The sequence below is a fragment of the Strix aluco genome, chromosome 1, assembly GCF_031877795.1.
Source record: "Strix aluco isolate bStrAlu1 chromosome 1, bStrAlu1.hap1, whole genome shotgun sequence".
Taxonomy (NCBI): Eukaryota; Metazoa; Chordata; class Aves; order Strigiformes; family Strigidae; genus Strix; species Strix aluco.
The window spans coordinates 128377357-128621149 of NC_133931.1; the positions used below are offsets into that span (position 1 = coordinate 128377357).

At 39.1% G+C, this 243793-nt stretch overlaps 6 protein-coding genes across 10 annotated transcripts; 5 read left to right on the forward strand and 1 right to left on the reverse strand.

Annotated features, from left to right (window-relative positions):
• Positions 1-123010: 123010 nt before the first annotated feature.
• Positions 123011-136431, forward strand: STEAP1 (STEAP family member 1). The gene is made up of 4 exons (XM_074849002.1): positions 123011-123075; positions 128738-129250; positions 130748-130912; positions 132662-136431. The coding sequence occupies exons 2-4, from the start codon at positions 128747-128749 to the stop codon at positions 132917-132919; spliced, it is 927 nt and encodes a 308-aa protein (XP_074705103.1). The 5' UTR covers positions 123011-123075; positions 128738-128746; the 3' UTR covers positions 132920-136431.
• Positions 136432-146714: 10283 nt separating this feature from the next.
• Positions 146715-165706, forward strand: STEAP2 (STEAP2 metalloreductase). The gene is made up of 5 exons (XM_074835144.1): positions 146715-146852; positions 149985-150509; positions 152175-152702; positions 154308-154472; positions 160470-165706. Exons 2-5 carry the CDS (start codon positions 150018-150020, stop codon positions 160752-160754), a joined length of 1470 nt encoding a protein of 489 aa, XP_074691245.1. The 5' UTR covers positions 146715-146852; positions 149985-150017; the 3' UTR covers positions 160755-165706.
• A 3952-nt stretch (positions 165707-169658) lies between these two features.
• CFAP69 (cilia and flagella associated protein 69) lies at positions 169659-199841 on the forward strand. The gene is made up of 23 exons (XM_074814884.1): positions 169659-169865; positions 170161-170223; positions 171575-171640; positions 172672-172781; positions 174769-174845; positions 176200-176298; positions 178597-178746; positions 178871-179048; positions 180086-180209; positions 182770-182818; positions 182903-183024; positions 183512-183728; positions 184459-184623; positions 185876-185994; positions 186430-186548; positions 187621-187702; positions 188664-188856; positions 189467-189604; positions 191887-191963; positions 192971-193165; positions 194272-194358; positions 196014-196118; positions 198153-199841. Exons 1-23 carry the CDS (start codon positions 169659-169661, stop codon positions 198312-198314), a joined length of 2904 nt encoding a protein of 967 aa, XP_074670985.1. The 3' UTR covers positions 198315-199841.
• Positions 199842-201968: 2127 nt separating this feature from the next.
• FAM237B (family with sequence similarity 237 member B) lies at positions 201969-208957 on the reverse strand. Of its 2 annotated transcripts, XM_074849013.1 has the most exons (3): positions 205641-208957; positions 203250-203646; positions 201969-202549 (listed from the first exon to the last, which is right to left on the reverse strand). In XM_074849013.1, exons 2-3 carry the CDS (start codon positions 203629-203631, stop codon positions 202524-202526), a joined length of 408 nt encoding a protein of 135 aa, XP_074705114.1. In that variant the 5' UTR covers positions 203632-203646; positions 205641-208957; the 3' UTR covers positions 201969-202523. The 2 variants fall into 2 exon arrangements, with proteins under 2 accessions (XP_074705114.1, XP_074705122.1); XM_074849021.1 differs by lacking the exon at positions 205641-208957 and having other exon boundaries at positions 203250-203899.
• Positions 208958-215497: 6540 nt separating this feature from the next.
• Positions 215498-228425, forward strand: GTPBP10 (GTP binding protein 10). The gene is made up of 10 exons (XM_074835259.1): positions 215498-215754; positions 216316-216509; positions 216603-216694; positions 217792-217936; positions 220545-220618; positions 221289-221341; positions 224589-224696; positions 225206-225283; positions 226251-226374; positions 227122-228425. The coding sequence occupies exons 1-10, from the start codon at positions 215722-215724 to the stop codon at positions 227340-227342; spliced, it is 1122 nt and encodes a 373-aa protein (XP_074691360.1). The 5' UTR covers positions 215498-215721; the 3' UTR covers positions 227343-228425.
• Positions 228426-229143: 718 nt separating this feature from the next.
• Positions 229144-238742, forward strand: CLDN12 (claudin 12). Of its 4 annotated transcripts, none has more exons than XM_074835166.1 (4): positions 229144-229299; positions 230548-230617; positions 232006-232073; positions 234719-238742. In XM_074835166.1, exon 4 carries the CDS (start codon positions 234738-234740, stop codon positions 235473-235475), a length of 738 nt encoding a protein of 245 aa, XP_074691267.1. In that variant the 5' UTR covers positions 229144-229299; positions 230548-230617; positions 232006-232073; positions 234719-234737; the 3' UTR covers positions 235476-238742. The 4 variants fall into 4 exon arrangements, with proteins under 4 accessions (XP_074691267.1, XP_074691258.1, XP_074691275.1 ...); XM_074835174.1 differs by lacking the exon at positions 229144-229299 and adding an exon at positions 229424-229674; XM_074835157.1 differs by lacking the exon at positions 230548-230617.
• Positions 238743-243793: the final 5051 nt, after the last annotated feature.

Here is a 243793-nt window from a genome sequence, read left to right on the forward strand (position 1 = left end):
TCAACATTTTCCACAGAGCTGAAATCCCTGACTTTCAGTATTCCTATGTATAATAACAAAGCCTTCATCTTTAAACTCCAGAAGCAGACCGTTTTGCTTCAGCTGATCTTTAACAAATTGTTTTCTTTCTGGTCTTCACTCTGCATTACACTGGCCTCAGTGAAATATGCAAAGTGACTATCTTCTGATGAGCCATGATTCTATTTTCAGTGCTGCAGTTATCATTCAAGTCTGTCAAAACCAAATTGCAACACTTTGCAAAACAAGTACAGGAATATAAGCACAATCCTCAGCTGCATATGTTATGTTGGCACCACTTTTAATCCAGAAGGTATAGACTGGCTGTAAATTGCAAAACGGTGCAGTAACTCCTGAATCACATTTGCTGCAGTGTGCTCTTTACCAAAACCTTTAATGTATAGTTCTACACATTTTCTCATATCTCTCTTGGTTGATTTGCAGATTTGACTGGTTGAAACACTGCCTGATGACCTGGCTGATGCACTATGTAGCTGAATATTGGTTGACTTGCCTTTGGACGTATGAAAAATCTCTTCAAGCATCCTGCTTTGGTTATGCATTATTCTCTTGCCAACATATTCACAAGACTGTGAAATAGCTTTTTACCAAAGACAAACCTGGAAGGAGGAGTAGAGTAATGGAGGTCAGCTTCCGGCCAGCATTTGATGAATGCTTCCCTGGTAACTATGATTCTATGGCAAAAATCAATCCAGAAATTCTCTCTATTGCAGTTTTATTCCAGTTCTCTGCAGCTGAGGGATTTATTACAGATTGGCTTTTTATCACCAGTCATTTTAGGCGACTTTGCTTTCCTTGGAAAACCAAAATATGCATAATGAAGACTGATTATGTTCAGTTTAGGCACCCCGTGAACTTTTGCATTCTTAGAAATGTGTTTCTAATAACCATAGAGAGTGTGATAGAAAAGATGAGCTGCTGCACCTGAAACATATTTGCTCTAGTGTTTTCACCACTGAGGTTCTTTGTTTTCTATGCCTTTTGACACAGGTTCTGGTATTTCTCCCTTAATATAGTATTGCAGACTGATAGTACCAGCTGTCCACCTTTTGTCCCCCCTGCTGACTCTGGTGTGACAGATGGTGCAAACAGCCTGGCATATAGTTGTTGGATCAATATAAGGGACAAAATACCTGCCAGATTGCTGATGACTGAGATGTTACATACTCTGGCACCAATGGACAGTTTAGCAACAATGGCACTAGCCTAAAGGGAAAATAACCAAGATTCATTTTATTTTTCCAGGGTTGTTTCAGGATAACTATTATTTCATTTACAATTTTGGGGAAAAAAAACTACTTTTAAAATCTCCTAGAATTTTCATCCCACTATCACAGAATTCTAGTAAGATTAAGCCTCAATTCCTTCTGGTTTATTGCAGCTTCTCATTGCCTCTTGTCACCTCTACTTCTAGACCTCAGCTACACTTTAGACCTCTCAACAGTCCAATGACTATTTTGTGGAGTAACTGTCCACTCTAACTGCGGCACAGAATATTTTTTTTTCTCTGAGAATTTAAACAGAAGTCTTGATTCCTTCCTCATCTAAGCTCTGGAGGACTCAAAAGAGGAAGTGAATGCTCAGGGGTTGTTGGATTGGCTCAGGATGGGCCTCGTGTATGTTCAGTAATACAGCTGGCAATGCCCAGGCTGGCAGACATGACCTGGTCTGTTCTTGACAGCTATCCAGGTGCTTGGCCACAGATTTGTAACTGTATCTTCAAAGTTTGTATATGACTGACATAAAGAAATAACAGGTGAAAAACAAGAGTCCTGAACTGAGGCTTCTGTGTATGACTGAAATACATATGAAATTCATGGAAAAAAAGAACCATGTTTAGTGAGGTATTTTCAGTTAAAAAGAACAAATGAAATGGCACAGACTTGTTAGAGACATAGGAATGGAGGAGGGGAAGGAACAAGAGCCATCAGCAGCTGAAAGCAAGCTGTGAAAGAACATGTGACATGTTCCCATCTAGCCTGTCTGCACCTACCTTTCAAAGGTAGCTGAAAGTGCCTGGCAAGCCATGGCACCAGAATTCCAGAAAACCTCAGTATTTCATAAGGCAAATAAATATCTTGCCTCTGTGGAGGGAAGGAAAAGGATTCCTTCTGAATCCTGAAATCCTGGAATTAACACTGTTCACTTGTTTTAACCAACAGATGTGAATAAGAATCGTAGTTAATTAATTTATACTAGAAGGCTACTTTCCTTGTTCACCTCCCATACACCCTCAATGAAGTGTTTGAGAATGTCACAGCATTGTAAGAAAATCCTGGAGAAACTCAGAAGCACTGCTGGTGCCCCTTCCAGTCCCAGGGCTGCATTCCCTCCATCCCTCTGGTGTTTGAAGTGGACCTAGTTACCACCTCTGATGTCCAAGATCAGCTAATGCTTCAGAAAACACACTCTCCCAATCTTTGTCTCCCTATACAGTCAATAAAAATGATAACGTGATACTTAGGCTGGAATTATATTGCAGGTCTGAGCCACCTCTCCTGTCCTGCCCTGTCCAGGGAGGAAGCCAAGGTCTGGCTAGTAGAAGGCATGAACTGCTTGTATCACTCTCCAACTCTGATTTTATAGCAAACAATCCAAACACAACCCCTGGGATCACACTGTTTACTACTATGGGGTTTTCAAAGCCTTGTTTTCTGCTTGCCTTGGCTGTGGAGACATGAAGTGCAGCAAACTGCAGAACTAGTGCCAGTGGCTGCAAGGGGAAGCAACCAAATAGCAGCAGCAGAGGTTGATTTGGGGATTTTAGTGGTCAGTCAGAGGAAATAGAGAAAAGAAAGGAGGTACAGTAAGAGTGAGGTGTGTGGAAAGAAAAATAAAAGAGAAAGAAAGGGAAAGGCAGAAAGGCAGAGAGTTAAATGAGCAGATGGAAACAAAACCAGCAGGGGAGGAAAGAAAAAAAAAAAAAAACCAAACAAAAAAACAGAAAGCAAAGAAGATTAGGAAAGAGAAGAGTTGTGGACATGAATAAAAGTACCAAGTGAGATGCAGTAACCAAGATGATGTTGCATTTAAGATGATGAATTAATTTGGTAAGAGATGAATCCCCTTGCGTTCTAGCCAGTCCTCAGAGATTAGAGGGACTAGGGGTGGCTGGACTTATCTCTTAATAGGTATGTGTCCTGGTTTAGCCAGGATAGGGTTAAGTTTCCCCAGCAGTGGGGGGGAAGCTCTAGCCGGGTTATTCATATATCATGCTGACCTCACATTCTGGCACGAGCGCGGGAAGAATTGGTGATCGCGTGGGTTTGTGCAGCCGGTTCTCTCACTGCTGTATCGGTATATACTTTGCTCTGTTCATTGTTATCACTGTTATTCTTATTGTTATTGTTTGTTCTGTTGCTGTTGCACTGTTGTATTAAACCTCTCCTTATCTCAGCCCTGGGGCTTTGTATTTCACTCCCTTTGTGGGGGAGGGGCAGCGGCCGTGTGGTCTCAGACCCCAGCAGGGATTAAACCACCACAGTATGCCAGTTAGGGCTGTAACTATAGGCCTGACACCAGATGCACGAACACCCCATATGCTGTAGGTTCGGTTGCGTTCAAAAGAAGCAGTCAGGTTCACAAATAGTAGTTTATTTTTATGCAACATCTGCAGATTCTTTAAGATTGCCTACGATAAATGCACAAACTGCAGGTTGGCTACATAGCACTACACAAAAGGAAAATGATTGCAATCACACACACTTAGTTCCCAGGTAATCACTTGGTATAGCTGAGGGCTGAAATCTTACCAAAAGGCATCCCTTCTGAGGGGGGGCGAGGAGTACAAACCCGTCGATCTGTCCCTCTGATTTGGTGTCGGATTATTGTGCCTCCAAGTTGGGCACAACTCGGGGTACTATTTATCTTAGTATGCATGTGTGAGTGGGTGGGACTGTAGTCAAGCCATTAACTTTTGAGTAACGACACAGTACATTCCTTGGTGCGAGGGGAACAGCTGTTTTTTTGTGGGAAAAAGAGGGAGGATGAGAAACAAGACCGGTTGGCTACTACAAAAATCATCCCTTGAAAGAAAGGGGTAGAGCAGGAGATAAATCTGTCCTTGAGAAAAGCGAAATAATGGGACCATGCGGCCTACACCTCGCTTCGCATTCCTCCTTGGCACCACAACAAACACAAATCACTGGACCTCCATCCCGTCCTGTGCTTGCTCTGGGCACCCTGTGTCAAGGAAATGTGTGTTTTACAGATTTCTCACTGTTTTGCTTTTCTCACGCTTCCAACACTTAACAGATGGGTATATATATTGGTGGCAATGGTAAGAAACTGTCCTATTTTCCCTTGAGAAGACCCAAACAAGAAACATATGAGGGTGATCTAGTCATTCTGATTTTGGTCTCTGATCCAAATCCAATCCCATTTAAAACTGGTTCTGAGATACCAGTGGGTTTTTTTCAAACAGAAAAACAATTTTCTTCTAGCCTTTCTCTTTTCATTTATCACATGACTATGTTAAAAATGTCACAGGGTAGCTCACCATTCTCATCATCATTCTGTGTTACTCAGAAAAAAATTGCGTTAATAGTGAAAGTAACATGTACAAAGCACAAAGAGATCTGAAAGGGGAAGACTAAGCTTTTCTTGCTCTACTCTCAAGGTTGTCTTGATTACATTTGTGTTCTGAGTTATTCTTTAGCTTAAACTAGTCAGTAAAAAAAAAATGATGATCCCAAATAAAAAAGTCCAAAATTTTCTTAGTTTCCTGAATCATCACCACACAAGCTGTTCAATGAGTTCCTTTCTCAAGGAGGTACTGTGCATTGCAGGACCTCAGCTGTCTTATTTACATCTCACCTGTAAAAGTGTTCTTCTGGAGATGCATCATCTGAGGAGTGGAAAAGTGCACCTCCACATCAACGGGGTTTGCAAAGTTCACACCCTACTGCAATCCCACCCTTTGGGGATGCAATTTGTACCAGACCTATGGGGCATGCAGGCTGGGAAGGCAGAGCCGCAGCTTTTCAACTGTCTCATTGCCCAGGATCTTGACAGGTTGAAGAGAAAAGCTGCAGAGCCGAGGTGGTGCATGTGCCAGGCTTTTCAAGATCTGTTTCATGACTAAGTTTATCCTCCATCTAGGGCATGTGCTAGAGAGCAAAGATGAACCTGACTCCCGTTTTGTTACAGGGAGGAAGGAAGATATACACACAAAGCTTTCTTGTAATTTATTGGCTGAAAAAAAAAAAAAAGCTCATCTTTTCACTTCTTTCTTGCACTTTGCTTTTAAAATATTGATATTTTTAGATGTAATTATTTTTCTGTCAAAATGCTGCAGCAGCAATATCACTTGATTTCTGTGACTACATGCCCACTTTTATAGTTAAAAAGAAATTTAAGAACACACTGAAAGAGGGTATATGCTTTACATTTTTATACTCATTTTCACTTTTAAATCATTGGTTTCAAACAATGTATGCATTATAGTGAGAAAAAAAAAAAAAATATCTACATAAACCATTAAGAAAAAAATGGCCTAAACCTGAGTTTCTAACATTTCATTGTGAAGGAAACTTCCCAAGTGTCCTTTTTTCTGTTTTCTTATTTGAAATTACAAAACTTCCCATGAAGATAGATTCCACTTTCTCAAAGATTTTCCTGTTGAAGAGTCACATTGAAAAAAGTATTGCCTCCATAAGAATGACTGATTTTTAAAATCAATTGCTATGATTTTTGCTGGCAGTGTTTATCACGACATTAATTGTTTTCCTTATAGTCCAAATTGCTAGAATGTGTGATTTGAAGGGAATCTCAGCATTAAGTCAGAAGGAAAATACTAAACTGTCTAATCTCATAGTTAAATTAAAAAATTGAAAGTCTTTCAGTCTGAACATTATTTACAAGAGTAGCTAATTTTGTTTCTTCCTTTAAATACCATATTTTTAATTTATTGTTTTGAGTGAGATATTAACTTGGTTTTTTCGAAGATTTTATATTCACTATGTCAGTAACTAGAATCTATAAACAGACCTGGCATAACAATTTCAGGTTTTCAAGAAATTGTAACTCTTTAAAAAGTGATATATAATGACTGATTAAAAATTAAATTTAACTTCAGTGACATTAAATTTTAATTAAAAAATACCACAGATAGGAAAACCTATAAAAGTTTTTTCATGAAGAAGAGCCATCCCTTCATTTCAAAATGAAATGGATCATTTCTTCACATCTGAGGATGCACACGCAGAAACAAGGAGAGTGAAAAAGTGGATTTCTTCTGGACCTGGACCTCCCTGATTTGGGATTTGTAAGCCCTGGCATCCCTGATGACACAGATGGCACGTTGCTCTGTGGTTGTGGATGCTCTAGCCTCAGAAATTACAGATCAGAAAGGTTTTTTTCCTTGTTTACAGGGAAGTATTTCAAAACCAAGCCATTTCCAAGGAACATGCTGACTGACTAACAAATGGGATATTCCCAGTAAAAAAAAATGCTTTTATATGAAAGATATGCCTGACAGCTTTAAATGTAGCTCTGCCTATGCCATTTTTGAGGAAATTGTTTCCCACAGAAATAAGCTAGAAGTTTCGGGGCAGAAAAAGAAGGTACAAACCTCATCCATCCTCTGCTCGTTCCCATTGTGAAAGACCATGCAACTCCTAGCTCAGTAGCACAGGTAGAGCCCTGTTGTTGAACACAAGCATGGCTTCAGCTTTGCCGTGCAGTGCACATAGATTTCCACCAGCCCAATTCTGACACTTCTCAGAACTGTCATTTTCACATGCAAGGAAATAATTTTGATACATAATTATGGTTTCTTGTGGTCACACACAAGCTTATTGAGTTCCAGAGTAAGATAACGTTGTGTATCCACACTAGTGCAGTCCCCACTATAGACAAACAAATCCTACTTTCCAGCGTGGTATATATCCAGATTCAGTGTCATCTAACATAGTTACACAGATTTTCCATCTTGTAGCAGGTTAAAGCGAATTCACATCCACCTGGAGGACAGCAAGGGCAGAATTGCATCTGCTTACAATATCCAGCATAAATACACCCCATTCATCACGAATACATAAGAGGTGTTTTAAGTATGAGAACAGTCTTCTTAAAACCAAACACGTTATTTAAAGAGGCTAATTGATAACTTTCTTTTGTACAAAGATATGCTCAAGACATCTAGCTGTTTCCTCATTACAAATAAATTAAAATGCACTCAAATCTCCCTATAAGAGATGTACAGTGCAGTGGCAGAACTGCACCTTTTAACTGCTTTAACAAATACTAGCTCCAAGTTCATTGGTCCTCTTTTAGATTTGAAATCTTGTCTGTTTTTTCCAGGTGGATCAGCTGGCTTAATTAAAGATACTGCTTTGTTCATATCCTTGACAATCACAATTAACATAACACTGTTATTATAAATAATATGCTGCGTGATGGTTTTCAGACACCTTTCAGACACCAACAAAATTGCAATGAAGTCATGCATATAGATACGAGAAGACAGCTCTTTAAAGCCAAACAATTCTATAGTAAAAGATACTTACACTCCTTCACTCTCCTCTCAAGGTAATGCACTGTGTACATGCTTAATCTTCCTGCTTCTCTTGCTAGTTAAGAATGACCTGCTGTCTCTGTGCATAAAGATTAAAACTTGAATTAAAACATTACTCAGGGACTTCAATTACCCACTATGGATTTGCTGCCCCTGGACTTGACCCACTCCCCCAGCAAAAAATACTTACAGTGAAAAAAAAATATCAAGCTGGGACACGGCTGCCCATTTGGTCCCTAATACCATCTGGGAACATAATGACTCAATTCATTTTGCCCTCAGATTAATGGAGCAAGCTCAAGTATTATAAGAAGCACTTTAATTCCCTCTGATGTTTTCATTATGAATTCCTTTGTGGCAGAACTCATTTGCAATAATGCATATGTAATTTTGGAAACCAAAAGGAAATCCTGTAGCCTTCAAGACATTATTAACCTGCAGAAATGCTGAGGCACACATAAAACTCAAATATGCTAGCACCAGCAACCTCCTGAAACATTTTAAGAATAAAACTGGTAAGTAAAACTGCATCTCACTACTTGGAAGTTAAAATGACTGAATTAATAACTATGAAAACCCTAATGGTATTAGTGACTCTTAAGCTGTCGGTTCAGATTGTTTCTAAGGATTTAAAGATATACACTGGAATAGTCCAAAAAGTTCTGGGAGTCTATTATTTACAGATATTTGGAAGTGAATCACCTGCATCGGTTATAGACTTCCTCTTTCTCTCTTTTTTTTGCATGGTCCATTATATGTTTCTTTATTTAACAGTGTTCATCAGCCATAGATAGGAGACCTGATATTTTGTTGTATTTTGTAGCCAATGTTGTCTCATTTGGTGCAATGGGTCCAAGACTATTGTGTCCAGTAGTTTATGGAGTTATATAAAGTAGTCAATGTCAGATTTCACTTTGAGGTCACGGCGTAACTCTTGGATTGACTTCTTTAATTCTCTGTAACACAATAGATTTCTCTGTATAAGATTCACAGTAAATGTAACCAGGGTCATCTGCTAACCAGTGGCTGCAACCCCCACCTGCTGTGTGACAGGCTGGGAAATAGTAGGGGCTACAAGAAATCAGAAGTATCACTAAGGAGTTTATTTTAGTCTGCTTATGTCAACTTTGTAATCAAAATCAATGCATATACCATTTGTTGTTTTGAACCCAAAGGTTCATATAGAGAAAGATATCAATTGTCCTTTGGGATCAGACTCAGAACGAAAACATAAGAATTTCTGGTTCAGAGCAAGAATCCATCTAGCTGAAGGACATCACTAGGAAGGTGTAAAAACAAGGAAAATATATAACATTCTTTCCTTATATTCACACAGGCTCAAACTATTTTCATTCAGGGTATTTCCTAAGCTTGACATAGCATGTCTGTTTGGTAAATTGCAATCAATTTCCTATCTAAGTACTTTTCCAGTCATTCTTTACATCCACTCAAGCTTCTTATGTTGACAATGTTTTTCAAGTATTCACACAAGGCACTGTTGACTAGAGAATCACCTGCTTTTGCTTGGTTTGAACCCAGCTCCTACTAGTGTTTTTTCCTGTGTTTTGTATTGGACAAATTAATCTTTCTCTACCCACTCCATGCCATTCACAATTTTGCAGTCATCTATTTTACATTCCTAAGTCAGTGCTTCCAGATTGAGGAGCCCTAGCATGCTCAGTCATTCTTCACATGAGAGACAGGCCACACATTTGATTGTGCTTGTTGCCCTTCTCTGAACCTGCACCAGTTCTAACGCATCCTTTCTGAGATGAGGGGACTAGGGTGCACACAATATTCAATATGAAGGCAAATGTGAATGTATACAGGGGCATAATTCATCTTTAGCACCCTGTCTCCAACTGTACTAGAAGTTTGAACTGAAAATGCAATACCCTAGGAGACAAATGTGAAACAATTTGTCCTTCACCTGTTATCCTTTATTCCTGACAAAGTTTAGCTCTCAGGCACGAAATAGTTTTACAGTTCCTTTTGTAGCAGTAGCTATATAACTGCAAATACTACTCTTACTGATAGTAAATATCTAATTTCGTTGGGAACGTTTTTAAATTCTTAACCATAAGATTTTCCTGTAACAATGAGTTCCACAGCTGGTTTTGTTCATGTTACACAAGAAAGTATTTCCAAATACTGGCTTTAACTTTTACAGGTCACTGTCACTGAGGGATTGCTTATTGTATGCAATGTGAAAGGATTTTAGTTTTTTGTGGGTAGTAGATAAAAAATAAAAATAACAATACTCTCACAATAAGGAAATAAAAATTAGACTTGGAGCTTTCCTAGAAATTAGCCCAATTTTGGCATCAATAACTATTTTTAAGAAAGCTTTTATTTCAGAGTAAAATATTTTAGTTTCTTCCAAGTGTTGTAATTTACATTATTGTAATTTTGAACTTCTGTAATATACAGTAGAAGTAAATACTTTGATTCTGTGTGTGAGTGTGTGTTAAAGACTACCTTTCATTAAAATATGGGTTGCAGAAACTCCTAACCTAAACCACTGCAATATAAAATCTGTTACTGAACTTCTCATAACATCAAAATCTTTAAAAATATTCAAAGCATAATTTTAACTGATCAGAAGATAACCTCAAATGTTCTTTCTGTGATTCTTGTTTGACTGTTTCACCCTGTACAAGCCTCATTTGCCCTCCTACTTTATAACAAAGCATTTTTCAAATTGTACTTGCTGGGACTCGCTCCATGAGCCCAAGAAAAGTCCAGAATCCTTTTCTCTGACTTCTTCAATACTCAAAAAAACGGATGAGCAGCAGCCACCAGTGAGGGTCCTTGAGAAATAGCAATGAAACTTGGAAGAATCTGGTGTCAATTTGCTACTGTAAATTATTGGTACAGGAGGCTCAGATTGACTTCTGAACTCTGCAGTTATGATTCAAAACAGCGAATATAGTGGTATTCCTGGCTTCTGAATGCCTGGTACAGCCTCTTAGGTGCTTTGAATGAACAAGAGCAACATGCCTTAATCCACCTATAATGTAAATCACTGCTAAATGCATGTGTTTGATGCTGTACTGTTTAAAAAAACAGTCCAAAATCCTTTATAGGAGGTCAACATCGGGCACAAATGTAAATAAAATGTAAACATTAGAACAGTAGGGCAAGAAATACAAAGACAAAGGAGCAGAACCTCATTAAAATCACTACATTTTTATTTCTGGATTACTGGCTGTTCCAAAGACTGATGAAAAATACTTAACCTCCAGAATCTTGTGCTATGATTAGTCATTATCTCTATGAAGAAGATGTAATATAGTTCTGTCCAAAAAGCTGGTGTTCTAGTTCACATAAAGCTTCGTTTTTCTCAAAAGCCAGTTTAAGTCTGACATCCTTATGAAATGGAAACCTTCCCAACCTTCCTGTGAACTGAAGGCCCTCCTGGATCTCAGCTCCTAAGGCATGCTCAGAAAGCATAGGACCTGGAATGACAATCATAGTATCCCACTTCAAGTGCTGGTAGGTCACCCACTCTCTCTTTATAGCCAGTAGTGAGAAGTAGGTCCTGTAAGGCACAGTTCATGTATTTTGAGTTTGGGTGACTCATGGCCTAAGACCTCCACCAGCTGTAAAGGGAGCCCAGGTCAAGTGACAGAGAAGTAAACATCTACTCTGCAAACACGGTCATCTGGGAACCTGGCCAGATCCGGGCTGCATGGCAGCATGCCTCAAGCCTCCAGCCTGTCTGAACCCATCACAGCAGATAACTTGAAGCTGCTTTGCCCAAAAGTCCACCTGTGGGCTGGAGCAGCAACATGATGCTTCTTGTAGGCACAGACAGACTTTGTCCATACCAGTAAATGAAGCAGGGCCAGAGAGCACTGTGAGAACCCAAGTGTCTGTACTGATAAACAGTTAGAGTCACTCATAACATGCTTTTAACTCCAGGTGTCACTTCCCCAAACATTTTTTCCCAGGAAAATGTGACAGCTAGGAGAAGGCAAGTACTGTTTCCGAAAGGCTGTGCTAGCAGTTAACGGAACAATTACACTCTCTTCAGGATGGGGTAGTAAATAATCTGAGAAATTTGCCTTAATGCCATGAAAGGATCCTGGGTTGGTTTAATTTACAGGATAGTCATAGCAAGCTGGATCCCCAGAGACTGTCCTGGATTTATTGAGGGCTCACTGAATCCATGATGCTTCCAGAGAAATATTTCAGGGTATTGACACTTATGCTTTCTGATGAAAGTTGGGTTTGTCAGACATCCTGGCCATACCTAGTATCAGATCAGTCACTCTTATTTCGAAAAATTTCTTCTCACCTTTAAATGGGAAAACTGAAATTTATCTTACTTCTGATCCTGAATTTATCTTAATTCTGACTAAAGAGTTAACTAATAATGATGTCATTCAGCCTCTAGAGTTCATTCAATCCTTGGTCTTATCTGGAACAGCCAGTAAAAGTGTCAGTCAGCAAACAGCTGACCACCAGGAATGGAAATAAATTAGCAAATAATTTAGGATTACTTATTAAAACTGTAATTTTCAATAAAAACTGACCCTAGCTAAACTGAAGCTGGTACCTAAGACTAGTCTTCATTGGTTTGCTTTATTCCTTTCGTTTCAAGCATCAGCTTTAAAACACTTTAGCTTATCTCTCTTTTCCACACACTGAAATTTTAGCTTACCTTTAAACCATAACAGAACCTCCCATCAATGTCTACTTATTATGATGTTTATTCAGCTTTAGTTCTCTTATCAATTAGTTCAGTCTTCAGGGATGCTGGGACTGAGACTAAAGTCAGTTTTTTAAAGGTCAATGCACAGCCACTCTACAAGCTATTTATACAGAATATTCATAGCAAATTAATTGCATAACTGCATGTACTTTTACTAAATAATCATAGGATCATAGAATCATAGAATGAGTTGAGTTGGAAATGACCTTAAAGATCATCTAATTCCAACTTCCCTGCCATAGGCAGGCACACCTTCCACTAGACCAGGTTGCTCAAAGCCCCGTCCAACCTGGCCTTGAACACTTCCAGGGAGGGGACAGCCACAGCTTCTCTGGGCAACCTGCTCCAGCATCTCACCATCTCACAGGAAAGAATTTCTTTCTTATAGCTAATCTAAATCTACCCTCTTTCAGTTTAAAACCATTACCCCTTGTCCTACACTCCCTGATAAAGAGTCCATCTCCATCTTCCCTATAGACCCCCTTTAAGTACTAGAAGACTGCTAGAAGTTCTCCCAAGAGCCTTCTCTTCTCCAGGCTGAAAAACCCCAACTCTCTCAGCTTGTCCTCATAGGGGAGGTGCTCCAGTCCCCTGATCATCTTCATGGCCCTCCTCTGGACTTGCTCCAAAAGGTCCATGTCTTTCTCATGGTGGGGGCCTCAGAGCTGAACACAGTACTCCAGGTGGGGTTTCATGAGAGAGGAGTGTAAGGGGAGAATCACCTCCCTCGACCTGCTGACCACACTTGTCTTGATGCAGCCCAGGATATGGTTGGATTTCTGAGCTGAGAGTGCACATTGCTGGTTCATAGCCAGTTTTCCATCCATCAATACCCACAAGTCCTTCTCCGCAGGGCTGCTCTCAATCCACTCATCACCCAGCCTGTATTTGTGCTTGGGATTGCCCTGACACATGTGCAGGACCTTGCACTTGCTCTTGTTGAACTTCATGAGGTTTGCACAGACCCACCTCTCAAGGCTGTCCAGGTCCCTCTGGACGGCATCCCTTCCCTCCAGCATGTCGACTGCACCACACAGATTGGTGTTGTCATCAAACTTGCTGAGGGTGCACTCGATCCCACTGTCCATGTCACCAACAAAGGTGTTAAACAGCGCCGGTCCCAATACTGACCCTTGAGGAACACCACTTGTCACTGTTCTCCACTTCGACATTGAGCTGTTGACCGCAATTCTTTGAGTGCGACCATCCATCCAATTCCTTATCCACTGAGTGGTCCATCCTTCAAATCTATGTCTCTCCAATTTAGAGACAAGGATGTTGTGTGGGACAGTGTCAAATGCTTTGCACAAATCCAGGTAGATGACATCGGTTGCTCTTCCCTTATCCACCAATGCTGTAACCCCACTGTAGAAGGCCACCAGATTTGTTAGGCATGATTTGCCCTTAGTGAAGCCGTGTTGGCTGTCACCAATGACCTCCTTATTTTTCCATGTGCCCTAGCATAGTTTCCAGGAGGATCTGCTCCATGATCTTGCCAGGCACAGAGGTGAGACTGCCTGGCCTGTAGTTCCCCAGGTCTTTTTTTTTCCCCTTTTTAAAAATGGAGGTTATGTTTCCCCTTTTCCAGTCAGCGGGAACTTCACTGGACTGCTGTGACTTCTTGAATATGATGGATAGTGGCTTAGCTACTTCATCCAACATCCAATGGATGCATCTCATCAGATCCCATGGACTTGTGCACCTTCCATTTTATACTGCTTTGAAAAATGCATGATTGACATGAATATATCTCTTGACATACTAATCTATTGTATAAATACAGAATGTACTTACTGGCAGTGAAATGGCCATAATATGGATGGGGAAAATATACTAAACAGAAAGCTACTGTCTGTAAGTGAAATTTAATTATTCTCCAAAAGTCTCAATCCCAGCATTTTAGAAACCATGCAGTGCCTTCTGGATACAGCTAAAAATTTTAAAATGGTAAAATGACTTTTATCCAATACTTCAGTTTGGCTCCATCTTTGTGTATCAATTTTCTTAATCTCAGCAGAGAAATGGTTTGGGGTATTTAAGTGCATTGCTTTTACACTTCAGTCCCAGGAAGATATTTTAAGGAAAAACTTGAAGTGAGGGGAAAACTTCTAGACTTTTCTTCACTTTATGGCAGAAAATCTACTCAAGAATGTTCTTCTGTAAATGTGTCCAATAATAAAGTTTGTAATTGGTTGCTAAACTTCAAATAACTGTGTTATCAATATTAAAGCTGCATATCAAATAAAAATCAGGAGACAGAAGAAAGTAGGAGATGGTAGATGCATTGACATATTTTAGGTTGACCAGGCATTGGAGGCCTTCAAAGAAGAGGGACAGAACTTGGAGTCATTAGAATGGAAGTAGGAGATGACACTGATATGCTCTTTGCTGGGAGGTGATAAGAAGTCTTTTAAAGCCCTTGATGGCATGCAGAAGGAAGGGTGAGAAAGCAGATGTTATGCATCAACTGCAAGAGCAGTAGGGGAAGAGAAGATGCTGGATGAAGAGAGAAAGGAGAGTGTCAGGCCAGAGGAAAAAGAGGAATAAAAACACCTTGTCTGGGTAGCACCACCTTCATCTGGGCTTTTTACCTGTTCTTTCTTCAAGCACTAGGAAAATACTTTAGCTGCAAATTTTCAATACTACAGAAAATGTTTACCCTGTGCTGATCATACTACACCAGATTTAGACACAAACTATGCTCAGAGAAAGCATTCCCCAGTCACTCTCCTCCCCTGTTACATACATGCACCTTTCCCTACAGTCTTCTCTCTGCTCACACTGGGAGAGAAGATTGGTCTCACCTGCTCACCAGAGAGACCAGGTTTCTGGAACATGGAGGTAAAGTGCTCTCCTACATGCAAGTCATGCATCTGCAACCCAGGTACACAGTGTATGACAGAAGAAATAACCCCTGTCTGCTGACAAGACCTACAGCAAAGCTCTGCACCATGCCCTATATGGAGCTTAAACCATGCTCTCGCTCTTTCAGAATCGAAACCAGGTAACCTAATGTGAATTAGACCTGCTGTAAGTGGCCACCTCGAGGCGGCTTTCAGATGATGACTGATGCCTTCATAACCAACAGCTTGTCTAGCAAGGAACAACAAACAAATGGTTGGTATTTGTGACTTTGAAGCATAAACTGTAAACATCACACCACTTTCTTGCAATACATGCTAGAACTCACTGTGTAGTTGCAGTTTTCTTTTACACTGTTCATAGGTGGAAATAAAGGCATAACTGATTCTAATAAGTGGTATTTGTTCCTAAGGTAGGAGGTTTTCACAGGATCATATGCAAAAATAAAATATTAAATTGAAGTCTTAGCTACTTGACAGAATCCTTTTCTGAAGGGGTTGAGATTTCTTTTTTGTTATTGCATAAGCTCAGCAGATTCAGCCTAAGCACAGCTCATCGGCTTTCTATTTCTCCTGTCACTGGGTAAGCATATGTGACGATCCACTGAGCACCTCAGAGTCATTTACCAACCCCTTCTTAAATCAGTTCTGTAACAGGATTTCCACTGGTGATGCAAACTACGTGCTTGCAACTTCATGTTATTAGGCTGCCTAAGAGTCCTGCCCTGGGCTAGGACAGAGGGTATCCACGTTTTGCTCCATGTGTAAGTATTCACACATGATAATCCCAGAGCCATAAGGCTGAAAGAAAAAGGAGCTATCTGTTACTTCCGCAAGAGGAAAGCAGTTCACTCCAGATGGCATCATTTATACAGGTTGCAGAAATGCCCCAGGGATGACTCTGTGAAGCGTTACAGAGGGCACTCAAGGACTGATACCCGTGTGCCACCCCAGGCTATCAGTCACTCTGCCCTCCCTCTGACCACAGTCCCTATGGATGTTAGCAAGGCATTGGGCCTGAACCAAAATGTATGGCCCTCAGCAGCCTGTATCTAGTCAGGAGCATCACCAAATGAGCCACAGCTCTGGGCTGCCTCACTTCTTTACCAGGCAGGAAATACCAAGCTGCGTTTGCAACTGAAAAAGGTGAAACCTAGCAAAAGGGGTCAAATCAGCATGGAAAGAATCTTCCTCTGGCTGAATGACGAGTGCATGCCCAGTGCCAGGTGAGGGGCTCAGCCCTATAGCTACTGAAAGACTGAGGTCAGGGGCAGTATTTACGCAGCAGTTCTCCAAAAGGAGTGAGGAGTTTGTGGTCTTGCAAGGTGAGCCCTTCCTTTGGTTGAAATCACAGAAACAGGAGCTCCTCTTACAAGCAGGTGCACCTTTCTCCTAAAGGCAAGAAAGATGATAATCATCCATGTCCATCTCACTTTGAGCATTAAACAGTTAAGGAGTTTTAGCGGAATATATAAATCCCAACTCCTAAAACATTATATAAACCCTAGATGAGGAAACTTTCTGAGGGAAGAGATGGGTCAATCTTCTTCATACAGTGACAGGGCTTCACAACCCGTGCAAGGGAACATTTTGGGCAAGATGGCAACAGTGCCTGGCACAAAGTGTGGTCTGGTCATAGCCTGAGAATATGGGCAAGCTACACAGGAGTAAACGCAATTTTGATATGCTAAAGAAGGAGAAGTATGGATCAGGAAAGAGAGAAGTTGCTTAAACTGTTGGCATTGTCAAGAAACCTTCACCTGACTAGTCCTTTGGCTACTAAAACTAATTCACAGATTTAGGAACAGTTGTAACTTTATTCTCACAGACACACATGCAAACTCTAGGACAGGCCATTTAAAATAACTGAGAGCAAGGCATGCCTTTCCACACATCATTTCCAATCAGGTTTGTTTAACTATGTAAAAAAAAAAAACAAAAAAAAACAAAAAACCAAACCCAAACCAGACAGTTTCTCTGTTTAATATTCCAGAGGGCTTTCATGGGGGTCTGTGGTAACTAAGAAAGGCCTGGGCATTAAGCAGGTTACCTAACTCTGTTTCTTTCCTAAAACATGGGCCTAAAATACTAGCTGAATTCTCTGATAAAATACCATCTTTATTTTCTAAAAGACCTGTAATTGAACATAGCCCCATTACTGCTGCTGAAGCTGTAACACACGGGTGTACAAACTATTGGAACATTTTATGCTCATTAACTTTTCTTTAATTTGGAAGATGCCTAAGGCATCTTTCCACACAAATAGTATAAATACATTGGGAAATACGGTAAATACACGCAAGAAACTACTCAATTCAATTTCTTTTAAGGGAATAATGCATGTAATATTACTACACAGATTTGATTTTATTGTGGGGATAGATAAAGTGTAAAGCCATAGATATTCTCTGTTCTTATAATACAAATTTTCTTTGATGCTGCTAAGAAGTCCGAATGTTGCTGACTTCAATATTATAGCAATTATTCATATCATCATACCAATAAACATTGAGCAACCTTGGTCCTTAAATGAACTCCTCAAAGACATGAAACACGTAATACAATCAGTTGCACATGATCAAGCAGGTGTTTAGTATGGACTTCAATGGCAGCTTGCATCTCTAGATGCAAGAAGTCTTTGATCTATATATCAAAGCACAATGGTAATGAGTACACTCACTGCACTGTACCTTGGTACTTCAGGTACATTTCGCTGCCCTGAATGCTGAAGCAATTAAACAGAACTTCAGCAATACTACTAATTAGCAAATTGCTGTCTCAGAGTCTCAGCATTTAACTCTTTATTTTGTATTAGTTCCAGAGCATCACAAACTCTGCTTCTATACACTGTGAGGTCTATTCATGGACCATCCTGGCACACTAATGGTTAGATATACTGCTCAGACATGGGGTCAGAAAATGAGACAATCTCTTGTTACTCCATAGCTAGTACAAGCAGGGACCGCTGACAAGTCTGTGGATGCTTAATGGTTACAAAGCTGGTCAGCAGGGCTACTAAGAACCATCTTGTCTTTCTATGGCTCTCAGTTCCATGGCTTAATCACATCTGTCTGGTTTATCAGTGTACCATGACTGCTGGAGAGGTTGAAGAAGACTCTAGAAAGCAAATGAAATAGGGACAAAACATGAGATATCACTTGCAGTGTTTTTGAAAATAAAATCTTCATGTTTGTTTCACTGTAATTCTGTCTCTTATTCCAGTGGAAGGTTAATTTTACACATTGTGAACAAGCTTACTTACACAAAAGATTATTTGGCAAAGGTAAGTAGTCCTAAATTCCTCAGAGGCCTTGAGAATTTGCTGAAAAAACAACACTAGTTTCTGAAGGACACTTGTTGAGGAGGATATATAGAAAAGAATTATTGATAAGATTTTCCTGTGGCAGCACTAAGAACTAGTTTGACTTGCAACACCAATCAAACTGGTGTAGCATTCTTGACTTTAAGCTAGGACTCATCTTGTGTGTTTCATGAGTCTGTCTTTCACTTACCCTGTACCACCCAACTTGATGCTAGACTAAATTACCATTCTACAACTCCATTCACACCTAAAATAAAGAGGATTTCTTCAGTATTAATATTCTTCATTTCTTCAGTATTCTTCTTCATTTCTTCAATATTAATATACACTCATTGGTTTTTAAGTTCAGAATGATTGTCCTGACACAACTTTTTCTTTCTGATTCTTTTTCCTGCTTAACAGCATAAACATTTGGAAGTTGCACATTCATCAGGAAGTGTTAGTATGTCTCTACCAATGGGTTTTTTGTATCTGAAGTTTTACTCAGTTCCGTTGCCGAGTTCCTTAGCCTTGCTACCTGAAACTTGAGTAACACAATTCCCTATCACTGAGAAGTCACAGGGTGTTAACAATTCTAAAGGCAGCAGTATCTGAAATGTGAGCCTCAGGATCTTTAACATGAAAAGAGTGTATAAGACACTTCCCATGTATTGTTCTATGAACCTAGCTTGCTCTTTTCAGTTCTGTGCTGATGAAGGCTATTTCTGTAAGAAGGATATGCTGTAACAGGTGAAGATTTGTAGTTACAGCGCTGTTCTCTAGATTTCAAAAGATTTTGAAAGAAGAGGTTTTCTGCCTCCCGCATTTGAAACCTATACTCAGTGAAACTCACTGAGATATAAAAATCAGCAAAAACCAATTTGCTAGTGAATAGATAACAAGTGTCAGCAATTTCCACAGGGGAGAAAATGAATTGCAGAGGGCCTCAACTATAAATCCTTAGCCTTGAAACAAAGAATGAAACCTTTTGGACTATTTCCTGCCACTTCCAAACGCAGAACCCTGCACGCTGCATGCATTCTGCATGGAGATCCTCTCCTGGAAATCAGCAAGAGGCAATAACTTCACTTGAATCTCCATCCAAAGAATAATGGGTGCATTGCTTCTAGAAGTATATGCATCCTGAATGTCCCAGAATGGCTTCTTAACATGATTCTTATATGTTTATACTTCCAATACCGAAAATAAAACAGTGTATTTGTAATATAATACTACTAAGTATGAACGTTTAAAGTTGACTCTTAAAGTGTAAATCTGTAGAACATAATATTGTAAACTTGATTTCAGAAAAGCATTTGGGGTAATTAATTTTCAGGACAGAAATGTAGTCAGGCAAGACTAATAATGACAGCCAAAAAAACCCACAAAGATGCACTTATGCTATAGAAGTCTTCTTTCACAGTTTTAAAGTGAGGAATCAAAGGTTCTTGGATTATTTGGGGTGGGGGGTGGGTGTTGCATAATTAGGAGGTTAACAGAGGAATTTAACAACCATGGTCAAAGAAGATAAAGTACTTTTAAAAAAATTTGTCAGAAAAAAAGACATAGCTTCTTACAAGACACTGTCCAGAAAAATGATTTCTTTCTAGAAGGAAATCATCAAAAAGTTAGAAGTAGACAACATTTTTCTGAGGAACAATTCAGATACCTGCACCATAAATACAGAAAAATATCCAAATATTGAGTTCCTCAAAGACAAATTTTTCCATGAAGTTTCATCATTCTGACTGACTACAGGATTACGGCAGAAGTAGCACATTTAAAACACATTTCTCAGGTAAAATCTTGCATCAGTTCAAAATCTCTGTCTTCTTCATTGTGACTACAATTTCACATTGGTATGGCAGTATTTTATAGAGAACTACCCAAAACCTTATTCACAGTCAGCTCAAGGGCCTTCTAAAATTTCTACTTATTTATTTCTATTGCAATAAGGAATACATTGTACTGGGTGCTCTACAACTCACGTGGGATAATATAATCCCTGTTGTAAGATAAAGAAAATTAGAAGAGTAACTATATGCCTTTTATTCTTTAAGGGTATGTTAGCAACTTAAAAAAAAAAAAAAAGAATAGGGTGCATTTTAGTCAATGGCTAGTTAAACCATGACTATGAAGAGATAACATTTCAATAAGGTGTATTTCTGTGTAGTCAGTTCTCATTCCTTTGCTTTCTAGTCAGACTTCTAATGAACTGGTACACCCATAAATTATATATAGGATTAAATGTGCTACATATTATAAAAGAGATGTTTTATTGTTTGAGGTGACGGCTGCAACCAAATCTCAGCTTTGAAAAACTCACTTTGAAATTGATTTACTGATCTCATTTTAAAAGTTGCATGAAAAATATCTGCTTATCACCTGGATAGTGTATCTCTAATAATAGCATATTCAAGTGTGGCACATCCAATATTCTAGTCCAATAAAATGAAGAGACTGTGGAAAAAAATACAGAGGAAAGCACTACAGGAAATGAGCTTAACACTTTAACTTCCCAGTTTGCACTGAAAATCTTGCAACAAAACCACCAACCCATTAAATTATTTGAAGCAAAGGGCTGCAAAAGCTTCACGCAACTTGCCCACAGAAGGGCTCTGAACAAACTAACAGCACAGGCACTCCTAATTAGGTCTGAAATGCCAGTTTTAGAAAGTAAGAACATCATCTCCCACAGCTAGCAGATTGACAGAAGAACAGAAAAGCAATATGAACAATATCTCAAACTGTCATTCCTGATTTAGCTCTAAATGTAACTATGATGGTACGTTAAAAGAATGTATCCATGCCCAAACTCCTTGAGCAATCATATATTGAATAAAACTGGTTGGTGAATTTTTAAGTCTGCCTCTTTGCACCACGTATAAGTACTCTATGAATCCATCCTTTTATATTACAAGAATACATAAGTTTTAGCAATTTATTACACAGAATTGATATATTGAATGTAGAATAGTAGAATGTAGAACAGACTTACTCAGCATACCACAGAAAAATTACTTCAATAATGATTTTCAGTGAATTTAAAAATTATTTCCTTTATATCAGCGCTGCTGTCAGACTTAGTCAGAGGACCAGATTTCTCTGACTGACACATTAAGAACAAGAAGAGATTCTTAAACCACTGAAATTCTGACCGGCAAAATAATCTGCACAGGTCCTCTGATTTGTCCAGTAGTTACCAAGAAGCTAAGAATTTTCACCAAACCAGATTATCAAGAGTTCATACAAGTTTATTTATAAGAAAAAGTCTGATACAACTGAATAATGTTTAAACAGACTGAAGGAATTAATGATTCTGTCTTTAAGGGTGCATATTAGAAGTTGCAAGGTAACTTAGTCAGCTTTTTGTTTGTTTTTTTTTAATCCAAGAATGCAGGTGCTACCAGAAGTATATTGACAGACTGTTCTTTTTGTTCTAATTCCATAAGGAACTACCAACTGTTTTGTTTACTGGAAAGGTCAGAGAGGAGATTAGAAGGGATAACTGTGCATAGTTGAACACTTAGTCATTAAGATGAAAGATGATGTTAGCATTTGCATCACAGTTAAACAGAAAAAAATGCATATAATATTTTTTGGTAAGACTAAAAATTATATGTTCTGGTGATACTGCAACACAATCCCTTTCTAATGTGTTCATCTTAACTAGACAGCTGCGTTGTCGACTGAGGGCACTCTGTTCCACCACGTGTTGAGCTCCTGTTCTGTCGGCATGCATGAGCAGGCGGTTTCTACTGGAGGTAGAACTACATCTAAGCACTGGGAGAAGTGATTTTTTTCAAGCCTCCCTCACAGAAAAACAAGACTAGTACTGGCCAAAATTGTTGGCAAATAGTAGGTCATAAAATAAATGTAGCATGATGTCAGTCTGGATGGAAGGAGCTGGAAATTGCCTTCATTCCACATTTGGAAAATAGCTTCAGTTGAAGACTGTTGAGAAAAGGAGATATTTTAGAAATGTTGACTCATTCTGTTTTGACATTTCATTTAATGTCAACTTTTATTTTTATTTTGAAATGGCATTTTTCATTCCAAAATTGCCTTTTTCTAAAGGGAAGGTTAACAAACATTTCAATTGACATCTCCAAAGATGCATTGGTTTGGGGTTCTTTCCCTAAACAGACTGAAAATTTACTTAATTTTTTTTCAAGCAAAGTAAAAAGCCTATTACTTGATCAGCTTTAAAGTCTTAGAAAGCCAAAGCCTGTATAGATCTTTGAATTGTCACATCAGAAGATTACTGCAATGACACTTTGTTATTAAAAATAAAATATTCTTAAAAGGACTCCTGTCCTGTCCCTCATCTTTTCCTTCACTCCAACCCTAGTAACTTTCCTCCTTTATCTCAGATCCATTTCTCAGTTCTTTTGTCAGTGGTAAGATCTGTCCCCAGGCAGCAGTTTGGTTGATACCTTCCTCCTCTCACAGTAAATCTAGTAACTCTCTTCATTTATGTTTGCTCTGTTCCAAGCTCTTCTCTACCCTTACTGTCATTTCAGCCTGGTGGATGTCTGGACACTATCTCTTCTGGACCCAGGTCAATTCCACAGCCTCTTTCTGAGTGACAGTATGTCCCAGTTCAGGAAGATGTTAATGGTGAACAATGAAAATAATTAAGCATCCATACACGTAACTAATTAGTCTAGGAGAAGCAGGAAGCAGACAGTATGTTCTGAACAAGATCTATTAATGAAGAATGGTCTGACAGAGGCGATTCTAATTGCACCATGGTATGTCTAATCTAATTATGCTAATAGTTTATTTGTACTCTAAATCATCTCTGTCAGCTCAGATACTGAAATCTGGTGATATCACACAGAGCTAGTGAAATCTTATGAAAACATCTCTCTTTCCTATATGTTTGTTCTATCTGAGCATAGGCGTTGCATTGCTCTGAGTATTAAGCCAGTTGGTAATTCCTTGATGAAAATTCTCTTTGGAGTATTTTCCTTGGGAAAAAACAGTTCATCACAGCAAAGTGTTTGCAGAAACATATTTGAGAGACCTCTCAGGCAGAGAATGTCTCTAAGTTGTTCCTTCTCTGGAAAGTACTATTGACTTAACTTTGAGTACTTCTAAGGCCATGACCAAAGGATTGCCATCTGCATAAGGAATATTCATCTTTACTCTGACCATTACTCTTATATTCTTAACACCAACTCCTAGAATAAGCCCTTGCCAAGCAGGTTTGTTCTTCATTGTAGTAGATATAGCAACCTCAGTAAGAGGACCAACACAACACCTACTCTACATCACTTAAGACTGAGGGAGGGAAAGTGGATATAGTACTTGAAAGATTCCTGAAGGCAAGTGATGCTGATGGACAATTAGGGAAGGTAACACAAGAGCCTGAAAAGCTGTAATCCTTATCAGTGGTTGACTGCAGGACATTGTAAACTGCTAGGCAAAAATTACTCAGAAAATTTGAAAGTATTCTGATCCATACAAAATTATCAAGGAAGAAGGGAGGACAGTTTCTTGACAATAAACCAGGCAGTCAGACCAGACAGTGGGAGATGACTAGCTGCCATGTAACAAATGGTCATGCCAATCTCAGCCATTACAGCTGGACTGTTACCAATTATATAAAAAGTGTATCATAAAAATGGGTTTAACTTCAAATTGAATTTTAAAAAGCTAATTTTGAAATCAGTGTAGGCAAGAAGTAAAAAAATAATAACAAAAGCAAAGTCTTTCAGTACATCATAAGGGGCAGGAAGATAAAATGCAGCTCAAAGGCAAAATAAATGACAGCAATCTGTACTGCTGCATTCTGTACAAGTCACACGTATTCAGAGCTGCGTAGCTAAAAGGTGTCATGTCACACTGCAACAGCCAACACTGAAACATCCCAGAAACTGCTAAGAAATGTAAACAGTCAGCTAAGAAACTCCAAATAAGAGATATCCCAAAGACATGTCCAGTCCTGGCAGGTTTATGAGGATTACAGAGCTTCAGTTGCCCCCACATACACACTTGAGAGACCATTTGAGTGCTTTTAGTGTCTTCCAACCGGTCTCCACAGCTGTGGATATTCCACACACCTGTATCACAGCTATCAATCCCCTGTGGAGGTGACCCTAGCATGCTATACTAGGCATCTATGGGAACAATGAATATCAAACCTCATAACAAGCTGCAGGTCCCCGAAAGGCTAAAATGGTTGGGATCACCAGGAAAGGGTCCCTTTAGGACCTGCCTTTTCATCACTCTTTAAGGGAAGAAGCATGTACAGAAAGTATTTCCATTTCTGAAGTGAGTGAAAGAACACTGAGACTGGAGGAATCAGTTGAGTTACAATCCTGAGGTGCCTGCAGAGAAGCTGCATGTTCACAGAAAATCAGACTGATGAATACGTCACTGTAGACGGAAGCTCTGCATTCACAGAAAATCAAACTGATGAATATTTAACCATAGGCAGAAACCCTGCTTTTGAAGTAGGAATGGAGAATGTTACCAGTGTCTTGAAAACTGTAAGAAGCATCTTTATGTCATCATTGAAAAGAGCTCTGAATGACATTCTTGTTGAAAAACAATTTAATTTGTCATTCCTCTTGCACCATTAACCCAGACTTCTACCACTGACTGCCCTGAATGTAGCAGAAATATATGCCTACCAAGCAGCTGCCCAGTCTCACCTGTCTTTTTGCCTCATACCCTCTGTGGTTGGTAGTGCCAGCTACCAGTAGTCTGGTTGATTCTTCTAGAAAATTTCTGCCCACGGTAGAATATCTAAGAAATGTTGTACAACCACTCCAAAAGTTCTTGGGCCCCAGAAGCCTCACACACACCCAGCTAAATAGGAAAGGCTCCTGTACTTGGGCAGTGGGAGAAAATTACAGTGGTAAAGTACCTGCAGCCTAAATGCTTAAAAGATTCAAACTTCTATTATAATCACGAGTTAACTGATCAGCATTTTGAAAATTCCTAGTAATTGATTTTTTTTTTATCCATTTCTATGAGAAGACCCAGACGATCACTACTTATTGTGTCAAAGACCAGGTTGTTTGAGAGGTACAGTGGAACATGTACACGTTTTGAATTTCAACTTCTAAATCAAATTACATGGAGACAGAGCAAGTCACCCTTGAAGATGAAATTCTTAATGAGCAGATTAACTGCCACCATACAGACAAGAAAATTCAAAAGCCAAGCTTTGCTGAAAGACAGGAATTCACCGACAGGATGGAAAACATTCAGAAGCACAATCCCCCAGGTAGGCCCTGGCAGACATATTCCATTGAAAAAATAAAATTTAAAAACAAAAATGCAAGACTGGAAACAAACAGATGAAGAGTCCTTTGTATCCTCTGAGGAGGACATATCAGGAAGAGAATTATTCTCTTCTCACTGCAGACTTTGTTTGCAATACAATGTTTTTTCCTGGTCCTCTAAAAAATTTGACATAGCCTTCCAAATAACTCTGCTGTAATTTAAAAAAATAAGACAACATTTCCTAGCTTTGTATATGTACTAATGCATGCAGATATGCACACATATGTTCTACCCCTTAGTTTTGTTATATCTGCTTTTCACTGGGCTATCTAAGTTTTCGAGGTGAGGTTAATGGCTATCTGGAGCTGTATGTGGGGAGTCAGTAAGCATTTTGCTTAGGAGAATGGACCATTCAAACGTTTGACTGTAACACTGTGCACCAAGACTGTATATATATAGGTCTCCAAAATCTTTGCTGCTCAGATCGCATCTTCTTCCATAAGATATTTTCGACTTGGGAAAAAATGGCAACGTCAGGAGCATAAGAAAACTCTTCCGAGTTTAGAGCCTCTATTTGTTTATCTGTGTACCTTATTTCTTTATCTCTGCACAGACACTTAAAACTAATAAGCTGAGTAGATCTGATTTTATAAAATGGGAATTTTCATGACAGGAAAACTCTCTGGCCTCTCCCAACTCTCGCATAACATAACCAACACTCATGAGTTCCTATGGAACTTAGTCACACAGAAACAAAATGTATTTTGTAGATTTAGGCCTTGATTCTGCAAACAAGTACGATTTTGCTCAGAAAAATAAATGGAACTGCATGTGAGTTTAAAGGTAAATGTGCCCACATATTTGCAGGACTGAAGTTTCACTTTCATCCTTATCAGTGCTAGACCAAACTTTTCTTTCACTGTTATTTGATTTTGATTTTCCCCTCTACCACAGATAGGAAAAATATCAGAAGTCCTGTAGGAGAAGTTTTCATTCTAAATATCTAGGACTGCTATAGCTGTTGTGAAAAAAAATCTATCAAGTTTTCATAAGCATGAGGTCTTATTTGGAAATTATTTACATCAACTGCTTTAACACTCTTCCCATTCATATAACAGTTTTCAGTGATAATGCTGCCTCTGTTTAAAGTTGACAGTTGACAGTGGATGAGAACTCATGTTTTGGTTACTTATAATTTCACTAATGGTAACCATTCATTTCAGAGTCCCTCAGTCCTTCTATTATTTTTGTTTCAAATCGCTCAGCTTTTCCACAGAACAAAACACTTCATGTTGGTAACATTTTCTAGCCATTGTACTAAGAACTGTTAGAGCCTTCCTGCTGTGGAGAAGGCACTTGAAAGATAGTGAAGGGAAAACTGTCCTTTGCATCAAGGACATGCATTTTTCTTCTCATGCAAAAAATCATCCACATTTTCATATTCTAGGCCTCCCCACATACACACACACAAAAAAAAAAAAAAGGTTGCATAGTCTTACTAAGACTTCAACAACTCCTCCTTCTGCAGGTTATACCTTATTAACACATCTTTTTCTCTGCCTTGCATTTCGCCAGAGAATACAGGAGTTTTACTTCACAAAGACTCCAAGATGTGCAGTCAAGGAAATCTAATAAAAACTGACCATTAAGAAGTTCCAGAGTCACAGCAAGACACTCTCATTTGCCCCCAGTAACCACAATATATACACCTATATTATTTTTTCAAAGGATTCTCTGTGGGCAGCAAGACTAATTCATGCTGTATAATAGTCTTTTGTTTCTAGGATACTTGTCGTGTATTGCAGGAGATGCAAGATGTACTGAATGAAAAGGAAAAACAGGTTAAGGGAATAAAACGGTGTCCTAGATAACTCCATTCTACCTGGATGCCTACTACAGATGCCATGTAAATAATTTATCATAAAAATGTTTTTTGACCACTATCTTCCTTAGATTTTAAGGCTCATTTTTTAGACACTTGAGATCTGGCTTATGGAAGTTCTGAATGCTCACAATTGCAACTGAAATTAATCATAACTAAATTTTTGCAATATAAAATATTTTTTTTTTAATGATAAACGCTCTGGAGAAGAAAAAAAAAAAAAAACCAAAAAAAAACCCAACCCACCAGTGTGGGGATTCGGAAGGAGACCCTGCGAGAAAATGGACGTGTGAGCAATCCTGCATATGAGCAAGACTGGTAAAGCCTCAGCGTCGGCAAGGAAATAACCCAGAAAGAATGGAGAAGAACACAGGAAGTTAAACAACTCCAGGGTGTGGGTATGGGTGGAGAAGGAAGTTTGTACAATGTCAATGTGGCAGTTTTCATCCAATCAGAAGAGAGAGCTTAAGGAGCATGTGCAAAGCTAACTGTCCAATCAGAAAGAATTATACCATGTGATTATATCATGTGATTCTCACCTGCATTATAAAAGGCTTGCTTCACCACAATAAAATTGGCATTGCTTAATCACACTGATAGTCTGCACTGTCCATATCTCCCGCACACCAGGCCACAGAAAGCTCTGTCATTTCTGAAGAAGTCCACAAGGTATTAATTTTACTGTTTCAATAACAACAAGAAAACATAGGCATAGATTTTGGAAATTTCAGGGGAAGTAACTCAAGTCAGGAAGATAACAGAGAAGCTCAGAATTTTAAAATTCTACTTCAAATCATTACTCTGCAGATGTCAGAAAATTAATTCAAGGACATTGGTCTCATTTTAACTATTTGTTGTAGGGACTGGTAAAAATTAGTTCAGGGAAATGAATGACTTTCTGAAAATATGAGTCAATAGTCCGAGGCCTGTTGAAACCCATATGTTGCAAACAGAATTGATAGTGAAAAAACTTGCCCACCCAATATTCATTGAGGACTTGGAGCCCAGTGCTTTTGTGGCAAAAACACTGACCTCTATGACTTACTTCAAGAGAACTCAGTTATCTGGACCAATAATAACTTATTTTCTCCCTCTGTGAAACAGTCATCAGAAAGCAATATATCGCACTGCTTCATAAAAAAAGGAGCCAATACACCACACCATCCTAAAAATATCACTGTAAAAGACAGTCAAGAAGTCAAGAATATGAAAAATGTACTTTTGTTTAAAAAAAGAAATCAAGTTTTTCCACAGGAATTTTTTCTTTTTCCCTCCTCTGTTTCATCCAGGACAAGCAAAGCAAATATATTTTTTCTAGGTTTATCTAAATTGAAATATTTCAGTTGTCAAACTGAACTGAGCTACTCTTTGTCTGCTTTAGTATAGTATTTTAATACCCTATTTACCTATGGAATAGGTATATACCCATTTACCTACGGAATAAAGTCCACAAGTGTTGATCTGGCAGAGCTGTTTTCCTCCTGATGCACTGGGAGGAAAAAAAAAAATTAGAATCCTTATAGGTAATTGAATACTTAAATACAGGTATTTTTGAGAAAACATGCACTTATATGTGAGAAAAATTTATTTGTCATAGAGTTGTATCATTTAGTTTACTGGAATTTTATAATTCATTTTCATATTTGAAAGACAAATATTTCTTTGTTGGTGATTTAACCAAGTATTAACAATATCACTTAACATAAAAGCTAATTAGGTTATTAGTTTTTATTTAATGTGACAAAGAGCATGCTATGATTTATCTCTTCCTGTAGTTATAGGAAATATCACTTTCTACTGTAGGCATACAGTCAACACAAAAAATACTCACCATACAACGAAAATTGAGTATTTGACAAGCACAAGACAGATCTGGTTTTGTTGGTATTTTAATCACATATTTTACCAAAAGTCCAAGCTGGCGAAGGTGGATTTTTCAAGTCAATCTTATAAATCACCCCCTTGATGGAAATTACTCAGAGACCTACCTGACACAGCATGAACAGCCTACTTCTCAGCAATTATAAACCAGAACAGTTCAGAGCTGAGGATCATGCCTAGCAAGGAATCTGGAGTGTGACAGTATGTTTCTCTAACACTTTCCCTCCTCATCCCCTCTTGATACACCTCTATTTTATTACAGCAACAAAATAGCAGCATAAATGTGATCCTTTATCCTCTTTAACAGGAATATTTTTATTTTATTCACTGAAGTAGTATATGTGAAATATAAAACCTTGTAGCATAAGAGAATTTTACTTTTATTTCAATTAGTGGCACAACAGAGCTCTGCAGATGGCTGTGTCCACCTAGAAGATGAATTTTCCATTCCAGATCAGTGTTATTGTCTTTTCTAAATGCTATGAAAGAAAAAGGAAGAGAAAAGAAAAGCATGTGTTTCCACAAGTACTGCCTCTGAAAGAGCCCAGTTTCCTAGGGATTTAGAACTTGCATAATTTTGTATCTCAGAGGTTATCCACGCTGGAGGACAAGGAAGCTCCAAGTTTTGCACTGAAAACTTGGCCCTTTAGTGCATACATTGGCCACATCTTCATTTCATGTTAGGGTATGGAGTCAGCTCATAGCATCACTTGGATACACCAGGGATTGCAGATACAGTTATGCTTCACTGCTCTTGGTATCTAAAGCAGCATGCACTCCTGCTGTATGCCCCTCATCAGATCTTTCACCCATGATTTCCTGAAATCCTGTAACCTGAGTGCTCATACTATAACCCATCCCTCAGCTGAGCCACTTCTAGAGACCCTCCCCTCTGCTGGCTACCTCTTTTCACAAAGCTTTGAGAGTTTAATTACCTCTCAGGCTTCTACCTGCTTGCAAAATTTGTCTGAATTATTTGAAGAGGACAGCTGTTTGTGGGTGGGAGAAAGGGGAAGGTATGGGCTACACTCACACACATGCAAAGTGCACTTTAAAACAAAAAGAGCAAAACAAAAAATTCCACACATATATTACATTACATAAAAGCTGCAATGTGTATGCCGAAAAGGTAAAACATGCTTTACCATATATTATCAGATAACATGCAGAAACAAACAAATGCATTATTCATGACAAACTGCAATGATTAATGTATATCCAATTCATATTGCTTTTTCTTATAGGTGTAAAGAGATTAGTTTGTTTAAATGCATGAAGTGTAGCTTCACAAAGTTTCTAAGTAATTTTAACTACATCTTCAACATTGGAAGAATCAAAATTTCCCCTCAGAATGGCTCCTTGCTGAACCCATAAAAGTTTGCTGACCTAAACCAACAGAGAACACTATTTACATGCTCCTGAAAGACAAAGTGGGTGATAAAATTCCTACACTTGTTTTCAGGCACAGGCATTGAAAACGTTATTTAAACTACTGGTCATTATGTTTTTGTTTCACCTATAATACATAATTATATGTTCTTATTATAGGGGACTGCAGACCAAAGAAACAATGTAAAAATGGACCAGGGCATTTAAATACTATCAGGGCATTATGATTCTAAGCACCTTAGTGTAAAAACATAGATCATCTACTGTCATTTTGACCTTATTAAATGTCTTTCCCCAAGGTCAGAGTCATGTAATGCTCAATACGCAGCTCTGATGAAGCCCTTGGTGGTACACATTTTCAAGCCAGCTGTTCTATAGTGTGTCTGCACATCTGTACATGCCAAAACCTTTGAAACAGTCTATCAGATCCTGCATCTTAACTTTTGATCCCTATAGACTTTTTCAGAGATAATTCAAAGTCACTAGTCAGTCAACATATTCCTGTGGCTGCAGGTAGTTGTTCAGAAACATCACTGTTGCAGCCCTTCACACAAATGCTACCAAACCCTGAACAGAAGATTTTTGTGTTACGTAACCTTCTTTGAAATACATTATTTTGTTACATCAGACTGGGATCAGCTGATGTTTCTCCATATTGTGAACATCTAGCATCTTCAATATGTTCTACCTCTGCTAACCAAAGCAAACACATGGAGATATACCTTAAAACTTCCAAATATGTATCCACAACCTTAATTCAAAAACAAAGTCTATTTTCTTTATCCATAGCAATCTTTTTTTTCATTGTACATTTATATTAAATCATATAAAATGCAAGGGCACCTGTTTGCAATACTGTTAAGCTAACTTCCAACTCAGGATTTCATTGCTTCTAAATATTATTCCAGGCACTGACAGAGTTTTGTCTTTTTGATTCCTGAACTCAAGGAAAATGTACAGTCTAACGCCACCTAAACTGAATACTAGCAGTCATGAAGATGTACCACATCTCAAATTATAGCAGGATGCTTACTGGCCTTGCAGTTCTGGGGATTAACTGGTGTTTTAGTTCTGTTTTCACGTACACTGAAAGTCCAGAGAGCGCTGACATTAATTCAATTTTGGATTTGAGCAGAGAGAGACAAATCTCCCAAGGAACTACAAAACCAAGTGAGGGCAACGTGACTCCTTGTGAGCAGCTGCAACATCTGTATTTTGCTTTCATTAGGTGGTTTTTTGTCTCTTCAGTATACTTTCTACAAGTTAGAAGTCTTCAGGACATTATCATGCCACAAAAATAATTATTATTCTGGCTGAAACATCTATATGCAACACCAAAAGTCACATCAGGACTTTTGCAGCTGGTCATTATTAACTGATGGTTTACAGGTTATTAGAGGTTCCTCTGTCTACCACAGCAAGTACTTTTTTCTTAGATATCCCCAATTTAAATTGTTCAATGTAAGTGATATTTACCTCTTTTTCCTCGATACTGGATACCAAAAATGCAACCTCTGCCTCAGAATAGTTTCTGCCATTTTTTGTGAAGGCATCGTTGTGTGTACTATGACAGACATACCTCCTGAAACTTGCATTTCAATTCCCCGTTGCCTTCTCCTACAAGCCCTTAACTCCTCAGCTTCCCCCCTCACTAAAATAACTGAAGAAAAAAATCTTCCTTCCTATCTCTAGCCCCCTCAGCAGCAATGCAACTAATAGATGCCAAATAAAAGGTTTTTCCTCTTTTCAAAGATGAATAAAAACAGACTCAACTGATAATTACCTGCTTTTTGAGCCTTCACTGATTAAAGATAAACTTTTGTTCAAAAGAAAGTTTCCTTCAGAAAAAGATACTAAGTCCAAGCTACTTCTAAATGATACCGTTAGAGAAACAAGACGGATTAAAACCAGACTGTTATTTAAATTGCACTAAATACAGTTTCCTGCATGAAGAACCCCAGTAAGTGTGAAGTTGGGCCAGATATACTCTGATCTCAGAAAGTTTTCTCAGTGACTTGGTAACTGAAACTGCTCCATGTTTAACAATCTGTTACTATTTTAGTGAACTTTGCTAAAATAAGACTGAGTGCCATCTTCTGGAATTTTCCCAAGAAACATATATAAGATTATTGCCATGAACTATTTATCAGTCTGCATCTTAAATCCATACAGAAACTAAAGCCACAAGAGCTCTTGGGATAAATTTATCGTCAAAACATACCTTCATCAGAATTTGCAGGTTAGCTGAAATCCAAATACTTCCTGGCACCATGCTCAGTTTTATAGAAATCTGCCAAAAGCTTAGAAAATTGGGTGGGTTTCCACTGACAAATTGCTTAGTGTCATATCAGGTGATAAAAGTCTGCAATGGCTTATGGGTAGCCAAGATTCCCACCTGCATTTTCTTCTGACAAGGACTCTTCACACTTCTACTTTTCTTTTCAAACTGAAGCAGCATCAGTGTTTGAAATCTCAGTCTCCATGAAGTGGACTTAAGCAGTGACCTTCACATGACATACCGGTGCTCAAAGCAGAATGTCAACCATGTATTTACACACACAGCCTCCCTGCAATTCCTACAGCAGTCTCACCTTTGAAAGGTACTGTTTTCCAAGAGCTCCTTCAGGCAAGGCCCCTTGGCCTTTATATCTATTGCACTTCTGGCAATAGATACAAAACACACAATTACTAGTCTGGCATATTTTCTCCCATCTTAACTATGCCTCTCTCCCCTCCCTCTGCCCTGTGTTCTTCAGCTAGTGGTGACACTTGGCACTCCACCTTCCAGCATCTTCTATAGCCCCAAAATTACATTTTTTTCATCTTCAGAATGATGAGTTTAACAGGCAACAGCTGAAAAACACCCTGGCTCTCACCATTTGAGATCCCTATAGTGCACCTGTTGGGTTTGTGGTTTAATTTTGTCACAGCTCCTCACTCTGAGCTGAATTAATCTTATTCAAAAGTTTTGCAAATCTCTGGAAGTTGTAGGACTAGAAACGTAAGTTCTTTTCCAAGCATCTGGCCACCTGCAAAACAGTCCCTTCATTTGTGCCACTAAGGAACACTAGGCTGCATCCCCTGACTTTAAGATTCATTATAAAATCATAGAATCCTAGAATCATTTAGGTTGGAAAAGACCTTTAAGATCATTGAGTCCAGCCATAAACCTAACACTGCCAAGTCCACCACTAAACCACGTCCCTAAGCACCATATCTACACTTCTTTTAAATACCTCCAGGGATGGTGACTCAACCACTTCCATGGGCAGCCTGTTCCAATGCTTGACAACCCTTTTGCTAAATAAATTTTTCCTAATATCCAATCTAAAACTCCCCTGGTGCACCTTGAGGCTGTTTCCTCTCATCCTATCACTTCTTACTTTGGAAGATAGACAAACATCCACCTCACTACAGCCTCTTCTCAGGTAGCTGTAGAGAGCAATAAGGTCTCCCCTGAGTCTCCTTTTCTCCAGACTAAACAACCCCAGTTCCCTCAGCTGCTCCTCACAGGACTTGTGCTCTAGATCATTCACCAGCTTTATTGCCCTTCCTTGGACATGCTGCAGCACCCCAGTGTCTTTCTTGTAGTGAGGGGCCCAAAACTGAACACAGTAGTCAAAGTGTGGCCTCACCAGAGCTGAGTACAGGGGAATGATCACTTCCCTAGTCCTGCTTGCCACACTATTTCTGATACCAGCCCGGATGCTGGGCACACTGCCAGCTCATTTTCAGCCAGCTGTTGACCAACAACCCCAGGTCCTTTTCTGCTTGGCAGCTTTCCAGCTGCTCCTACCCAAGCCTGTAGCATTGCATGGGATCATGGACTACTTTGATAGAGTCATGGATCATAAAATGGTTTGGGTTGGAAGGGACCTTAAAGATCAGCTAGTTCCAACCCCCTGCCATGGGCAGGGACACCTTACACTAGACCAGGTTGCTCCAAGCCCCGTCCAACCTGGCCTTGAACACTTCCAGGGAAGGGGCAGCCACAGCTTCTCTGGGCAACCTGTTTCAGTGCCTCACCGCTCTCACAGGAAATAACTTCTTCCTTATAGCTAATCTAAATCTTCCCTCTTTCAGTTTAAAACCATTACCCCTCATCCTATCACTACACTCCCTGATAAAGTGTCCCTCCTCATCTTTCCTGTAGGTCCCCTTTTGGTACTGGAAAGCTGCTAGAAATTTTCCCGAGAGCCTTCTCTTCTCCAGGCTGAATAACCCCAACTCTCTCAGCCTGGCCTCATAGGATAGGTGTTCCAGCCCTCTGATCATTTTTGTGGCCCTCCTCTCAACCCCCATGAGCAGGTCCATGTCCTTCTTATGCTGGGGGCCTTTCCTGCAAAAATAACTTCCACACTCTTGAATAGCAAACCTTAGATATCTTGCCCCACCTGGTTCACCATGCTTCTTTCAGCTGAACTAGTAACTTCCACTAGGCATTACTTACTTGCTGATAAACGCTCTGGTTAATCTCCTCAGCTTTGCCCATTTTAGTTTTTAGTAAAACTGCATGTAACATTAAAGACTGCCCCAGTATCTTCACTTACCTGCAACCCATTAACAAATTGTTCTCTTTCTTAGCTGACAATAAGCCCTTAAGCTTTTCGTACTTCAACAGCTTAATTAAACATACTCATGCAAACCCTCCAAATAGTTTCTCATTTTTCAAAGCGCTCTTATTGTTTTGCAGATGTACAGGTTAGGACAATCACTCTTCTCATCAGGAACAGTTTCAGGACTGTGTACAGATCCATTTTATTTGTTACTTCTCTCTGGCAGATAAAACATTTCTTATTTTGCTAACCCCTTTCTTCCCTGGAATACTTAAGAGCTGGGTTTGCTTTAACTTAAAGCCTTTGTCATCAATCTTTCACACCAAATATGTATACAAACAAACATAAAAGTATACAGCAAGTTATCTGAATATGACTTTGAAGAGCATTTTAGTCTGGTGCAATTTCCCCACCTGAGGAAATAATTACTCAGTGGCTGGTAGGTCAGCAAGTCCTCTAATCTACATATCATTTCAAAAGATGTACCAGCTGGTGCAATTTTTGCAACACATGAAATATAAAAGTGCATAAATGAGATCACGGCAAAAAGGCAGACATTAAGCTTTTGGAAAAATACTGTGCCACAAAAAAACCCCAAAACTCCACAACAAAAGAAATACCCAACAACCACAATAAAAGCAACTGAAGGGCCATAGGCCTTGTTTCCAGGTACTCTGCACTGAAAAAAGGATGAAAAAAAGACTACCAGAGTAGAGTTTTGGTATTAGTGAATTGTGTCTGTGGTAGGGTCAGCTCTAAATGTAATACAGGGGAATGATAATCTGAAGGGGAAGGAATTATTTTTAAGTGAAACATCTGTGATGAGTAAGTTATGGGTATATTGAAGGTTCTGCTCTTAACAAAGACCAGAGCCTGCCTGACTGCCACACCTACAGCAAATAATAAACTAAATTCATTCCACAAGAAAAAAAAAAAAAAGTCTAATCTCACAAAAATTACATCAAAACTTTCAGAGTCACAGCAAGACAGGGAGACAGGAAAATAGAGGTTGTGCATACCCTGTTGTCATGTATCTAACCCCTAAGGGAAAATGAAGGGATAAGCCTTCAACAGGTCAAGGAGCACTGCATAAGCCTCTTGCTGCATGGGGTTAGCACACCATAGACAGTAAAGTGTAAGATCTGTCTTTCCTGCACACACCCCTGCAAGGAGGACACAAGCACAGCACTGCTTGCCTTCCGCTTGCAGCAGTCAGTCACTTCTCTGGATTAAAAAAAGGAAAAAATAGCACAGCTCTTCCTCTCTTCCCGGCACAGGCAAAGCTGCATCTAAACTCTGCACTGTCCTCTGACCTGCTCATGGCATGCTGCAGCTGCAACCTGCCCTGGGGCAGCTGACTGCACGCTTTGCTGACTTTCCTGCTAGCAGCAGGAGGTTACACCCATGTGCAGACCAAGACATAGCTCCAGGCTCATGCACCCACCCATGGGCAGCCCAGCCCCACCACCCACCCCATGACCAGCTCCAAAGGGATGCCAGGAGCTTTGGCAGCACATGCTGTCCAGCCAGGCCTTCTTCCCTTCCTCTGGGGCAAGGTGGCAGCTGTCAGACAAAATGTGCTGATTGGGAAATTAATGATTCACCTGCCAAAGCCAATAACTCAGCTGTGCTGTCCTACAGCTACTGCTTCTGTTCTCTGCCAGTGTTCTCAAAAGAAACACAAAACATTCGAAGAGCCAGTGGCCTTGTTAGCGTCACAGTGAGGGAAGTTTCTTTCGTGACTAAAGAAAGTCTTCCACCATCTTTGAAAATACCACCATCTTTGTAAATACGGGTAATCTATTTAATAATTAGGGTGTTGTGTCAGGGGTTACTATAGGAAGTAAAGTTATTGTATAGGAGAGTCACAATCTTACACTTCCTCTGTTGTTTCCTCAGACCTCACTACAGCAGAAAGCCATTTTAAAAAAAAAAAAAAAAAAAACACTGTTAGATTAATAGCCAGCCTCTGCTAGCAGCATCTCTTTACTACATACTGTGCTGAATAGACCCTGAGCGACAGGTACTAGAGCTTTCACATGAAAGCAACTTAAGTAACAAGAATGTTCAAATTAGATTATTCCTCCATTTAATCATTAACCTTTGGTTTGGTCTGGGGAATAGCAGAATAATTTTTTTAAAAGGAGCTCAGCAAATTAGAGGGGATTTATTCTCAAGTTAAAATGTTCAGCTCAAACATACAGAAGGAATGCATGGAGGCAGCGAAATGTGTGATGTACAGATAAGTCAACAGTTATTGAATAAAACCTAAGAAAGGAAAGAAGGAACTCCCATGGAAGAGATGCTGCAACAGCAGACAGAGTGTCTGGAGACACAGAACTAGCACAAAATAGGTTCATGGGACTTCAGGCTTCAGCCCGCCATCACTAGACAGAGGGAGAGAAAGACCTTTTGCACTAAGCACAATATATTTCAATCACAAGGAATATTATTGCTTGCAAGCACAGGATATGAGCTTCTTCCCTTTAAAAAATAAGACAAAAAATCTAGTGTCAAAACTGAGTTGCTAAATGAAGAAGCAAAATCGCCTTTGGGCTATTAGTTGCTGCCCATATGAGATACAAACTTAAAAGATAGCATCTTACCCACTGTCAGGTTACAAAATAACCTGAAATAGCAAGGCCAGATGTGAAAGTGCCATAGTTATTGAAAAAAAATTTACAGGGTGAAGTACATAAAGACTCTGGGCAAAATTTCATGTTCTAAGTGACCACAGTAACTCATCTTTCTGGAAAGGCTTGTTTTTCAGAGATGTGACTACCCATATGTCTGTCAACTTAAAGGAGACTCAGCCCTCAAAGTCAAGCCACCAGTGCCAGACCTCACACTCCAGTTCTTAATAATTCAGACCTTAAGTATTAGTCAGTGAAGAGAACACACAAACAAATGAACCGGCAAATGAAAATAATCTGTGCTATGACATGTTTTTGAAGTACATTACATGTATGATGCATGAATACAATATCACCCAAAACTCACACTTTCTTTTATTTATAGATTAAAATAGATGTCCTACAAACAGATTTGCTAGTTATTTCATAATGAAGAATCCCATTCTACCCAGCTCCCTGCAAAAGTATGATAGATTTCCACACAAGCTAATTACTTACTTGTTCTCTGTTACCTTTGTTTCTTCTGTACAGATTGGACTGCTTCAATGAAAATACCTAAAGTAGCCAAACAATTTTAAAATGCTTCAGAAATAACCTTTGTGTTCCAGGTAAAGGTAAACTAGTGCTATCTTAAGGCAAGTAGATTTTTTTTATTGATTTTTAAAGCCTTAAATTCTGTAGATAGATTGAAAAAGGCTCACAAGGATTGTTGCTGAATGTAACTTGCATTCAGTAGAAGGAAATATACTGAAGCTTTCTATAAACAGTAGCATTTCAACTGGCTGATTAACTTCTGATACTGAAAAAAAAAAATCCTATGGAGCCTAATCCTAAAGAATCTGAGTATGGTAGACAGAACCAGTCATCTTAAGGAGCTGAGATGACAAACTTTTGGCTCTCAGTTCAGATCCAGCCTTGACTTGCAAGAAGCTTTTGTACAAGATCTGCACACTTCCCAGAACTATCAGAACTGTACTTTCATGGACTGAGCAGGAATGAGGGGTGAGAGGCAGTTCAGTGATTAACAGCCCACATTTTGGTGTCCAGAAGAAGCTATTTGCAATGTGCGCCAGGTATTTAAACTCCTATCAGTGCTGATGAAGATCTAGTCAATACAGTCAGTGGAAGTGCCTGCCCACATAGCTCATGAAATTAAGAGCATTGGCAGTACTGATTTCATCTCCAGCGACTACAGCAGGAGCAGAGACACCTGACTCACCTGTAGATACCTCCATGGAACACCTCAGTGTAGGCCTTCCATTTGTGAGCTGAACCCCACCTTAAGTGTCCTTCCGTCAGCTATGATATTTTGCTCCAAAGTTGTGACATTTTGCAGATAGACAAAGATGAAGCACTGATAAATAGAGTACTTGCCATCTACTTCCAATATCTAATCTTTATGTGTTCCCTAACTAATTAACTTTTCTTCTCCAGAGCTATCAGTCTGGTACTCTCCATGAGCTACACACTGACTTTCTAAATAAGTCATGATCCTTCCCCACATTGCCTGGAAATGTGAAGTGCTGTTGCATATGACAGAATAGGCACTTCTGTATGCCTAGTAGCAAGGTGTCTTTGAAATCATGTAGGCCTTAAAGTAGGATTTCTCCACTTTTAAATGAGAAAACCTAGCAGGAGAGCTTAAAAACCATTTAGTACCCAGCCTCAACACCATCTGGTCAGATCTGATTATTATACAATCGAGCAATCTCCTGCTAGCTGCACCACAGGGGAATTTCTTAAAAGGCCTGCCGTTTACCATTTATAACTGTAGCAGGGAATAAGTGGAATATATGACTAGGGTTTTGTGCCAAAATCAGAGGTGCTTGCTTTGGTTTAGAAACACTGATTACTCCACATCTAAACCAGCAAATTTGTGTAGATTAAATAATTTACATAAACAGCAGATTTGCGAAGTGTCATTAAGGCACCCGAATCAAACAGAACATCTACACCTGCACTATAAATTGATCACAAGAGCTCCCAATGCCAATGTGTGTGAAAAATGGTTTTCTTTAAGAGAACAGATGCTTCATTGTTAATAGGAGTTTCACGCATAAAAAATTTAAAGTTGTGGAAGACTGCCTGTTCAGCCCCATATATTCACAATGAATATCAGAAGCTCTTAATTAAGCTCCATCCCATCGACATCAAAACTGAGTTCTTGTAGGAACCAGAAGTTGAAAGAACACAGAAACAGGACAATATTTAATCATTAAGGTAAGAATACTGTCAATAATTTTCAGGGGGAGAAAACAGCTATAGACTGGTATTTTCACACATGGATAAATAAGAAAAAGAATGGCTGTGAATATCATGAATCTAGAAAGAAACAGTCATTGGTTAAAGAACAGACCAAAAACAAGAAGCAAATCACCATGTGCTTGTCACAAACACAGAAAATCTTAGAGAACTGTGATGCCAATGTCACAGTATGATAATAAAGAGATATTATCTGCCCTAGAGAAGAATTTATACCTTTATATTAAATGAAGTGTGGTTCAGATGAGATTGGTTGTCTTGATATGATAATTTTCTTGATAGATTCTGAGCTCTATGTTTTTAAGTTTAAAATTCCTGAAACTACGTTTTGTTGTCACTTGAAATTACAGCATCTCCCATGTATCAGTAGTGGTTGTTTCCTTCCTGCACAGAGAGGATCACCTGGGCTAAAGACATCAACCAAGCAACCTTCTTGTCCCCTCTCACTTCTACAAACTTCTTAGCTAGAAATTGTGATTTTTGGTTATGGTTATGCAAAGACCTTGCTTTTACCTGTCAAGTTCATCATTTAACTGTTTCTCAAAGAGCCAAAACAATGTCAATCAGATAAAATCCTAATAATTTATAGAAAATCAAAGCCATCTATATCACAAGTTCATATACAATAATATGTTGAATTATTCTGTTCACAATTTTTGCAGAACTATGATAAGCCCCAGGACCAGAGGTAACTGCAAACAGTATAAGAGAAACTGATATATATTACTTCTTAATGGCTTACAGCTCACTTGCTAAAATGTCAAAAGCACCTAAACACAGAAACCTAAGTCAGAAACCTAAAAAAAATGCCAAGTATTTTTTTAAAATTTTGTTTCCATTTCTACTAGTTATATATTTAATTGTAATGAAATAACCCAAATCTTCACATGGTCAGCCACATGTCCAGGTCAACAGTCATGTATGAATGGCATTAGTTAATTTTGGGGCATAGGCTTATACCACAGGAGCTGAATTCTGGGAGACTAAAAGTTGCAGAACAGCTGAACTCTATAGTCCTTGCTAGACTCCATCTGCAAAGGTAGGAGAAATGATGTGATTAGGAATGGTCATGACAACATTCACATTTTTGCAGTTTAATATCAATTCATGGGTAGTTTGGTATTTATTTCTTTTTTTTCTCCTCTCATACCAGAGGTCTACATGCCAGTCTTGAAAACACCAAGTACTGTAATTCCTGTTAATATCATTCTCTGATTCTGATACACTTTCAGGGCTACGGCCATCTGAAAAAATAAGCAATACTAAGCACTGTCTCATTTCTTCCTGTGTTTTGTAATTTCAGAGAAAAAAATCTCAAATGCCAAAATACGTGGAATGCCTAACATTTCATCATTAATTCCTCAATTCATCCAAGTCTTACTTTTTTTCTCTTTTTTCTCTGGAAACAGCAGGAATTACCTTTCCTGTAAGAACAAGAACGAGATCGTTCCGTAGCATAAGAGCCTAGGATTACCTGTTTCAGTATCCTATCTCCCACAATGTCCAATATTGGAGGCCAAGAATATGAGACACATAGTGACACCACCATGGTGCCCCCCCAGCTTCCAGTGTTCTGTGACTGAGGGAATCACAACAGGTACCTTTGTGTCTAATCACATCTGATAAATTATGTTTTGCATGAGTTGGTCTTTATGCCTCTTAACCTGCCTGAGCTTTCCTCATCCATATATAGGAAAAAAGGAATTAATGAAAAATATTGAAGAATAATTGAAGAATAATGAAGAATAATTGAAAAAACCCTTCATTTTCTTCTTCCATAACTACTTGCAAATTTCATTTGATGCCTCTTTGTCAACTGTGTTATAAAGAAAGAGTGAATAGCTTTTCCTTAGTTTTTTGTGCAATTCAGTTATAGCACAAAGGCAGCAGGTTGTAATGCTGTAATGTTAAGGGTAGACCTGACGTCCTCTCAGAGTGGAAAGGCCAAATGAACTGGGAAGCCACATTTGCAGCCCCAGCCAAAAATAAAGGAGGTAAAACCTGGATAGGAAAGGACAAGAAAGATTATGCATATCAGCAAATTTGGACTCTGAGTGGGCACTAGAAACTGTTCAGCTCTCATGGATATATTCCTACAACTTTTTGAAAAGATATACCAGAAAAGGGATCTAAAACTGTTATCCCTGTTTGGAAAAAAAATTGCAAATACTGAAGGTTAATATCAAAATTATCGGATTACCAGTAAAAAAAATCACATCAATAAATACATCTTATCCCACAGCAACTGAGAAAGACAAGCAAACAGCAAAACTTATCTTGCATCTTAGCATATGAATGTTCTCAGATAACATTCTCATCTAAAAACAATTTGAAATAGTTTTCATACCAGCCTCTCAGCCTGCACAGGATTTAGGGTCTGACAAATGATATAGTAGTAGCATATTCTGACTAAAGCATTTCTGCACAGGTTAAATGATTTTCAGAGCATACATTCAAAAGTGATGGAATACCTGAACTATAGACTAATCTTTCACTATTTTCTCTTCATTTAAAACAGATCTTCATACTAAAGATCCTGTAAAAATCTCATCCAATGAGGCATTTTCTGAATAATTTGAAACCATGCTAAAAATACCTTCATAGCTTTATATGGTTTATATACCCATTGTTAGTGATAAGCATGTAATTATTATTTTAATTTTTTTTATTTTATTTACCTTGAGCTGCTGTCCAGTTGCATAAACTAGAAAAATAATATAAAAATCATTATAAGAATTTCTTGTCATTGTGGTTTGTAATTTTTAGTATATGAATTCTCAAGACAGGGATTTTGCCTCCTTGCATGCACCTAAACACATACTAATTTTCAAAAAAAGTCAGGTCCGGTGGCATACATGTTAAATATTAACAAGTTCATCTACTTTTTAACCTTTATTCTCTTCACTGTGGAGCTGACACATCTGTCCTCTTCATAGTCTCTGAGAAGGACATCTGGACATCCTTCTGAGAAGACATCAAAATCCAGCAATGGTTTGAGGTGCGGGAAGATCAGTTCTCAGCATGGTCAGGACAGAAATTTGGGTTCTTGTGAAGTTTGGGGTGGAGTAGACTACTTCAGGGGAAAGAAGGCACAAAGTTGCCTTGGCATGGCAGGGCTAGAAATTATCGTATCTTGTCTGTATATTTTGGGTTGCGGAGATATCCACTATACAGCAGTTCCAGACACTGAAATTTTCTGTAACTGCAGTGTGGTGCAGGGATCTCAGAGTATACCATACCTCCATTCCCTTTCATCCCTTTTAAGTCAGGCCTTTTCTGCTATTCCTTTTGACCTCACATGAGAAAGCTGCATGCTGAGCATGAACTGTAAAAATCTTGAACTATTATATTAAAAAATGTACACATTGGCAAGGCAAGTGAGAGGAGGATGGTGAAACCAAAAGCAGGAAGAAAGAGGATGCAAACTCCCAGCAGGATGGAAGTTTGTCACTCCAGCTCCACCTGCAGCCATCGCCTAGAGAAGAGTTTCAGGGCTCTGCTAAAGGAGGGGGAAGAGAGGAGAGACATCAGGCAGCATGTCCAGGGTCTTCAGACTGAGATCAGCACTACAAAGAGGTCAGTCACAGTCAGTAGTCATCAACTACAGCATTTGTGGGGAAGATGCACCTATTTTCCAGCCAAGGAGGTTTGCTGCACCCACCCCTCTGCCAACTCCCCAAGTGGGCATCATGAATGGGAGAGACAACCTAATGACAGATGGACAGGAAAGACCAAAGTACTCTGTGCTTTTTCAGTCTCAGTCAAACTCTGCTCCCAGACCTCTGCATGTGCCAGCATGGTTTCTGCACAGACAGCCAGCAGTGGGAGAGCAACAGGTTGGAGAATACTTATATAAGATGGATGTGTTCAAAGCCAGAGTTCCATATGAGACACACTTAAGAGTAGTAATAGATGTATGATGTGATTGTAAACAGACTGTTTATTGTTTGTGAAAAATCATGACAGTTACAGTAAGTTAACTGAAGTTAACTGAGCATTATCCCAGTTCTAATTTTTTTCCCTAAAAACAATATAGGTATTTGCTGAAAAGACAGTATTGAATTGATCACGCTTTACATATATATTTTTTATTTATATAAAATAGAAACTCCTGGCACCTTTTAAAATTTCTGTAATTCGCACATTATCCTTAATCAATGAATCAGTACTCAAAAACAGGAAAAGCTTCTAACAGCTGCAAGATGATGAAAAGACTTTATTTTCCTAAGTGAATAGTCAACATCTCTAAAATAAATACTTACATATGCTAGAAATATTTGGTTTTAAGTTTTTGATCAATTTACTAGACAACAGATACTGTGCTGTTAATGGACTTACTTTGCTTTATTTTTGAGCTACTTTACAGAAATGTCTTTCATGGATTTTCAGCTCATAGCAGCTCTTTAATCACATACAACTGAAAGAGGAGCAAGATTTTTTGCAATTGTCTCAGCTTACTGAATTTTTATGATTTGCAGTTTTTACTGTTGGTCTAAGTCAGTCTCGGTGTTCTGATTTTTATGAAATAGTGGTGCCAAAATGTGAATTCTAAAGATACCCACATAACTTTTTTCTGCATGAATAGTCCTCTTTCTAATATCTTCTATTATTCTCACAAGTTAAAACATTCATATCCAGATTCAGCTCCAGACTTTCTCAATTTACAGAGTGATCTGGGTCTTTGCCTTTGTGCTTGTCACGCCTACTTGTAAGTGTAGATACTGGCAGACAGTCTAGAAAACCTTTTCCCAGCCCATTAAAAAGTTCAAGAGTTTTCCATCACTGAACACCAAAGAAAATCCAACACTCTTCAAGACTTTGCATGAGAGATAAGCAGTACTTTTTCCCTTAAGGGAAAAGCACTTAAGGTGCTTACTGAAGTGGGAGATCTATCTTAGGATCTGCCTAATTCTCACCAAGAATTTTTACACTAAATTGATCCTACCTAGAGAATATGGTTTGGTGAGTGTCTGGAGAAGCACACCTGTAAAAAGCACATGTGAGCCTGCCATTTTTGCCCTGCCTGACTTTAACTAGAAATGATGTGGAAGGATTGACATATGCTGTAGAAATAGCTGTTTTCCTACTGCTCAAACAACTAATACCAGAACTAGATTTACATGAATTTAAAAGAATTTAGGGTTTCCATCCTAGTACACATACTATTATCTAAATCAGTTTAATATCTCTATAAACACAAGAACAGTTTGCAGAATAGCTCCTTAGACAAACATCTTTTTAGGTTGAATATAAAATCCATACTGATGTTCCACGGTTACTTTGCAGTATTTTCAAGAATTGAACACAGATTATATAAACTTTAGTGTATCTAATAAACACAAACTAACTCCAAAACTTCCCATTTTTACAAAATTGAAAACTGATCTCTTTAAGAACTTCTACATCCCAAGCCCCACTGAGACACTTAATTTGAAAGTCTAAGACAATGAAGTTGCCTCCCTGTGTTTTTTCAGAAATCTATTTCAACAATAACCACGTAGAAAAAGACTTTTACTGTTACTCTTTGTTCCTCTATCACTTCTTTAGCAAGTGCTCATATCTAAAATCCTTTTCCTAAAGTAAAAGTTGATCCTGATTAATTGAAAAGCATGGGGACTCTGCAGATTTTCCTTTGACTAAGCACACACGAGAAGTGATTACGTTCACTTCCCAGTTTGTAAGTGATTTGGAAAACTGAATTTAGGATCACAGACATTCAATTGCCTTCAACAGACTGCAGAACATCCAGGATGAAATCTGTGTCAGATTCCACTCTTTAGCCCAAGGAAACTACAAAAACTGGTAACTGAAAACAGCTTGGTGACTTAGAAGAAGCTAAGTGCACAGGTATAGACTTAATACTGATATTGAGTAGTAACAGTTAATCAAATGACATGTATATCTAATCTCTGAGCTTTGTAGTGCTGAGTTTTCCTTGGCCCAATTTGCCGCTCCCAGGTAAAGAGTGGATTAGAGAGAATGCTTGATGAACGTTACCACTGGGATTGTCTTACAATATGATGGAATAATCACCATAATATTGAAAAACACACTATACTGAAAGAAGTACTCTGATCCATTCTGGATTTTTAACTGAGCGTGAGTAGTATACAATATGCCAACTAAGATGGCTAGGGCTGTATATTTTCAGTAGTATTCATCCTGTGCAGAGAATGAATATTAAGAGAGGGTTTCATCCCACCAGAGGTTGTTTCAAACCAAATTAATACAAAGCTGAAGATTTCATTTCTTCTCAGGTATTTTGATCAATGGCAGGGAAGGAGGGAAAGAGAGAAATGTATTAAATGGACATGGACATTGTCAGGCTCTTCCTAGACAGACCTCCCCGATCATATTTTTGCTGAAATTTACCACTGATGAATTTGCTAGAAAGAAATGTTTTCTGATTATAGACTGAGGACAGTATCGGAGACTGGACTACGTGGTGTCCCTGTACTACTGTATGACCCTCTAAGAGGCATCCAAACTTCTTTACAGACAGTCATTGCTTAAGATAGCAATGATTTAAAAATATCATTTGTAAGGCCAAACAGATAGTGTGTTATTTTCCAAATGTTGAAGCAGAGATCAAAATGATGAAAGACCACTGGAAAAAAATCATTATTGTAGACACAGGCAGATATGGTTATGAAATTACTCAGGGTGTGCTATTGGTTACCTCATATATTGGAACAGAACTGAGAATAAAAGGACAGTCCCAGCATTATGTCCTAGTAAAGTGAAAGAGAAAAGGTAGCTGCATTTTTTGTTTCCAAGCCAGCTTTAGGAATTACAAAGCATTTCTTCCAAGAAATCTCTAAGAATGACCACCAGGATAGCTAGGTTCAGTTCAACACTCGTTATTTTGCAGATTTCATCTTTGCACTGCCTGTCTGAAATTATCACAGAAGTCACAGATGTATTTCAGCACAGATCAAAGACAAGATATAATTCTACCACTACTAAAAGAAAAGTACTTGTCTACAATCAAAGAATAAAACAGCAGCATAGCAAGATCATTTTTAGCCTATGGCTTATGTTTATGTTTCAAACTTAATAATCTTTTTCACTTTGGCCTTGCAAAGGGCAGTAGCTCAACACTGACAAACATCACCCACAGAAAAGCTTCCTGCAACCATGCCTGGCTCCCAGTGTCCTTTCACAAGTCAGCAACCGTACCCTGGAAAGGGTATAGAAATGATATAAATAGACAATGGTAACTCCTCTGTACTTTTTGCAAATTCACAATGACCTATACATTAAGGATTTCCTGAGCCAGAAGTGATATTTTGTATGAAATAATATTCCTGGACTGACATTTCCCATGAGTTTGTATATTTGCTTTTTAGAGTTCTAAAAGCTTCTGACACCTACTTTGTAGTGTGGCCAACCACCCCCTGGCTGACCTACACATGGTGTGAGAAGTCACCATCTTCTGCCTGTTCTGAAACTGAGACCTGATCATTCCCTCTAATAACTTCTCATTCTTTTATGAGAAGAAAGGACCATGAATCCTCCTATCTTATTTATCTTCTCTGCTCTACCTGTCATGTCTGGATCAGTCCTAGGTGGGGCAGGTTTGTTCAGTCATTTTCTCATTTGAAAGCTATTTCATACTACTGGTCAGCTTTCTTGCCTCCTCAGTACCTTTTCTGGTTCTCCTATACTCTTCTTGTATTACATGAACTACTGCTACACACAGGATTTGCAGTTTGGAATACAGATTTGGCCACTAAAGTCATCATATTTCCTTTTTCTTTCCTTCAGTTCCTTTTGTAACAATTCCTGACACTTTGTTTGCTTCACCTGCTACCAAACATTAAGCTGAAGTTTTTGCAGATACATTAGATCTCCAAGATCTCTCTCCAAAGTGGTGATGGCTAGTTCAGAGATCATCACTGTGCCTTTAAAATAAGGATTGGTTGTCTCTCATATACACCACCTTGTGTCTATCAGCATTGACTTTCTAGTGTCACTTCATCATGTACTCATCCAGCACTGTGAATTCCTTCCCAGCTCTTTGCTGTCAGCTTTTTGTTTCTCATCAGCAAACCTTATTTTATCCATACTTCATACCTAATTTATATTTTAGGGCACTTAGTTTTTACAGGCCACCCAGATATGCATTTATATTAACATCAACTGTAAATCAACACACTGACACATTGTCATTATCAGTAGGCATTTGCAGCTAGATTACCCAGGTCTATACTCTGAAACAATTACTGTTAGCTTATTTGGGGGAAAACAATAACAACCACCAGAAAAATGCCTATCAATATAATCAATAATGTTTTTGCTAAAGCATTTGAAATTCCCAACTTAGGACAATTTAAATGAACTCAAAATAGAAATTCAAAATATTATTTAATTATTTAATTCAGTTGTTACTTTTCTTCTCATTTTAGGGGAGTTTATTTTAAAAGCTGATAGAAAATTGAAATGTATTCTTGAATATAAATATTCATGTGGAAATATATATTTGGAATTAATATTTGCTGTAAGACATTTTTTATGTTTTCAGTGAAGCATTTCCACAGTTTTCAGTTAGTTCAAGTGTTTTTGTACACATCTAGTGAGCTTTGTTTTACTTTTAAGACCTCTTTTTCTCTGATATAAGAGTAAAACCAAATGTTAATTAACTTTATAGCTGCATTCATGCATTCAGATGTTTTAATCGCCCGCCTTAGACATATGCAACTTGGCCATTTGATCACACAGGCGACATATCTCTATGAACTTGGAAGATCAGAGTAAATGACAGGGAAAAGACAAATGTAATGTTTATTTTTCAAAGGGAATATGGAGGAGCTCAAAAACACAAGACCCATGGGACTCAGAAACCTACCTGAACCAATTAATTTCTAAAGGGACTTAGAAGAAAACAGGGGTTGTAGAGCCAGAGCTTGTTTTTCTAAAACAAAATCACATCAAACCTTCTCCAGTAGAGTAATGGGGACTGAGTCCACAGGTTCTGGGGACACAGGCAAGGGGGACAGAGGACACATTCGATATCCCAGCCTAAATAAGGATGTTGTCATTATTTAATGTGCCACTGTAAAACAAACTAAGGTCTAGATGAAAACACAATGGAGTTTGTGAAAACTGGTTGGAAAAAATGCTCTTGAAGGCTAATTTTCAGTAGTTCCTTACAGAAATCGTAGGAGAGAGCCAATTAAAAAAGGAGAAGGATGAAAATTTGTCGATACCTCCAAGCTGGTTAGAACAGCCCACATACTGGAGGACAGGCTTAGAATAAAAAATGGTCTTCACAAATAGGAGATATGATCTGCAGAAGATGATGCTGCTTAATAGGGACAGGAGTTCAATATTGCTCCTCAATAGGTATAGGTACCTAAATAAAAAAGGATGGTAGCAATTCTACAGAGGAAGATCTGTAGTCATTGTGGATTGCAAAATGGACATTAATCATCCATGTCATGATGTTGCAAAGGGCACATGGAACAAGTCTTGTCACTACCCAGGCCTCAACTGTACTATGTCTAGTTTTGACAACCTTGATCTTCAACAAAAGGAGGGCAAACTGTAGTAGAGTTCAGAAGAGACCACTGAGAGCAGTCACAGGTTTAGAAAACATGAGGAAAGATGCAGTGGCTATGGAAAAGAAGGCTGAGGCAGACATAGTAACCTTCCAGTACATAACAGGCAGCTCTTAGAAGGAGCAGAACACTCTCTTCTCTGTATGCACACTGAACAGAAGTAGTAATGGGTGTGAAGCGTGACAGAAGATTTAGATTACAAGTAAGAAAATACTTTCCATAGAGCACTGAAAGAGTTCACTAGGGAAGGTTACAGTTTATCCTCTGACCAAGGTTTCTCAGAATAGGAGAAACAAACCCCTGGCAGGAATGCCTCAGGGCAAGCAGATGCACTAAACGAGCCTCTTGGTGCCCTTTCCAAGGGCATGGTTATGTGATATATCACTTGCAGAATCAGAATATCACTTGGCTAGAATTCGTATGTGGTCATTTACAGTATGCAACATTGCTTAGTCAAGCCACAACCTTGAGCCACTTAGGAACAATTCCACGATTGAAATACAGATGGGATTCAGTGAAGAGTTTAAAAATGCTGTATTTTTGAGTGTGATATCCAACACAAGCACACCTGCCTGCTCATCAAGTTGAGCTAGATGTTTTTAAACAGTGGAAGGACACTATGTTAAAAGGTTACCCTTTACGGTATGCGTGTACCTACTCACTCATTAAAAACAAGCACACAAACAAACAAACAAACAAACTCAGAACTGGTTTGAAAACTACAGTTCTCTCACCAGAATTCACTGGCCATCTGGTGTCTTTAATGAACTGCCAGTAAAAACAAATTTAATCATTAATTGTACTCTTATATGTATATTTCTTAGCCACAAATAAGCCTGAGATCTCAATGCCACATGATTACCAATTTTGAATATTTTCATTAATCCAGTTCACATACCATTTACTAAGCTTCTCAGTCTTTCTTAATGATTTTTTTGGGGGGGGGGGGGTGGGGGGGTGTGATCTTCTCCCCCCCTTTGTTCTCACATTTTTTCTCTAATTGCTGCCAAATCAGTGACTTTATTTTTAGATTGGAAGGAAGAACTACTTTCAAGATAACTTTGGATCATTAAAATAAATATGGCCAAATGTGCATAGCCATCCCTGAAGCTCTTTGTAACAGAGAATAAGGAAATATAAATGGCTTTTTAGGCATGTTTTGAATTCTTGGACTTCCTAGAAAGGAGGTTAATATACTAACAATAAATCTCTATGCTAATCTGGGGGACTGACAGTGTTGTCATGTATCTGCTCCATGCTGAAACGTTCTTGCACTTTGGGAAAAGGATTATTATTAAAACATTTATGAGATGTTCCACCCTTCACTTTTCCAGAAGTTGTTTTTAATCTTCATTTTTAAAATACATTGGAATTGTGAGTAATCTGTGATTTAAGGTGACCTATGAAGTGAAGAACTGTGCCCAACTTTTTACTGTTTTTGCCAAATAAGCTTGAGAAGCTTACTTTAAAAGAAAAAAATCCCCCAAACAAACCTTGTTTTAACTTCAAAATAACCGGAATATCATCATCTGGGAATCATCATTGTTCACTGGCATTGTGTCTGGGAATCAGCTTTGTTCAGACTCAGCTGAATAATATTTTCTGAGAACTGAAAACAACCTGTTCCTTTTGCAGCAAGATCAGGCAGCAGTGCACTCACTGATCAGCTAGGAGTGCAGAGGCAAGCTTCTAACAAAGACAGCTTTCCTCCTAAGTGTTTTAGACACTTGAATTAGATAACTGAGACATAAATTTATAGCCTATAAGATTATATTGCATAAAACTCTGACCTGCTTCAGTTCTGCAGTTGCTGCTTCTTTTATCTCACCAGAATCATAGAAGTTACAGGGAGGCATGCCATTCATTTCAAATGGTGTAACTGGCCAGCAGCTTAGTCAGTATATCAACAGATAACAGGAGATAGAAATGTCTGAGAAAACAAGCATGGTTAAAGAAAAGAATCCAGCCTTTTCTGTGCCTCAAAAGGCTAACAATAGTGTTGATTTTTTAACTCATGTACCAAGAACTACAGAAAACTACCGTAAATACAAATTCAGATTTTTCAGAAAGAGATGTAGGAGGACTGACAGTAAAATTGGCTGCAAGTAGCTAGCCCAGATAAAATTACAAGACTATTCTGCTATACTGCTAAGGAACATATTGTACTCTCTTAAGTCAAAGAAATTTCCATTGACTGAAATGATAGTTTCAGGCTTTATCTTCATGCATAACTCTAATGGCAAAAGAAGCAGTATGCATACAGAAAAGAATAAACCTATTAGTTTGCTTGGCAGGATGTTAAATAAATATCCACTTTTTTATAAGATATCATGGCATGCAGAGCTGTATTCAATTTCAGTCTGTTCTATATTTTTAGTGAATTCTGCACTGCATACCTATGTCATTCAAAGCACTGCCGTTAGCCTAGGAGAAGACGCTGTTAGTGTGAAGGTTGCTGTTAAACTAAATACATGATCAACTAAACTTTAGCTGAGAAAGAAGACTGCCAACAGGTATTTTAAAAATTGTTTACCTATACAGTAAAAATATTTCTACCCCTACTGGCTAGCTATTGTTCATGCATTGCTACTGATAGCAAAGATAAATGCGCTGTAAGACTCATCTCCACTAAGTTGCCTTCTACACTTCAGTAATGCTTATTCTTGTACCTGCCTTCATTCATGTTACATTTGTTTTATAATCTGATAAAGGAAAAATGAAAAAATCCTAACTATGAATCAGTGAAATAGCACATTTACTTCTTGTATTTTATAATAACTTACACTTCTTTGTTTACTAGTCAGTAGATCTAAGCACATTATGTGCAAGAGAAAGAAACATTGCCAAAACTTTATGTAGGAAGATCATTAGGAGAAAACCTGTGTTCTGATGTTTTGCTATTGCTATTTATTAATTGGGCTTAATATATGTAAAGCCTCTACTCACAACACGAATAATAAAATCTGAAAATATTTAGGCTGCCTGTGTGCTGAGATAACTGTCTATCAAAGTGACCAGAGTTGTGTCATCACTTCCTTGTATTCTCTTGGCTGTCTTCTACCCATCTCTTTTCTTATACTTGGGGCATGTCAGGTTTAAGCAATCCTGAGTCTGCTTCTCTGATGCTTTAGGCCAGAAATCTGTATCACAACTGTATCTGGGGCTGAACCTGAGCCAATATGTCCTGCTGCACCAGGCTGCTTTATCACACAACAAGCTCCCTGGGAGCAAGGCCATCATTCTTCTGGGCTTGTACAGCACCTAGCACATCAGGGTCCCAGGGTCTAGCAGAAGGACTCCCTGGTGCTATAAATGTGAAAAGAACAGTTAAAACAGGGGCACTTCATGAAGTGCTATCATCATTTAAATCCCTAGAGGCTTAGCTGATTCAAAAAACTCCATCTCACAGTGCACTTTGCATAATTGCCTTTCTCATGAGCTACTTCCTCCACCACTGGTCCCATCCCTGGCTAACTTCTTAATTAACTTTTTTTTTCTGCTGACAGCCAGGACAGGCTTAGCAAATTCCTTGGTGTCCATAGACAGTAATTTGAAAACTACTGATCATTATACTCACTGCTAGCAGAGAAAAAAACTGTATGGTCCCTTTGAATTCCAGCCTGCTCTAGGCACCGAGATATATTTTAAAAGACACAGGTATAAATAGTTGGCTTTGTCCAAAAATATTTTTTACTATATTTTATTTTCTTTAAAGTATCAACATTACTTTTTAATTGAAAATCAAAATTCTTAAAAGAGAATTCAAATTCCTAAAACAAACAAAACAAAAAAAAAAGCACTCAGGGAAGATGCTTTTTTTTTTCATCAGAAGTCCTTTTTTCAACATTTACCTCAAATCTTTCCTAGCAATCCCACTTAGAGATTATTGATATGTTTACCATGCTATGTTTTTCTTCATTTTAAGCAATCTTCAGCAAATACTGAATTCTCAGTAGACTATAATGGAAATTAACTACTAAGATAGATCAAACTTTATATGGTTAGTATTTTGACATGCAGAGTATTCTTATTCCTATGCGAGAAGTAGGAAGACAAGTAGTAAAAGTTTGTAAAAGCTGCAGTAAGGGATATCTGAGTCAGCTGGATTTCATTTACAATGCCATTGATCTTTATAATTCAAATGATTATTCTTTAAACCTTTTGAATTTAATTTCGTTAGTTCTCTGCCTTTCATGAATCACTTAATTGCTTTTTGGAGAAAAATAATCAATGTAAAAAAATACATTTCATGACTAATAAAAATGTAATTCCATAAAGATTGATTAAACTTTGGGAAATATTCCAACCTGAAAGTAATAGCTTTGGAGAATGAGTCTTTACCTGAATGGAAAATGCCACTGCAGCCAGGGCCTTGCTATTACTACCAGAAGCCTTGAATACCCACAACTCCAGCTGAAGTCAGCATGATACACGACTGTTTAATACCTCCAAAAATCAGGTCCATAACCAGCTTCTCCCATCTGCAGCTCTGCAGTATCACTCAGAAAAGTTTTGCTAATCTTACTGAGAGACATGATGAAGGGGAACTCAGTCACACCTTGTTGGGAACAGATGTTGCAGCTGAAATGAAATATAGGTAAACTGAGTTTAGGCCCTCCTGATTTGAATAATATATTTCATAGCCATTCTTCAGAGGAATTTAACCCACTCTTGGTTTTCAATTAGTGCTGCGATACTGTTAAGAATGTTTATACCAGCGCAGACCTCTCATTGCCTTATCTGCAGATGGTGACTGGCACTAGAGAAGAGGAGACCAATTCCTCAGTATCAAAGGAGAGGTTTTCCAACTCCAGATTGTTAAAGGGCATCTCAAAACTTATCTCACAAGGTTCTTTTTTCCTTCTAGCATTTCCTCTTAGCATTTACTTTCATAAACCTGACTATTCATCATATATGTATCTGTTAAATTACTTTTTTTAATCCAAAAGGAAGAATCAGGGTACTGCAGATAGGGAGGAGATTATAGCAGTTTGGGAGAGAAGAGGCTGTGCACTATCTCTGCTGGCAAACAGGACTAAAAAACAGAAATGTGGGGGTAGGAGCTACCCACAACAGCTCCCAGTGCTTCCTTCCTCAGGACTCCCAAACCCTAAAACCAGAGCTCCACGCTCCACTCCCCTCTCCAGGCAACCCTCCCAACTAATGCAAGGACTTTTCAGTATTCCCAGTGGCCTTGATTTCCCCCCACCCATAATCCAAATCCTCCCCTGCTCACCCCAATACACTAAAGGACTTGCTGATTTGGCTTCCCATTTCGGAGCTCAGGAGATGGTCAGGGCTCTGTCCAGCTGCCAGGACTGCCACTGGAGTTTCAGAGCAAAACCCTCACTGTGTTTCTCCCTGTGACTGAAACCTCAGAAATCTTATTGACCACAACGTACAGTCTGGCCCAGATCATTCCCTCCCTTCACCCTCCTTTGCAAGCATGTGTTGTTTTACATAACAAAAATCTACCCAAGGGGCACTCTGAAGGCAGAAAAATGGCATATACAGGGGAAAAGCCAGAGGTAAGCTCCTTATTCTTGTAAAACTTATGGGAATACCTTTGTCAGTCCCATAGTTTAATTCCACAAGTCTGAAAAAGTATTTTCTTTGCACGTTTTAAATTTGCCATATTTCAGAAAAATCTCTTTATTCTTTTTTTATGAGGTAGTGAGAGCAGAATTTCTTTATCTGTCATCTCTAAACTTATTTTTTTCATTTTCTTTCCTTGCCCCTTGCACAGGTCTTCCTAAAATAGACACTCCCCATGCTTTCAGCATTGTCATTAGAGAGATTTTCTAACACCTAATCATGCTATGACCTTTTTCTGATTGCCCTTTAATTTAACAATATCCTTCCTAAAATAGGATAACAGTCCCCTGTGCAGTAGTTCATGTGGGAATAATATTATATATTATTTTCTATTTTCTTCTTTATCCACCTTAATCTCTTGTTTGTTTTTATCACCAGAGGCACTGTGAGCACCAATCCTCATTAGGCTGTCCACAGACTTATGCAGATACTTCTCTGAGTTCACAAGAACAGTGGTCAGGTACAGTGAGAGGGAGTTTAAGGCATCTGACTATGATTTCAGAAGTGCTCCTCTGCAGCTCTGCCAAAGACAGTACAGACCTGTCCACTAAAAGGAAGGTGTCAGTGTGACTGGGCTGATCAGATCCAGATGGTATCTGACCCATTACTGCAGGCCACTACACTGTTGTTCTTTTTGCCTTCAGTGTTTCAGGCTTAAACACTATTTTATCCCAAAACAACACCCATCCAAACCCCTGGTATCACAAGCCATACCCAGTCCTGACAACTAGATGTCCTTGATTAAAAACACATATTCAAAGGTAGGATAAGGTTATCAGAATGAGATTTTTAGTATATGGTTTCCAGGATTGTCCTGCAAACAATTGTAACGATTGCAAAGAATTGTAAGATTGATAATACTCCTTTTGGAGTGAGGAGAGAAAACACCAGACTGCCCTCACCAGAGAAAGAGATGGCATTGAGATAGATGCAGGAGGAAAGTTCCACATAAAAGATTTAACAGGACCACAACTAAAAGGAGTCCAAAAAAAGGTTCTGTAAGGATGGGGGGAAAAGCAGCCACCACCAAGGGAGAGAGAGTATGACATCTTCTTATCAGGAAAGGAAAAAAAAAAAAAACACATGCAAATAGGTAGCAGTGTTTAAATACATCAGCTGGTGCTAGAAAGCACAAAAAAAGACCAGCTGTTTAGGCTATAGAAGCTTATTGCTGCCAAGGGAAAGGTGAATAACCTCTGCCCTCTTCTTTCTCCCAGAGAGAGGCATGCAAGGAAAAATTCCTGTGAAAAGGTTAGTCAGAGCCATGGTGATGTCTTTCTGCTGTTATATTTAGCTTATTTGAAGTACCTCAGATATAGACACTATTTGGTACAATAAAATGAATCATGATGGACCACAATTAAGAGATTGAAACCCTAGCTGAGCACAGAAGAGGAAAATCATCTTCCTGATTGTGTGATCTATTAGTCTATGGGATAAGCTCCCCAGAGCAATCATATTTGTCCAGAGGTACATGGATAACCAGTCCAATTTATGGAAGAGCATTCAGTCAGTCAATACTGACTCCATATTGACCCAGAGAAGTGCAGAGTGGTCTGAAACCCCTCCTCCTGCTCCAAACTCCAAGCTCAGACTCCAACCACTCCTCTGTGAAACAAGGTGTGAACAAATATCTCGTCCGTTTCAAACCTCTGACAATAGGCACAAATGACTAAAAATAGATGCTCTCTGCACCTTTTTTACATGTTCTTCACATGTTCTACAGTTCGGAAGCCATTTCTTTCAGATGTTTAATGCCACTGTATTCTGGCTAATTCTCAGGAGTACTTAAGTTCTAGTTCTCCCTCAACTCTGGGCTTCTTGAAGGTAGAGGAATCTTTGACCATAGATGAGTTAAGAAATTGAAGATGGAAAACTACGTCCATTAAAGAAGTGTTGGATATTGATCTGTCATGTCTTAGGCTCCAACTGTATTAGTCCAGCTAAAGGTGTACTATATGAGGGCATTATTTAAGGATTGGCAGAGAAAAGGAGGTATTAAAACAAATGTAAACAAGAAACAAACTTCTAAATCCTTCCCTTTCCAAAACCCTTACTAATTTTGCAAAGAATCCAATTTGATGAGAATAAAATAGCTCACTGAAATTAATATACAGCATTTTGGTTTGCCTCGCATGTATGAATTGCTTTCATTTACAGTTTAATTTGTTAGGAAAAGAGTCCTGATAGAGCCTTACTAAAGGAAAATCCACTTTTGCACTCACTCATTGCATTATTATAGACCAATGTGAACACAAAATATCTCAAGAATGCTTTAGGGGGATACAAGCTTCATTAGAAAGATAATCCACTGCAATATGATAAAACATAAGGTAGCTATTCACTCTACCATGACACAGATGAGGACTTTATTTTAAACCCATAGCAGATTGAATTTTTGCATGATGTTTTCTTTAAACTGCCTTGCTTAATCTAGAAATACATTAAAATACTCATCTGCCAGCTGTGCTGGTTTCAGCTGTAGCAAACTGATGATTAGTATCCTCCTGACATTATTTTCTTCACATGGAATAAAAAATGACTGTCACAGGATTATAGAAGAGGAAAAAATCTAAAGTTCATTATGCCTTGTCTTTTTTTTTATCTTACCCTTGAATTATTTTCATAATTAACAGGTTTTTCAAATATCTCTGGTGCAGAAATGTAAAAAGCTATGTTTGCCAAGTTAAAAAAAAAAAAGCTACTAACATTCCGATCTCACTAATTTGTAGAAATGCTTTCCACAGCCACCTAAAACGACTGTATTCAGTGTGAAGGCCTGTGATGTTCTGTGATACATTGATGGTCGAATACAGCCCACTGACTTCAGAAGGCGAAAAGCATTTTTGACTATGTCTGTTCTTCATTTTCAGCCTCCAAGGTCATTTCAAGAACTCCTTATATCAGCTCAAGAACTAGACTGGCTATACTTTATGTTTAAAGAAACATTTTATCCTGACATATTGTTGACAAGTGCAAAGCATTTAATCCACTAGGATTTTTTCTTTTCCTTTGATATAGATGACAGAGGCAACAAAACCACTGAACTAAATGCAAGCAAAAATGTTATATTTCCATATCATTTTCAAGCATATACTGCATTTAATTTTTGAGCCTAGATGCAAAATGTAAATCCCATGTTTATAGGATACCAAAATCCCTTAGTCCAATTAAGCTACATCTATGTTAGCAAGCAATGCAGACCAGCAGAAGTGGCTCTGTAAAGTGAAATAGCTGCTGAGGACCTGACATCCTCCCTGCTCATATTATGTGGGTTTTTTCTGCATCAGACTAGCTGTGTTCTGCTCTCACAGACTGACTGCCAGCTTGCCACTCGTGAACTGTTGGAGTGCATCTTCCAGTTAAGTTCCATACAAAAGGGATCCAGTTCATATGCTCTGGGACTGCTCCACAGTGCAAACCAAAGCACAGTAGGGGAGTTCAATTTGAGAGGTTCACTGAATTCAGTGGATGATCCATAGATACCCTGCAAGTCTTGATCCCTTCCTCAAAGCTAAAACCTCCTGGAGTGCTGCTGTATATGTATTTCTGAGGCCTGGTCCTCAGCCATAATAGACTACACTGGATCCCACTTCTCTTATCACATCAGGTGGCACTGCAAGAAAACAAGTTATTATGGCTCAGTCCATAAGGATTAGGTTTCTACCAAAACAGATTACAGAACTGCTTTTAGCCTGACAGACACTTTTGCCTTTCACTTCAGAATGGGTGGGTGGGATTCAGATATCTTATGATAAAAATTGCTAATCCTGGGTGAGACCTTGAGCACACATGGCCTCCTGATATGGCTTATTTTGTCTTAGAGAAGTTGGAGTTTGAAGTCCTTCACTCCCCACCACCACTGAGGCATCAGTGATCCTGACAGTAGTTTTGCAATGTGGGCACTTCTCTATTTGATTGTAGTCCACTGGCTCTCTTCACATATATCATCAAAAAGCCATTGGGTAGGGGTAATTTTTTTTTGCTTTTTCACCTAGGGGCAGATCTGAGTCAGTGACCTTGGGATGAAGGGCTCTATATTTCAGTATCATGCTCCCCAAGAAATGCTGTAACTCAGGCTGCTGAAATACCTAAAGATACAATATCTGTAGTCACTGAAGGAACTTCATTTTAACTGCAAAGTGACACTACTCTGACTTACGCACACAGACTATCTCTACTTTTAAAGACAGAAATGTGATCTTCTCCCAGGTCACTGCAAATACTTCTCTTGATGTTATCCTTTTCCTTCATATCAGAAAAAGGTCCACGCCAAAGCTTTCTCAAAAGCAGGCATGCGGAGAAAACTGATTTTTCTCCTGTGGATTTTAAATAAGAAAAAAAGCATGGCTTAAAGTAGGCTGTCATTTTTTCTTTTAGATGTGATCACTTCAGCTCTGGGACTAGGGCTAGTTGGTAACTGCTTGCTTTACTCCAAAGGAGGAATATCAAACGTAACAGATAGATAGATGATTTTGTGTTTCATCAGACTGCAAGGTGGCAAATAGATTTAATCCATTGGCACAGTCCCTACTTTTCTACCACTAATCCAGGGGCAATGTCACTGTCGTCTGAGCAATCACAGATAATCTGCAAAAGGCAATCTGTTTGTGGCACTAAGGACAGGAGTGGGAATGGAGATGCAGTCTACAGTGCAAATAAGACAGCATTTCAGTGAATATACATGCTTAGCTTCTAAAATCCTAGGAGTGAAAGAGAAGAGCTGTCTTTAGCCATTTTTCCTTCCTAGAGAAGCAATAGGAAACCAGCCTTGGTCTGGAAAGTGAGATTAAAAAATGAGAAACTATGAGGCAAGTGAAAGAATAACATCGCAAGCAACTGAATATCTGAAATACCTTCTAGATACATGTCTGGGATATAAGGAATAATCAGGAATAACTCAAAGGCTTAACTAATTGGTATCACAAATTCCTCGTGGAATATAGTAAGTATACAAGGAAGCACCTTGGGAGGGGTGAGAAGTACCTGAGATGCATTAGTAGAGCGCTTTCTGAACTTCAGAAAAAATATATCTGATTAAAAACAGTTTTAATGGTTCTGGTTGAGATAAAAAGAAAGAAAAGACAGTGTTGAGGCAACTTCTCTGCCGCTAAATCACTGAAAGGCTGTTGGATATGGTTGTTTAGAGAAATATCAAAGGATAGCCCAAGAGAGGTAGCCTGTTGGTGTCTGGGGTCATGGCTTTTCTTTCTGTATTTTGGAACAATTACATTGTGGGGCCCAAAATGTTTGCTGCATGTGCTGGAAAAAATCTTTTCTTTGGAAGGGGGATTATTACAACAATAGCTATGTTAAATTTGATTCTGACTGAAGTGGGAAATAATTTGAATTAAAGAGACGTTGTTGGAAAGAGGGAAAAAAAGACTAACAAAAACAGCACTTTGAGAAAACAGACATCAACGGAAAGAATTTATTGACAGGGTCTTTTGCATGGATAATTTTGTTTTTAGAAAAAAAGTTTAGAGACCTGGTGGTTACTGGAAACTTTATGTCAACTACACAATTGAAACTATCACCTCAAAGATAAGAAGCTTAGTAGAAGGCATTTTGACTGTATTAGTATCAGTTTAATGGTCTGAAAATGGAAAAAAGGAACTGCACACAGAATGAAAACAATGGCACATTCTTAAGGATATAAAAGAACTGATCAGATATGTAGGTTAAACTCAGCAAGGCTAAGGCTAAAATGAGTTATAATTAACAAGGGACATAACAAGCAACATGAAAAAATTCTACAAATACACTACACATTAAAGAAGTAAAAGGAAGTATTAAGAAGGGGATGAAATAATGGCTCAAGGAAGGCTGAAGTATCTATGCCTTCTTTCAATCTTCAAATAAATGTTAACTATGATCCAATACTTAATTAAATTACATTTTTAAAAGAGATAGGCATGTCTTCGTGAATATGGGAAGGGACAGTGAAATAAGATAGAGATTTTCAATTTAGCTTAGTCCAATGAATTTCAATTAAGTATACAAAGCGACCACAGTAATCTGTGAATCATAGCACTCTACCTTGGAGAGTTGATGAAGGATAGTAGAATTCCCTGAAGATAAAAAGAGGGCAATCACAATGTCACACTTAAAAAAGGGGAAAATATCTCTACTTGGGAGGGTACATACCCTTTTCTTCCTTGAAAAACTCTGGGCAATTTACTTAAAATCCATTTATAGGCACAAGAAAATAAGATGGTGATAAAAAACAGAAAACATGGATATATCAGGAATGAATCATGTCAAATCAATCTAGTTTCTTTCTTTGATTACTAACCTAGCTGGATAAGGGAAAGGTCACAACTGTGATATATTTGGACTTTAGTAATCTATTCTATATCTCAGATAAACTCTAATGTTCTGGTATACAAACCAGAGAATTAACATCTAGATTAAATCTGTGAGAGATGACTTGTAGAAACAGGTCTGCAAGAAACATGGACAGAAAAACAGCCTGAGAAAGAGATAAAAGTTAGCAGGGGGAGTGGAGTCCCTCCGAGCTAAGGAATATCTCAAACACTCGCAAGTAACGAAACTATAGTCACAGGGTGGATAGTGTGGAGGTCGAAGCTGATAAGGCTGCCCGAATAACACAGGATGCAGCTGGAGGGGGGAGCCCTGTGGAGACAGGACGGCTCTGCTCTGGTGCACCTGGACAAATTTCAAGGGCCATCTGTCCGGTGAATGACCTTTGCTTCATTATCCACAAAATGCATATTAAGGTTAACACCCCGAATATGCTAACGAAGGCTAACATGATCATGCTAATTACATCATCCTATGAAACACCTTACCCCTCCCCGTACATGGGATATGTAGGTATGTGGGTCGACCTAGGGGACAGACCCAAGTGTGTATAAATTGAGGGGGGGCAAAAGGGGTGGGGAGGCCCAGAGAGTGAAGTGAAGCGAAGAAGGCGGATACCTCCTGGAACCCTCACTGGTGGGATTGATGCAGGAACCCAGACCGGTGATCTCTATTCCTCTACTCCCTCCATCTCCCTCCTTTCCTTTTTCCCCTTTTCCTTCACTACTATTAAGAAATGCAAGGCGTACTGTATTGCTTGCCACAACTCGTTATATACTTAGCCAATTATCGTGTATCCAATTAGTACATTATGGGAAGTTAATAAATGTTCGGACTGTCTCACCGTTGTCCGCTCCGTTGGCGATTTACAAATCTGAGTCACTTGTCTCCCTTGTCTGAGCAGGACGTGACAAAATCACATTCAGGTGGGCTGAATAAAAACTGTAGAGAATACGACCTATGAAGGAAGATTCAGGAAAAGGAAAGCCAGATCAGTTTTTTCTAAGAGCTTGGAGAATATACCATAACAGTTTCTAGTACATCAAAATTTGCTCTTTTTTCTATATGGGCATATATATGAATATATATATGAGGGCATATATATGAAAGGTGAGACAAAAAAGCTTGAACTGCAGCATAGGAGATGGGGCTTGGATATTGGAACAAACGTTTTTCGTTTTAAGAATAGATGAAACACCATAATGACTGCCTGCTTCCTTTGGGCATGTAATGCTTCTGTTCAGAGAAAAAGTTTTCCTTCATTTATTTTGAATAAGTGACGATAGCAATATTTCAAAGATGTCCTGTTGCCTTCAAGCAATATTTGCTTCTTGGGTCAACCAAAAGCCTGCCAAAACTTGAGAATTATGCACCTAACACAGGACTTACAGAGACAACTAATCTTTAAGCCCAAAATTTATGAGAAAGAAGTTCCTTGTTCAGCAGCTACCTACCCTTGAGCTCATTTGGAGCTCCCTGTTTGGTCTGAAAATTACATATATACAGACAGGTCTGCTCTTATGATTGCTCAGAACTGCCCAGCCAGAGCTGCAAGGCATATAAGTCACTTTTAAGCCCCTGTGGGACACAGAACAATGCCTATCCAGAAGGTGAAGACTTCACCACACACCAAAGCACAATGAAGAAATTTCATGAAAAAAAAAAAGGCAACCAGACATCCTATACTTTGTACCATAGTCCAGTGCTTTTGATACTTACCAAGTATGTCCTTGAGGAAGCTCCTGTTACCCTCTGTCAGAAGCTGCTCTAACCATCAGGTTTGAGACTGACTCAAGCCAGGTTTGGTGCTCATGAAAAGTGAATATCCATTCACTTCTATAGATGTTACTTCCAGAATAAAGCTGGGGCCTGACTTATTTTGCAGAAAGTCTGTATTGTCCTAGGAGGCAGAGGTTTACAGTAAGGCTACAGTATCTTTCACTGTGATCATTTCATTTAGGTGACAGAGTAAAAGTTGGCATGGAGAACCACTCCCAAGTGCCCAGCAGACTGAATTTTCCCTGTATGCCATCATGCAGCACAACCAGTCCCCAGCATGTAGGGCATCCTAAGTGTTTGTTAGACCTTACAAGCATTTCTGAAACTGATGACATTCTTAATGACCAAAAGCAAGGTCTAGTGAGTGGAACTAACAGCATGTCAATACAGCAATTTAGCATATTCACTGAACTACTCTGCATGCATAATATCTCTGGTTTTCTGTTGCAGAGGGAGAACTATCAAATGAGGGAGAATCCAGAAATTATTCAGCCAAACAGAAGAGCATGTGACCTAAAAATATGACCTATTGCAACATCAGCAGCTGTTTGCAGTATACACTATAGACAAAGGTAAATATTCTCAGTTATTTAATATTTCTGAGACTTACTTTAAAAGGTTAGGAGTTAAATTATTAGAAAGCTAAAATTGAATGCATTGATTATCTAACTCCTGAAATAATAGTGATAACCTACCATTCAAGCAACCTTGTTCTCTTTATAAACCTCTGCGTTCACGTGGGTCAATCTCCATTGCTCATTCATTTCAAATAGCAGCCACTTGAACCTTTCTTTCCAGTTTTTGGGGTTTGGGCTAGGGGGTTGTTGGTGCTTTTTTGTTATGTTTTCCTTAAAATAGAGCTGGGAAGCAGCTTTTCCAATTAATATTTTGACGTATTTGTTTCTTCTATTTATAAACACTCACCACATTTTCCCAAATGCTTTCATTATTCAGAATTTTTTGATGAATTATTTCCTCAGATAACTCTTTCTTGTAGTTTTGCACTAGAATCCTGATGTTACTGTAAAAAATTGGAGTTGCTGCAACTAGAGACATGAAATATGTATCTATTTGTCTACATACCATATATACTGTTATATAAGGTATCATTTTTGTAGAAACCTTACAAAACTTGCAGATTAAACAATTGAAAATTTACATCTGATCACAACATTCTGTATACCTTTTTTTCTGATGACAGGTATTTGCCAGTCACTTGAGTGGTTTGCAAGAGCTTTCTGATTTGTGCATCATTTCCATAAAGATATCTGAGTTTTTTACTACACTGTCTAGTCATTTAAAAAGAAGGCAGAAAGAAAGAAATGAAAATTAAGATAGAAAACATAACCTTTTAACCAGAATCTTAGTGCTTTTGCAAAATTTTATTATCCAAAAGTGTGTGAAAGGACAAATATATATGTGAAAGCTATCACAAACAGGAATTATATTCCTGCAAGCAACTGTATTAAAGAGTTCATGATGTTCTTCACTACTCTGCTCCCTTCCTGGTAAGGAACCAAGACTTATTCTCCTTATTTGTTTTTCTCATTGTTTCTCCCTCTTTTCAACTTGTCATCTCCTTCCTTCATGCTCTTTCTCTGACATAAGGCTCCACTGTCTGCAGCAGCAGTGGAAGATGGCAGAGCGTTGGCCGTGACAGCTCACCTATGGGCTGACCTTTGTCAGCAAGAACTTGTGCTCCAGCTTTGAGGCAATGTGCATCAGTCTTCCAAAGGTTAAATAAACTGAAGACACCTGTGATACAACTAAATGATTCTTCTCCTAGTATTGGTTCATTTTCCTTTATATCCTCCTTTAAAACACAGAGCAAAAGATTAGCTTAGGAGTTTCAATTCGGTAAACTTAGAAGACTCTGAAGGACTTTCTTTTGCCACACAATTCCTTTTCTTAAGAACTAACCCAGCTTAGTTTAGTGAATATATGTGTTACATCAACAGTGGAAAAAAGAAAATCATCTAACTTACTGCTATTGAAATGCTCAAGTATGTCCCTGCTAGTTATATTTACCAGTTTATCCACTCATTACTACCTCAGGGCAGCATATATTACATTCATAGGTGCAAAAGCTCCACTAATATTTTCCCCACTCCACGAAGTTTCTACCGTATGTGTCTCACATTGTCTCTATATAATAATAGTATTGTCAACACTAGTGACTTCACTAGCTTGTGACAGGTTATTCCTTTGAAGAGCTTCTATTCAGACTAGCACACAGAATCTTTACCATTTGTCAATGACATAAAACACATGGAATAGCAGATGCCATAGCCTGGATACCAGAACAATGCTTGTCTTTCTATTTTTCTGTATTTGTGGTGAATCAGTGAGAACATAATGAGGAAGAATGAAAAGCATTTTTTCACTTATTTAAAAGATAATTGAGGTGATTCTATCAAGGTAAAGAACTTATTTAACAAAATATATCTCACTGTAAAAAATAAACTGAAAGGAATATTTTTAGTGATACAAGCAATAAAATCTTAAAAAATAACTTAGCTTGAATATGCATTTACATTCTCATTGCTGACATTCTTTCTTTTTATTACTGTGTTATTCAAAAGTCCAGATGTACTCTCATATTCAAGAAAATGTGCTCTTACACAGCCAGGCTCAGACTTGAGCCTGAGATGTCTTTATTGAAGTTAATTTTACATTCTTTATAACCTCACTTCTTTCTTTGTGCTCTAAAACTTGCAATGAAAGTGGTAGAGCTGAAGCACTTATGACTTAATCAATCAGTTAACAAACAAGTACTCAGAACATGTTTAACATGCAATGAATGTTCATGGATCACTGAAAACCAAACACCATATCAGGTTTGCGGTTTCAGCTTAACATGGGATCTTGTCCATTAAATAAGTTAATAATGACCTATCTTTTTCACTTATCTGATAGTGCTCCTTTTTTATGACACAACCTGCAGCTAAAATGGCATGCAGTCAGACAAGGTATTCCTAAATTTATAGAACACTGTCCTGTATTGAACACTGCAATGTAACCATCATCACCTATCCACTTTAAACATTAAAAGTCTGGAAAAGGAAAACAAACATGAGTTTTGAGGCAGCTCAAGTTGTTAATAACCTCCACTTTATTGTATGTCACATAATGTTTCTATTAATTGGACATGGACCCCTTTCACATTTTTAACATTTTAGGGTGTCTACCTCACCATAGTAATCTGTATCACTAGACACTATTTCAGAAAAAAAAAAATTTGGCTTAATGATTTTTACCTTCAACTGGTTGGAATGTAATTTTTATGGCCCATGGCATCTTCCTTTTACCTGTTTCAGGATGCCTGACACTGCTGATGTCCAACATTATAAAATGTGCTGATATTACCTAGATCTACGGTCCTTTAAGACCTCCAGTCATAGTACTTGCAAAGTTCATGCTTAACCATACATACCTATTGATACTGACTTACTAAATTAGGCCCTTAAAAATTAACTCCCTTCTGGATTTTTTGTTATCTGCACTAAGAGCTTAGGTTTACATTTGAGCTCTACATTTAAGCTGCTGACTGTGGATGCCACACCAAAATCAGGAATGCAAGTCCAGGTTGGACACTCAATGAAAACTTTCAGTGGGGCAAATTTTGATATTTTTAATCACATTGAGTAGAATCTTAGTCCTCAGATACTGCCAGGAATAGGAAATCAGTGAGACTGGGCATGAATAGCACAATACAGATTTCAGAGGTTAGGAATAACCATGGCTGTTGGTGCAATTCCAGTAGCCCATATGCTTGAAAAATGCTGAATGATGGGATTCTTTCTCAGTTTGGAATATAAAATGCATTTGGCAGGTATTAAATATACTCTGTGTTTTGATGAGCATATGAATACTAGCATTCCCAAGTTTTTCACAGCACATATGTTTATAAGCTTTATTTATTAGCACAAGTCTTGAGAATGAACTTAATACAAAATGTCATTTAAAAGAGTGAAATTATATCTGAGGTGATTGTGCCCCAACTGTGGCTACTTCAGTGGTACAAGAGGCATTTGTTTCTTTTAGATTGATTTCCAATATCTTGCAAAATAGGGCTTCTAAGTACAAATATGAATAAAGGTGGCAGATGTTGAATGTTATGGAAGGTAAGTTTTATTAGACAAAATAGTAGAAATTATTTCTGACACAGTGAAAATCAAGGAGTCAATGAAAGTTTCATTTTGTGGACAATCAAGTTTTTTGGTCCAGAGAACTACTTAAAATATCTGAAATCTAATTCTGCGTCTCTTTAAAGAATTGAGAATGTAATAACTCTCCAACAGCACCCATGTTGAAACACCACAAGTCTGAAGTAGGATACCAGGACCTATTAAACAGAAGGTGCAATTTAGAGAGGTGAAACAGCTCAATGGTGAAAAACAAATCATTTTCTTGTGATTTTGTACACGTACAAGGGATGTAATTTACTCCTACACTGTATCTAAGGACCAGCCACCAGGCTATAATGAACATGGTTACATTTTCAAACAAAACAAGTGGAAAGCTGGGAAAGAAAAGATTGCCACTCTTAGCCAGTTGATTCGAATTTTCTGAACCTAAAGCCATAGAAGTGTGTAGGAATATTTCTATTCACTTCAATGGAATTTGGTTCTGTCCTGCCTGAAGCAAACACTGGAAAAAAACTAAAAAAATAAGTAAAAAAAAAATCCAAATGTGACTGCTCACATAGTTTAGCAGGACACAAATGTGCTTTACAGGTAGTATGTAACAAGCAAACAGAACATATGGCCACCACTGCCAGTCTAGAATTCAATCATATCTTATCAAAACCATGACACAGGTTCTTCTGCTTTTCTGAGAAGCTAAATGTCATTATCTCACCATGATTTGAAGGGGAAAGTCCCTGTTCTGCTGATACAACCAGGTTATAAATGGCCATGTTATGAAGCAGAGTGACAACCACTAAGCCAGTGTATACGTTCAGCTATTTATTGTTATCTTTCTTCCCTTTTTTTGCAGACTTTCTGATCTTGCAAAACTCTTTAATCTTTGTTAATAATTGAATTCTAGTTTGAAATTCTTCTTAGGATCTGTTGGAACAAGGCACATTGATGGTTAAATTTAGACCAGATTCAGCCAGATATTTTAGCATGTCTTCCTTTCTAAGCAGACAAAGTTTCATACTAAAAGAACTTTTCAAACTGAGCATTTTGTAAATGGCTCTGCTAAGATTAACAGTCACCAGTATAGTCATATTTTGAATCATGATACTCACACACTAACTTTACATCCAAGAAAAGCCATAATGGATCTATGCTATAGTTAAGTACTGAAGTTACATAGCAGTCTGTGACTTTCTTTCAAGCCTACACATATTTATATATACACATATATATATGTGGTCTTAAAGAAATAAGACTGTATGTCTTACAGTGTCCCTCAGATATTGTTGAACAGTCAGGAGACCTATGGCTCTGTTGGGAAAGTCTTTAATATTAACATTTTCTCAGAAAAGAGGAATATTGAACACGTTAAAAGTAATATGACACAACGGCACTAGGTCCTGTGCTAACCAATATACAAAATGAAAAAAAGCTATTGCTCCAAAGAGCTAACAAAAAAGTCAAGAAGTCTACTTTTAGCAGACTCTAAGATGGGGAAAATGTCAGACAGTATGATCATATTCTATAAAAGTGAGATATTATATATATGTATGGTAGGATCTATTAAGAAACAGTCTTTTAATGGCTAAAAAGAAAGATTAAAACAAAGCTGTCTGCACTAATATGGAAAGAGAGGCAGTTTTACAATGTTAATTTCACAGTGCAACAACACACTTGCAGACTCTTCTTCAAGCTGAATATGTTTTAATGTTGGCAATATTTACCGACCAAATCCTGCAGGGAACACTGACAAAAAACCCAACTGATAATAGTGTGGAACCTTCCAAGAATGGCCTGGACTTAGCCAGCTGTCTCCCATTACTTTGCTAACACTTTTCAAATTTCATGCAGTAAACTTAATTTTGAAACAGTGTTATACAAATGTATTTGATTTCCTGCACTTGACTTCTGGCAAAGAAAAAGAAAGGTGAACCAGTATTGACAAAGATGGCATGTATACATAGGTGATTACAAAGCAGCACATCAATCTCATTCCATCATGATGAAATAATATGCATCGTGGGCACAACTGCAACCAGTGAATAAAAATTTGACCACCATGAAAAATGAGACAAAAGTGAAGAAGGCAGCAATTTTGCATAAATAAATGAGTATACTTCTATAAATGCTCTTAAGGGATTTTATTATATAGTAGAAAAAACCTGCTATAGGATTTATTATTAAAAGAATTAATTTTTTTTTTATATGCAGAAGGAGAAGAGAAAGCAAATAGAATGCAGAAGCTATTCACGCCCTGTTCCCAGTAGAAAACAAGAAATTCAATCAATAGCCAGGGTGAGATGTTCAGTAGCTGTAAATCAACAGAGTTTCCATTGGCATAACAGAAAGACATTGATTTACTCTACCTGAGGATTTGGCCCCTAGCATTTTGCTGTAAGTAGGAAGTTCTTAAAAGAAATGTTTAAGAGAAAGGTTCATCTTGTAACATAGTACACATCTACAAACCAGAGATGTCAAGTAGATACTAGGTAATTATCCACTCGTGAGAAGATTCTTCACCATGATAGCAATTTACTCTAGGCAAGGTAGTTCAAAAACAAAAGATGAGGATTATCTGATTGGAGAGCTCAAGCAGTCACATAAAAGCATGTGTCCGAAATTAGACAAAAGACCTTTAATGTAGCCAGAACAAAGGTGCAAACCCACGTTACATTTCTCCAAGGTGATCAATGCCCTCCTTTAATAGAAGCCAAGAAAGCTCAGACACTAGCAGGAGAACAGAAGTTTTACATTTGCATCTCCACTGAACTTTTAACCTATTTAAGACCTTTAATGCAGCCAGAACAAAGGTGCAAATCCAAGTTTCATTTCTCCAAGGTGATTAATGCCCTCCCTTAATAGAAGTCGAGAAAGCTCAGACAGTAGTAGGAGAAAAGCAGATTTACATTTGCATCTCCACTGGTCTCTTAACCTAAACTCCCTGCCCTTCCCATTGGCCTTATATTTTGACTTCAGTGCTTCTTCTCACTGCCTTCAACATACATAAGACTGACTTTGCAAGCCAGAAAGAAGATGCATCAAGCACACATCTTCCACAGAAAAAGCACAGGTTCTTGGGTTGTGCTGGAAGACACAAAAAGAAACCTCTCAAAAGCAGACACAGGATCTGCCCGTGCTGATATTTAGGGTCAAGCCTGAGGGAAGTTCTCAGCTGTTATGAGCCACATAAGCCATCCTGCTACAACACAGCCCACTTAAAGCCTTCAACACTGGCATCTTTGATACCCAGAGTAGAGCTTCTGTCCAATTTAATGTGCAGACTACTTTTTTAGGCTAGTCCCTGACAAGGATAGAGAGAGGTATAGAAGGACTGTGAAGCAGCAGCAGAGCACTGAGGGATCGCTGCTGACAGAACTGCTACACTTAAGACAACCAAAACAAAGTAAATTTGAAACATTGCAGAAAGTGTTGTAGAAAAGTAGCAGTAATAATCTAAAATGGATAGGTAGTGAGATTAACTATAAGATGGACAGCAGCTGGAGCTGGACTTCAGAATAATCTTCAAGTCTACCTTGACTATCAGAGTTGAGACATTTTCACTGTCACATAAGAAACCGGAATTGTATGTTCTAATCTACATAACCTTGTCACATTTCTATAATCCAGCCTGTTCAAAGTTTACCTGTAGAAAGTGTTTAGAAAATACTACAGTTCTGTTTTGTCTGTTTTCCCATTGCCTCACGGATCACTGAGCAGCTGGTGGCCATGCAACACGCCTTATATATAGTTCACACTGCCTTCTCCATGAGAGCACCAGAGGTAGAGGAGGAATAGGAGCTCTAGTGATAAACAGGCAACAGTTAATCCTGATGACTAAGAATAAAGAATGAAAAACTAAGATCATCTTTTTTTCACCTTCATTTCACCTTCAAAGATAAATTTTATCTTCAGTTTTCTCACAAGAGCATCCTCCATGCAAGATGAACTATAACAATGCAGTTATTTCTGATCACTCTTGTGTGAACTCAAGAATATGTTTCTTCCTTTGCTTTAAAGCATGTTAGTGATGTTGCATTGTCAAAATGAGGTCTTAAATCAGTCAAGATATAAATATAAAAAGATTATTTTTCCTCTGACTTCCAGATAAACCATTAATTATACCATATAGCAAATCAAATTGGGTTTAGGTGCTTAGAAGAAGAAATGTGTTAACTGTCTAAAATATGTATGCCGAGTTTCAACAAAGAGCACATTTTGCTAACAAGTCGTGAGCTCCTCAGAGATGCAGGTCAGCATTATTTCTGTCTGATTTAAGGGAAGCATTTGTTTGGGCAGCTGCTGGTCATAATCTGAAGTTCTTTTTTAATTGAAGCATTTGTGTCTAGCTTCATACTAGCTTTATATGTTGCTTTTTTTTCACATTCTCTTAGCTGCCTGGCATTCAGTGTTCATCTGAGGTGCCAGTTAGCTTGTCATCTGCACTAGTCACTGCACCATTGAAATGTGCCTTCGCTTCACTTCAGGAATCACAGAAATAATTATAAATAGTTAGTAACTCAATGGTCAGGCTGATTTCAGATCAGAATGTGGGTTAGAAAAAGCTAAATAGGGCTTTTAGACCCATTTGCAGTTCCATAATCATGTGCTCTGTCTTACATCTCATCAGTCAGCTCCTTGGAGTTCTCTACAGAAGTTTCAGGACTGTTCTAAACAATATTCATAACCTACAGATACTCAAGATGTTGTAAGCATGCACATTTTTCAGTAACTACACATTCCTGTCCTAAAAGATCTAATATGAGACATACATTGCCATACCATTAAGAAATACATATGGGTACCCTTAGCTAGCCTGTTCATCTGGGGTTTATTGTTATTTAATGCTCTAAGACTGATGCAAAGTTAACATATTAAGAAGCCAGGAGCTATAATATAGGTAGAAAAAACAGACATCGTAAAAGTACACAGTTGCATTCAACTTCCTTCTATGAAATGCAGACCATTTTATTTATTCTGTGTGATTATCATCTAGTTGCTATTTATCATATGGTTGTAAAAGAAGTGAGAAATTTTTTTGCAGTTGGGTTAATGATGCTACATTTCAAACAAAGCTGAATTTCAGTATTCAACAGGCTTTCCAAACCTATGACCTGGTTTCATATGAGTAGTTTGTACAGAGGAAAAAGGAAAGCTAAGTTTGAAACAGTATGCTTGTGGAAGTAGTGGTATTGCTTGTCAACAATGCTAAGCGTAACAAGTACTTCAGATGAAAGAATCTGATTCATTAATGCTTTTAAGGGTGCTGTTGCATCTTTAGACATTGCGGTTCCACATGAACTGTTTCTGTACCTTAACAGTGAAACACACATTAGAAAAGAGCCTTTTCCCACCTACTTGCAGCTGCAAAAGTCAACTTTATCCTCAGTGACTTTTCTCCACATATAGGTAAGCATATTTTGACTGACTTCTGGTTTGATCACCATTCTCTGGTAGGGAGAGCAAGCCTGAAGTTCTGTTGACTCAGAGAGAGCAGCTTCTCCCAGGGTCATGGAATGATATGAGAATCCTGAGATTCATTTAAAAATCACTCCTATCCAGCTCACCCAACAGCAAAGAAAAACTTGAAATCTCCAAAGACTCAAAACCAGGAGGCATATCAAGAATGGCTTTAAACCTCATGATTAATTTTAATTTTTAAAAATCTAACACCCTTTTCTTTTGTTATTCACTCAATATAATAAGCAGTACAGTCCAGGTGGCACCCCTTGCTGTATGTCCCCACAGAGAAATGAGAAAGCATAGTCACGTGGAGAAAATTCTCCAAGAGTTACCCCTTCACATGATGGGGTAAAGGGTGTACCAGCCAAGACCATAAGCAAGCAGAGCAGAGAGAGCTTCAGCTCCCTCTTTAGCAGGCTCTCCAGGTCAAAGGAGCCAGTTCACAGAAGGCAAGGACCCGTGCCAGAGGTCCGAAGGAAGCTTATTAATTTCCTCCTAGCAGGAAATGTCATAACCAAGAGCTACGTGGTCACTCACTGAGACACTATCTGATTCCTGATCAGCTTTTGTGCTACACAGCATCAGGTGCATTACACTACTTATCTAAGTGTGAGCACTTGGCTGAGGTGCTGTATTTTGGAAGCTGGTTCCCCTTGGCAATCATTAGAAAGGGGCAGGTTCTTGCCAAGTATTCATCAAACCACCTAATGCCCCCTTGGCTGCAATTCTTTTTTCCACTGACTACACAGGGAGCTTGAGAAGTTCTGGCTCCCTGTTTAGCTACCTGTTTTTCATGCTTACCTCTAAGCAGTGTGAATACCCTTACAGTCACAGTTTGTAGAAAAAAATGCTGTTCAGACCTCCATGATTCACAGCAGAAGAAGGAAATTTCTTCCCAAGACCATGTATTTGGCATCCTGTCATTTATATCACACACTTCTGACAGAGATAGCCTATCTTCTGCCTGCTGATAGGGAGACACAAAGTTGAAGTCAATGAATCTTTTGTACAGGAAACTGCAGTTCATCACTCACTAACATAATGTGGAACAGCCCCTACCCACTGAAAGTGCGGTTTTCTCTCAGGTGAAAGGATGCCTATTTCATCATTGTGTCATGATATTTATTTTTTTAGAGACAGCAATGGTATTTTAAAATAAGAAAAGAATTGATTTCTGTCGCTAATAAAAAATTAATAAGGAAGAACACACTCAAGATAATAACAATTATTAACAACCTTTTCCTGTTATTTATTTCTTTATATATAATGCAGCAGGATTCCTTCCAGACAAAGGTCACAACAGTCACTCAGTCTGCATACAGATGCATTCCCCCATCCATCCCACCTCACTAAGACACCTCAAAACGCTTCACCCAAGATCTGATGCCCCCCATGAAGGAACCTGTTTTTCCCCATAGGCTATACAGGAGATCAATGACAAATGTAAATGTGGTTAGTTTTTTGATTGGTTAATGGCACAAGGGCCAGATACCTTTATAGACCTAGATCTATTTTACAATTTGAAAGTATTTTTACATTTTAAAGAAGTTCCACAGTAATTTCAGAAGCTTTCATATGGAATAACATCTTTGCTTGGCCAGTTGGATATGCTGATACATGGTACATAATCCCAAATAGCCATGTGAAATGTGTTGTCTGCTGTAGCCGTTTAAGTCCAGAGGGCAACTGAGCACCATGCAGCCACTCTTTCACTCCTTCCCCTCAGGGATGGGGAGGAAAAAATAAAACAAAAGGCTCAGAGATTGAGACAAGGACAGGGAGAGATGACTCACCAATTACAGTCACAGGCAAAAGACAGACTCGATTAGGGAAGAAAGAACATCAATTTAACCTGAACACTACCACCAACAACAATAATTTTCCAATCAAACACAGTAGGACAGTGACAAATACAACCACATCTTAAAAACACCTTCCACCTACCCCTCCCTTCTTCTCAGGCTCAGCTTTGCTCCTGATTTCTCTACCTCATTCCTTCCAGAGGCACAGGGGAACAGGGGATGGAGGTTGTAGTCAGTTCATCTCCCGTTGCTTCTGTCACGCCTTCCTCCTGAGGGGGAGGACTCCTTGCACTCTTCCCCTGCTCCAGCAAGGTGTCCCTCCCACAGGAGACAGTTCTCCATGAACTTCTCTGACATGACTCCTTCCTTTAGGCTGCAGCTCTCCATGAACTGCTCCAGTGTGGGTCCCTGCCGTGGGCTGCAGTCCTCCCTCTACATCTGTAGAGACTGCAAAAGGATAGTAAACCAACCAGATAATTGAGATCAAATATGGAAATACGTATAGGGAAGACATACAGGGAAATGTCAAATTATGTTAAGAATGGAGTTTAAAGCGATAATGCCAAACAGCTACCTGTTCCCACTAAAGTTAACAGAAATATTTACAACAGTAAGACACTCAAAAATCTGACCATTTAGTAAGATGTCAAGAATGTATTTAGAAGACAAGCAGGGCTGGTTTTCAAAAGCACCACTTACTCAGGCTTTGTTTCCAAACTCCAAAGCAACTGCTGGAGTATAGCTGTTGAAAACAGGGCATTTAACTAGAAAACTCAATATATATCTAAGGCACCAAGTCTCAGACAATCAAATTAGAAAATCTTTGTCCATTTATTTGCTTGTATAAAGCAAATAAAATTAAGCTGTTTCAGCTGCCAAATACACTGAGGGAAAGTGAGACCCTCTTGGAAGTAAAAGTTAACATCAGTAAAATATGGTCACACACGTTATGTGCTCTTAAAATAAACCTAATCAGTTTTATATAAAACTTAGAGAAAGCAAGCAAAGCAGAGTGTGGAATGCTACAGAGCACAGACAAACACAATTTTTAAACAAGACTTGAAGCTCGGACCCAGAGCTACAGCTTTGGGCCTCACTGAATTTTTATTTGAGTACAGTAGTGACTTTTATTACTGTTCTAATACACAGGAATGTGTCCTAGAGATTGCACTGATAGCTGTTATTCCCCTGGGTGCATCAGAGTAAGACAACCAAATGGCTTTGCAGGGGCACTTGTTCGAATGCAGCCAATGTGTCACAACAGACAACGTGTATGCAGTAAACACCTTGACCTGTATATACTATTCTGATTCTCTCACATACATAAGGCTAGAAAAATGTAGCTCTTATTTTTGTTTTCATCTTACATGGTTTTTTATCTGAAAAGACCCTCAGTACAGACTAGTCATAGCACCGAGTCTGGGGATGTTCATTCCCTCTGAAGTAATAAATGGCCAATTCATAACAGGACTGCTTTGAGAACCAGCAATCAATACAGGCACTAAAGTATGGTTTAGACAGACATTCCGGTTCTTATCAGTGTGCACAGACAACGATAACACAAAAACACTGATATCAGAGTATTATGTGGTTACCCCATCTCTCTTTACTAGGGGACACTGCCCTTCATCAGTGTCACCAACAAATCAATTGGTCACTTAAGAAGATGTCTGTAAGTGCTCATCTTGTCTCTTGCTTGAAATGTATTGCAACCATTTTTCCGTTAAGTTTCACATAAAAAGGATTTGCTGAAGCTGTGCAACTGGGATAAACCAAAGAACCGATTTACTGAAATAGCTTAGAAATGGTTTAATGTTGCAGTGGTGTCAACAAAGCAGATTTTTTAAAATTTCCTCCTGACAACAAAGGAAAAATATCCACTCCAAAGCCACGCATAAAGGGAATCTTTTTTTTAAAGTTTTCCCACCTGTCTGAAGGGAAAACAACATTCATCTGAAGGGCTTTGAGATCTACAAATGAAGTCAGCACCACCAACTGTATTTTTAAAAGTGAAGTGACAACCAATGCTGTAAAATAAAAATATGTTCACCTTAGCAAACCTGACAGAAGAGAAAGATGAAAATAAATAGAAAAATAATGAAGCAATGTTTAGTGCTTCCACAGAGTCTCAGTTTTCCTGGATCCATAGTCCTTTTGACTCCTGAAGCAAAATTTCCATTCCTACCATTGCCAATTTATGATCCACCAAAGGTATCTGAAAGGCCTGAATTGCTGGCTTCAAAACTGTGATTCCAGAGTGTCATGGGTAAGACTCACTGCATATGTGATGGAGAACCAATATTCATGAGAGTGGCTTTCTGCATATCCACCAGCCATACCTCAAAGGACTAGAGCAATGGATCACAAAGTCTGAAAGTCCTCAGCAGGGACCACTGAAGCATCCAGCCAAAGTGTCAGGCTATCACACTGCTACTCAACTGATAGCTCCCAACTCACCTGGACAGCGAGGCTCCAACATACTGTCTTTCTTGCACTTCCAGCACTGGTTTATAGGCTTGAAGAAGTAAGCTAACATCTTCTGCCTTCCATATGCACAAGGCTGCACCATATCCTAGATGCACACTTCCCAGTCTACAGTTAATAACTAGATAATTTCATAGCAGACTGTCTTTAAATCTGTCTCACACACTGATTGACAAAGGCACTTTTCCCTTTAAGGGCAGCTTTTCTCCTCCATACCATTTTACTTGCTGTAGGTGAAAGCTTGAGCTTGTATCACAACTGTAAGTGTTGTTGTTGAGTAAGACGTTAGAAAATAAGTTCAAAAACACAACACTAAAAGAAGCATAGTCAAATAGTAAAACACCTATTGTCATATATTTATGCAGGATTGCTCACAGAAACCTTATCACCACTGCATAACAATTTTGGTCCAGTACTGAAGACCATGAAGCACAAGCCATAACACAGTAGGTCTACTTGAAGACAACAAAACCAGGCATTGTCAGAGGATAAAATGTCTCATCTTGCAAAAGCACAACTGGAGTGCTCATATTAAACTCAAGCATAGACAAAAGGATGAACTATGATATCAAAACTATAAATACAATGGTTAGCAAGGAAGTTTTCAGAATTCACCAGGTGTTTAGCGCTTTATGTAAGGAAAATGTGCTCTTTTAGTGGCACTGTTATTACATAAGATTTCCCACATGCACATAATGTGAGAGCCCAAACAACATTTAGCTCTGCAATGTAATACAACCGCAGTAATGATAATCCACTCATCTCAATCATTTTTCACAGATATCTTCTGCATCATAGAAAATGTGGTCTGGGGATCTGTCCATCCCGTAAGCATGTCTCTACCTAGTTCTTCAGTCCTGATTTCAAGACCTCACCAGCTACCCAGACACAGAACAACTCTTACTACAGTTCCATATCTTTGGCTGTCAGTCTGTAACCACAATGTCTGCAAAAGTTGTAAAATATTTCAGCACAAGACATGGATTCTATTTTCATGAATGACAAAATTATCTATATTGGGGCAGCTGAAAAGGTGTGGGTTATGCTATGTGACCTCAGTTGGGTTCAATATAAACTATGAAACTGTTATGGTAGCAGCTGGAAAAATATCTTTAACATCTCAGGAGGGGGCTGATGGGCAGTCTCACACCTGCCCATATCAACCACTCATTTCTAGAAATATGGTGCCATTTAAGACACTACAATAGGCAGTGAGTATTAAGCAATAATCTCTACGGGAAAAGCTGTATAAACTGCAGCTAAAGAGCTAGCACTGTTTTTGTTTCAACTTGGACAGATTCTTTGCTTCCAACAACTTTTATTTTTTTTATTCCACAGATGCTAGCTGAAATTATCTGTGCTTTTAGAGCACTATTTTCCGTGTCAGACCACGATTACTATGCCTTAGCAATGGCCATTAGATTTCATTGGTCAAGGTATCATTCAGAGCCCACACATACAATGCAAGGACTGTAAAACAACCCAGTCTAAATCTAACCTGCAAATAGGAAAGGAGAGTTTGTACTTATATTTCTCTGGACTTCAGAAGTAGTTTCTCCACTTAGTGGTTATTAAATCAACTTGAATAGCAGTGGAAGTAGAATTAAATACTTAAGATTCTTACACTCACTATAGTTTATATCATTTTCATAGTTGCTCCTAACATGGTTTCTCTACAGTTTCCTCACTGCCTGATAGGCAACAACAAAACAAATGAACTAATTAAATAATTCAATAAAAACTGAATTTATTTTAGAAAAAAGAGAAGGGTTTTAATCTTGTTAAATTGTTCCTTTGACATGGATAATTTTCAAGACTGGACCTATTATAAATTGAAAGATCATGCGAAGTTTTGTCCTTAGACTAATCAAGCTCCAGTGAATCTTCTGAAGAAAATGAAGTGCTAATAATAGGAGAGAGTGCAAAGCTATTATATATCAAGGGCCAAAGCCTCTAGTGTAATGAAATAAGCAGAACATGTCTGCAAACTTAGGCAAGGTAAAGGCAAACATTTCTACTGCGCATTTCTTTAAAAGAATATAAAGAGCACTGAATCAATAAATCACTGAAAAGATTCTTATTTTGTACAAGCTGAAGGTCAGTACAGGTCATTCCCACTAAAGCAGACAGAGCTTGTTAATTTAATCCAGCAGATTTGGCAGGGAAACCAAATAGGGATTTAATCAGCCACAGAAGGTGGTGAACATCTCCGAAAATTGAATAATCATTGTGCCAGACAGTAAACATCATTATGGAAAGTAAAAAAGGAAAGAACAAAAGTGTCCCCTTTTCATGCTGTTCATTAACTTCTTCAAACAGGTAATAAATGATTTAAAACAACTGTCTCTGGAAAACAGAAACACCACATATAAGAGCAGCCAGTCAATAGTTTAGCACATTTATGATGACATTAAACTTCTCTTAACTATAGCTCCTCCTTCTCCTGCATTGTAGTTCTTTCATTAAAAGCTGCCTCATGAAGTAATACTGCTATTGCTCTAATAAAAAAGAGATTAATTCACTCTTTCTGCTTTTTTCAGTTCACAGAAAGACAAAAAAATCAAACATTTCCAAATACATTTTCCTATATTTTGCAAGAATTGCCCAAGATGGGATACTGACATCTCAACCTCTTCAGAACAGTATATGCTAGTATTTTGTCTATTTGGGGTTTGGATTATTTTTTCATTTTCACAATACATTATTTGCAATAATGCCATCAGCATTTTATTTCAGAGATGAAGTTATTTCTACCACAAAACACTTCTCTAAATCAGTCTTTCTGTTTCACCTACATCTAATTAAATGGTTTTCTTCCCCATATATTTATTATATACTCATATTGTAAGAGGATAAATTCTGTCCTTAATCAGTAGAAATTCACATAAGCTGATGTGCTAAAATAGTTCATGTCTTCCACTGACATAAGATTTAATCCTTGTGGTTTAAAAGGAAATTCATAAAAAGGACATTTATATTCAAAATTAAAATAAATCCTTTGCTGAAGTCACACAGATGATCCTGTACCCAGTAAAGTTACATTAATCTGTAGAGACCTCATATTCACAGTACTTAAATTTCAGACTTCTGCAAAAAGAGAAAAAAATGTGTATCTGAAAGTTTTTTGAGACAATCTTCTGTTCATACTGGAAAGCTCAGTAGTTCAGAATTCCAAGCTTATATATCTATGGAGGAGAGTTAATTATTTCTCAATTTCTCCATGAAATGACATTTCAGAATTTGAATAATATTCATTATAACCAAATTTCCAGCAATCTTTGATCAAAACCTCAATCTTCCATTTTTAGGAAAGAGAACATTTTTTTGGTGCTAAAAACATGCCCACCAAACAACCTTTTCTGAATCAAGGGGACACCCAGCCACAAACTAAAATATGCATGTTCTTCAACCTCATTTAAAATGAATGTGAGACTAGTAAAATAAATAAGACATTTGTATCCATCATTTTACATTTATATTGATAGGGTAAGAAAACATAAATTGTGAATGGATTCTCCTGGCTTGATCTCACACTTCAGTTGGTTAAAAGGAAGCCAGCCAAAGTCAATTTGGAGTTAAAATTTCAAGCACTTTGTTAATTTAGTGCTTATTTTCATTTGAATAACAGAAATAGTTATGCTGCTAGTGACAAGAAATAAAACATGCTGAAATCATCTTTGATGATGCTCAAGGTGTAAATTGCCTCTTTCATCTGAAACAATTTAAAGTACTGCATCTTGCTGCTTCAACACAGAAATAAGATTTCTGCTCAACCCATTGACAGTATCCAACCAGCACGTAGCATACATGAAATACTACTGACATAGCCAAGGATGTGGAGACAAATTTCAAGGCATTATTAATTCCTGCAAACAGGACCTCCATTTCTTTAATCAACTCACTTGTGGGAACCACACTCAGCATAGTGCTGTCATGCAATGTGACTTTATCTACGGGTGCTGAGACAAACTGGGGGAATTGTAGCATTTCACAGAGATTGGGAATGTTTCTGATGTATTACACTGATAATGCACTGTTTGCTTACATTTTTTTGTGCTATATTCCACAAAGAACCTGAAGCAGATCCACTGCTGGTGATGTGTGGAGAGGGCCATATCAGAGGCAGAAAGCATTTCAAAGATGCCATATGTCAGAGTGGATATCCCACAAATGATTTGTAGGATACATCTACATTACTGTTTCAGTTCAGATCAGGAAAGTACTTTTGAACTGAATCTCCTGACCATTCCCACTTACTGCTCTCTCTGTCACATCTGAGGGTGGTTTTGGACCACATCAACTCAGGCATTAGGGCTGTTAATGAGGTCCAGTGCACAGGACCGAGCAAGGCAGCAGCAAAGCCCTTAAACTCTGTATATTCCAGCTGTCGGGTCCTCTGCACCAACTGTTTTGCCCTGCAGATCCACTCCTACTTTGCTACAAGATTTGCACACAGGGATACAGCCAGACTGCTTTATCTATCTGGGGTGGACTGGGACAGTAATCAGTGCTTTCCTTCACAAATCCTGAAACTAACTTGCAATGGTTATTTTGGGCAAAGGGTGTTTCATTCATTTGGATGGATGTATTTTATTTACCATAGTAATTCCTCCAGTGTAAACACAGTGTTAGAAAACTGTGATTTTCTAAAGAAATGAGACATCCAAAACCTATCAGATTTCATTGGATACTGGGCACCTAACTCCTGTGGAGAAAATCTTAAGTTTATCATGTGGCAAGTTCACTAAAATGCCTTTTATTACCATTTTTACTGTAAAAGAAAAATGTATGCAGGCAAAAAATGCTTTACTAGCAAACCCACTACTTTCTAGAAATTCCTGGTAATTTGATACATCATGCTATTCACAGCTTCCCCTTAACAGTGGTAATTGAGTTAGGCCTTTCTATTACAAAATGCAAAAGCAACTACAGACTTGGCTCCAAGAGTATCTCCTGTTAGTATGAACAGTTTAAGATGTATGGCATTGCAAAAACAGTATCTGTCAGGGTAGACAGCACCCACTAAGCATTTTCAGTTCTATCTCTATGTAAACATTTGTCAATTCAGTGTTGTACTTCACTCTATTTGCTGAGAAAACCTTCCAGGTAAAAATGGATACTTCAAATTTTCAATACAGATTTATAGAAAGTCTTAAAAGATCGTGTATAAGATTATTACCTAATCACTCAGAGGTGAAACAGAAGAACAAGACTCAAATTTTGCAGAATTTATAAATGTTTGGTGCTTCAATTAAATTTTTTTTTAGATCTGATAGTGTCCTCTTACCTTTGTCATAAGAAATTATTTTAGAAATTTCAGTTCGTTGGCTCAGTTTCACAAAATTCCAAAGCTACATTTTGTTCCTGAAGTAAAATATTGCAAAAATAAAGCTAAATTTTTAAACTATTTTAGAGATAAATGATTCATATCTGATGAGCTGTGAAAAACTGGAAAGTTACAAAGGAAAAAAGGGGGATGTAATGAATTTAACAGAAATGCCACATGGTTCTTTTTTAATGATGTTGATATTTTAATCCTAGAACAAGTGTTTGCAAGGTTCCAAATGTTGGCTGAGAAATAAAAACCTGCTAATTATTTTGCTTTTAAAAGAATACCTTTCATCCTTCAATAGATCTTTTTAAAAGAAATCATCTGAATATCAATAAATCATAGATTTTTAAAAATACTGTGATCATAAACATTTCTGAGATGTAGATCACAGCCAATAAAATGATCTCTTCATTTTATTTTGTGGGATACATTTCTTTTATAGCATTCTGAACATTTATATATTTTCTCCCAGTAAGTTTTGCTGAAGAGTTCTAAGGTTTTGCTCATGAAAATGAGTTTGAGTACTGGGTAACCTCTGCATCTAACAACACACACCATAGCAAAAGGCTAACACAGTCTATGGGGATTAAAAGCTCAATGGAAATAGATCACCTTAGTGAGTTTTAAAATCATATCCCTTAGAAAACAGGTACATATAAGCAGTGACTGTGCAAACTCTTACTTGCTTCACCTCTTGGAAAGAATGCCTTCAGAGATACTCTGATTCTATTAGCTCTGAGCCTTTCCTGTTTGTTTTCTGGAGAGAGAATGATTTACTGATTTTGGTACATACTACTTAGAGCTGAGTGAAAAGAAAAATCTGTGGAATTGGTTATATTTCTGTTCTGCAAAACCCAGAAAAACTATAGTGTAAAAATTATTTGATTGCCCTTTCTCCTTCTTTGAATAAATAATAAGAGGCTGCTATCCTGCTTCAACTTCCAAAAATAGAACAAGAGCAATCTCAGAATCAGGATCTTAGACAGGGAAAAATCCAGACCAATTATCTTTATCTTCATTATTTTAGAGCACTGAAAAGTTTGCCAGGATATCATACAGTGCAAAGAAATATAGAGATGATGCCCCAGATTTCAGACAAAGGGGAAGAAGGATGTTAAGTTGCATTTTCAGCTATCTTGATGAAGATTATGCATGTTCTGTGGAAGAACCTGTTTTAAATACATTTTAAAAATTATTTTAAATAGGTGACATGGCAGATACAGATTTTGAGAAAAGGTTAGTCCTAGGAGAAGACCATGTAGAACAGGTCCTCCTGCCAGTTTAAATCATCTCAGCATAAACAGGGGATGAGTCAAGGAATACCTTTTCTATAGACTTTCTTTAACTTTTCTCCTGGACTCTTAACTCTGTTCGTGGGGGTGGAGTTTTCCTAGAGGTCTGTGTATGAAAAAGCAATAAAAAGGTGATCTATATAGCATCTTGCTCCATCGGTAGGAATTTAAAGGAGTTTTCCGTGTGGCCAGTAGCTTGTGTCTTTGGAATGATGCTGTGTGCCTCTTGCTGTCTTCAAGATTCTTCGGTCTTACCTTCTTGAATATTGTGTAACAAAATTTACTAATAAAAAGAAAGCAAGAACTTTGAAAAAGCAAAGTTAAGCTTACATGTGAAAATAAACAAGAAAAACTCTGCTTGAAATACACCTGAGAGAACTGAGCACAACAAATACCTTGTTAATCTTGGTTATACAGCTAAACCTACTGAAAACAGGTGAACACTTGCAAGGTACTTTTTTCAAGTTGTTACAATGAGCAGTACCACTTCCCACTATTTAGTTGTTTCCAAAGATTTAGAGATGATCTTCCTAGTAAGGTAAGGTAACACAGCCTATGTGTCATATATGAACTACTGAGTGAGCTAGGGTAATGTCTACCTGCCCTGATCTCATAGAGTTCCCTAATGACTAATAAAATCAAATCTTTCCTCTGTTTCCATCTAAAGGAAACTATGAAGTACTGAGATCAGTTAGCCTGTCATGGTAGATTGTTCACTATATAATTTAGTCTACAGGCTTAATCACATGAATAAAAATGCAACCTTAAAAGGTTTTGAAAAATATTTTAGCTTCTCACATAATATGATGTTAAAGTACAGATAAGTACTGTGTGGAAGCCCCATTAAGACAATACATAATTTTGATTTTGCATATATCCTTAGCTGTTTTACAGAACACTGAATTCAATTTAATCCCAAACATGAAAAGCATGAATTAATTAAACAATATATTATATTAACACAGATATTTCTGATTCTGTTTCTTAGCCTTTTATGGTAGAGTGAGCATTTCCTTGAATTAATGTACAGTGTTAATAACAGTATTTAGAAGAAATGTATTTAAAGATGTAACAGTTTATTTGAAGCAGCCAGGTAAAATGAACAGCTATTCTAATTATATCTTCTAAAGGCTGTACTAATCATGTGGATTGTGTCCCCCTTTCCACTGTGGAAGTTTAAGAAAAATACAGAATTAGTTCAGGAGCTGGGCAAAATTATTTTCAAGTTGTGAAACACCCTTCTTGATCCTGCTTATTTTATCACTTTGAATGAAACGTTGACTGAGAACCTGCTCAACGTCTGTGAAATTGAGACCTCCCCACAATTACCTTCCAATACTACCAGCAGGATTCACAAATGGTATACAGGATTTCTCAAGATTATCAGTGTATGACACTAAATGAGTTTCTGCTTTCAGTACACAAGAAGTCTGAATTCAGAAGGTATTACCTTACTCCTAAATATGTCAAATCCAGTGAAGTTGCAGTTTCAATCTTTAATACAATTTAGCTGTGCAGAAACAACTGCTAAAATGGCAGTACTCAGTGATACAAATTTTACACTGCAGAGTTTCTCAAATTTTGGCCCTTTTTACTGGAAGCAAAGTGTCTATACACTGGATAAAAGGGAAGTGAGATGATAATATATGTTGCAAAAAATATTCACTGGTCATGTTAAATCCAGCTGGGACATACAGAGCTCCTTGGGAGAAGTATGATATACAGCTTTTACACTTAAACATCTCTGTTTTATTAGAAACATTTGCACTATAACAGAAGGAAAATGAAAGGAAAGAATAACCATGAATACATGAACAAGAAGAAATGGAGCCACCAAAGAAATAGAGGTTATGAAGGAAGTATGGAAACAAAATGAAGGAGGCCACAAAAACTCTGGTTATTGCACTCTGTAAGTGACTACAGTTATGAACATAGTCTTTGTTATGAAAGGCATTTATGTCCCAGTCATTATTCTGAGCTGTGCCTACATGAACAACAAATCTCTATTGAATATAGTCTTTGGAGTTCAATGTGCACCCACTTCTGCCTGCTTTGCCATTGGGTCCTAGAGCCTACAGGGTCCTTTACTCCAATGTCCTTTATAACACTGTGCCACTGAAAAACTTGCCTTTTTCTCATAACCTGTCTTTGATTTCTGATTGCTTTCCTATGTTATTGCTTTGATTAATCATTTTAAATGACCAGTCACCATTTGCTAGTGCAGAAAACCAGCTCATTTAACCAACTGTTAACATGCTGTTTCCTCTTTTCATTTTCTACCCAGTTTACTGCCATGTACAATATTTAATGAAGCTCAGCATTCCTTGATAGATATCTTTTCAATTTCCTTTCAACTTAACAAGCTGCACTTCAAAGCCTTCCTTTGAACCTGGGGAGGAGGCTACACCCAAACCTTTTTGTATACCTTAGGAGAGAGCTAAAAAACACATTTTCACTGCAGAAGGCTTTCTTCTTTGCTTGTGCTGTGAAAAACTCTTCTCTGCATCTATCATCTGTTATATTAATTGTGCTCCCTACCTTCCTCTGAAGCATTGTTTATTTCAGGCTTAATTTATCTACTTATTTAATTTACACCTGTTGTATATGCAATTATAACTATATTCTTGATTCTAGATCCTTTGGTGGCTATTATTATACTTTGTTCAGTTACACTGTGGTCAGCTGGAAATGCTTGCACATGGCATAACTCTCTCTGAAGATGTATTTGCTTCATCCTTCTCATCTAAAATAAAAGTTATTCCAATAGCAGGAAAATGGGATACAATATAAATATGGTTATGTCTTATAGAGATACTTCGAAATGTTCTGAACAAATCCAGAACATTTCATGGAAGAGGTCAATACAGAAGCACATCCAGTATCTGTTTTAAATAAAAGAGTGATCCAGTTTTCTGTACCCACCTGCACAGCTCAGGTGTGTGAGCAGTGGAAACAATTTCTGTTTCTGAACAGCAGTTTCACAGAGAGACCTAACAGGAGAAAATCTCAGCTGTAGTTCTTTCTCTAGTGTTTCCTACCAGCTGTCTTCAATAACTCCCACACGTGCTGTATTATAAACCCAAGGCATGTGACAGCTGTCATTTCCTATGGAAGCAACTTAAGAATCTTGAGAGGCTCTTGAATTCCATTCCAGTATCTGACTGACTTTGCAGTTTGGGAGCAGTGGGTGTCAACCCACATGTCCTTTCCTGTGAATTCTTATTGAATACTAACGGGAGCAGGCTTGAAACTGAAAACTGAAGAGAGGTAGGCATCCTGCAGAACTGACATTAGAATTATCTCCACTTACCTGTACGGTTTTAGCAACAGGTTAGCACAAGATGTATCTATCTCAATCCACTTGAATTATAAGAGGATTTCATTTTAAAAGATAAGATAAAAAACAACACTAGTTTTGGTCTTGCAAGAGCATGCTTCAATCCAATGCCATTTCTTTTAAACTATTTAATGAGTGAACAGAACCTAGTGATTTTCTGAACCTAGCACAAAATTTACGTGTTCAGCTTAGCTTTCCCCTTGAAGCTTTTCACCATGCACCACACAGAAAACAGCATAAGTAAAGACAACAGCATCCCTGTACAGGAGTCAAGCTATTTGTCATACAGACCAAAAAGGATTATTTGAAATAAGGCAGAATCTGAAAAGAATGTTGGGGGGTGTGTGTTATTCATGTGCTTATACAGGTATCACCTTGCTCAGTATTCTAAGGGTTCTCAGTCTTGTCCATTTCTAAAAGTCTCACAGACTGAAAAAGCTTGATTTCCTATGAAAGCAGTGTTGTTATGATGCACTCATGATAAGATCACAGTGCACTGTAAATTATCACTCACCAGGTTTCATAATGACTTGTGTTTCTGCCATAACTGACTGTATTTGTGAATATTCTTTTTCAGTTCAATTTAAATTTTCTCATCCAATTCCAATATAATCATTCTTTCTCTTTCAAAAACCCTATTACTTGTTTTCTAGCATAAACTTCATGAATGACAATGGAAGGATATAAAATGCTATAACAATTTTATGCTATTATTTGCTGTGATTTCATTGGGCCTACAGCTTCTTTACAACTTTCTTCTTACTTACAGTCCATACTTCCTTCAGACTGCTTAGTACAAGATAATGGAAGATTTTCCTGGATAATGCCAAATTTTCCGGATGTAAAGAAACTGTTTTACACCCTTCTCTGACCAAGATTCAAATCTTCATATATCTCCAGGACCTGGTCACAGTCTTCATTGTGGGCTGACATATTCCCTCTATGACCTCAGTTTTCTTTAATGTAACCCTTAGGAAGAGCCTAGTTTTATGCAACCGCCATTAAACTCTCATCGTCTTTTCAGACACCCTTTGGCAACCTAGTTATAATTGACTACCTTCTCTTCATTATTTTTTCTCTTTTCTAACTCTTTTTCCTTAGTACTTCCCCCATTCCATTCTCCCTGTTCACCATTTGTTGATATTCATCTAATCACTTATTCTCATTAGAAGTATATTCATCATTTAATTTTGGAACCTGGTCCAAGATTCAATCTCATCTATCAGTCCCTATCTCATATGAAAATTGAAAGCCTTGTTAAAGGCATGAAGTTTATTATTTGATGTCACATATCTTTTATTTATCCATGTATTAGATTAAAAGTTTGATTCATGTTTAACTAGAAGCTTTTAAAAGTCTTGCTACCAAAGAGTTACAAGGTATATGATGATACTGTGAAGTTGAGGTGAGATTTCTAACGGTGTTGAGGCTGAGATCTTGAATGGTTTTGCTCTTGATTTCTGAAGGCTACAGACCTTAGATAGCCACAACACAATCCTGCTCAATAACCCCTTTTCTTGCCATGACAGACAGAATTCTTTATTTTTCCAGCACAATGGGGACCTTCAAACATACAGTGGAACACAGAAACTAGCTAAGGACTTGGAAGTCAAATGTAGCAAAGGACAGCCCAGATTTAGTGTACAGAGATGACTAACATGGTACAATTGAGCTCAGTGAGTTTTGAAACAGTACATGAGCAACTCATGTCTTCAGTCAGAAGAGAAAATACCTTTGATCTATGAACATGTCAAAGACAGGCTGACAGGTGGAGCTATATTGCAGGAGGAAAAATAAAACAAAAAGTAGATTTTTAACTGTGGGAGGAAAGAAGTCCACTGCATCAGAGTTTCCACACTGTTATCAGTTGTTCCACTGCACTAATTGTTAGTGTCCTACTATTATTAAATTAATTCCTCAGAGATAAACATGGCACACAGGAGAGCTGAATGCTGTGGCCCTAATTCTGCTATGTTAAGGGTCTATAGTATTACTGTGCACACAGGGCTCCACATATCTGAATAAGAGAAGGCCTCATTGGCCTTAAAAGTAAAGTTTTATTCCAGTTCTGTTCCCAGTACTGTACAAAGATAGCAAAAAGCTACACAGTAGATGGTTGTGGATATGCATAGCTGAAGCATATCCACATGAGCCATGTTATCTGATTTCCAGGCTTTAAATGCAGTGTCTGTTGTAATACCTGTCTACAAGAACAGATTTTATATAATGGGACAAACTCCACATGTTTCTATACAGGATGAATTTCTGTTTGTCTAGTAGTCCAGTGAGACAAAAAATGGTGAGTAATGGTATGCATAGAAGCTTGAGAGCATGTGAAAGAGCCTGTAACAGTTACTATAACACAGTGAACTAGGGATGCTGGCTCAGTACTTGGTCTTGAAGTGGGGAAGGAAGCTGAAAAGACAATATATTGAGAAGAGCGACCTGAAATGGCCTGGGAACTAAAGATCTCAGAAGACAGCAGATGGCATGAGAGAGACTGAAAGTTACTAACTGACAAATGAGGAGGAAATGTTTTCATAACAGTATTTAATTGAAAGTCTGTTCAAGCAGAATCCAGAAAGCTTTCAGAGTAATTATGGTTTCTCTGGCATTTCTACATCCATTAAATAAATCTGAACACCTAAATGTTTGAATAGTAGCACTCAAAACACTAGTAGCCAGTAGTAGAGAGCCTCAGAATCCTTTCTTATCTTGTTCCATTTAACTCCTTGGGAGAAAAGAACTCTTAACATCTACAACAATAAAACACCAGTCACAAATTTAATGTGATAAAGACATTAGTTTTGTAGTGAAATCTCAGGCAGGCTAGCATGACCTTGATTTTGAATTAAATTGTGAGAGCAAATTGCACCGGCACAGGATCCAAACTCTCCATGGACCACACTGGGATGAAGATAAAATAATCCTCTAGATGAGCAGTAATGCCAACCCTATAGAAGTCAAGGTGTTTTCTGGGTCCAAATCAGAGAAATCCCATCCATATTTACTATACTGCTTCTCCAAAATAAAAAATGGAAGAACCCACAAAAATGTCTCCATTTGAAATGGTGGAGCTATGGTGGAGATAACCAGTGGATAGACTCAAAGGGGGAAAAGGAATAGGAATATAGGAATGCAGCAGACAGGACAATCTGTAGCCAGAAGATAGTATCTGAAAGGAGTAATTGACTTTAACTACAGAAAGAAAAGGCATTCCTGGATTCCAGGTAGGGTGGGACAATGACAATTGCACAATGTGTATATTTAAAAGGATATTGTGAAATCCAAGGCAAACATTGAAGAGGTTGTTTAATAAGTCAAAAGGGAGCTGTTCCATACAGCTGCACAATAGCAAATATAAAACTTCTAGCTACAGACAAGAAAAACAGTTGTTCAATAACTCAATAATATTAATAGCCTGATAACTTTTAAAAATTAAAACTTGAAGCTAAATGAAAAGTCATATAAAAATCCTGCATGAATTTACTAAAGATAAATCATGCCAGATCCCTTCTTCAGTAAGATAACTGATTTTTAAGACAAATTATATATGAACAAAGTGAACTCCAACAAATTTTCATGTGTTCACTCTATGAGAAATCACCAGTTAAAATGAAGACAGAGAATTAAGTACAAGAATTGAAGGTAGGTAAGAGACAGACTGAAAATAAAATAACGGGTTGTTCTGAAAAGAACAGTTGTCAGTGTAGGGGAGTTCTTCAATAAACAGCCACCATTAATCACCAGAACATGGTGACATTTTCTGATGGTACAGTAATTGATAACATGATAATGTTGGATGACTGGAAACTTACACAGGAAGAAATTGTGTGCTAGGAAACAAATATAATTTATATAGAACAAGGGCAAGGACCCACAGTGAGGACATAACAAGTATTTCTGCTATAACCTGAGAGCTCATCAGAAATACTAACAAGGAAGGAAAAGAACAAGAGTGTCTTAAACTGTTGGTCAATTTTAGACTGAGGATTTGCCTTCCAGTGCAATGTCTCCATGGAAAGCACAGATAAGATCCTAGGTTATATCAGACGGAGTCAGCATTCCTGTGGGAATATGGAAAATTACTGCTATTTTACAAGGTGTCACTGAGAACTTATCTAGGTAGTCATCTTTCTTTTCAGAAAATATAAATTCAAACTGAAATGATACTGAGATGATTAAGAGACTAGAGAAACCAGTACTACTAGAGAACACTACAAGAATTTGGCCTGTTTACCTTAGTAAAATGAAAGTGAAGAGTGAATCAGATGGGTCTCTACATCAGAAGTATAAACACCAGAGAAAAGAATCATTAATGAGGACAAAAGACAACACATGCACTGGAATAAATGGGTAAAAAGTGGTTATAAATGAATTTAGTTAGGAAATTAGGACATATGGGGTCATATTGTACCCATGTTATCTAATGGTCATTATGTCCACAAATAGGAATTTTGTCTTCATAAAGACAACAGGTTAAACCCTTAAGATACAGAAAGAAAGTATTTACATTTGAAACAAAGACTTAAACACATGGGGTTTCAAGAAACTTTTGTTTTAAAAATTCTGACACTTACTTCAGGCTCCTCTAATTCTTAGACCCAGTTAGAACTCACCAGCAAGTCCTTTGCTTTCTTATTATTTCCACCTAAAAGATATTACTGTGCTGTGCCAGGAAAATTACTTGCAAATTTTGTGGGATTAAGATTCAATTTCTATTCCATTTACAGAGAACTTTGTGGACCTGCTGGCCAAAAAATACCTTTAGCATCCCTTGAGTGTTAAACAAAGCAATTTCTTTAACCTAATGGATAAAGTGTCTGTCATATATTTTAAAAATGTTGTGTTCACATCCTGCTGGAGTTGTATTTTCATTAAAAATTCTTTATGTATTTCTTTCGGTGTCAAAGGGTTGCCAACATACCCATTTATTATTTATTAAACATTTTCAGCCTTCCTCTTTTTTATCTTTGTTTTTTTAATCAAAACAAACAAATTGTGTCAACACAAGAAAAAAGTACTAAACATGAGAACAAATGAAAATATTCTCTCAGTGATTGGATGCCATATATTACATACAGTAGTCCCTCTGCACTGATTAATAAGACACACACTAAAACAAACAAAAACAGACAGCAGTTAAAGTCAGAGAGAAAAATATGCAGAGTGAAGAAGAGGGGAAGAAAATAAAGAAAAGGGAAGGAGACATGTGGATTTAACTCCAGCTGTTTGCTTACATCTCCAACTATGAAATCCATTGAACTGATTCAAAGGGTATAAGACTCCTTAGCAATTGCTGTTCATTCAATATTCTTCCTTGTAACATCCCACAACCACCAAAATCTTAGCAACCGTCTGTTCTACACTGTATAGAGACACCGTTCATTAAGGTCAACAAGGTGTATTATAATTACACCAGTATCACACCAGAACTTTGGAAGACAGAGCATGAAGAAAAATCTACATAAAATTTCTTTCCCTACACCTTCAACATCAGTCAGTTGGTTCAGCTTTTATTTCATAGGGCCCCTGAAGTGACCAAGGCATTAAAAGATTATTTCTATTAAAACTGACGGATATATATGATGGTCAAAGATTGCTCCTTTAATATCACATGTTGCTCTTCTTCATACTAAGTGAACAAGATGGTTCTTCCCAATTCTCATTACATTTTTTTAACGTTATGTGTGTCTCAGTATACATATGCATGTGTACCTGTGTGTGTATAAATAATCCATATATATAATTTTACAATACATAAAATTATTTTTATATAAATATATTTGTATAATTTCATAATTCTTGTCTGTGTGAACTTTGGTGTGTCGGTGGAAACTAACACCATGTAGTTGGCAGTCTCTGTATATATAGTATCACTTTCAGTAAGGAGAGGATTTGGGTATTTCAATGGCATAAATATTTTGGGGCTTCATTCTGATGTAAGTGATATATCTAAATATATTGCCTTATTTCAGTACATGCTAGTCTTCTTGGCAGCTCAAGATAGGTGAAATCCAGGCCTCAGTTACTAACTGAGAGATATTTCTGGAGGTGTATATATACATGTGTGGCAGCCAGTCTTTTCTCAACCTTTCCCTTCAATTTTTAACTTGAGACTCCTTCCACATGGGATGAAGCCTAAACTGATGTTGATACAGTAACCTGCCCTTTATCTGACAAGTCCAATGAATGAATACTGCAGTTTAACTGACTTTTGAAGTCCAGAACCACAGTATAAATAATGGGACACAAGCATATAGGCATTGCATTTGTGATTGGTAAAAAGTAGACATTTTATGGCCTGGTTCATTATAAATATGACACCACTACAGCTTTAGAAGCAAATACTTTCAGACAAGCAGATAAGGGTAAGAAGGCAGTTCCCATTTTTAAGGGTATTCCTGATTTTCTGAAATTAGTGTTGAGGTAGGAATCTCTCTGAGCCCTTACTTAAACTTGGTAGAAATAATAATTTCCATCTTACTTTTCTCAGAGAGTCTGAGAGGAAAGACTTTCATTTAACCAATTCTCAGTTAGTGCTTGGTGTAATATGGCATTGATTTAGCTATTTACATTTCTTAGCATTACTACCCTAGATATTTCAATGTCATTTGCTAAACCGCAAATTTGTATTTATCCCATAACAAAGAATTTTCTGAAACATTTGCACAAATGTTATGTACACAGTTCTCAATGCATTCTCATCACTTGGAAACAAGTCTTCATGCGTTTTAAAACCAGCACATCCTCTGCGTTAAACTTTCTGTTCATTTGTTGCATGCGTGATAGAGAACACAACAGCTGTATTGCCCTGGGTTGTCCTTAGTAGCACTGCCAGCAGGATCTGGAATAGTATCAAGGATTGTCCCTCTTTAATAAGAAAGATTCTGAAATCTAATTATCTATTATTTGCCTTAATGAGGGGTTAGTATATAACAATTTAATCTGATTCTTAAAGGGGGCATTGAATCCCTTTCCTTCAAGGGTTAGGAAAAAAAATCCCAAGCAACCATATCTTTTTCAGTGTCCAACAGCAACGCTACCAAGCATTCCTTCAAGCACAATTACAATTATATTTTTGAGTTGTCTGCCCCTTGCCAAGACTGAATAAATCTGACCTGATTTACGTGTCTAATTAGAGTAATAATAGGTTTGGGGTTTTTTTTCAGCTTACAAGCCGAGGGCTCTAGCAAGAACCTTTGTCACAATAGATCAAGTAAATTGAGCAGTAATTTGTGCCATTCACAGGTACCTTCCAAACTTCTGTAATGAAGGTTCTTCAACTTTCTTAATTGTTCCAACTCTGTAGTAAATGTCTTTGTCTGTGGAGGACTGGCATGTGCAATGGATAATTCTAGCCAATGGGTTGATTGTTTGTATTAGCATTCACTCAACATTGGTGTTTTCACCAATATCATTCTTCCTTAATTTAATTTTAACATTTTTCTTTTTAAAAGAAGAAAAGAGGAGATTCACAAGAGGAGATTCACAAAATCTGTGCCTATCTACAAAGTAATGCTAAATGTTTTGAATACATGGGAACCTCCACAAATAATTCAAAGACTGCACAAAGTTCATGTTTTATGGTTGCAAAGAGGCTGAATTAAAGGCTTTTGGGGTTGGGGGCAGGGGGGGATGTTGCAAAATAAAAGTTGAAAGCTACTGTCAAACTCAACTCTCTGACTTAGGCATGATGACAGGCCAAATCCCCAAACAGTCTTATTTGAGGATAAGAGACAACAACTGTTGCTTGACTCTACTCCACTCCAATTGATACTAAAGTCAAGTAGACCAGATTAAAAAGTCCTGAAGGAACTTGCTCTATTCCACACATTTAGTGGTAAGATATCTCAATGGCCTGCTGCCTTTAGGATGGTTGTTCACTGGTCTGACTTCTGTATTTAATAGCCTGCATACTAGCTCTTGCAGCTTACCAGGAAAGCACTCATGTTTCTTAAAAACATGACTTTGTGTATAGATTGTCCCAAGGAAGTTGCTTCACATAGATTCTTTTTACTTTCAGAGATTATAGATCCCCAAATTCACCCAGGCTTCACCTGGGACTCTCCCTATAATACTATGTGAGTATTAAAGGTTAAAGCACAAAAGAAGCTAGTTTGTGAAGATAAAGTTCACACAGTTAATTACAAACTTGTGAACTGTATTGCAAATAGTAAATACATTAAAAAATGCATATCTAAATTTTAACAACAAAGTGGCTTCTTCTTAGGTGCTCACGAAGTAATAATCACCCAAAAACTCTTGTTGCACAAGCTAAGGGTACAGAATTCATCAAATTACTCCATCTGCTGGGTGATTCCCTCCAATCCTGGATGATTTCTCTTAGACTGTGTATTCCTGTCCCTTTTTAATGCAAATGAAACATTCAAAGCTTGATCAGTGTCCTTTCAAAGCAAATGAAATATTCAGGGTTTGCCTTTGATATTCAAAGCACTTCCCAGAATCACGACTCACTCTTTTCTCTTTCCATTTCCAGTTTAAGAAGAACTTTTTATTGCAATTTTAACATATTCTTTCTTCCACAGAAGGCACAAGACAAATGTTTTAACGCTTTCTTGACTTTACTAGCCTTCCTATGTTGCACCTCATAAAAAGTATAAATATACAACAGTTTGGCTAAGCTTATGATTTCTGGTGTATTGCTGTTGTTCTATGGAGACCATTCATGACACGTTAGAAATATAGATGTCTTACTCTGTAACAGATTAGTCAGACTTTGGGGCTGCCTCCCACCCTTCATACATCCTAACCCTCCTACTGAATAGTCTTCCCTGGACCGTAAACTCAACTGTTCTAAACAAGATATTGTAGCAACTCTACTTCTTCATAAGTCATTGTCTTCCTGTATCTTGTATTCAGTCATGCTCATCCAGTGTTTATATAGGGCTGCCCCATACACCCTCTTTTCAGGATTTGTCCACAGGCACAAAATTTTCTGTACAGCCTTCTCTCTGTCATGCTTTTTGTATCTTTTTCTGAATATCAGCATTACTGCCCATCTGCATCTGTGTTCCTCAGGTTTTGATGGTAGCTCTCAGAGATGACATTTCGTACCCAAATGTCTCCTTCAAGGCTCCCAGTTAGGATAAATATTCATCCAGTGGAATCTGCATTCACTGATCTTCATTGTGTCTTCCCTTCAGTAAGTTGCCTTGAGTTCTTGCCTCTGAAGTATCATCATCATTCTTTCTAGCCCATGTATTCAAAGAATGGAGCAATCCTTCCTCCAAAGTCTCCTCCAGCTGGGCATGTTCTGATTCCTGGGTTTGTCTATTAATCCTTTTGCACAGGCTAATTCTGATCCTCCTTTATCCTTCATAATCATCCATGTACTGACAGAAACTGACAGTAGGAAGTCTGCCTCACATCCTCAGCTACCAAACCACTTTCTCAGTCATGACAGACAGTCCCAAAACACAGACAGCAAACCAATCATACACACACAGATACGCTCTCTTCTCAGGAACAAAACTCACTCTGCTTGCATTCCAAGTACATTCCAGGCAAGCAAGCTCTTGGTCTTTTTTTTACTCTCTTTTATGTCTTCTGTGCACAATAAACCATGAGTAGACTGCCAGAAATGTGAACACTGGCCTACTAATAAACACGATTGAAGATACAGTTACCTTCTTTAACAGAAGGTACCCTCAGCACAGACTCAGCAAACATATTGTGAACTTTTTTTGCATTAGGACCATCAATTATGGCACATCAATATGTCTGTATTTAACCTGATTGCACTTCTGTTTTATTCATGATGTTGAGCTAGTGCATGAGTAAATAAAAATATACCTCTAAAGAATCAATTGTGAAAACTGGAAAGTACAATTTCCTATATTAAATAATAACAATGTAGTTTTATGTAGAAGACGTTTATGTGAAGACTTTGAAGGGATGTAGCTCTAAGATCAAGGCTTTTGTGGTCTCCAATATGTTGCCCTGGCATTTGAGTTCTTGCAGGTCAGTGCATATTCTACTGGAAAAGTAAAATGCAATGACCAAAAATATTTGCAGTCTTGAATCAGGATTAGTCAAGCTAATAATCAAAATTTCCATTCTGGAAGTTCTAATTGATCAAGAAAGACAAGTACTAAGTGCAGACATATAAGAAAGGTGCTGAAAGTTATCTGCTTCACTAATAAAATGACAGCATTAAATGAAATGCAATTGGGCTTGAAACTGTCTCAGTGAATGCCTAGGTTTTTTCAGCATTAAATGAACTACACAAACTACTTTAGTGTTTACTCCTAGTCCGCCCCTCCAGACTTACCATCCAGCAATGGTGGAATGAGGCATCCTATCATGCTTGGTCTCAGTTCAACTAAGCAAGGTATCAGGCATCTCCTGATCTTTCACTGTTGCTTTTGCATGCAAGTGTTGAAAAGACTCCCATTTCAGGCCATGCTTGCTATGGCTGTAGTAAAGATGGCCCTAGATAAGAGTCACCATATCTTTCTATGGGTTTCATCAGAGGGACCAGGTTCAAAACACCACAAAGGCAAGTGATCCAGTACACAGATAAGGCCTAGCCCTGAACTTCACAAACATTTTTATCAGTTTATGTCATTATGAGATTAAGACCAACACTCACATATGGAAGATCTCGATCAACGTTTCTCTACAAAGAGACCTGTGCAACCCAAGCTGTGGATCACATTACTTCAGGGAGGAAAGAAAAGGAGAGCACAGATAAGACACTGAATCAATATCCCTCCCTACCAACCCACCCAGAGCAAACTAAAACTGCCCTCCCACTTTGCAAGCCACAGAGAAGAGTAAGACAGAATCATATATGGGGCCTGCATCAAGGACCTCACAGCTAAACTCCCCACTCCAGTGAGACCCAAGGACTACTACCCTCTCCTGGTTTTTCAGGTAGGTAGTGACGACATTGCCAGGAGAAGTCCTAAAGCAATGAAGAGAGATTTCAGGGCCTTGGTGAAACTGGTTAAGGGGTCAGGGGCACAAATTGTGTTCTCCTCCATCCCTTCAGTTGTGGGGATGGATGAAGAAGAATACCGGAGAACTCAACAGATGAACTTGTGGCTCCAAGACTGGTGTTACCATCAGGGTTTTGGATTTTTCAATCATTGGTTGGTATATAGGGCACAAGACCTTTTGGCATTAGATGGGAGTCACCTGTCCCAGAGGGGAAAAAGGATCTTGGGGCAGGAGTTAGCTGGTCTTACTGAGAAAGCTTTAAACTAGATTTGAAGGGGGAAGGGGGCAAAACATCAGCCCATCTGAAGTGCATGTATACCAATGCACACAGCATGGGTAACAAACAGGAGGAGCTTGAAGCCATGAGCAACAGGAAAATTATGATGTCGTGGCTATTACAGAAACATGGTGGGATGTCTGCCATGACTGGAGTGTGCCAATTGATGGCTACAAGCTCTTTAGGAGGGATAGACAAGGAAGGAGAGGCGGTGGGGTGGCGCTGTATGTTAGGGACTGTTATGATTACTTTGAGTACAAGTGTAGTGAAGACAGGGTGGAGTGTATTTGCGTTAGAATCAGGGGGAAGGCCAACAGGGCAGATGTTGTAGTAGGAATCTACCATAGGCCACCCAACCAGGACAGAGAGGTGGATGAAATATTCTATAGGCATTTAAGAGAAATTTCACCATCACTTGCCCTTGTTCTTGTGGAAGACTTTAACTTCCCAGACATCTGCTGGAAATAAAACACAGCAGAGCAGGATCAGTCCCAAAGATTCCTGGAATGTGTGGGAGATAACTTCCTGACACAGCTGGTGAGTGAACCGACCAGAGAAGGTGCCCTGCTGGATCTCCTCTTTGTGAACAGAGAAGGACTGGTGGATGATGTGGCAGTTGGAGGCCGACTAGGGCACAGCGATCATGAAATAATAGAGTTCTCTATTCTTAGAGAGGCCAGGAGAGGGGGCAGCAGAACTGACATCCTGGACTTCCAAAAGGCTGACTTTGTCTTGTTTGGGCACCTGCTTGACAGGATCCCTTGGGAGACGGTCCTGAAGAGTATAGGGGTTCAGGAAGGCTGGGCACTCTTTAAGAAGGAAGTCTTAATGGCACAGGAGCAGGCTGTCCCCAGGTGCTGTAAGAGAAGCTGGTGGCAGAGACCACCCTGGCTAAACAGGGAGCTTTGGCTGCAACTCAGGGAGGAAAGGAGACTTTACAGCCTTTGGAAGAAGGGGCTAGCATCTCACAGTGATTACAAAGAGGCTGTGAGGCTATGCAGGGCGGAAATCAGGAGGTCTAAAGCCCAGCTGGAAATTAATCTGGCTTCAGCAATCAAGGACAACAAGAAATGTTTCTATAAGTATGTCAACAGCAAAAGAAAGACCAGGGAGAGCCTCCATCCCCTGGTAGACGCAGGAGGAAACATGGTAACAAGTGATGAGGAAAAGGTTGAGGTGCTTAATGCCTTCTTTGCCTCAGTCTTTAATAACAAGACTAGCTGTACTGAGGGAATCCAGCCTCCTCAGACAGAAGACAGAGACTGGGAGAACGACCCCCCCGCATTCCAGGAGATACTCAGTGAACTACTGCATCACATAGACATACACAAGTCTATGGGACCAGATGGGATACACCCGAGGGTGCTGAAGGAGCTGGCTGGGGTGCTCGCCAAGCCGCTTTCCATCATTTACCAGCAGTCCTGGCTGACCAGGGAGGTCCCGACAGGTTGTAAATTGGCCAATGTGACGCCCATGTATAAGAAGGGTCGGAAGGATGATCCAGGAAATTACAGGCCTGTCAGCTTGACTTCGGTGCCCGGGAAGCTGATGGAGCAGCTCATCCTGAGTACCATCACACAACACCTGCGGGACAACCAGATGATCAGGCCCAGTCAGCATGGGTTTATGAAAGGCAGGTCCTGCTTGACAAACCTGATCTCCTTCTATGACAGGGCGACCCGGTTATTGGATGAGGGAAAGGCTGTGGATGTTGTCTACCTTGACTTTAGTAAGGCCTTTGACACCATTTCCTACAGCATTCTCCTGGTGGAACTGGCTGCTCGAGGCTTGGATGAGCACACGCTTTGCTGGGTAAAAAACTGGCTGGATGGCCGGGCCCAGAGAGTTGTGGTGAATGGAGTTAAATCCAGTTGGCGGCCAGTCACGAGTGGTGTCCCCAGGGGCTCGGTTTTGGGGCCACTCCTGTTTAACATCTTTATTGATGATCTAGACGAGGGGATCGAGTGCACCCTCAGTAAGTTTGCAGATGACACCAAGTTGGGTGGGAGTGTTGATCTGCTCGAGGGTGGGGAGGCTCTGCAGAGAGACCTGGACAGGCTGGAGCGATGGGCTAAGGCCAACTGTAGGAGTTTCAATAAGGCCAAATGCCAGGTGCTGCACTTGGGCCACAACAACACCCAGCAGCGCTACAGGCTTGGGGAGGAATGGCTGGAGAGCTGCCAGTCAGAGAGGGACCTGGGGGTGTTGATTGACAACTGCTAGAACATGAGCCAGCAGTGTGCCCAGGTGGCCAAGAAGGCCAATGGCATCCTGGCTTGTATCAGAAATAGCGTGGCCAGCAGGGACAGGGAAGTGATCTTACCCCTGTACTCGGCACTGGTGAGGCCGCACCTCGATTACTGTGTTCAGTTTTGGGCCCCTCACTACAAAAAGGACATTGAATTACTCAAGCGTGTCCAGAGAAGGGCAACGAAGCTGGTGAAGGGTCTGGAGCACATGTCATACGAGGAGCGGCTGAGGGAACTGGGGTTGTTTAGTCTGGAGAAGAGGAGGCTGACGGGAGACCTCATCGCCCTCTACAACTACCTGAAAGGAGGTTGCAGAGAGCTGGGGATGAGTCTCTTTAACCAAGTAACAAGCGATAGGACAAGAGGTAATGGCCTCAAGTTGCGCCAGGGAAGGTTTAGACTAGATATTAGGAAGCATTTCTTTACAGAACGGGTTGTTAGGCGTTGGAATGGGCTGCCCAGGGAGGTGGTGGAGTCCCCATCTTAACCCTGGAGGTGTTTAAGAGTAGGGTCAACATAGCACTTAGGGATATGGTGTAGTTGGGAACTGTCAGTGCTAGGTTAACGGTTGGACAAGATGATGTTCAAGGTCCTTTCCAACCTAGATGATTCTGTGATTCTGTGATATATATTGCCTTGAAATGAATTCCCTTAGCACAGAGCTAGAGTAGCACAACAAAATGTAATTTATGTCTGTTAGCACAAGCTTGAGTTAGCACAGCTCAAGGACTCAAGCAGATAAAAGTTCCTGAAAGGATCAGTGGGCAAGAGAGCGCCTTTGTTCAGATAAAGACATTCCTACATTTCCATGCACCAAAGAAGGGATAGAAGAAACTTATTGTGGGAAAAGGAATGTGCAGAAATTAAGACAGAAGAGACACAGGGCAGAACCAATGATGGCATTTATATAGGAATTTGGTACCTTGCCTTCTACACTCTAATAAGGACAGTACCTATTCAGTAGTGGCATTTCTTTTATTTACTATAACCAGTCTATTACATTTCAGGCACATATCAACAACTTGCTGAATTCTTACTGTAAGACTCAACATTCTGTGCAGTTCCCCAAGCAAAACTGTGCAGAAATAATTGGTCTGCAAGAAAAGCATCTACCAGACTGAAGAGAGCATACCAAGTTCACACGATAACACCTTTAGTACCCCTTTGCAACTCTTATGAGACGCAGTGTATGAAATTACATTTAAAACAGGCTTAGATATAAAAGGCATGTTAAATATATACCATTTGAATAAATACCATATGAAGTCTGCATTGAAATCAGTATTATAATAATTTCTAATAGAAGGTCCTTGGCAGACCAATTAAAAAAAAACACTGAACAGAGATACTGAAGTATCTTTACACTGTCCCTATTTTGTCTCAGGAAAATTGCATAATTGATTGAAAACACCATCAATGAGACAAATTAAGACTTTGCCTAGGAGATTAGTGTTTTCTCTGTTTAGTTTACGTGGAGCAAAAAGCTTTCATTAATGCTTACTGATTGCCATGCTTGGCTCATGCTTGCATGTGCACAGATATGTCTGTTATTTATGTAATACCCAAGTTTCTTATACATACATAACTATTTCTGACCCAAACCCACGAACACTTTGAAAAACATGTCCTGAAAGGATGCATTCCAACCTTTTCACATCATCAATATATTTTCTTTACTCAGAAGAAGAGCAAGTAGATTACATGTGAGTGGGACATTTTCTACTTCTGGAAAGGTCAGTATCTCTGACCTTGTGAGGGGATCATTGGATACTGATATGTCTGTGCATCACTAGTCCATCTGTCAATGACTACAGGGCAAGATTCAAGCAGTTCAGCCTAAATATAAGAGTCTTATTGTATCAGTGCGAACTCATCAGTTAACATAGTCAAATAAAGCCAGATTAAGTAATATTAGAAACTGAAAAGAAGATCACTGACGATCTTCAGACAGAAGGTAGCTATGGAAGATTGACTAATGAGCTTACAAACTAAATACTTAGCCCAGTTTCACACCTTCACCTGACACAGAAGCAGAGGCATCTCATGTCCACCTGGAATCAGGGTAACACTGAATCTGGGTGAAAAGGAGACTCAGCATTGGGTAGAAGAGGTGTAGAAGAATGTAAGTTCAGGTTGTTCTAGTTTCTACAAAGTGGAGTAGCCCAGTGGTGGCTCTATCTTGTCTGAGTTGGTTTGCCTGCTTAGGCAGCATAAGAATAGAGGGAAATAAAAGAAGCAAAGAGTCACCATGGCTTCAGATGTCATAAAGGGTGCTCTTTATACCAATTGCATTTACTCTCCTGGCAAAAAATACACTTGTTCTTCACTAGAAAAAAAAATATTTCTGCAATTAAATAATATGTGAGTGTGTCAAATAAGATTCCTCAAGTAGCACTGCTCAGATGTCCTGTGTCTACTTCTTGCTGTCATTCATGCATACTGTATGGTCTCCAAATGCTGTTTTATCACCAGCACATCCATTTTGTCAATCTCAAATTAATGTAAGTAAACTTCTGAAAGTGAATTACCATGCTCTGCAAAAAAGGTCTTCTTCAGGTACCGAAGTTCACTGCAGAAATAAAAGCTCTTCAGAATGCTACATGATAAAGCACCACAATACTCATATAGTTTTCCAATTTCCTTTTAGGTAGAACCCTTTAACTACACCTTTCCCTAGTGCAGTCCTTTAATTTAAAATTGATTTCCTCATCAAGAAAGGTGGCCTAATTGCATAAAAGGCTCCTTAGTGCAATGAACAATTAGTCGTATTCAGCGTGTTTTAGTCTCAAAACAGCAGATGTCAACAGTCTTGCAGATTTCAGATATACAAATCAATGGCACCATCTGAAAACTAAAAAGAGCTTGGTTTATATTAGTCTAACAACTAACAAGAGCTTGGTTTATATTTTGAGTAATATGCATTTGAAAAGAACACATCACTTCCCACTTAGAAGTTGTATGTTCTTTTTATTTTGTTCTTTACCATCAACTCCCGTGGTGTAAGAAGCAAAAAGTTTTCAATATGAGGAAAGGTGAAGCCTGCTTTAGGCTCCCCACATGAAGTCTTATACCAAGGGTATATGAAGGAACAGAAGAAATTGGACAAAAGTGCTTAGTAATTGTTTAAAGCAGCATTAAATGTTAATAAAATTGGAACATTTTGAAAAAATGTAGATGCCTCTGTTGGCAAGGAGTGATCCAGCTAAGATAAGCTCTGCATAAAAGTACCTTCTTATCATTAAATGTTTGTAATTGGCAGCTCTAAATTGTTCTTTCTTTATCCCCCCTATATGCTGGTTTTTTGGTTACAACATTATTGGCTGCTAATTTTATTTTTGTCCTGTGATAATGTATAAAAGTTACTGTGAAACTAATGTGAACATACTGTGAGTTTAATGTGCACCTCTTGCTGTTATTAGATAGGGCTGCAGGGCAGGCCTGCTTGGGTTTACTGCATGGATATGTTTTATTATGTAACAAACACAGCTAAAGCTGATAACAGCTTTAGATAAATATATAATTGAAGATATTTTCCTGTCTGCAGGGAAAAATAGAAAACATTCACTGTATACCTTGAGAGGGAAATAAACAGCATGAACTAAGGAGGATGACCTGAAGAGAGATGTGTTTTGTACACAACAGGACAAGCTAAGTCATCAGTCCTTTGCATAACAGGAGTTATAGACATAGACAAAATATATTATCCAAAGATTTATTCAAATCAACCATTATCCAGAGATTCTGTATGTCCCAGTTTGAAGTTTTAACAGACATTGATAGCATTACCACACCCTGACTGGGCTTCAGCTATTTCATATAAGCTACGTTTAGTTTGTAGATTATCCTTTCAAGTTTCCAGTCCTAGGCACAGTTTACAGTGCAGTCAAGCTCCTTATCACCCCTAGATCCAGGCATGCATCTAGTCAACCCTCAGGACTGCAGCTTTCACAGAGGAGAAATCCAGGCATGCTGGCCAAATGGACTTTATCAGCTAAGCATAGCAGCGGCCAGTGCTGATTCTTGGCATTACTGATGCTGATACTGTGGATGTGGCAGTACACACAATTTTGTCCTCAGGACAACTTTTATGTATTCTAAGGAAAGCCATATCTGAAATGATAACTAAACTCTTAGTATAAAGTGCAGTATTACTCTAATGTTAATGGGACCTTCTATGTTCCATAACATTTTGAAAATCAGGACACCCACATAGGATTTAAAGAACCATGCTTTAGATTAGTAATTTTGACATGTTTGGAACTAAAAGGGGTGTGCCTCATGAGTAAGATTAAGGGCAATATGTAGTTGAATACCTGGTTCCCAAAGAAATTCACTAAAATTTGAGCACTAGTGTATTTTTGGCATTTCAACTTATATATATAGATATATACATAGTCTTTGAAGTAGCTCTAAAAATATCACAGATTGCTCTCCTTTTCCTGAAACAGTCTATATGAATTGTCCTGGTTTAATTTATTTTTTTCACTACAGGAAAGTCCTCCCCTCTCAATTCAAATGTGAAAAATGTATCTGTTTTCACCCACATCAATTTCTTTCCAATTGACTGGACTTCTTTATCTATATACACCTAGAGAAGAATTTCAGACCACCAGTGACCTCATCCAAAAAAAGGAATTACTTCAAGTTTATGTGGCATAATAGCAATGCAACCAAATATGCTTCTTCATATTTTTTAATTGAAGGACTGAATAAGATTTCTGGAAAAGAATCCCCAGATACTACATCCCACTATTCTTTGGCAGCTGGGAAAGAAGATGGTTGTTTTATTGCTTGCAAATAATCATTTTACTGTTATAACTATAAAGGATATTTTTTAAAAATACTGCTTATCATTTGCAGCCTACCTTCCAGCAGGCAGCAGGTCCCTGCACCACTTATTGTAACACACAAAAGGAAAGACTTTTTAAAAACACTTTTTGAATTTAGGATAAATTTCAGAATATGATATTTTATGTATTATCCAAAACATGTATTTTGTCTTTCTCTTTTTATTAGTTCCCAGCACCCAGCTATATTTTCCAATGCTTACCAAAGCCTTTTATATATGCTTTAAGTAGGTTACATTTTTAGAAGGCAGAAAAGGAACCAGAAGTCAAAATAGGTCCCACTGTCTTGATCAGATAACACAGGAAGATTGTACCCAATCAGCAAACAAACAAAAAGGGATTTATTCTCCTCTAGGCGTGAGTCCCATTTGCAGCAAGGATGCTGTCAGGAACAGGGTGGCATTTCCTTAATTCCACAGAGGAATCTGAGCTCATTTAAGAACTGAGTTTCCTCATGATGGGGAGAACCAACCAGTTTGTCTCTTTCCAGCCTCAACTCAACATGCTCCCAGCACATCCTTCCTACACCTCAAGAGCTTTATACATCCAGCAGTGATGATAGCAGTACCAAGGAAAGAGTGAAATTTATGCTGTTGAGAGGGGCATAGATTTCCTTAGAGCCACATCTGTCTAGAGAACTCTGCAGTTGCAGGAGATCCACCATAAAAGGTCCCATCTCAGGGAGCCAAATCAACAGTGCTGCAATTTTTGCCTTGCCACACAGCGCAGAGGGAGCATCACATTGACACAGGCAGAGCTAATGAAAGAAGCTACAGCCATCTCACGGGTAAATCCACCTCCAGGCATATCCAGCACTCATTCCAATGGGGAAGCAGCTCTACTGACTACGAATCATCTGGGGGGTTCTCCCATATTCCCAGGTAACTAGTTAAATCTTTTATCTGGCACCTGTACTCTGACTAACACCAAAAAAAAGAGTTAAAAGTATATAGCTCTAAATGTACCTCACTCAACATGAACTTAACAAAAATAGCAATTTCTACGTGTCAGTCTCTGCAAGTATTTAACTATATGTTAATATTATATGTTGATTTCCTTTCATCTGCTCATGGTTCATCAATAGTTTGCAAAGAATTTAATTAGGACAAGTTAACTAAGTATTTGCAATTGCTATCAAAACTGTACAGACATTCCAAACTGAGCTAATCTAAGAAATCTGTAGCTGAGTCCATGGAAGAACAAGAAACCCAAACCACAGAAGCTCTACAGCATCTTCATTTAAAAAAATCAGAAATTTTATACATTCAGAAAGAGATGTGGTTCAAGTAAACACATTTAGTGTATCTCCTGTCAGTGGCTTTCCCTTGTTGACTCAAATCATAGTGAGAAAAAAAAATTCTTAAATAAATGTACTGAAAACTGGGAAAACAGGAAAAGCATTCTCCAATTCCCAGTGTGAAACTAAAGGCTTGCTCTCAGTAGAGTAAGGATTGATTTTCCCATCCTCAATGTCAAGCTAATTTGTTTCTAATTTTAATGGGATTAACCTACACAAATTATCCATTGGCCAGTAAAGGCTTCTGAGAATACAGCATTTTACAACACTGCAGCATTTGTAGGTTTAACTTCCAGTTTATTAAAGGCTTCCAAAATAGCGGTTAGTATAAACTATATTAAATATCTTTTGAGGATTTTGCATTTTTTTTTTAATTGGGACCTGATGAACACCATGTGATGCCAAGGAAATCTGAGCTTCATGGCATGAAAGTTTCCTTGCAAAGAAATATATCACACAGTGGAGCAACTTCCCAGAGGACAGGCTGTCAGTTTTTTTAACTGTCTGGATCACACTTTCGGTAGAATACTGACTAACAGTGTTATTTAACCTCTTTTCATATGGAGGACCATTTATAGCTTTTAAAAAAAATACTTAAAGACTGTCTTGTACAGGGTTCTCACAGTACCTTGTCATTTCCAACCAAATAAGAATCAGACTAAATCTTGAATATTCAGTTTTTTACTCTTAATGCCCAATATTTTATTTGCTTAATTCCTTATTTATATTCCAAGGACAATGTAGCTGGTTTTTTACTAATTTTTTCCAAGCCAAGATTTTGATGTCTTAAAGATCAACAGTGATCCATGGATTTCAAATTGTGAAAAGCAGCCATACAGATAAATGAAGCTAACTTTCACGATATATATTGCCCCTAGTTTCCATAATATATTTTACTAACATTCAGGAGAAAATGCGTTGAAAAATACACACAGCCATCAGAAGACATTTACAGGAATTTGACCTTACCAATGGACTAGACCCAGAAACTAAATCTGAGTGCTTCAGTAATGATGTTTAAAAGTATGTGTGTGTGTACTTCAAATGTTATGCTTCTGTGCAAATGAGGAACAATTTAAGAACAGAAAAGGAAACTAAGCCCTAGGGTATAACTACTTGAGGAAGAAGCTATCTTTTTAATTAGTATTTTCTACAGAGCACAACTAGAGTATTTAGCTACAGTCATAACTAATAAGGATAATAAAGGAAAGTACATTTTTAGGACTAAATCAGTTGCTGGGGAAAAAGAGTGCAATGTCGTATGTGTTACTTAACTGGACAAATAATTGTCAGGCACAGCTGAGGAAAGGCCATAGGTGATGTACCCACACACACAATAGTGAACCAAACATCCTTACAGAGTACAGCCGACAGCACAGCAGAGATTTCACCAAGTCCAAAGTGCTCAAATGTTGGCTTACCCCCTTGCTTCACCAGTGACTCTCAAACCGAGCTAGAATCAGAAGAGCAAGAGAAAGGCTGTTTAGACATGCAGCGTGTGCACTGGGAATGATGGATGAGCAGTGCCTTGGGTGTTCCCATCTCCATAGGAAGAGCTATCCGAACCCTCTGTGATCTATTCTCTGAGCAGCAGGAGACTAGATCAAGGCAAAGACATTCTTTTCCTGTCTTACACACAGCTCCCACAAGAGTCAATACCAGGCTTTTATCGAGCAATGAGTTACTTCAGCAAGTCAAACTCCTTTTGGAGTTTTTACATTAACATGCAGCCTAACTGGTAGCTTTTTTAAAAATAATGCTCTTAAAGCTTAGGTGAATTAGATTTTCCTTTTAAAATGTTTACTATTCAAATATAGGATGGTGTGTTTTATGTGTCTTCACTGCCACCTTTTGGTCAAACCTTTTTCTTATTGCTTTTCTTTTTTTAATTTATCATTTCTTTTTAAAGCAATACACAAACAGCAACGTAACAAAACAAACAAACAAACCCCAAAAACCTGAAAGTATATCCAGAGCAAGAGAATGTGCAAGATGATACAAATACAACTTTTCAGTGTCAACATTTCCAAAGCCTAAAACAAGAAGAAAAAAAAAAAAAAAGTAACAAGAAAAAGGTCAGATGACAAAAACACCAAACCTATTTTATTCTAAATTCACTTACAGAAAGGTTCACTGCCGTTGATTCACAGCCCTCCTGAGGCACTGTGATTGAATACAAATTTATAAAGCTGTCTCTGGATATGAATTCAGAGCTAGAGTTTACTTGTTTTCTCTCCATAGATCAATGACTTCCACTAAATTCTTTTTTCTTCTGATAGTTAGCTGCTCTTTCAGCAGTATTAGAATTCACATTTGTTCTATGTTAATGCACAGCAGAATCCTATCTGATGATGAAGGCTGCTTGGTGCCACTAAAAGGCACACATAACATTTGAATAAATTATTATTACCACTACCTTAATGTAAAGTTTATACAGCAACAGCACTTAAAATGTAACTGGAGAAGACTTCACTGTATACAGACATATAGTAAAGTGTTTATTCATGACCAAAGTATTTACTGTTCCAAAGAAAATTAGCAATATTATTACATTTGTTGATTCCTCAAGTAACCTGTAATGGTTTTCAGCATTGAGGAGCCTCAAAAAGGCATGGAGCTGGCAGTCAGCTCTTTCCCCTTGCTTCCTGTAGTCTCAGCAAAGGGTAACAGGGAAAGGCTGAGAGGGGGAATGGCTATCACCATCCACCCTGTTATTTCCACCCAGTGAATGGTTCTTAAGAGAGCAGCTCTGACTGATATTAGCCAAAATACTTTTCAGGCTGTTCTAACACATGCTACGTAGCGGCAGAGCATCAGAAACTGCTAATCCCTAACAGTCTTTTCTTACAGCCACCACCCAAGTCATCCACTATCCTCGGGAGATGTAATACAAAATCTGCTTCTAAGTGAAGCTATTTTGCATTCTAATAAATCAGAAAAAAAGTATATGCAAGAGAGCTGAACATTATTTTAACTTGTACCTCTACAAAAGAGTCATTTACAAGTATATATCACATGCTAAGACCAACTGGGATCGGGACCCAGAATGTGCCTGCTTGTTTATTAAGGGCTTAACTCTTCATCTGTTAAACAAAATGTTACACAGACAGGAAACTGCGTCACCACTTTCTAGCTGTCACAGTGTTTGAATGAATATTTCTTCTCTGTCAGGCTGTGTAACATGAAGGAACATGTAGAAAAGTGTGTCAATCTGTAGAAAGACCATATACAAGTGACAGAGGCATTTGTACTTTGGTGCCACACACTTAATAAAGTCTCAGGATTGGAATTTAGCACATCCCAAGCCTAGTGAGTATAGCAATTGCTACTACCCTTGCTCTGCTCTAGTATTTGTCCTTAATGATCTCAAAATATTTTCACAGACATCAGGATGAACATCCTTATGTCAAAGAGGGGGAAACAGAGACACAGAGCACAGATGAAACTTTTCCAAAGTCATCCAACAAGCTGTCAGAAGCGGCCAGGAAGGAAGTCGTGAGAGTCCTACTCCAGGATGATTTCCTCTAGTCCACCTTGCCTCTCCCACCAGCCATGTAGTGGATGCTCTGAGAATGCTCCCTCGGGACACTACCCACGGTTGGTCGGCAGTGTGCTGGCTTAGGGGACAGACATTCGGTTGAGAAAACTCATATGCTGAAGTAGTTGGAAAGTGCTGTTGTGTTAGGGCTTATACTGCTGTACATCTTGTCTGGATAAACAAAGTGAGCATCATGGGAGATATCATTCTGAAATCTCTCTCCAGCATTAATAATCATTTTAATATTCTGGGATTTGTCAGAAGTTCTGATGAGCAGAATATGCTGACTCATACACTGGCACCTTTATTTTCAGGCCCCTGATAACTCAGTGGACTTCTGTTTATAGTAGATTTATGAAGTAAACAGCTATTGTAGAAACAGTGAATGAATAAAAAATAAAATTAAATAAAGTCAGTGAAAATATTAGTTTGCTTTACTGCTTCTTTCACCTTGCTGCCTCCTTTACGGTAAATTTAGGCCTCCATTATAAAGTATTTAATTACAGAGATTTCATTGCTTAATTCTAAGTGTTTATTACTTCAGGAAGGCATTTCAAATAAGTGTCTAATACTGTTTCATGTCACCCTGTTAGTTTATAAGGAAATAATTGTTTTCACTGTGTTTTTATGCTTGTTGGACATGACTTAACCCATTTCTGTAATTAAAACAGATTTACTTCTGCTATAAAAACCATAATTGATACAACATTTTAATTGCCATTTGTTGCTAGGACTGGTGGTTGTATTAATGCTCAGATTTAGAGCTGTAACAATTTGACAGCAGCTTAACAAGTTATTGAACATCAACTGAGTTATGGTAACTTTACATGTGCCTGTTCTTAGTGCACAGCAGATGTGTGATATTGCAGCTTAACATAAACCACAAACTACACAGGGAGCCAAAAAAACCCAGCCTTATATCTCAGGAACCTCTGTGGAGTGTCAGCTGGGCCCTGTGCGTGTTCACCATGGAAATCACAGAGACATTCTCTAGTGTTCAACTTCAGAGGAAAGCAAGCATCAGGTCTGACACTGACCTTCACTTTGGAGCTTGTGGTGTAAGAGCTTCTTACTAAGGATACAAAGTCTGTTAAAGTCAGCGGAAAAATACCTGCCCTTGACCTCAATGATCTTTTGATCAGACTTTCACCCCTACAAAAACTATGTGCTATTTCAGCGTGAAATGGATTGGGGAAACAGTGATATAGGCCCTCAGTTCCATCAGAAGAAGGCGCTCGCAAGAAAAGAAGCATGTTCCATCACAGCCAGACACTGGGAAGTGGGGACCCCTGACTTTTTAGATCACTTTAACTGAAAGTTTGGCTGCTGCAAGCTGAAGGGTCTTAGAGCTGTATCGGCATTGTAGCTAATTTAGTAATAGAATTAGGGGTGAAAGAAAAACAACTTTCCAGAAAACCCAAACTAGATAGACACAACACTGGGTATTTGTTTGTTTTTTCTCACCCAGTGCTTTCCTTTATCTTATTAGAGTTGGACTTTGTGCAGTTTTTTTCAAAATGAAGTTACCCACATCCAAGTTTCCATTTCTCCCAGATAAAACAAACCAGATTAATCGGGACAATGGAAACAGCTTCTTCAGCTTATTTTTAGTCTTAACAAAAACCAAACAAACAAACAACATCTTCTACTGAAGTTTTACTCTTTAGTCTACTGAAGGTGGCCAAAAAGGGGTTGGGGGAGTGGGGAGGGTTGGTGAGGGGAGGGCAGGGAGAGCAGAAGCTGTTTACCAGAAATGGAGTAATTCAGTTTCCAAAGTATGTTCTTCTGAAGAGAGAAGGTTGTCACAGGGAAACAGCTGGCCACATGTAGAAGAGGCAACAGATGGGATGAGGAGAGAAAATATACAGGAAGCAGTTGTTGTTTGTTTCACTGAGTCAAAATATAACTTCATGTCTTTCAGAAAGATAGCTAGATACACTGGGGAGAGGAGGAGGAGTGCATGTGTGTGGCTGCATATGTAAACACACATACACTGTTTCAACACTGTTGTGGCAGCAACAGCCACTAAAATGTCCAGGATTTGTGAATGAAAATAGAAGTGGCCAGCATGACATTAAGGAGAGATGCTGTTTCATGGGAGAGTTTTGCCATTTGCCCATACCATCAAATCTCAAAAGTCTTTCTTGCAGAAGAAAGGGCTTGGTTGCATATGGGATTAACATTTCTCCTGTAGATTACACTATAGAGTGCTGCTAATAAAGGGTAAAACTAAGTATTTTTGTACAAAATTTTAAGGACCACAGCAGCAAGCTCTTTCAGTATGGAACATTCCGGTATCTTACACATGAATGAAATTGTCCCATAATTTACTGAAGAATTTCCACAGAGGACATTCTATAGGGCTAAGACAAGTTCTGTTGTGATGCCAGATAAGGAACAATTCCACCAAAGTAACATCACAAAACACTAGTGTCAGGCAGATGTGATGCTGAGTCAAGCTCACACAGTAGAAATAGGCATCCCTACCAATCATTTTCAAATTACTGATTTAACTTTAAATACAAGGCAACTTCTCTCTCTGCTCCAATGCAGTCCCATTTATTCTAACTCACATGCACTACTCTATACCAAACAGATTCAGAGTTTCATTTAATATTTCTGACTTTACAATATAACTACATTTTAGAGCAGGAAGACTTGTATGAGGAAACATACAAGTTTTCTCTTATATAATTTCTATCCTTTTTCTTCATTATAATTGTATGTATATATATTTAGTACTGCTACAGTGTTTGACTTGTTTATGAAAATCCTTGCAACATGTAAATGTTCTGTCTAAACTCGTATTTGAAATTAATGTATTACCAAGACAATTTATTTCATCACATTTTATTTTGCTCCACTGATCTGTTAAATGTGTTGCACCTCTCTTCCTTTGAAAGGCATTATAAAAAAGACCAACCTCTCACTTCTTCTAGAATTACAAATAGCTATGTACATTTTATACAACTTTGTGTGTGCGTGCAAAAACATACAAAGGCAACAGTTGTGTTTTTTCTTCAGCACCAAAGCAGTAATAGTTGGGCAGTATGAATAAAACCAAAACTGGACAAAGTTCTATAATTTATTTTTATGACTTTGCCAGTATCTTTATTGAAATGTAATCAATCCCTTCAACTATTTTTGTACCAGTGACTTTTAGATAACATAGGTACATATATTTTGAGTTCTTTTTAAACAGGATAGTCAGGATAAGTGAAGAAAATTATGTTCTGTCAACATAAAATAGTCCTTGTGAGTCCAAAAGGTTAACACTCTATACTATAAAACACAAACAATACTAAATTAAAGGTTTTGAAAGTACTTTGTTCTAACTTTTCCTTCTAAGTTGTGTTTTGGGAGTGTATATTAGGACGGGTTGTTGGGATTTCTGTTTTTCTGAAAGCTCTAAATTTACAAGAGGTGGCAGTCAGTAGAACTGGGAATCATTTAGTCATGAGTCAATCAAAAGGAATATCCTTTGACTGACAAAAATAAGAGGTTTATGGCTTACCAAACGAATTCATTAAAGAATATTCATTAAATACTTCTATAGCAGTCATTTAGGCAAGTTCCTCAAAGATGCTAAAGCATCCTTAGGAGTATCAGCCTACTTAGGTTTCTTAGGTGTGCAAAGCACCACAACATCTAAAAGTTAGATAGATATCCTGCAGAATGGAATTCACAAAGCTCCAGACAGTTGTTTTAGGCAATAAGAAAGTGCTTGTAAACTTAAATGATCTCTTAAGTGAGAGTAAAGGATGAATAAAAACACTCAATCCCTTGTAGGTCACCTAATAACATTCAGGAGCATAGATCCTGTCTTCGAAGTCTCTATTTTTTTCATGAAATGTTGAGTAAGGAAGTAAGGGCAATGTTGTCAGCTGATGCAGATTAGGAAGGAAAATAAAAATCACGTTGTAGTTTATGACAAAGCCAAGACTGTTACAGATCCATATTGACAATCAGGAAACTATGATAATAATTCGTTTTAAGAAAACCCTGTTTCCTGAGCTTTGCTCAGAATGAGTTTCTCTACATTGTTTCATCTTCTGATATTGTTTCTGAAAATAGATAGATGAGACATATGCAATTTTTCTACTAAGTAGTTTAAAGATCTTCTGGCTTGACTCTCACTTCTTTGTGAAGGTATTGCCAAGCTTTCATTTGGTAGCCTGCAGTGATTAAATCCATGTCAATGTCTGTCTTTACTTTCACTGCACTCTCCCTGCCTCCATTTTCAGTGAGATCTCAAGCAGAATTGGCAGAGGCAGAGTTCTCAGAGTGCTGTTAATGGTAAGTTACCTTAGGTCAACAACTCTAGTAAAGCAAGTGTGCCAAAGAGACTAGCAACATAGCAGAAAACCAGACTTCTACTCTAGACTTCAAGTGTGAGCAATAACCAAATAAAAAATGACCTGAAAGAAGATTTCTGAGTACACTTCCTGTGATATGGATTTAATCAAACTCTTATGCCCATCATTCAACCTCCATATTCAAGCTAGTAAAATCTCAAGTCCAGCTCCTGAATGTTTAAATGGAATTTCCTGTATTTCAATTTGTGCCCATTGTCTCTTGTCCTGTCACTGAGAAAAGTCTGGCTCTTCTTTACTCCCTCCCATCAGGTCTACGCATAGACAAGATGTGACCATGCCTTCACTTCTCCAAGCTAAGCAGTCCACCTTCTCTTATGTCAGATGCTCCAATCCTTTATTCATCATGCTTCATTGGACTCATTCAAGTATGTCCATGTCTCATTCATACTGGGGAGCCCAGAACTGTACACAGCACCCTAGATGTGGAGTGCTGAGTAGAGGAGAATGGTAACCTCCGTCAACCCACTGGCATTGCTCTGCTTACTGCAGCCCAGGAGATTGTTGGTCTTCTTTGTTGCAAGGGTGCTCATGTCCATTTGGTGTCTACCAGGACCTCCAAGGGCTCTTCTGCCAAGCTTCTTTCCAGCTGGTTGGCCACCAGCCTGTTTTCGTGTATGGGTTTATTTCTTCCTGGGTGCAGGACTTTGTTGAACTTCATGAGGTTTCTGCTGGCCTGTTTCTCCAGCCTGCTGAAGTGACTCTGAATGGTAGCACAACCATCTGCTGTGTCAACCACTCACCCCACTTTTTGTGTCTCCTGCAAAGCTTATTTCTGACCAGATGGCTGTTAGATGGAAGCTTACAGTTTTACTCTGGAGTCTGCAGCATGCTAGAGCCTGCTGTTCTTGCTCTGCCTGAGCTCCCTGCCTCTGTTCCAGCCCTGCCTCATTTCCTGCTCCAGTTCTTCTTTGAGTCCCTGCTCTGCTTCTAGAGTAGACCAGTGTCCCAGGCAGCAGCAAAAAGTCTGAACGAAGATCTCAGCTCTTGGATTATTTCTGACAATTAACTTCAGCTATCTGCTGTTGTTTGTAATGTGTAGTCACACAGTATAACTAGCACTTCTGCATGACAGGAACATTTTAATTTTGACCATGGATAGTATTTTTGAACAGTCAGAATCTTAAGCTAGAAATCCAGTATGTAGTTTTGGACAAAAGATTTTTTTCTTTGTAAGTAATAAAACTGTCCAGATTTAAAAATACTCTTGCTCTAATAACTTATAATTGGTATAAAATATCAATATTAGCACCTAAATTGTTGAAAAAATAATTCCAAATCTGGCAAAATATCCAACTTAAAAGCTCTAATTAGCACAACTATTTCCATATTGAAGACACACATGTAATTGTGTTGTCAGTCTTTGCATGTGAGTAACAATTCCCTTACAAGTCAACCATTAAAAAAGTATTAATGTAGTAGTTCCACATAAAAATTTTGCCCAAAATCTGATGGCAGACAACTTGGAAGCATTATTGCTTTATTTAAATTAATTATGGTATTATTGAATTGTTAATAATGATTAAATTATTAACATAATTAAAATATTTAAAATATTAGCAGGTTCTGTTCCACATTTATTTATATCTTATCAAATTAATAACAACTGTCTGATCAACTTAGGGTATTTTTAAGTAACTCAGTACCCTAAACATAGTGTTTTAAGAATCTCTCACATCTGCTCACTTCTCAAAGATGTCTCAGTAGCCAAGAAATGACTTATAAGTTCTGACAAAGCTAATTCATTGCCTTCCTTCAAATCCTTCTTTAAAATTATGAAGCAGTTGTTATTACAATGGCATCCAGCAGTTGGAACTGCTATCATCACACCAGAGAGTTATCACCGCAGCCTGACATCCTAACCATCATCATCTCATTATGTTCCTAAAACTGTGTTGTTCAGCTCTCCTTCTTCCCTATGTGCTTGCATCACCCCTCTCCTGTTGTTTCAAATGTGAAACCTACCTTCCAGCCCACAGAGAAAGCATCAGTATTTGTGGTTTGTGTTTGCATAGCATCCAACACTACGGACTATAGTCTGTAGGCATTATGGTAATAGGCAAAAAAATGATGACAAAAATGCAAGGTATAGTGTGAAAAAAATTCCTTACAAATTGTAAGGATTTTAAAATATGGTATCAGAAGCAGAAAGGTTTTCTGAGAAATTGCTGAGGTAGAAAGCCTGGGAAAGGACATGGTTGTGGGAAGGATCCTGAAACATTTTGACAATTTTGTGGTCTCACCACATGCCTTCATAAGTCCTCAGTGGAAAATATAATGACATTAGAATGCCATTCTTAAACCACAAAATCTATCAAAGAACCATAGCTACGGGCAATAAACCACACTAAATGTTTTTCACAAGGTATGTTCCAAAGCATCTTAATTTCAAATTACTCTTGTAGAACTATTGTAAAAAATTATCTTTTTTAGCAATTAGAGGTAATGAATACCAATATACACCACAGCAGAAAATATACCACCGCTATTCGCTATTACATAATCAGACTTAAGCAAATGGTTTCCTGCAGAAAAAAAAGCAGAGGCAAAAATGTAAAAGAACCCTTGAACTGGGGTGGGACAAATGCCTACCTGCATACCCAATATTCTATCTTTGCTCAGTAACCCTTCCCCTGTGAGTTCATTCCTCCCACTGTATCCTTTACAATTTACAGTCTTGAAGTGCTGCAGCTTTTTTGTTAATATGTATATAAGTTACCGTTATTTTTATTATCAGTGGTTTGATTATTGTAAGTATTTTATTCAGTCAGCTCTACACTCCAGTGATGTGTGTGCAGTAAACTCATGAAATCATCACAACACCACAATCAGAGAAGTATCATAACTGCTTCAAGGGATAACAGTACAGTTTTAGATGTTATAAAAGTGACAAACACAATGAGAAAGGCAAGCATTACTTTAAGAGTATTTGATCACACACAAAGAATATCACTATGCCTGATTCAATGAAATTTTGTTCTTAAATATCAAGCAAATACTTCTGTGTTGCTTCCAAGAAAAAACATTCATTATCAGAAAGGAATTCTATGAAAGGTGTTAGTTCAACAAACAAGGAGTGGAAGTGCTCTCTCTACTTGTCTATAAATTATATACTTGAAATCCAGAATGTAATTTCTTTTACAAGGAATGAGAAAATAAAATACTGCTGTTCTTGTCTACTTTGAGTTGTTTTTCAACTCATTTAATTGAACTTTAACTGAAGCAGTCATGTGGTCTTTACTTGTACTTTCAACAGTGTCTAAAAGTATCACTGTTAAAAAATTATTTGGGTGTCATGTGGCTCTATTGATTTCTCATAATTCAAGTGAAGTAGTACATAATTTTGTTTCTTACAGGTGTTGGACTGGATTGAACAGCCTTCTCAAACAATCTTGAACCTCTGGGATTTTTCACTGTATTTCTTTTCCTCAGCTTCCTGTAACTTGGCACTGATGACTTAAACCCTCCAGAGGAATTCAAGTATTTCAAGTAGTTTGAGAGGCACTTCTTTGGATCAGAATTTGTGTGATAAATCCAGGCCAAGTAAGAAATTTGTTTGACTTTAACAATGTTACTCACTAAGAACAGCTGGTCCTTTACTTCACATTCATTCAGCAGGGGATACAGCAGTTGTCTGCTTATCTGATCTCTTTCTATTGTATTCCCTTGGATAAAAGAGCTTATTAAATGACAGTAAACCAAATATGTTGTCTGATGTCCCCATTCTCAGATGGCCTTAGACCACAAGGAACAAGTATTCCCTGCCAGGTGCATCTGCAAATCCCACTCACAATATGAACAGAGGGCACTATCACTTCCATTCCCAACTCAGCTCCATCCTATTTTGGAGCCAACAATGTAGTTTCTTATGCTGCAATTTTCAAAATCAGGTTAGATTTGATTGCATTTCAAAAATAATTTTCAAATTATTTCATAATTTTCCAAGTTCATATACAGTTCTTTGTAGTGTGTATTTCTAAATATTCCTTTTTATAGATTGCTGGGTTTTGGAATTTTGAGCAAGAGCCTTCTTGTTGGCAACTCACACATCTTCGTGGCCAAAAATGTTAAAAGTTAAATTTTGTGTCCACTGTCCCGCCCAAAACAAGACCCCTGCCAATAACATATCAGGTCCTAGGCTGCATTAGGAAGAACATTGCTGGGGCAGGTGTTCTCCTTTCCTCAGCCCCTTTGAGACCCATCTGCAGTGCTGTTCAGTTCTGGGCTCCCCAGTACAAGCAAGACGCGGACATACTGAAGTTACTTCAGTGCAAGTCACCACGAAGATGATGAAGGGACCAGAGCATTTCTCCTACAAGAAGAGGCTGAGAGAGCTGGGTCTGTTCAGCCTGGAGATTAGAAGGCTCAGGGAGGCTCTTAACAATACATATAAATACCTGAGGGAGGAGGGGAGTAAAGAAGACAGAGCCAGACTCTTCTCAGTGGAGCCCAAAGACAGGGCAAGAAGCAATGGGCACAAACTGAAATACAGGAAATTCCATTTAAACATAAGAAATTCCATTTAAACATAAGAAAAATATAAACGAGTATGTTTACTGTGACAGTGATCAAATACTGAAGTTGCCCAGAGAGGCTGTAGAGTCTCAGTCCTTGGAGATACTCAAAACCCAACAGGACAATGCCCTGAGCAACCTGCTCTGTGAACACTGCTTTTGGCCAGGGGAGTGAAGGGAGTGGACTAGGTGATCTCCAGAGTTCCCCTCCAACCTCAACAGTTCATTGATTCTCTGAAGTCAGCCATCACTCTATAACAAAATCTTGAAAATTTCCATGATTCCACAATCCCTCTGGATTTTCACTATCCTCACAGTGAAGAATTTTTGCCTAATATCCAATACGAACCTTTGAGCTGCAATTTCTGATCCCTGACAGTTCTTACATTCCCTGGCACTACCAATAAGAGTTGGGCTTCCTCACCTTTGCACCTCCCCTTCAATGTTTGAGGGTTGCTAATGCATCACCCCTTAGTCTGGTCTTCACCAGACTAAACAAGCCCAGTTCCTCCACATCTTTCCTCAGGAATCATGTGCTGTAAGCCCTCCCCAACCCCTGCTGAACCCCCTCCAGTGCCATCCTGGAAACCCAGCCACTGTTTCAACCCGGCTGAACAAGCCCATCTGCACTTGTTTAAATTACAGGGAATGGCTTCCACCCTTCCACACCACTTCCTCCTATGCAGCATCATTTCTGAGTCACCCAAGGGCATGCTAGAGTCATCTTGCTGACAGTAATAGTTACACTTAGCTTACTCAACTAGTTCAGGGAGAGACTAAGTGTTAGTATGATTATATGTAGGCCTCTGTGTTACTGGAAGACTGCACCACTTTCCAACCACTTGGCAAGTTGTTCTTGGAGCTCCTAGTCTAAAGAGCAGTTGCAGAAGCAGATGAATTGTCCTGACCACAGACTTCTCCCTGTACAAACTGTGGTGAAAATGTTCTCAAGATTAAAGCACTGTCAGGCAATCTTGTCAATGATGCAATGATTTTTTTCCTCCAGAAAATGCAATCTACCATTCCCTCACATCCTTTGTCAACATCACACCCAGAGTCTGTCCAGAATGAAGAAATAAAACACAGACACGCTAAGACAGTCACCAGAGTGTTTTTCATCTCTGGAAAATACCCTGTCACGCTTTAGCAACCACAGAAGTATTCCTCTTTCTCACCCAACTCCTGAAATTGTTAAAGAATACTGACACTCTTCTAAATGTTTGGAGCTAGCCGAATTTGCACAGCTTTAAATTTTTGTCAGTGAGATCATCCCCATTCTGCATGTGCCAAGAGAATTTATCTCATTTTGAATCAACTCCCGATTCCTGTGGTGTTTCCTACCTTAAGTCTCACACTTCTTGCACGACACTTTACATAATTATCAGTTCCAAGCTATCAGCATGCAGTGGTATCATCTAGATGTAATAGTGAGCAGGAGGACTGCCATGCAGTTTGCTTTCCAGGAAATACTCTAATACAAGTGGTACTTTGAATGACCTGGAAGTCATGCCTTAGGGTAGCCATGAAAGGGAAAGCTTTCCCTAGCATTTGAATCTACTGCCACTTTGTCAGCACCCGCATAAAATGAGCTTTCCATTTTTATTCACAGGCAGGCAGCTAATAGTACTCGGGGTGCAGAGACTAGAGAAGGGATTGCTTGTCCAGAGATACTGAGGAGCATCTGTGCAGAGCAGCATACTGGGTACTTACTTAATAGCCAGGTTCACTTTGGCTGGCCTTTTGTGTCATCTTCTGAGAATGCTTATGCAGGAGCTTAGCACTTGTGTGTTTTATGAAAAGGCTAAGGATATCTTAAGGACATTCTATCCTTGAGATAGGGTATGCAGATGGTGAAATCTCTCAGCATCCTGAGCTACCTTTTGGACTATTGATGTAGTCCCCGTAACACTAATTTACACCAGGACTTCTGAGAAGTGCTTTACCATAGAGTTCACTCTGAATGAGACAATGGTTTTAGCCCTTTGGACTCCGATTTACCCAGTGTGTAAGAGCGGCCCAGCACACCTTGCTGCAGTCAGCCTCCTCCCTCCCCTGCGCTCCCACCACCAGGCGTCACCCTGCTGGTGCTATGGGCTGGGAACTGGGGGAGGGGGGGGGGGGGAACATAGACAAAAAAAACCCCAAACTGACGATGCAAAAAAGGAGCAGGGAAAATCAAATGGCACTTTCACAAAGTGAGAGCATACAAAAGTTAGCATTCCTTGCAAAAGAGTAACTAATGGAAAGCACGTGGAAAATAGCCTTCATGCAAAGCACAAATACGCTAATGAAGGCAACTATGTAGAAAAACAGAAAGTTAAGGTTTTAACACAGGAGAGAGAATTATTCATCTTTTATTCCTTCTAAGACAATCTCCTCTTTTCTGCCAGACGTAGCATTCAGCTGGAGTCTCTGTCCACTTAATATCTACTGAGGAGAAAAAAATGTATTCCCAGGATATAAAGAGATGGAACTTGGCATCATTTCTGTGAAGATATCCTGAGGAAGATGCAACGAGCTCTGGGTGAAGAAATTAAAACATTTCTGAGACCAACTGGCCACATTTTCTGCAATGTCAGTAAGCCACTAAATGTTGAAATATCCACTGAAACAGAGGTCTCACAAGAGAATGATAGTTCACAGGATTGTGTGACTAAACTTTCAGGAGACAACTGCCTTTTCAGAATCACCAGCACAGAAAGAAGGTAGAACACTGTATTTGGAAACAAATAATTTTGAAAGTGAGGAGTGCTCGCATTAGAAGTAGGATTTAATACAGCGTTTTGCCAGGCTGGGAGAGTGACAGGTTTGGAAGAAGTGGTAGGGAAGGGAGGAAGGACTGAAAGGCGATTAAGTTTCCCGGGTAGGGACCTGCGGAGCTGTTTTGCGGGCAGCTGGTGAGACAGGGGCAGCCCCCGGCCCCCGACGTGCTGCAGCACCCTCCGGCGAAGCCACGGGTGCGCCCCGGCAGAGGGAGCGGAGCTGCTGGCGGGAGGCGGATTCCCAGAGGCGAGGGGCAGCCGGGCAGGCAGCGCACCTCGGCACCTCTCCTTCTCCTTCTTCGTCCTTCTTATTCTTCATCCTCTTCCTCCTTCCTCTTCTTCTTCGTCGTCCTCCTCCTCCCTCCTGCGGGGCGGGGAGGGCGCAGGTGAATGCGCCCTTTCTCCAGCCGAGGCCTCAGCATACCCACGGCCCCGGGCTGGGCCGGAGGGGAGACCCCGAGGCCACGCCGCTCCGCCGCCACCGCAGCAGCAGCAGCAGCAGCAGCAGCTCGGGACGGCAGCCGGGACACCGGCTCGCACCCCGCCGGCGCGGAGCGGAGCAGAGCGGAGCGGGATGGGCGCAGAAGGCGGAGCCGGGAGGGGAGGTGGAGGCTGCGGCCAGGCCCCCCTCCCGCGCCGTTCCGCTCCTCAGAGTCCGGCAGGCGCTCCGCAGCGGACCCCAGTCCGCCTTCCCCGACAGACCCGCGCCGCGGCCGGGCACCGCCGCCCGCACCGCCGCCCGCACCGCCGCCGGCGGGGGCTGCCCCCTGCTGAGGGAGCCGAGCCGAGCCCAGCCGAGCCGAGCCCAGCCGAGCCGAGCCGAGGCCCGCGGCGGGAGGACGAGGCCGCACTGACGACGGGACGAGGCGGGTGAGCCCCGGCGCGCGGGGGGCGGCGGCCGTTGCCGGAGCCGCCGGGGAGGTGTCCGCGCGCGCCCGCGTGGCCGGGCTGCGGCCGGGTTCCGGCGCGGAGCGCCCGGCCCCGCCCGCCCCGAGGCCGCCGCCGGGACGGGACGGGACGGGACGGGTCCCCCCGGGTGCCCCCGCTGAGCCCGGCCTCCCCCGGGCAGCGGCGCGAACCGGCCGGGCGTCGGGCTGGCAGCTCACCCGGCCCGGCCCGGCCCAGCCCCGGCCGCACGCTGGCCGCGGAGGAGCGCCGAGCGACGCTCCCCTGCTCCAACCCCCCGCGTGTTTATTGGGTTTTCCACAGAGTTCAGCAGAATTTTGAAGAGCAGGGAAAGTTTAGTCGCTCGTGTCCCGGGGGCTTGCACCGTCCGGCACCGTGCAGCGGGCACTCTAAAAGCGAGACGGTTACCCCCGACACTTTCACGCTGTCGTTTTCCGATGGTGCCAGAAGGAAAGAGACTAGTCCCTGTCCCCTGCCTCTTCCACCACCTCATCATTATTATCATAGCCTGTTTATTTTACCCATTTTTCTTTTTTCGTGGAGCCAGCCCGGAAACCCCTTACTCAGGAAAACCTCTCATTGACTTCGGCTGATGTTTTCTCGGGGTAATGTCTGCACAGTCTGGATCCCCGTTGTTATAATGAGCCTGTTTTCTCGGTACAGAATGCAGTAGCGTACTCACAGCCTTGGAAACTTGGCTTTCCACAGCTGGACATCCTCCATCCTCATTCACAGCTGCCTCCCAGAGCAGATGGGGTGTGCACTGAGGATGGACATTACTACAACTGTTTCCTTTCATAACAGTTGTGACTTAGATAGGGCTATAACTGATTAGTTTCTGGCTCTCACAGGACTCCCAAATTTTTTTCTTCAGACGCATTCCAAAAGACACATGCTGTAGATGACTCAGGCAATTCACAAGGAATTCATAGTGGAATGATAAGGGTCTTGGATTTATGCTTTTCCAAGACTAATACTGTGCTTTGTTATTGGGTGCACCCAAAAAATAATTTTGTGTTAACGCTGGTATCAGAAGCCACATGGACTAGTACAGTTCGGCACCAATGTTGCCTTGCATGCAGTCGCATGGCTGTAACCCATATTTCCATGGATGAGCACATGCATTCATTCACACACACTTTCTTTTTTCTTCCCATGTTGTCTTCTGCTGCATAAACCATTAACACTGTATTTAACATTGTATTAAACATTGTTTCCTAAAAAAAACAATAAATCAGGTTTTAGGATCAGCAGCTGGCATTCTAGCTCATAGATTTTTTTTTTCACATCATGATATCATTTATTAGATCCTCATCAATACAAACCTTTAGTCAGAAGCTGTTACAAGACTCTTCATTCCTAAATTTTCTAAAAGAAGAGTGATACCAGCATGAGAATTCGGTGAGTCAAGCTCTTCCACACAGAGCTTCCCAATCTAAAATATGCTTTTGGATCCCCAAGATAGTGTAGTAGTCAGAAGAGGAGAGTTATGAAGTGGCTGGGATCACTGTGTAAGCTCACGTACACTGGTGATGTAACAGTTGAAAGCTCAGTGGGGGTCACTGAAGAAAAAAAGCAGCAAAGATCTGAGCCCCAAGCTGCTTTAACAATTTTAAGAAGTCAGTCTCATTACCTGAAAGAATAAAAAGTTGGTCTATAAGTTTATGTCCTTTTTTTTCACATCAAACTTTAAAAATCAGAGGGTAGGCCTCAAAAACAGTGTGACTGCCCTTCATATTCTGAGTTCTTTTAAAGATAGATCTGGAGTTCACTGTTAGAATTTTTTTCCAGGTAAGTGCATTATACTGAGTTATGTTTGTAAACTCTTCTTTGCCATTGTAACAGCTAGAAATACAGTATATTAAAACACATAGAAGTAGAAATTCTTAACTAATCATGGGACTGCAGGAGCTGAGGTTTTATGAAGATACCCAATACCACAAAACTTGTGATAAAATCACTGGGACTAGCCCTAGGAATAGGGGGGGGGGGAAACAGAAATGTGCCTTCATCAGCCCACACTTTCTTGTGTACAGCATATACAAACCATCCATTAACTGGTGTAGGAAAGGGTTAACAGCCTGACCTTCAGACAGAAGCTCTTGTTGACCCTACTCTGCAACACTTGGCTGAAAGGTTATGCCCAAAGGGAAAGCTTGCTAGCAGGAGGGAAAAATCCAAAGAGAAATACTTAGGAAAAGAATACTTTGGCTTCAGGAGTCCGGTGGCCTGGCAGAAGGCAAACCCTCATAGCAGACAGAGCAAGACTGTAGGACTCATCCACTGAAGGAACCAGACACAGTAAAAAAAGGACAACTGTCAAAGTCTGATTTGTCCATACAATTTCCCAAAAGGTTTATGGGTATAAAAGAATCAGTAGGTATCAAAACAGTTTCATATCTAGTAACTCAGCTGTTGGAGGAGCTACCTAGTCACTGTCTTAAAGGTAGCCACAGAAAGTCCCACCGTGGTATGGCACCCTGAGCTTCCAGTGGTGTGGTGTTAGTGCCTCTCCTTCTGCAGAGTGCGACTCTGAGATGCACACATGGGAAATCCTTGCAGTTATTTTACAGCCTTAACGATACTGTCTTTCCTGCTATCCTAGGATTTTCAGAAACATCTCTTCCAGTTTATCCATTCTCTTCCTTCGTGGGTTGGTTGTTTTTTTTTTTCTGGTTTCTGATTTCTTCTGCTGGTACCTGTGGGTGATGAGTATTGCCAGTGTACCTTGAAACAGCATGAGTGAAGCTCCAGCTGGAGTTTCCTGGCAATCTTGAAGGGAGACTATACCTCTAAAGCCACAGAGTGGCTGCCAGGTAGACCAATACTAAAACCTGAAAAATATTAGGAAACACACATTTGCGTGAGTTTCTTGCCTCAGCAAGTCTCATGAACTTGCCAAAATCCATCTTCATAACATTTTACATGTTATTTCTGTAAGCTGTTTCAAACTTTATTGTTGCAATTTAAAAACTTTCAGCCTGAATTCCTTCCTTCCTTCCTTCCTTCCTTCCTTCCTTCCTTCCTTCCTTCCTTCCTTCCTTCCTTCCTTCCTTCCTTCCTTCCTTCCTTCCTTCCTTCCTTCCTTCCTTCCTTCCTTCCGCTGGCGACATGAGCATTAGTTTAATTATCATTTTTCATCAGTGATTTTGTTCTGTTGATTTATATCCTCTCAGTCCCTGCTTTACTTAAAAAACAAGCTGAGCTTTTCTGTTCCTTCTCAGAGGACAGACTTTCCCCATTCTCCAGCAAATGGGCAGAGAGGAAAGAAAACATTTTGAGGGAAAATAGGCTTCAAAGTTCCAGCAGGACATTTCAAAACCTGTTTTACATCCTGTGTTTGTTTTGCAGGGAGTTTCCACAATGGAGAAAAGGGAAGGTGATAATCACAGCATTGATCAGAATGCAGGTCAGAGCATCAGGCCGAGAAGAAATACAGGAAACCTTAGCAACTTGCTAATGTCTGTAAAAAAGCAGCTCATATGTCACACAGAATATTGCAATCTTTCATTCAATTTTGTCCAGAAACACTGTGTTCCAATCACACTGGCTTATCATCAATACTTCTAAGTCTTGTCGCAATATTGACATGAAGAGATAAAAAGATAGAGAGCATCTCATTCAATTTAATCACAGTCCATGCTAAAAACTACATAGGTTGGGCCAGCAAAAATTACACGAGGTTAGTTGCTAGTTGCATTTTACCAGATGAGCAAAGCTCTGTAGAAAGAATTTGGGATTTTTAAACAGAAATATAAAATTTATCTTTGGAGGAGTCTTCATAATTGCCACATTGCATTCAGTAAGTTTTCCACATCACACAAAAAAGTCCAGAAAAAAAATCCACTCCAACAGCATTTGCCTCTGCAACAGCTGATACACAGAAGTAGTTCAAGATACAACTTTCTATTGTAATGTGAACTATCTCACAGCTGTGAAATACTGAATTAGGCTTTACAGACTATCTCTTCAAGAAACAGGTATCTGTAGGTGAAATGGGTTCAGGCGTGAATCTCAGTTTGTATAATATATACCAACTTCCAAATCTGCAAAGCATAGGCTACACTCTACTTTTCTTCACAGACTAGAGAATAAAAGTTACTTAGGCTACACCTTCACTGTTACAAAAATATGCTTTTATCATCAGATAAACACGTAGTAGCTATTCAGCTAAAAAATCCTAATGAAGCCTATGCCCTTTAATTGTACTGTGAGGTACTGTAGGCTAGTCAGTTGGATGTGGGAAACAGGCTACCTTGTCTCCAATTAGGATTTTACAGCAAGATAGCAGTGTACATTTTTTATGTCTTTGTTAAAAAAAAAACACTACATACTGAAGATGAACACAAGACTTGCACCCACTTATCCTTGCATTATTTACAAGTAGTACGCTGTTTGAATTGACTGCTTAATCAGCTTCAATGTAATATTTGATTCTTAAGAATCAAACGAGGTAATATTGCTGAGATAGGAAGATATCCTGTATCACAGCAGAACACTAACTTACAACTTTCGAACTACTAATATTTGCCTTCCTCAAAACAGACAGTGCCATTTTGCTTTCTGGAGGTCTGGACATCTGTTACATCAGTCATTCTAAAGCTGAGCCATTGCAGCATTCCTCAGTTTTGCTTTATATTTCACTGGAATATTAAAGGACTTAGGTGTTTATTACCTAATGTTACCAGTTCTCAGTTCTCCACCTCTGGACGGCTGTCTGTGGCATTAAGGGCCATGTCCTGCTGTTGGTACACATATTTTAATTTTGTATGTATACTGATCATGTACCTCTTCCATGAACTATAACTGTGGGACAATCTTTAAATATATTATCTCAGTGTAAAGCAGTTTATAATATTACACTAAAATTTTGTACTACCTTAGCTCCTTCTAAAGTCTGTGATAATTCTGCCAAGGTCTTCTGTGAGACTAGAATCAAGCCATGCCTACTTGACAACAGAAAATTCAGCTTTTTAAACTGAAGTGGCTCGGTTTCACAAGTTTTCATGAAAGTTGAGAGGACAATGTTACATTTGTGAAGGAGAGGAAGAAGACCACGGGACTTGATGCTGGAGTTGACAGATGCACAGCTAGTCTAATATGCTGGATCCCAAAGATCCCATGTTTAGACTAGACTAAACATTTCTACTTGCATCCTTATTCCCCCAATTAAATGTCATTAAAATAGCAGTGACTGAATGAAATCTTTTATTGTCTCAACCCTGGATTCTGTTATTGTGCATATTATCGGGCTGCATCATTAAGTCTGTAGCTGAAATCTGACATTGGAAAATTGTAGCTCATATCATAAGAAGCTGTAATGATCCATCACATAATGTAATCCATCTTCCCTTGTGGTGTACTTCCTGGAATTAAAATCTATTTTGAAATCACCACAGATAATGAATGATGAATGAGAAACCTATGCTAAAAGTGCCTTGCTCAACTACTGACTATGATGTTTGAAACTTTATGTCTTCAAGCTACCTTGTCTTTAATAGTGTGTATGTTTTGTATATGGTTTCAGTGCAATACGGTGTAAAAGCCATGATGGCAAATACTGTCATTACTGAAGTTTTTAATCTTCCCTTGAACTCACTTGGTATTTCCTTTCTGTCCTTTCCAGAATGTGGATATGCAAATCACCAATCCACCAGAAGCAGCTGCACTTTTTAATTTACATCAAGCACACCATTTTGGTGAGTTTGAACACTCTTCAGAACAACACTGCAAGCAGGATCTGTTCCCCAAGTGGCACTTGCCAATGAAGATAGCATCTGTGATCTCATTATTAACATTTATTTACACTTCTGTGAGAGATGTCATATATCCTTTTATAACCAGAAAGGAAAATGTTTTCTATAAAATTCCAATCCTTGTCATAAACAAAGTTTTACCAGTGGTTTCAATTACCCTTTTAGCACTAGTATATTTACCAGGAATATTAGCTGCTGGTTTCCAGCTGTATTTTGGCACCAAGTATAAAAGGTTTCCTCAGTGGCTGGATAGATGGATGTTATCAAGAAAGCAGTTCGGACTTCTCAGTTTCTTCTTCGCTGCAATGCACGCCTGCTATAGCTTATGCTATCCAATGAGAAGATCATACAGATACAAGCTGCTGAACTGGACATTCCAGCAGGTACGATGGGCATGCAAATGCCAACCCTTCTGTATTCAGAAAATCCTTGTTTTGGTCACTGAAGCTAATCTGGATGGGGGGGAATGCCATTTTCATTGCCTTCACTTGATTTTGAAGCAGATCTCCACAGAGCACTGTTAAGGGATGAAGCAGGACCTAGTTGTTAAAGCATGTAGGAGAGTCAGGAGTCATCACAGCTGTGCCAGTGTGTATTAAATAAGTAATTTTCTTCATTTGGGATTTTTTATCTCTCTGTAAAATGCATGTAATTATATCTGCCTCACAGGAACATTTAAGTCTTTGGCACACTGTTAGTTTAGTGTGGATTAATCTTCCCTGCACCAGTGGAATCTAACTATCTATAAAAAAACAAGCACACACCATTTTTAGACATATTCTTTGTAAAGTGAATTAGCCAGCAATGAAGGAGGGATGAGGTAAATCACTGTAATCTGTATTTGCCAGAAACTAAATTCACGAATGCTGATGGTTCCACAATTGGGCTCATGCACACTAACTTGTTAAAAGAATTTCAGTCATGCTTCTGAGTCATGGGCAATAATTGGCTGGTAAAGCTCTGTAAGATCCTCTGTGACTACAGAGTTCCTAATACTTACATATCGCCTTGAGTGCCATGAGTATTGCAATATCAGGAATATTCCAATATAAGGTATAGACTGCAAATGTACATTTTTATTACCCTCAAAGTCTAATCTGGAGTTTTATTAAAACCACAGTATGAAGTTAGCAGCTTCTTAAGAATTCTGTAAACAGTCAAACTACCTGCTGAAAGCTCTGATATCAGCCTTACCCGTAATCCAACTTGAACGGATTATCAGAAATTTCCTTGAGATTCCAGTCCTCACGATAAAGAAGTGATTGTATTTGGGGTATATTACACCATGGTGATCACTGGCAGCATCAAAGGGCTGTTGCAAGTACTTATAAATAGGAGAAGCTTTGACATCAGTGTATTAAAATCACAACCTTTTCATCCATCCCAACCATCGTATTCAGTTCAGCTGAATGTACCAAGTTGTTGTTTTTAAAAAAATTGAGACAAACAACTATCCTGGCAGGATACCATCGTTAAGAATGCCTGCTGAATTAGCTCCCTAAAATAGTGTCGTTAATATATTTCCTGTTGTTATAAGCTCCCAGATACGGTATTTAGCCATAGATGGAATTTTTTTTGTCAAAGAACAAGATTTTTCCTGCTGTGAAGGCAGGCTAACAGGCCTCAGAACCAGTCTCTCCCGGGCCAAGATGCTGATGAAGCCTAGATTCTTCTCACTTAAAGCCCACCTTTGCTCTGCAGATACTAGTGGAGACTTCGTCATCAGGAGTAAATAGCAGTTACATTCAGAGACATTCAAACAAACAAAAATACTGTGGTTTTTGGCTTATTTCCTGAATATTATGGTGAAAATAGCTGTATTTCACACAAACGGCTAAGTGTGCCAGTCTGTCATTTTAAATATGGTGTTCTTTTGGCAGGTCAAACAAAAAAAAGAAAATGCCTGGATTGAACATGATGTTTGGAGAATGGAGATTTACGTGTCTCTAGGAATTCTGGGACTTGCTTTGCTGGCCTTGTTGGCAATAACATCCATCCCATCTGTCAGTCACTCTTTGACCTGGAGAGAGTTCCACTACATTCAGGTATGCTTAAATGTCACTATTACATGTCATTAGTTCTCATTTGTAGGACTGTATGTTATCAACTAAGACCATTAGGAGTTAGAAATATCAAACACAGAGAAGTTAGTGAAAATAATCTAAAAGTTTGTTCTGTACTCTTTGTTAACTGCTTTGCAAGACACGTTCATTTAATTTGTTATTTTGTCAGGAGAAAAGACTGTCAGGTGCAGGGTATGAAGTGGGAAGAAAGACAACTCCAAACCACTTTTTGGCTCCACTGACCTGGTGACCAGCAGCAGCTGTCCTTTCAGAACCTATTCTTAGGTCAAAGACCTCTGGTGCTGAAGGCATTTCAGTCATCTTCTGGGCATCTTATGTTTCAGGAATGTCCCGTGTCCTGCTGAATTAGGAGTAGGTAGTATGGAACCACCCAATGTTGTTCCCATACAACATGGGATTCCATTACACAAGGAGAATTGCTTGTTGCTCCCTTGGAGCTGTTTTGGCAATTCTTTACTGCCTGAGCAGTATGAGGTGGCAGAAAAGTTCAGGAGAAGGCTTCTGCCCAATAATACACGCAAAGGTTCTCCATCTACAGCATTATTAGCTTCATAACCCCCTCCAAAAAGGTGTATTCTGAAAAGGAGACATCTTAGAACAGATGTATAATCAAATCCAGCCAGATGTGCTTGTTTCATTCACCTAAGTATTTGTTTTGCTCTTTTACTCAGGGGTGGTTCTGTTGACATCAGTATGACCACACTAGAGTTAGGCAAGTGTTGAATTAGGTCCCTGAACACCAAAATCTGAAAATTCAATGACCTACTAAGTACCTGGCATTTGAAAATTTGCTCTGAATTTGAAAAGTAGATCTGAAATGTAACTCTTCCTACAATTACTGATTTGAGAGTCTGCACGCTCTATGAAGAGCATCATTTGTAAGAAAAGAGTTTTCAGCTCCACAGAGAATCTATATGAACAAGTCTAGCACATGATTGCTTTCAGTATTAAATTAGCATGGTGAAGAAACCCAGAAGAGTAATACTAATATATTGGATTAGTTTTATAAACAAATAACCTTTATACTTGAAAATCAGATTCTGTAGATTTAGCACTTGGAAAGGCAGTGTTTGACTTCACTGATGACTAATTCCATTTTTCTAACAATATCAAGATTGTTATGCAACAAGAAACTCAAAATTACTAGTAACTCTAGCATAAAATTTCCTTTACTCCTGAATTTCGTAGACATCCTAAGCCAAATTTATTACTGTAAGTGTAATGAAAGACTTCAGTTTCCTGTAGTTATGCAATTGCTTTCGTCATAGTACTAGACTTACTAGAGTTTCTGATTTTGAGTGACCTTAAAATTTTCTTTGCAAACAATCGATTAAGCCATTTATAAATCTGCTTTTGAACTCATAATAATTTATCACAGAAATTAAGTAATTTAGGATACAGATGACATCTATAAATAGAGATATTGAGAATTGACCCTTTTTCAAGAATAGCCTGTAATCCATGATCTCTTCTGTATACTAGCTAAGTATCATAGCAATAGCTGAAAAATGTGCCTCATCTGTTTTCTCGTATGGTGGCATAAAAGTTAGATTCTCGAATTATAGTTCTTAAATTTTAGTTCAATGGTCTTTTTTCTTTGACTTAAGTGCGTTGGTTGAGGCCTCTTCTGATTTCCATATTTGCTTAACAGTGTACTTTTTTGCCAAGTTGGAAAAAATAAATAGCTTACTATTTTCTTTCTCTTTTCAGAGCAAGATGGGATATTTGGCTCTGCTGTTGTGCACTGTTCATGCACTGGTGTTTGCTTGGAATAAGTGGGTTGATGTTAACCAATTTATCTGGTATACACCACCTTCATTTATGCTAGCAGTTTTTCTTCCTATTGTAGTTCTGCTTTGTAAATGCATACTGCTCCTCCCGTGTTTTAGGAAGAGGATAAAAAAGATCAGATGTGGTTGGGAAACTAACACACAAACCAATCAAACCAGCATGACTTCCAGACTGTAGATCAAATATGGACATTTCCTGTCTACGTATGTAAATATGCCCAAGGCTACGAAATGTTCACTTGCAAGCTTTGTTTTCATATTTTCCATAGATGTTTCTTTTTTACTTTTCATTTTGACTTCAGGAGTATGGGATACGTGATGCAATTTGGACCTTTTCTAAGACAGAAGGTGGAAACATTCATTTTACACTTTTAATTTATTCAGTGTTCTGGTATTTGGTCATTTCTTTCTCCTGACTCACTGCTTTTAAAATCCAAGGGCTTCATTGCCTCAACTGTAATTATTTCGTAGGCAAAAGCAATCATAAATCATTGTTCCAGTTGACCTCAGAAAGTAAATAAATGATTACACTGCAGAACCCAGGAATGCTTTCTGCTTCCCACAGCCATGTTTGTTCCTTCATTACATCTCAGTATTATAATGGGACAACAACTACAGTATTTATCATCCCATTCCCCCTTATTGCCTGCATTCAGTGTTTCACTCTGCAGAACAGGGACCTTGGCACATGAGCAAGACAGAAGCCTTGTATTCCCCCCAGGTCTTGGTGGGACAATTGGGCAAACAGAATTGCAGGGAACTTTACAAGGTAAATCTCTCCTGAGGCTTGGGCACAGTCTAAAAAAAGAGGTTTTAGACTCAGATCTCCATCTGATGGAGAACTAGGTGTGTCTTTGTTTACTTAAAACTATAAAACATTTCCCATTTTTTATTCCATGAACACGTTCTTTTGTTTCTGATGCTGGAAATTTTCCATGCTTTTGACCTAAGCCTGCAGCCCTTGACGTGTGCTAAACTTTATTCATACAAATTATTCCAGTGGGATAACTCGCGTCAGGTAAATGTGTTTTACTGTTTACTCTAGGGCCAGCACAATTGTGTGACTGAAAGAAAAACATTAAAAATAGACATTTGAATCTTAACATTGATTTGGTGAGATTTTCACATAGAATGGCTTCCGAATGCATTTGCTTTTACAAAAATTTTCATATAAGCTAATTAAACCTCACTTTCCTTATGTTGCATAGGTCTGGCTGGGTGTTTTAAATGAATAATGCATTTGTTAGTATCTATTTTTAAATATGTTATGCAGTAGTTAATATTTTCACCCAGCATCAGGAACATTTCTGCCAGTCTCCCTGTGAGAGTTGACTAGGACATGGACTGATGATGCCACCTATTGCTGGGGTCATCTGAATGAGAATTGTAATTGGTAATGGCTCTGGTATTAAAACAAACAGGAAAACAATGTATGCGTAAAAGAATATGTAATATATGGTGCTAATGATTCTGTTGTACATTTGTGGACTTGGTACACTGAGCATAAACACCTGACAAATTAAATAGCTACAGGGACACTACATTTTGGATTTTCCTTGTTATAACTCCATTTAATTATTGCAACTTAAAAGCTGGCCTTGTTATTTGCACTTAATGTAGTACTGTGAAAATAACTGGGGACATGGTGGCCTGTATAATATAGACTGAAGAGAAATGAGTGGCATTGTGTATCACATCAGTAATTCATGACAGAGGCAAACACTCTCTCGAACACAGGAAGATAGTTTGCAATGTGAATCTAAGAAATTTCTAACAACAGAACAGGAAAAGTGTGGTTGTCAAAGCATTAGCATTTACATTTCTATAAATGAAATATATAGAATCTTTTAGTAGGGATGAATAATAATATTTGCCAAAGACTAAAGCAGAATATTACCAGCACTTTGTTGTCAGGAGTCATAAAAAAAATAATAAAATCATTTTCCTAATGCAACAGGTTGAAGCAAGTGCAATAATAAAGAAATCCCTTTGTCTTCTGTATTGTCCACTAGCTACTCATAAAGTGTGCTCAAACTTAGTACTTAGAACAAAGCTGAGACTGTAAGTACTCCAAGCAACCCCTACATGCATCCATTAAAAAGAATGACATTTCGTTTTATCAAAATATGTGCTAAATTGTCTTAAACTGTGCTCTCCAGAATCAGCCCTGCTGCTCCCTTACTTAGAAAGTCTGGAGAATTTAATTCAGTATCTCCAGCTTTGTTAAATTCTGGTCAAATAGTTGGCCTAATTGTTTACAGCTGGTCAGAGAAGTCAACCCTTTGACACAGAGAAATATAAACAGCTTCAGGGGTAACAAAACATGTGGCACAGAGCGCAGAACCTGACCCTTAATAACTGAAAACTGAAAAGAGGGGTATGAAGACACTCCTTGGAAGAAGCCACTCAAAGTTATTCATATGGCATGTATAAACCAAAATCAAGGCAAATGAATATGTGTATGCATTTTGAGAGCAAAATAGTTCAGGGGAATGATAATGGGCTTCGAGGCTTTTCACCTTATTACCAACTGAAATCTTTTGCACAAGGGTTCTGTTACAGATCAGTTAGATCGGTGAGCACTGAGTAGAGGAGTATGGTTAATATGAAGTTAATAGAAGCTGGAAGTTAAGGTTCCGTGCCTTTGGAGTCTGCATCTTATTGCACAGCAGTAGAATTAGGACACTAAGTCACTTTTGAAAATGGAACTTTAATTCCAAAGCTGGTTTGGCCCTTCTGAAATTTTTGTCCAAGTTCTTAGAACATTCTCTCTCTGAATCTATAAGATACTGTCTAATCTGGAGACTAACAAGCAGATCCTTATTGCAGAAATCACTATAGGTACCACTGCTAGAAAACTGACGAAGAACTCCATGAACATGTAAATATATTCTCTGTATTCAACACTTCGTAAAAAGTTTTTGAGCTGTCTGTTCTAACACAACTTTATCCAAGCAGTGGGAAGGAACTGTTTGTCTGTACCATTGTTTTTAGTGCATAAAATCAGAACAAGGCACATCACAAGCACAGAACTCCTTTCAGGAAGTACTAAAGAAAATGTATATACATGTACATCTTTATCTTCTATTCATGGTGCAGCAGGGATAAATTTAGATTCATCCCACTCCAAGTGGCTGAGAAATCGTGTCCTAAAGAAGCATTCTATTGTAATATGCAGCTCTATGCACTTGTTACATAAGACAGTGCAAACTAGCATAACTTCATTAATTTCAATCTGTTAATATGGGTTGAAATCCTAACATAAATTACAAGTGAAAACCAATTTCAAGATCATCACATACTATCCAAACTGACCTTTTTTGCTCATTGTTCAGCTGGGGACATTAACCACACTTCAGATTTTTCTCTCTAGCATTGCCCAGGGGCAAACACAGAAGTGTCTGTTACCAGCTGAAATTTGCATACTGTCTATGAAAGGGCTACAGAAGCAAATGCTATTGTCATTACTTTATTTCTCCTTTTGTAATAGACGTGATTTAGTTCACTAATTAAAATAACTGCATATGTATCTTTTAATTTACGTTTACGTACCTATTTCAAAATTCAGTGTATTAATATGCCTATATACTACTGTAATACATAAAGTCAATGTGTGTGCAACTGTTAGGCACTTACTTGTATAACACTGATTACTTTTATAAAACTGCATCATTAAATGCTTCAATGTGTGCTGTGTCTGCCATTGTGTCATATACATCCAGGGTATAAAGGTAAAAAGGCACAGCAGAGTCTAGAAGAGCTGCTGCCATGAACTATTCTTCCCATACTGGTGCAGGACCTGAAGTCTCCAAAGGAGAGAAGACAAAAATGTGAAAAGCAAAATGGACACTTTCATAGGGGGATGTAATGAAAACACATTTTTTTCTGACAGATCTTTTAACTGACAGACTGGATATTCTAGCATTCAGAGGAGACTTTTGTGAGAAGGAAGAGAAAGCTGAGCTGGTCGTGGAGTGCTTTGGAGGGAGACCTATGATCCCTGAAAACACTGATCAAAGACCAGGAAAAGCTCAAGAATGGTGAGGACATTGAGGAGAGGAAAGGAATACAGGCATATTTTTGGGTAAGAATACATCACTCTGGTGTAAGTGGTTTTGCAATGCCTCTGCAAAGGCTGCAAAGTACTTCCTTCACTCTTACGTGTCCCTGATGTATTTAAGTCAGAGACACAGAATTCAGACACTGGAGAGATACTTATAAATTGTTGAAGAGACTTCAGGAATTTTATGCCAAGTTTACCTGGGGTAGCTAGTTCCCAGAATACTATTCCCACAAAGCGGTACCAACAATGAATGCCCAGGAAGCTGGAGCTGGGGCTGTGCTGGCTATGGTTTAATGTAAATTCCCGTTGACAGCAGCATTTACTGTAAGCAGTCCCTCCCTTTGGCCACTCTTCTCCGTTCTCTCAGTTCTGCAAGTGTTTAAAGCTGTGAAGTTAATCAGACCAGGGAATTGGATCACGTTGAAAAGTAATGCAGGGAAAAGAATGATTCAGCCAGATCCATACACTGGTCTGATTCACCTGGCAGCCATGCACATATGCCAGCAGGAAGGTGAATGGCGTAAAGGGGCAGCTTAACTTAAACCAGCTTAAACTGCACAGTTGCAAGTGCTCCTAAAATTCAAAACTTATTTCATCCTATTTCAGTAGCAAGAATGTTTCATTGCTTCACTTATTTGTCATGTTCTTAGTTTTCCATGAATCAGTGGGCAAAAATGTATTCCAGAAAGTCACCGAAAAACATACAAAACTGACTGACCTCTACATGACTGTGGACTGTGTGGCTTCATTTGTCTCACGTCTTCCCTTCTTTTCTACATCCATAGTTTCTAGTACTGTCCCTTAATAACATGAAATGTTATCTTAACCATTTTTTAAATTCAGACTAATTTATTTTAAGATGATTTTCTTAAAATGGCATCAAAAGAATCATTTAAAAGAACAAAACAACAGATTTTCAAAAAAGTGCTGAATCCACCCCCAGAGAATGTAGTCTGCTGTAGTTACTGCAAGTATTGGCAATGGCTGATCATCGCCACTGATTTTTTTCAGTAGTGCTAGGATTTCTTGATCCCATCAGCATGCTCTGTTGCTGATGGCAAAATAATTTCTTTTGGCGAGACCTTGGACTCCTGAAAAAAATCTCATTGAATTCAGTTGCATCAGGGTACAACTTTTGCATCGTTGTTTTAACTTTTCTATAGGTTGAATGTAACATTTGAATGGGTGTGGTGAGGCTAATTTATTAAGGATGCATAATAAGTTTTCAGAGATTTTCAAATAAAAATATATAAAACCAGTCAGTGAACCAAACTCTATAAACTTATAAAAAAGAAGACCACAGCTACTTCCAATAAAGATGATGCAACAGAAGATACAGTTGTTTTGTGTTTTATTTGTTTCTTTTTATGTATATTTCATCTTTGTAGCATGAAACTGAGATAAATATGCTATGTCCTTGACTTGGTTAAAGATGTGTAGTCCCTGTGGAACTGGTGGAATACTACCACTGCTACTGTTGAAAGTATTTGGTCCTTAAATTTCATCTTATGGGCTCACTATTAAAAAAGAAGTGAGTCAGCTGTGGGGTTTTTTGAACTGGACAGTCAATCTTGTAGTTTGCAGTCACGTGCAGTCTTTATATACATGTTTACACTGTTTTGCTGGATGTACTCTATTGAAAAAGAATTTTCCATGTGAATGTCTCAATCACTTGAAATGCTGAGAAGCATCTTATTGCTGGATTTGAGGAATGGCCACATAACCCATCTCTAATTTTTTCTCTGCCTTTTTGTCCAGTCCTGTGACTCATACATACAACTGAATGACATTTCTCTCTTGCCTGTCCACCTGTACCTGTGATCTCATCTGCATCTCATTCATTCAAAAGTTCTCTATGTGACCTGCATAATACTAATACTCTAATGTGACCTGCATCTCATTCATTCAAAAATACTCTTAAGCGTTCTAACAGGAAAACCTTAAAAAGAAAAAAAGCCAAGAAACCAGAATGGGAAAAAAACAAGCCACTTACAGGGCACCTCAAGCATCTCTGCAACAGTTCAGCAGCCTAACAATTGTTTGATGGCACCCATGATTAAAATAATGATGCCTTTCTCTTGTGCTTTCTAATTTGCAATAGACTTAGTACATTCACAAGGATATGAACATCCTAAATTATTTATTCCCAGATAATTAATGACAGACAAAAGGGTATTCTGGGGCAGAGGAAAGCTGGGACTATGAAGCTATGCAAAGAGGCATTAACATGGAATGGGAAGGAACAGGGCAATAGCAGATCTGGAACAAAGAGCAAAGGACACATTGCAAGCACTCAGATTTTCTTGAGAGGAAAGAGCAAAGGAGCCCAATGGATGTTAAAGGGGAAAAATAAATAGATGGAGGATACTGAATGAGATTAATGCAACATCATCAAGACAGTGGGGAACAGAAATCCTTAGTCAGGGAGATGGGTAAAATGGAGGACAAGTGAATAACAGATGGGAGAGAGTCTGAAAAAAACACAGTGAATCCTTGAAACGGAGCGGATGGGTAGGTTGGTTATCCACATGAAGCTGGGGAATGGAATGAACAAATACAAAGAGCCCAGGTGTGTGCAGAGTTTGGCCTGCAGAACCTACTAACTTGCAACCACTTCTCCACTTCTTCATCCCTGAAATACCATTTGAGGCATTTCTAGGGAAATTTGTTCAAATTCCACTGCTATGTATGAACACCAGCAAGGTTAGAAGTGGTTCTGTGACTTGGAGGAATTATTCCCTGGGATGTAGCCCTACAATTTTATTATAGATGAAGAATATACTGTTTCTGAAGCTGGGGAAACATGAGTCATAGATATTGCTCCACTTTTCATAACAATCTAAATATAAACTGAGTTATCTTCAAATAGATTGTCCTTATAGTGGAGCAGACATGGCTGCTTTACCTCCTGGTAGAGTGTACAGTATGTTGTGCTAAATGAAGGAAAACGTTTATGTAAGACACAATGAAGCTAAGCCACTCTTAAATATTACATATGCAGAATAAGGAACCAAGTGAAACCAGAATTAGACGGTGCATTAAACTATATTCCTAATAAATTCAGTTTTATCCTTGTTCTGATATCACTATTCTATTGCAAATATTTAATCCTCACCTTTTAGTTCTTGTAGAGACAAAATTCCCAGTGAAATCAATGGGACTTTTATTTAGCTATTCAGAGTCAGGTTTGTCCCCTGCAGTCACATAAATACTTCAGGTCTACATTCTCCTTGACACAATTACCAATAAATTGTTCACCTTTTCCAGTGTTTGGGATGGACTCTATTCTGCCGTGTACGCCCCATCAAGACAGCTTTATCAAGGGAAGAGCACTAAAATTTGTCACCATTTCTCCATTACCAGAGCCTGGCCTGGAGCACTCCATATCACAACACAGCAGCTGAGCCACAAAATCTCCTCCTCACCAACTGCCCAGCTTCATTCAGCCCTGTTTTAACACCCTATGCTTGCTTAGTTATTTCTAAGTTCCTCCCTGAAAACTCTTCCATATAATTGGATTCTTACACCTTTCTGATACAAAGGTGCTAAAAGAATAAGGAAAAATTGGTGGTGGGGAATGCCAGTGGTGAGGAAGAGCAAAATTAAGCACATAGGGCAAGTGGGAATGGGATACACTTAGCTACTAGAATGAGGTGAGGGTGGGTGAGTGAAGCAGGGGGAAACTGAGAGCCTACAAAAAGTCTGGGAGATGAAAGGGGGGGGGGGTTATCATGTACTGACAGGTGCTTTTAATGCCCTTTTCCCTCTGTTTTTCTCATTCTCATTCCTTCCTGATCCACCTTGATCCCTCCCCACCTTTGGTCCTTTCCCTAAACATCCCACAGTAAGTCTTGCACACTCTCATAATCCCCTTAAAATAGCCCATAATAATTTTCATACAATTCTCTTCCCCTTGCATACCATAACAAGTCTCACAGCCCTTTAGGAAAACACCTCTTTAGTTCACATTACATTTCAGGGGAAAGAGTTTCTTCCCTTGGTCACCCTGGTGGGTTTCACCCCAGGGACAGCAATCTGGTCATTCCCCTTGGATGGTCTTGGCAGTAGGCAGTTTTGCTTCCTTTTCATTGCTTAGCTTGCCAGGGTTCCTTTGCCTCTCATTGCTCCTCTGACCCTCGTTGGGTCTTTGTGTTCACCATGATTAGCCTTTGATCATTTAACTTAACAGTACAGAGAAGAGCATCTCAGATGTGGAGCAGCTGCTTTACAGGCAGAGAATAAAAAGGTGGAAGCTCTTCAAATGAGGGGGGAGAAGGTGGAAGGGGATCAAATCAAAGTCTGCAAAACATTGAAGACAGTGAATAAGATAAACACAGAACTGGTTTTCACCAAATCCACATTACCAAAACTAGAGAGCATTCAATGAAACTAGGAGATCAGTTTACAACTGATTAAGAAAGCTCATCTTTATGCAGTGGGCAGAGAGCCTCTGGAGCTTGCTGCCACAGAGGGCTGTGGGGGCAAACTGTGTCTGCAGTCTCCAAAGGGGGTTAGACAAATTCAGAAACAACAGCCCCTAAAGCTACACTAAAAGGACTTTGCAGGCATATACCCTATGACATCACTAAGACAAATATGGATTTGGGAGGAGAGTACAAAACACTTGCACGGTCTCCTTATAAAGCATCTTGTTTTGCTGCTCTTGAACATGTACTAGCGGGTTAGATAGGCTATTGGTCTAACCAAGTAGGGTGTTCCTTATGTTCCTACACTTTGAGAGGAAATCTCTCAGACTGATACACTCCTCTAAGTTTTATGGCTGGAAAACAAATGTGTTGGGAATGACAACTTAAATCCTGAAGAAAAAGCTATTGCCTTGATCTTGAAAAGAACTGCTTAACTCTCAGGCTCTGTAGCAACTCACTGGCCTTAGTTCATTTCTGTGGAATTAACTACATAAATCTTCACAGGATTAGTTCTATAAAGATTGTTCTATAAAGACACAGATTTTCCTCTCACAGTGCTAAGTTGCTGTTGAATTATCATGGTTTCATTTTTGTTTGTCGGGGAATATTTTACACAGCTGGCATGGTCCCGTTCAGTGAAACAAAATGTGCAGAATAAATTAACTGAAGACCTAACCTATGACAACGTACATGTAATAAGAAGGTTACAAATATTTTACATGTTAAATGGTAGATTTCTACATTTTCACAACCATGATGCTACATACTACACAGTGTGATCTTGATTAATTTTCATTTCACTCCTGCTCTCAAGAAAAACCTGTGGTCTGCAGCTTTGTGAAGGAAATTTCAACTCAAAGAGTTAAATCCTATTAGTAAAACAAACATACCAGTCTTAGGCTCTCAGCTGGTGTTTAAGTCACAATCTAGCCTATGCTTCCCTCAGCTACTTTAGTAATGGGGCAAGTATTATTGTCTTTTAAATGAGTTTTTCAGTTTTGCAATATCCATGCTTCACTAAGAAAGACATATGTCTGTTCTTGGTTAACAAGTCAACTGACTGAAAGTTTTGATCTGGATTTAATTGTTTGCATTATAAAAATAATCTGTATTTCCTCTGGCCTCGGGTCCAACAATTATTGCAGGCACAAGATCACACTTTTAAAACCTACTGTTTCACTTTGTAGATGCCTTCTAAGATGAGCAGCCACAAACCAAGACAAATTCTGACCTTCTATAACTTACACTACAAAGCAAATGTGGTTTCAGAATTATAGGGAAAAGTGGAAAGCTCATACATGACCTTGTGCTCCATACAAAGCCAAGAACAAATGTCCTGAAGCCCCTTAACTGCGCTTCAACAATAGCTATGGAAAACCATAGTCAGAGAAAGCAAGGAGAGGTTTCCTTCCGTCAGCTTCTTTCTGGTGAATAAAATTAATCTGCTAGATCATAAAAGCAGAAACAATCCTAATTATTTTCTATTTGGATTGCCTTAGAAATAGAATTGTAAGCCTGGATCTCCTGTACTTTTGGTTGCTTTGGGTTTTGGGTTATTTTGTAGGGTTCTTTGTTTTGGATTAATTGCCCTTAATCTGTAATTCCTCTTGAGAAGAAGGAGATACCTGGTCTTGTTTCTCATAACTTGCTAGGATTTCTCAACTATGGCTTATTAAATGTGCTCTATAAAGGCTTTCCTTCTCTTTCCTTCATTTTTTTCTTTTTTCCTTTCGTTTTTCTTTTTTCCCTTCCTTCTTTTTTCTTTCTACCTCTCCTCTCCTCTCCTCTCCTCTCCTCTCCTCTCCTCTCCTCTCCTCTCCTCTCCTCTCCTCTCCTCTCCTCTCCTCTCCTCTCCTCTCCTCTCCTCTCCTCTCCTCTCCTCTCCTCTCCTCTCCTCTCCTCTCCTCTCCTCCTCAAAAGAATATCTGAATGTTTTTATTTATCTATTTCAGTTTGTCCTTCTTTCCTTGCTTTTGACTACTGAAATTCTGATCCTACAGGGTCTGAAAGAAGGAGTGATACCTGGACAGTTAGTGAAACAGGAACATCACAAATTGATGAAATTCAAAAGCGTGAAGGAAGGGAAGAGATTTCAGTGTAGGTATTTACCTATTTAGTGATTAGTTAGTGATTAGGGGTTTCTTAAAAAGAGTATCTTTATTTAAAAACAGCATCTTTCCAAGTAAACAATGACATCAGATTAATTAAAAAATCAGAAAGCAAAGAACAAAACTACAATTTATTTCTACAAAAAAAAAAGTAAAAAGAGGTTTCAATTTTCTAAATCTCTCAGATACATGTTGTCCTTACAAAGAATGGGTAAGAGGTGTAAGTTTTATTTTTAGAGTCATTGCAGGCTGTCATAAGAAAAAATTAGTTGGCCTGAACGTTCCTGGCTGGGAAATACTGTATTTTTCTGCTAAGTTATGAAATTAGCTGTGTTGAGGGTAGTATGCCAGAAACCATTGTATTTGGGTTTGTTGCCCTGATAGGAAGCAAATTTTTGTGTGTTTGTTTTCACTCTCTTTCCACAGGGAAATCTCTGGGGCTTTGCTTTCCCCTTGCCAAGAGGAAGAACCAGAATATCTGTTTCCATTTGCCAATTGGAAACTCCTTTGTTATGTTCCATCCCTTAAAGGAAGAAATAATTCTGCCCTGGACTTTGCTAAAGAAAGAAAAACACCTGCTAAAATAAAATAATCTCCTTTTTTTAACAGATTGTTTAAGATAGCCCTTTAACAGGATATCTGAGAATTTTGTTGCTCATAGATCTTTGTATATAATTTGAGAGAACTGTAACTACACAATTTCATCCTCTCACAAAAGAGACATGGTCCAATTCTGGGGAGTTTAAGTATATAAAAGGTATGTATATACGCTTGCTCTCATGCTAAACCCCATACAAAATGGAGACCTCTTTATGCTTATCCTGCTTGAATGGATCAGTGCTGTGGTTAAACCCCAGCCAGAGACTAAGCACCAGACAGCTGCTTGCTCACTCCCCCTCCATGGGATGGGGGAGGGAATCAGAAGGGTAAAAGTGAGAAAACTTGCGGGTTGAGATAAAGACAGTTTAACAGGCAAAGCAAAAGCCACGCACACAAGCAAAGCAAAACAAGGAATCCATTCACCACTTCCCACTGGCAGGCAGATGCTCAGCCATCTCCAGGAAAGCGGGGCTCCATCACACGTAACGGTTACTTGGGAAGACAAAAATGCCATAACTCCAAATGTCCCCCCTTCCTTCTTCCCCCAGCTCTATATGCTGAACATGACGTCATATGGTGTGGGATACCCCTTTGGTCAGTTGGGGTCAGCTGTCCCAGCTGTGTCCTCTCCAAACTCCTTGTTTGTCCCCTCCTGTTCGCTGGTGGGGTGGGGTGAGGAGTAGAAAAGGCCTCGATGCTGTGTAAGCACTGCTCAGCAACAGCTAAAACATCCCTGTGTTATCAATGCTGTTTCCAGCACAAATCCAAAACACAGCCCCATACCAGCTACTATGGAAAAAATTAACTCTATCCCAGCCAAAACCAGCACAATCAGTTACACAGCGATGGAAGGGAGGCTGTAGCTGTTTTAGTCCTGATTTCAAATGAGGATATTCAAACTGCAAAACCTCAAAAAGGTGCAAGGAAAACACAGGATCAAGTTATATCCCCCAAACTGCCTTGATTTCAATTTTTAAATATATTAGATATCAAGTTAGTGGTGTCCAACAGGCTGGTAAATGACCTTGACTCAAAAGTTTCCTCATTTATCCCTGTGCACAAAGGCTAAAGCTAGGTAGGTTCGCACACAGTGAGAGGAGAAACAACTGGAGAAGAAATGAACCATGTAGGTGAGAAATGACACTGAATTACACCCATGGGAACCCAGGTGGGTTAGGCATGAAGGACCATGGCTGGAGCTGGCACACCCAACACAGCACAGGCTGCAAGGCAGAACCTGTGATGTTTTCACATGGGAAATGCAGCTAGTGAGCAATCACAGGCCAAACAGCTGCACAAGAAACAGGTAACAGAATTCAAGGATCATTAATGATCCTTGTTAAAATCAGAAGCTACACTTAGTCGGGAAAAAGATCCATTTGTCTTCAACTAGAAATTTCCTTGGTCAATGTAGAATTCAGATACTGGGGTTTAGCTTTGCTTTTATGCAGTTGATCCCTGTATGTCCTCTCATTTTGTGTAACACTGAAATCAGAGCACAACTCCCACCTGCACAGAGTACACCGGGTACACGGCAAGCATGGGGAGCAACCTCCGCACTCCCTACACCCAGGGAAGCCAGCCTGGGCCACAGGGACATCCAACAACCCCTCAGAATTATTTTTTTACAATGAGGGTGGTGAAACACTGGAACAGGTTGCCCAGAGAGGTGGTAGATGCCCCCTCCCTGGAAACATTCAAGGCCAGGTTGGATGGGCCTCTGAGCAACCTGATCTAGTGGAAGGTGTCCCTGCTCATTGCGGGGGAGGTTGGATGAGATGACCTTTAAAGGTCCCTTCCAACCCAAAGCGTTCTACCATGATTCCATGATCCCTCACCCGCGGCCCTGCGGCTGGCACCAGCTGAGGGCCATCAGCACCCTTCTGCCAGCAGAAATAAGGAAAAGAAGCCGCAGGAGGACTGCCGCTGAAGGACAAATCCGGCCGGAGCAGCCGAGACAGGGCAGGGCGCGGCGGACCGGTGCGTTTTGCCCTCAGGGCCGTGAGCTCGCCGGGGAACGGGCGAGGTCCCCGCGCTCACCCGTTGGGACTCCGGCTCTGGCTCTGGGGGTGCTGCGCAGGCCTGAGGGGGTTGTGGCCGGAGCGCAGTGACCGGGGGCTGGGGCCGAGGGCACCGCGGGGCCGGCCGCGCCCCTCTCCTTCCCCACACGCGGCGACCCCCGGGGCTGTCCCCCACCTCCGCCGTCTCAGCCCCGCCGGGAGGGCGCCGCTCCCTCCCGCCTGGCCACGGCGGTGGCGGCCGAGGAGCGGCCGCAGGGGGCGGGTCGCAGCGGCAGGAGAGGCGCCGCCTTCCTGCCCGCCCGCTCGCCACTGCGGGGCCGGAATCGGAGGAGAAGCGGCGGCGCTGGTCCCCCTGGCGGGCGGGCGGGCGGAGGTGAGCGGCGCCGGGGCCGGGGGGCGGGAGGGGGCCACATCCCCGCCGGACGTCTCCTCAGGCCCGCCGGGCCCGCCGCCGCCCCTCGGGGGTTTCCCCGCTGCCCACCGCCGTGGCGGCGGGCTCCCGCCGCGGCTGCCCCCGTGTCCGGGCCGGCTCTGGCGGGCCTGGCGGTGTCGGGAGCCCCCCGCAGCGGGCTGGGCGGCGGGGCTGGGTGCGGCCCGGCCCCCGGCAGCCGCGAGGACGCCCCGGTGCCCGGCGGTAGCGCGGAGCCGGGGTGCCTGGGCCTGGCGGCGCTGCCCCGGCTCTGCCCGGCGGGGCGGAGGCGGCCGGGTGGTGCGGTCGCCGCTCTTGACACGGGCGATGTTGTCGTTGCAGCTGGAGATGCCGGCCAGGACGCGGGCCCCGCCGAGCTCCGCTGGGGTGGCTGCCCGCATCGCGCTGCTGCCCGCTAGCCTGCCGAGGGGGCACTGGCCTGCACCCGCCGCCCGGCCAGCCACTAGCCTCAGCCCTCGCCCTGTAAGTTCTCGCCCGAGCGGCTGGTCACAAATTCAGTGACTACCCGGCTGTTTGTTCGGTTTTCAACTCCAGTAGTTATTTTTCCAAGAGCAGTTTTTCACGCCAGTGTTACCCTCTGGCAGACATAGCTCTGTAGTGTTTTCTTAGCTTACCTAAGGGCAAATGTCAGATTTATGTCGCTTCTACTATTCTTTATGTCTGTGAAAGCAGATATCTTGTAAGAGGTTTTGTTGCAGTCTGTTTCTGAACAACCCATTTCAGCTGCTTATTATCTGCTTCCCATCTTAACTATTTACAAATTGGTTGCTCAATAATGATGTCAAATCTGTCCAGAGGCTGAAGTTAGGCTAACAAGTCTTTGCTTTCCTCAGTCCTCCTCCTCCTCCCCTCTTTTACAGCTATGTGCTAGTCTGCCTCTCTTGTCCTCTGAGTTCTCAAGATGTCACTTCGATCAGTTTTTTAAGCATCAAGGGTGGATTTCATAAGTGTCTGCTGACTTGAAAATCTTTATCTTATCTTTATCCTTTACTCTTAACTTACCTTCTTCCACATTGACCTCACCTTCTGCCTCCCTGTAAAAGGAACTTCATTAGATATCTATTCACAGATATTTCAGCACACACAGCTGAGTGCTGAAATAAAGAAGAAATTTAACACCTTGTCCTGCTTTGTGTCACCTGTAATTTGTTCCTTTTCCTCTTAAGCCTTGCGTTCTGTCTTTTATTGTATTTATGGAACCTTTACTTGTTACCCTTTATGTCCTTCACCAGTTATAACTCATTCCTGTACCATTGCTGTTCAGATTTTATCCCTACATGATAGCACTGTCTCTTTATGCTGTTCCTTAGCCATGCACGCACACACACCCTTTTTTTTTTTTTTTTTTTTTACTTTTTGTGTGATTTTTCAGGTCATTAAAGCTCTCCTGATGCAGTTAAAACAGTCTTATACACTCTCTTGCCTCTGAATTGCTATTGTGAATTTAATATAGTTCCTTTCAGTAACTGCTAGCTCTCTGATCTCTTCCATCTCTTAGATTATTTGCCCAAGAGTCATGTCTACCTATTTCCTGAGGTTTTTTTATGAAGTCTGTTAGTTTTATTCTGTTCCTCACACTCTACTTTCCTTAGAATAGGCAGTGAGAAACTTGGGCCAGTGGGCCAAATTTAGCTCACCAAAGCAATTCATCATATCCAAATCCTTGATGCCCACCCTCCGAAGGATCCTTGGGACAAAAACTGAAAGTAGGCTGCAGTATGGTTAAATGCTACTGGTAGCCCATTCCCTCATCGTGGTTCCCTTTCTATGCCAAAGTTTTGCAGCACCTTCACATCACATGGCAGGAACTGAAATGGGCCTCTGTAATCACATGGTGAAAGCACGCGTGTTTTGTCACATCCAGTTGATGTATATCTCTTATCTGATCAAAATACGGGTATTCTCATTATGTTCCTGGATGTGAATCCATCGTGGTACAGGAAATACTGGTATTTTGGTCATGTGCTAGGTACGTTTCAGGTCGCGTGGTAAGAGAGAAGTCTGTGTTTTTTCAGTGCGTGCATAAAAATCTTATGTGGCCTGCCTCTGCTGGAAAGATTCAGTGTTAGAACCTTTTCTTAGAATACTGATTTTGTGGTCACTTTCACATATTGCTTTCTGTCTTTAGAGTCTCAGTCCAGTTTCAGTGAGTTCTTTCCTTCTAGTCAAAGCTGAAAATGAAAAGTGCCCATTCTTCTAGTAGCTTCCTCCACTTTCTGAAGCACAAAGCTATTTTTAATTGTGGGAGGTTGTTCACCACACGTACTGTATTCCTAGCCAATGGCTGGGTGAAGTCCCCCACTGCTGATTAGTTACGATCATATCAGCTCTTGGATGGTGGCTCAGAAGGAGGTTCATTCACCTCCTCCTTTCTGTGTGGTCTGTTGTTGATTGCTCCCAAGACAGCAACCTCATGGTTTCTCATTGCTCCTTCTTAGCCTGCCTTTGCTTGTTGCTTCCTTCATTTTCAGAACTCGTTTCTCTTCTACAGTGCAGAACCACTTATGTCGTAACTGTGGTTTCATGTGAAGACTTCCCTCCTGGGGGTTGTTTTGTTGGGTTTTTATGTCTTTTTGTCTTTGTTACAGCTTTACTGCAGTTCTGTGACCTCTTCTCTCCAAAGATATAACAGTATTCCTTTTAATTTTCTGTGAGCTTTAGCCTCTGTTCTTCTTCAAAGCCTCTCTTACTGCACTGAATTTGAGTCCTGAAACTCTCTTACCTTTTATTGCATGAAATCTATCTCTTCCTGCCATAAGCTTTTTGTAGAATGCTGTCCCATGTGTTTGTCTCCAGGATTTATCTTCTTTGCCAGGTCAGAAAATTCTGTTAAGCATATTTGCGACCCACAGCCTTGAATCCTTTACCCTTGCACCCACAGTTAATCCTTATACATCCATGGCCAGGCCTAGCGGTCTGACCTAGCAGTGTCGTTAATGATCTCATGAATAGGCCTTGACAAATCTCCCTTGTTGTCTTTGCCATGGGATCCATGCGGGCAGCCCATTTCCCAGGCTGACAGGTATGCGTTATGGTGGTAGACATGACATTTGCAGCTTTGAGACTTTTTCATCCTTTCCTTCCTGGCCAATATAGGATACCACGATAATAATCTGCATAAGCTTTTAGTGGAATTCAACTTCCATGAACTCACTGTCCTTATGGCAGCCACAGGCCAGCTATCTCTACCTTCTAATATTTTCCATAATTACCCAGTTTTCCTTACATGTTGCTTCTTATTCCATTGGCCATTAGTTTCAGGAGCGCAAGGTTTATCTTGTGGTCCAATATTCTGGAGCAGTGGAAGATAGGGAATAGGAGAAGATGGAAAAAATACCATTTATTTCTGTAACTGTATTATTGAAGTGCTTGAAGTATTTTATGTTTCTCCTTGTATTAGTGAAACATTGCAAGACAAAATTGATTAGCACATACTTTTTTATGGAGAAAATATAACATGAAACATAGAACCACAGATTTTGCTCCTAGAGGTGTTTATGGATTCTGATGTCTCGTAAAATTGTATGATGCTGCATTTTTCCTTCTGTTGCTTTCTCTTTTTTTTTCTTTTTTTTTTTTTTTTTAACCTCCCAGAAGACATTATTGTAGGTTTGGTGTCTTGGAAGTATGGAATCAATCTCTATGATGGGAAGTCCTAAGAACCTCAATGAAACTTTTCTACCAAATGTTGCCAATGGCATCAAGGATGCCAGTAAGATCACAATAGGCATCATTGGAAGCGGAGACTTTGCTAAGTCATTGACGATTAGACTTATCAGATGTGGGTACCACGTGGTCGTAGGAAGCAGAAACCCTAAACTTGCTGCTGAGTTCTTTCCCCATGTGGTTGATGTCACTCACCATGAAGATGCAGTAGCAAAAACAAACATCATTTTTGTAGCCATACATAGAGAACATTATGCCTCTTTGTGGGACCTCAAACATTTGCTTGCTGGTAAAATTCTGATTGATGTCAGCAATAACACAAGAGTAGACCAATATCCGGACTCCAATGCAGAGTATTTGGCATCACTTTTCCCAGATTCCCTGATTGTCAAAGGATTCAATGTCGTTTCAGCTTGGTCACTGCAGTTAGGACCAAAGGATGCCAGCAGACAGGTAAATGTTATATTTGTATTAATTTAACTTGTTTGTAAGATCAGAATGACAGGAACAGAATGTAAGCAGCCAGAACTCGTGGGATTCATCCTGCCTGACCTAACGTACCTAAAATGTTGGGCCTTTAGATTAAGTTTTAGCAGCCAATAAAATTTCCAGAGTTCATCTCACTGTAAGACATATAGGGTAAGTGCTTCAAATCGTCCCCTGAGATGCCTGTTCATCTTTAAAGATTGCAGAGGAAATGTGGATACTAGCTTAGACTAGACAGCTGACCTTTAGATGACTACAGAGGAGAGGAGTTGGTCTTAAAGTCTTATGTAGGAAATATGTTAATTGTTATCCTTATGCTCTATACAAGGATAGAGACAGTCCTTCCCAGGATATTTTAGTTTCAGTATTGATTTAACAGGGGCAGAACTACTGAAAGAAATGCACAGAAATCTCAGGTCCTGATCCCAGGGCTCAGGAGTCAGCTGTTCTAAAAATGCTCGCATTCAGTGTAACGACAAAGTGAATGAAAGAAATTATCTAGCTTTTAGAATGCCCCAAGATCATAAATATGAGGAAACAGAAGGAGACACATATGTTTCTAAGTGATCATTTATTTGATCCAGCACTGCTTGGGAACATCACGTTCAAATTCCTTCCCAGTATGTTCCCCAAATTCACCCTGCATATAGAAAAGACAGCCTTTGTTTTTGATGCTTTGCTGAAGTGATACAAAGGATTTCAGCCTATGCAAGAACCCAGTCCTTCACAGCTTGATGAACTCCAAGAAATGCGTGAGAAATGACTGGTGTAACATGACTACTGGAGACTAAATTGAGTTTTCTGGCACTTCAGGTAGATTTAAAATGGAATGCAATTGATATAGAATTAGCATAATTTTAAAAATAACCTCACCATACTATTTTTATCCCCTTTCAGAATAGCACTGTGTATAAGTAATTAACTCCTGTCAAAAAAGATCATGTTTGCTCTAATGCAGATGATCAGCAAACAGTGTTGGGCAAACTATAGCCTACTGTAAATTTTAAAGGAACTTTAAAGTACTTCGTAGCAGTGCATTTCTTTCACTGTGTAATAAACTGGTCTTTAGAAGGAGTTCTTATTTGACTGCTAGTTTTTGTCCTTTCTGTTAAACATTTAATTTTTGTGGAAATATGGATTGTGAAATTAAGATAGAATTGTTACACATGGAGAGATTAGTTTTTTGCTTTGTATTCTGTTTATGCTAAAGTTGGTTTAGGGTCATCATTCAAGATTCCTGCATTTTTGAGAGCCTCGTGATTTTCTGAAATGCTTTTAGCCATTTTTTCAAATTCAATGCAGTCCTATAGACATTTCAGGGCGGGGCAGGGTGTCAGTGTGCAGATTACCAGGGCATCCCTCTGTCAGCTCATTATGAACTCCAAGAAAAAGACAATTTTGTTTTGGTTACTCTGTTTCTAAATCAGTGTGCGTGTTTTCACTTTGTTTGGAGTTGTATATGGTTTCATTCTCATCTTGGTGACACAAGCTGGGATAACGGTGTACAGTTTTAGCAGTAGTTCTGTGGTTTTGACCTGGAGGCCCTTAAGGGGTTTTTGTGTTGTTTGGGGTTTTTTTTACCTTTGAGTCTCTTTCTCTAACTACAGACAATTCACTTGACTTTCCCAACAGGTCTATATATGCAGTAACCATGTTCAGGCTCGCCATCAAGTTATTGAGCTTGCCCGTCAACTCGGTTTTATTCCTATTGATTTGGGGGCACTGTCATCTTCAAGGGAGATTGAAAATTTACCTCTGCGACTGTTCACACTGTGGAAGGGGCCTGTAGTGATTGCCATTAGCCTGGCAACGTTTTTCTTCATCTATTCCTTCGTCAGAGATGTAATCCATCCATACGTGAGAAATCAGCAGAGTGATTTTTACAAGATCCCCATAGAGATCGTGAACAAGACGCTACCGATTGTTGCTATCACTTTACTTTCTCTAGTGTATTTATCAGGACTTATTGCAGCTGCTTATCAGCTTTACTATGGTACTAAGTATAGGCGATTTCCACCTTGGCTGGACAACTGGCTCCAGTGTCGAAAGCAGCTTGGACTGCTCAGTTTTTTCTTTGCAACAGTGCATGTGGCATACAGCCTCTGCTTACCTATGAGGAGATCGGAGCGATACTTGTTCCTCAATATGGCGTATCAGCAGGTAAGCCAATCTTTAGTTCAGTAAGCCAAAAATGCCTTGGCTGTACACATATGGCTCCTGAATACAATATATATGTTTTCTTAATCTGTTCCACTGTTTTCAGCAGAGAATGTTATGGGTTATCTTATGCATAGCTAACGCTGAATAAGAAGGGAGACTAAAAGAAACATCCGTGCATTGTGCTCACCTCATGGGTCAAGCTGCAGTCAAGTTTGTGTGGCAGGGGAAATCAAGGATGTGTCCTACTTAAATCCCTGATAGTAATATACACAAGGAGAATGTAGGATAGACAGGTTAAAAGTAACAGCAGGAAACTTCTGAGGTATGTTCCTCTCTATGTATACTTAACATATGGGGGAGGTATGTATATCATAAGTGTGTTTACACCTGTGAAAAGTATAAGTGTAGGTATTGTGATAACACTTACAGATACACCTATGTTTATAAAATGAAAATGCTGCTACTTTGTAACATTTTGGACCAGTGGTAAAAATATTTTATTCATTAAAAATTCTGTGAACATCATCTATTCCGGGCAATAGAGACTGACTCACATTTCCCAGGAGCAATTGGTCTTGCATAACCCTGAAACAATCTCTGACAAATCTGTCATCCTTTAGAAGAGGGTCTGATGCTCCTGTCTGTCAGTGAGGTAGCTTATTGTCACCTTTTAAAGTGGTAGAAACGCAGCATTGCCATTCAGCACCTAAAACCTGCAGGAAAGAGAAATGTGACAGAACAGAAAGAACAGCAGACTAAGGAAATCAAATCAAATGAAACAAATTCACGGGGATTGGGTCCACAAATTCTAAAAGGACTAGCATGAAAAATTGAACTTAAGAGAAAGGCAAGAAGAACAAAACTATAAAAGACAGCAAGAAACTGTCATTGTTCACACTTAGTAAAGGATCCACTGATACTTTTACTAAGAAATTACCATGGTTTTAATAATATTGTAAAAATCTCACTTGCTAATATTCTTAGTGAACCTCTTTCAAGACATGCAATATCACAGTAGTTTACCTGAAAGTGGAAAAATAATTGAATATCCACACCTCTTGATTGTTAAGGACCTGAGTTGTTTCTTTTTTCTGGTAAAGCTCCCCGACAAGAACAATCTTGGATGTATCTGATGTCAGCAGTGTAAGAGGCAAAATAACTTGGGCTCAGCATAGAGAGCTGAAGGAAAACCAGGGAATGATGCTGAACTATTTCTGAATGTAACAAACTAAAATTGCAGGTTTACCCAATTTATGTTATAAAATTTAAGTTTCCAGAGTCTGAAGAACACAGCTACTTTTCTACAGTATATAGGAATGAACAGTGTTACGTAATTGTTATAAATAGTATATAATGTTACATTTGCTTTTAACAATTCATCTAAGTTTCTATGTTTAACATATTTTTAATCTAACAAGAGCCAATACCAGTAGTAAAGAAATAGTTATTTTTCTCCAAGACATGAAGAAACCTCTGAAATACTTGACCCCATTTTATAGTTGTCCTGTGACTGCAGACTTTAGTCAGCAAAATCACTTCTGTTGATATTTTTAATATTCTGTACAATAAAGTGCTTCTTTATGCTCTAATACGTTCTTTCATCAGGTTCATGCAAATGTGGAAAATTCTTGGAATGAGGAAGAAGTGTGGCGAATTGAAATGTATGTTTCCTTTGGAATAATGAGTCTTGGATTGCTTTCTTTGCTGGCAGTAACTTCCATCCCTTCAGTAAACAGTGCCTTAAACTGGAGGGAGTTCAGTTTTATTCAGGTGTGTTACTTTTTAAATAAGGGGGTTTTGTAGAAATAAGAATTCCTTAATGATGATCATGATCACAAACAAAAGTGCTTTGCAACATGATGAGAGCTTTTTTTCCCTTTCTCTGGTAAGTTAGTAAAAACAACATATCCTTACTCGGTAGATCTATTACCATGAAGGCACATTAAGCATTTCATGAGTGTTAGAACAGGAATTTGCATTTTACACTTCTTGGTCTTAAATAACCAACACAGCTAAGACCAAATGAGCACTAATCTATTCCTTTTCCATTGTTAGAATTTCTTGCTAAATTCAAATTAGATAAATTTGGACAAACTCACTAAAGTCAGTGATACTGATGAGAGACACTACTGTTTGTAGATGCACACAATTGTTAAAATTGAAGACTTAATTTGTCCTGCAGGATTTTTATTGCACAGCCCTCTGGCAGCCATGGTCGTTGATTCAGTTTTGCTTCCCCTCCACTGTGTGGGAATTAATACAGCTCTCAACTGTGTTATTCCCATTAGCTGAAAATACCCATTAGTAAAATATGCAGCTTTGTTTATTAAAAGCAGAGGCTTTTCCAAGTCCTGGCATGTCTTCTGCTGCCCTCCTGCCTCAGATAAATATCTACCACAGGCAGACCTCACTGACATAAAATACTGAGAAATACAGGCTTTAATAAACAGCTTAATGTTTCCTTCCAAACAAAATTGCCATTAGTTGTAGGTAGCAGTCAGCAATGACAATTTTTATTAGGAGTTCATCTTGTGATAAATTTCCTAAGTGTGTACATGCAGTTCTGGGTTTTGTTATGTCTTGTTTTGTTCTCTGACTTTGAATTCAGTACTCTCGTCTTTACTCAGTCTTTTCTGATTAACGGTTTTTCAACATAGCTATTGTAATGATACTGCCTAATTCTTAGTCCTGTTACTGTTTACAAATTCTTACCTTCAGAACTCAGGCACTGACTGTACCGTTCAGGGCTTGAGTTGCACTTTATAATTTTCAGATGTTTTAAAGGGAGTGATGGGGAAAACTTCTTTGGCTGTAGTTGTCAGAGGTCTTCTGTCTGTAAAATAGTATCTTCCCTTCCCCTAGGGTTTCCATTGGTGGAACACTCCAGGTTGACCTACAAAAAGTTTGCTGAAAAATTTTTCAAATTCAGTTTACCCTGACAGAACTGTTTATTCTCGCTCATGGTTTTGAGCCTTCAGAGGGAGTAAAGACCCATTTTGTATTGCTACAACATCTCTGCCATCCAGAGTTCTCTGTGTGGGGACAATAGTACTGCTGTTGGGTGATGTAAAATATTAGTGCAAAAGGGAAAAATATGTATTCACCCATGAGTGAGGTGATGCCTTTATCCAGTCATGACTTCCAGCCACAAACCCAGCATTTGTGTCTTATTTTTCCTTACTCAAATTTACAAATTTTCAGGCTTGTGTGACTGAGTCAAAACCCACATAATAATCACATAATGATGTGTCTACAAGGGCATTTTCCATTGTGTCATCATATTTATTGCACTTATTTCCACTGTAAATAAAGTCAAAATAGTTCTGAATTTAAATAATTATGAACTATAATGAATCATCTGTCAGTATTTTGAGGAATTTGATTGGGGACAAGTTGCTCTGGAGGTATGTTACAGTTGATACTGCATTACATGCTAAAGAGAACTGGTATTGGTAATTAATTATGATAATTTGCAATTTTTAGTCACAAAAAGTACTGAACTACTAAAAGTTTCCTTGAAGTTAATGATCATTAAAGGTACTTTGTCATTAATTACTTCTTCGGATGTAAATTGTTCTTCATTTAGTTACTTGTCCTTCAAAAAAGTCCTCTTGCTGTCTTCAATCAGAAAACAGATTTTCAGTGATACCTCACTAAAGTAAGAGGAGTCTGCATTTCTGCACAAGCTTCGTTGTGCCCCATATGCAAGTAGTACAGATAAAACATCAAAATACTTACTGTCTTTTTTATTTTTTTCCTACTGAAGTGCAATATGAAGTGAATTTGAACTTAATTTTCTCAATCTTCTCTTAAGTCAGGGGGACAAACAGTGGAACTATTAGCCCATCATCTCAGTGCTGCTTCTTTTTAACTGGGAAAAGCAGGATGTTTCTAGCTTTCACCCTGAATCTTGGATGATTGGCCACAATAATTGCTGAACTTGTTTTGCATCTGACAGATGAAGAATCAGTCAGTCAGCGCACTCAGACAGTTTCTCACCTCAGCACTTCCCACTGAGAACAATACACCATTGTGTGCTCATCTTAGTTAATACAGTTACATCAAAATAAGGGTCTCGTCTCCTCTGAAGAGTTTTATCACTAAAACACACTCAGTCTTGAGTCCTACTGGGAATATCTGAGTTTAGGATTAAAAAATTATTAACATATACAGTATAAACTATTTTCTAGGCTTGTTCCAGTAGTACAAATCCTGAGCAGCATCTCCCTTACCTACAGTGGTTCAAACAGACCTCTACCACAGTCTTCCTAATACTGTAAATAAATCTCAGTTTTGGTAATCACTGTGCAGAAATCACTGCTGACTTTGATATCCCCAGTTATTTTGGAGATGCCTCCATCTTACCTAGCCTGGTTTCACAACACTGGTGTCAGCAGCCCCAGAAATTCCAGCCTGCTTGATCAAGGGAAAAGGACTTTGAGAAGAGAAGCAGTGCAGGCTCCACTCATTCCCTTATGTCTTCCTGGTAACATTTTAGGGATTTTTCCCCTGCATCTTTCCACTTCTCTAACACTTTTTTTTCACCCCAAACAATGCCAGTTTGTCCAGTTTATCAGTGACCTTGGCTGGGAATCTCCCACATTGGCTAAAAAACTGACTTTGATCAGGAAGGAAAAGAAACAAAACAGGGAAGACTTAGAGAAAAACTAAAAGACTGGGAAGTCTGTAGGAAATGTGCTAATCTATTACTCAGTTTCCAGGAAACGGTATTATGGAAGATAAGGAAGCAAAGCAACCAAAGATGTTCTTCCCCTTTTCCCAGCAGCCGTCCTAGAGCCTAGGCAGAGGGTTCCCAGGACTTACTTAAGACTGTTAGTGCTACTCACTCACCAATGTGAATTTACCAGTGAAGGAAAAGTATCCCTTCTTGCTGCTTTCAAAAGTCCTCTGCAATTAAAGAAGTTAGCATCCTGTGCCTCTCCTGGCCTCCCTGTGCTAACATCAGTGTAAGTGATCTTCCAGCTCCCACAGACACATTCATCCTTTCTTTTTGTGTCTTAAAAAGCCAGGAAAGGAAGACAGAAATGCAATATGTATATTCCATCTGACACACAACTACATTTCAGGAAATCTGTTGTCTTTAATCCCTGTATTCCCTCTTCCACATTGTCCAGTTATAAACTTGTGCAGAAGAGAATAACCTTGCATACCTGAATGACAGCACCTCTCTCACCTTTCCAGTATTGAAACAGATTGCTTTCCAGCAATAACTCCCACAGCACAATCATCATTTATTTCTCAATAATTGAAAATCTTTCACGTTAGCATCCATAGAGGTTGTCAATGTTGGAATATGGCTTTCTGACACTGCCGCTGGCCAAGATTTGTAGTATGATCCAGTGCTACCAACTGATTTTTATTTTTCTTTAATTTATTTTATATTTATTCAGCTGCCCAGCAGTGCCTTTTCCTGCAGTAGCTGATGTCTCTTTGTCCAAGTCTGCTTCACCAGTTCTGAGTTTCCTCATTTTACTACTGTACAGTCATTGCTGTAGTCTTTGAACATTTGCAGATACATAAAAATCAAGTCTTTATAACAAACACAGGAGTTTTTTACTGACACAGCCTCCTGCAGTGGGGTTTTACTTATGTAGCAAAGGCAGCAAGTCTTGCTTGTACTTCTTGGAAAAGTCATTGCCAGTAGCTGCAAGCTGGGACAAATGCTTTTAATGGAACTTCCTAGTGCAGATCTGCCCTGACTAAACAAACCAAAGACTGTAGAATGCTAAGTTGTGTGGAGGACATCCTCTTTCTAGCTAAGCAATGTTATTAGTGTCAAAAGTACAGCACAGAAATAGAGCAGTTAAGGGCCTGGTAGAAGAAAATACCATCAGTAGCTGACGGAAGCTCCTATAGGAGTGTCTTTGTTGTCAGATTTCTAGATGAGTGGTTGAAATGGTCCAGTACATACTAGCACATGCCTTACCAACACTTTAAAGAAGCATGTGGCAACTTTCCACAGGGCAAAAAAAAGAACTTAATAGAGGTGCATCATATGTTTTTCTTGTCCTTGTGCTGTTAGTTCAAAATATACTGATAAATGTACTGATGTACTTATTAGCTTCCATTGACCATTAGATACAAAGACCTATATAGATGTCTCAAAACTGTAGTTTTCAGATGGAATTTAAACAAGCATTACAAATTTTTTTGAAAGATTTCGGAAGAGTCTTTATAACATTCCCTCCTGTTTCTTTTCCAAGAATTGTTATAGTTCTTACCAGTAAGCCTGGTGAAGAAATGAGGGATATGATTCACTTGTGCCCTTATCCCTGCTGGCAGTGATAGAACGGCAATGAATTCAGGACAGTCATACCAGCAAAAATCTGCAATAACAAAAAACATCAAGTTTGATAGTATTGTTTGCTGTCCAGATTTCTTACCAGAACTTCCGTTCAGATATTGCATATGCCGTTTTCATATCCACAAGTGGTTGTCTGATTGTTCTGTTTCTTATGAAGTATTTTGGGAGTAAATTGTTCTTTTTAAAAAAAGGGTGCAGCATATCTAAAACATGCCAACATGGCTCTGAAATCATTGGCAAAAAACTGCATAAACATTGGCAAGTTAAAAAAACATGGTACCAATCTCTAGAAATTAACAAAAGTATTTTCCTTTTTATATCATTATATCTGTGAATCCTTGCAAATGCTGTTAGCTCAGACATTCTTCCTTCCCTGGAAACTGGTTAATCCTGAAGTAGATAGAATTAATTCTTTCACTATTATAGACCCTTAGGCTGCATTTTTGTTTGCCTCTCTGATTACTGGAATTAAACCAAACCTTGCTAGCCAGTTACCTTTCTTAATATCCATTCTCTGTTTTGATGATTTTCTACAAATGTTTCGCAACCACATTAGTCATTACATCAGTTTTAGCCAAAAAGAGTTTTTCTTCATTTGATCACCATCAGAATTCAAAGCATAGTAGTCTTTTTTTTGCCATGATTAATACATTTAACTCAAGTCTGCAGAGCAATACAACTACAGGGCTCTTAAAAGGGCAGAAATGGTGAGTGACCTCTATTAGCACTACTTTCTGTGGCATACGTGGTAAGAGGTCCTCTGCAGGGTGCTGTGGGAACCTTCTACTTCACGTTTCATCTGGCACTACTCGTTTATGATAAACTGCATCGTTGCCTTGTGCCATTATGCCCAAGTCTTGCAGTCCAGATATTCCCATTAACCAGTAGGCAACAGCTGATGGAGAACGGTAAGGGATGGTCAGAGAAGTGGATGTAGGTCATTATGAGGAAGAAGCAAACTGCACCTCTCAGGCTGATAAAAATCTGCAGTGTTAGGCTCAGATCTCTTCCAGCAGAATTGCATTGTTCCACAGTCATTAATCTTGGAATTGATCTACTCTCATAGTTAAGACACAGGGAACTTAATTTCCAATCACAACTTACATTGTTCTAGTAACTTCACTGGGATTGTTCCTTACTCACATACATATCCTGAAGTTGACTTCCATTACTCAGAATTTGGGCAAATATCATCTTCATTTCAGCTTTGACTAAGGCCTATAGATGATAGCAGAGATATGTTGTAAATCAGTGTTGAGTTCAGGCCATAGTTTTCAGAACATGTGAACTTAAAACCCTGTATCACTAATTTAAAACGGTGTATAGGTAAGAGATCTTAACATGGTGTCTAATAGAAATGTTAAAATAATGGGTTAGAGTTGTCGGATGAAGGACCAAGTACTATTATCTCTTCTTTTTTCCCTGTTTCCTCTTTTTTTCAGTCTACACTTGGATACGTTGCTCTGCTCATAAGTACTTTCCATGTACTGATTTATGGATGGAAAAGAGCTTTTGAAGAAGAGTATTACAGATTTTATACACCACCCAATTTTGTTCTTGCCCTTGTTCTGCCTTCCATTGTAATTCTAGGTAAGATCGTTTTACTTTTGCCATGTGTAAGTAGGAAACTGAGGAGAATTCGAAGAGGATGGGAGAAAAGCCATGTTATAGAAGAAGCAAGTGGGTCTGTTCCACATCTCTCCCCAGAAAGGATAACTGTGATGTGATGATAGACTAATATTTGTCAGCACTGTTGTAGATGTTTGGGTGGGTTGTTTTTTTTGTCATAGACTTGTATTTTTAGGAGTTTAGTTAGAGTATGAGTAAAGTCACTGTGGACTTGCTTGGCATGTACAAGCTCTCAACCAAACTATGATAAATTTATAACTAGAAGACTACTACTTCAGAAAACTATGAAAATGTTTTTGTTTTGAATTACAGAGGGCAGATGATTATGAAATCAGAATTTTTTAATGCTCCTTTGCACAGTTATATCACATCAATATTTTATTATAACCATGCTTTCCAGATATTTCTTTGACTTAGAGCATATGTGTCAGAGTGCTATTTATTAATACCACATTTTCTGAGCAGTGTTTCTTTTATTAAAACCACACTTCTGGGCTAGTGAGTTCAGAATATGGACTAATAGAGTTAATAATTTAGGAAATAATCAGGTTTTGAAACAAATTAATTTGTAATGATGTATTGCACATGTACAGTATATTTATTTGTGTGGGGTTTTACACCATTCCATGATTTCAATATGCAAAACCAGTTTCAGTTATGGTGTAATTGTACCTCTTGTAAGCAAATGGTATTGTACTAATGGGATCTTTTTTTTTCAAAGTATCACATCGGATTTTAGACCTTTGGCATCTCTTTATTTCCATACATCATATAATGAAAATTCAAAACAGTGTTACACAAGTATAGAAAGACTTGCAGATATGTGTGCAAGCAACTAGTTTTTGATTTTAGAATGATTTCAAAATATCAGGAAATACTTAAAAAAAAAAAGGTGAGAAATCTGCAACAATAAAAACCCATTTTTACTGTGAAACTTCCAATACATTGGTACAACAGGGAAACATCACAATACTCATGTTCTACATGTTTCTACACTGGAATTTCAGTTATTATATATGAATTTCCCAGAGTCTGACTTAAATTCTTAGTATCTTTTGTGCAAATCCAATCTTCTATTTTTATATAAAAGTATTACTTTTACAAGTGTCTCTGGGATATGCCTGAATTTTTGAGAAACAAAATTATTATTCTTATACTTAAAAGTGAATTTATCTCTAAAACTCGACATTTGCATTTCCTGTGGGATTCAAAAGAACATTCACAATTATTTATTACTACTGCTTTGTCAGGTTCTACTCTAACAAAATAGCCAAACTCAACTCATACCTTCAGGCTACGCCTGCTTAATTAGCAAAACCTTTATTTCAATGAATCAAAATGTGTAATTTTCTTTACTTGTATGAAATTATATTTTTCTTATCTATATATATATATGGACTGTTAGGATCTCTGACTTTCTTAGCTGAACCTTCACTTATTATTTACTACTTTGCAAGAATTTGTCATCGATACATCAGAAATATACAGTACTTAAGCCTGAATTTATCCTTAAACATCACTGGTCCTGTAAATCTCATTATCTCTGTTTGTAATGAAACCAAGAGCTCCACAGAACAAGAATCTTGAATCAAACTCTGCCCCCAGTTACACCAACCCAGATCTAAAGAGTTCATGTTAGTTGTTCTTAATTTCATCTCAAATTTTAAAAAATCTACAACAATTCTATTTTTATTGTAGTATCCCTGTTCCCCAAACTTATTCATCAAGCCTGTGTATATTCTGGGTTTGTTGCAAATCAAGAGACAATTGAACTTGCTTTCATTTTAAGCATGTTCAAATCTAGACATGAAAAACATTTGCATGATTTTTTTCAGAATTAAAGCATTTTTAATATGTCTTTAAAAATGTTTTGTATCATGAGAGATGAGAGGTCAATGAATTCTTTTTGAAAATGGGAGGTTTGTGAAAACATTTTTTAAAAATACCCTATATTTCATGCATGTCAACAGAAATTTCGGAAGTTTTTTTCAGTTCACAAATTTTCAACTTCAAATAGTTGGAAAATTCAATTTTATTCTCCTTTTTAATCTGAGGGGAAGCAATTGGAAAGAGAAAACTCTTTTTATTTCAGCTATTTTTAAAAACTAAACAGTAATAACAGCTATAATTGGTCAGACTAAGGTCTTTGAGACTTGTTTCCGAGAGCTGACAAGTGACAGACGCTTCCAAAAAGAGGGCATGTGTCCAGTGATTATTCTTCTGACAGAACCTCTCAGCCTCTTGGAAATCAATCATTTAGGACTTAAATAAGACAGGTGCTGCCTCTGGACTATTGTATCTAACAGCTACTTCCTCCAAAAATGTATCCAACTTTTCTAGAAATTTGAAACTTTCTCAGTTTTCTACAGGAAAAGAAAGGAAAAGACAGAAGAGAAAAAAAAGTTTAATACATCCATCAAATTCATTTAAAAAGTTTGCATTCTTTTTTCCAAAACCAAATCAGTTTCAAGGTACTAATATTGTCCCTCCTCCACTATGCAGCTATTTCATTGATACTTGTGTTGATACACAAGCACAATGCTATTTTATTAAACATTCTAAACATTAAGTGAAAAACCTGCCATTGTTGAAGACAGACAGGAACCTAAACTAGTATGAATGAGGTTTTCACATAAAAATGAGGAACGAGTGACAATTACAACCGCTAACTTACTTTGCCTGACTGTTAATACATTCCAATACAGAAAGCTGTATATTTCTTGAAAGGCTGGCAGAATTATATGAAATGGAATTTCCTGGCCTGTTTCCTATTCCATTATTGCAGAGAGAAACCACACAAAGCTTAGGCATTTGTGCTTCAATTCTTTAAATAAAATTAATTTTAAAACTCTCACAATACACAAAGTCTTGGAGTATTTTAATGGGATAAATACCATGCTACATTCTACCCCAGTCCTGTGTACAAAACCTGATTAAAATCACTAGAATGGCATGGTATAACTGAGAGCAGAATTTCATACCTCTGAACAAATTTAGGGCAGAAACCATTACTGCTGACAATCTGCTGACATTTCAAAATTGACTATGCCTCTGTTATTTTATAGTAATTCTACACGTTCCCTACAATTATCTAATTCGTTTGATGCAATAGCAATAATGTTGCAGAACTAAGATACTGTGCTAATTGAAAATTGCTGTCAAAGTCCATATATATTGTATTGTAATGCAACCACTGACAGTGTATACAGAAATGTATTGGCCCTCTTTCCTATGCAAAAAGTTACTTCATCATTAAATTTCTTCAAGAATGTTTAAACTGTTAAATTTTGAACTGCCAAAGGTGTCTGAAGAAAATAATGATGTGTTGTTCCTTTTTTCGAACTGTGTGTAGAAAATTAAAAATGTGTTTTGATTTTATAAGTTACTGGAAAGATTGAAATATTGAAGTATGAATAAATAAGATGATATTTTTAGATCAAATATATGAAGACATTTTTTGAAATATTTGTGCTACAAAATGACATGGTTTCCCGTTAGGTCAGCTATTTTACTCCTAACTGGAATAACAAATTGACTTGTGATTTAATATTTTTTATTAGTGTTCTTCAAGGACCAATTCACTCTAACAAGACACTTAAGTCTGAAAGAAAAATTACACTCATGCATTTACTACACATTATGTATCATATCATGCATATGTTTAGTCACATAAGGAATCTTTATTCCTGTGATCAAACACATTGATTTCTATAGAAGAACTCACATTAGGACTTCTCATCAGAAAAAGACCAGAGGCTAAAAGTTTAGTTTCAGTTGCCTAGATATAAACAAGTAAATTCATTTAGATGTCTTAGTTACTTAGGAGAATAAATACATATTTTGAGGAATAGCCTGCTATAAAAATATTTTTCTGTAACTTTGTATAAATTGCTTACTGCCTAATGAAAAATGAATAATGAAATAAACCTCATTTCTCTTCATTACTGTTCAGTAAAAAAACCAGTGCTTAACATGTAATACAGAACTGTACACATCATATTAGAAAATGGAGACCTCTATGTATTTAGCAACAGGTTATTTGTTTTCTATGGATATTAAGGTATTCTTTCTTGACATTGTCTAAAATACAGTTCTGTTACAGGTTCCATGTGTCTCAATTTTATCTTAAAATTCTATTAACTGTGGCAACTATGTGCAAGCTAATTGAGTATCCATGTTCTTGAATTACTTAGAGATTAATTATTTTGTAATTGTTTTGCAAGTTCTTTGCATATCTAGCTTGTGGTGATGGTTTCTGTGAATTGGTCCCACGTTTAACTTTCTGTTCCAACATTGTGCATTATATGATGTGCCAACATGAGAAAGTACATTTATATTTTTATTTGGCATTAATTGCCTATAAAATACTGTGTCTCTGTGTGTGTGTTTATATGTTATTAGCTATACATGCTGCCCAACTAGGGCTAAGGGAAATTTTTAATTAATACAAGGCAATGAGTTCCCAAGTGGCTATAAATTTCACAGGTATGAATATCATTAAGAAACAGCTTTCTGAACGCTTTCTGAATGTCAGGAAACAGCTTTTCCTTTGAATTGGAAGATTTCCTCTGAAAGATTTATCAGGGGCATAAAAATTAGATAGATTGAGTTTTTCAGTATAGTATTTCCATATATGCAGTGGTAATAGATGCATATGCATAGTTTCTTTCAGACAACGCATCTCCTAATACACAAGTTTTTGATTTCTTGGCTGTTCATCCAGTAGTATTTTCTATCAATGTAATGAGTAATGTTGCAGTACAGATATTGTATCAGTATATGATACTGCTTGAATTAATTAGATTACAGCCTTTAAAATAAGTGTCACGTTGAACTGACTTGAACAATGATCTCTATCATTATATATCGTTTCTCATGCCTTGCTGAGAGAGTAGTATGTCTCCCATGTGCAATATTCTCTTTGTAGTTGTGTTTGTCAGTTTGTGCTGTTTCTCTGAACAGGGCTATTATAAATTATTAGTAATGCTTTTATCTATTTTTCCATAGACTGTGTTTTACACAAAAATCAATAAAAAGTCAGTGTCAGGTATTTGGCTTTTTCTTCTGTGCTTATGCGTAATAAATTTTAGCTTGCTTTTCTTTGTAATACATGTGTGCTCTGATCAACATTTTCTCTGAGAAGAAGAACTTGAATGTGAGTTCATAAAAAAAATTTCTAAAGGGCAATTTGTTTCTTTTGCAATGTCTGGGTAACAGGTATTTCACACAGACACACTGGAAAGCTACATCCCATATCCTACTGTAAGGTATTCTCTGTGTTTTCAGAACACAGAGTGAACACTACAGTACTATGAGCATATATTCAGTCCACTTTTCATTCAACAAACAAAAAAGTCTGGCAAAAGTGAGACTGCTAGGCTCAAGTAAGTTTGCCAGGTAGAGACACTCATCTTGTTGGGGGGGGGGGGGGGGGGGAGCATTACTTGTGTAAATGAGAAAAACAGGTGAACCACTTTGCAATCCTTCATTTGGAAATAAATAACTTTTTTCCAAAGAGGCCAACATAAGAGGAAAGAGGAAAAGAATACATGAGAGGTGAAATCCTGCTTAACTAGAGGTCAGCAGCATAAACTCTTCGCAGTTCAGAGAAGTCAAGATGCATGAGTCAGTGAAGCTGGCAGGATTCGCATTGCTTTCACATTAAGTCACATAGCCTTCCCAGATTCCCAAATGGAATTTAGGTATTTTTAAAATTCAGAATATTTCACATCTATTTGTGCTATGCCTGATGTAACAGTAATGTTTTGGTCCTTGAAGTCTGTCTGTCTTAGATTTTTAAAAATCTCACCCTGTTTCTGTATATCACAGTACTCGTTTTACTGTGTTGATACTATGCTGGCAGCTGGGGCCCCAAACTTACACCTGTGTCCAGCTGTACCTTGTATTATACAAAAGTCTTAAGTTCTGTCTACTGTGACCTACTGCATTTCCTTACAATAATAGAGATCAGCATGAAAGTCCCCCTCAAATCCATACCACCCAATGGCCCGAACACTCTTATTTTAATAGTATGGGCAGGTAAATACAGATGATGGAAGCTCTGTGACTTTACAGGTTTAAGGTTGAATTTACTGCCAGCTGCTTCACAGGTCTTTTTTCTGTGGATATCAAACACAGAAGGTCTGGCAGGACAGTTCTGCACTTCCCTGTTCCTGTGCCCCCCCTTCTTTTTCCCCTTCCTACTAACCAAAAAAAGAAAGGACAATGAAAATGAAGACACGGAGTCAACAGACTGATTCTTAGAAGGCTCTGATTTCTGTACTCTAAAGAGCTCGGTGTCATTTGGTAAACAGTGCAGGTGGCTTTGGAAAAAGTCTCCAGGTTCAATACAGCCAAGGAAAGGACATCACTTGTCTGGGGCTGAAGACCCCCACTGCAGCACATGAAAGGTGTATCCTGTACTGAATAATAGTTATTCAGAGGCTTGCACCTAATTTGTAAGACAGCAAATACAGAGCGGTAGACAAAATTATTCACTCAGCAAAGTCAACAGGAGATTAATGGCAGACATAGATACGGAACCTTGATCTTCCAACGCACAGCTATCCCCTACGCGTTTGACCACAGTCCTGTTGTTTCATGAAATGTAACATTACCTCAAGAATAGAGTTTGCTGAAATGTCTTCACACCAAAAGAGTTTGCCCTCAGTCAAAACAGAAATCCTCTCTACATCAAGTCTGCTTTTTAAACATATTTCTTAGGATTTTTTAAGATTTAACATTTAATACGTGTGAATTAATACTCTCGGAAGGTATGATAGCCTTGATATCTCGAATGTTATTTGTTACCAATGGAAGAGGTAAATGTGATAAAAATACAGTATAAGCCTGTTTGGGGCAGAAAACTGTTAAGTAAATATTTTCACAGCTGATTGCAGGTTTTTGAGGATGGACATTTGCCATTTGCCAAGGGCAGCAGATTCCCTGTAGTCAAACTTGCACAGTGTAGCTTTCATCCCAGTTTTTAAAAGCTTCATTTATGAAGAACCTACACAGTGAACAAATGGAGCTTTGCAATACGATCTTTGGAACAGTCAGCCAACAAATGGCATGTGACCTAAGCTTATAATTTACAGACTAAGTTGCCCAATTTAGGTATGTTCTCTATACATTTGCAATTCAAAACACGAGCAACAGAACTTTAAACCACTTAAGCCACAATTAAATTAAATTTTAGTGAGTTTTTTTTTCCACAAGCTTAAAAACTTTGAATATCTACAACTTCAGTAAGTATCTGGGCACCAGGCAAAAAGATCTGTGATCCAGTTTGTTTAGTGCTGCTCGCAGACCTGTAAGCACTGTGATTACAATTCATTCCAAATACTTAACAAAAAGGCTTGTTCCATCCAGTGTAGGCCCAGATACAAGACAGCCACTGAGAATCTTCACAGAAACAAATGTTTAAGGAGAACATGGAAGGGCTAGTTAAAATGGTTAGAGGAACGGAGAGATGTGTGTACGTGAGTGGATGAAAAGCATCAAACACTGGGCTGGCAGCTGCATCGTCGCATTAGGTGGATGCACTATAATGTCCTACAGGTCCTGCCACTGTATGACCTGTGTGCCTCTGAACGCCACTCGGGATGGTATGGAGGTCAAAGTGGTCATTGTGTTTTTCAAATTAGAGTCCCATTCCACGCTAGGCTCTATTTTTGCTATCATTTTGGAGTTGTATACAGGATGAACTTCTACAAAATGCAGAGTGTGGATGAGTACGTGCGGTACTGTGTATTTTCCCTTTGATGGAAGAACCTGTATAGCGTGTGTGAGTACTAAACATGATACACATCTTGCTTATTTCTGAAGAAGGCAGGTGTGAAATGGGAGGGGTGTAGCATGCAAGCTGGGGAGAATTAAAGTATGAACTGTGCTGGTTATAGCTGGAGCCATAAAGGTTTCTTTCTTGTTTCAGTTATCAATCACTTCTTTTCCTATAAAAGCTGTCTGGAAACTCAAACAGCTATCTCAGCATTTAATAAATTTATTCATGTATTCAAATATGTATTTGGAACCACAGGAGTTAAAAATTACATTAATGAAAGCTGAGGTTGGTATCAACAGTGCCTGCAGTCAAAAACCTGGGATACGTGCATATCCAAAGTTGCATCTGCACAACTTGTCCAAAGCGTATCCCAACCCTGCGGCGGGCAGCCGAGGCGAGCGGCCTGCGACCACGCCATGAGGTGTCTGTCACCTTCTGCTGCAGCCACCTCTGGGTACCCCACTCTCCTCCTCCAGGCTAAGCCCAGAAAGGGCCGGGTGCTCCCGGGCAGTGTGGCGTTGGCGGGTTCAGCCACGCTCCCGTCCCGTCCCGCAGAGCGCATTTCAGAATGGGACCCCACGCCCCTCGGGTGTGCAGGTATCCCCACAGCAGCGGCTGTGCTGGCAGATGCCATAACAAACCTCGGGATGAAAACTGAGCAAGGAGAAGAGAAAATACCCAAATCCCCTCGTGCTTTGTCCCTGCCTTTATTGCTTTCCAGGCATTAGGCACCCGTTTGGTGTCAGCCGATGCAGAGCCGAGACTCCTGCCGCCTCTCCCCAGGCCAGGCTGCCCCAGGCAGGGCTGTCCCGCCGACGCCGGGGTTTGCCATTGGGGTCTCTCACCCTGGAATTGTTCATCCTCAGAAGTTACGGACCGACCAGCCCCTCTCCCGGCTGCCCACCAGGCGGGAGAAGCCCGGGCCCCGCACTGCACCCCCGCGGGCGGGGAGACCATTTTCTGGCTGCGGGAGTGTGTCACAACGGGCCATGCAACGGCAGGGCGGAGGAGGCCGTCACCCGCCGGCGCCGCGGCGGGGCTGCGGCCATGTAGCCCCTGCGGGAGGGGCAGGGCCGGGGCCCGCAGGCCGCGGGGGGGACGCGGGGCGCAGCCCCGCACCGCGCCGGTCCCGGCAGGCCGCGCGCTGCCCGCCGCCCCGCGCGCTGCCGGCGGGCGCTGCCCGGGCCCCGGCGCCGGGAGGTGGCGCCGCCCCGCTCCCATGGCAACGGCGCGAGGCCGCGCGGGTGCCGGCGGCGGCGGGGCCGGCCCCATGTCCTCCCTGGCGGCGCCCCCGGCGCCCCCCCGCCCCGCGACCCGATCCCCGACTCGCTCCCCGGCGCTGTCGCCGGCCCCCGGCCCCTCCCGCTGCGGCGGGGAGCGGCACAGGAACACCTCGGACGCCGGCGCGGGCCTCGGCGCCGCCCAGGTGAGCTTCCCCCGCGGCCGGGAGGCCCCCACCCCCCCCCCGCCGCGTGCAGCTGCCGCCGCCGCCGGCCCGGAGGCGCTGCCTGGGCCCGGCCGGGCCTGGCTGGGCTGGACTGGGCTTGGCTTGGCCGCTACCTCGGGCTGAGAACAAGCCCCGGTTTGTGCTCCACACAGCGTGGATTTACCCGACCGCGGGTAGATTCATGCTGGTTCAACGTGGCACTTTTACATTTGAAGGTTTAAGCACTTTTAAAACACAGTCAACAACAAAAAGTTAAAAAGTGTGACTTTTCCAGGATGCACAGTTAAGATCAGTGGATCTGAATCACGTCATCAAACTACTCGAAGTTTCAGACTCAGTAAGTAAGCCTGATACCTCGTGATTTCAGTTACACAGGTGGTAATGGGGCTTAGAAAAATGTTTTATACGATTAATTTAGTACCTGCCCTAAATAAACCAGGTGGCACTGGTGGCTGGGGCTGCAGAGCACAAGGCTGAAGTATTTGTTCTGGTATTCGAACGCTTCTTCTAAAGATGGTAGTTGTAATAGGGAATTATATCAATGATGGTTTTGTATTAAAAAAAATATATATAACCCGGTACATCCTCACACAGGCACTTTTCCAGAAAAAAAGACAAAAGCATGTGCACTTAAAAGCTAGACATGCAAAATGGCTAGTTTATCTGGGAGTTTTAGAGTGCTGAAACCTACAGCTGAGAAACAGAAATACATACGGTTACTGAAAATATGTCGGGAATTTATGTAATTCCCAAGTTAACTGCTAACATTTTTCCGTGGAGCTGATTTTAAAGGAAGGAGAAATACACAAAGTTCAGTGTTGAGAAACAAGTATGACTACCTATCTACGCACGGAGGAGAGCGTGATCTCGTGGACTGGTTTTGGTCTCCACAAGAAGATCTGGCAGACTAAATTCACTAAGCCATCAGTTATTTTTGATCTAAAAACCTAATAATTTATATTCTTAAAACAAGATCTTGATTAAACCACATTTTAAGTTAGTGCCCCACAGACAAGTAGTTCATGTCCTTTTTTTTTTCCCCATCTGACAGAGCTGATAGAATAAACCTAATGACTTGAGGAAAAATGTACTGGATGATATTGCTTACTGCTTGTCTAGAGAGTATAAGGTATATGATAAAATGCCCTTAGGATTCTGGGCTTGTAGATTCCTGAAACAACTTTCTGGCCTGCCTCAAATTGCAGTGCTCTTTCCCAGCGTGGAGGTGCTCAGAAGAGCTGGAATTAATGCTGCATATCACTGACTCACCCTGACATATCCTCACTTCAGTTGTTTTCAACTTTGAATTTGCAGACTGTTTCCTAGTGGTGGCAAAGCTCTACTCTAAGCCACTTAGATCTACATTTTTATACATTTATGGCTTGTGTGACATAGGTTTGGTTTTCTTATTTGTCTTTCACAGAATAAGAGAAAGAGCCCACACATTTGAACAATAGATGTAAGTTTTAAAAAGCCTGTTCAGTTATAAGAGCGCAGACTCCGTACTTAGAAAGGAGGCTTAATCAAGGAGCTAATCCTGCTGCAAAGCACTTTCAGAACTTCATTGTGTCTTGTGATTTTTTAATCTGGTTTCCACTTTCATTTAAACTTAAAAGGGGATAAACGTAATCATTTAATGTTCTAAGGCAAACTGCAATTAAAACCTGCTTTTCATTCTTTTACTTAAGAAAGATTTGGAAAAAGAGCAGCTGAAAACTCTCAAGAAGGTAGTCAAGTGTTTTGAAAATGGGCTGGTATCCTTTTTGCCACTGTAAAGTTCTGGAGTCATGGTGTTTTATGTATGATAATGCTCTGACTTTCCAGCAAAGCATTTTATGATGTGCTGTGCTTCTACATGGAGAGCAGTGATGGTCCACATACATTCTCATCATTGGCCTTCTGGTGCACACACAGCCAAGGTTGGTATGTTAGCAAGATTCTTGGATGCTAGATTAATTTACTACAAAATTCAGTAGAGGGATCTCACCTGTGCAGGGGTTGGGAGTGTTCAAGATGTGATTAGTGTACTTTCAACTCAGAATAGACAAGCATAATAATTGCCACTACTTAAGAAGCAGTAGATAAAATAGCAACGACTTCCAGTGAGGAGGCATTTTAAAAACAAATAATGTCAGACTAATTTATGGGAAACTTTTTTCCTATTTACATTACAAATTGAAAGACTTCCAATAATCAGAAGTACTAGGGAGGGTGTGCATATGGAAAAATGTCATTGATTTTGTACAGTTGCCACAGTGATTTAAGCTATCGCATTACTTCACAATTGAGTTGTGGCTAAGTACTTAACAGGCACTTGACATGAGTCAGTGGATTGGTAGTAACTTCTCAGTCACAGTGATCTGTTCAGTTTTGATCTTGTGCCTCTATCCTAAATTAGATATGTCCAGATTTTCAAAGTTTAGTCACTTGGGACTAGAGTAGGAAAGAATTTAAATACCTCAAGGCTGTCTCAGAATTTAGATAGGTAAATCTGACACTGTGATGTAAAAACTTTTCATCCTATGTTTTTAGATACTCAGTGCTGAACTTCCAGTGAGTTCAACTGATAAAGCTAAATCAGATTTGCAAGAGTTGTACTTCTGTAAGATTGCTTCGAAAAACCTAAGTATTGACTCATATGCTTCATTTAGACATCTAACTTTGAAAGCACTTGCCTTGTTTTTTCTTGATTGTATCTTTAAAGTATGATAAATACAGTTTTCAACTTTTTCTGCTGATTCAGAGCAGCACAAACAGTCTGATTTCCTTAACTTTAAATTAAAAGCCCCTTAAGGATTTAGCACAAATAATCAAAATTCTTAACCTGTGTGCAGAAAAAATGAATGAGCAAGAAGCTTTCACTGAGCCTTTATGTGAACTTATTAAATTATGTGGGTAAGTACTTCAGCCATTCTTTTAGAGATTTAAACACTGCTTATTAACATGTTCATACATTTTCTAAGGCAACTGACATATCCATACAGCACCTACCTACAAGGCATCTATATCTGCAAGGCATCTATTATATCATCCTTCCTTTTCATGAACTGTGTTTTCCTTGAGTCCAATTTCTGCTGGCGTGAAGGAGGGACCCATTTTAGCAGTTCAGTATCTGTGGAGCTACCGATTATGTAATTCAAAACTGTATTGTTATTGGCCCCAGCTTGCTTGGAAGCAAGATTCCCCAAGGTACCTGAGTAAGTTGTTCTGGGACTGCTGGCTTCAAACAATTCAGCAGCTAAGTCCTGCTGAGGTACGTTTTGCTGTTTCAAAACGTACCTCAGAAGTATAAGTTTAAAGGCCTGAGGTGACACAAAGACCCTTTAATACCTTGAAGGCAAGCTTTACAAAATGGCAAGCCATATTGCAGAAGAGCAAGAACCACAAGAATTGGAGGATTTGGGATTTATAATTATTTTAAAAACATATTGCATGAGCTTTTGGGCATCTTCATTGTCATACAGTACTTTAAATTATTTGTAGAATAGAATTTAGGTGGTATCCACACTTGTCAGTAGTTATCTCCTCCTCAATAATTTAATAAAGGTACTTGTGGAATGCTTGTAACTACAGTTATTCCTGCATTCAATTATAATTGGAGAGAATAAGGAAGAGAAAAATTACGCCAGACAGAATATGAGTCGCACAGTAAACCACATCTTCAAACAGGTTTTTACACAGCTTCCTCTTAGCTGTTAGGTTTAATAAGCGTAGAACTTCTCAGCTGCATCTTTCAGTTCTCTGGGCACCATCAGTTGTACTGCTTTCCTTTGCTGCCACACAGTGGAGAATGAGAAAGTACATTACGAAGTTTCATTTTCTTCAGTGTTTGGCAGAAGCGTGACAAAACTGAGAATGAGTGTATAAAGTCGATGAAATGTAGTTGTGAGTAAGATTTTTCAAGATTTTTCATCTCTTCCAGCAGTTCAGCAATAATTGTGGTTTCTGCAGTGAATATATTTTGGAAGATTGCACCCTTGAGTTTTGCTTTAATTTCTGTACTATGGAAATTCTACCACAATTCACTGCTACTTCATGTGACAGAGAAGCCTGTAACTAAAGGGAGAGGCTGTTATTTAAAATTTCCTTTCAGATGCTAGAAGTCATGTAGTAAAATTTTCCACTCTCTCATAACTGCTGCTGTTTACCTGTCTTCTTCCCAGTTGTTTTTCAACGTCTGATTCTTCTTTCTTCCCCCCATTTATTCCACTATTTGCTCTCTCCTTTCTTTTTCTCTGGCTATGTTTACAGAGGTAAGCCTACCGGAAAGCTGCTTCTACACTATGAGCTGCAGAGACAGTAGCATAATATTGTAATGTTTACTGTTAGAGAATTTTTAGCACTTACATGTTTATGTCATATCTGAGTACTTTGCAAATGTTATTGAATATTTCTTAATACCTTGTGTTTAAAAATAAACTTGTCATTGGGCTATTTGGGGTCAGTTTATTGGGTTTATTTTTATCCATACCAAGAGGCCTTGCCCAGGGATATGATTCTTTTTTTCCACTTCTGCATATGTCTGTGCATAGTGTAGCTCTGCAATAGCCTGATAGCACCTAGGTTCCAGTATTTAATCTTCCACATTTAAGTGACATTTGTTTATTCACTATTTCTTGTTGCATTAAATATGAATTATGAAGATATTATCTATGAACATGTTCCACTACTTGCCAAAATGTAATTGCCAGATTATGGAACTGGAACTTCAGTGTAGAATCAACATTGCCAAGAATGTGCTTGTCCTGGGAAAAGTGTCCTTATTTGCAAAAAATGTCAAGGAATAAGAGAAAAGCTATTGAGCTTTTCTGGTGACTTGATTAAACTGTTCTTCTGCAGTGTTTTAAGAATAGTTGTAATATTTTTAAATTTCATTTTGCAGGTTACCATTCCAAAAAAAGAAATTATCTGATGAAATAAGCTATTCTGTGGCAGTTTCAAAATCCATTGCACAACTGGGTGAGCGTAAACTGATATACCACAATAAAATTATTATTATGCCATAATAAAATTAACTGTACTATTAGCGCAATTTTAATTTCTTACCTCCTTTGTAAATGTATGTAATTTTTTTCAACTATTCATTCAGTCCTCTGTCTGCAGATTAGCTAGCAGAATTGCCTATTTGCCAATGTCAGAAGGTACATGAGATAACTTTATCAGTACAGCTGAAGAACTAAACCTGTCTATAGCCTGTTTCATTTCATTTTGCTCTGAGAAATGGGTGTATTACTATAAACACAGGCCTGGGATAAGAGGAACATGTATCCTTCCTGATTCTTTGAAACCAAATGGAAGAAACAAGTGAGAAACGGTAACTCCTGACTCCCAACTCAAACCTTCAAAACCCAAAAGCCTGAGACCTATCACCTACAAAGGCAAAATACTAGTCAGTTTAGCGCCATGCCTTGCTAGGAGCAGCACTTTCTGACTTCAGCCTCTTGCTGCATCTGAGCCATGAGTTTCTATCTTTCTGAAATCTGTTTTAAGAGACCTGTTGAGGAAAAAGTGTCAGTCATGACTTAATGTCACTGGACCTCTTAGTACCAAAATATCTTTTTACAAGCTTGCATGTCACATTTGTGATTTTCAAAGAAAATACTGCAAGCACTGTAGGTCAAAAAGGATTCAGAATAGAGCAGGAGTGGTATATCAGCTCACTTAATGGTAAAGAGGTAGCACAATCAGCCTGTCACAAATGAAAAAAAGATTACCTTTGAAATGCGTGAGAAAAAAATACTTGTAGAAGTCTGTTTTCACAGGTCCAAGTAGATAGCAGAATGGCCTCCTAGTTTCAGATAGTTTCAGATTCTCTTTAGAGTAGCATGTACAAAAAGACACTAAAACCTAAAAGATTGTTTATATTATCCATGTTAGGCACTGGTAGCTCTCAATGGAATTCTCTTTATCTTGTGGGAAAAGGTCTGTTTCTGTGCTCCCTTTATGTCATATCATGTTTGCTAGAAGAAGAGTTTCTGACATTGTAATGATGACAACAACCTAGTGTAGTAGCTTGCTCCCGAATTCCACAACTTCTAGAATAACATCCGTTCTCTTACAAGGGTCTGTAGCCATAAAGCAGAGGAGATCACTTTTTGATTAAAATTACGCTACTCTTCCAAGGCCCCTTTTTCCTCTTCAGTGTGGGAGTCCCTGTCCCTTGAGTGTTTTATAATCAAACTTCGCATGAAATGACAGATTTGTAGGGGGTATTACCAAAGGAAACGTTAAGTACTGTAAATAGAACTGTTAAGATTACTTTCTAAAAAAATTAAGAACTTTGTAAATTACATTTTTTTTCTGTTTCTGACAGGTTATTTGATGAGGGTTCCAAGCTCTCAAGTTAGAATACAAATCTGTAAGTGTGTTGTTAGCTTTTATAATACAGAGCTACCGAGAAAACTGCTTTCAGGTAAAGCACAGTATTTTGAAGCGTCACAAGAAATCAAGTGTTTATCATCCCAGCTACTTTGAAATGATGCTTTTAGTTAGCCGTGGATTAATTTTTCTTTATAACTATAGTTACCATATCTCATATATTAAATATATAGCATCGGCAAATGTGCAATTAACATGTTTTTATAGAAATGCATACTCAAAATCTGAAATTAGTTCATCAATTAGCAAGGAATTAATTATTACATTTATGGGATTAGGATTAAATAGTATCCAGAAAATGTGAAGTAGTCACAAGTTCTCTGAACAGAGGAAGAAAGAGTAGTTAGGATCAAAATTATAAGAAGGGAAATGTTATTTTCAACTTTGTATATGTGGCTTGGAGAGAAGCAGCTCTGGTTTCATTTATGTTGCTTGTGAGAGATAGATCTGAGCCCATGTAAATTTGATGGAGTTCGTATTATATGGACACAGTTGAGCATAGGCTTTGAATAAATTTTGTGAGTTGTCTCTGCAGAAAGAGGCTGATGATGGCTGTGTACAAACTCAAGCATGATCCTCTGGTATTATAAATAGGCATGCAAACTGTCATCAGAATCCAGTACTATTTATTCCTTTGACCCTTATGATGGTGCCAGAGGCTGTTATCAGGCAAAGTCAGTCAGGATCCCTTCCTAGAGGGGCACAGGATCACGTGAGACAGCACTAGATTTATAGGCAGCCAAGCTACAGATGAACTTTGTCACAGTGTGGATCCAGAGTGCACGTGCGGGAGCATGCTGGATGTCAGTGTGCTCCCTTGCTGTGTTCCTAGAGCGTGGCACTAGTTCCTGTGCCCTCTTGCTAGTTCTCATTTATTTTAGGAGGCCTAGAGAAGCTGCAGCTGCAACAGCCCTCACAAGATTCTAGAAATATGAAAGTGTATAAATCTGGTTTTGCCTTACAAACGACTCAAATCCTGCAAGCAGCTATGCGTGCATTTAATGGTATATCTGTAAATAGTTCCATCAAGATAAGTGAATGATCAGGGGGCTGGAGCACCTCCCCTGTGAGGACAGGCTGAGAGAGTTGGGGTTGTTCAGTCTGGAGAAGAGAAGGCTCCGGGGAGACCTTATAGCGCCTTCCAGTACTTAAAGGGGGCTACAGGAAAGATGGGGAGAGACTCTTTATCAGGGAGTGTAGGGATAGGATGAGGTGTAATGGTTTTAAACTGAAAGGGGGAAGATTTAGATTAGATATAAGGAAGAAATTCTTTCCTGTGAGGGTGGTGAGACACTGGAACAGGTTGCCCAGAGAAGTTGTGGCTGCCCCCTCCCTGAAAGTGTTCAAGGCCAGGTTGGACGGGGCTTTGAGCAACCTGGTCTAGTGGAAGGTGTCCCTGCCCATGGCAGGGGGGTTGGAACGAGATGATCTTTAAGGTCCCTAGTAAAAATAAGGGGAAAAATAGAAAAAAGTCAATGTTAAATATTGAGGGATTTTATTCTTCTCCTCCAGATTTAGTAAATAAGATATGTTATCTCAAAAATGAAGCATGTATTTCAGTCTGATTTTTTAAAGTCAAATTCTTCATCTCTAAGCATATATGTAAACCTTGCCAAAGTTTGATCCTGCAGAGTTCTATTACCTATAAAGTAATACTTAGAGCCTATCAGAGTTTATGCTTAGTTAAGACTCGTTTCACCATGTGCGTTATCTGCATTCATCAGTCCTGCATTTCATGTCATTTAATATATATATTTGATAAGCTATTTAAGATAAATTTTACTTTCATGAGTTAGCATATATAAATTTCTTTTCTTAATGCTTCCCCTTCCCATGTAGTTCAGTGATGAAATACGGATTTGCGTATGCATGGACAAAAGTAAAAACAGGGACACATTAGAAAGGCAATCTTATAAATCAGGGGTTAGATTCACATATTTTAAGTAATGCGATAATAAAAGGTATCAATTCTCTAGTGAATAGGCTACAGAAGAGAACTAGGTCCTGCACCAACAACTTACTGCATGACCTGAAGAAGGTTTTTCACCCCTCTATAACCATGCTCGTTATTTCATTCTGTAAATTCTAGGAAGCAATTAATTTGTTTATATAGCATGTGTAAGTCTGTTGGATACGCTCTAAGCACTATTAATACTCAGATACAAGAAAAGCAGCTCTTGTTGGTTATTAAATTTTTTTTTCAATTGAATTTCGGGCCAAGGAAATATGATACTCGGTTCTCAATCCTTTCTTGAGAAGGGATGAATATTTTATAAAGTAACCAAAATTCTGAATATTTACTGCATTATAACTTCAGCTATTGTATGTGCAGGTTACCAGCCAACAAGTGCAAACTATAAAATTCAGATGGCTGAGTTAGGAGGATTAGCAGAAACTCTGGTTTTGTCACTAGCATTAGTTGAAAATCAACTTACTGAGAAGTTGTGGGTACTTAAAGCTCTCCAGCATCTCTCCAGCTCCGGTTAGTACAAACTGTTCTTTCAGCAATCTCATTACTTCTGGTCTTAGATCATTTGTTTTCTGAACATGCCTAAACCAATTACTGACCTACAGGGAATTAATTATTCAGATTTTAATAATTTCAGGAGTAAATTGCAGACTTATGATGAAGGCCCAAGCAGCCAGCAGACTCTGTTTGTATCTAAATGATGTTGATCCCTCCGGACAGCTGGTGTTCCGCTCCTCAGAAATCCTATGGAACCTGTTAGAAAACACCTCAAAAGAAGAAGTTGTTAATCAGCTCAGTAGCTTGGAATGTGTATAGTAAGTATAGGGAAGCATTTTGTGGATTAATATTGTAATTTTGGAGACGTCTAAAGCATTGCTATTGTGTAGCATTTTGTTTGAAATTAATCGAGAGAAAATACAAAAGGGGAATGGAGGTCTCTCATTAAGTCCTCATTAAGTTTTCAGTATTAACATATCTGATTCTCCAAAATGGAAGTACTACTGGATCAGACCTCATAGCCAAGTAGCCCATGATTTAGACCCCTCAGGCATCTATTTCTGTTTCAGCAAGTTATAGGTAGCACTGTGGCCTGTGAGATGCCAGAAAATGGTGTATGATGCAAGAGGTGCCTGGCAGATAGCTTACAAGCTCGGTGGCCAGGGTCCAGTTAAAAGCACATCCAGTCATCTTCAGAACTATTTCATTGTCAAGCCTCTCTTTATTTCATGAACACAGCAATCCACCAGCAGTTGTTTCTGTTACAGGGCAAGAGGGAGATCAGGGTGCTCTGCTGCACAGTGCAGGAGGTATAGCCCTATCTGTTGCTCTGTATGATGAAAAAGTTAATTGCACCATTTTCAGGCTCACGTATTAGGCTCGGTAGGCCAATATTACTGCACTGTTGAAGTGCTTATGTTATAAAATTGGTAGGAAATTCTATCCTATGATATACAAGGCTTAGTTGTAGATCCTGTGCTGGAGTAAATAACAAGTTCTCCCTTAGTGAGTTACACTGTTTTAACTATTTAGGATTAGACCATTTCTTCTCAGTAATCATTCAACAGCATCCATTTCCATGCTTGAGTAAATATTGTGTCTTTCTATTAATCATTTATAACACATACAGTGGAAGGTGCAATTGGTAATACATGCACCTTGCATGTATGCTTAAATTGGATGTCTAGTGGTATACATAAGAATCCATTTAAAAATAAAGTTTTAAGTTACTTCTCTTGCAGTTAAACCCTAAGGCTTTGAAAAGTGTGATGCTGAATGAGGATTCATATACCTAGAGCTGTCTAAAACTAGAATATGAAAAGAAAAGGTAAAATGTATTTCACTTTCTTTTAAGCGCTCTGAAAGAAGTATTTGTAGACCTTCTCATGCATGGTTTCCGGCATTATGATCGTCAGCTACGGAATGACCTCTTGGTGATTGCCATGTTACTGGCTCAAAACCCTGCAGCACCTATGATTGTAAGTATTTATAGTTATATTCCAAAGACTAATAACTTCTCCTTTGCTATTATATACTCGGTATTTTTCTCCATTGGGGTTCTAGTATTTGTTCTGCTCTGTCTCCAGTGCTTTTCTCTTTCTTAGATTTGCTGAGCAAGAAACCGTTTTTCTTTCTGCAATTCCCTTTACCTCAAAGAGACTTCAGATCTGTAGGTCATTAGCCTGGAGTACTAGCATCAACCTAATTTAATACTTAGAAATTTACACTAACTATTCATGTGCAAAAGTTAATGTTAACTCCTGTATTCTTGTACAGATTCTCAGATGTGCCATTCTGTTACAATGAGTTTTGCATGAAACCTCATTTGTTCTTTGAAGATGTAGTAGTACAGGCTGTATTCAGAGGGCCCAAATTCAACCGAAGTATCTGTGCCTCATAACTGGGAACAAGAAGGTCCTCCAAAAATCAGCTCAGAAGCTCTAAATAAGATGCTGAGAAAATAATTACTTAGATCCAGTTAATAAGAGGCACATAAATTCTTTCTAAGACTAGGTGACATAAATGTAGTCCAAAATGCAATCATGACTTGCCTAAAAAGTAGATGACTCATTCCTCTATAATACTCCAGAATTTTTATGAGGAAACTGCAGAGAAGTTAATGTTTCATAAATATTCTTTTACTCTCCTGTTTTACAGTTGAGATTTAGAACTTTACATGAAGTTGTGACATACATACTGAATAATTAAGCAATTCCTGTAGATCTATTGGCTGTTCAGGAATGGATTACGTTCAGGGAATTCATTGCTCAACTTGAGTAGAAGTTTCCCAATTGGCTGTATTACTTAAATAGATTTTATAGTCTGTAATAAAGATTATAATCAAGCTTTCCATTTTATCACTAACCATTATGAAATGTCTGTTATACTATTGCAGCAACATATTTGATGTGTAAAACATTCAAATTGTTTATCTGGCTGTAGAAACAGAGCAGTTTTTTCCAACAAGATAAATAACCAGGACACATTATTCTAATTCCTTATACTACAAGAAAGAAAAATTGTTTCAATGCAAGGAAAAAATGAAAATGTTTTCATTTAGATTCTGTATTCTCAGCCTCCCTAGAGATTTTAACTTACTTTGCTTGTGGAGGTAAGTTACAAGGTATAAATATCAGGTAGACAGAAACATTAACATTACTATTGAATTCTGCCTTGTAGGTAATACCAGAGAAATTATCATCAGAGTGTTTGGGGTTTTGTTCTTAATATGCTATCCAAGCAACTTCAGAAAACTCTTGTATTTCACAAGACTGTAATTTAGAAATCAGCACAGGAATCTGAGCCTTTGAAAAGGAAAATCATTCTCTCACCACAAGTAAAGTGGAAATTATATGGAAAGTAAAGCTTATAATGATATTCATTATGATTATCTCTGAGAACAAAACTGTCTGTTTGGTAATTGCTTACTAGTTTCCATCAGAATTTAGTACTACGTTAATCAGCAAGGAGAAACCATTAGTAAGTTTTAATGTTGTTTTTTATTTAACCACTTTGCAATGGCTTTGTAAAGAGAGTATAGCTACCATAGAGACAAAAGCTAATAGGCAATATAGTTGTGTACTAAAATATTTTCTTTAAAATTACTTTTGCAATATTTTCCTGATTGTTAAAATCATTTGGGTGTATGCTAATTTACAGAGATGGGCTGAAGAAATCTGAGCCCAGTTTTATGGGGATGCATCTAAGAAGCTGCTGCAAAACTCAATAGAACCACTTAATTCTGTGGGGATGTGTGTGTAGTGTTCTGTGAGCTCTGCTCCTGGTGGGAGCTGGTGGAAAGCTCTGTGGTGGCTTTGCCAGAGTACTGAGGCCAAGCTGATGTATTTTGTTGCTCAAATAGACCAATGTCCTGGTAACCATGGCTTCTAATTCACCTCAGAAGCAAAGCTCTTTTGCCTCTAGTGTGCTGCATAGACACCTCCTGGCCTTGGTTCTATCTGTAGTTATATTAGACATAATTGTTCTTCTGTTAGCTCTCTAGGAGCTGTGAATGACAAGATTTTATTTTCTGAATTTTTAGTATGTAATATTTGTAAATGCCTGTTGCTCATACATGCAGTTTTCATGTGCTTACTTGTAAATGCGCTGAAATGGAATATTAGTGTATTAGTACGCACAACTGAAGGCACAAAATTGTATGTACTGATGACCCTGATGTATAAACTTACATGTGCACAAATGCATTTTAAAAAACGCAACTTTAACTGTACTGAGAATATGGTTTTCTTGTGTGGTAGATTATAGTAGTGAATACATGTGTTTGGGACTTCCCCATACAAGTTCAGACTTGTACTGAATTGAGACATGGGTTTAACTAATTGTACCCTTAGGACTGTAGTTAGTTAGTATTGTACAATGTCCAAATGGTTAATCTCTTTGATAAAATTCTGTTTATTCTGCTATAGGATACATTAAGCTCTGTGTTCTGAAGAAAAAAGCAAAACTAAAATTAAATCATAAGTCTTAATTTCACTGCAATTTAATTTAATTAACGTATGTTTTTTGAATGCCTGTTAGGAAAGTGGATTTACAAAGCTGTTAATAGTACTTGCAACATTTACTGAAGGTAAGAGATTTCATACTGCATAATTACACTATTTTTACTTTTAATGATGATTTTTCTGTAACTTATCTACAATTTCCTTCATAGTTAAAATTCCCAATCCCTTGGTAAAAGGTCTTAAACTTACCTACTCTTACGAGGACTTTGAGCTGAAGAAGTTACTATTTAATGTAATAGGATTCTTATCTAAAGACCCACGTGCTGTACAGGTAAGTTTTAACAGAACAGAAGATACAATAAGGAAAAAAAAAAAAAAAAAAAGGCCAAAAGAATCACAGGAATGTTATTTAGCTGTCCATCTGGCATAGTCTAGTAGACTGAAATCAGCTGTTCTCCAAATCAAGAATTCATACATAGATAGCTTCTGACCAAGTCCTGCTGTTTGAAAGCAGCATACAGTTTGTATGTTAGAAAAGTTACAAACCTAGCCCATGCTAGGAAAATTAGCTGTCAAATGGCTACAAAGCATTAGTGAAATACATGTGAAGAACATAATAAAGTTTAACAAACCACAGTCTGTGGGAATGCTACAGAATATAAACAGAGTTTGTCTGTACTTGTAGCGTTCATGACATATTTTCTCAATAAAAAATAATTTTCTTAGTGTAGGACAGATAAAGTTGACTCATTGCTTTCAATTTTTCTTATTTACATGTGAAATCTGTAAGCTGTCTCTCTTTTGTCTTGATTCTGCAGCTTCTCAGTGAAAATGATGTGATGCCAGCTTTGCTTTATTATGTAAAACCAAATCAAAAGCCTGGATTTCATGACTGGTCTGCTGCCCAATATGAAGAATTACAGCTTCATGCAATTGCTATTTTAGCTTCAGTGGCTCCCTTGTTAGTAGATAAATATTTGTCCTGCCAAGCGAATACTCTTCTCCTTGTGTTTCTAGAATGGTGTATAGGCCAAGGTGAGTAGATGCTCATGGCTTTCATGCACAGTAACCTCAAAACACAACTCAGCTGGACTTAACTTTCTTTGACAAGAAGGAAAGATGTAAAACTTGTGAAGTTAGAATGATTCTTTTTCAGTAGGTCACTTAGAAAACGAATCTTTCTAAAAAAATGACCGTAATATTTTTTTTTTCTACAGAAGGATAAGCTGGTACCCCATCTCTTGTGTACCGCTATACTGATATTCCTTCAGTTATGTGGGTGGCCACACATCTCTACTGCCCATGTTTTAAGCTCGTCAGATACACTTATTGTGGCAACAAGTCCAACCAGTCATTCCTGCCAAGAGGCAGGGTGCAATAAGTCAAACTTAGAACTGTACACAGTAAGACAGCTTCCAGAATAAAGCTGGCTTGTGGCCATCAGCCAAGAGTATGAGCTAAGCAAAAAGATAACTAACTGCACCCACTTTCATTGACTGGTTTTCTGGGGATAGTTAGTTTTCATCATAAAATTGGTAAGTTTTTCCAGGAATAATTTCTCATCTGGGTCTAATGGAGATCAGAAGGTTGACCTATAGAGAAGGGCTCATTACTAGATGGCTTTAAACAAGAAGCCTGTCTAACATTAAGGGATTTTTTTTATTTGTTCTTAGCTTACACTAATAAGCCATTTTTTTCTTCGCACATTATTATTCTGAACGTACGCTGTCTGTCAAAAAAAATATTCATTGTGGTTGCTCCACAGATCCTTTCTTTGGTCAAGGTAACAGTTTCCATGGAAGAGGTGGTCGTGGCAACAAACTTGCACAAATGCGCTACAGCCTGAGAGTGCTGAGATCTGTTGTGTCCCTTCATGATGATGCTGTGAACCTTAATTTGTGTGACCAGGGAGCAATTAGCCAGCTGCTGGGTAAAGCACAGTTTGTACTGCTGTACTTAAATTAGTACATTTCTGTTGACAGTAAGAGTGTTTGTGCTTTTTTGTGCCCTGTGATTTTAGTGTGTTACTCCTTTGACTGCCAAAAAACTAAAAAACTTCACAATTAATCCAAGATGTAATTGATCTTATTCTGAATTTTGTTACACTTTAACACACAGAATTGAACTAATTAAGCAAAACAGACACCTGTAGAAGCATAGGTGTTGAATTTCAAAGTGAAAGATGGCCCTTCTCCCTTTATTATACTGTATTTTTTACATCTTATTTTCATTGTGGTAGCCCCTAGGAACTCCACCCATGAGTCTTGTTCTATCTAAGTCTATTATGGTCCCACTTTCCACAACTCCTCTTTAGAAGAAAATTAATAACAATGGTACTTTTATATGAATAACATCATGAAGAATAAAAGCAGAATAAAACTGCTTAACCACTGCTCCTGCAATTTTAGAGCATTTTATTGTTCAGAAACACATGCCCACTGTTACATTTGGTTTTAAGTTCCAATACCCACTGGTTTAAGTTATTTCCTTACAATAATAAAAAGTATCCAGTACTCTGAAAGACTCACATTGGAAGAAACAAAATAGGTAAGATCCTTTAGAATTCAAAGAGTATGTTCTAATAGAAAGCCTAGAAATAAAAGGTTTTAGATCCTCAGTTGAAAGTTGAACTCCAGTGAAAACTCTGTGGGAATTTACAGTGAAAGCCAAATTAACACTATGCCTTACATATCAGATTCAAGTAACTTTTCTTTGGGGGAGTTCTGTGTTTGAATGTCCTCTTTCACAGGCTGATTTTCTCAACAGTAGTGGTATTTTATGTCTCTCTCACGTTTCCACTGTCAGTTTGTGAAGCTGTACAGTAGAGAAATCAGTAAGTTCATTGCCTTTTTCTAAGAGTTTCTTAATTCAGATCAGTAGATAGTTCCCTGAATTTATTGCACTGGCACAATACAAGGGGCAGCACAGAGACTAAACAAGGAAGAAGTCAATGCAAACTGCTATCATTAACTCTGTCAGCAAGAGTAAAGTCCATGAAACTACAGCATCAGAGTGCTGCATTTCCATAAACTTATAAAACACAGGAGCTAAAACTGAACAGCATAAGTAGATTCCTTTAAAAATCGCTTGATGTAAATTTGATTTTTTTAAAATGAGCACCTCTTACAGAATTCTGACTTGTGTATAGGATATTTACATATATAAAATATATTTATTTATAGACATCCTAAAGTATGCAGCAAACAAATCTAAAGAGAAAGAAGATGCCATTCTACTGGAAATCCAAGCTAATATATTATTTCTTTTGTCTGTTCTCTGTGAAAACGATCTCCACAGAAAGGTATGTATCCTTCTACCTCATGCTGTGCAGAAAATGTCAAGCCATGGTATGTTTTCATTTAAAGAATACTCCTTTTTCTTTGCATTCAAAAGCAGATGTCAGCTGTAGTTCATCACTAAAAAGTCAGGTCTGATAAGTGGTTTCTGTGACAGTGACAGTTAAAATTCAAAATCACTCATTTCCACTAGGAAGTGTTTCACCTATTTAATTGCTAATTTACAAAAGTGTGTTAACAAGTGAGATTAGCAGTTTGGAAAAACTGAAAATCTCTTTTGTATGTATGTATATCATAAGGAATATATCCTGCTCTTAAGAAGTGGGCCAAATTTATTGCAATCTAAATAATAAATTTTTTCAATTTCCTTTGTGTTTTCTTATATGTAGCTATTTCGTAAGTATTTAAGAAACATACTGCTTTAATTAACATTTCAACAGGAACTCTTCAGCTATGAAGGAGTGGATATACTTATCCCATTCATTCAGATGGATCCAAAGAAGTTATATAGTGGATTAGGCCACAATTGTCTCCTCTTCTGTGCACTCGATTGCTTGTGGTTAGTAAAGTATTATCACAGCAGTAACTTTTAAAACTTTCAAGTCTTGTATTTTTAAGGTCTACAATACTATGGCCTTTCCCTGCACATACAGGCCTTTCTTCTATTTAAAATGTATAAAAATCTTTCATACAATTTGACTAATTAAAAATTATACAAAATAAACAGAATATTGTGCATGTATTCTCATGTAAATAAGGGTTCAGTATGAAAACCTAACTCCCTACATGTCAGTCTAACTCCCCACACAGAGTGACCTTCTGACATGCAGAGTTACCTAAGACTTTCTAAGAGAGGGGTATGGTTAGAGTCTGTAAATAACTTCAGAGAAGTAAACAGAAGGCAAAAATAGACCAATATTAGCTAAAAACTGTGTAAGCATAAGAATTGTTTGTAAACTGGCTATATTGGGCTAGAAATACTTTAAAGATTGCTATCAGAGAATGCCAATACATAGGAGGATAACCGAAAGTGAATTTGTTTTAAGGCAGGGGTTGATAAATACATTGAAAGCCAAATGATATGTTTGTCTGGGATAAAAGACTGATGCAGGTGATCCTGTCAGTTTCTGTGTTAATGGCTGTAAGTGAGGAAATAAGGAAGCAATAGCAACATGAATGCTGGTTTTATGATCATTTTAAGCTGGGAGAAGCAAACACTGTTGCCAATAAATCAGTCTTTCTTGTGTCACCCTCTTGATTCTGCTGGCAGAAATATTCATGCAGCCCTGCAATAAGGGACATCATGTAGCTGAATTTTAGCCTTTTTTACTGAGTTAGTTTTAGTTCAAATCCATATTCTAACCCAATCCGTTGTGAAGCCATCAGATTTCTTGGGCTGCTACAAAGAAGGTGTGCCACCTGCAAGAGAAGAAGGAGCAGTCAAGTAAGGTATATTTAGTTATACACTGTAAATGAAAAGGCATGTGAAACATGATTTTTCTACTCCCTGAAGGTAAGAAGCGTATTGCATACCAAATATATTTATGCAATTCAGTGAAATAAATTGGATGCTTGTAGAATGTTCTAAAGCATAAAAATGTTTCTACACAGTGAAATTATTTCTGTTTAAGGTCCTGTGTTGTTGGATGTTACATTGCAGAGGATTATTTTCTTGAAAAGCAGGGCATTTTTCTCCTCCTGGATTTGTTGGCAGTAGGTATTTTTATTATTGTTGTTATAGAATGAAAGAGTAGTAAAACAACATGGAAAATTGCATTACTTTTATTACAGTATCTCCTAAGACTATTATACAACTAACAAAGAGACCAGTGTACATAATTCCCCAAGATAGGAGGGTAATCACAAACCAGGATATCTGCTGAGAAATGACTGGATGAATTTTCCATGTATCTTTTTTAAAAATAAGTATTTGACAGAGTTTTAAGTTTACTAAAAATTTTTAAAAAGAAAACTCAAACTATGCTCTTGTTCTGGATGATATCTCTGTTCTTACTTCGTATTGAAGCTAGTAATAGCAGAGTTAGTATACCCTTTGAGGCTTTGAAAGTTTGGATGTTTAAAGTTACTTTGTACATGTATTTTGTATGTATAGCTACTTCTGTGGGTCTTGGACATAGAGCTGGCACAGGCATTTCACCCCTCACAAAATAAGCATGCACCTTCCGTGTTTCATTCCCTCCTCATTCTCACCAGTTGTACTGCCAGCCTCTGATGCCCTTGCAGTTGCTGCTAAAAGATCTGGCCACAAAATAGAACAGGTGCTGTGTGGTACCGCTCAGCCACTGCCTTCAGAGTCTGTTTCTTACAAAATTAAATCTTGGTAGTAGTATATTCTCCAGCGTATGAGCCCAGAGGCATGTGTACAAAACCTGTTATGTAATCCTACGCAGAGGTATGTGCATCTTGCATGATCCTACACTCATTCCTGTCATATTCCTTGATTTATGGAACTTTACGTGGCAGGATTCCAGCAACTTGAAAGATTTACAAGTTTATACACCAGTTTTGTGCAAATAGTTGTGAGGAAAAGCTTGCAGTTACTTGATTACTCTTGACTGCAGTTACACGATTTCTCTCTTTTTTTTTTTTTTGAAGGTAGACATTACTGTCTTTTGAACAGTTTAAAACATTTTTTCCTTTTCCTTTCACCAAGTTAAAGCAAAAGAACCTGTACAGTATAATTCTTGGAATCTTGGTTGAATTTTGTGACAACCCTAAAACCACCTCCCACATCAGTACCTGGCGAGGGGAGAAAGATCAAACAGCAGCTAACCTTCTAATACAGTTATGGAGACAGGAGGAGTTGGAGCTGGGAGTCAAACGTGATCGATATGGAAGGATTGTTGGTAAGTTTTATGGTGCATGTGAAACTGTGAGCAGTTCCACTGAATAAAGTAAAACAAAAACAGTATTTTATTTTGCAGTCTGAATCCTGATGAAAGTAAATTAAAATATTTATAGATTTATGCAGTAATTCTTACCAAACCCAAAATACCTTCTATTTCGTTAGAGTCTGGCCACTAGATGGCATTTTCTACATCAGCTGGGAATGAACCAGGTAATGAACAGAACCATGACTAGTATCCTGAACAGTTTTTCTAATACTGGACAGTTAAACTACTTAATTTCTTCCACAAAAGGCATTGTGTTTTGTTATATGTTGTGAAAAGAAGTAAGAAGAGTGCTATGGTCTCACAAATCTTTAGTCATTCTGATTAATATTTCCTGACCCAAATTATGTTCAAATTCCTGGCCAAACTATCAAAATTATTTACATAGTGTCCACAAAGAAGATGAAACTGTCTTCCTTTGGAGGAGGCATCATAGAATATGTCCATAGCTGCCTGCTAAAGATCCTCATACTTCAGTACATAGAATTTCCTCTAAGTTTAATAGCTTTGGGAACATACTACCTCCTCATTCTTCTACTCTGGTTCTGTGTTTTGAAATTATTAGACATGAAGAGACCTATTGCTAGCAGCCTCCAGAAACAACAAGAGGTCGTCCCCATGCCTGCCAGCTGTCCCAGCTTTGCCATCATGGAAATTTCAGAAAACATACGGGCAAAAATTTATTCATTGTTGTGCAAGCTAGGTAAGACGAGTGAATTGCCTTGTCAGTGTCATATTTGTCATTAAACTGAACTTGTTCACTGGCAATCAATAAACTCACTATTAAAAAAAAAAGGTCAAAAGAAACTTTCAGATGCATCGTGAACACTCTGTTATTAATAGATGCTTGCTCATCCTGTTCTTAAAAGTCCTTATTGATGGGGATTTCAGAACTTCCCCAGTACGTTGCTGTTCCTACCACTACGAAGAGTTTTCCTAGAATTAAACCTAAGATTTGCTTGAAATTTTCTGTAATTTGTTTTCCCACAAGCTCTTTCACATATTTTAACACTTTTATTTCCCTAGATTAAGAAATACTGCTTTCTGCAGATGTTACTCACTGATCTCATTTTCTAGCATAACCTGTAATTGTTCTTACTGTTTTCTATTGAGTCTTTCCAATTGGTTCACATTCTTCTTGATCTGTTGTGTCCCAAAACTGAACACAGTACTCCAGCAGAAGCCTCACAGCCAAATAGAGTTACATTATTCTACTCATCTTGTAAATAAACATTCTGACATTAATATAACAATTGCTGTATTCATAGTGGCATGATATTTGTTGCTCATTTGACTTAGGATCTTGTACAGTCATCTGGATTTGTACAGATGACTATTTCTACATTTAGAATTTTTTATTTATGCTTACTGAATTAAATTCTGTGGGTTTAGATAATTTTTCAGATTGGCAAGATTAATTTGCATTCTAATCTTTTCCTTCAAAATGCTTCAGTCCTTCCTAATTCTATATTGTTTGCACACTGAATATGAATACTCATTACACCCTTGTCTAAAAACTTAAACCGAAGTCAAAATAAACTCTTAAATGATAAACTCTTCCACATCCATAAGATTTCTTATCTGGCTGTAGACAAAAGCTAGGTGTTAGTTTTTACTAATTCATGCTGGATATAAATGTTTTCACTGTTGCCATTTAGCTGCATAAACATTATTTGTTTAATTATTTGTTTCGGTCTTTTTTCAGGAACCGAACTGAACCCATATTCTCTGGCTTGTCCTTTTCCCCTTTTAAAAATAGGCATTATGTTTGTTTTTTAACATCCATCTTCCACAGGTTCAAAGATGATCAGTAATTGTTCTGAGATTGCTTCAACCAGTTCCCTGGGTAACCTAGAGAACCAACCAGTTTGAAAACATCTTTAAGTTTCTCTAATAAACTATAGCTAGTTCTTCCTCTGTTGTAACCCAGGTTCTCACAAGTTTTTATTAGTGTTAATTATGTTAAATGTTGGATCACAGCTAAATTTTTTATTAAAACAAAAAGGCATGAGATTTTGATCCAGCTTTCTCCTGTATTCACACATACCTCATGTTAGTTATATACATTGTAGTCTCTCCTGGGAAGTACTGAAATGACATGAAAGTGGATAATAAAAAAAGGAAAGATTTTTATAACCTTTTCTCAGCGTCTTCCTCTTACTGTAGTTATGCTCCATAACAGCCTGTAACATGGTGATCTAGAAAACCAGTGTTAATTGGTCTTTATTTATGGTATTTCTTAACTTCAAAACATGATGTAATTATACTCTTAATAGACAGATGCTACATTCCCAGTTACCACAGAGATGGTATGGTGAAGTCTAGAATGAGATTTTATAAACTATATAGAGATTTAAAAAAAAAAAAAATCAAGTATAATTAACATTCAGCATGCAAAAAATGAGGCATAGTCTCAGCAACCATACTTCTCTACCTTCTTCTTTTAGACATATTGTAAACATATTTTTTAAAAGATGGAGTCATGATGCTCAAGGCATTATGCTCAAGGCTCGAGTCTATGAGATGGAGGACACCCTCATTACACAGCTTTGAAACAAAGTACCGGACACCTTGTAATATGATTCTCCTGTTGGCTACTTCACATCTAAAACAAACTCCATTTGTGCTGAATTTCTTCTTTAGAGACTGTGACCTGTGGACTCAACTGTTTGTCTGCTTTAACAGAAGATCAAACCCTTACCACAAAAGCACAGCAAATGCAGTACTATCCTGGCTCTCCAAGTGATTGGAAGGTCACTGGAGCCACTCATAAGTAAAGAGTTATTATAGAGTGAATTTATTATGGAGAAAACATTTTTTTATCACCAAAAGCCTGCTCAGGATTAGAAGAGTGACTGACTAGTGTATGTGTGATGAAGATTTTGCATGTGATTATATGACAAATAAGATGGTGTCTTTTTTTTAAATGTTATGTTTTAAGATAAATTCATGCTGCTAATACTGACATGGTTAATATTCTTCTAGGTTTTGAAAATTTACCTGGCTTGTCTGCTAAGGATTTTGTCACACTTGCTATCATAGAGCATTACATTGACTTTAAAGTGAGTATTGTGGAAGAAGATATTATTGCTGTACCTGCATTTGCAAAATAGCAAGTATATCTCAGGATACAATAAACGAATAAGCCTTCAAAAGTCACCTGTAGTTTCAGAGAGGGTGTAAGCCAGTATTTACCATCAAAAGAAACAATACCACCTCCATCGTTGCAGCACTCCCCAGACTCTTCCTTTGTACTGCTACAAATGTTTGTGACTGCATAGAAAATAAGGCTAGAAACCAATGCTAGTTAAAAATAACTCAGAAAAAAAATAGTTTTAACTGTTTGCCAGCTCAAGAAACAGGAATGTGCCAGGATAGGAGTGAGAAATTGGGAAAGGGCTGGAGAGTAGGACTGTCTCTTTGTGCAGTAAGATCAGTTACGGGGGCAGTTTCCTATTAAAAATGACATTAAATACACATTCTGATAAAGGTTTTTCTGTGCTTTCCCATCTTTGTCCCCAAATGCAGTATCCATCCATACTGTCAAAAGTTAAGAATGATGTGCCTATAGGAAAGAAGAACAGGATAACAAGATTTGTGGGAGCGATCCTGCTCAAAAGATGCTTCGTTTATGTCAATTTTCTGCTTAGGAACAAAATCTGTGAGAGTTTGAAATGTTCAGGAACTAGCAAGACTCAATCTTTAGTTGATAATTCCAGCTTTCATTTATGTCTCATGTTGCAGTTTGCTCTGATACCGTGTGCAATTTGAGATTTTAAGAAGCAGCCAGTAGAACACAACACTTCACTCTTGTAATTTGGTATCTTGTAGCTGTCTGTATTTCTTCTGAATTTCTGTAGTTATCAGCATTCCTTTTACTCCTCTGTGGAGTCAAGCTTGGGCTTGGGAAGGCTTAGGGAGGATTACCATGAATGACTTTGGCATAGCATTACTGAAGTCTAACCTTGCATAAAAATTCTGGGAACTGAAACAATAAGGAGAGAGATGGTTGCTCTATTGTATTTTGAATAATTGGAACTGAAAAAAGAGATAAATTTTTCACACACAGGTTGGAGAAGTTTGGCGTGAACTGTGTGCAGAACTAAAAGAAGAATTCAGGCCTGTTACACCAGATGAAGAGGCCTTGAAATTTATTTCAAAGGTATCAGAAGATACTGGAAGAATGGTTGCTACTCTGCAAACTGAAGTGCTTGAAAGTCAACACCACAAAGAAATCCAAGAAGAGGAAAAAACATATACAAAAGTAAGACAAGGAGTATTTAAACAAGTAAAGCCCATGTAAGCTTTTTTGTCAATTTATACGAAGATTTGCTTACTATATAATGTTGAGAATCCTATATGTGTCCACTGCTTGAGGATATTTTAATCTGTCTCAGCAGTAAAATTTTAACTTTAAGTTATTAGGTTAGCCTCAGTTCTCCCAATTTGTATAATTTTGCCAGTATTTAGAGAGTAGCGTGAAAAATGAAGCAATATCATCAGTGATGCACCAGCAATGGTGTAGTAGGAAGTGATCATTATGTTTCCATAGAGTTGCAGCTCTTAATCTGTAGCAGATAACAATTTAAAGTACTTATTACAACTACTTCTACTTCTTAAAATGAAACATATGCCTCTGTTATAAGCTCCCTTGGCTGAATATTCACAGAGCATCATTACTTCAGAAAGTAGGGCTTTGTGCTTCCCAGCATGTTGAAAGTGAGCAGGTATAGACGTTTTCCAGCTTTGGTTACAGAATCACAGAATCATCTAGGTTGGAAAAGACCTTGAAGATCATCTAGTCCAACCATTAACCTAACACTGACCGTTCTCATCTACACCATATCCCTAAGCACTACGTCAACCCGTTACAAGGTTGTAAGGCAAGCATTTGGCATTTTTGCTCATCTGCTGTCTTATCCTCTTGTGCTTTCTGAGGAGTAAGATAAGTTGGTCTAGTTGTCTAAAATCTCATGCTACTGTTTTTGAGGGATTGTCGTGCATTATGATGCCTGCGCTTTTGCCACCAGAACTGATTCCACCTCTGTTACTCAGCATTTGAGGGTGAGAATATAGAGAAAGTATTCCTGAAAGAGCTCTTCCAACATCTGTGTTGGAAGAGGGGAAAATTAGTTTGCACAGAGAAGGTAAGCCTTTTCTTTTTTTTTTTAAAGATGATGAATAAGTAAAGTTTTTAAAGGACAAGTACATTACTACAACATTATCATCCAATCTCAGGGGAGAGGGATGAGCTAAGGTAGCCAAAGGGACACAGGTGAACATACTATTCAAACAGCACAAGCAAAGAATTCAGAAGAGCTTGTGAGAAGAGAATTGTGTTGCATCTTGAAAATCTCATTTGTATTACAGATCCAAGCTATCCATAAGCAGAGAGAAATAGTAAATAAATCTTGGGAAAATTTCTTGGCTCGGACATCAAACTATGAGGCATTGAAGGTAAGAAGTCTGAGTGATAGAGCAAAATTTACATCCACAGTGTAGTTATAATAATTGCGAAGTTCCAAACACATTTCTTAATGAATTATGAGAGTATTCAAGTAGAAATTGTAGTAAATTTTATATTCACACAGACATAGAAGAATGAACCATAAAATGTACTGGCACAGCTAGGCAATCTTTGATTCTTCTGCTCTTCTGATTACAATCACGAATTGGGGATCAACATTGGTTATGCACTTGCAGTTGAGGGGGGGGCAGTGTGTGTGTATATATATATATATATAAAAATATATGTATATGTATATTTGTCCTGAAACTGTTGAAAGCAAAGGTCTGGTCATTCTTACTTTATTTTTTGTAATATCTCATTCCCTATTTTCAGTACAGCAAACATCTTTCAAGATGGGAAATATTTTATGATGAAAGGAGTTTATTTTAGTAATATTTGTGCTTTTCCAAAAGAACATAAAAAATATTAGAGTTCTGGTTAGGTGATCAGGCTAAGCTGGAGAATGAACAAAATCAGGCTTAAAAGAAATGCTTTGGCAGCTGAATTTGATTTTTTTCATTTCCTAAAGGAGATGCAAAAGATAACAATTTTCTTCATGGGCAAGCACCTCCTTGTCCTATGGTAAAGATCTTGTGCTAGAAGTAGAAGTCAAAAAGGGCCAGAAAAGGGATTTGGAGAACTACAGGCTGGTTAGTTTTAACTGAGTCTTTGGGAAGCTGTTTTAGGCACGTGAGAGACAAGAAGGTGTTTGGTAATGGCTGTCATGAATTTACCGAGGACAAATTATACCTTGCTGACATGGCTGTCTTTTGTGATAAAATTATTTGCTCTGGAAAAGGAGAAAGATGGATGTTATTTCCCTTGGCTTTAGCAAGGTTTTCAGCACAGTCTTGTGTAGTCTCCTTGTAGCCAAAATGGGGAGATATGGACTGGACTACATACGGCAGACTACAAGTCGGATGAAAAACTGGCTGAAGTGATGGGCTCAAAGGACAGTGGTCAGTGATTAAAGTTTAACTAGCAGTCAGTTTTGAGTGATATTGTTCAGAGTAAGTTATAGGGTTGATCCTATTTAACGTTTTCACTAATGTCTTGGATACTGGATCAGTATGCATCTTCATCAGGTTCATGCATGACACTGAGCTGGAGGAAGCAATCCATACGCTGGGAGGCAGGGTTGCTGTTCAGAAGGACCTTGACAAGCTGGAGGAGGGCTGGGCCGACCAAAAGTTCAGGAAAAGAAAATGTGAAGTCATGCATCTGGGATGTACTGAGGTTGTCATGCATCAGTACAGCCTGGGGACTGACTGGCGAAGTAGATGTGTACAATGTATGGGGTGACAAGCTGAACATGAGGCAACAGTGTGCTCTTGTGGTGATGAAGGCTAACAGCATATACGGCCACATTAGAATAAGCCCGCAGGTCATAGCAAGTGATTATTCCCTTCTCGTCCTTGCGAAGCCATGTCCATTTATTCTGTTTTCAGGTCCCGAAGAGAGAGTCACAAACCAGAGAGATTAAAGGACAATAGAATTATCATCTCATTTATTTTGTCATTTTGTTTGTAGATTTTCTAACAAGTGCAAATGACACAATTCATTCTGATTAAAACAACTTTGCCTTTTTTCTAACTATCTTTAGAAAGCCAAAAGGCTTCAGGAAAAATCAGTAGAGGCTTCCAGATCTAAACTGAAGACTCAAAGTGGAGCAGTGCATTCTACTGATATTAAAGGCCTCAGTACAACAGTAAGTAAACCCCAGTGACACTTTTATTTTCATTAACATGTAAGTGGTTTGGGGTTTATTCTGGCTGTATATGTGCTGCTGCTCACTCTTTCTTTAATAATGTTTATGTTGACAAGCTCCAAGTATGTAAGAAAGAATCTGTATCTCCTGCAAAGCACACTTCTCCTTCTGACATATCCTCAAACAACAGATGAGATTCAGATCTGCAGATTACTCATAAAAAGTTTGGGCAAGATGGTCCCTATGCTACTTGACATGTACCTCTTGTGGGACAGCCTTTTATGAAAACCTTGCTGAGGTCAAAACCTTCATTTATCATTGAGTAAATCTAATACATCAGTAGAGGTATCCCTTGTCAGTAAAAGTGTTCCTGACTGTTTGCAGATAAGCCACTCGTTGCATCTGCAGAAAAGGTTTTTTTTTTTTTCTCATTTCTATCAGTTAATTTGAATGAGAAAATAAAAGCTCTTGTTAAGATCTTACTCGGGTGTAACAGCATATTTAGATGTTGAATTTTGACAAGCTGGGGTAGGATGTGGAAGAATCTCCATTCCAGTCAGTATCTATTTTTGAGCTAGCTGAACGATTTCTGTGTAAGCATCACAGCTGAGGAGGATTTCAGGGGGAGGGATAGCATCTTGGTTGCTTGTAAGTTACTTTTACATGTAAGGAGAAACAAGGAAGAAAAAACAAGAGGTGCTGTTTTCAAAGCAAGAGTTTCTATTATCATGGGCTCTCTGCCATGAATGAGTGATGACAACTAAGGTGGCTGCGTCCTGAAAAAGAAAAGAGGCAGTTCATGTTTGATGTGATGAAGCAAGGAGGAGCTTACTAGGAAGCATGGTCTCAGAGTGCTGGATTTTTATCAAATTATCTTTGCCCTAAACTTCCAAAAGTTATGGAGGGACACATCTGTGAATGCAAGATGAAGTGGGCTGGAAAAATGATTTAGTTACATGCACATATCAGTGAGACTGTTAATCAGCAATATTTTGCAGAAAGTATCTGAAAAATTTAGATATAAACGTGAATATTCTGAAAATTCTTGGTAGAGAAAAATACATTGTTAGATTTTATTTTAAAGACGTGGACCTCAAGCCAAGATTATTCATTTCTTTGGAGGGAGAGGATTTGATGAGAAAATATCTTCATGGTTCTATAATCAATATTTCAATAACTGTAGACAAAAACAAGGAAGAGGTTATTCCGTTTTGCAGAACAAGTGTACTAAGAAAACGAACACATCAGCAACATCAGACAAAATTCCTTGGGTACATTGCTTAGAATTACAGATGACAAATATGGCTGGCAAATTTTTTCATGGAACAATTTCTTCCCTCCTCTCTGCTGAACACCCTTAGTAGGGAGATACGAAAATTAAGCTAAGATGGTTGTTGCAAACCAGGCAAGGTCAAGTAATCAAACATGTGAGCCACATGCACTCAAAGAATTGCATTGTTTATTTTAGTAGGTCATGGTTAGAAGATAGAGGTGTCACTCAGGGATTTTTATTCAAAGACCCAAACCTGTTCAGTATAAAGAGTAGTAATGAGACTGGAAAGTGTATGTCCCTTTCAGTCTTGGAGTTTTCCTGGAGCAGTAGTTACAGACAATTGCATTCTGAGAGAAACAGGGTCTGTTCCATATTTTTTCTTTGAAGTATTAGTGTATATCGAAATTCTGAGGACAAAAACTGTGGCTGATATTATATACAAATGCAAATGACATTGCACAACAAACTTGTAATGTAATAAAGGCTTGATTTTCTTTTGCTCTATTTGTAAGATCAGACATGAAGGCAGAAAAGCAGAGTACATAAAGGTACCTGCTGAAAAACCACTCTGTCTTTTCCTTTGTATTGATGGGAACAATTTGTGAATTCAATATAAAGGATAGCTTGAGTGGACCTCTGAAACCTCAGCATGCATCTCCACCAGCTGAATAATATTTTTGAAAGACGGTTCATGATTTAACTCTCATCTCATTTTAAATGCTAACATGAATGTCAAGCAATGTATTTATTTTGTTTTTCAGATCGGATCTGGTCGCTTAGTAACTGTCCAAAGTACACCTCCTCAATTAGTTGGAGGGCCACTGGCTGTTACAGACCCCTCTGTTTGTGAAGGAGCCTTAAAAAAGATCAAAAGAGTTAAAATGTTGGACTCAGTCAAGAAAGATTCAGTACCTGTAGAATAGTGTTCTGAACAGTGCTTTTAATATTTTAGTTAACTGTATGTATATTTTAGATACGAGATAAAATCTGTTTGTAATGCTTTGATGAATTGCATAGTTTCTTTTGAGAGTGAAATTATATTTTGTCTTAACAAATACAAGCATGGGGATGATTTATTAATAAAGTACCCCGTACAGTATGGTACAAAGGTATGTTGAGTCTAATAATTTTGTGTGCTAGTGTCAGATTACTCTGATCCACTATCAGTAGGTCCACTATTTAGATTTCCATCTCTTGTTGACACATTTCACACATTGCAGTTTAATGATCTCTTTCGTTGAGCTGGGTGATGAGCCTTCACACAAACACATTTGGTTCTTCATTTTCCTGGATAGTGTACCCACATGGTTTTTGTCCAAGTCCATTTTGTTTCTTGAATTGCCACCTTTAGCATCAGGACTTCTGACTTCTATTCTCTCAGCTTTCATCTAAAGACCCACTAAGAAGCTCGTCTGTGCCAACAGTTTCTCCAGGCCTGTTGGAGACATGTTGAAATGTCCCGCTCCTTATCGGTTTCTCACAGCTCTTTAACAGATCTTACTATTCTAAGTATTTCTTGGTTTATTGTCCATATTGTCTCCAACAAGAACTCATCCTTTTCCACTCTAGCACCTGTAGAATACCAACACAAATTTGTGAGCGCTAGACCTTTTTGTAGATGACTCCGTTTCTAAGCTATTGTCTCCTTTCCTAACTTGGGCAAAGCCAGACTTTGCTATATTACAATACAGCAAGATTCCCTGAGGCTGTTACTTCATTTTAAAACCAGTTGCTATCCAGTGCTATGGCATAAACTGCTGTGACATTGCAAGGGGCTCTGTGACATACAAGCTCTGGCATGTAGTCTGTCATTTTTGCCTGTAAGCAAAATTTTGGGAAAAGTACAAGCTTTCATTTTGTTAATGGAAATAAATGTGAGCTAATCAGGTAGAACTTAGTTTCCAATTCCCTTTTTTACGTCCTGAAAGAGGGATGGGAGTGGGGTGTGTATAAGCCTTTCTTAAAAATCTGTTTGTCCCTGTAACAAGACATAGCAGTACTGGTATTAAAAATAAAGGCAGAGATTTTTGTTTCAAAATTGTCTACCTAAATTCTATAAAAATAAGAACCCTAAGAAAATAATGAAATAAAACAGCCATATGAAGTGGTATTTAAACTTTAGATAAATCTCCATCTGTAGTTTTCAAAGATCAGAAGCATTTTCTTCTGGACAGGTCTGTTAAACATTACTTTGTAGAGTAAGACAGTCATCTAGTACTTAAAGCTAAAGAAATTAAATCGAGCTGTGCTAATTTAATTTAATTTTTATGCTGGTCCTTTGCTAACTGATAATTTTTAAGTATAATCTGGTTTCATTATGATATTTTTTCCCAAAATTATCTGCATAAAGTTTGTTTTATTAAACAAGCCTGTATGTGTATTTCTTGCCTGCCTGCATGAAAGGTAAGCTAAGGTATATAGAGATTATCTAATTAAAGTCCTCTGTGTCAAGTAAAGTCTTGCTCATTTATTTGTGTTTGTATTTCTCTGACAGCTCTTCAGCAGCTATGCGGCTTTATTACTGCTTTAGAGAATGTGAAAATATATCTACGCACTGGGGCCACAGAAAGTATGCTCCATTGTCTTTTCACAATTAAAATCCAACATTAAATATTTGACTAGGAGAAAAAAAGACTGTGACATTTAGAAGTTTTTTACATGCTTGTATATATGTGAATCTGTGGGTGACTCATTACTACTGGCAGCAAGGCACTGGCCCATTTTTTCCAGAAAAACCATACAGGCCTCATGTAAGTCCTTCCAATTTCTGAGCAAAAGCTACAGCACTACAGTGTAGCCAAGGTATGGATATAAAAGATCTTTTAACTGGAAGTCAGTTTATGTTTATGCTTATATAAAAACTAAACGGGGCACAAAGTGAGCCCCACAGCATTCCTCCCCCAACTGCGCTGTGCTGCTACAGACACCCTGATGTTGCAGGCAAGTAGCTGCAAATGCTCTTGTTAATTGTGACAAAAACTGGAGAAGGAAGGGGACAGAATTTCCCAAAATGCTTATACTTCATAAAGGAATACTAGCACAAGGCTTCAGAGCAGCATAGACAGCATTTGATTTTGCCAGCCAGCCATGGACTATGGTCTGGCTATTGGGGGGCAACCCAAGAAAACTGGGCTTGCTGTTCCTGCAGTAACCCAGGGATGGGAAGAGAGGGAGGGCCAAGTACTGGTGGAGGAAAAGATCATCCCGTTCACTGTTAATCGCTCTCGTAGACACCCCAGGAGCAGCCAGCCGGCTTTCCATGCTTCTGTCATAGACAAAGCAGGTATGTCCACCTGGAATGCTGCTGCCGCATATGATCCTGCGTTCCTGTTGTTAACAATCACCTGCCCGTGTGGCAGACGCTGTGGGGTGACTGTAGCAATAGATTGTTCAAACATTCTGGAGCCAGTTATGGTAGATCCTAAGCACCTTTGTCTCCTATAGAAAGATAACGACAACAAAGGCTTGCAGTCTGAGGAAGGATGGAGCTTTTAAAACTGCATAGGATACCTTGCTCTGGCATTCAATTGAAAGATCACTCTGTAGGAAACACTACCTTTAAAGTGTTATTATAGTTTTACACTGCTGTAGGTGATGAATAAAATTATTTGTAGTTGTGAGCAAGGGCAATTTATTTGGTTTATGACAGTTAAAACACTTTATTTGTTGCAAATGCAATGCAGTACCCAGCTTTATAAACTGGACATTGCTGGAACAGATTAGACAATGGCTGTCAAATAGCTGCTCATCATAATGTATCAGTTCCTGAAACTGCTGGGTTTGGGTGTGTCATGACTCCCTCTATTTGCTCAAAAGAAAAGGTGTATTTAAAATACTTTTTGTATCAGGAACTTACAGTGCTATTCATGGGTAAGAGAAATTTCTCACTACTTTTGTACCCTCTCCAGAATACTGTAGGAGACATATTTTACAAGATGCCATTCAATATTGTGTTTACCTAAATGAACATTTACAAATCTATTGGAATTGTTGGGTATTTTACAAACTATGTATGAGTTAGGCATTATGTGGGATGGATTTCTTGTTACTTATGAAGGTTTATATGCTGTCACTGTGTAAGTGCTGTTTCCTACAATAATTAAACCCAGTTGGGATCCCATAAAAGGCTAGGGCACAACAGGGACTGAACAAGCTGCATTGCCCAAGGAGTAAAGCAGAGAACAGTCAGCATTTCTGAGTATTCCCATTTCTTCTCAGGCCTTCTGTGATCAGGAGAAATGGATTAACTATCTGGTTAATCTCCCTGAATTAGTTTATTTATGCTGGATGGTTTCTTATAATGGGAGCAGTAGTCAAGCCAGTCTCTCACTCTGTCAAACCACTCGACACATAGGTCTCTTCTCAATTGTGATGTTGCTTGCTATGACAGGGATGGACTGTATCACCTAATTTACCTGTATGAATGCATAAATAAAGATCAGTGTTGTTACTGTTCTTAATGTAATGTAGTAGTGGTTTTCCAAATAACATGTTAATAGACAAGAAAATTACTACTATTCAAACTTTGCTGCATAGAAAAATACTTTAATTAATCCATAGCCTAGACTAAGCAGTGATAAAATACAAAGTTTAGACTGCACAGGACATTACAATGAACATAATTCTTCCCTTTAGCTTGATGTCACACTTTTTTGCTATTCTTAAAAGTAAAGTTGATTGTGTGTGTAAGACACTGTATAAAATGTTTGTTGACATCTTCTCCGTTGCTTAATGTATAAAAATATATTGGGTTTCCATCAAATTTAACTTTTAAAAAAGAGAATTATTGGAAGAAATGAGCCTCTACAAAAATACGCCACTGGTTCAGACTTACAAGCTTACCTGAGAGAACAAAGGTGTTGACTCAAAACACAAAAGCATTCACACATGCAGTGGGAAAAATGCAACCTTGGTAGACTGCAGGACAGGAAAGCAAAAGTGACAATGTGGGACCTCATGTACTTATCAGTTTAGCAGTGATTCCATACTTTATACAAAGAGAAAAAAAAAAAAAAAAAAGGTTGAACCATGCCAATGAATTTGTCAAAGCATCTACAGTATATGCTGTGTTTTTGTGCTCCTTCATTTTGATGTTGCCTTGCTGAGGTATCTTCATTTTCTCCCATTTTGGCCTAAAATGGGTTGGTGAATGCAGACCCTGCAAGATTATGAAAGAAACATAATTATTTTCCAAGCAATATGGTTAAGAATGCTAGGATTAAGTGTTATGCATGTTCACTCTGGAGACTAAAATGTCTGGGTACATCAGAAAAAGTCTTATTGCTGAGGATGAAGGAAGGCAGCAGATCTAGAATTGGTTAATAAGATGTAAAGCCAATCACCTATATGATCTCAGTTCAGACTCATCCCAGACCATGATGACCAGAATTTGTCATTGTTTGATGATTCATGGTGACCATGAGAACACATTATGTCTCAACAGTTTTAATGGGAAGAACAGCGCTCAAGTGGTTGGAGATTTAAGCCTCCCTTTCACAGAGGGATGATTCCCCAAAGTTGAGCCTGAAGTGCAAGTACCAGGGAACTTTTAGTATCGTAATGTCATTTATATGCACACAGTGATAAACAGAGAATGCAGCATCCATTTCCACACACTCCCACATGCATACCCATCATTTTTTACACTTTGTTAAATAGAGAAGTGTAGTACCTTAACTACTTTTGACTGACATATTGTGAAAGTAGCTACCACTGGAAGATGCAAATACTTCTGACAAGTAGAAACAGAAAACTGGAAATGACTGTATTGAGTTGTCTAAACAATCAAGGACAAGGATGGAACAGTGGTTCAGTTTAATGTTGGTACATAACAGACTAACACCATATCCTGTAGTTACCTTCTAAAGTTCTATGTGAGTATGTGGAAGCATATTTGGGAGACATTAATTGTCTTCTGCCCATTCCATGGGATCTCGAGAGCACACAGTCTACATACATATCCCAGAAGTTCTGGGCTAAATCGTTGAAGAGTTCATTGTGCTTGGGCTTAGGGGATTCCTTCAGGAACATCATGAAGTCCCAGAGATCAATGACTGTATCTGCTACCTTGAGTTTCTTCATTTCCACCAGTCCATGGGATGACACCTCCCAGCACTGGTGGTCAATCTGACCCAGGCTTGCAGGAATTTCTTTCTGATAGTCTGGATTGGCATATACCAAATTCAGTATCAATACACACCCCAGCTGAAGATACCACCTTCGTTTCCACAGAAATTCCATACTCCAAGAAGATACCTGAAAGAAAGTGTATAAAATCACAGTGATTCTACCATTATGTAGTTCATTCTCACATAACTTTCAAGAGTACCCCAAGAGATCATTTATGCATATATACAGAAAAATATTTCTTTTCAAACCATAGAATATATACCAGTCAATAAACCCTGACAATGGAGCTAGGTTTGCACCTAGAAATTGTTAATGCTGTTTAGAACATGAAAACCCGAAGCAGAAAGTTTGAAGTGATCGTAGCCTGCATCAGAACTGCTCCTTGAGCTCAAGACTTCTTCCCTTAAACTCCTGTGCTTAGATCATCAGTAAAATCAGATTAATAGCAAATGCTTAAAGAACCCTTTTGGTATACTATTTTAAATAAGTGCAAACAAGTAACAGCGTTAGAAATAGCCAGTCTTTCATGGAACAGTCCAATTCAGAATGGTGGTGATGACGGAACAGTAAACCAGATCATTACATTGTATTGGGTGAGCGTGGGCAGGTTATGAACTCATTCAGGAGCTGTTGCAAGACCGGAAAAAGCAAATTTCTTTCTGGCTTATGTTAGAAGATTAAGCAAACTTTTTGCACAATTCTTTCTAGCATATATGTAAAACACAGAAACTATCTGGACAACCTGAGATGGAAAGAGTAATAGCACAGGAGGCATAATGACAACTTCAAATGCTATAGAATATGTAGTCATTATTATACATGATTCCATCTGGGAAAACAGCAGTTTTCCTACGATGCATATTCCATATGCTCAAAGCAGGTTTAGACAGAACATCACTAAAACACCTGATAAATTTTTTTTCAGTCCTTCCTATCAAGATAAAGTGCAGTGGAAGAGGATAGTAAACATAAAGAGGAAAACAAACAAACGATATACAAGTGAACACAGGAAGAAGTCTTAAGAAAAAAATGAGTCAAGTGTCTCAGATAGTGTCCCTTATTTTGGTGTCCTGAATCAATTCTATGTCAAATAGTTGGTGCTATGCTCATTTCCAGTTTCCAATTCAGAATGTAAAACACAATTACAAAATTATGTGAGATTTTCTGCAGATACAAAACAACATTTTGGGCAACTGTGCAAATTTTATTGGGAACTTGGCCAGAATTACACGTGTGCTCTCCAACTCAGAATGCCTTTGGGCACTGGCAATATGAAAAGTTAGTCTGTGATGCCTCTGAAGTGTTAACACACTGACATCCTCTCTGCAACTCCTAGTGATGCAATTAAAGAGAGGATAACCCACAGATACTACAACATACATGGGAACTGTGTATAAGAAGACAGAGTTGTGGTGACACCATGGAGTTCACAGTCATACCAAGCTCAGTCAGGAAACAGGACAGCTTGAAACAGGCCCTTTTGCTGTGGCCTCAGCGTTCTGGGATGATGGTTAGTTTGAATGTGCCATTAACACTGCTGCAACCATCTGAGGTCCCTAAACTCATGTATTCCTTTACCTCACCTTTGGGACTCAAGGGAATGAGAGAGACAGATAGCCCCCCACCTACCTCCTTTCTAAAACTTCCCTTGCTAGCTACATTTCAGCAAGCCACAGGATTACCTGCCTCAGTATCCCAAGAGCTTATGAATATGCATTAAAGTTTCTCTTCCTTGGATTGTTAGAAAGATGGCTCCAGCAAACAAGCAGGGATGGAAATGCTTCTCTTCACACTTCCACTTCACTAGGCACCAGCATTTAAAAGAAGGACACACTAGCAATTTAGCTACAAAGTAGGAAAACGGCAGCCAGGAAGCCACCAACATTTTCAGTTGTTTTGATTTCATGTTTTAATCCAGCTAAAAACTAAAATGCTAAAGGTCTATTTGAACACCTCAGACAGGAGCAGAGACCACAACAAACCTCACAGAGACTCTGAACTACTAGTAGTAGTTCAAATACTAGTAGTTCAAGACAAGTACTACTTCAGTAGTCTATTCAGTACAAGACAGATGAGTTTCACAAAGGCAGTAACTAAAGAGCCACAGAAGTTATACTCACAGTGTTCTGTGATGAGATGGAAGTCAGTAGCCTTCAAACAGTAGTCAGCCACTTGGAGAAGAAAAATTCCTGACAGGGCTGCAAGTGCCCGGCAGCTGCTGGATGCTCCGAGGATGCCGGGATTACACTGCACAGGGACAATGCTGCCACTGGCAAAGCAGCAGCAGCAGCAGCATGAACTCAGGTCAGTGGGGAAGGCGGGAGGGAGCTGTGGCTGTGGCAGCCCCACCTCTTTCTGCAGCAGGCGCTGGGTGTCAGCCGAGCCTGGGCTGGGGTCCCACCTGCAGAGACTGCGTTCGGGTGGGTGGGTGGCTGGGTGTGTTTGGGGAGGGAAGGGGAGAGGCAGGGGGCTGTCAGAGGGAGGAAAATACAACGGACAGCAAATCTTTCTCCAAGTCAGTAACATGAACGCTCTTCCCTTTTTATAAACGGAGGTTTCCATCCACAGTCCTGTCCGCCCACCAGAACATGCACCCATCAGAGACAACGTTTCAAAATGAAAACAGGCATACAGCCCAGAATTTATAGGCACAATGTGCATCCACTATTCCAGTGCCCTTTTTGTAGAAACTCCCTGACTTGAGATCAATTTTACACTATTTAAAAATAACCCATAACTTGGTTACCAGATGCTGTTTTATTTGTACTTGACAACATCCCCTCCAGAAGCTGGGGCCAGTGCTGGCTGCTACGCACTGATGCTCACATCTCCCATCTTCCAGCCAGCAGCAGCCCAGCTGTGCCAGCGGCTGAAGACTCTTCTGTTGGTTTGTTTCTGGCCAGTTGCTTTCTCTGCTAAGGAACTAGGCTCACACACATGTTTAGAAGAGCTCCATTTCCTTTGCGGGAGAGAAGCTTATGAAGAAGCTTACTTACATTTCTAATTATTTCTTCCATACATGTTCTCATGATACACCAGTTAGGATGCCTCCTCAGATACTGAAGTGTAAGACCAAAAATAGAGACAGATTATTGTTCCAACTGCTGTCGATTTCCTGTGGGTATGTATGTTGCAGGTTAACCCAGCCAGACCCAGTACACTATATAAAATAACTTCTATATCCCGCTAGTAAAATAAGGTTAAAAATACCATTTTAATTAAGGGGTGTCAGGGACCTTAGAGTATTAAAATCTGTAAAAGGCTTTGGCTTCCTATAGTGGAAGATGCTCTATTAGTGCAAAGTGTGTTCCTAAGGGCAAATTTCTGTCCATAAATTCGCAATTCTGTTTCTCCCTCAGTCCTGGCACTCCTCCTTGGATAACTGATGCAACTCCACACTCAGCAAACTGGATTTCTGGAGCCTGTTCTAGGTATCTATTGTGCCTAATTCAGGACAGGTTGCCCAAAATTGAATTCTACAAGGATGAGGATTATTACAGCTATCTTGTCTTACATAATTAAAGCTTAGATTTCTTTACACAGATTTTTCTGACAAATTTCTCAACATATATATTCAAATCACCTCTTTAAATCAATGAATTAGGTCATATTCTGAAATGCAGATGATGTTTTAGAGAACTCTTCAATCGTTGCATACACACTTTCTAAACTCTCCAAGGAGACTGTTGCTTTCAAGGAAGATCATCAGTCTTTCACCTTCAAAGGCACTAGAGCTTATTCAAAGTTTGTCAAAGTAAAACCATCAGCAGCCAATATCATTAAACTTGAAGCATTTTTGCAAATACACTGAAATTCTGTGTTTCCTTCTAAACTGCTGCTGTTTGATGTCAGATTATAATGCTGCATGTAGCTGCCTTTTATGTCACAAATTCCTACAGCTGGGGATATGCAACAAAACCAGTTACAAAAAATGGCAACGCTATCGATATCATCTCAGAAATGTTCCAGAATTCCTGTACCGACTTCTGCACTAAAGGACTGGATCCTGAAACACTGAAATCCCCCACTTCACTGGTGTCTCAGTGCAGTTCATCACTCTGCAGAATAACAGTTCATAACCTGAGAACTACTGCATAAGGGATGTCCCAGCCCTTTTCCTATTGCATATAATGGAAGGAAGTCATTTTACTCACCTACTGAGGGCTGGAAATGGCTCTTGCCAAGAGAAGGCAGCTGGGAGTTCCTGTGGCTCAATGCTACGTGCTCTGGAGAGAGTTTCTTGAGCTACTTCACTTCATCTTTCAGTCTAGATGCCCACTTACGAGGAATAACTTGCAGACCTGCGGCCTTTAGCAGTGTGATTTCCTCATCTACTAACTTTAGAGACCAGAATCTGCCCTGAATAGTGCTAGGATCTATGAAATGTGAAGTGTTTTGAAGACCTATGGCATGAGGAGTGGTAAACAGGGTTACTCTAGAGAACCAAATTTGAAAGCCAAAGGAAAACACTTGCATGGAACGCTCAAGTAGAAGACAAGCTTATTTTCCGCACAATGTGTGGCAAATACTTTGTCTGCAAGTAGTGTTCAGGGCAACTTAAAAACAAGCGCTCCAAATGTCACCGGTCTGATCACTGCTTCACAGAAATTGCATCTTTGTGAAGGCTGTTCAAAAGTTCACAGCAAATGTCAGCTATCTGAGGCACTGGCAAGACTTGGGCTTCTTCACAGCTTCACTCCTTCTCTTGAAAGACATGAAATTTCAAGAGGCTGCTGTTCAAAGTGCAGTGAAAATGCTGCATCTGGCACACAGGAGAAAACCACTTCACTCTGCAACACCGGGTCCATGTAGAAATCAAAACCTGCTGAACCTATGCACAAAACCAACAGCTCCCTGCAAGGCTGTGTGTGCAGTTTGACATCGGTAACTCTCCTGCATGAGACATTGCCTGAAGGAACACGGTCTGCTCTATACCAGGAGAGGGCTGATGTAACTAAATTGCAGCTGCTCCTTTCTTAAATTCGAGTGTCACCCAACAGCTCAGGACTCTAATTTAAACTTTATTTTTCTGTGCAGTATATTACCACGTATGAAAATTAATGTACCCAGGATCATGCTGTCTGAAGCGCTTAAGCATGTGTAACTGTTAACAGTTCCAGAGAACCTCCTCGCTCTAAAGGAAGGCACAGCTGATGAGAACATAGGACTAATATGTAGTAAAATTGGGCCTATTAGGGTTTCACAACATGCTTTGGTGGAACATGACAGGAACAGCCTGTTCTTTCAAGTGGAAATGTAATAATTTCTGTCATGAAAACAATATATACAGTACTTAAAGGCAAATACAAACCTGCTCTGCAATGACAACAATAACTAGCTACCTTCTGGAAGCCTTTCCAGCTAAGCAATGTAAACACCGTTTCAAAATCTTGTTTCAAAAAAATAAGCCATGTTCGAACTTACACAGCTATATAGAAGAAAACATGTGGAAGACTGGAATATAGTTAGCTTATCTCTGGACTCTTCGTATCATTGAAAGAAGCTAAAGCTGTATTAGATGTAATTGCTCCTTGAAATTCTAAAGCAGCCTTCATAACCAAGGAGATGAAAGCATTAGGAAGGCTGTACAAGGGATCTACCTTTAAGAAAGCTCCTTCACATCATTAATCAAAACAGCTTTCAGTAAGTTTTCAAGTTAAGAAAAGCTTTTCCTCTTTTTGCTTGCTTTATGCACTATCAAATGTATTAGCGTGATCAATCCCACAGTGAAACAGCCAACATTTCAAACGCAGTTAAAGGTATGTAACGGCAGGTAGTTGCACAGCTCTTTGGCCACTGCATTGATTCCTTCTTGTCAGCCAATTCCTGCTTAAAACATCTAGGTGTAGTAGCGCCACATACCGGAGCAAACACGGTGATTTCGTTCTACTCCAACAGCCAGACAGCAACCCCTCAGTCCCTTTTCTTCACCATGCAGATTTATTTTTATCATGCTCCTCTTGATTTTCCTAAATAAATTCACCATTTTTAATCTTAAAATTAGGTATTCCCAGAACACAACTATAGAAATCAAAATGCTAAGGAGCAGATTTTTCTTAGGAAAATCAGTTCAAATAAAAAATTCTCTTTTTAAAGCGCCACCTTGTCACCAATGTTCTCTCAAGAATCTGTTTATGTGAAAATTCTTTGGTAATATCTAAAAATTCATGTCCCCAAGTGAAAATGGTTCTGAAGGCTGACTTTAATATTTCATTTTCCTTTATGGTATCATGCATCTTTGTCAGTCAAGCACTGAGGGATCATCACCTGTGGGAGAACCCATGAATTTAAATTGACAGATCAGAATTATTGGCAACTAATAATCCTGCAGGATGTGACATGAAGTTTGTAGGATGGGAGCACCATGAAGAAAGACACCAATCATGTTTATTAGGTAAGTACTGTTATTACAATTTCTATTTTAGGACAGGTAAGGTCAAGGAAAGTCAATCTGCGATTATCTTCATAAAATCTCATAAAATCTAATGTACCTGAAAGTACATAAAAGCTTGGGTTGCAGGTAAAAGCCCTTAAAATCGGAGACCCTATCCATATACTTGGGAAAGCAGATTTTTTTTTCAGCTGGTGATTAAATATAAATGGGATTCAGAGAAAAATTGTGTTGTGTTCTCCATCCTGCAGGGATTCAGGAAGAATGCCAAAGAGGGAGCATACGCCACATGTACACCCACAGACTCCAGCACTGCCGTTTCACACAATAAGTTTTATGAGATGGGATTAAAGACAAAAGTGTCTATTTCTAAGATTTTGAGCTTTTTAACTGATAACCAAACTTGGGCAAAATAAAATGCTTCCCTCCAAATTCCTCCAACATCGATAGTTTTTCTAGAGCATGACTTTCAAACTGTTGTACTTCAGCTTATTCTTATTGTAGTTGAGGTGCCTCCATCTAGTGGCACTTTATTGTACTGAAGAGCGTATCCTTGGAATTGATTAAATCCCTTCTTTAAATTGTTTTTAAAAATAAAACTGTAGAAGTAATACATCAATTTTTTAGAACATCTGGACCTTGGATATGTTGGTGTAGTTATTTCTTTCAACTACAAAGGCCTTTATGCCAGCTTCCCGGCACTGCAATGAACCATTGTATGCATGTTCAGAAAGGCAAGGAAAGAAAATTGACTTGCATTTTTAAATTATTTCAACTCTATTTTAAAATAAAGCGATGTTGCTAAAACATTTCAGCCTAATTGTTAAGTATTTCCATCGAAGTTAGATCTTCTCTAGACTGAGAAAAACAGCACATAAAGTACAAATTTCAAAAAACTGCTGCTGGAAGCTTTAAAATTGTTGTGGGAAAAGATTTTATGGCCGCTTCTTTTTAGAGTTGATGACAGCACTCTACCTAGTGATTTATATCATGAGAGAAAAGAAACAGAGTGGTAAAACCATAATTTGATGTAGCAGTACCCTTATGCTTTTCAAGCAATCATATACAAGTATTTGAAGCACACATTGAGAACAGAAAGAGCAGGAACTGAAGCGTTATTTGGCATGAAACTCAGAATATGCATTGACTACGTATAAATCAGTTTGGAGATTTTTAAAATGCTATCAGCCTTTGTATGACTGAATTGTAGCTATCTCTGTGACTACACACCTGCACACTCTTACATAAACAGGATTCACTGAGTCACCCTCTGCATCACTGATCAGCAGCGTCTGAAGTAAAGAAATAACAGAGTGATGTTCTATGACCAGGCTGGACAGTGAAGTGCTCACAGCCCTGTTACTTCAGTTCAAGTACGGCACACCCACTAGTGATTAAACAGCCAGCACAAACCAAAAGAAAATGATGATGGAATCGGTGCTGCCCTGGCAAAACAGAGTCACTTCAGGTGACCAGATACATTTTTGAAGCAAAGTATTTAGAAAATAAACCATCTGAAAGTCCTCAAACTTTAGAGTTTTAAATGATTCCATTTCAGTATGTTTTAGGATCGATTCAGTTTCAGTGTGTTTTAGCATCGTGTATGTGTGGTCATGTACTTACTGGTATAAAAGGTTCCAGAAAATGCACAATGGCACATTTCAAATGAAATGTTACTTTATTCCCTGCAAGGTATGAGATTGTTGGCATGAGCTTGCTCAGTGCTGCAATAAATCTAGTGTTACGTCAACGGATTTAACACCTTCATCTCACAACATATATGAGACCAGTTTTTCCTTATTTCTCTTTCTTGAGTTGTGGGTCGATTACATGGGTTGAATTAACATCAGTTAGTGGCTCTGCTGGCATCTCTGGATCAGTCTACACATTAACCTGTTGTAGGATTTGACCTCCTGTGTGTGCTGAGAAAGTTCAGCACACTGAATAGAAGGCTCTGCTAACCCGACAAGTCACACACCCTGCTGCTCTCAACAGTCGTAATGATTCAACAGTACCAAATTCAAACAGTGTGCCTCACAAAAGCAGAACAAAGCATGAAAACGCAAGATAATTTGATATATACTTGTATTGCTATCCAAGGAGAGCTCAGGGCCTATGACTGGATCCTTGAAGAACTTTGCTGATAACCTTTTTGCCATCCGCAACTTCCCTGCGTTTTCATCTTGCTTGAAAGTTCTTTTGCTTATCTCCTTTTCTTCTATTATTTTCTATATAGTGCCAACATCATATGCTTTACTGAAGTCACAGTAGCACAATCTAACTTTGGCATGTGTAAGGACTTCGGAATCTTGCATACTATTCAGATCGGACTGACAAGTGCTTCCCATATTATGAACCATAAATCTGGACAAAATGTTCTGCTATTTGTACTATGAATTGGCATGGTAACACAGAACAGGACACAGAAGGGTCCTCCTGGATGATAGGGCCTAGTTCCCTGCCGCTACAGAAAGCTCTGTTGTACGATCGCCTCATAAATTTATCAAGCGCCATATTAAAAACAGGCATATTTTTGCTCCCACTAATTCCATGGAAAAGCTGTTTCAGAATTTGATTGCTGTAATGACTAGAAACATTCTTCTAATTTCCTGATATATTTATTAATGAATAGTACATATCCATTTGTTCTTGTGTCAACATTGCCCTGCAAATTAAATGGTTTTCATCCTTCATGTTTACTTTCCTGATATATTTATAGACTGCGCTTGTATCTCCTCTCTGGTTTTGTTTTATTGAAGTAAACATCCTAAAATCTGTATGAAAGGCTCTCAAACTCTCTGGCGATGCACCTAACCTCCTTCTACCCCTCTTTCAGTTCAACCTTAGCTCAGCTACAGAACAATTAATTATAAATTTTCACAGTACCCCAAATGAGATTTCACCAGGGCCTTAAACAATGACATTAATACCTCCCTACTTTAAATGAAAATACATCTCCTGATACTCTCTGTACTTACGATGATTCCTAAGTATATATCATTTCCAGATTTCATCAGTATGCTCTTACTGATTTTATCAGGGCTACTACAAAAAATATCAAATAAGTCCATCCTAAAACCAACCCTTTAAGCCCGACATCTTCCTTTTCAACTTTATATGTGGCTATCTCACTTCACAGTTTCTCTCCTAACCCCCACATTCTCATTCCTCCCCAGGTGATACCCTATCAAATGTTTTATCAATAGGGTATTAATATGGCAAATTGAGTTGTTCCAAAGCTTTGCATGAGACCGAGACCAGGCTTCGGGGTCTGTGGTTGGCCAGGTCACTTTTCTTCTTGTTAAGCAATTAAAGTCCAGGTTCAGCCCACCTAACTTCAAAGACTGAACAGAGACAGGGATCCACACGGAGTCGTTCATGATGCGGCTTGTCCTCTGGAGACACTTCTCACCACCGAGTACAGAGGGAGTCTCAACCAGCAAGCCTCTCAGCTAGGACCCTCAGATAAATGCCTTAAGTACAAGGCCAGACCCCCATTTTCTATTTTCCAGGTATAATATTCTCAACAGACCTGTTCAACACCCTTGCTGCTAGATTTCACATATCACCTGTTTCAGAACTGCAGGTGTAGTCCCCATGATCTGAAAGCATGGCATGAGTTTTGCATTTTTTGCTCTTGTAATAATTTCTGCTCTGCCATTCACACAATCCATCTTGCCTTTGTCCATGTGGTGAAACTACTTTAGCACTGAGGAAAGGCATACTTTGAATTTGGGGGATTTAATTTAGGCTCACTACACACCAGTCACATCTTCTCCTGCTCTCCCATTTATATCACTGAAAAATCTTCTGCTCTAAAAACTCTGTAACAGTATGATACAAGCATGTCCAGTTGGTAGAAATTAGAAGTATTTTTAGCTAAAACAGAATACGTAGTTGATTGGTAAAAACAATAGGGAACAGCAGAAAAAGCAGGTCAGTAACAGTAAACAGTGAAAATCTTTTGAATGTATTTTTTCAATACACGTAGGTGGAAAGAAAAGATTCATAAAGGGGACTAAGGCCTTCTAAAAATACTGCTAAAAGCTCCCATGGAAGATGACATTTCAAGACAAAAAACCCCAACATTTCATACTGTAGTATCTTGTAAAACTGAAGTATGTTATTATTTTATACATTCAAGATCATCAAAAGCCATCAGGAATAATCATTCTGAACGACAGCCACGCTCCTTCGGTACCTTCTTCTGAATAACCCAGCTGTAAAATAAACAGTTTGCTTTTCTAAGTTAGAGACAGCAAGTGTGGGTCAGCTGAAAAGCACGGGATTAAAATTTGGATTTTTTACTCATTCTTCCCTGATTTCTTTTTAAAATATTTTTTTCCTAATTTATGTCTAAAATTTTAGAAAATTGAAGGTTCCTTTACCCTAATTAACTAATGACTATGTAGAACTATATGAAGGTAGATTTTTTAAATATAGGTATCAGTCTTTTATTGTGTTCAAAATAAAAGCAAAATTACTGCATTTGCATATATTTTGTAAATCCAGTTTCCAAATCTGGTGTCTTAGGCCATGAAGCAACTAAGAAACAAAACTAACGAACAGCTAACAAACCCAAATTTACATCCTTAAAATGGCACTGGACAGCACTCACGTGTTGTGATACATCCTGGATACTGCTTAAGTGTTCTGTTGGGCCATTTAGCATGCATATGGCACACCAGTTTTCTAAATTGTTTTATTATGTAACAGATAAAAATCCGTTGATGAACTTTAATATTAAATTACTGTAAAAGGTAACGATTCTCCTCAGGTAGCTAACAACTGCTGCTGAAAATGTATGACCTCATGGAAAGGCTGTAAGAGGTACAGATGATACTTTTTCATGAGGATTTGTGCTTTAAAAAAACCCACAACACTGAAAATATGCTCATACTGTCTGAAAATATTTATCTGCAAAATAAAGATCTGTGAAAGAACGCAAGAGCATTTTTTCACCAATTTTACTCTTCTGACCTTAATGTTATATTTACAAAATAATTTCTCATTTGTGACCATTTAAGAAATGCAGAGCACTGTAAGCCTTATTAAAGCCACATACTTTCAACACGATTATCCTTATCCTGAAAATTGTCACCACTGAAGGGGCAGGTCCTAATTTCTTGAGGGAGAGCCCATCAGCAATATAATCAACCGGCTTTAAAAGGCCCGGCTGCATGGGCAAAGCCACCAGCAGATGCTGTGCCTAACTGGCACACAGCTTCCAGGCAGCACACGCTGCTGGAAACTGCGGATCTTACCCAGCACCCCGCAGCTCCGGCAGCCATGGCCTTGCTCTCCCCTCAGGCATCGTGCCCGCACCTCGGCCTGAAACGCCCTGGCGCCTCTCGGCGTAGGACACTCCGGGGGGGCTGCCAGGACTGGAGCGGGACACTGACACGCTGCGCCAAGCCAGGCCTGTCCCCCGCCGTGCCAGCCTGCCGGCGACTGCGGCGGAGCAGCCCCGCAGGAACAGCCTCGCCAGGCCGCAGCGGAGCAACGCCGAGGGCCCTCCACAGCCCCGCGCGGCCGAGGGCGGGAAGGGCTGCGCATGCGCACCTGCGCAGCGCACCGGGCCGCCCCGTCCCGGCGGCCGCCGGCGAAGGCGGGGGGGACGCTGTCCGCTTCCCGCTTCCCGCCGCGCTCCCCCGGCCGGCAGCCAGAGCCCGCGCCGCGGCCCGGGCGCTCGCCCCGCCTGTCTTCGCCCCGCAGTCCCCTGCGGCCTGGGCCCGCCCACCCTGCGGCTCAGGGTCCGCTGTGCCCCTCCCGCCGCAGGCTGGGCCTGGGTGGCGGTGGCAGCTCCCAGCATGGTGCGGTGCGGCGGGGCGGTGCTGCGGAAGGTCAGTGCGCCCAGCCCGGGCAGCGGTGGGGAAGGGCGGCGGGGGCGCGCAGCCCCACGCAGGCAGGGCTCGGGCGGCGGGAAGGGCGGGCAACGAGCCGCGCTCCGCTCCCGGCCCCGCGGCCTCTCCGGGGCGGCCTGGTGGGTCGCTCCCTTCTCCGGGCTGACCTGCCCAGGCACCGTCCGAGCGAAGCGGCCTCCTGGCCAGGGGCCTGTGCGTGCCGGGGCGGGGACGCGGTGAGGCGCCGCGGCACTGCCACGCGTGTCTGCGTGGGCAGCGGGGCCCGGGCGGGGGCAGGGCCCGGGCGGGGGCAGGGCCTCGGCCAGTCCCTGTGCCTGGGGTTCCGCAGGCCGGGCGGGCCGTCGGGTACCGCTGCCGGGGGAGACACGTCAAACGTTTCTCTTACTAACAAACACGTCAGAGGGGTTACATGTTCTGAACGCTCCTTACTGCCATCAAAGAAAGTTCTTTCCAAGCAGTTTTAGCCACATCGTTTCTAATGACTACAAAATGAAATATAAACAGGATGTAATACTGATATGAAACTCGTTGTTTTATTAGTATGGCAACTTTATAGATGCTTTACGGCTCTACGTGAGAGGAGGAACTGGTGGAATGGGTTATCCTCGTCTAGGTGGGGAAGGAGGGAGAGGTGGTGATGTCTGGTTTGTTGCCCAAGAAAGAACTACCTTAAAGACCATAAGGGACAGATATCCTCAGAAGCGATTCATAGCTGGAACGGGAGCCAACAGCAGGTAAGAGTCTGTTTGATGAAAATTGTTACGTACATCTTTTCCAGAAAGCAAAATGTCACCTTAAGTTACTAAGCCTGGTTTAATTTCTCCCAGTGTTAGATCACTAAAAGGTGAAAAAGGAGAAGATTGTGAAGTTCATGTGCCTCTGGGAATTTCAATTCTTCGTGATGATGGCAAGCAGATTGGTAAGAACTTTTGCTTTGTTTTAATGTATCTAGTAGGTACTGTCATATTTCTTGATAGCATCTAGCGGACTTGTAACACTAGGATGTTTTAAGGTTACCCATCTCCCAAAATATGTATGTGTGTTCCTTTGTTTGGACAAGAGTTGACAAAAAATACACTGTAGAAATTGTTGGAAAAGCAAGTACGCCTTCCAGAAATTATCAGTAGACCATTTGTATCACTATATGCACTAGAAAGAAAATTGCCCTTGCAAGCGTTAAAGGCTGGAAGCCATACTGATCCTCCACAGAATCATTACTGACCTTACATAAATCATGTGTCCATAAACTCAGGTAAGAGTCCCTATAACTGTACTGAATTAGGACATTGCTTAAAAGATAAAGAACCTTGCTGAGTGTCAGCATTTCAGGTTATCTAAAATACTTGCCTGTTTTTCACTCTCTTTTGAAGAGTGGTGCTTGGTAGTAACCAGGAAGATCTCTTTCAATACAGTGCTCTTGGAATAGCTCTCAGTGGTGCCTTTGCAGTTTCCCAAGAGCCTTTCTTCTCATACTGTGCAGAGTTCAAACTAAATTCACAGGTGACTCTGATTTGGATGTTTAACAAAATTGGGTGTATGGCAAGAAGTGTTTGTGATGTAGGCATGTCGGTGTCTAAAGCTATCCTTGAACTACATACCCAAATGTTGCAGTTTTATATTAATTATTCTAATCCTAAGGGAGATATCATAGTCTGCATCTTAATAAAAAAATACGGAACGTCTGAAGAGTTTCCTGTAGCCACATCTCTATCGATGCAGATTTTTCTTTGGATTTTTCAAGTATTGGAGGCTTCAGAACTACCATCTTGGCCATACCTTGCCTGCCCGTACTTAGCACTTTCCTTGAAGTGACTGTCTGTATGACAGAGGGGGATACTGGAGTGTGATTGCTCTCAGGGATTTCCAAAGAAGGAAAAATATCATGACCCTGAGTGCACAGCTCTTGCAAAAAAGCGTACAGAAAATTCTGTCTTCAATGAAGATAGATGTAAGTGGAAAATCACAACTGAACTACTGCAGGGGATTGTGCTTTTTCACGAGTGAATTTATTTCCAGGAGAGCTTAATGCGGCAGGAGAGAGATTCTTAGCAGCTCGTGGAGGTCTTGGAGGCTCTTTGACCACAAACTTTGTGCCTTGCAAAGGTCAGAAGCGAATTGTTCATCTTGATTTGAAACTTATAGCAGATGTTGGCTTAGTTGGGTAAGTACTGTAGTTTGAGAACTGACATTAGAAAACAAAGTAGTAAATTTCAAATGGGACTTAAGAGAAATTTGAGATTTTGGAAGGTGAGCGTAACTGTACATTTGCATTGCCACTTAAATTACTTGCAGTTTGCAAATCAGAGTTTAAACCTATTAGAATTAATTTTAAAATTTGGAAAGTATTGGTTATGCTTTTGTGGGTGAAGGGCTTCACGATTCAAGGTAATATATCTATTAATTTAATTTAGCAATTGCAGTGATTATCAAAATACTGTTAGCTAATATTTGTTAATTAAGTAGGAGATGCAAAACAGAGCCAAGAACACTATGCATATTGCATCTTTGACTTTATGGTACTGCCACAAGTGGATCCTTTTAAAGAGAGTTTCAAAGGCTACATAGCCTACTCTCCCAAATAAACAGCTTGGAATGTTGGAAGAAAGTAATTACACACTGGAACAGTAGGACTTGTATTTCTTTTCCCTGGTGCTTTTCAATGTTGCTGTTTTATAACAATGCAGATAAATATATTTTTATTTGGAGAAAGCTTTCAACAGACTACAGTTGCAAAAGTATTGATCTACTCAGCATCTACTATCTCCCCTCCCCCCTGGTGGTCCTTATTAATAAAAAACATAGGAAATGTGAAATGCCAAGGGGTTTGAGGTGAAAATAGTCCAATTGATATATACTGTTAAAGAATGGAAGCTTGAAGACAGTATGGTGTTCTATCTATGTTTTTCTTTTTTTTGCTTATTAGAAATAGTTTTGTTAATATCAGATTTATCTAAAGTTACATAATTTTCAAGTGGTCTTCGGTAATTACACGATAGAGATTTTCCTTCTTGTTTTAGAATGTGTGAAAATACAGGATTTTTATGACACTGGTGCTTCTTTAATCTTGCATTTTGGCTTTTATTTTAGCTGATGGTTTCCCTTTAAAATGGATAAAAAGAATCATTATCAGTTAATTAGAGTAGCATATTATTTTCTTGTTGAGAGTATGAATTAGCCTGATAGTTTGTGGTTGTACTTTGATCTTTCTGTTTGTTATTTTTACTTGAGTAGATTTGCAAGTGGTTTGCTATTAGATCAGGTAAAAAACATACGGACTTGAGAATGGCCCATCAGGTTTGGGTACAGGTTGTGATGTGTAGTGCAGGTTGCAATTTAAACTTCAAAGAGCATATTGTACCTCAGTGGAAACGAAATACTCACTCCAGCAGATGACCAGAGTAACCTTCCGGAATGTCTTTAAGGCCCCTTGCAACATCAGAGCGCATTAAAACTACCCTCAGTAGTTTTGTGTTCTAACAAGAGTCATTATGTCTCTATTTTAAGAAAGTCCCGTATACAACCCATTTATAAAGCCCCTTAATGTAATACTAGTCTTGCTTTTCATTAGCTCATGTTCTTATTAGTTGTCCCCGTTAACAGGTCATGATTCTGCCTGTATTCAAGTGGAGAGTATATGGATTTGTGTGACTCATGCCTTTGTATTTTGTGGCCAATATTCAGCTGCCCGTAGGCACACTTTTCTTTGATCACTGTTGCACTGAAACATTGTGCTGAATAACTGTGTGTGAATTTGACTGGAACACAAGTTTTGTGCAGTCTCCCATATGGAGCAGGTGCTATGAATAAGGACCGTAGTCATAAGGAGTGTAGTCTATCATCTGATGTCAGCATTAGCTTCGGGTTTGACGTGGATCAAGGCTATTGTGTCATACAACTCATGTGAATCTTTAAAATAAGCACGTGTTGTAATTTCAGTTTTGACTTAGGGTTCCATTTGAATGGATAGATGTATTCTGTGAAGAAGTTTTTGTAAAAGCTACCGTATCCCTTAAGGAACATTTTTGTTGTAGTATGCAGGTGTAGCTATCCCTGGGGATAGGGAAAAGGTTACAACAGTCAGGTCTCTACAGACCAGCTCCTGGGCTTCGCTGGTATTTTGGTTTACTTGGTAACAAAGCAGGTTAGTCCTAATTTCAGGATCCCTCATACAACTGTGTTGCCTTAAAAACATACACAAGCTGTGCATGTGTGTGTCTCTATATAGACAAAGTCTCTCTTTCACTCTTCCCATCATACATATGCGCTTTGCTACTTTATCTAAGCTGTAGCATACATATCATTGGTACTTCAATTGTAGAATGTTTCACTAACCATGATTCGTATACTAAAAGACTGTAAATCCTACTTGATAAGATGTATTTGCGTGACAGGTGTTTTGAATGTAAATGTAATTTACAAAATTAGCTATAGCATGTGAAGACTGAATTCAAGTAGACCTGTATGCCTATGCTGTATTTCTATCCAAGTGACTTTGAAAGATCTCCCTTAAATCCGTTACATGTGTATTTACATGCCTCTCCTGCCTGCATCCTTGGGAAGCATTGTTGGATTTAGAAAAATTATTTTGTTTTAAAAAAAATCATGATGATATGGGTTTGGTTTTGTTTGTTTTTAAAAAAAGTGAGTAACTAAGCAGAAATTAATTGATATCATTGAATTTGACTAGGTAATATAGTGTATTCCAGAATAAAATATGCAGGCATCACATATGTGTTTATTCACTGTATAAATCCTGACTTTCCTTCTAGGTTTCCAAATGCAGGAAAATCATCCTTGTTAAGCAAAATTTCTCATGCCAAACCTGAGATTGCAGATTATGCATGTAAGTTCATACTCTTATTTTTAGAGCAGTAATATTTCATGAGAGCAAGAAGCCTTTTCTCTGACTTCACTTAGAGGTTTATAATAAAGAATAGGGGATAACTATGTTGCCTGCCAAATACGGTACACAGATTTTTAATTATAAGAAATACTTCAAAGAGAAAACTTGCTGTTTCGGTGTCCAGTTCCCTTAACCGCCTCAGTTTTTCATGTGTACAACCCTCATAGTGCTTCAGCCTGTTGATTGCAGGGTCTGTTGAACATTTACTTTAGTCTCAGCCCATTTTATTGCGTCTGAGAGACTTCATGGTGTGTAATATCCTCTACAGCCTTTTTCCATAGTCTGGATAACCCTTTTTGTGTCCGAGACTTCTCTAGCTCCTCTATTCCCTTTTTGGGATGACAAGAACAGAATTGCATACAGATTAGGTCAACTATTGGTTTTTTGAGTGGTCTAATTTTGTTCCCTCTTGTTTTGCTTTTTCTTTATTCCTTTTTCAGTAATTCTTAACATCCCATTTGCTTTATTTTTTCCTGCTGTTGAACATTTGTTTTGTTTAAATATGAAGTGAGAGGGCCCTGCAACATTTAAATGTTTTGTAATAATAACATTTTTTTTTAAATATTAAAACAAGTTTTGCTTTTCTTCCCCTCCTCTTTTTTTTCCGTAGTTACAACAATACAACCTAAACTAGGAAAGATCATGTATTCAGATTATAAGCAGGTGGGTATGAAAGGTCGTTTTGGTTGTTCATTAAAGTTGTACATAATGGTTAGTTATGTTGCTTAATGTAACTTCAGAAGGAAAAAGGAAACTTGTAGGTTTTTTCATATGTGTGTCTATAATGTATACATATAAAATGCAGTTACGCGGACTTAATGAAAGTTGTGGAGAAAGTACTATTTTTATAAAGTAATAAGAGAGCTTTATAGCCAAATGCAGTAATATGACATTGATGAGATTTCAAGTTACTTTAATAAACGGCTTCTCATTTTCCTTTGTCTCCTTTCTGTTGTTCTAATCCTGCTTTATAATCTTAAGAGTTGTGAGCTCCTGTGTGGAACTGATTGCTGTGTTAAGTTTGGGATTTTAAGAATATCATTGTTTCAGAGACTAACCTGTTATTTTTGTTTAGAAGAGGCAATTTTTCTGCAAGTTGGCTATGCAGAGAGCTCTGGAATGAATAAGCCATTTTCAAAATGGATTATAAACAGGGGAAAATTTGTCCAATAGCTGCAGATCTGCAGTAGTGAATGACAGGGAATTTAGTGAATATAACCCAATTACCATAACTGGCTGTACTAGCTTTCTAGGTTGGCTGCTCAGACTTCCTTTTGTGGTTTGTTTTTTGTGTTTGTTTGTTTGTTTGGGGTTTTTTAAAATAAAAACTAAAATAGTATGACATGATAGTGATTGCCTGGACAGCCAGGGTAGTGTACTACCTGAAGTAGTGAAGTACTTGGGACCGGTTCCTTTTGTGGTAGGTTGTAGCTCCGGAGGGCCAGTGAAGCTACTGCCCTACCATCTTATTTTTTGTGAACCCGATTCCACCCTGCTGCTTCAGGTAAAGTTGTCAGATAATTGCATGGTGCCTGGAATCCTTTCTATAGTATCCACTGGGGGAAAAGACTAATGCTAAATGAGATTCTTATTAATAGATTTTGGACCCCAAGTTCATGTAAGGTTACAGCAAACATTTTGATTCCCGAAGCTTGAATCTTCTTTGATGTGCTTTGTTTTGGTTTTTAAGGGTATGATACATGCAGTATTGGACTCATCACTTCCAAGATAAAAGACAAATGCATAAAAGGGTTTCGGATGAGTTAACAAGAAAAGCATACCTCTCAGATGAGAAAAGACAGAAAACTCTTCACTCTCAGAAGCAATAATCTTAGCGGGATTCAGTAGCTGATGCTTGAAGCTTTCATTGTAACAACCTTTAACAAAACTGTGTGTTAAAGGAAGTTAGTCTAGTTTGTCAGGTTCCCTGTAGGGATGCACATACCTAAGGGATCTAAGGGAAATTTTTTGTATATTATTCATTTTATCTGCTAGTTTAGGGTAACTTATCCTAGAAAATTGTGCTGCAAATAACAGGATTGTTTATAACCTTTTTAAAAAAACTATATACCTGCCATGAATCAGGACCTCTTGCTCTTACTGGCAAATCTTTCTCCAGCAGGACAACTATCTGCATTCCTGGCTTTCTTTTCTGCAGTCTGTTTCATGTTATAGCAAATGACCCTCATTGGGTGTTTCTGCAGTTTGTGGGTTTTATACTACAGTGTCAGGTGCTATATAGGAACTATATGGACAAATTATCTTTTCTAAAACCAAGGGAACTAGTGATTGTGATCACAGTGAGCGTGTGTAAGAGGAAGTACTTGAGCTCTCGGTATTGCAACTGCTGAGAACAAAGCAATGTAAGCAATTAAGAGCAATAATTGAGGTAACTCTCCTGTATCACTCAAGGGAGACTGGCTCATCTTTTTTTCTTTCCTACAAAACACTGATGTTTTTAAGGAAGTACGTAGAAATTTGCTAATTTTATCACAGTACATTATAAAGGAGAAAATACATGCAAGTTACTTGGTGCCGTCTGTCATTACTACTTGGAAAAGACAAAACACAAAAGTAGAGGATCTGCGTGTGAGTTGAGCTTCATGTCTTAGTACCAGATCGTGGAAACTAGCAGAAGCATTTATATTTACTACCAGAATATCTGAACCAAGTGCTGTTTTCAGAGAATATGAGTTTCTTTGAGCTTCGTAAAAAACATTCTTTGAAAGAGAACTAAAGTTGGGGAAAAAGGTGGTGATGATGGTACTACAGCACCCAAGCACATCACACCAGAAAGTGGATGTTTCTGTTCTCTCTAGTTATTCTCTCCCTGTTCCAGTTATTCTCTTCCAGTTTCTAGTTACAAGTCTGTGGTTCATCCAGCTGTATCTAGTGTCTCTGTAGATGGAAGATTCTGAAGCAAGGCTTCAAATATTTAGAAAATGCATAATAGTTAAAAGTTAGTGTGACGCGAATGGGAGCGTAGCTCACTCATGGGCAGAAAGCTCCCTTCTGCAATAGGTAGCACACTGGAAATTTTATGGTGTGCCAGCTTTGGGCATTGTTTAATTGAATCCTGTTGCTGTCTAAATAGGTATTAGATAGATTTGAAGACCCTACTTTTGCTCTTCTTTACTTCGCTCTCTGTCTTAGCTTTCTGTGACTTACAGAGTAGATGATTGGGGGTTTTAGTATTCTGCTCTTTTTCAGTCTGTCTCAGCTCTCCTTTACAACTGTGTACAACCCTCTCAACCAGCAGAGAAATGACAAGATTCCTGTCCGTTGTGGCAGTCTTTGCTGGGCTCTGGTTGGAAGCTGATACACTAATCTAAATCTCATTCCTGTTGAAGAGGAGAAGACAAATTCTTGGAGCTTCTCACGCTTAACGGGGAACAATGTTAAGTGGGTTTGCATTTGGAATAATGATCCTCTGTAGCCACAGTGAACAGACTTTATTTTCTTTTCCAGTGACAGTTTGAATTCTGTACAAACTTGATAGCCTAATCTTCTTGCCCTTCAGAGTGTTTTGTTCTCGGGTAATAGGTAAATTTTGCAAGATCTCTGCTGAGGTATTATTACCCTCTATTTTCTACTTTGCAGACAGCTATAAATAAATAGGGGAACACGAGGAGCACAGTATCTATGTAATAGTAGCATTTTGTTTAAATCTGCTTCTGATGGTAGATTCTAAATGTATTGAAACAGCCGATGCATACTGCCAGAGAACTGATCCCCCACACAATCCCAGGGAATACCCACATAGTCCTAAAAGGAGCCTCCAAACAGATATTCCTGACATTCCTTTGTCTAGGTTCTTTTGTTTATATGAAATGATAATAGATATTGATAGTTAAAAATCATCATTTTTGCTTGTTGGAAATTTTTTCTTTGAAACTTTTTGTTTTCCTAGATTTCAGTAGCTGATCTCCCAGGACTGATTGAAGGTGCACATGTAAACAAAGGGATGGGCCACAAATTTCTCAAACATGTAGAAAGAACCAAACAGCTTCTCTTAGTTGTAAGTTAAATAAAATTTATAGCTTACAGAAATCAAAGGCAGTGCAGTAAATAAAATGTGTCTTAATTGCAGTATAGTTGGAATTCAGGAAATTGTTTGTAATTTGCATGTTTTATGATAAATATAGCTGTAATAGTGTTTTTAGAATGGAACATTCAAATGACTGATGATAAATTAAATCCTTAAATAGAATTTATCATTAAAATTTGCCAGTTAATTTAGAGCAGTGAAGTCTTCCAAGCATAATTAAAGCATGGAGTGATTTTTTTTTTCTTTCTTTTTTCTGAGATCCTCTTAAAGAGCTTTAAAAAGCAGACCTTTGAAAAACACTGTCAGAACCAACCAGTTTCTGCTTCCAGTGTTACTTTGGTGTATAGTTGCCCTCTGTTACTTGCCCAGGAATGGGAGCATGTACATGGACATTTTACTGCAAAGTAGTTGAGGGAGAGTACCTTGATACTGTAACATAATTTAATACCACAAAGCTTGTTTTTCTGTAACTTTTTCAGGTTGATATTTCTGGGTTTCAGCTGTCTGTTAAGACTCAGTTCAGGACAGCCTTTGAAACTATATTGCTTCTAACAAAGGTAGGTTCTCATCTTCATAACTCACAGTTGTAGTTACGTGTTCAGCCAAGAAAGAGGCTCAGTTTTGATCAAGAACTTTAAAATGTTAGTGTGTCTTCTGGATTTATAATATAAGGGCAGTTAACAAGCTTAGGATTGTCTGAAATGATGAAATCTTTATTTTTAACTGTCCAGGTGAAACTGCTCTACTTTATGTTGGGCACAACTGTTCCTTTGCTAATCTGTGCAGCATATGGAGTATTTCTCACAGTCAAGCAAAGGTGAAAAGACATCGTTTTCAGTTGCCCAGTCTGGTAGTCTTTTAGGAAGTAGAAATACATGGGTATAACTAAATCCCTGCGTTGATGCCCTTACTGCCCAGCATAACAGAGATGAGACATCAGGCCCCGGCTTTGCAGACATTCAGTGTTTCCATCTCTTACCATTGGTTCTGATTTAAAATAATAGATTTTACATAATTTCAAGTTCAGCAACTGTTCTTCTTGTAGCTGTACGACTGAAGATGATGAATCTTCTGAATTTCAGCTGTTGCTGTTCATTTTCAGGTGATTCATGGTTGTGATTTTATTTCTGATGTTAACCATAGTCCATTAAAATGTTTAAGAGTCTGAAAACTTCAAAGAATTTGCTTACATGTTTTATAGATCTGAACTTTTTCTGAAATTGGTGTTGTGTTTGTGGATATCAGAAAAACAAAACCAAAACTGTCATTCTTTTTATAGGAGGCTATTTCAGAATTGGCCAGCCTGTTTACCTGAAATATCTCTTTGAGTAAAAAAATCACTGAACATTATTTTCTTCTGTCAGACTGCTTTAATACCTCGAGCACCTGAGTAAATCTCATGGCTGCCTAGGCATGAAAGACTATTTAAGCAATTAAACAAATGAGAGAGGAGATGTAGTAAAAATGAAGTAGCACTTTTTAAACTACTAATAATTATTAAGGCAAATTGATTTGTCTTTTAAGGAACTGGAGCTATACAAAGAAGAACTTCTAACAAAGCCTGCACTTCTTGCCATTAATAAAATGGATTTACCTTGTGCAAAGAATAACTTGAATGAACTTATGAAACAACTACAGAATCCTCAAGGTAAATTAACTTTCAACTATTACCTCCGACAAAAGTAGTAATAAGATTTCATTGGGGTAGCTGCATTGGCAAGGAGTTGTTAGAAACTGAAGTCAGCTATTAAATTTATTATTTGAACATATGTTTTAAAACCACTTCCTGTGTTTAGAGCTCTGTTTATATGCATTTATAGTGCTGGCCTCACTGTTAATAAAATAGAGATATCCTGGATGGTCCTTCCCAACTATGATATGGGAAAGTAAATTTCCAGTCTAGGTATCTCGGGTAACAGCAACCTCCACGGAAGGTCCCCTTGGAGCCACTGATATATATACAATTTATCATGTGACTTGGGCCAAAACCCATGAAAATTCTGGACAGACCTATGTAGGTTTACTTCAATTTTGCTGTTACATTGGAGTGAATTTCTTTCTATTTCCTGGAGTCTATAAGAACCAGGAGGGCTTAAAACCATCCAATCTCCCATATTCTACAACTTGAGATTTCTTTGTACTCATCTTGAAGGAAGGGTATAGAATCTTCTCGTGAGAGCCAAAGTGTGATGTAACTGCTGTGTTAGTGCCTGTCTTCTGAGATGTTTGCTATTTTTTTAAAGATAATACTTCTATATTAATTGCGTTATGTTTATCATGGTAATTTATTAACTTTTATTTTCTAAATTTAGTGGGATTTTATGGGATTTTATGGGCTTTATAGTGATACAGTATTTGGGGATTGTATTAACTCTTTCAATGTGATTTTTTTCAGACTTCTTACACTTATTACAGGAAGAAATGATTCCTGCAAATACACTTGAATTCAAAGATATAATTCCTATATCTACATACACTGGAGAAGGAATTGATGAACTAAAAGAATGTGTAAGAAAATCTATAGATGAGGAAGCAGAGCAGGAGAATGAAGAATATCGGAAAAAGAAACTCCTACTTTTACAAACTTCAGAAGAACAACAAATGAACAGAAGCTAGCATTCTTGGCTGGAGCCAATGCATTTTAATATTTTTAGTGTGTACATGAGCCCATTGCTGTGCAGACCTTTCATTTAACTTTTGTTCCCTCTACCACCACTGCCCAGTTCTCTGCTCCCCACTTTGTCTTAGTTTCTTCTGGCACTTGGGTAGAGCACAGTGGGGAAAGCAACAGGTTTTTCTGATTTATGTTGGCTACCAACTCAACAGAGTAAAGACCAAAGTATGTGCAGCTCAAAGCTCTGCTTAACAACTGATGATCCCTGGAATATTTTTTCCCAAATGAGGTGAATGGGAGGAATATAACCTGCACAGGTAGCAAAGGAGCAGGTTCATCCACTCTACGTTTTCTGCCATGGGCATCAGAAACACCAAGGGAGATTCCCGATAGCGCATTTTCCAGGGTCTAGTGCTTCTAAGGTGAACCAGTTCTGCCACTTTGACAGGCATCGGATTGTGGGGGGTTTGTTACTTTAAAGATTTAAAGGAAAACACAAATAAATGGCCGCAAGGAAGTGACTTGTAGGAACATGGAAAAGCAAGGCTGATGTGTGATGTTGGGAGTTTTTTCACGCCTGCTGGTGCCTACTGTAGTCATCTTGATCGTATAAATCCTGATTCCAAATTCCCAGACTGACTTTGGGATTCCCTCCTTTTATGGAGTTGTGGGTATGTGTTACTTTTTGGTAAAGGTAATGATTTCTTTTCAACAGAGCTATACACTTTTGGGAATAGTTAATGTTCCAGTTTTTGTATTTCAAGCAGGTACACTTATATTCTCCTTTTTTTAAAAAAAAACCCTTGGAAGTCCTTTATTGTACAGGGTGTTTTCTACTTCAAAGCTATTAACTTGATTGCAAAGCAAAGTGAGACTGAATACATCAAAGGCTTCTCGCTGTGGTCTGGTTTGGTTTTGTAGGTATGCTTACCAAACCCTACTTCTCTGAATTTTGTGAAAGCAGTCACTGGGAAGAAAGATCTGATTTCTCATAACCTGATTGTTTTATCATTAGTATTGGTTCTCATTCTGATTTTCCTCTATTTCTGTCATGTTTGTGGCTAACATGTTTTCACCAAAGCTAAGTCTGGGCTGTCAAACTTTTGATTCTCCATTTATTTCATAGTCAAAAGAACTTTTTTTTTGTTGGATTCCTTGAACACCGATCCTAATCTCACACATAAATGAGAGGGGGGAAAAAGTTTGAAACAAAACCAAGCTGGCTCTTATTTCAGCTGTGTGCAGAGAGTGACAAATGGATGATGAATAAGGGCAACACTGAGCCTTGTCTGACGAGCTGTAGCCTGTGGGACCTAGGACTGGCCTTTCACTTCTCAGGGTGTTGGCCCAGGCCAGCAGCAAAGCACCCGGACAGCTGCTCGGCCGCTCACCAAAACGGGAGCATCGCAAGAGAAGATGTGAGATGACTTGTGGGTTAAGGTAAAGACCGTTTAAAAAGCGAAAGGAAAAAAAGATTGAAAAGGAGTCCTTCCCCCTCTACGGCGGCCCGCCCGACCGCTGCCCAGCCCCTTTCCTGGCGAACGGCTGCTTTGCGCAGTAGCCGCCGGTTCCTCTGACTTTAATCCAGCGCCTGACATAGTTGAGGGATGTGTTCGACACCGTCCATGTTGCCAGCGGGGGGGCCGCCCGCCCGCCAGCCGCGGGGCTCCTCCGAAGAAACCGACCGGGCCGGGGCCGCGGGGTGAGGCCGCCCCTCCGCGCGAGCGCCGGCTGCGGCCCGGCCCCGCCCCGCGGCCCTCGCGCGAGCTCCGCCCCGCGGGGGCGCCGCGGGGGCCGCCGGGAGCCGTAGTGCGCGGGGCGGGCTGGAGCGCAGCCCCACAACCCTCCGGGCGCCCCGGCGCGGAGCCGCTGAGCAGAGAGGCCGCTCCAGCGGGCGAAGGCCGGGGAGCGCGGCGGCGATGGTGCCTTCCCTGTGCGCCCCCGCGTCCTGACAGCGAGGTGAGCGGCGGGAGCGGGGGTGGACGCGGCTCCGGCTCCCTCTTAACGGCGCCCGCGGGGAGCTGCCGGCCCGGCCCGGCGCGCCGGCGCTGAGGGGGCGGTGCGCGGGGGCTGCTTGCTCCGCCCGCCGCCGTTAGCCACGCTAGGCCGGGGGGATGGTGTCTGCGGCCCTGCCCGGTTTGCCCCCGCAAGTCTGGCTCCTGCGAGCCGGTACCGGCAGCGCTCGGCCTGTGGCGGGGGTGCGGCCGGCGGCTGCGAGCGCCTGGGGGGGAGCGTGTGTTGTCCGCCTCAGCCGCGACTCTGCGTCATCTGCCTTTTCCAGATCGGTCGGGAAAATAATTACCCGTGCTACGAGTTTTTCGTGCAAGTCCTAAGGTATTAGCGAGGAATGTTAATTATAATCCTGTACATCTGGATTTAATTTTAATAGACCTTGGAACTGCGTGACTGATTTCTAGAAGGAAAGAAATTGGCTGGTGGTAGTGGTTCTGTATCGGTTACCTCCAGTTATCTTGAAGCCGGATAGCTGTTGGGTCTCCAGTTTCTGGTAGTCAGTTATCCAAAACTCATAATAATTATTTTAAATGTAATACTGTTGTGGTTAGTTACAGAATGCATTTGTTTATAAATTGCACTTACTGTGGCCTCCCTCCTGCAGGGCTTTACAGAACAGCAGTGGTTCCCAGACTGTGGTCTTCTCAAGGCCATGCAAGGGAACAGAGCTGGCTTTACTCATCACTGAACTATGTCTTTAATAAATGCCTTTTTTTTTTTTTTCTTCTTTGCTTCATTTTTTTAGCTCGTGGGCAGTTAATGATTTAACAGTTTTTAACCAATTTGGCCAGCATCTCTTGTTGCAGCAACATGGATCTTTAGAATATGAGCCATGGTGAAATCTGTCCCTGAAGTGGTATTAGGACTGGTAACTTTTGTGGATCAGCTAGAAGAGCCTTGAGTATTACATCTGTAAAATACTTGGGGTGTAAGAAGCTCGAGTCTAGAATCTAAGGAAAGACAGGGTTTCACCTGTCCTGGCCAAAGTGCTGGGACTGCTTCCCTTGGACAGCCAGCTCAGAAGTGGCTGAGGTTCCTAGTTGTTAAACACCACCAGTGACAGAGAATAAAATCAGGTGGACTAAACAGCTAGAGGAAGAGAAAAGAAACTTCATGTCTGCAAAAATAGAGGGCTTTCTGAGCTGGATATTGTAGAATGTTCCATACCTGCTCTGTATCTGTTTATTACAACAGCTGGTGACCACAGATTTTCACCATTTAATGGGAGGGACTCCTGGGCTGGGCACAGCTCCCTTTATGACAGGTTTGTTTCCCAATACTAATTTTCTACTTAATTATGGTTGTTACTGAGCACTGGCTGGTATTTTGGGGTGTGAACCGCAGAGGGAGATCTGTATGTTTATCTTGTCTTAGGTTGCTACTAAACACACAGAAAGCTTGAAAATTGCTCAGAAATGTTAGTGAATAAAAACAGCTGCTCCAAGCTGTGCAATAATACTTTTCTTTTTGAGATCCAAACTCAAAAACAACAAAAAAAAGAGCTGCTACTTCTCTGAATGCAGTTGAATGTGTTGATGCTGACCTCTGCAGCCCTGCATAGTTAGTTTGCCGAAACTGCCACATTTACTCATAGCAGTCTTGGTTGATTAACCTGGCAGTGGAAATCCAGTGGGATGCTTGATTTGGCTGTGTCTGCATTTCCGTGTCTTACATGCAGTAGGATTCATATTGGAGGACTCCACACTTGGAAATTTATCTTCTCCTTTCATGAAACACTTGGGTTGCACGAGTGTGTGCTGTAAGGTCTCTCTCTTGCCTAGATGGTTTGATAGAAGAATTTCTTTGATGTTGCACCCCAGGACACTATGCATGTATAAATGTCTTATTATTTCAGGTTTTAATATAGGTAATTTAGAATAAACTTTATGTCCTCGTACATGTTAGTACAGCAAATTCACCTTCAGGTTGTAGCTCTTCCAGTCACATAGTGACATGCTTGTAGGTCTGATGCTGTCCGGTAGAGAAGCGATTTTCCTATTATGACCTGCAGCTTTGCTCTTGGGGCTCAGTGGTGTGGATCCCGGATGTGAGTGTAAAGATGGTCCACGTGAGGATCCTTTCTCTTCCTCTGGAAAAGCTGGGCAGCTGTTGAAAAGGCATCACCAGTACTTCCTGCCTTTCTTCCTTTTCCTTCAAACCTTTGTGTAGAATCCAGGAAGGAAGAGAGAACCACGAGTACATAAACACTTTAGGGTCTGTGTTTTGTTCTCTGAAATTAAAAAAATCATTGCACCCCTTCCTCCCTGCTGTTTAAGCGCAGCCTGGAACCTCATATCTAAATAATTTTATATGGCTTTATATGTTTTGGGTTTTTTCTGAAAACATAAAATTCAGGATATGAACATCCCCATGTCCTGGAACACCCATAAGAAATAGAGTTTTTTATCTGTTGCATGAAGACAGAGATGAGTAGAGAGAAAGAGAACATGCTCTCAGGAAAAATCCTGGGCAAAGAAAAAAAGTAGCTTGAGTTTTGTTTTTTAAATAAGAGGAAATTGTAGAAAGGTGATAGAGTTGGTCTAACGTAAACGTTATCTGAGATTCCTTATTTCTGAATTACAATGTAAACACTGTTGCTGGAATTGGATGAAACAAATGTGATGTTGACTCTCTCCTTGTTCTGTTTTCTAGATCCGGTAACACCTTTTTTCCTACTTCTAAAAGTTGCTAAGGTTTCATTTGATTCGAACACACCGCTGGTAAGTACGCTGGATCCATCTTAATTAAGACAACGTCTGTTTTGTTACTGTCTTAATCAGGGAATTGTAACTGAAGCTGTAATTACAGCTGTAAGATGGGACAAGTTTCCCCTGATGGGGATCCTGGATATCTTACCTGCAAATTTACTTTTCCTTGATACCCTCTAATAGGAAATTTAGCTATTTTCTATGTCTTTCCCTTCCTACCCCAAGAGAAGCACCAAGGACTCTTTCATTATTAAAAAAAAAGGCAAACAAAAAACCTCCCAAAACCAAATACCACCACCAATCAAAAAAACCCTAAAACAACCCCAAAGCAAACAACCTCAAAAAAAACCACCGAAAAAAACCCCAACCAAACACCCCCCTCTCTTGGTGTATCTACCAGGAATGGCCAGCAAAAACAAGGGATGCAGGCTGGCCTAAACACACCTGGCAACCATAAGATGAACTAGAGTCTTCTGTGTATGTAACTGGTACAGCAGAGGTAATAGAAAAATACAAATTTTTGTATGCTGTCCTAAGTCCTGGCTGCGTAGTCCTTGCCATAACTATACTCTAATAATGTAGAAGGAAAGAAAATACCCTTTTCTTTTTTTCTTCTATCCTTTTGTATTAGAGAATATGGGTGAACCTCACATCACATCTTGCTCATACTACATTAACTCTGACCAGATTTTCATCATCTACTATTGCAAATGAATTTACAGAAACAGTGGACTTCTGAAAACAGTCAGTCTTGTGCTTATTCCAGCTGCTCCTGGTAGAGCTCCGTCTCAGAGTATGCCCTGCCTACATGAAAGGTTTATCCTGGCAAAGGCAAGCTCTTAATGGAAGAGCAAAAGTATCAAGCTTGAGGAGAACAAAATTTGATGCTATATTAGATTTACCCCTCAAGCTCATTTATTATAGTTCCATTTCCTTGCAAGCTGGTTGCATTGACCTTACTGAAGCTGAGGTTAAGTGTAATATTAAATCAGTTACGATGGAAGTAAGTCTTGAGTCCCTCTACCTGGGAGGTATCCTATTAATGACCCGCTATCTCAAAAGGTTACTGCCATGAGAACAGTAGCTTGCCCACGCTCAGCTATTCTTAGCAGAAATATAATGCCATCTTTTTGATGAATAAGGTGCATTTGTAGCATAAATGTGGTTGTCATTATTTCTTTTCAGCAGTGCTTCTTTAAAAAAGTATGATCAGCAGTCAAATGTTACCCACATACCATTGCAGTCCTTCGGGGTTAGATGGTGTAAAAAGTAAATAAATGCCTAATGCTTTCTTACAGAACAATTTGGGCTTTATTTATTTGTCTATAAATCGGTAAAACGCTGACTAGATGTATAGCTTGATAATGCTCATAGTCTGCTTCCTGTATACATGGAAATTCCTTATCTGAAAAGTTCCCTGGGCATATGGTGTTTGCAGGTGTGAAAGGATAGTGAGGGATTGGATCTGATTTCCTCTTTGCTTGCAACCATGTCTGTAACCTTTCTGAGATACAGATACTCAGTTATTTGTATATGCATTAGATAGAAATTCTGGTACCCAAAGAGTTGTTTTCTGATTTAGACAAATCAGCACAATACAGTATAATGATTTGGAAGAAATTTCTGTAGGAGTTCATGACTTAATGGCTTAGATTTTTCAAAGTTTCTGCTCGTTTTTAGGTACTATAATTTTTAGTGTCCTGCTTCAAGTACACTCTGGGGTGGATGCTCAGTGCCTATTATGTATTGGGCCTCTTTAAAATATTGAGCACCCAGAGATGGGATTAGTCAAATTGAGTCTTTTTAAGTAATTTTTTTTTAAAGACCCATCACTGAGACTGTTTCCCAGGATCTCTGCAGGCGAGTGGCTATACTAGGGACACAGACAATGGTTATACTGAAAAAGAAGCAGTATTCTTTAACGCTTTGTCTGGAGAGGAAAATGTGAAAGCTGAAAAGCCATTTGCTTTCTGGAATTGTTCGTGTGCTCAGACAGCTGGTTTTGAAAGGCAGAAGTAGCGTGGAAGAACTGTTAATTGCTTTTAATAAAATCATAGTAAATTACTCAACAGAGCCTTCTCTGCCAGCTTGTGGCTCTCATCAAAGGTTTGGGCTAAGTAAAATGTGTGTAGCTGCCTATGTATGCATTCCTTGTCCGGTCTAGTGATGAAGGTTTTAAGTAGTTCCCTTTTACTCAGGTGGCAGCGTGGCAGGACTGAACACACACTCTGATATTACATCTGGGCTAAAGAGAGGCAGCTACCACTTGAGGGAGAGGTGAACTTCTTAAGTCATAACGACTCAGTGATTCACCTTCTCCACCCAGACTGTCTAAAAGTCTGTGCAGTGACACAAGCTGAAAGTCTGTGTAGAATCGCATGTTGAAGTGCTCCTTTTTGATCTTGAACACAGTGAATTTAGCAGTCTGTCAACTGAGCCATCATAACAGTCTGTGAAATAATCTGAGGTTCCATTAAAGCTTGAACTTGGTAGCGTTACCTCCGCTTAAGTGTGTAAGGCAAAGCAAGTGCCAGGGAGTTACTGCCTACCAGCTGCCACACAAGTTTAACCTGGCACAGGTCAACTGTAGTCAGTCCTGTGCCCCTAAACTTGCACCTACAGATTTTAAAATTTTTAATTTTTCTTTTTAATTGCAGGAAACAACTGTGGGTAAGCATGGGCTGCCGGGATGTTCACGCAGCAACAGTACTGGCCTTCCTCAGTGGAACAGCCTCAGTAGCTGGACTCCTTGCAGCAGTTCTGCTTCCAAACTGGAGGCAAATGAGACTGTACACGTTCAACAAGAATGAGAGGAATGTGACCGTTTACACTGGACTCTGGATTAAGTGCGCTCGCTTTGATGGGAGCAGAGACTGTGTGATATATGACCCACAGTGGTACACTGCTGTCGATCAACTGGATTTACGTGTTCTTCAGTTTGCCCTTCCACTGAGTATGTTAACGGCTGTCTCAGCTCTGTTTCTCTGCTTGATTGGCATGTGTAACACAGCCTTTGTATCGACCGTGCCAAACATCAAATTGGCCAAATGCCTTGTAAACAGTGCGGGCTGCCATCTCGTGGCTGGCCTCTTGTTCCTGCTTGCGTGTGCCATTTGTCTCACTCCGTCGATCTGGGTCATTTTTTATAACAATTACCTGAACAGGAAGTATGAGCCTGTCTTTAGCTTTGACATCTCTGTATTTATTGCCATTGCCAGTGCTGGTGGGCTGTTCTTCACTTCCGTTCTGCTGTTTCTGTGGTACTGCGCATGTAAAAGCCTCCCTTCTCCTTTCTGGCAGCCCCTCTACTCGCATGCCCCTAGCATGCACAGCTATGCCTCTCAGCCATATTCTGCACGCTCTCGCCTCTCGGCCATAGAAATTGATATTCCTGTTGTGACACATGCATCTTAAGAAGGCAGAGTCTTGGAAGCCAAGTTGTTGTGCTCATTCAAACCATGAAAACTGCAGGCTTGATTCTCTCTGCTGCCTTGCACTGAGCATAATCATTTGTAAGGTCAAGTTGCCCGAGGTGCAAAGCAATGGAGACCCGAGTTCAGCAAGTCTTGAGTGTTACTTCCTGACCAACTTCTTTCTTTAACTCTGAGCTCACTACAGACAAAATTGCTGCTAATGCTGGGACAGTACACTAGCAATAGTATCTGTTCATCCTTCCGCATACCGAGATCAAAGCGGGGTTGAACCCCTTTGGTATTTGATAAGCTATTGTTAGATTCTGATCCCATTGTAAGAGCTACATAGGTGGACTCTTGCACCCGTGCATTATCCACACGCTGGTGGTGGACCTGGGTGCAGGGGCTTCACTGAGTTTCTTGTTCATCTAGACGTGTATGTTTTAAGGTGCGATGTCTGAAAAGGGTATTTGGCAGACCAATTCAGTTCTTCAGCACTGTTCTTTGTATTCTACTGCACACACAAAAAGCTACCCCCTTGTGAACTTCTATAATAGAATTCGTGTCAAATTACCCTTTATTTTCAAAGTAGCTATCAGAAGAAATAAAACTGATTTAACTAATAATGTTCTTCTGTACCGTAATAGCATTTTGTGAATTACTGGAGGCTAGAAACTTTTTTGTGAATTTTACTTCTAGGCTGTTTTTTAGTAAGTTAGCAAATTCACTAGATCTATTTTGTGATTAAAACAAAACCCACTTTATTTTAAAATTCTGTTTAGAAACGTGAATATTTTATTTGAAGGCCATGTTAAAGATGGATTTTCAGGTAGGCTTTAAAGTGTTATTCAGTTCTGGAGAGAAGCGTCACTCAATGCAAAATCGATTAGGAAAACCATGAAAAATTCTGAAGGCTGTGAAAGACTCTTTTGGAACACTGTACACAAGCTATAACAACATCTCTCTAGGAAGGGGATTATAACCCTGGGGAGAGATTTTTTTAAGTCTAGATTGGTTTTGTTGTGTTTTTTCTTAATGTATATACAGGTATCAATGAGCTTGTGTATTTTTCAGAGTTGATCTTTATGGTTGTTGGACTATTCATGCTGTAGCTTATTTAATTACTGATTAAGACGTAATCTTTTCAGCCTTGTTCTTCAACACCTTTCAAGTTGAGCTATTTTAAAATCCAGTTATTTCCTATGCTGCCACCTCACAGCTGGAAAAAGTTTCCTATTCCTGTTTTCTGTAAGATGGGGTTTTGAATAACTCATGAGCTTCACCTTGTAGCTCTACAGGGATGAAGAGGGATTATAAATTCTCAACCTGGGATGTCTTTAAATAATTTTTTTCCTTCTAAAATGCAGAGCAGGTCAGCTGTAAGGGTCAAAGCTTTTCAATATGGGCTTTGCAATTACTTGGAAATTTGATGACAGTGAGTTGAAGAGTGTTATAATTAAGGCAAGTATTTGATTTGCTCAGATTTTGGCAAACGGATCTTGTGTTTTAAGATGTCATTCCAGTAAGGAAAGTTATTTTGATTGGTGGCATGCTGGAGCTTAGTGGATATTTGTGTTCCATTAATCCCAGAACAAATTTGCTTTGCTGAAAAATCAAATAGAGTTCTTTAATTCCAGTTCTGCAAACTCAGCTGAGGTCCTGAAAGTCAATTCATTTCCTTCTCCATGTATTAGAAAAGGGAACAAATGCTGTGCTGGGCAAATCTTGTTCTGTTACAATCTGCACGATAAGAGTATATTAAGAGGAATCATTGAGTTTTAACTGATAGACCTTGGACTTCAGTGGACTGAGTGAGGAAGCTGATCTCTGTCATAAATTCCCAGCACAGTCCATGAAGTGACAGGCCTTTCAGACAGAGTGCTTGATTAAATTGCAGTTGAAGGATTAACACGGTAGGTGATAAAGGATACTTAAGGAGATAGGCTTCTAAAGTTAAATGAATTTAGTACCGTCTTAAGTTTACAAGGTATGATGTTAGATGAAGTATCTTTTTTTTTTTTTCTTTCAATCAGATCATGACTTGTATGGGATTAGAACACGTATAAAGACATGCAGGCCAGCTGTTTTTTAATTCAAAATTGACCCTTACTTTATGGTTACTCTGGTTGTCCAACCTTGGATACTGTTGCTGTTTCAGCTGCCCACATCCTTAGATGCTTTGTCAGGTCAAAGCAAAGGGACCACTGGTTTGTGATTTCACGTCAGCTTGCTTCCCCATCACTCCAGTGTCTTTTCTTCATTGTGCCTTGCTTAAGTTATGAGTTGGCCAGTAAATGTTAGTTTACAGTCAGCATCTGGTATGCTTTTTGAGCCTGAATTTACAAAGCATTTTGATGATTTTGGAGTGATGATGAATACATCTCTCAGTGACTTTAAAAGGAGCTGAATCTTCAGCATCTCCAGAGCAAGAAAGGCAGCGTGGCAAAGTGATGTTTTCTACAAAAGAGTAAATGCAGCCAGTGTTTTGTTCTGTACACTTTAAATAGTAGATGTCTCTGACAGCTCTTCTGTATTCTGACTTTGATTTTTATGCACTAAACTTCTAATTGGTATTTGCTGCTGCCTAAGCTGATAACTTGTTGCTTTGAAAATTGTGTCTTTGCAGAAGACTGAGATGGATCTGTGTTACGACAAGTGGGGATCCAAAAGCTAGTGGATTCCGGCGTAGGTTTCAGTTAAGGTCATCTTTATCAAAAAGACTGTTGCGTCATGTTGTATCACTGAAGCACGGCTGGGTTTCTTTCATCAGTGCTGTCAATGTGAGTTTCTGCTGGATCCTAAGTGAAATTAACTGCAAGTGCTGTGCTGTATTTCTCCTTCTTTACAGAAAGAGGTGGCCAACCTGTGACACTTGAGCCCAGTGCCACTCCAGCATTTCTCGTGCTAAGGTTACCATCGTGCCCAGCAGTGGGGCTGGGTAGTGACAGGCCTCCCTGGATTTGGGGAGAAGAACACATGTATCTGCCAGGGAACAGCCGCCGTGGAGCGGTTGGCATCTCTGCCTCTGACCAGCGGCTCCTTCCTGGGCACTTTGCTGTGTACAGGACAGGCACTCTGGGGCTTGAATACAGGAAAATTTTAATTTGTGGCTCATGCAGTCAAAGGTTGGGTGCTCTGGGATTACGGGAATCTGTATTTTTTTTCAAGTAATTCCTGTCCAACTTCTTAAATTGTGTTTAATTAAAGTGTTGGTTCTTTTTATGTGAAATGGAAGATACGTATTTTTAATAAAATGTTCTCATACGAATGCAGTTTATTTTGATTAATTTTGTGGAAAATAAGCGACTGCCTTAACGTGTGAAAGTCGTTGGACATCCCAGAGACTTGTGACCGTCCAGAACGACAGTAACTGTTAGTGATGCTTTGTTTCTGTTGTGTGCCGCTCCTGGCAACTGCAGCTCAGCAGTGTTACGGCGACTCAGCACCGAGCCTTTCGCCATTGTTAGGGGGCAAAATACAAACCTTTTGTACGTTACAAATGCTGATGCTGTAGTGCAAGCTCACAAAACTTGGATTATTTATGCAGAATATAATGAGACTTGCTGGTAATTCCTCTGTAGATTTCTAGTATTCTAAACTGGTATTCTAGTACTTTTTTGTTTTTTTAATCTGGGAAAGTAGTGTTTATATGAGAAGAATTCTCATGGAGTATGCACAGTATAAAGCACTTGTTGCTAGCACTACAACTCACTTGAGGGGGTGGAAAAATTATTTTATCTTCTCTGCTTCTGTGGGTTCATTTCCTCCTTTGCTGTCAACTTTCAGACAGGCTTCCTGTCTCCAAGACCTGGTATAAACCTAGGGGATAGTTGGGTGTTGACATCAATACTGCAGAGAACTCAATTTGTCCTGAAACATGGGAGTGCCTCATCTTTTTCATATTAAAATTCCTAAAAAACTATCCCACATATTTGTTATCACTGAAAACAAATCTCTTGGCAGATTTTCCTGTTTTATTTCACAGGAATTGAGTTCACATATGTGGTTCAGTAGGTATGTAGTGTTACTTATCCCTTCGTGCATCTACTGAGCGGGCAGGTAACATACCTTAGAAGCAGCATAAGCTTTTCTGTACATTTTTTGTTCCACTGCTGCATTGGCATTCCTCAAGCTGAACACACAGAGGCCTCATCAAAGGGTAAGAGGGTGTTTTCTGATTTCAAAACCACATCTGTGTTCCAGACAGTCAATTTGTTCATTCAGGTATTAGGCAGCTAGGGATGGGGGCTTTGTCTTTTGGGTGTAGCAGTTGCAAGGAGACGTAAAGGCTGAGTGCAGGGCAGTAGAAATTGAGGTGAGCTGGAGGGTATGAGTGGTTAAGGCTGTTTTTAGGAGAGAGACCAGAAAGCTGGACTTCAAGAGCAGGGTGGTTGTCCTAGTTTCTGTTCTAACAAAAGAAAATTATGTAGTTAAAGTTTTAAGTATTTGAATAAGCTTCACTTAGCACCAGACTCCCAGAATATGATAAACAAAACTTTGAAAACACAGCATATGAGTAGTGCCCAAGCAGTACATGTCCTTGGGAACCACAGATGTTGACCCAAGGGCTGAGCACCACTTCCTAGCTACCTGCCATGTCAGAAGCTGTGGTGGCATTTTAGCACCAAAGCTTGGCACTCTCCACTCTCTCTGTAGTCTCACTACCCCGTACTACAGCACTTCCACCAATTGGAGGGTCTATAACCATTGATGCTGCACCAGTTTTCTTCCCAAAGCCACAACACAGTCATAAACAAATATGCAAGATCATTTACAAATTCATATTGGAGTTTAAATAAATACTAGCAGTTAGGTCAAAAATAAGTTGTTTCCTAAAACAGGCCCTGGATGTATCTTTAACTTACTGCAGACATGTTCTGACCTACTATTGCTTCACCAAGGCTTCAGCATGTGATTTTTTGATGAACTTGAGCAGATGTAAATGTTGTCTGCTACCAGAAGATGAAATCCCATCTTCTTGCTCCTTTTGCTATTTATCTTTTCTGCTTATTTAGTTTTCAGCCTCCCAGGCAGCTAATCTGGTCTGTCTCCCAGTCACGAGCTCTACTGCCAACACAAAGGAGGCAGTGGGGATATGTGAGTGGATGTAGAAGGGCAATATGGCAGCCTTAGGTTGATTCTTCATCAAGCCTTGCTTTGAGACCTTTGTTTTCTCACTTAATGATCAATTTACATAAGAAAGACTGTGCTAATTTGATTTTTTTTTTTAAGGTGTGTTGTGTTTATTAATTGTAGAGCTTGTTGAAAATGCTGCATTTCAATAAAAACATTAAACATTTATTAGTGAGGCAAAAAATAACGTTTCAAAACATTTCAAAGTTTGTTTCATTTCATCCTAATTCAGTTAGAAAAAGAAGGTATGGCAAGGAAAAAAGGTAATGAAGCATAAAAAAGATTGGACTTTTTTATTGAGTTTGAAGAATACACTGCTTTAAACTATGTATGTCTTAAGAAATCTCAACTGATAATGATATTAGTAAGAAAAAGGGCTAATTTTTAAATAAATGAATAGTGTCAGATATTAAGATATTTGCACTAACTTATAGCTGAGGTCCGAATGGTGTAGTGTTATCTCTGTTTGAAGACTCAACATCATGGATGACTATTATTGCACTGTTTGACTCTCTAATCAAGTCAGCAACAATAAAATGCTCAGGTTCTTTCTTCTGCTGTGCTAAGGTGTTCTATGGACAAGTTGAATTTCCTGGCAAAAGTATCACCTCGGGAAGTGACTGACAAGGAATTACGTTCTCACAAAATAGGCTGAATGGGAGGGCATTTTTTTTGCAGTACAGCTGCAGATAGATCAGACTGCACAAATTTTGGTGCCTTCTGAGGCTGCCTCTTCTGCTTGATTCTATTATGCACCTCCCAGAGAAGGTTTTGAGAATACAGGCCCAGTCATCAAAATAAAATATTCACCTTTCTGTTCTTTCTTGGGCTTGTAGTGCAGGCACCTTCAGATCTGACTTGTCATCTACAACTCTGACCAAATGCTGTTGACCTCCACAACCACAGAGGTGAGGATATTTCCTTTGCAAATAATTCAGAGAGTCAGCTTAACAACTAGGAAAGAGCTGGCTCTGCAAGCCTGGTGGCACATAGGCAGCCACAACACATGAGGTTTCTGGCATTGCAGCTTAGTGAATACCGAGGTGCTGGTGGGGTTTTCAGCAGTTCTTTGGTCAGCTGCTGCTGGGTTACAGAGTTCATCTTCATTATGGTACAACAGTTCCAGTTAGTTTGCATGTACACTTTAAAACGCCATGTGGCTGCCCCTTAATTAGCCAAGGAGTTATAAGAACCTTGAGAACCACTAATCTTAGCAGCCGATGCCTGTCTGCCTCACTTGAGAAGTCACCTGAGAGCTATAATTCTCTCAGGCTCTCAGCATTAATCTGCTTAGAGCTCCTGTAAGAGGGAGATTTTGAACACTGGGCAGAACAGAATTTGCTTGGACTAGATTTCACTGCTCATGGTAAGATTCAAACACTCAGGAAGAGAACTCAAAAAGATCTTATTAGATAGATAATATGAAAACAACATCATTTGATGAAATACGCCTCTGAGCTGCTTATGTATGCATACTGAAGTGCAAAAAACCCTGCAGCTTTTGAGTTTGACTCTAAGTCAGCTAAGTAAATTACTGTTTCTTGAGAAGAAAGGTTCCTTTCAACAGTTTCTGTCCCTAAAAAATTGTCCTTCTCATCTAAGACCCTTTCTATGCATCATAGCTGTCTTTGTTTCATGGGCAGCCCCATTCCCAAAAGAATTCTAGGCTCTTCTCCCTGCTTTCCTAGTGTGGGCAGGTCAGTTCTCTGGGTCCAGATTTCCACAGCAGCCCTCCAGTAGGCAGCTTTACAAGACAATGTCTCAGGTGACACCTCCTTATTTTTGCAGGGTGCCGGAGATGTCACGAGGGTCTGTAGAAGCTTCTGTATGGTCTATCATAGATAATGTAGCCTACCACTGGATTTGCTTGAATACTATTGTAAATTAGCAAACTAAAATTAATCATGTTTCCCAGGTTGGTTCTGGAAATTATTTTTTCTCACAGCTATTTTTAAAATGTTTTAATTTCATTTTGTTATTGATAATCTTCTACTGTAGTAATTTAACACATTTCCTTTGGTTTATTTCTGTGCCCAGCTGTCACGTCTTCTAACAGGAATTAACACAAGTTCCTAATGGCTGAAAGCTATTCATTTGTTTTCTTGAGCTCTTAAAGTTCCCTATATGACTTGACGTAATTATATTTCTTGAAAATACTGTCTGTGTCCAACCACCACGCATATTGTGTCTCTCGATGGATAAGTGCATAACGGTGACTGAACATAAGAAAGGAGAATGTAGCAGAAGGCAGGACTTCCTTTTCCATTGGCACAGGCATGGAGAAAAACACCAGAAATTTGCACATCAGGTATAAATTGAAAATCCCCCTTAGGCATATAAACCAGTCATAAACAAATATGTCACCCATTGTCTAGAAAGAAATGCTCTGTAAGTCAAAACAAGGATTTGATCAGAGTTGTTTTGAAAATGTCTAGTGTGTAAAGGCAGACATTTGTAAACTCCCGAATTCTCCACATCTCAGATCCATACCACAAGCAAGGAGATTTGGGCAGGATGCTGTGTCTACTGGAACACTTGTAATACTACTTTCTGAAACCGTAGTTCTCTGCTTTGGATAATACAGGTGAGTTTATATTGTGAAACACGGCAATCAATACTAACTTCTCTGTATCTTAACTTCTTGAAAGGAGCAAGTACTTGCTACAGTCAAGATTCCAGATTAAGTAATTCTGGGACGTGTGCTGGAATGATACATTCCTATTTTAAAATATGGGAATTTTATATTGTATATGAAAGAATAGAAGGGATTCCTTTTCTGCAGTGCTGTAGAACTGGTATTGCAGAAAACTTCTGGAAAATAACTAGATGCAGATACAATTTCTTAATTAGCCTGAATTAAGGCAACGGAGAGAGGAAGATAGATCAAAGGTACAGCAAGATGTTTTGGTATTAGGATTGTTGAATTACTTCAGCTGATTCAAAGAGCAAATTCTATTATCACTTTATACTGAAAATAATCAGAACAGAGATATATGAGATATCAGTGCTGCAGTCTTTTCACAGCTATATAGCATTCCGAACCAAATCCAAGTCTGCAGCAGGGGGAAGAAAAGCTGAAGTGCTGACAAGCCAGGAAATACACAGTATTAAGAAAAAGATCCAGCATCCAACTGAACCAGCATGATATAGATTGTGAAATGCCAAGAGAAAATCTTGTCCCCTCAC

Excerpts from the sequence above, each read along its gene's own strand:
- STEAP1 (XM_074849002.1), top strand. The coding sequence starts at position 128,747 with ATGCAAATCACCAATCCACCAGAAGCAGCTGCACTTTTTAATTTACAT. Across the intron at positions 129,251-130,747 it reads TGAACTGGACATTCCAGCAG|GTCAAACAAAAAAAAGAAAA; the intron begins GTACGATGGGCA and ends TTCTTTTGGCAG. Across the intron at positions 130,913-132,661 it reads GAGAGTTCCACTACATTCAG|AGCAAGATGGGATATTTGGC; the intron begins GTATGCTTAAAT and ends TTCTCTTTTCAG.
- STEAP2 (XM_074835144.1), top strand. The coding sequence starts at position 150,018 with ATGGAATCAATCTCTATGATGGGAAGTCCTAAGAACCTCAATGAAACT. Across the intron at positions 150,510-152,174 it reads CAAAGGATGCCAGCAGACAG|GTCTATATATGCAGTAACCA; the intron begins GTAAATGTTATA and ends CTTTCCCAACAG. Across the intron at positions 152,703-154,307 it reads TCAATATGGCGTATCAGCAG|GTTCATGCAAATGTGGAAAA; the intron begins GTAAGCCAATCT and ends TTCTTTCATCAG.
- CFAP69 (XM_074814884.1), top strand. The coding sequence starts at position 169,659 with ATGGCAACGGCGCGAGGCCGCGCGGGTGCCGGCGGCGGCGGGGCCGGC. Across the intron at positions 169,866-170,160 it reads CGGGCCTCGGCGCCGCCCAG|GATGCACAGTTAAGATCAGT; the intron begins GTGAGCTTCCCC and ends TGACTTTTCCAG. Across the intron at positions 185,995-186,429 it reads AAAACGATCTCCACAGAAAG|GAACTCTTCAGCTATGAAGG; the intron begins GTATGTATCCTT and ends ACATTTCAACAG.
- FAM237B (XM_074849013.1), bottom strand. The coding sequence starts at position 203,631 with ATGGAATTTCTGTGGAAACGAAGGTGGTATCTTCAGCTGGGGTGTGTA. Across the intron at positions 202,550-203,249 it reads CTCACATAGAACTTTAGAAG|GGTCTGCATTCACCAACCCA; the intron begins GTAACTACAGGA and ends ATAATCTTGCAG.
- GTPBP10 (XM_074835259.1), top strand. The coding sequence starts at position 215,722 with ATGGTGCGGTGCGGCGGGGCGGTGCTGCGGAAG. Across the intron at positions 225,284-226,250 it reads CTATATTGCTTCTAACAAAG|GAACTGGAGCTATACAAAGA; the intron begins GTAGGTTCTCAT and ends TTGTCTTTTAAG. Across the intron at positions 226,375-227,121 it reads ACAACTACAGAATCCTCAAG|ACTTCTTACACTTATTACAG; the intron begins GTAAATTAACTT and ends GATTTTTTTCAG.
- CLDN12 (XM_074835166.1), top strand. The coding sequence starts at position 234,738 with ATGGGCTGCCGGGATGTTCACGCAGCAACAGTACTGGCCTTCCTCAGT.